The sequence below is a fragment of the Microcaecilia unicolor genome, chromosome 3 (assembly GCF_901765095.1).
Source record: "Microcaecilia unicolor chromosome 3, aMicUni1.1, whole genome shotgun sequence".
In the NCBI taxonomy this organism is placed as follows: Eukaryota; Metazoa; Chordata; class Amphibia; order Gymnophiona; family Siphonopidae; genus Microcaecilia; species Microcaecilia unicolor.
The window spans coordinates 180,605,394-180,849,186 of NC_044033.1; the positions used below are offsets into that span (position 1 = coordinate 180,605,394).

The 243,793-nt window shown below is 45.9% G+C and overlaps 2 protein-coding genes and 1 long non-coding RNA gene across 3 annotated transcripts; 1 reads left to right on the plus strand and 2 right to left on the minus strand.

Moving 5' to 3' along the window:
• Positions 1–23,220: 23,220 nt before the first annotated feature.
• Positions 23,221–135,451, minus strand: LOC115465866 (retinol dehydrogenase 16-like). Its single transcript, XM_030196666.1, has 5 exons — positions 135,348–135,451; positions 74,191–74,524; positions 50,756–51,014; positions 26,201–26,364; positions 23,221–23,591 (listed from the first exon to the last, which is right to left on the minus strand). Exons 2-5 carry the CDS (start codon positions 74,504–74,506, stop codon positions 23,398–23,400), a joined length of 933 nt encoding a protein of 310 aa, XP_030052526.1. The 5' UTR covers positions 74,507–74,524; positions 135,348–135,451; the 3' UTR covers positions 23,221–23,397.
• Positions 128,719–230,416, plus strand: LOC115465865 (retinol dehydrogenase 16-like). The gene is made up of 5 exons (XM_030196665.1): positions 128,719–129,081; positions 189,597–189,927; positions 202,258–202,519; positions 227,146–227,309; positions 230,031–230,416. The coding sequence occupies exons 1-5, from the start codon at positions 129,037–129,039 to the stop codon at positions 230,222–230,224; spliced, it is 996 nt and encodes a 331-aa protein (XP_030052525.1). The 5' UTR covers positions 128,719–129,036; the 3' UTR covers positions 230,225–230,416.
• On the minus strand, positions 171,670–181,033 carry LOC115465870. Its single transcript, XR_003941471.1, has 4 exons — positions 180,866–181,033; positions 176,448–177,030; positions 173,950–174,042; positions 171,670–171,833 (listed from the first exon to the last, which is right to left on the minus strand). It is a non-coding gene; the product is annotated as an uncharacterized LOC115465870 (long non-coding RNA).
• Positions 230,417–243,793: the final 13,377 nt, after the last annotated feature.

Below are 243,793 nucleotides of genomic sequence, written 5' to 3' on the forward strand. Positions count from 1 at the left end.
CCCCCCCCCCCCCCCCACCTACTGGTTATAGCTTATCTTGCTTTCACATTGTTTGTTAGCTAGCAACATCCTGCTTTTCAAACTGCCAATTCTGAAAGCAAATTAATATGTTATATTAATTTCTATGTATTAATGTGGTGGTCCTTATTAGAAAGGACTCCACATTAATACATAGCCTCCCCCCCCCCCCCCCACCACTGGAGCACATTTGGTACATTATGGACCCTATAATACAAGGAGCACTTTTCACAGACACTCTTCCTCCAGCGGCGTACCAAGAGCGGGGCGGAGCCCACCTACCTTTCGGGCTTCAGGCAGAGGCATGCACGGCACGCAGTCGCAGACCGCACTGAATTGAAATGCAGGTCGCAGCTCTAGCGGTGACCTCGTGCATGACTGGCTCACCCACCCAAGACCTGCCAAGTCTCCCACGAAACACGGTTCTGCAGCCGCTCCTCTTGCCTCACGTCACGTCGCTGCGCTCCTCCGGGGTCGTCCTCCAGGGGCAGTGATGTGAGAGGCGAGAGGAGCGGCTGCAGAACCGACAGCTAATGCCTGATGGCTGCCTGCAGTGCCGCACTTGCTTTTTAAAAACATTTTTGGTTCTTTAGTGGATCTAATGGTCTGGCATCTTTCTTCTCTGCACCAAGTCCAACATCTCAATTTCACTAAAAGGAGCTTGCAGGATGTGAGGGGGAAGAAAGAGCAGGGCAGGCAATGCGGCAGTGCCGGAGATTGGCGCTGGACAAGGCTTCAGCTGGTGGGGGTTGGGGACTCCTGCCAGCAAAACCAGGGGTCCAGAGGAAATTTGATGGGACTCGGGCCCCCGTGGCCCCATGTAGCTACGCCACTGGTCACCACAGTTCCTTCAGAGCTTGGCTGTCCCTCACTATTGAAAATGTGATACTGAAACAGCACCCCCCACTGGCAGGACTGCAGGTGGAGGGACTTCTGCTTAGCTCAGAGGGAACAGTGTGTGTCACACTCAGTTAAAGGCTTTCCCATTTTCATTCTCTTTGAGCCCCTTCTCTCACTCACTAGAGCCTCAGTACCAGTGCACTGATCCTGATGACTGCTTTCATGAGAGGCAACCCCAAGAGCAGGAAAGTCAGGGGCCTTGACAAAGGAAAGGAATCGAAGCACATTGTCCTGTGGCCTTTGCCTTTCCCTTCCCCATTCCTTTTCCCTGACTCTACAAGTCTGTGTGTTGTGAAGCCTATGCACATAATTTTAGCCACTGAGTGGAGGAAAATTTTCAGTGCAGAGAATTTATCCCTATTACCTCCACTCGGCATCCTTTCAAAGGCTCCAAACTGAAGCTAACATTTCATGATATTGTTGTTTCCTTTTGCAAAGCAACACAACACTTACATTTTTCTAGATTAATATCCTAAACAAACCATCTAGCAAGGCTTAATAAAATCTTATGATTTTGGATGGTTCACCCTTAGTATCTCTGCACCTAGATTCTTTGAAATTAGCAGCAGGGCATGAGGTGGGCACTGGTGGCATTGGCAAGCAGGCCACTGGATGGACATAAGTGAGATGGCAGGCAGGGCACTGGGTACCAGGCAGGATCTTCTGTCTCTCCACATGATTCACAATCACTTGAGACTGACACCTCCATGATCAATGCTGTACTGGTGTTTTTCTCTTTCACAGCACTATAGATAGGGCAGGGCACTGAGCTCCACTAACTTGTGAAGTAAAGAACCTTCCAGCAACTTTATGAATACACACTATTCCCATATATGTGGAGAGCACACATCACACATGTGCAGAAAATATGCACTATTCCGATGAGTGTACACTCTTTTTGAGATAGTGGAAACTATTTAAGTACTTGCATGTATGCTCTATTGTAAAACATGTGTGCACTATTCCAAAAAAGTGCCCCCTCTTAAAATACATCCCCCCCCCCCCAAATAAAAAGGAAGACTAACTAAACAATACATAAGTGAACAACGCTACAAATGCACTGGGAAAGAAATGAAATTAACTTTTTGGACTAACCATCCTTATTGACCCATTAACTGTGAATTAATTGATAATGCATGGGTTTGTTTTCCTTTCTTTGTTTTGTCATGTTTTATCCTTCGTTTACCAAACTAACTATTTTTTATTAGGAATCAGAAGATGTAAACTCTTTTCCAAGTTTTGTTTTTCTTTAACTTTTTGGAACTCCATGGCACAATAAATTAACGCCACACAAAACATTCTCCATTGCTTCAGTCTCTATCTTTCTGTATATGTGGGATGGGGAAGATGAAGGTACCTTCCTCCCATCGGTTTCATGATCCTTATTATCCCAATTATGGCATTCATTCTCATTGCTTTTAGAGTTACAGCCAAATATCCACACCTCTGGTATAAAGTTGTACGGATTTTGTAAATTCAGAGAACTGCACTTTACAGATATCTTGAAAATATTGTCCTTTGTTAGATAAACTTGTGGTGCTTGTAAACAGTTAATTTAGCAGCAGAGATTATAAGGCACATTTTCAAAGCACTTAGACTTTGTAAGTCTATGTGCTTTGAAAATGAGTCTCCATGTGTAGTGGATTGGAGATAGACAAGCTGTGCGAGAGATGGCATGGAAAGATCTAGTATCCTTATTCTCAATAAACTATAAATATGAACTACTTCAGGAAATGGACAGAGCTTGTTACTTATCAATATATATGTCAACTGAAGAAATATATTATACCCAAGATAGCTGATTTAAAAAACACACATATGAAGATGGCCGACGTGTAAAGGAATGCAGAGACGTTAGCTCCCTAAAGAAATTTAATATATTTCTTCTTTGCCTATTCTGGTACATTTCTTACCTTTCATTTAGAGGAACATGCCGAAGAGAAAGGGGAAACCTAAGGGACCTCTTCCTCCTAAGGTGGAAACTCCTTCCCTTCGACAAACATCTATCTCAGCGTTCCTGGCTTCGACCCCGATGGGCATTTCCGCTGCCGGTGCAGGGGAGAGCACTGGCTTGGAGAGTGATTTTTCACTCAGCCCTGCTGGCCCATTAACCCCTCCGTTCCTGCAGCCAGCCAGAGTGCCAGTACCGGAGAGAGGACTATCGTTATTTCCGAAGGAGAGGCAGGTCCCGGGTGAACAAACGAAGGCGCGGGAGGAAATGGAGGGTGTCCAGCGATTTCAAGCTACAGCGGTGGTTCTGGAGCAGACAGATATTTCCTCGGCTGAAACTTTGTTGTGTTTGGCGGCAACTCAACCACTGGTAAGACCAGCTGAAATTTCGTTGGAAGCTATTTGGACTGCCCTAGAAAACCTTCATAAGGTTTGTTTATCATTTATTTCTGTTTCCTTAAACAATGCTACTCAAATAAAAAGCATGAAAAATGACTTAGAAGCTGTATCAACTAAACAATTGAAATTTGATGGAGATTTGCAAAAGTTACATGAGGTTCAAACTCAAGTAGTGAGTGATAAATTAATGACTGTGAGAAAAAATGAAAATCTAGAAAATGCTTTGAGAAATCAAAACCTGAGAATTTTAAACTTTCCTATCAATGAGCTGATATCCCCAAAAGAGATGTTCTACAGATTTCTGAAGGAAGAGTTTAAATATACGGAGCAGATGTTTCCACCTGTTCAAAAAATTTATTATCTGCCAGTAAAGCAAGAAATTTCTCAGGAACAAGGAAATCAAGCTCAACTAAAAGATCAAGCAGAAGGTTTGGATTTAACTGCTTTCCTAGAGCATCTATAGAAGAAGAAAAAAAGAGATCTACACTACTAGTGAAACTCGTTTTCCTTCAAGATAAAGAAGCTCTACTAAAACTTTATTTTCAAAAATCTAATGTGGACTTTTTAGGTGGGAAAATGTCTATTTTCCCAGATGTTTCTAAATGGACACAGCAACGAAGAAAAAAGTTTTTGGACTTGAGACATGAAGTAGTTTCACTGCAAGCTAGATTTCAGTTGCGTTTTCTATGCAAATGTTTGGTAACATTTAAGGATAAGAAATATGTTTTTTATGATGCTAACCAATTGAGTGAATTTATTAAGGCCAAGAAGGAATAGGACAATCCTTATATCTAATAGGCCTAAAGTAAATAAGAGTAAGATTAATTTTGTTCTATACTTATTGATTTGCTACCAACTCCCCTTGGTATATTTCCTAGGACATCTTGGATCCAGTTATGTGGACTATAATAGAGTGAGGAAATTTGTATATCTTTCTGTTTGAAATTATATTCCTTTTATTGGAGAATTTTTTTTCCTGAGCTCTGTAATATTTCCTCAAAGATAATGTATCTTTGTTTATTTAATTGGAAAATATAAATAAATAATTAAAAAAAACCACACATATATACAACTGAAAAAAGACCCCCGAACACACAACAAACAATGACTGTCTGTAATGATATCTAAAAAAAACCTCTTTTGAACATCCACTAAAATTAAAACAAATATTTTCAGATAGAAAAATAAAGTATACGGTGAAACTAGAGGTGCTGCACAGAAGTGTACTTGCAGCTCGTGTCATAAAACTGTTGTCTATTAATTCTACTACTACTACTACTATTCAGCATTTCTATAGCGCTACAAGGCATACGCAGCGCTGCACAAACATAAAAGAAAGACAGTCCCTGCTCAAAGAGCTTACAATCTAATAGACAGGAAGGAGGAGAGGAGGGTAGGTGGAGGCGAGTGGTTACAAGTGGTGACGAGTCAAAAGCAATGTTAAAGAGGTGGGCTTTCAGTCTAGATTTAAAGATTAGATTATTAACTACTAGGAAAAAAGGCCCGTTTCTCAGCGCAATGAAACAGGCGCTAGCAAGGTTCTATAATGGTAGGGGCCCCCTCCCTCCGTCCCTCCGAGCTGCTTGCCTGCCTCCGTGTGACCGTTGGACGTTGTTCATGGTTCGCTCTGTGTGGGGAGGGTTTTTTTTTTTGCTGCGCCTCCGTGCCTGTGCCGTTTCCATTTCGGCCCTCGAGTGTCATTGCTCCACCCTCGACGTCATCACGTTTTGATGCGAGGGCAGTGCAGACACTCAGGGGCACACCGGATATCTTGGGTGCCTCATCTTCCGTGGAGGCTACATTAGAACGTTGGGGTTGCCTTTTATATAGAGAGATCATGACATCGAATCCAGGCTAATGTCATTGATCACAATGTCAAAGAGTTCTGTGTACAGCAAAACCTGTGGAAACATGATTCTAATATATTCCTGTTTCCAAAAAGAACAGAATGGGGAAAAAAATGTGGTATGCACCAACTCATTGTCTCAAAATGGAAAAAAATCTTGAAAGAAGAAAAAGAAAAGCTAAAAAGGCTTATACTGTGAACAATTTGATATGGGCATACGTTAAACCATGAGCTGTACTGAAACGGAGGAGAACCAAAAAAGGGATTAAAGAAAAATCTTTAATTCTTAATTCTTGCTTTAACCCATGTGATTCGACTCTATTCATTTCGAAGATAAGGGTGAAGTCGTTCAAAACTATGATTCCTTTCAACACAATATTCTACCAAGAGTTTATCCAAAATTCCACCTCTTGATACAGCTCTTGTGCTCATGTAAACGTTCTCTTTGTTTTGCCTGTGTAAAGCAGGTCACATGGGCAAACATACATATACAATGAACTCTGTGGTGCAGTTTGAAAAAGCAGTGAGGGGTCAATATTTAAAGCAAAACGGCTCCTGAGCGGTTAAATAAATCACTTGTTCGGGGCTAACCGGTCATTTTCAGTGATGCTTATCCAGTTAGTGTAGCTGAAAAAGTTCAGTTAGTGCCAAACTCAAAACAGGCTATTTTGGAAGTGTTCCGGGGGCGGAGTCAGCATTTGGCCAGTTAAGTGCCAATATTCAACATTAAGCTGGCCATGGTAACTGTATTATTAGGACTGCAGAAAAGTCCTATCTTTATGCAGTGCTACCTAGCCAGTTAAGTGACCTAGTGGTTAGAGCACTGGTCTTGTAATCCAGAGGTGGCCAGTTCAAATCCCACTGCTGCTCCTTGTGATCTGGGGCAAGTCACTTAACCCTTCATTGCCTCAGGTACAAATTTAGATTGTGAGCCCTCCTGGGACAGAGAAATGTCCAGAGTACCTGAATGTAACTCACCTTGAGCTACTCCTGAAAAAGGTGTGAGCAAAATTTAATAAATAAATATATATATTATATGTGTGACATTTATACACCACATTATCCCAAACAACAGTATAGGATACATAACAAAGAAAGTAATTTGTTGTAAGAATCCAATTTTACAATACAATATCATAAACATACTGGGAGAGCTATGGATATTTAACATTTAGAAAATCTATTATGAATGAGAAATTGTACATGACCAGCACCAGCTGCAGTTGTCTGGCGGTGAAGACAGCTCACCATCCCAGGATCATCCTCAGGGCCCATGTGGACGAGTGCCCAGTGTACACAGTCTGTGGTGACATGAGACATGGGCTGAAGCTGGTGGATTTAACATTCTCTGCCTCTGGTGCTTTTGCATCGTTAGCTGCCCTTGGTGCCTTCCTGGTTCTGTGGATCCTGAGAAGCTACCTTCTTCCAGCTTCTGTGCAAGTGGGTTCCTGAGAAGTCGCCAGTTTTTGAGTCAGTGGGGCCTGGATACTTGTCTTGTCTCTGGGTATGCCTGTCTTCTGGTCGCCCATTTTCTGACCTACTGAGGCACTGCTGCTCACGTTGGCCTACTGGCCTGAGATCAGTCTATCGTGGTTTTACTACGAACTAAGGGCTCACAACTCAGAAACATAACGCTTTAGCTGGATCTGGAAACCTGGACGTTCAGTGCCGAAATCTGGACATGGCCTGGCATTAAATTTCGAGGCATAATGCTGGCAGCAGTCAGCAAATGCGGAGTGCAGCCAACTGAATATCGACCCCTGACTTTATATTGTTTGAATGTGGCGGGACAGATAAAAATCTTCGTATCATCACTGTAGATGCTGTACAATTGCCACATTTAGTTACCACATTTAAAGTTTCCACTCAAGACACACTTCTGAAAAACAGTCTAATGTTTGCAATATGTGCAGATTTTTCCTCAATATGTTTTTGATATTATAAATGATTACGATGCCTTCCTCAAGATTAAAACAAGTATATTTTGAAATTTAAATATCCTACAATACTGACTCTGGACATGTTACCTACAATTCATAAATCTGTCAAGAATCCTCCAGGCAGACCAAAAGTGTCACTTATTGGTCTATTCTTAAATGTTCGTCCAAGTTTGTGTGTTTTTTTTCTCTACTCCCCATATTCCACAAGTATCTTCTTATTTGAGAGATTCAGTACTCATGATCCAATATAGATGACACTTGTTCCTTAGTAACCACGGACATCTGTTCTTTATATACAAACATTCCTTAGCAAGATACTATGCAAGTTACAAGGGCTCCTTAGTTATCAGGAGGCCACCATCTTACAATACTATTAGAATTCATTGTCCAGATGGCGGAATTAGCATTGACAGAAAACTACTTAAGAATCTAATGAGTGCTTTTACAGTATGAACAAATACAGTTGAAGTCCAAAAATCCAGATGCCAGAAATCCGGACCACCTAAGAATCTGGATCCCCCCAAAATTGCAATAACTGGGCCCTTGGGAGTTCCAAGGCAATCTGTCACATGAGGCAGGGATAAAATGGTGCCACGGCCCCCTAGCATCATACCCCCAACCTACTAACTCCTTCCCGTCCCCCTCAGCCGTAGTCCAGCATCTCTCTCCCCCGTCTACCTTCTTTGTTTGTTGTTGTTTTCAAAAGTCAGAGGTGACAGCGATCCCCATATGCTGCCCTGCTGCTGGCACTGGCATCTCCTCTGTACTGCAGCCCACCTCCAAGAAAATGTGAAGTTATATCAGCGAGGTGGGCCGCAGCACAGAGGAAACTGGCACCGGTGGAAGAGCAGCGTATGGGGATTGCTGCCGCTGCTGCCTTTTAAAAATAAAAAAATGGAAGGTAGGCTGTGGAAGGGAGTTGAGAAAGGAAGGGGGAAAGATGCATAATGAGTACTGCCTGAGGCCTCTGCCTCAATTGGTAGGGTTACCATATGGCTCCAAAAAAAGGAGGACGGATTGAGCCAGCCGGGTTTTACTTCCATTGCTTTCAAGCAATGGAAGTAAAACCCGGCTGGCTCAATTACTTCCATTGAAAGCAATGGAAGTAAAACCCGGCTGGCTCAATCCGTCCTCCTTTTTCTGGAGCCATATGGTAACCCTATTGGTCTAATGGTGGAGCCGCCACTGGCCGGATCGCCCAAGAATCCAGACTACAAGTTCAGCACACCTTTCCCCCCCACCACCACACATGGCCCAGCACCTCTCCCTCCACTCCTGGCCCTGCTTGTTGCTCTCTCTCACTCCCCTGGTGTACAATACCTTATCAGAAGTCTTCTAGGCTACAACACCAGCGGCAGCCTTACTCACAGACTGCATCTAGCCTGCACCAGGCCTTTCCCTCTGACCTGTTCTGCCCTTCTGAAAACAGGAAGTTGCATCAGAAGGGATGGGATGGGTCAAAGAGAAAGGCCCGGTACAGGCCAGAGGCAGCCTATGAGTAAAACTGTTGCTGGTGCTGCAGCACAGTAGACTTCTGAAAAAGTATTGTACACCGGGGGAGTGAAAGAGAGCCACAAGCAGGGCCAGGAGGGAAAGGAAAGATGCCAGACCGTGAGGGTGGCTTTGGAGGCCTTCACCCCCTCCTTTGGGGAAAAGAGATGCTGCGGGGAACAGGAACACAAAGAGACATTGGATAGGGAAGCGAGACGCAGAGAGATGCTGCATGAGGAAGAGAGACACTGGATTTGAATTTTAAAAGTACTGCCCGAGAATCTAGAAAATCAAAAAATCCATACTGACCCAGTTCTCGAGCAGCTTGGATTTTTGGACTCATACTATAAAAGGAACAGCTATGGGGGCAGCTCTGGCTCCAGCTGATGCAAATTTATATGTAGCAGATTTTGAACACAGATATTGGACAAGACACCTATTTGAAGGAAAACATTTATTGGAGAACATACTTTGATGATATTTTTATGAGTTGACATAGAGAATCTGTATCATTATAATACTTTCACACATGGCTAAGGGTCCTTTTACTGAGTTGTGGTAAGAAATGGCCTTAACGTGGGTCCCACATGCTAAGGCTATTTTTATTCTGACCCTGAAAAAGGGCTATTTTCTATTTTTTTCAATATATGACCACGTGATGGCCATTAACATAATTTACCGCGGGAGCACTTACCACCACCTATTTTACTATATTATTACTTTTACTACTTAGGAAGCAGTATGGGCTCTCGTGTTAACCGTGTGCTAACCAGTAAGTGTATGGAAATGTAGATGCACTAACTGGGTAGGAATGCCCACTCTGTGCCCATGCTCATTCAAAAATAAAAATGACTTAGTGAGTGCATGCTGTGCAGTAAGTGCAAAATTACCATAGGATGCGTTTGCATGTCATGTGGTAAGACATTTTTGCTGCCTAGGCACATTTTAATGCCTAATGCAGCTTAGTAAAAGGGCCCTTAAATGAGCGAGATAAAAATCCTTAAATTTGATTTACATATAATACTAAAGAAATTGCTAGTTAGACATCATGTATTCTGAATATCTATTCATTGAAAACCTAGTGACAAAAAACAAACTTACTAGTCAAACACATAAGGAGTGACACTGGCTGCGCATACTGTAACAGGACATGATTATCCATGCCTAGCCTAGCTAAGATAATATTCAAGCACATTTCTGACCTCGTTTGCAATTTTTTTTAAATTAGTCTCCTTATTTTCTAACTCCATTCACTCTATCTTATCTATCTATATGTTCCAGCTTTCTATTAAAATATTCTATTACGTATTGTGTTGACATTGAGGGGTATAATTGAACGCGAATGCCCATCTCCATGGGCGTCTATCTCCGAGAACAGGTACGTGAAGGGGCGGGACAAACCGTATTTTCGAAAAAAATGGGCGTCCATCTTTGTCCCGATAATACGGTTTGTGCCAGCCAAATGCATCGGATTTGTGCGGATTTGAGCTGGGCGGTATCGTTTTTCAGCGATAATGGAAACCGAAAGCGCCCAGCTCAAAAATGAACAAATCCAAGGCATTGGGTCATGGGAGGGGCCAGGATTCGTAGTGCACTGGTCCCCCTCACATGCCAGGACACCAACCAGGCACCCTAGGGGGCACTTGTAACAATTAAAAAAAAAAGTTAACTACCTCTGAAGTCCATAGCTCCCTTCCCTTGGGTGCTGAGCCCCCCAAATCCCCCCAAAACCCACTCCCCACAACTCTACACCATTACCATAGCACTTATGGCTGAAGGGGGGCACCTAGATGTGGGTACAGTGGGGTTTGGGGGCGGTTTGGAGGGCTCCCATTTACCACTACAAGTGTAACAGGTAGGGGGGGATGGACCTGGGTCCACCTGGCTGAAGTCCACTGCACCCACTAACAACTGCTCCAGGGACCTGCATACTGCTGTGATGGAGCTGGGTATGACATTTGAGGCTGGCATACAGGCTGGAAAAAAAAAGTTTTTAAAGTTGTTTTTTTTGGGTGGGAGGGGGTTAGTGACCACTGGGGGAGTCAGGGGTGGTCATCCCCGATTCCCTCTGGTGGTCATCTGGTCATTTAGGGCATTTTTTGGGACTTGTTCATGAAAAAAAAGGGTCCAAAAAAAAGTGACCCAAATTCACGCTAAAAACGCCTTTCTTTTTTCGATTATCGGCCGAGGACGCCCATCTCTCCTTGGCCGATAAACACGCCCCAGTCCCGCCTTCACCACGCCTCCGACACGCCCCCATCAACTTTGACCGTTTCTGCGACAGATTGCAGTTGAAGACGCCCAAAATCGGCTTTTGATTATACCGATTTGTGCGCCCACAGGAGAAAGACGCCCATCTCCCGATTTGGGTCGAAATATGGGCGTCTTTCTCTTTCGAAAATAAGGCGGATTGTAAGTAGTATACTATGCCATACTTTCTATTGTTATTTGAATATTTTTACTGCTGTAATTGTCTAGTGCTTATGTTTCCCACCTTAAGTAATTCCCTTATCCCTTATTTGCCCTGTTTGTCTGTCCTGATTAGATTGTAAGCTCTGTTGAGCAGGGACTGTCTCTTACATGTTCAAGTGTACAGTGCTACATACATCTAGTAGCGCTATAGAAATGATAAGTAGTAGTACTTATTCTTGCTGTACACTGCCTTGAGTGAATTCCTTCAAAAAGGCGGAAAATAATGTAATGTGACCCCACCTCTGGATACAATTGCTCACCCTACAGTTACCCTGGGAATACCTTAGGTGAACTTTTGTAGAACTGACAGAGGTGAGGTGCAATTATTTTCACTAACCTCGCTTACTTGTTTCTAAAACAGGAAGGGAATTACATCTAAAGTAAATAATATAATTAAACAGATGTCTTACTTTTAAAATTAATTAATTTATTCAACACTGTTAATTAAACCACCAATTTCCACTATATTTGACAGTGCCTTTGTTTCTTTCTACAGATAATCAACTTTTTCCTCAATTCTGGACATGACAGTAACATAACAGATAGGTATACATTCTACTTAAGCAAAAACTCATATATTAACATCTGTGGCGTAGCAAGGGCGGGGCGGTGGGGGTGGTCCGCCCCGGGTGTCACCAGAAAGGGGGGTGCTGCCGCTCCCGCTGCTCTTCTTCCTGGCACCCCCCCCCCCCCCCCCGCACCAGCCCTTTAAAAATAAATTGCCGACGCGATAGCAAGCGCAGCACCTCGTGTGCAAGTAAAAGAAGCGGATCCGATCATCTCATTGGGCTTTCCCTCACTGTCCCGCCTTCCTCTGACGCAACTTCCTATTTCCTCTAGGGCGGGACAGTGAAGGAAGGCCCAATGAGATGATCGGATCCGCTTCTTTTACTTGCACACGAGGTGCTGCGCTCGCTATCGCGTCTGCAATTTATTTTTAAAGACCGGGTGGCAGGGAGAAGACGAGGCAGGGTGAGGGTGGGGGACAGATGGGGTGAAGGTGGGGGGGACTCGGATAGCAGAAGGGACTGGGTGGGAGACAGATGGGGTGAGGGGGACTCGGATGAGCAGAAGGGACTGGGTGGGAGACAGATGATGGGGTGAGGGTGGGGGGCACTTGGATAGCAGAAGGGACTGGGTGGGAGACAGATGGAGTGAGGGGGACACGGATGGGCAGAAGGGACCGGGTGGGAGACAGATGGGGTGAGGGTGGGGGCACTTGAATAGCAGAAGGGACTGGGTGGGAGACAGATGGGGTGAGGGGGACTCGGATGGGCAGAAGGGACTGGGTGGGAGACAGATGATGGGGTGAGGGTGGGGGGCACTTGGATAGCAGAAGGGACTGGGTGGGAGACAGATGGGGTGAGGGGGACACGGATGGGCAGAAGGGACCGGGTGGGAGACAGATGGGGTGAGGGTGGGGGCACTTGAATAGCAGAAGGGACTGGGTGGGAGACAGATGGGGTGAGGGGGACTCGGATGGGCAGAAGGGACTGGGTGGGAGACAGATGATGGGGTGAGGGTGGGGGCACTTGGATAGCAGAAGGGACTGGGTGGGAGACAGATGGGGTGAGGGGGACTCGGATGGGCAGAAGGGACTGGGTGGGAGACAGATGATGGGGTGAGGGTGGGGGGCACTTGGATAGCAGAAGGGACTGGGTGGGAGACAGATGGGGTGAGGGGTCTCGGATGGGCAGAAGGGACTGGGTGGGAGACAGATGGGGTGAGGGGTACTCGGATGGGCAGAAGGGACTGGGTGGGAGACAGATGGGGTGAGGGTGGGGGGCATTTGGATAGCAGAAGGGACTGGGTGGGAGACAGATGGGGTGAGGGGGACTCGGATGGGCAGAAGGGACTGGCTGGGAGACAGATGATGGGGTGAGGGTGGGGGGGCACTTGGATAGCAGAAGGGACTGGGTGGGAGACAGATGGGGTGAGGGGGACTCGGATGGGCAGAAGGGACTGGGTGGGAGACAGATGGGAGAAGGGGCATGGAGCTGGAACTGGGGTCTGAAAAGTGGGCAGGAGGGAGAATGGGGCCATGCCTGGGGCAGGGGTGGATGGGAGAATCAATGGATCTGGAACTAGGGGCAGCCGCAGGTGGGAACTGGGAGCCGAAAAGAGGGGGCAGTGAGAGAGGGGGGGATAGATCCTGGATGGAATGGGGAGTGAGAGGGAGGGCAGACCCTGAATGGATGGGAGGTGGAAAGGGAGAGGGCAAATGGTGAATCGAAGGAGCAGAGAGAAAGGGCAGACAGTGGATAGAAGGGAGTGAAAGAGCAGACAGTGGATGGAAGGGGGCAGAGATAGAGGGCAAATGCTAGATGGAAAGGAGAGAGAGAGAGGGCAGATGATGGATGGAAGGGGGAGAGAGAGATGGCAGACTGGGGCAGATGGTGGATGGAAGGGGCAGAAATAGAGGGCAAATGTGGATGGAAGGGGCAGAGATAGAGGGCAAATGCTAGATGGAAAGGAGAGAGGGCAGATGGTGGATGGAAGGGGGAGAGAGAGATGGCAGACTGGGGCAGATGGTGGATGGAAGGGACAGAAATAGAGGGCAGATGTGGATGGAAGGAACATTAGAGAGGGCAGACACTGGATGGCAGAGAGAGAGCGAAGACAGATGCTGGATGGAAGGAAGACGGTGAAAAGAAGATGAGGAAAGCAGAAACCAAAGACAACAAACTGTAAATATATATTTTTATTATTTTGCTTTAGGATATAGTATTGTAGCTGTGTTAATAAATGTTTATAAATAGAACATGTAAATAAGGTAATCTTTTTATTGGACTAATTTTAATACATTTTGACTTAACTTTCAGAGAACAAAACCCCCTTCCTCAGATCAGGATAGGATACTGTAACAGCACTATACTGTATTGACCTGAGAAAGGAGATTTTGGCCTCTGGAAGCTAAATGTATTAGTCCAATAAAATGGTATTTTCTGTATTTGTTTTATTTCTATTTGTTAATTTGTAAAGTGGTGATTGGTATTTGTTAGTTTTTTCAAATTTACATCTGCTGTCTTTATATTTTGCACAGTACTAGGAGACATTTTCTGTTTCTGTGGTGTTGCATTGTATGCAGAGTCTGGCATCGGGGGTTCAGTTTAATTTTTGTCTAAATAGAAAGTTTATGACTCTATAGTGGATTAGGGTGTATCTGTGTTTGTGAAAAAGACATGGCTTTCAGTTGGCATTGACTGTGCAGGATCGACGATCTGTACTATTCTGTCTGGTTTCGTTTTACAATAGGTGAATTGATGTTCTAGTGCTCACTGTAGTGCTTAAGATGCTTTCCTTTTCCTTGTGTGACTCATAGAAACGACTGCTTATGGTATGGTAGAATTGCTCTATAGGTCGTGAGTGTTTTGTATTCTCGGTATGCCTAGTACTGGATTTGGGGGGGGGGGGGGGGGGGTGGTGGTAAAAAATGACCGGCCCCGGGTGTCAACTACCCTAGCTACGCCACTGGTTAACATGCATGTAACACCAAAAAATGTATTCTAGAATTTCTTTAACTTGTAAGGACTGATTCTTTGTTTTGTTTTCTTTTTCAGGTACTTCTTCAGGTAAATTTTAAGGTAAGTATAAGTCAACGTTTTTATTTTACTCTCTTTAACAAGTCCCTGTTGAATCCTTCCTCAATGTGCTTTCAATGTTGATTTAAAGGATACTCTTTTCCGGCTTTCTTGTATTGTCTTCTTTCTTCTCCTTTAAACGGTGGGTACCATTAGTAGAAGCGATGACCTCTGGCCAGGAATCAGGAACTCGAACACCTACTACACTATTCTTTAACAAACTAAAAAATCCCTAAATACTAACTATGTCAACAGATCAAGTACTTATGCATAAAGGCTATTTTAACCTTTCCTGTCTAACTTTCCCAGTAAAAGAAAGAATTCATAGTTTCTATACTGTCCCTCCCACAATTTGTTAAAACTGCTGAAATTTTCAACATTCAGAGAATAAAATGGCTCTCCACTATTTTGCATACATGGCTGTATTAATAAAACAATGGGGCATTTTCTTTCTTAAATATTTTATTTTAAAGCTCAGCAGAGCAGTGGCGTAGCCAGACTGCCAATTTTGGGAGGGCCTGAACCCAAAGTGGGTAGGCACGAAATGTTCTCTCTACCCCCCCCCCCCCCCCAGCAAAATTTAGTCACACTCAGATGCATTTGTCACACAGGGTAAAGTGCTGCTTTTCAGTGCATCCGATTTCAGACAATTTATTTAATAGCCTAATCCTTTTTAGTGAGCTTTCAGAGGCCAAAACCTCCTGCCTCTGGTCAGTATAATGCTGTTATGGTATCCTCTCCTGACCTAAGGAAGGAAGTATTGGTCTCTGAAACTTTATTAACACCATATTACTTTATCCTAAATTAAAAATAAAATTATTTTCTTTACCTTTGTTGTATGGCCATTTACTTTTTCTCATTGTGTTGCTCCCAGTCTCTAGATTCTGCTTTCCTTTGTTTTCGCTTAACTCTTCTGCCTGGGTTTCCTGGCCATTTGTCATTTTTCTCTCCTTTTTCTTTGCTTTCTTCAATATTTTTCTGCCTCTCTCTGTGTCCAGATTTAATTCATTCTTACTATCCATTCTTTAATTTCCTTCATCTACTTATGGCTTTTCATCTTTTTCTCACCCTTGTTCTCCCCATGCCCCTTCCTCTTATTCGCCAATCTTTCACTACGCCCCCTTTCCATGCAGCAGCTCTCCTCTTTCTCTCCCCATCCTTCCAGTGTCTCTCCTCTCTCTCCCCATCCTTCCAATAGTCTCCCCTCTTTCTTTCTGCATCCTTCCATCGTGTCACCTCTTTCTCCCTACCCTTCCATCCAGCGTCTTCCCTCTTTCTCTCCCCATCCTTCTACCCATCTACCCTCTCTCCTGATCCTTCCATCTAATGTCTCTCTCCCTCCTTCTAACCAGTGTCTATCTCTCTACCCTTTTCTGTTCAGTGTCCCTTCTCTCTCCACATCCTTCCAGTCTCTCCCCTTTTTCTCTGCATCCTTTCATCCATCTCCCCTCTTTCTCTCCCCATCCTTCCATCCAGTGTCTCTCTCCCCATCCAACCGTTTTCCCTCTTTCTCTGCCATCCTTCCATCTGTTTTCCCTCTTTCTCTGCCATCCTTCCATCTGTTTTCCCTCTTTCTCTCCCTATCCTTCCGTTTTCCCTCTTTCTCTGCCATCCTTCCATCTGTTTTCCCTCTTTCTCTGCCATCCTTCCATCTGTTTTCCCTCTTTCTCTCCTCATCCTTCCATCTGTTTTCCCTCTTTCTCCCCATCCTTCCATCTGTTTTCCCTCTTTCTCTCCCCATCCTTCCGTTTTTCCTCTTTCTCTGCCATCCTTCCATCTGTTTCCCCTCTTTCTCTCCCCTTCCTTCCATTTTCCCTCTTCTCTGCCATCCTCCCATCTGTTTTCCCTCTTTCTCTCCCCATCCTTCCATTTTCCCTCTTTCTCTGCCATCCTCCCATCTGTTTTCCCTCTTTCTCTCCCCATCCTTCCATTTTCCCTCTTTCTCCCCATCCTGCTGTCCATTTTCCCTCTCCCGATTCAGGCCCACCAGCCCCAGCTCCCATTGCCGGCCACTGCTGCTTTTCCTGTTGAGCAGCAGGGCTGGCGCTACAAAAAGAAGAAGCGCTCAGCTGACTGAGCTGAGCGCCAACGCTAACGACGAGAAAAAATGTTTTTAAAAAACCACGGCACCGCAGGCAGCCTCGAAGCATTGGCTGCTGGCTCTGCAGGCTCCTCCTGTCTCTTACGTAACTACTACTACTACTACTATTTAACATTTCTAGAGCGCTACAAAGTGTACGCAGCGCTGTACAAACACAGAAGAAAGACAGTCCCTGCTCAAAGAGCTTAGCAGGGGCAGTGACGTAAGAGACGAGAGGAGCCTGCAGAGCCAGCAGCCAATGCTTCGAGGCTGCCTGCAGTGCCGCGGTTTTTTTTAAACATTTTGTCTCGTCGTTAGCGTTGGCGCTCAGCTCAGTCAGCTGAGCGCTTCTTTTTGTAGCGCAGGCCCTGCTGCTCATCAGGAAAAGCAGCAGTGGCTGGCAATGGGAGCTGGGGCTGGTGCGGGCCTGGAGGAAAAGTGGGTGGGCGGGCCAGAGCTGAAATTGGGTGGGCCTGGGCCCACCCAGGCCCACCCGTAGCTACGCCCCTGCAGCAGAGGCTTTTCCCAACACAACGCTCCTCACAAAACCTATTAAGGTTAATGGGAGTTGATGTATACCTCAGGCAGCACTTGTATTGCATAGTATTTAGAGTGGCCATAGAAAGACTTGAACAAAATTCATTACTTCATCAAACCTTCAGTTACTTAGCTTGATTTATGGAATATATATATATATATATATATATATTAAACCCCCCCCAACTTATTCAGTCATCAGACAATCACCAGGACGGACACCTCTCTAAAAGCCACCAAAACTGCGCAAGGCTTTTAAAATTAAACAGTTAAGCTTTGTCATACTCCTCACGCACAGCAACCAGTTAAAAAAAAAACCCAAATCCATTCTTTTAAACAGATTTCCTACTATAGCTGTTCACAGACTACTAACATACGTCTGTACAGCTTCTTTCTTACCTCCCAACCGCCAGCCTGAGCTGTTTGTCACTCTCCTGAGAGTTCCATCAGCATGCGGAACACTCAGCACATGGACACAGACTACTCAGTTTCACTGCACTGCTCACTGTCTCTACACCAGATCTAGAAGGAGCCAGGTAATCTTTTAAAAATTAACCCATAGGGTTACAATAAATCCAAATAAATAAACAAACAAACAAATTGCTCCATTTCACTAATTTCCATAACAAATCTTTAAAGGCAAATTTACCCACTAATCAATTTTTATAATGTAGACAGCTATACGCCTCAAAAACCATTTTTAATTATCAGTAAATTATGGACAAAGAGTAATCCATTGAGTATGTTAAGAAGAGCTCTATATATGTGAGGGCAAAATATTCAGAGATACACTTCTCCAATACAATAATAAAGATCTAAGAGTAGATGCTGTTATTTGTTCATTAAAATTTACTCATTTAGTAGATGGCAATATATTGCAAACATTAAACTGTTTTTCAGAAAAGAGAGTCATGATTACATATTTCGAAAGGAAGGAATCTTAAAGAAATGGCTGCCCCTTCTGCTTTGCCTCAAGCCCTCCCACAATAACTGTACAGCATATTCAACCCGGTAAGTGAGGTAAGCATGGCAGGGGGGCGCCGACCTCTGGAGGGCGCCACCATGCCATGCTTACCGCTGCCACTTACTTCAGCTCCCGGACCCCGATAGCAGCCCAGCCCTCAGTTTCCTCTGCCCATAGGCGCCCCGTATAAGAGGCTTGGGGAGGGCTGTGACCTTCCCTGCCTGCCTCCTCCTCCAAATGTAGCTCCGACTCGAGTCCCGCTGAATTCTGCTGCTGCCGCTTCTGTTGAGCAGCGGCAGGAACAAGCACTGCACTGAACCACTGCCGCCGCTTCTCTCCACAGCCAGCGTAAGATCAAAAAGAAGCGTGGGGCCGCAGCAGCCTTCAGGCAAGCGCTGTCGGCTCTGCCGTCCTCTGCCCCCACGGACGTCAATTTCCCCTTCCGGGGGCAGAGGACCGGCAGAGCTGACAGCGCATGTCTGAAGGCTGCTGCGGCCCCGCGCTTCTTTTTGTTCTTGTGTCAGCGCTGCTGTAGAGAGGCCCGGAGGGAGAGAATATGGCTGGAAACGGTAAGGAAGTGAGGATGCTGGAGGAGAGAGAGAGTGGAAAAGAGCAGGGGAGAGCCAGAGAGAGATGGGGAGAGAAAGAGGGGCCATGGAAAAGAGAAGGGGAGAGCCAGGGACATGAAAAAGGGCAGGTGAGAGTCAGATTGAGATGGGGAGAGAAAGAGGGGACATGGAAAAGAGCAGGGGAGAGCCAGGGACACGGAAAAGAGCAGGGGAGAGTCAGAGAGAGATGGGTAGAGAAAGAGGGGACATGGAAAAGAGCAGGGGAGAGCCAGGGACATGGAGAAGAGCAGGGGAGAGTCAGAGAGAGATGGGGAGAGAAAGAGGGGACATGGAAAAGAGCAGGGGAGAGCCAGGGACGTGGAGAAGAGCAGGGGAGAGTCAGAGAGAGATGGGGAGAGAAAGAGGGGACATGGAAAAGAGCAGGGGAGAGCCAGGGACGTGGAGAAGAGCAGGGGAGAGTCAGAGAGAGATGGGGAGAGAAAGAGGGGACATGGAAAAGAGCAGGGGAGAGCCAGGGATACGGAAAAGAGCAGGGGAGAGTCAGAGAGAGATGGGGAGAGAAAGAGGGGACATGGAAAAGAGCAGGGGAGAGCCAGGGACGTGGAAAAAGCAGGGGAGAGTCAGAGAGAGAGAGATGGGGAGAGAAAGAGGGGCCATGGAAAAGAGCAGGGGAGAGCCAGGGATGTGGAGAAGAGCAGGGGAGAGCCAGAGAGAAGATGCTTGATGGGGTACAGAGAGAGATGAGTGGAAAGATGGGGCGAGAAAGAGGGGACATGGACAGGAGAGAGAGAGAAGCTGCTGGGGAGAAACTGGGGGAGACCCTAGCTATCAGATGGAGAAATGCAGAATGAAAGGAGGGAGAAGAAACAGAAGCCTGCGCAGCCGCGTTGCTGAGAAGAGAGCAGGCAGGTGGACATGGAAGCGGGAGGGCAGGGTAGAGAGGAGCATTGATCGATGGACATGGATGGAAGGGCAGGGCCCAGGGAGGGAGGAGAAACTGCTGGACATGGATGGAGGGGAGGGAAGGGAGAGGAAGGAGATGAGATGAGGGAAAAGGGAGAGGAGAAAAACTGCACATGGATGGAGAAAATAGGTAGAAGCTGGATCCACTGGACAGTCAAGTCTGCGGAGGACCCAGCTTTTACTTATGGATATGGAGCAAGAAATGAAGAAGAAAGGAGGAAAGTAAAGAAATAAATGGAAAGGAAGCCCTGGAAATGGAGTTAAGAGGACAGATAGCAGCAGAATCAGATACTGGGCCAGCATGATCAGAAAAACAAAGTCACCAGACAACAAAGGTAGAAAAAAATCATTTTATTTTCATTTTAGTGTTTGAAATATGTCCAATTTGAGAATTTAAATCTACTATCTTATTTTGCAATGTATAGCAATGTGTTTCTTTCTATTTTTCTGGTATTGTGCTGCATGCAGAGTCTAACTTCTTAGGATTTCAGGTTAATTTTTGAAAAATTTGAAGAGGGGCTATCTCTGTTCTGCATGTGTGACTGCAAGGTTGCAAGTGTCTGAATAGGGATCTGTTTGTTAGATTCTGAGATTTTGTGTTTTTCAGAGTTGGCAAGACTGTCTGATCTCATAATTCCTGGTCTGTATGCTAATTTGGTTTGTGTCATTTTGAGTATAATGGAGCTGTAACAGCCTACATAAATTATTTATAATGAAAACAAAAAAAAATCCACAAGTTATTTTTTTTCTATACTGCTGTAATATTTTCAAATACTGGTAAAAGGTAAAATACTGGTAAAAGGGGTGTGACTACTGTAGGGGCAGAGCCATAGTGATCCCACCACTGGATGGGTAGGGGCGCCAACTAATAGGCTGCAGGAGGGCGCCAGAAACCCTAGGACTGGCCCTGGGGGCAGACTCAGGAGTAATGTCAGAAAGCAATTTTTCACGGAAAGGGTGGTGGGTACATGGAATGCCTCCAGTGGGAGGTGGTGGAGATGAAAACAGTAATGGAACTCAAACATGCATGGGATAAACACAAAGGAATCCTGTTTAGAAGGAATGAATTCATGGAATCTTAGCAGAGATTGGATGGCTACACCGGCAATTGGGAAGCAAAACCAGTGCTGGGAAGACTGGGCAGACTTCTATGGTCTATGCCCTGATCGTGACTGAATAGGTATGGATGGGCTAGAGTGTAAATTTTAAGGATCTTTAGCTTCAGAACGTTTAGTACAAGAAAAGTGCTGGGCAGACTACTACGGTCTGTGCCCTGAGAATGACAAGGACAAATCAAACTCGGGTATACATATAAAGTATTGCATACCATGTAAAATGAGTTTATCCTGTTGGGCAGACTGGATGGACTGTACAGGTCTTTATCTGCCATCATTTACTATGTTACTATAAAGATAGCACATGTGTTAGAGGGTAAAACTAGGGCAACTGCCTTTAGCCCCCTGGCCAGAGAGACCCCCCCAAGCCTGCCAGAAGCTGAAGAAGGTGCAGCCTAGTAGTAAGCTTTGGGGTCCCCTCCCATATTTCTGCCCAGTCATGTTTAACACCAGCTCTGTCAGGATACCCATTTCAAATCTGACTTATTCTAATCACAAAATAGAAAAATACAATTATTTTTCTACCTTTTGTTGTCTGATCATTTTATTTTTCAAATCATGTTGGTCCCAGGCTCTGGTTTCTGCTTCTCTCTGTCTTCTATTAACTTGCTCACCAAGGTCTCCTGTCCATTTGACATTTCTTCTTTCTCCATGTCCACTATCCATCTTCCATCTCTATATCTATCTTCCTCTATGTTCAGCATCTTCCTTTCTCTGTGTGCCTATATTTCCCTGTCCAGCTTCTCTCCTCTCTTCCTCCCCATGCCAACGTGTCTCTCTCCTTTCTGACCCCACCCCATTCAGCTTCTCTCCCTCTCACTTTCCACCCCCTCCCCCCAGTATCTGACTTGTTTACCTGCCTGCAGCAAACAGAAGAGTGAAGTAGACTCAAGGAGGATATCAAGAAGTCTTTAATATTAAACAGCATAAAAACGATCCGGCATGGCTGTGACTCGGCACAAAGGCCTGCCTCAGGGGTCAAATGGATCTCTTATGTTGTAGCGAAAAGACATAAATTAAAAAGTAAAATCAAGATCCTAGCTGTTGAGCATCTGTATAATCCTCAGCAACAAACAATGGCTGTACTGCAAACACCGTCAGACCGGCAAAATGTCGGTGACTTTACTTTTAAGTTTATGTCTTTTTGCTACAACATAAGAAATCTATTTGACCCCTGAGGCAGGCCTTTGTGCTGAAATGCGGCCATGTGGGGGTCGTTTTTATGCTGTTTAATATTAAAGACTTCTTGATATCCTCCTTGAGAGTCTACCTCTCTATTCTGTTTGCTGTTCACATTTATGTGAGGGAACTATCTTCCTTTTTTCTTGCTGGTTTTGTTTACCTGCCTGCCCATCCCCCTTCCTCCTGCAGTTGGTTCATTATTTGATCCAATTTCCTTCATTCCCTTAGCCTAGCAACACTTTCCTTTCCATCCCCTCCAGCCCCCCTTCTCTCACAATAAATCCAGCACATAGATCCTTTCCCTGTAGGCCCCTCATTCCACAAGTCCAGCAAACTTCTCCCTTCCCACGTCCAGAGCATGTGGCTCCAGATAAAGGAGGACAGATAGAGCCAGTTCAGCTTTTACTTCCATTGAGCCTGTTCTTCAATGTTTCTTTTTTCATTTTTAGTATGTGCTATATAGGTCGGCTTAATAATGTTTGTTTTTAAGGGGCTCTTTTACCAAACGGCGGTAAAAAGTGATCTTAGCACACCCTTACACGAGTCTTTACCATGCGCTAAGGCCATTTTTACCACTGGGTTAAAATGGCAGAATTTTCCATTTTTTGTATTAATGGCCATGCGTGCGTGCGGCAGTGTAGCTACGCTACCTGATTAGCGCAGAACACGCTCACTCTCCACCTCTGGACTCGCCTCCACCAAAAAAAAAAAATATTTTTTAGCATGTGGGTAGCGTGCACACACCCTGAAATTACCGCAAGATGCCTTAGTGCTCTATATGGTAGGTCATTTTTTGCTATGGTAAGCATGTATTAGTGCTTACCACAGCTTTGTGAAAGGACCCCTAAAATTTTAATTACAAATCAATTTCAATCAAAACTTTTAACCAGCACTCACCTCCAATTAAAAGCAATATCTTGCAGATAGTAAATCCTATACAGCTGATAGTTGGGTAAGCATTGTACAAGGAAACAACTGGCCAGAGAGAGCCCTTACATGTCATCATCTACAATATTCTATTGACTTTCAGAACACTACACCCAGATTGTACCAGGTAAGAGTTTGACATCTACCTTTACTTTTGGGGGGTCATTTATTAACAGCTTGTGTTACCTACTGCAGGACTCTTTTTACGCAATGTGTGCGGTTAATGAATGGCCATCCACATAATATTAAATGGACATTTTTAAATAAAGAATCTCTTTGTTTGGTATTCACAAAAAAAAATCTTTATTGAATAATACTCCATTACTTCTCCTTGAGTGAGCATACTGGTGATGAAAAACTCCTTTCTGCTAACAAAACCATTTATGTTATATTTCCAGTAGGGTCCTAGTTATTATGGATCCTGTTTTGGAGGCATTTCTTCTAGTCTCACTCTGCAGGTTCTTTATATCAAGCTTATCAGGAAGTCTGCTAGGGCTGTTGGTAAGTAGGAGAGTGGGAGGAAGAAGAGTTTAGCATCCCATCCAGGACAGTAACGCATGTGGGGATGGACCGCTGTCAGAGCATGCTCCATGTTGTCTGTCACTAGAGTCAGCTTGGGATTGCAGAAGATGTCCAAATTACGTATCACCCTGAGATCTGTATAAGAATGCAGAAGCAAAATAATATCACCAGCTGCATGCAGCATTTTTAAATTGCACACCTGCTTCACACCCTTACCTAAAGCTATATGACAAATGCTTGAAAGCTTTACCAATTCTTCTTGGCTCAAAAGCTCCACAATGACACTAACACCGTAACAGATTCCCTCCCCAGATATATCTATGTTCATCCTAACCCCTATCTATTGGAAAGAGCAGGGCCGGTCTTAGCAAGTGTGGGGCCCTATGCAGACCAATTTGGTGGGGCCCCATCCTAGCCCTGCCCCCACCCCAGCTCCACCCCATTGATAATATTATTCAATTTTTAGAAAATTTTTTATTTATGAAATTTCAAATAAAGACTAATAAAGCAAAACTTGTACAGAAAAACTGATTGAAATAATAAGCACAATTCTATCATGAAACGCCCCCTCCCCAGAAATTATTCAGTTCAAGTCCACTACAATTAGTAGTTCCAATTCTCATAACCCCGGGGGGGGGGGGGGGTGTCAGAGGTGCGGACACACAATCTCTCCACTGCAAAACACTATACACAAACTTGTGCAAAAACACACTCATAACATTACCAAACCATAACAGCGCTAATTCCAAGGACAGGACGAGCACAACCTTATGTGTGGAAAGGCAGAACTGTAATTACACCAGGCTCTAAAACACCAATACACTACCTCGTAAAAAAAACAAGACAAAAAGGGCTGCAAATGCTACACGCTAGCAGAATACTGCACCTTGATCACACATGAAAAACACATGACACAACAGATATGAAGGCAAAATACTGAACTGGAAAGTTACCTCAAGAAGTCAGACTCAGCATGTAGCAATACTAGAAAAATTGAAACTTTACATGCAAAATATCACAGATGCACATTTCCAAAAGCTGACATATTCCAATTAATAAATTCTGAATAAAATACTTTTTTCTACCTTTGTTGTCTGATCATTTGGTTTTTCTATTTGCTTTGGTCCCAGTGTCTTCTGTTTTATGCAGTGTCTTCTTTCCATTTGATATTTTTTCTCTCACCATGTCCACCATCCTCCTGTGTCCTTATGTGTCCTGTCTACCATCTGTAGCCCTGTCCCTATCCTTTCTCGAGTTTCAGCATCTGCCTTCAAAGTGTTCCTATCCAGCCCTTAAATTCAGCAATTTACCCTCCATGCATATCCAGCATTTCTCCTCACTCCCTTCCATCCATGTCCAGCATTTCTCCTCTATCCCTTCCCCTCCATCCATGTGCATCTCCTTCCTTTGTCTTTCCTTCCCTCCATTCGTGCCCAACATTTCTCCTCTCTCCCCTGCCCTCCATGTTCAGCAATTCCCCTCTCTCCCTGAGCCCTGCCCTCCCATGCTCCTCTGTCCCCTGCCCCCTCCATTCATCCCTATAAAGCAATTCCCCTCTCTCCCTGAGCCCTGCCCTCCCATCCATGCTCCTCTGTCCCCTGCCCCCTCCATTCATCCCTATAAAGCAATTCCCCTCTCTCCCTGAGCCCTGCCCTCCCATCCATGCTCCTCTGTCCCCTGCCCCCTCCATTCATCCCTATCCAGCAATTCCCCTCTCTCCCTGAGCCCTGCCCTCCCATCCATGCTCCTCTCTGTCACCTGCCCCCTCCATTCATCATCCCTATCCAGCAATTCCCCTCTCTCCCTGAGCCCTGCCCTCCCATGCTCCTCTGTCCCCTGCCTCCTCCATTCATCCCTATAAAGCAATTCCCCTCTGTCCCTGAGCCCTACCCTCCCATGCTCCTCTGTCACCTGCCCCCTCCATTCATCCCTATAAAGCAATTCCCCTCTCTCCCTGAGCCCTGCCCTCCCATCCATGCTCCTCTGTCCCCTGCCCCCTCCATTCATCCCTATAAAGCAATTCCCCTCTCTCCCTAAGCCCTGCCCTCCCATCCATGCTCCTCTCTGTCACCTGTCCCCTCCATTCATCATCCCTATCCAGCAATTCCCCTCTCTCCCTGAGCCCTGCCCTCCCATGCTCCTCTGCCCCCTCCATTCATCATCCCTATCCAGCAATCCCCCTCTCTCCCTGAGCCCTGCGATCCATGTCCAGGTCCTCTCTCCCTTGCCCTCCCGCTCCCATGTTCAACTACCTGCCTGCCCTGGCGCCCTCTTCTCCCCCCAACCAACAAGGATCTTTTTTCTTTTAAATTTACTCTCCGTCGCCAACTCGCTGGAATCTGACTGGACAGCACAGCAGGCAGCGTCGCTGAAAGCGCTTCTCTCCTCCCAAGTGCCCCCGACGTCTCTAGCAAAACGTAGAAGCTTCCTGATTCGTTCATTCTTAGTGTCCCGCCCTCGAGGGCGGGACACTGAGAATGAACGAATCAAGAAGAGCTTCTGCGTTCTGCTAGAGACGTCGGGGGGACTCGGGAGGGAGGAGCGCTTTCAGGGACGCTGCCTGCTGTGCTGTCCAGTCGGATTCCAGCGAGTCGGCGACGGAGGGTAAATTTAAAAGAAAAAGGATCCTTGTTGGTTGGGGGGAGAAGAGGGCGCAAGGGCGGGCAGAATAGCGTGTCGTCGGATCGCTGCCGGCCCTGGGAAGAGGCTGACTGAGGCCCTGGGAAAGAGAGCAGAAAACTCACACTTGTTATAGAAGCTCTCTCTATAAATCTCCTTAGTCTCTGTTGGCAAGCGGTTCCAGATCTTTTGGACACTCCTTTCAATGTTCTTGGGGTCCGTGGTGAAGGTTTTGAAAACACCAGGCTCGATGATACAGACTTTCACTCCAAAGGAGCACAACTCACGTCTGCAATGCAAAATTAACATTTTCTTTCTGCTTATAATATTAGGACTTTGGTTATATATCCTGCCTCACCCCCTCTCCCACCATAGCTCCTTTTGCTCAACAGCTGCAACTATACATAAAACTGAGTCAACTACCTGTAAAGTGCTAATATTGGGTGTGAGAGTAATCAATAATCACATTGATCTCTGCTGGACAGTGTAGAACAAGACATATAAATAATAAATTTAGATTGCACTCTGGAATAATAAGCATGACTTTTATTGAGCTGATCTTTGTTTTAAACTCTCTTTTCACTGATAACCAGCAAGTACTTACAACGTAATGTAGAACATAAAGGATTACTTACAGAGGCAAAATATGAAATGACAGGCAGCTAAGGATACTCACAAAGAAAGGTTTATTTACAAGAATGAAATATAAACTAGAATAGAAACAGAAATAATGAGAACGTTTCAAATGTGTTTAGAAAGTGTTTAGAATGTTACGGAATAAAAGTTCCTTAAGTGTAAGAATGAACACTAGTGAGATATCAAATGGAATAAACACACACTTCCTGTGGCTAAATATGCTGTTTGTCCCCTTAGAGGAAACAGGAAAGAAATTACAGATCTTGACTTATATAACCTAAATAGGTGATGTAAGTCTTTTCCTTTTTGAGGCCAACTGGATTAGCAGATGTTTGTCATCTTGTCACAGGCAGTGCTCAGGGCCGCCGAGGGGGGGGGGGGAGGCAGGGGAGACAAAATTCCCCGGCCACGGGCCTCCAATGGGGGCCCGGCGCCGGGGTCAGGCCGCCAGCGCTGCAGTTCCCGGTCTCACCTGCCTGCCTCCTCGGCTCCGGGCCCCAAGCATTCAAAGAGGCAGTCACAGATCGCTTCTCTTCGGGCCTTCCCTCCCTGTGTCCCGCCCTCACAGAAACCAGAAATTACATCAGACGAGGGCGGGACACAGGGAGGGAAGGCCCGAAGGGAGGCGATCTGCGACTGCCGCCTTGAACGCAGGGGGCCTGGAGCCATGGAGGCAGGCAGGTGAGACCGCGGACTGCAGTGGCAGGGGGAGTGATGGGGGGGGCGGCAGCGGCAGGGCGAGTGACAGGGCGGCAGCGGCAGGAGGAGCGACGGAGGGCGGCAGCGGCGGGGGGCAGAGGCGGGGCAGCCTTGCCCTGGGCCCGGCCTAGTCTCTCGGTGGCCTGGCAGTGCTCACTCGACCTGCAGCTGTCGCTGGCGATCCAACACTGAAGTATTCCGATGATTATCGGATGAAGTCTGAAGTGAAGTTATAGAAGTCGATAGTAGAGAGGATGATAGGAAATCACTTGTCACAGTAGATACCTATTTATATCATTTTACTATCAGCAATGTCTCTGATGATTTGATAACATCACAGAAGGTGACTGGCCTGTGTCCTTATGTTATGTCTACAGAGACCACAAGAATGTCTTCTGACGTTACATTGGAGGCTTTTCCCTAAATTCTGGACTGCAGGCAGGCTTGAGTTGACATGACCAAGAATACTTTCACATTGCCTACATTCCTTGGTCTTGCATCAGCCAGACTGCCATCTTGACAATTTTATCAAGATCACAGGTTTTTATTTTCCTTCAGACATGCATGTCTGGGCAAAAGTCTGAGCAAACGTCTTCCTTTATTAGAGCATAGAGCACTGCATATTCTGTGAGCTGAATTGAATATACTGCAGGTCTGGTATAATCAATCTCTGTAATACATTGGTCAGGTAATGTTGTGGCAGGGGCTTTTACTCCTATATGGGGAAACGTTACCATCCCCCTCATTCTATAACAGGTCATCTAAAGTTAAGCGCTAGTTGCATGCATGAGTTTTAGAAAACTAGCACTTACACATGTAATTGTTATAGTTATGTGCATAAGTACTAGATGTACACTCAGTGGTATTCTATTGACATGGCATAAGTGGGCACCTAAATGACAGGAAGCCAATGCAATTTTAAAAATAAAGGAGAGACTGACTCAAATCTAGATGACCTACAAATTAGTCTGTCTGTGGTATTCTGATAGGTTTGCAATTTTTTCAATAGGCTTTCTGATAAACACACAAATATTGCATTGCAATAGTCCAACTGTGCTAGAAATAAAGCCCGAGCTATTAATCTAAATGCATTAAAGTTGAAATTTGACCTCACCCTACATTTTTTCATCGTATAAACATTCACATGTGGCCCAAAAGTCAAATCGTGGAAACTTTTTAAAAGAACTAAACCCAAGAGCTCTATTGCTGGTTTCCTCAATTGAAATCTCCAAGCATGTCTGCAACTCCAGGGAAGTATGAAAAGGGCTCAGTGTGTGGAATTGACTGTACTTCAATACCACACACTGAGCCCTTTACATAACAGGCTCTGGATATCCTGGAGGTCAAGGAGGGATCTAAATGAGGCATGTCCCTAAAATAATTATTAAGCATTTCTATTGAAGAAATACATTGACTAACTAGAAAATTAATAAGACAAAAATTATTATATTGAGCAGTGTTTTCCATCATATTGATCTGTAACGATGTGAACCTCTTCACTAAAGCTAGGTTAGAAGACTATAAAGACTACATACTCTGGTCATGTCTTATTGTTAATGGTACTAAGTGCTCCCTCAGCCTCCCTACATTTTGAGAAAATGACACCTGAAAACATACATAAGTAGCTAGCTTATTTTCGAAAGGGAAGGACGCCCATCTTCTGACACAAATCGGGAGATGGGCGTCCTTCTCCCGAGGTTGCCCAAATCGGCATAATCGAAAGCCGATTTTTTGCGTCCTCAACTGCTTTCCATCGCGGAGACGACCAAAGTTCACGGGGGCGTGTTGGCAGTGTACCGAAGGCGGGACGGGGGTGTGGTTAACAGATCGGCATCCTCGTCTGATAATGGAAAAAAGAAGGGCATCCCTCATGAGCATTTGGCCAACTTTAGTTGGTCCCTCTTTTTTCAGGACCAAGTCTCGAAAAGGTGCTCAAACTGACCAGATGACCACCAGAGGGAATCGGGGATGACCTCCCCTTACTCCCCCAGTGGTCACCAACACCCTCCCACCCAAAAACAAAATTTTAAAAATATTTTTTCCAGCTTCTATGCCAGCCTCAAATGTCATACCCAGCTCCATCACAGCAGTATGCAGGTCCCTGGAGCAGTTTTTAGTGGGTGCAGTGCACTTCAGGCAGGCAGACCCAGGCCCATCCCCATCCCCCCCCCTACCTGTTACACTTGTGGTGGTAAATGTGAACCCTCCAAAACCCACCACAAACCCACTGTACCCACATGTAGGTGCCCCCCTTCATCCCTATGGGCTATGGTAATGGTTTACAGTTGTGGGGAGTAGGTTTGGGGGGGGGGGGGGTTGGTGGGCTTAGCACCCAAGGGAAGGGAGCTATGCACCTGGGAGCAATTTGTGAAGTCCACTGCAGTGCCCCCTAGGGTGCCTGGTTGGTATCCTGGCATGTGAGGAGGACCAGTGCACTACAAATGCTGACTCCTCCCACGACCAAATGGCTTAGATTTGGTAATTTCTGAGATGGGGACCTCGGTTTCCATTATGGCCGAAAACCGTGGACGACCACCTCGAAGGTCGACCTAAATGTTGAGATTTGGGCATCCCCAACCGTATTATCGAAACTACTACTACTACTTAACATTTCTAGAGCGCTACTAGGGTTACGCAGCGCTGTACAGTTTAACAAAGAAGGATAGTCCCTGCTCAAAGGAGCTTACACTCTAAAGGATGAAATGTCAAGTTGGGGCAGTCTAGAATTCCTGAATAGAGGTATAGTGGTTAGGTGCCAAAGGCAACATTGAAGAGGTGGGCTTTGAGCAAGGATTTGAAGATGGGCAGGGAGGGAGCCTGGTGTATGGGCTCAGGGAGTTTGTTCCAAGCATGGGGTGAGGCGAGGCAGAAAGGGCGGATCCTGGAGTTGGCAGTGGTGGAGAAGGGTACCGAAAGGAGGGATTTGTCTTGAGAGCGGAGGTTACGGGTAGGAACTTAAGGGGAGATGAGGGTAGAGAGGTAAGGAGGGGCTGCAGATCGAGTGCATTTGAGGGTTAGTAGGAGAAGCTTGAACTGTATGCGGTACCTAATTGGAAGCCAGTGAAGTGACTTGAGGAGAGGGGTGATATGAGCATATCGGTCCAGGCAGAAGATAAGACGTGCAGCAGAGTTCTGAACAGACTGAAGGGGGGATAGATGGCTAAGTGGGAGGCCAGTGAGGAGTAGGTTGCAGTAGTCAAAGTGAGAGGAAATGAGAGAGTGGATGAGAGTTCGGGTGGTGTGCTCAGAGAGGAAAGTGCGAATTTTGCTAATGTTATAGAGGAAGAAGCGACAGGTCTTGGCTATCTGCTGGATATGCGCAGAGAAGGAGAGGGAGGAGTCGAAGATGACTCAGAGGTTGCGGGCAGATGAGATGGGGAGGATGAGGGTGTTATCAACTGAGATAGAGAGTGGAGGGAGAGGAGAAGTGGGTTTGGGTGGGAAGACAATAACCTCTGTCTTGGCCATGTTCAGTTTCAGGTGGCGGTTGGACATCCAGGCAGCAATGTCAGATAAGCAGGCTGATACTTTGGCCTGGGTTTCTGCAGTGATGTCTGGTGTGGAGAGATAAAGCTGGGTGTCGTCGGCATAAAGATGATATTGGAAATCATGAGATGAGATTAGGGAGCCCAGGGAGGAGGTGTAGATTGAAAAAAGAAGGGGGCCGAGGACAGATCCTTGAGGAACTCCAACAGAGAGTGGGATGGGGGTGGAGGAAGAACCATGAGAATGAACTCTGAAGGTACGGTGGGAGAGATAAGAGGAGAACCAGGAGAGGACAGAGCCCTGGAACCCAAATGAGGACAGTGTGGCAAGAAGTAAATTGTGATTGACAGTGTCAAAAGCGGCAGATAGGTCGAGGAGGATGAGGATGGAGTAGTGACCTTTGGATTTGGCAAGGAACAGGTCACTGCAGACAATAGATAGTGCCGTTTCTGTCGAGTGTAGGGGGCGAAAGCCGGATTGAAGCGGATCGAGGATGGCATGAGAGGAGAGAAAGTCAAGGTAACGGCTGTGAACGGCGCGTTCAAGTATCTTGGAGAGGAAGGGTAGGAGGGAAATGGGGCAGTAGTTGGAGGGACAGGTAGGGTCAAGTGATGGTTTTTTGAGGAGTGGTGTGACTACAGCATGCTTGAAGGTGTCAGGGACAGTTGCAGTGGAGAGAGAGAGATTGAGGATATGACAGATGGGGGGGGGGGTGATAGTAGGAGAGATGGTGTTAAGCAAATTGGTGGGGATGGGGTCAGAGGAACAGGTGGTGCATTTCGAGGAGGAAAGAAGATGGGCGGTTTCCTCTTCGGTGACATCAGGAAAAGAGGAGGAGGCGGCCTGGGTTGGTTGGTTGAGGGAGTGGGTTATAGGGTGAATAGGAGGAGATGGTTTGATGGTGAATTTGAGGTTGATCTTCTGCACCTTGTCACGGAAGTAGTCAGCCAGTGATTGTGGACAGAGTGAGGGGGGGGGGGGGGGTTGGGAGCAGAAGGCACTTTGAGGAGGGAGTTAAGGGTAGCGAAGAGACGACGAGGTTTAGAGCTGAGGGAATTAGTCAGTTGGGTGTAATAGTCCTGTTTGGCGAGGAATAAGGAGGACTGGAAGGAGGAAAGCATGAATTTATAATGAATGAAATCAGTATGGGTGCGAGATTTCCTCCAGAGGCGTTCAGCCGATCGGGCGCAGGAGCGAAGGTATCGGGTGCAAGGGGTCAGCCAGGGCTGGGGATTAGTACGCCTTGTGGAACGGGAGATGGATGGTGCAAGGGTGTCCAAAGCAGAGGAGAGAGTGGCATTGTAAGTGGAGACAGCTTTGTCGACAGACTCGGAGGACATGATGGAAGGGAGGAGATTAGAGATACTAGAGGATAAGGTGGGAGGGTCGACAGCTTGGAGATTCCTGGAAGTAGTGGTTAGTGTTGGGCGGGACTGAGGGGGAGGTGGTGAAGTGTGAAGGTGATCAGGTGATGGTCAGAGAGAGGAAGAACTGAGGCGCAGAAATTGGAGGGTGAGCAGGTAGAGGAGAGGATGAGGTCAAGACAGTGGCCAGATTGGTGAGTAGGGGTGGTGGAGCTAAATTGGAGGCTGAAAGGGGAGGTTAGAGTGAGGAACTGAGAAGCGTAAGAGTCGGATGGGTCATCAGTGTGTATGTTAAAGTCTCCAAGAATGAGGGATGGGGATGAGGGCTCAAGAAAAACGGAGAGCCAGGCATTGAAGTCGGTAAGGAAGGAAGAGAGGGACTTCTCAGGGGGGCGGTAAATGACTGCAACTCTGAGTGGCAGTGGGTAGATTAGACGGATGGAGTGAACTTCAAAGGATGAGAAGGAGTGAGACTGCGGTAGGAGAATGGGAGATAAGATAACATCCATGGCATAGGGCCGCGACTGAGGCAGAGTCGTCGGGGGTGAGCCAGGTTTCAGTTAGGGCGAGCAGTTGAAGGGAGTCGGAGATGAAGAGATCATGGGTGACGGAAAGTTTGTTGCGGACCGAGCGGGTGTTCCACAGGGCACACAAGAAGGGGAGGGAGGAGGGGGGAGGAGGGGAATAGAGATGAGATTGGAGACATCGCGGAAACGTTTGCACGGATGAGACGAGGACAGGTGTGGGGGACCTGGGTTGGGATTGATGTCTCCCGCGGATAGCAGGAGAAGGAGTAAGAGAGTACAGAGGAGGGTGGGGGAGGTAGGGAGACAAAGGCGGGATGTGCTTAGGAGGAATAGGGAAGGGTTCATGGCAGGAAGGAGGTGTTGAAGGTTGAGAGCTAGGAAGGAGGAGGAGGACAATAAAGATGGTGAGGTGGTGGGGGATGGGGTGGGTAGGGTATTGCAGTAGTGAGCAGGACAGAAGAGGACATGGATGGGTAGTGAGTTTGTGCGGTATACAGTGGTGGGGGGAGGGGGAAAAGATTAGGAAGGGATAGGGCAAGGAAGAGAATGTGTATGGGAGCCATAAGTAGTGACTGAGGTAGTTGTGCAGGCTAGGAAGCAGGTGGGGAGGCAGGTAGGTAGTTGTGCAGGCTAGGAGGCAGGCAGGTTGTTGATGGGCAGATAAGCAGGCAAGTTGAAGGGCTGATAGCAGGCAGGTTGGTTGATTGGCTAGCAGGCAGGCAGGCAGGCAGGAACAGGTGAGTGCGGTGGAGAGCTCAGTAGCAGGTTGTTGATGGGCAGATAAGCAGGCAAGTTGAAGGGCTGATAGCAGGCAGGTTGGTTGATTGGCTAGCAGGCAGGCAGGTTGGTTGATTGGCTAGCAGGCAGGCAGGCAGGAACAGGTGAGTGCGGTGGAGAGCTCAACAGCAGGACTGGAACAAGCTGGAATAATTTGGAGGTTGGTTGATTGGCTAGCAGGCAGGCAGGAACAGGTGAGTGCGGTGGAGAGAACAGTAGCTGGACTGGAACACGCTGGAATAGTTTGGAGCAGAAGAGAGCAGGGCAGCAGGATTGGAGCAAGCTGGAACAGACGGACTAGAATGAGCTGGATCAGGCGGACTGGAACAAGCTGGAGCAGGCGGACTGGAACAAGCTGGATCAGGCGGACCGGAACAAGCAGGGAGAAGCTGGATCAGGCGGACCGGAACAAGCTGGAGCAGATGGACAGGAACAAGCAGGGAGAAGTTGGATCAGGCGGACTGGAATAAGCAGGGAGAAGTAGGGAGAAGCTGGGTCAGGCGGACAGGAACAAGCTGGAGCAGAAGGGCTGGAAGAAGCTACTCCTAGGCAGTCGTCATCCATAGACAAAGCATGTAAGCAAGGAATCCAATTAGCTTGGTCTCTGTTTCCCAGCCCTGCGCAGCCGTCATCCATAAACAAAGCATGTAAGCAAGGAATCCAATTAGCTTGGTCTCTGTTTCCCAGCCCTTCGCAGCCGTCATCCAGTACACCCAAACAATGAATTCAAATCCCTGAACTGCTGCAAGGATGTTCAATAGACAGAAATGGAGGAGAGCCTATCTAGTACGTTGTAGCAAGGGCGCCTACATGGTCAGTCTCTGTCTCCATTACCCCGAGGTAGCCATCATTCATCTCATTCACGAACAAACAAAGCTTGCATTTTTATGAATTCCTGTAAGGTCCTCAGAGCTGGGAGGTTGTGTCCGGGTGGGTCTCCTGGTACTCCGGATCTGTCTGGGAGGCCCGCGGTTCGAGTGCGTCTCTCTCCTCCTCCTCCTCCTCCTATCGATCCACGCGGTTGGCGGCCGGCGTCTCCCCCCACTTCATGCCTCCCGGGCGCAGCGAGGCTCCGGAGGTACCCTAGTGCACCGGACCTGGGCCAAGGGAGTACAAACCTTGCGGCGGTCCCTAACGAAGGCCACCGGTCGGCAAGGTCAGTTGATCCCGACGCAGCTGGGCTCAATCCAGTCGGGGATGAGTTGTGGCCATGAGGTAGGCAGACCGTCGTGATCAGCCTCGGGCTCGTTCACCCGTGCTGGAATCCAGTGAGGCCGTCGCAGGCCAGCAGTCCTCAGTCGGTTCCGATTCAACTCCGGTCCGTTCCGGTCCGGTCAAGGATGGAACAGGTAGGTCCAGGTAGGTCTATTCCCCCGGGGCCTCAGGAGCTCGCCACGGAGCTCTTTACCTGTCGAACATCTTGATCCATCCAAACGAAAGATGGACGTCCATCTTGTTTCGATAATATGGGTTGCCCCGCTCCTTTACGGGGCCATCCTTAGAGATGGGCGCCCCCCTTCGATTATCCCCCTCTAGGATAACTACATAAGTACATAAGTATTACCATACTGGGACAGACCAAAGGTCCATCAAACCCAGCATCCTGTTTCCAACAGTGGCCAATCCAGGTCAGAAATACCTGGTAAGATCACAGTGGGTTCCATTCAGGGCCAGCCCTAGGGTTTCTAGCGCCCTCCTGCAGTCTATTAGTTGGCGCCCCTACCCATCCAGAGGCGGGATCACTATGGCTCCACCCCTACAGTAGACACACCCCTTTTACCAGCCATGGCATCATTGAAAATATTACACCAGTATAGAAGAAAAATAACTTAGCACACAGACCAGGAATTAGGAGAATAGACAGTCTTGCCAACTCTGAAAAACAATGTGTTATCAAAATTTCAGAATCTAACAAACAGATCCCTATTCAGACACTTGGCCTTGCAGTCACACATGTAGAACAGAGATAGCACCTCTTCAAATTCTTCAAAAATTAACCTGAAATCCTAAGAAGTTAGACTCTGCATGCAGCACAATAGCCTTCCCATCGAGCACAGCTTAGGATCTAGCTAGGACAGACTTAATCAGCATAAACTAACATATTCTACAATCTGAGTTGGACAGACTAACAGGAATTACTGAAGTGGGAATTAGAGATAGGTGATGGTTAGGAATTGAAAGCAGGCATCTAGCCCTCCTGTCCTGTGAGTTGCTGTGTTGGGGGTGGGGGTGGGGGGGTGGGGGGTGGGGAGTGGAAAAGGGTGGGTCAGGTGCAGCACTAAACAGCAGTCTCTGACAAAACAAGGGTCCAGGCTCTGCTGTGCTTTCTCTGTCTGAGCTCTCTCTGGGCAGAGGTTAGCTGAGCTCCCACAAGTTATTTCAGAGCCAGATTCAGTTGGAGCAGTGACTCCTCTGACAAACACAAGGAGGATATTTCTCTGCTTGGGAGGAGGGAGGGGACAGGACAGAGAGCTGACAGCTTTGGAGCCAGACTGAGATGAGCAGCAGAGATCAGATAAAAACAAAAGCCTCAGCAGAGCTTGATTGCTTGCAAAGTGGCGCCTTTGAAGGCAGGCGCCCTCCTGCAGTGCTTACCCTGCTTACCGGGTTTGACCGGCCCTGGTTCCATTTCTACTAATTAGGCTCCACTGTTCCACATTAGTGCTTTCTAGGTTGAATTTGGGAGGGGGGGGGGGGGGGGAGAAATCAAAGATGCATTCTGTATATATTGCTTGAAAGCTAAAGTGGTGCTCCCTTTTAAGGGCAGACAGATTAGGAGGTGTTTTAAGTGTCCTAGTTGCAATCATTGTCACCCTCATCAGCCTACCCCCATCTTACTGGAGTGTCAGCATTGTCCTTAGACTTTCTTTGAGTCACATGATTCAACAGACCCTAGTGACCCAGAGAAGTTCTCCAGATCCCTTTCATATGTGGACGTGCATACCAGAGTGCTGCTTGGAGGAGAGACCAGGTGGCAAAGATGGCAGGGACCGGTACCGTAGTGAGAGCACCATCACTGCCAGAAAGCCTAGCCAATCTGTCAATGGCTGGCATAAATATGAAAGCATCTACCCAGGATCTCCTGAATGTGGTAAGCCCATGAGACTCTGAGGAAGAGAATGAGGCCAGAGAGTGATCTAAGCACCAGGAAGCAGGGGATAGTCACGCAGAGCAGCTTCAGAGGTAGCTCTGTTTCTGGACGTGATAGAGATGGGGACTGTGGCACCGCTTGCTGGATAGCAAACCATATTCCTGGAAGACACTGAGAACAGAGATACTTATGTATGAAGAGGTACAATGTGCCAGACATGGCAACAGTTCCCAGGTGCTGGAATGTTAGCCGCTGGGAAGGAGTCCCTTATTGGTTCTAGAGAGGGTTGTCTGGACTGCACTTGTCATATGCTTCCCACTGGTGCAGTCCATGGACAGTGGTGGAAAAATGAATGGTGGCTGCTCCTTCAGATTTGCACTGTTTTGGTTATGGTATTTAGAGTGGAAGAGTAGCCTAATGGTTAGTGTAGCACTCTGAGATCCTGGCAGGGTTCAATCCCCACTACAGGTCCTTGTGACCTTGAGCAAGTTACTTAACACTCCATTGCCCCAGGTACAAAACTTAGATTATGAGCACACTAGAAACAGAGAAAGTACCTGCATATAATGTGTACAGCACTCTGTATGTTTAGTAGCACTATAGAAATTATTATTAGTAGTGGTGGTATTTGAAGAGTCCTCTGTCTAGGGCAGGCTGCTAGGCTGGGCCAGAGTGCAGTATCAAGGGCTCAGGTGGCAGGGGGCCCCTTTAGTTTCCTATGGGAGGGTGATTCTTACCCCTTACTCACAGAGGCCCAAGTTATGGCAGATGCTCACCTTGGTATGGACCCTAATAGTGCAAGCACTCAACCAGGCATGGTTGATCTGAGGGGGGGGAGTATGCGAAGGAATTATTGTTCCCCTTCACTAGCACACCCTCAGAGTTACAGAATCTCCTTAAACCCCTCACTTATCTGGGGAGGAGTGAATCAGCAAAGACAGAGCCAGGTAGGTGTGGCCTATGGAGGATAAGAGCTCAGGAACCAAGCTGGGCTACTATATCTGCAGAGGGAACCTGTGAAAAAAAGGCAACCCATCATCTGATGCCTTTACCAAAAGGTTATATAAGAAACTGGAGCTTACTTCAGGTAGGCCAAATATACCTTGCTAGCACCTGGATTTCAGTGCTGTGCTATATGCCTTTATTTTTTCTTTTTATACATAAATATCTTGTCATCATAAGAAAAAAGGCATATAGCACAGCACTGAAATCCACAATACAGCACTGCAAATAACAAAGGGAGCTCTGGAGCACTGATAAATACTTTTTGAATATAACCCATCTCCCCCACACTTCACAGACCCCTTGAAAACTTCCAAACTCTCTCCCAGCTCCCCTTACATCCCCCCATGTTTGCTAGTGTTTTAAATAGCGATAGCAATTGTTTTGTTCTGGCCAATATGGCGGCTGCGCAGAAGGGGTTGCTTCAGCTCTTTGACGTCATGCTGACTCGTGTCATTAAACCTCTTTGATGATTGACTGATGGGCTTCAGAGGGAGGAAGAAGCTGCTGTAACCAAGGATAGAAGCACTTCCTGCTTGCAGCTGCCAATGGGGAGGGGAAGAGCAGCAAATAGACACTAAGAAAAGGAAATGAGGCTGGGTCATATAACTTTATTGGCATGACAATGTGTTATGGAGGAGAGTGGAAATAAAAACCAGGGTTTCCAGAAACAGGACCGCAAATGATCTTGAGTGAAACAGTGTTTATTGAAAATCAAAGTGACTCAACACAACGCTATGTTTCCGCCAGAAGGCCTTCATCAAGAGTCTGTGTAATTGTATCAGAGAGTAAAAGTTTGGTAATCACAGCTATGGGCTGTGATGGTCTTTAAAAAGACTGTGATGTATAATTGCAACTGGATGCTCAAACGAGCAGCCTTGTGAAAATGCTGTGATTACCAAACACTTGCGGTCCTGTTTCTGGAAACCCTGGTGTTTATTCGCACTTGACTTGTATTTCTTCATGGGATCTTTTGAGTTCTCCACGCAAGTGGATTCTCTTTGAATTTTAGATGTGTTGCCATAATAATATTTTTAGTGGTTAAGATAAAAAGGACACGGAAATACTGGTGGATCAATGCTCAGAACCTAATGACAGTGCAAGAGCCGATTAGCACTCGACAAGCACCGGTGTTAATCTGCGCAGAAGGTTCAAAGGGCTCTAGCATGGGAAACAATGTGCATACCAAAGATTAGTGCAAATAGTATTTAAATGTAGCCAAACGGATATTAATGAGATAATTTCCTATTCACTCACAATGCTCAGAGAATAGCGCACAAAACTTACTGCTGAAAGCTTGGAGCTGGCATTGGGGTGTTCGAAAAAAGGATTTCCCACAATTTTTTCTTTAAAATCTACCGGCTTTTATTTAATTTGGAAGCAGAAGGAAGCCCGTGCAAGCCCCTAAGCGCTGGTAGTGAGAGACGAATGTGTACGAGTAAGAGCAAACCCAAAAGTGAAAGCACACAGTGGCACCTGTTTTCTGCACTTAAATATAGGCTAAAATTTTTTGAAACGCTTATATTTAAAGATGCAGAAGAACGTTGGTGATATGTGCTTTGCTTCCAGGTTTGCCTGGCGCTTGCGTGCAAGAGCTGTGTTTACAGTGAAACTCTTGGCGTAGGCACCGTGAATATTCCTCCCTCTTGCTTTTAGGCAAACAGCACACGTATCATTTGCATCTTTTTATGGTTGAGTACTGGGGAGCTATTTTTCTGCGCTGCTCAAGCACTGTGCCGTATAGCACTGGAATCTTGAGCATCAGCCTGTGGGAGAGTAATAGAGGAACTAGGAAGGGGTGAAGGGGATTGAAAGGGATTATTGGCTGGGAGATAGAATGCAGCTGTGAAGAGCTGGAGGTAGCAGAAAGCAGCTGAGAAGAGCTGGAAGTGACAAAAAGCAGCTCCTATTGCATTATACAGCACCACATTGAACTCATTACTGACCACGAACTCCCTCCACGTACTACCACTATCCACAGCTGACCACGGCCTTTCATCAGCTCCTACTACATTTTTCAAAACCAACGCTAAAATGAACACTGCCAAATTACTCTTAATAATCTATTCTATATCCCTAATTTATCATGCATTGACCACCCCTCTCACTGACAACAACATACCCACACTACATATACCCTGCAGACTACCTAATCACATTACCCCCCACCATAAGAATAACAACCAACCAAAAGAAAAACCTACTACATATGGTCACAACCAATATAATAGAAAAAAAGGAAAGAACAAATCTAGAATCAAAGAGGATAGACAACTTATAAAAATTAATACATCCTCGACCCTAAACGAACCCTACCAGTCAATCCAAATGGGATACATAAATGCCAGATTGGTAGTCAACAAAGCAACAACAATAATAGAGTGGATCACAACAGACAATCTTGATCTTTTATTCGTGAGTGAAACTTGGATTCATGATCTTAAAGACCCTATAATCTTAGATCTATGCCCCCAGGATATAAAATTACCCACTGGACAAGATACGGAAAAAAAGGAGGAGGTATAGCTATTATTCATAAATCTCATTTCATTGTTACAACGATAGCTGAATCCATACTTCCACAACTTGAAATTGCCTCAGTTAAAATCAACCATATAAACTTGATTGACCACCTCAATGTAATCCTATTTTATAGACCACCAGGCAACTGGCACGAATGCCAAACACACTTTATGGACTTCATATCGAACACATGTGTTAATAACTCCAACCTTATTATAATAGGGGATATTAATCTCCACCTCGAAGATCCTAATTCAATTAACATGAATGAGTGCAAGGATTTCTTCCAACTATGGGATCTCCAATGGCCAAATCCACAACCAACCCATATCAAAGGACACACATTAGACATCATCACAAACAAATTCTCCCCAGATCTAAACCTTCGATTAATACTTACAAAATGGACAGCTACACCATGGTCTGACCATTTCAAATTAAATTTTTCCCTACAATGGCGGAAAAAAGACCTACACCATAAGCAAGAACGTATAACCTATACCATGAGAGGCCAAATTGACCCGTCTATATTCTGGCAACAATTCTATAACAATGAATGGACAGCACAAACAGACTTAAACCAATTCCTTCTAGACTGGGACAATAGATGCTTAAGCATACTAGACAATATAGCACCTTTGCAAACCAGAACCTCACGCAGGAAGAACTCAATACCTTGGTTTAATGAAGAATCGAAGAAACTAAAAATACAAGTTAGAACGAACATGGAACAAAAAAAAAAGACGACTCTACACTCAATGCTTAGAAACACCTACAAAGAAAATACAAATACAGGCCAGACTACAAGGACACACATAAACTTTTCCAACTTGTGAGTAAATTATTAGACACCGCCCTGGTTTCTTCAAACAGCATAGACATCCCATCAGCAGATAATCTTACAAAATATTTCAAAGAGAAAATTGTGAAGTTACGACTCACGCTACCAGCTATTACCAATGACTACGTAAAATTCCTCGAATGTCTAGACCCAATACCCGGTGAACATCCAGCTGATCGAACCTGGACTAATTTCAACATACTCTTGGACGATACCATTTCTCATCGATCAAAGGGTTCGCCAAATCTCAATGCAAACTAAACATAGGCCCTAATAACCTTATAAACCTCGCACCTCAACAATTTACACAAGACCTCACGATGCATTTGAACTATATGCTACAAAATGGACTCTTCCCAAAAGACAAAGGAAACATTCTACTCACCCCTATACCTAAGGACCCAAAGAAAAACACAAGTGACTTAACCAACTATCGCCCAGTAGCATCTATCCCTCTGGTAACCAAATTAATGGAAAGCATGGTGACCAAGCAACTCACCAATTACTTAAACAAATTCTCAATTCTTCATGAATCTCAATCAGGATTTCGGTCTAATCACAGCACCAAAACAGTTTTAACTATTCTTCTAACCAAATTTAAACAAACAATTGCAACAGGAAACAACATACTTCTACTACAATTCGACATGTCCAGTGCATTCGACATGGTTAGCCATAAAATATTATTAAACATCCTAGAATACTTTGGAGTTGGAGGGAACGTGCTTAACTGGTTCAGAGGATTCTTAACCAGAAGAGCATACCAGGTGAAATCTAATTCGAGTATATCAGCCTCATGGACACCTGAATGCGGTGTGCCCCAAGGATCCCCACTCTCGCCGACCATCTTTAACCTAATGATGACACCCCTGGCTAAATCATTATCCAATCAAGGCCTTAACCCTTACATATACGCAGATGACGTCATGATCTACATTCCATTCAAACATGACTTAAAGGAAATCACTGATGTCATCAACCACAGCTTCCAAATCATGCACTTTTGGGCGGATGCATTTCAATTAAAACTTAATGCAGAAAAAACGCAATGTCTTATACTCACATCTTAGTATAACACAAATAAATTCACCACTATAACCACACCAAACTTCTCCCTCCCCGTGACAGACACCCTGAAAATTCTTGGAGTTACCTTTGATCGAAATCTCACACTTGAAAACCATGTGAAAAATACAGCAAGGAAGATGTTCCACTCTTTGTGGAAACTAAAAAGAGTAAAACCATTCTTCCCAAGAAACATTTTTCGGAACCTGGTACAGTCAATGATGCTAAGTCATCTAGACTACTACAATGCACTATATGTTGGCTGTAAAGAGCAACTCATCAAGAAACTTCAAACAGCCCAAAACACAGCTGCCAGACTCATATTTGGCAAAACAAAATACGAAAGTGCCAAACCTCTAAGAGAAAAGTTACACTGGCTTCCACTTAAAGAACGTGTTACGTTTAAGGTCTGTACACTGGTTCACAAAATCATCCACGGAGATGCTCTGGCCTACATGATAGACCTTATTGACTTGCCATCCAGAAATGCTAAAAGATCAGCATGCACATTCCTAAATCTTCACTTCCCCAGTTATAAAGGACTAAAATACAAACTAACACATGCGTCTAGCTTCTCCTATATGAGCACGCAGCTGTGGAATGCACTGTCAAGGGACCTGAAAATAACTCACAATCTAAACAACTTTCGTAAATCACTGAAGACCTATCTCTTCAACAAGGCATATCACAATGACCCAGAATAAGAACTGTAATACATCACCACCTACTTAAAATCCAGAATGTTTTCTCCCTATGCCTACTGTATAGTTCTTCTAGTTCATCTATACTCTCTGTATTATACCAACTGCATCTTTACTATGAAACGACGTTCTATTATTTTATCTGCTTAATCTACCAGGTCATCAATATCCTTTAGTTAACACCAATAGTTTCTTTTACTCTGGAATGACGATCCACTGTTATCCACATATCTATTATGTCATCCATGTTCTCTATGTAATATCAATTGTACCTTTTCACTCTGGAATGGCAAATGCCATGAAGGAACATTGTAAGCCACATTGAGCCTGCAAAAGGTAGGAAAATGTGGGATACAAATGCGCAAATAAATAAATAAATAAGAGAGGCTGGGTGATGGGGACAGGCTGAGTAATGAGCTGTAGAGAGGAATAGGAAGAGGTAAATCAAGTGGTAGAGGTTTCTGCCTGGGAGAGAGAATTCTGCTGTGAAAGGCTGGAGCCTGGATGAAACAGAAAGGAACTGTAAGGGGGAGAAGGTTTGGGTGATTGGGACAAGCACTGGTAGTTCAGCTGTAGGGAGAGGAATGGGGTGGGGATAGGAAGGGGTAAAGGGAACTGAAAGGGGTTACTGGCAGGGAGAAAGAACTCTTGTGAAGGGCTGTAAGAGCAGAAAGGAGTTGTAATTGGAAGAGAGGCTTGGCAATGGGGACAGAGGCAAATCCAGCACCTCTCTCTCTTCCATCCAACCTCCCCCCTCGCAAATCCAATACCTCTCTCCCTTCCCTTCCTTCCAACACCCTGTCCCTTGCAAGTCCAGCATCTTTCCCTTCCCTTCAGGCCCCTCCCCTCCTAGGGCCAGCACCTCCGCATCTTCTTACCCCCCCCCCCCAACAAGTCCAGCACCTCCATGTCTTCATTACCCTCCTGCAAGTCCAGTACCTCCATGTCTTCCTTACCCTCCTGCAAGTCTAGTACCTCTGCGTCTTCCTTACACCCCTCTGCAAATCCAGCACCTCTCCCTTCCCTTCAGTCCCCTTCCCTTGCATGGCCAGCAACCCACTGTCTTCCTCATGCTCTCCCACCCACCCCTCCCCCCCACAAGTCCAGCAACTCACGTCGGTGCCGGGCAAAATGGTAGAGACTATAATTAAGAACAAAATTACAGAGCATATTCAAAAGCATGGATTAATGAGACAAAGTCAACATGGATTTAGTGAAGGGAAATCTTGCCTCACCAATCTACTACATTTCTTTGAAGGGGTGAACAAACATGTGGATAAAGGTGAGCCGGTTGATATTGTGTATCTGGATTTTCAGAAGGCGTTTGACAAAGTACCTCAGGAAAGATTCCAGAGGAAATTGGAGAGACATGGGATAGGAGGTAGTGTTCTATTGTGGATTAAAAAAACTGGTTAAAAGATAGAAAACAGAGAGTAGGGTTAAATGCAGTGGTGTGCTGGAGCCGGCTCGCACCGGCTCGCAAGAGCCGCTTATTAAATTTACTGGCATCTTGCGAGCCGGTTGTTGGCCAGTGCGAGCCGGCTTGCCTCTGCTCCCCCGCTGCCCCGGTCGTCCATCATCCATCTTCCCTCTGCTCCCCGACAGACCTGGTTTCCTTCCTGTGCCGCTGCTTGCCTTTAAAAATGTTATTTTCCCTCGAGGCGCGCCAGCGTTGAAGCGAAGGCAGCAGGCTCAGCTCGGTTCCAGCCTTCTGTTCCCTTCCCTCGCATCATGGCTCCGCCCTCTTCTGACGTATTTCCTGTTTGCACGAGGGCGGAGCCATGATGCGAGGGAAGGGAACAGAAGGCTGGAACCGAGCTGAGCCTGCTACCTTCGCTTCAATGCTGGCGCGCCTCGAGGGAAAATAAAATTTTTAAAGGCAAGCAGCGGCGCAGGAAGGAAACCAGGTCTGTCGGGGAGCAGAGGGAAGACGGATGATTGGCGACCGGGGCAGCGGGGGGGGGGGGGGTGGAAGAAGGCAGATGGAGGGGAGGAGGGCAGGGGGGAGACGAGGGTTGCTGGTCATGGGTGGATCATGAAGGGCAGGGGAGGGGAGGGTTGCTGGACATGGGTGGTTGGAGGGGAGAGGAGGGTTGCTGGACATGAGTGGATGCAGTGCAGGGGGGAGAGGAGGGTCGCTGGACATGGGTGGATAGATCATGGATGGCAGGAGGGAGAGGAGGGTTGCTGGACATGGTGGATGGAGGGCAGGGGAGAGAAGGGTTGCTGGGCATGGGTGGATGGAGAGCAGGGGAGAGGAGAGGAGGGTTGCTGGACATGGGTGGATGCAGGGCAGGGGGGGAGAGGAGGGTCGCTGGACATGGGTGGATGGAGGGGAGAGGAGGGTTGCTGGACATAGGTGCGTGGAGGGCAGGGCAGGGGGGAGAGGAGGGTTGCTGGACATGGAAGGAGGAGAGGGAAGGGAGAGAGAAGAAATGCTGGACATGGATGGAGGGGAGGGAAAAGTGAGGAATGAGATGAGAAGAGGGAAAAGGAAGAGAGGAGAATAACTGCACATGGATGGAGAAAATAGGCAGAAGCTGGATCCACTGGACAGTCAAATCTGCGGAGGACCCAGCTTTTACCTACAGATGTAGGACAAGAAATGAAGAAGAAAGGCGGAAAGTAAAGAAATAAATGGAAAGGAAGCCCTGGAAATGGAGTTAAGAGGACAGATAGCAGCAGAATCGGATACTGGGCCGGCATGATCAGAAAAACAAAGTCACCAGTCAACCTAGGTAGAAAAAAATCATTTTATTTTCATTATAATGTTTGGAATATGTCCACTTTGAGAATCAGGTGCTCAATATTAAAAGTTTATTTTTATTTACTTATTTATGGCATTTTATCCCACATTAAACATGAATTAGATTGCCCCCCCCCCAGGCTCTCTCCCCGGCTATAACCAGTTCTGCAATTTGGGGGGGGCGCAGAGGTGGACGGGGGGGGGGGGGGGGGGGCGCAGAGGTGGACGTGGGGGGGGCGCAGAGGTGGACCGGGGAGAGAGCCTGTTGTTAAACATTTACCAGCACACCACTGGTTAAATGGTCAGTATTCTCAATGGAGAAGGGTAGTTAGTGGGGTTCCCCAGGGGTCTGTGCTGGGACCGCTGCTTTTTAACATATTTATAAATGACCTAGAGATGGGAGTAACTAGTGAGGTAATTAAATTTGCTGATGACACAAAGTTATTCAAAGTCATTAAATTGCGGGAGGATTGTGCAAAATTACAAGAGGACCTTACGAGACTGGGAGTCTGGGCGTCTAAATGGCAGATGACGTTTAATGTGAGCAAGTGCAAAGTGATGCATGTGGGAAAGAGGAACCCGAATTATAGCTACGTCATGCAAGGTTCCACGTTAGGAGTCACGGACCAAGAAAGGGATCTAGGTGTCGTTGTTGATGATACACTGAAACCTTCTGCTCAGTGTGCAGCTGCGACTAAGAAAGCAAAGAGAATGTTAGATATTATTAGGAAAGGAATGGAAAACGAAATTAGGATGTAATAATGCCTTTGTATTGCTCCATGGTGCGACCACACATTGAATATTGTGTTCAATTCTGGTTGCCGCATCTCAAAAAAGATATAGTGGAATTAGAAAAGGTGCAGAGAAGGGCGACGAAAATGATATAGGGGATGGGACGACTTCCCTTTGAGGAAAGGCTAAAGCGGCTAGGGCTCTTCAGCTTGAAGAAAAGGCGGCTGAGGGGAGATATGATAGAGGTCTATAAAATGAGTGGAGTTGAACGGGTAGATGTGAAGCATCTGTTTACGCTTTCCAAAAATGCTAGGAAGCTACAATATAGTAAATGTAAAATTAATTGAAGAAAACTTTTCTTCACTCAACGTGTAATTAAACTCTGGAATTCGTTGCCAGAGAATGTGGTAAAGGCGGTTAGCTTAGCGGAGTTTTAAAAAGGTTTGGACGGCTTCCTAGAGGAAAAGTCCATAGACCATTATTAAATGGACTTGAGGAACATCCACTATTTCTGGGATAAGCAGTACAAAATGTTTTGTAATTTTTTGGGATCTTGCCAGGTATTTGTGACCTGGATTGGCTACTGTTGGAAACAGGACGCTGGGCTTGATGGACGTTTGGTCTTTCCCAGTATGGCAATACTAATGTACTTATGTAAGAAAGAACACTGGAAACAGCAAAGGTGACTAGAAAATAAGTCTCTTGACAATGCTTAGTGTGTCCAAGTTTTATTGTATAACTGTATAGACTTGATATGGCCATGTTTCAGCTGACTGGCCTGCCTCAGCAGTCTGTACAATCTAGAGGAGAATCAAACCACACTTGTATCCCTCTAGTAAAACAAATTGGCAAACAGCCAGCAGCTTGTGCTTCTAGTTCCACCACAGAAACAAAGCAGCCTAACTTGGTGGCCCTTTTACTAAGGTGTGCCGAAAAATGGCCTGCACTGGTGTAGGTGCGTGTACTGGATGCTCGCAGGTCCATTTTTCAGCACACCTACAAAAAAGGCCTTTTTTTGGGCTGAAAATGGATATGTGGCAAAATTAAAACCAGTGCATGTCCTGAGACCTTACTGCCACCTATTGACTTAGCGGTAAGGTCTCTCGCATTAACCGGGCGGTAAACATCAGCGCGTGTATACTGCCAATTACCGCCCACGCTTATTGGGCGCACATAAAAAATGGATTAACTGCCCGGGGTATGCGGTAACCAGGCGGTAGTTCCAAATTGACATGCGTTGTACGCACGTAGGCATCTACGTGCGTCCAACCCGTGTCAATTTGGAACTCCCACCCAGCTACCGCGAGGCCCGGGCGGTAATTCCATTTTTTTAAGTACATCCGATAGATGCGGCAGAAAATATTGGTTATTTTCTACCACGTGGCGCTAACCGGGCAGTAACTGGCAGTATGTGCACGCTGACAACTGCCACCCAGTTAACATGTGAAACCTTGCCACTAAGTCAATGGGTGGCATCTCAGGCCCAAAATGGACGCGCGTCAATTTTTATTTTGACACACGTCCATTTTCGACCAAAAAAAGGCCTTTTTTGCAAGTGCGCTGAAAAATGGACCTGCGTGCGTCCAATACATGCGTCTACATCAGCGCAGGACATTTTTCAGCGCACCTTAGTAAAAAGCCTTTATTTTCTAGTCATCTTTGCTGTTTCCAGTGCGAACACATAGGAAGTCATGTTTTCAGGGCTAAACAATAATATGAATTTGCTTGTACTGAAAACCGATTGTATGCAAATTCCTCTCAGGTATATTCATAGTGGCAAGACTGAAAACCCGGAGAAGGATGAGACACACTGCTCTAATCTACTTAATTGCAGTGGCGTACCAAGGGGGGGCGGTGGGGGCGGTCCGCCCCGGGTGTCAGTGGGTGGGGGGGGCGATCCGCTTTGCTCCCGCTGCTCCCACCCTACCTTTAAAAAAAATTTTTTTAAGCATCGTTGCAGGCAGCGCCTCGCGTCTGCCCTGCAGAAGTAAATCTCTTCGCTTCGAAGTTCGTCGTCGTCGGGCCTCACTATGTCCCGCCCTCGCGAAAATAGGAAGTTTCCTCAGAGGAGGGCGGGACATAGTGAGGCCCGACGACGACGAACTTTGAAGCGAAGAGATTTACTTCTGCAGGGCAGACGCGAGGCGCTGCCTGCAACGACGCTTCAAAATAATTTTTTTAAAGGTAGGGTGGGAGCAGGAGAGTCGGGTCGGGGTCCTCAGATGGGAGAGGGGTATTGTGGGGGTTCTCACATGGGGAGGGGGTTTTCATATGGGAGAAGGGGACTGAGTGGGGAGGGGGCTCTCAGATGGGAGAGGGGTGTTGTAGGGGTTCTCACATGGGGAGGGGAGGGGGTTTTATATGGGAGAAGGGGACTGGGGTGGGGAGGGGGTTCTCAGATGGGAGAGGGGTGTTCTGGGGGTTCTTAGATGGGGAGGGGGTTTTCAGATGGGAGAAGGGGACTGGAGTGGGGAGGAGGTTCTCAAATGGGAGAGGAGAGGGGTGTTCTGGGGGTTCTCAGATGGGAGAAGGGGTGGGGAGGGGTTCTCAGATGGGAGGAGGGGGCTCTCAAATGGGAGAAGGGGGCTGGAACTGGGGTCTGAGAAGGGGTCATGATGGAAAATGGGGCATGCCTGGGTCAGGTGGGAGAATGGGTCGGGCTGAAAAGGGGGGCAAGGCATGTGGATGAAGGTGGCTGAAACTGGGGGCTGAAGGAGGGTAGGTGGGATAAGGGGGCTAGTACTGGGACTGGGGGCTGAAAGGCAGCAGGGGCTGAAATTGTGGGACTGGGGGCTGAAAAGGAGACAGGGAGAAGTGGCTGGGGCTGAAGCTCAGGACTGGTGACAGAAAAGGGCTGTGGTTGAAACTGGGGGCTAAAAAGGGGACAGGGAGAAGTGTCTGGGGGCTAAAGCTCGGGACTGGTGGGAGACAAGGACTGGGGCTGAAACTGGGGACTGGTGGGATAGTGGGGCTGGAACTAGGAGCTGGAAAAAAGGGGCAGAGAGGGGACAGATCCTGGATAGAAGGGGGAGTGAGAGGGAGGGCAGACCCTAGATGGATGGAAGAGGGAGGGCAAATGGTGGATTGAGCGGACAGAGAGAAAGGGCAGACTGGATGGAAGTGATAGAAAGGGCAGAGAGTGAATGGAAGGGGGAGAGAGAGAGGGCAGACAGGGGCAGATGGTGGATGGAAGGGGCAGAGATAGAGGGCAGATGTAGATGGGAGAGAGGGCAGACATTGGATGGAGGGGACAGCAGAGAGGGCAGACACTGGATGGCAGAGAGAGAAGAAAGACAGATGCTGGATGGAAGGAAGACAGTGAAAAGAAGATGAGGAAAGCAGAAACCAGAGAAAACAAACTGTAAATAAAATATATATTTTTATTTTTTTTGCTTTAGGATAAAGTAGTATTGTAGCTGTGTTAATGTTTATAATAGAACATGTAAACAAGGTAATCTTTTTATTGGACTAATTTTAATATATTTTGGCTAACTTTCGGAGAACAAAACCCCCTTCCTCAGGTCCGGATAGGATATTGTAACAACACTATACTGTATTGACCTGAGGAAGGATGTTTTGGCCTCTGAAAGCTAAATGTATTAGTCCAATAAAATGGTATTATTTTATTTTCTAGATTTGTTTTATTTCTATTTGTTAATTTGTAAAGTGGTGATTGGTACTTGTTAGTTTTTTCAAATTTACATCTGCTGTCTTTACATTTTGCACAGTACTAGGGGACATTTTCTGTTTCTGTGGTGTTGCATTGTATGCAGAGTCTGGCATCTTGGGGGTTCAGTTTAATTTTTGTCTAAATAGAAAGTTTATTATTGCTTATTCTATAGTGGATTAGGGTGTATCTGTGTTTGTGAAAAAGACATGGCTTTCGGTTGGCATTGACTGTGCAAGATGGACGATCTGTGTTATTCTGCCTGGTTTCGTTTTACAGTAGGTGAATTGATGTTCTAGTGCTCACTGTAGTGTTTAAGATGCTTTCCTTTTCCTTGTGTGACTTGTAGAAATTACTGCTTATGGTATGCTAGAATTGCTCTATAGGTCCTGAGTGTTTTGTATTCTCGGCATGCCTAGTACTAGATTTTGGAGAGGGGGGGGGGGTGTTAAAAAATGACCGGCCCCGGGTGTCAACTACCCTAGGTACGCCACTGCTTAATTGTTTTCACTTTGTAATGGCCCTGCTTTGTGTTTGGCATATATACGGCTAAATTTACTATAAGGCACTACTTCATTAGCATATGCCAAACACCATTAATATATGCTATTAATTAATAAATCCCATTGCACATTAATATGTGTTATTACTCACTTTTAGTAAATCTAGCCCTTAGGGTGTTCCCTTCTCCAGCTTTTCTTTGTATTGATTCAAATCCTCCAAACAGAATCGCTAGTGGCACTGATTAAACAAGAAATTATCACCTCAAAATTCAATCACCTCCTCTAAATATCCATGACAAATAAAAGATGCTTCTGTTCACCTGAGACTGTCTGAGAAAGCCTCCACGCCGTATTTAGAAATGCCATAGCCACCTCCAAATAAAATTATCCTTCCTGCTACACTGGAAACATTAACAATCCTGCCTTTGGCTTTTCTGACCAGGGGGAGCAGACTGAGGGTGACATCGATCAGCCCCAGCAGGTTCACGTTCATTATCTTCAGGAAATCATCTTTCATCAGCCATTCATTGGGTCCTGAAGGGAGACCGATTCCAGCATTGTTCACTAGACCCCAGAGTCCTGAAAAACAGAAAAAGCAGTGCATAGGAGCCAACTTTTTAAAATGATTGGGGAGTAGGGGTGGTGGGGGGAGGGGGTGCTAAATAACACTATTACTACTTCCTGAACCAGGGCAGGATTAAAAGTGCCTGGGATCCAAACATCAAAGGGGGCCCTCACCCCCAACAGATGTGCTAATCCAGTAATTCACCAGGCCATAGGGAAACATACATAAGAGTAGCCATACTAGGTCAGACCAATGGTTCTTCTAGGCCAGTATCCTGTTTTCCATACAGTGACCAAGCCAGGTCACAAGTACCTGTCAGAAACCCAAATTGTGGAAACACTCCATACTACAGATCCCAGGGCAAGCAGTTGCTTCCCATGTCTGTCTCAATAGCAGACTATGGCCTTTTCCTCCAGGAATTTGTCCAAACCTCGTGTAGAGAATGTAAATTTTGCAGGTATTTGTGTAAAAGAAATGTTGTCATGTTATTGCCATAGCATCTATTATCTAGTAAGTTGCTGAGCTGGCAGTTACTGTGACTTGTCCAAAGTCACACTGTCAATTATTAGTTAAGTCTGGATTAGAAACTAGGAAAATTCTGGTTTATGATCCCCTTTACTAATATTTCTGACTTGCTACTTTTTCCTCTAGGAGCTAATTATTAAGTTAATAGTATCTAACTCAGTGTGAATGTTTTCCATTGTGGTTTATTTTATAATAAAGCGTGAACATCTTACCATTAACAGTGAGCACAGTATTTTAAACAAGTTTTTAAAGTTCAAATATTTTATTGAAAAGTTAGCTTTTAAACAGAAACATAGTAATAAACTGAAATACAAAGAAATATTCAGTCAAACAAAGCGAAGAGCATACAAAAATAATTATTATACAAATAATTTTCTTTTCCTCAATGGGGAAGGCATAGCTATGGGATGGATGATGGGGAAGGGAAGGGCTAATGCTGGGCTATGGGTGGGGGTGGGGGGTAGGGTAGAGATGAGAAGGGTTGATGCCGGGCTACAGGGTTGGATGGAGGGGTAGGGAAGCAAAGTTTGAAGGATATCATGTGTGAAATTATACTGTAGGATCCTGTCATGTGTGTTGAGATGTTTACCATTATAGTAGACTTACGCCTGGTCAAGTTTAAGATGTGGGATAGTGTAAACTATATTTTAAAATATTGGTTTTTTCCATATGTTGATGCTGGGCATACTACTTAGAAATCCATTATCAAGTGCAGTCTAATGCATTATTTTGTAGAAAGAAACACTATTCATACTTATATACACAGTGCCCACCCATATTAGCTCTGGGCCCACCCAAAATGTTAGGTCTGGCTACGCCACTGCAACATATGTCAGAAGGAGCAGTAAAAACTAACTCAGAGAGCAGGCAGAAGGCCGGTAAAAATCCAAAGACTGGCAGTAGTAAAAAACCAAGCTTTTCCTGCCTCCAGAAGGAAGGCAGAAGGAGCAGTAAAAACTAATCTGACAGAGGGGTGGCAGAAGATCAGTGAAAGTAATAACTATTCAGGAAGAGAGGAGAGTTCAGCTTGGAAGAGAGCCTATGAACTGTAGTTATAGTTTGAAATAAAAGCCTTCTGAATTGTGTTATTCAGCAGAAGAAGTTAAGCTTATGGGAAAGCAGAAGATATAGTGAAAGTTGATTCCAGTGTTAGATGCTGACAGTTCCTAGTTGACCACATTAATGAACAGTTCCATATTGAAACAAATTTCTGGCTGCTCAGCTCAAGTAAAGCCATGTCCCCTGCCTACAGAAAAAGTCAAATTGTAACAAATTCCTGGCTGCTCAGCTCAAGTGAAGCCACGCCCCCTGCCTACAGAACAAGTCTTAGAGGCCTGAACAGCAACTTCTCCCCAGAGCCTGCTTAGCTTCTGTGAATACTTCTCTTGTGCTGCTTGATAACTTTCCAGGAATTTCTGGGTTAATTTGTGAGTTCTTTTACTCTTGACTCTTTGTTGGGACTGGTGGGAGTGGCTATCTACTGAATCTGCCTTGCCCTCTAGCTGCTCCTGCGTATCTGGTGCAGGAAATACTTTATCTGTTATAGTCTCTGTGATGTTGAGATCAGCCATTCTGTACTTGCTTATTAGTCTGTAATAAGTGAGGGGTCAGCTCTTGTATACAGGGAGTGTCACGTCTGAGGCCTTAACCCCTCTCAGACTCACCTTATTTCCTGTGGTCAGCTTCTGAGCTGGCTTCTGTCTGTTCTTTGTGAGTTAGTTCTGTCTCTGTCTTTGTGTGCTGGCTGCATTAGATTGTCTGTGTGCTGTCACCCATTCCAGATTTCAGCCCAGTCCGGTCCGGTCTGGATCTTCTGGGTTGCCAGACTTGCTTGCTTGGATTGAACCTGCCCAGCTCCCGTAGTTGCCTGGTGATTGCTGCAGTGAGTCTCAGCTGCTGCTGGGCTTATTAGCCATTCTGAGATCTTTCTGCTTTGCCTTTGCATCCTCTAAGGCCCTGAGGTTTGTTGGGGTGCTGTTTGCACTTCTGCTGAGTCTAGTTCTTGCCTGAAGTTCTTGCCTGTTTCTAGTTAGTCTATGTTTAGTTTAGGATATTGCTTGTTTACTGTATTGCTTGTTTCCCAGTCTTGTTTCTTGTTTGTCTGTCTTTGTCTGTCAGTATTTGTTCCCTTTTCAGTGGCTGCTTGCAGCTTTTAGCCCTGTCCTTTAGCCTATCTTTTCCCTGCCTTGCTGTCCCTGTTTATTCCTTTTCCCTCTGACCATCAGTCCCTGTGCTGCCTAGCTGTTATCCAGTCCTGCCCTGTCCTGCAAAGCCCTGCCGGCCACCTGCACCCAGGGGCTCAACTCCTGGGGAAAAGCGGCTAAGCGCAGGTGAAGACTAGGGTTCCTGCTCTGCCTATTCCAGCTTGTTTGCCTCTGCTGCAACCCCCATCCGGGGTTCCAGTCCTGTTCTGCCTAGTCTCTGGTTTGGGGTGGTTTTGCCTGGGGTGGTCCAAGGGCTCACAACCCAGTTTCCTGCTTTGAAAGCGTGACAGGGAGGCTGTAAGTATAAAAGGCTACTCGGTGTGAAGCTGTGCTAGGACTTGCTGGAAATCAATTGCAGTGGCTCTCTCTATTCAGTGACTTAGGGAGAAGTCTGCTGTAATCATTACTGAATCAAGTTTCAAACTTAGGTTAGTTACAGCTCAGTGTTCCAGATCACCAAAGATGATGACAAACCTGCTTTCTCCATAGAAGATAAAGAATTCTTGAACATTATGAACAAAGAGCTCAGAAAAGATGAGTCAAACAGCTGAGTAGCACCCCTCCCATTCCGTAAGCCCAGGTTTCGCTCCCAAACAACAGAAGCTATGCTCTTTCCTGACTTGTCTCGTTGAGGAAAATCTTGAGGCGGAAGCCAGAGATGAGGCAGCATTTCATAACCTTCATGCAGAACATGCTCATCAACGGTCACGCAGAGCTGGCCCCACCATTGAAAGAGAACGAAGAGTACTGGGCTACTGAGACAAAGTCAGCACAGATTTAGTGAAGGGAAGTCTTGTCTCACAAATCTACTGCATTTTTTTGAGGGGGTGAACACACATGTGGACAAAGGGAAGCCAGTGGATATTGTATATCTAGATTTTCAGAAGGCGTTTGACAAAGTGCCTCATGAAAGACTCCAAAGGAAACTGGAGAGTCACGGGATCGGAGGCAGTGTATTATTGTGGATTAAGAGCTGCTTAAAAGATAGGAAGCAGAGAGTAGGGTTTAATGGTCATTATTCTCGATGGAGATGGGTAGTTAGTGGAGTTCCTCAGGGGTCTGTGCTGGGACCGCTGCTTTTTAACACAGGGGCGTAGCTATGGGTGGGCCTGGATGGGCCCAGGCCCACCCAGTTTAGCCTCAGGCCCACCCACCCAGAATCCGTGTCATCCAATCCTCGCCCTCTCCCACTTCTGCCACAGCGCTTACATTTAATGCTGTCGGCACTGAACCTCACAGTCTCCCACCCCCGAGGCAGCGCTTACTCTTTGCTGATAGCAACTCGCGGCGCCAACGTCCTGCTCTGGGGCCTTCCGCATCCCGCCTCCATAAACAGGAAGTTACATCAGCACGGCAGAGGGAAGGCCCCGGAGCAGGACGTTGGCGCCACAAGTTGCTATCAGCAAAGTGTAAGCGTTGCCTCGGGGGTGGGAGACTGACAGAGCTCCACTAGGGCCGAGCGAACCGGGCGGGATCCGTAAGAGCAGGAGGAGTCCACCGTAGTGCACCGGCACCAGTGACCCGTCCCGGTGAGAGCACACCGGCAAGAGAGCTTGTGATGACCATAGTGATGGGGAAGGAAAAGGATCTCCCGGGGATCGTAGTGATGAGAGGCACCCTGCAAGGAAGCTCCGAAGTGACGGTGGGAATAGGGCGCTTGGGGATTATAGTAATAGAGAAGACGGGGGTTGTAGTACTGGAAGTGTTTCTTTGGGGGGGGGCCTAGGGGCTCCAGTGATGGGAGGGGGGGTCCTAGGGGCTCCAGTGATGGGAGGGGGGGGTCCTAGGGACTCCAGTGATGGGAGGAAGGGGTTTTAGTGATTGTGGAAAGGGGAGAAGGGGGTTCCTGTGGATTCTAGGGGAGAATCTTGCCCTGTACCCTTTATCCCCACCTCTTTAATTCCCTTACCTCTTAGTTATTCTGTCTGTCTGACCTATTTAGATTGTGAGCTCTGTGAGCAGGGACTGTCTTTTCATGTATGGTGTACAGCGCTGCGTATGCCTTGTAGCGCTATAGAAGTGATAAGTAGGTGCAGGAGCAGTGCCGACAGCATTAAATGCAAGTGCTGGGGCTGGTGTCGGAGAGGGTGAGGAAGTTAGTGGGGTGCTGCTGGCCCTGCAAGGGGAGGGGGCTGAAGGGAAGGGAGAGGTGCTGGACAGGGAGGTTGAGGAAGACAGTGGGGTGCTGGCCCTTCAAGGGGAGTGGGCTGAAGGGAGAGGTACTAGGTGCTGGACTTGGTGGGGGGGGGGGGGGGTAAAGAAGATTTGAAGGTGCTGGCCCTGAGAGGGGAGGGGCCTGAAGGGAACAGAAAGGTGTTGGACTTGCCAGGGGCAGAAAGTTGGAAGGGAGAGAGGTACTGGACTTGCAGAGGGGACAGGGGAGAGGTTTTGGATTTGCAGGGGGAGGTGGAGGGAAGGGGAGAGGTGCTGGATATGCAAAGGGTTGAAGTGAAGGGGAGAGGTGCTGGACATGTAGGGGGGCTGGATGAAAGGGAAAGAGGTGTTGAACATCTAATGGGGGCTGGATGAAAGAGAGAGAGATACTGGACATGTGGGGGGGGGAGGGGCTGAAGGAGAGGTGCTGGATATGCAGATGATGGCTGAAGGGAAAGGAGACAGATGTGGACCTGCAAGGAGGGCTGGAGCAAAGGGAGAAAGGTGCTGGACCTATGGGAGGGGTTAGAGGGAAGGGAGAGAGATGCTGGGAGAAAGAGCCAGATACATAAGGGGAAGGAAAGAGAGGAAGAGAAGCTGGTTGGGGGGGTGGGATCAGAGAGGAGAGGGACACATTGGTGTGGAGGAGAGAGAAAGGGGACATGGGGAAGTATACAGATACAGAAGGGAGATGGGCATTAGGTGGGAGCATGGGGACAGGGACACAAATGTGAGATGCTGTATGGGGATTGCACATGTGCACAGAGGGGTAATGCCTGACAAGGGGGGAACAGGGATATGGAATAGAGATAAAGTGCTGGACACTGGAGAGGGGGTTATATGGACACAGGGTGGGGGGAGATACCAGTCAAGGGGGAGAATAGGAACACAGAAGGGATATGCTGGGCATGGGGTGCATAGGTGCACAGAAGAATGATGATGGATGAGGGGATATGAACACAGGGGAGATACTGGACAAAGAAATGTAGGAAAACAGAGATGGGAGATGGATGATGGACATGAAGAAAGAAGAAACGTCAAATAGACAGGAGACCCTGGCAAGTGAGTTAAGAGAAGACAGAGGGAAGCAGAAACCAGAGATTGGGACCAATATGATTTGAGAAATAAAATGACCAGACAACAAAAAGGTATAAAAATTATTTTATTTTCAATGTTGTGAATATAATATGTTGGATTTGGAATGTACATCTTGCCAAAGTTGATGTTAAACATGGCTGGGGTCCAGGACAGAAATCTAGGAAAGGACCCCAGGCATTCTCTGGCCAAGAAACCATGCACAATTGCCCTATTTGCAACCCCTAACACCATCCCTGGCATGTGCCATCTTTATATTTTGCACAGGAGCAAATGCCTTTCTTTCTTGTTTCTCTGATGTTGTACTACATGCAAGGTCTAGTTTCTTGGGGTTTCCATTTAATTTATATTTCTAGAGTTTGTGGTCACTTATTCTGTATTTGGCATTTGTGTTCTCTGTGTGTGACTGAGGTATTCTGTTAGCATGAAGTTTCCATGTAGCATTCTGTAGTAATTTGGCTTGTTCAGCTTTCCTGATAAATGTATTTGTATTTTGGGGCCCCACTATAATATTTAAGGCACTTCTTTTTCATAGGTAGGATCTTTGTTTTTGGAAGTTAGTGTTGGCCTGGTAGGTTTGCTCTAGGTTCTGAGTGACTTTTGTTTTATAGATTTTTTAAAGTTAATTTATAATGTGTCTGTAATTGAGATTACTCTAGAAACCAAAATTTCTTTGTATGATGAGTTTTATGGAGAATTGTCCTTGCTGTGCTCTGTATCCATTGTTGGTGGAGCGCCAGGAGGTTCTCTGGATGCAGAATGTGTTTGGCTTCAATACCATATATGTGTTGGAGGAGCATGACTCAATGGGGCTGAATAGTGCAGTCTATTGTACTTCCCTTAGGTCTCAATTGGCCTGCAGCCACTGAAGCCTGCACTGCAACCATCATTGAAGTTATGGGGAGTTTGGTAGGGACAGAGCATGGGTGCATCTGGTTGCTGTTTTTTCTCTTTCAAAAAAGTTGGCAACTCTAGTGCCCACCCATCCAACCTGTTGGCCCACCCAAAAATTGCCTTCTGGCTACGCCACTGTTTTAACATATTTATAAATGACCTTGAGATGGGAGTAACTAGTGAGGTAATTAAATTCGCAGATGACACAAAGTTATCCAGGGTCGTCTCATCACGGGAGGAGTGTGAAAGATTAAAAGAGGACCTTGTGAGACTGGGGGATTGGGTGTCCAAATGGCAGATGAAGTTCAACGTTGACAAGTGCAAAGTGATGCATGTGGGAAGGAGGAACCCGAATTACGGCTATGTCATGCTAGGTTCCGCTTTAGGAGTTACGGACCAAGAAAGGGATCTGGGAGTCATCGTGGATAGGACGTTGAAATCTTCAGCTAAATGTGTGGTGGCGGCTAAGAAGGCGAACAGAATGTTGAGTATTATTAGAAAAGAGATGGAAAACAAGCATGAGGATGTTATAATGCCGTTATATCACTCCATGGTGCGACCGCACCTGGAGTATTGTGTTCAGTTCTGGTCGCCTCATCTCAAAAAAGATATTAAGGAATTGGAGAAGGTGCAGAGAAGGGCAAAAAAAATGATAAAAGGGATGGGACGACTACCTTATGAGGAGAGGTTAAGAAGACTAGGACTCTTTAGCCTGGAGAAAAGGCGGCTGAGGGGTGATACGATAGAGGTCTACAAAATAATGAGTGGGGTAGAGCGGACAGATGTGAAGCATTTGTTTACTCTTTCTAACAATAATAGAACCAGGGGACACAAGATGAAATTAGAATGTGGTAGGTTTAAAACAAATCAGAGAACATTTTTCTTTACTCAACGTGTGATTAGACTCTGGAACTCATTGCCGGAGAAGGTAGTGACGGCAGCTGGCCTTGCTCAGTTTAAAGGGGGTCTGAACAGATTCCTGAAGGAAAAGTCCATTGATCATTATTAAATTTGGGGTTTTTGCCAGGTTCTTGGGGCCTGGATTAGCTGCTGTCGGAGACAGAGTGCTGGGCTTGATGCAGTGGCGTTCCTAGGGGGGCGGACACCCAGGGCGGTGCCCCGCCCCCGGGTGCAGCGCCTCCCCGATGCAGCGCGGACCCCCCCCCGGTGAAAGACCCCTCCCCCGCGAAAGAGCCCCCCCCGCGGGTGCATGCCGCTGGGGGGGGGGTGCCGCAGCGCGCGCCTGCTACGAGTTTACTAACTTTGCTCATTCGCTGCAGCTCCCTCTGCCCCGGAACAGGAAGTAACCTGTTCCGGGGCAGAGGGAGCTACAGCGAATGAGAGAAGTTAGCGAACTCTCACAGCAGACACGGCTGCGGCACCCCCCAGCGGCGTGCACCTGGGGCAGACCGCCCCCACCGCCCCCCCCCCCCCTTGGTACGCCACTGGCTTGATGGACCTTTGGTCTTTTCCCAGTGTGGCAGTGCTTATGTACTTATCTTTGGGGTATACCACCCTCAGAAACCACACGCATGTACGCACACGGATGCACTACCACTGGCTCCAGAAAAACGCGCTAACACCTGACTTGTCTTGTTGAGGAAAACCTTGAGGCGGAAGCCAGAGATGAGGCAGCATTTCATAACCTTCATGCAGAACATGCTAATCAATGGTCACACAGAGCTGGCCCCACCTCTTGTAGCTTCTAAATTTTATATCCTGGCGTATAACCTCGGTACACCAGTTCACACCTGAAGACTCTATCTTTCTGAAAGTCCTTTATTTGAATAACACAATGTTTATTCACAGTCAGCTGTAGATCAGAGGTTCTGCCCCAATGACAAAAAGTCTCCGTGGTACTGAGAACAACATTAGCTCAGTGCTGGTTGAATGGTGTACAATATCTTTTTCAGCAAGATATATATCCTATATAATAATTCTCACCTCCAACGTTCTGTCTTGCCTGGGACCGTGGCTCCCTCGGAGTTGGTCTGCTAAGCTCCGTAGATCAGACTGACGTCAGTGGCCGCATTATGACGTGATCCCGGGTGAGGAAAAAAACCACACACACAGCTGATCGAATCCCACAAACTGGCACGCATACAAAAAAAAAACCACCTCGCAGCTGACGAGACTGCCGCCCTCCCGAACCTGCTGCACTCACCGAATGCCCTCCCGAACCACCACTGACACAACAGACAAGAAGCAACAAACGATCAGATAACATCAGTGGAAAGGAGCAGAGGTAGTAGACAAAAAAAAAAGAGACATCAGATTGGCCAGTAGAAGAGAGAGGGGAGACTCACAGCCAATGGGAGAGAGAAGGAACAGAAATCATCAGTGGCCAATAGGAAAGGAGCAGGGGAAGGAGACAAAAGAGAAGAGACATCAGATTGGCCAGTAGAAGGGAGAGGGGAGGAGCCGCGATGCAGGGAGCAGCGAATCAGCACAAAACGGGACGGACCCAGCCAGAATCAACGACGGCTGCGGGGGAGGGTTGGTGGCGGGAAGGGGGGCTTGAGAGGGTCATGGCGGGGGGGGGGGGGGGGGGGATCCAGGGGTCAGGAACTTCGAGGAGGGGTCTGGAAATCTGAGGGAGGGGGTCTGCAAATCGGAGGGAGAAAGGCAGGGAGGTGGGGTCTGGAACTCGAAGAGAGAGGAAGGGGGGGTCTGCAAATCAGAGGGAGGGAGGCAGGGAGGTGGGGTCTGGAACTCGGAGAGTGGGAGGGAGGGGTTTGGAACTCGGAGGGGGGTCTGGAATTTGAACGGAGGGACGGGGGTCTGGAACTGAGGGGGGGGCGGCAGTCTGGAACTGGGGGGAGGGGGGGCTGGAATTCGGAGGGAGGGGGGGTCTGGAACTGGGGGGGGGCAGGGTTCTGGAATTCAGAGGAGGGGACGAGAGGGGAGGAGGGGGGAAATGCACCACCTGTACAGAAACTAAAAAAACAAAAAAACGGGGGGACGACCCTGGAACACGGAGGGAGGGAGGGAGGGGGGGACGACGACCCTGGAACACGGAGGGAGGGGGGACAACGACCCTGGAACATAGAGGGAGGGGGGATGATGACCCTCAAACACGGAGGGAGGGGAGGGGATGACCCAGGAACATGGAGGGGACGACAACCCTGAAACATAGAGGGAGGGGGGGACAACCCTGGAACACAGAGGTAGGGGGAACGACAACCCTGGAACACGGAGGAAGGGGGGACACTGGAACTGGGTGCGAGGGAGGGGCCCCAGGCACACACACTCTCTCTCACAGACACACATTCGCACACAGTCTCACTCACTCTGTCACACACACACACTCGCAAATTCACTCTCTCTCTCACACAGTCAGTCTCACTCACACACACTCTCTCAAACATACACACTCCGAGGAATATTATTATTATTAGCATTTGTATAGCGCTACCAGACACACGCAGCGCTGAACACCTGACACAAAGAGAAAGTCCCTGCTTAGAAGAGCTTACAATCTAAGTACCTTGCTAGCACCCGTTTCATTTGTGTCTGAAACGGGCTTTTCTACTAGTATATATATATATTCAGCAATATCTTTTTTTCACGCTCTCTCTATTCAGTGACTTAGGGAGAAGTCTGCTGTAATCATTACTGAATCAATTTTCAAACTTAGGTTAGTGAACATAGGAGATGGGAGGGGTAAGAGTAACTCTGAGTCAGAATCCTCCCTCCTTCTGTGTGGATTAGCAACAACACACCCACCTCGCCCCAGGGGTTGTCAGATCAGGTTTCTGTCCTAGCTGCAGGCAGGGGGGGGGGGCGGGCTTCACTTGTGTAAGAAATATAAAGTGGAAAAAGTTGAAAAGTTCACAGCAGCAGGAAGTGCTGACAGTGATTGATTAATGCAACCTCCCCCCCATGTCTTGAATGTGCTGCAAAACGGGCAAGGGCAAGGCGCCTGTCTGTGAGAGAAAAGAAAAGGGAGCAATAAGGGGAAACAGATGTAGCATATGTTCTGCTTTAAATTAAGGATTTATGGTATGGTACAGCCTGCATACAGCCTGCACGTGATGTCAGGAGAAGAGTAGTCATATAGCAGAGAAAAACAGTATATAAGCAGGATGGAAGAAATATGTATTAAGCATTCTGACTGCTTTGTCTGTACATGCTTCCTGAATACCTCATTTAAGGTATCCAGTAAAATTGTAAATAAACTTTTTATATTGAATATGAAATTCGTCTAGCCTTTTCTTCAAAGTGGCGACCGCGGCAGGACGGAAGATTTATGCCGCACACGAAAAAGAGAAGGCGAGACGAATGACAAATTAAGTGTTTGTTGTTAACGAAGTTTTTTACAGGATTTTGAGAGCAAGCGTTGTTTAAGCCTGATTTCTGTGCACCACGGAAGTGGGAGTGATCAACCTACTGAAGTGGACATACGGGCGACGACTCCTGGGCTTGCTAAAAAGAAACGAGAAGACGCGTGAGTAAGCTTACATTGTGGACTTATTAGTGGTATATTTGTTTAGCTTTGTAGTTTTCTTTTTTGTATATTTTCTTTGTTTAGGTGCATTAGTATATTTTTGTAGGTTGTGGTTATATTGGAGAAATTGTAATAGTCAGAATAAAATGGAAGGGAAAGGGGCAGATAAGAAAGAAAAGCCCCCTGTATATACTTTGTATTTAGATTTAGATAGTTCAAAAAAATGCACCCCTTTGCAGCATGTCATAGAATTATTCCCGTTAGAAAAAAAACAGATTGAAGAGACACATGAGAAATGGGTCAAATATGATGCAAAAGATTCTTTTTTGAGCTGGTCTCAGTATGGATCGTTTGATCGTCCAAAATTATTATCTCTCCTGAAATACATACAAGAAAATAAAAATAAGCAGAAAAGTTTAGAGAAGCATCTTACAATTTGGAATTTATTTTCTGTAGCAGCAGATCTTTTTCATGCTGATGTAGATAGGATACAGCAAGAGGCAGAAATGTATAAAAGAAATAATCCCCCGTCGTATGAATCTAGCAGGGACACGTTGTGCCCCCTAAGGGCGACTGATAAAATGAAGGAATCAAAGCCAAAGCGCCCTGTGCCATGCGCTGGGTATTCGGCTCTTGATGACCCCCCCAGTGATTCAGAAAGTGAAAAGGGAGGGGATAATGAGGTCAGTGATGTAGGAACTAAGGAACAAAAAAAGGAGGAAAAACGGGTGAGACAGAAAGAAAAAGGAAAATCTAGTGCAGAATCAGGTACTTACCCTGATTTGAAAACCCTAATTACATCAGAACAATATGACCTGGCAACACAATTTGAAATTGAGGGACGGCTTCGGCTATGTACCGAGCCACCCCCTGAACCTTCCCTTAAAATGGATCCTCAGACACCCACGTCTAAAATCAGGGAAACACCGCCCAAATTGACACCCAGACCGTCAAAGGCAATTTTTAAGGAAACCCATGTAGCTGCAGAACTTGTGAGATTGGATAAAACTAAATATGGGGCAGAATGGTGGGGAGTTACTAAGAACCTGTTGGAAGTTAAAAACCTCCTTTTCCCCTGTGATAAGGGAGGACCTACCTCACATGAGGATGTACAGAATTTGACAAAAGTAATAAATAAATATTGCCCCAAGGCGGGAAGCCTGGACTTTATTAAAGCAGGGCTGGAGTACTGGGACAATTGGTTTTACAAAATAAAACAGGCTGAAGAAGAGGTGGAAGAGGAATATAAACAGGAGATTTGCGGTGCTTTAGATAGTAGTGCTTTACACATGCCAGTTATGACGCGCTTAGACGCGGCTGGCAATTGAATACAACATTACAAACCATACACCCCCGTAGATGTTACAACTTTAGTTGCAAAAATTCCCAGTATAGTGAAAGGAGCTCGTATGTGGTTAGATGGGATAGAACAGGCAACTGCAGGGACTCAATTGACTATTGGAGATTTTAAAGCTTTATGTGCAGCATCAGGTATCAGTATTTCTCAACTGGCAGTGCAGTGTGGATATCAGCGTCTGCCGTCACATACTGCAGATGGGGATGTATATGTAGGGAATATTAAGGCTGCTCTTTCTGCAGCTCTGCATGTGATGTATCCAACCCCGATTGATTTTTCAGCCATTACGGCAAATAAATGGGACCCTAAAACTGATTTTTCGGCGCATTTGACAAAATGTATAAATTTGTATAAGGCTCAAACAGGGCAAGATGCGGATGTGGACCATAATGTAGCAGTATTTTTACACCTATTCATGTCCACACTGCCTGATAATATGCGTAAGAATTTAGACGCTGTTATTGCCCTGTCCTCAAAGCCGTGGCCAGAAATAAGAGAGAAGTTGATGCATTTTAGTAATGTGCATCGTAAAATGATAGAGACCCCTCAGAAAGAACATGCTAAATTAACTTCTAAGTTAATGACTATGCAGTTAAAGGATTTGGAAAGCAAGGAACAGGATAGAAACAAAAAACAAGAAACAATGGTAATTACTACTACTACTACTACTATTTAGCATTTCTATAGCGGTAATGCCCTCTGCCTCACCTCCACAGGTCATTTACTATGTACAACCGGGATATAGCCGGCCGTACCAACCAAGGGGACGAGGCATGGTTAGAGGAAGGGGTAGAGGTCGAGGGATGCAAGGATCAGGCCATCACCTAATAGAAGGGCACATGTACAATGTTGGGGATGTCAGCAATATGGTCACTATGCTTCAGAATGTTATCAGAATGCAGGAATGCCCCAAGTACAAATGCAGACGCAGCAAGGATTAATGCCACAAGTAGTAGGGATACCTGCGAGTGCCCCGCAGACTGCAATACAGCAGCCAGCGACGCAATCACAGGGACCAGGAGCGGCAGTACAGAGACAGGGTACTGTGAATGCCTTTCCAACTTGGCAGAATACTCCAGACCAATGCTATTGACTGGAAGCAGACCCGTGTCAGGAAGAGGGAATGATTTTCAGGTTAGACACAAGGGAGCCCTTTATTACATTGACAATTGGCAAATATGGAACTCCTGTGAGATTTTTGATAGATACAGGGGCGAGTACCTCTGTGTTATGTGCAAAACCACAGGGAGTTAAGCTTTCAAATCAGTATAGAACAACAGTGGGATTTATGGGGGTAGAACAAAGAAAAAGGCTAACGGAGCCGACTCTGGTGCGCCTGGAATGCCAACCGCACGGTTCAAGGGAGGCTGTGGTACCCTTCTTAGTGGCACCTGATTGCCCAGTAAATTTGTGTGGTAGAGACTTGTTGTCTCAATTAGGACTTTGTTTAGATTTTGGAGATAAAGGAATACCAAGTTTGCTCACCATGGTCCAACAGTTGAATAATGAAAATAAAGTAAAGGTTATGGAAGAATTACCGCAACATATTTGGAGTACAAGTGATTCACCATATGGACTAGCCGTAAATGCAAAACCCCATAAGATAGAATTAATAGAAGGGGCACAGGGGCCGAAGCAAGACCCTTACCCCATACGACCTAAATTAGTATCCAAAACCCTGGAACACATTGGTAAATTATTGAAATGTGGTATTATTGAACCTTCAGTATCCCCGTACAATACCCCATTGTTTCCGGTTCCAAAAGGGGAAAACAATGTAAGGATAGTACATGATTTAAGAGAGCTAAATGAGGTTACAAAAAATCAATTTCCGATTTGTGCAAACCCCACTACCCTTTTGCACACCCAGAATATATATGCGCACAACACTGTCATTGATTTGTCTAATGCATTCTTTTCAATACCTCTTCATCCAGAGTCTAGGGATTTGACGTCATTTATAGTACAGAATGAGGCATACAGGTGGACTAGGATGCCGCAAGGCTTTACTGATAGTCCATCGGTATTCTCAAAACAACTAATGATGGATTTAAAGGATTTCAGGAGTCAATTGCCTGACACGGTGTCATTGTTTGTCTATGTAGATGATATTCTACTGTCTGCTGAGACTGAAGCAGAATGCCTAGAATGGACTAGAAAATTATTTTTGTTATTAGGAGAGTTAGGATATAAATGTAACAAGGAGAAATGTGTTGTAGCTCAGTCTACTGTCACCTTTTTAGGACAAAATGTTTCAGCAGAACATAAGGTCATTATACCGGAAGTTATATCTATTTTAAATGAGACCCCGGTACCGCAAACAGTTACCCAGTTACGTGCTGTTTTGGGAATGTTAAATTATTGCAGACAATGGATACCAATTTATACACAAAAAGTAATGAGACTTTATAAACATTTGAAACTGCCTGCAGCTACACCAAAGAATACACTAATTGTATTGGAAGAGCAGGATAAGATAGTACTGGCTAAGATTGTGAGGGATTTGTTATCCCCAGGACCTTTAGCAGTAATAGATATCCAATCACCTGTGCATCTGTGGGTAAAAGACATGGGAAACAGTTGGGCAGCTATGATTAATCAAAATAATGAAGTAAATACACCAGTAGCTTTTTTGTCAGGCTCTTTTAATCATGTGGAAAAGGGAATGAAAGAAATACCAAAGTTACTGACAGCTATAGTGGCTGCAGTAGGCAAATGGAGAGCACAAATGCCTTTTGTTCCTATTGTAATACATACCAACCACACGATTAAAACGCTGTTGAGCCCTAGCCAGACAGCATTGACAGCCACTAGATTTGGAAAATATCAAGCAGTACTTTTAGGACAAGATATAAGAATAATACCATTAACTAAAGAACAGAGAAATAAGATAGATCTGCTTTTTCCTGTCGATCAAGAGGGTGAGATTGATACTATAGAAATCCCTACATTTCACTGTCTTACTTTTGAACCCTTATCTGATGGGTTAATATGGTTTACAGATGGAGCTTGTGAAAGGACTGTTGCAGGCTTTGCCTGCGTGCAGGTGGATGAGAATTTAACAAAGATAACACAAGTACAATATAAAACCCCTCCTGACCATACTGCACAGCATGCTGAACTTTTGGCTGTTATATAGGCCTTACGGCCTATATATGACTCAAAATGTCACTATATATACTGATAGTGGTTACGTTGCAAGTTCACTACAGTATCATATATTAAAATGGCAACGTAGGGGGATGATAACCAGTGCAGGTAAAAATCTACAACATTACACATATTGGAAATTGCTGTTTGAAATTTTGGCAAGAAGGGAACGTGAAGGTAGAAAAACTGCAGTTGTGTGGACCCCGGCCCACACTGAAAGGCCAACCTTTGAGGCACTAGGTAATGCAATGGCTGATGCAGCAGCAACGGAGGTGGTTAAGCAAAGTGAAAAGATTTTGTATAATACTAGACAGACACAGGAAGGGCCACTTACGAATGTAGATAAGATTGAAATGTGGCAGCCAGAGGAACAGGAAAGTGAAAAATGGTTGAAGAAGGGATGTATGCAATTGGGAAGTGAATGGTTTAATGAGGAAGAAGGATTACCTTGCATGCCAATGAGCCAGGCGATTAAGGTATTGACTGGGTGGCATGCAACCATGCATTGGAACAGAGAAACAATGAAACAACAATTTGAGCAAAGATTTTGGACTTTGAAAATTGATAACTTGATTCAACAGGTTGTGCAAAATTGCATGGTATGCAATATTAACATACCTAAACGAGGTCCTAAAATATCACCTGGGACACTTCCAATACCAGAAGGCCCAGCAAAAGAATGGTATATTGATTTCACTGATATGATTGTTCCAGTGCAGGGAAAAAGATATTTGTTAGTTTGGGTGGATGCTTTCTCAAGGTGGATAGAAGCATTTCCATGTAAAAGGGAGACAGCACATGAGGTGGTACAATGCCTGGTAACTCACATTATGCCAAGACATGGGTGTCCGTCTAGAATAATTTCTGATAACGGGACGCATTTCAATAACAGTGTTTTGAAAGAAATGGAAACGATTATGGGTTTAACACACAGGAAAGTATCAGTGTATCGCCCCACCTCCAATGGTTTGGTGGAGCGCTACAATGGCATTTTAAAAACAAAATTGAGAGTCTTACTAAAATCTCTCAATAAAGAAATGGTGGGAAAATTATATACATGGCTTGATGTATTGCCATTAGCATTAATGACAATAAGGGCCCAACCTAATGGGCGTACTAAATTGACCCCATTCCAAATTCAGACAGGACGTCATTTCTTCCCGATGCAGACAGCAAGTACTGATAGCACAGCTCAGTACTGGCAAAAGCTACAACCGATGTTGAACCTGACAAGTGATATGATCCGAACAAATGTAGTATCACAGGCAGGGACTACTAATGATGTTTGTGCTTTTAAAGTAGGTGATCTAGTACTACGAAAGAACTTTACACATAAAACGTGGAAGGATCCTGTGTATGTAGGGCCTTTTGCTATCACGGCCCTTACTCAGACCGCTGCCCGTCTGGAAGGTCATACTTCTTGGATACATTTATCAGATATTCGACGAATTAATAATATTGAAATGGACAAAGAATAAACAAACATCATGTCCCTCAACATGATGGTATTGGGATGTTGTTGTTTGTTAATGGACAATGAACACATATGAGAATAGACTTGTTACAACGGCCAAGATGTTGAATTTGACTGATTGTATCATATGTGCCCACATCCTTGTCCTTGCCAGCTATGATATATGGGACTACAATGATAAAGTTGGGTGGGCACCGTTATCCCAATAATACCTGTGTAAGGGATGATGGAAACCTTCATTGGACAAATGAGACTATTTATAAGCAAGCCTTGCTTACGGACGACATCATTTTGGTGTCTAATCAATAGTATGACAACTGAAAACATTCCCCCGATAAAGTGCAATTACACGCACAATGTTGTAACAGGTAATTGGTCTATAGAAGGAAGTACAGTGATTGTAAATGTCACAGCCACCAAAGAAAAGTGTGGCAATAAAACAAGCTGTAATAAGACTTTAACTCAATGGTATGTAACAACTGATTCAATGAATGTTAACACCTTGGAATATGCTTTTAATTTGTGTAATTTTTAATGCCACATCAGCTAATGAAAAGTAAGAATGAATGACAGTTGTGATAAACACAGTGTCGGCCCTTACATGAGGTGGCTGCCAGAGGGCGCTCTTCCACTGAAATCGGGAAAATGCCCATTCTGGTCACTAGGGGGAGCTCCAGGGATCGAGCTGAGTATTGGCATGTATGGGCCAGTAGAGGGAGCTCCAGAGAGATAGCTGGGGGGGGAGTGAGAAGAGACTTCTGGACCCAGCTCTTTCTAGAATGAGAGGGGCGAGGTCTCAAGAGGTGGGGAGGTTTATTGGACACCTCATAAAGAGCTTCCTCTCAGTAGAGGAGGGAGATTTGCCCGAAAGAGAGAAGTTTTGCCCAAGGGAGAGAAGATAGGAGCCTGGAGGCCAGAAGCCTGGACTGTATGATCCCGGTGCAGAGAAGATGAACTGGGTGTTCAAGGGACTGTGTGTCCCTAGTACGGGCAAGGTAAAGCAGGCTGCAAAAGCCTGGGGTTAGAAGTCCCCAAAATATTGTGATTGCTACTGAAGTGTTTAAAAGAACAAACAGCCGTGGGGTGGAGGATAGGACTGTACAGTCAATGTGAGTGAAGAAAGTCCTATCCAGGGGTGGTGGCTGTTTTACACTGAGACCCAGGTCTCCCACAGTAGATGGGCTCAGTGAGAGAATTTGTACTAGATGACTAACGGCTGGAAAGAAGTGAGTTCCACAAGACTGCCGTATAGTTCAATAAATTGAATTTGCATTTTGATGACTGTCTCATTTGCATGTATGTGAAGGCTGGAGAATCCTAGTTGAACTTCCAGGAGAGTGTGAGGGGTCACAGCCCGTGGATCAGAGGGGTGACCGGGGCACACTGAACGGGACAGGGGAGGATTCCCAGCCGAAGGAAGACATGCCTGAGCAGTCACCCTGAATAAGGCAGGAGCCCCAGATATAGAGGTGGGTGCTTGCAAGTGACTAGGAGAAGACCAGCCAAAGTCCTGCTCAGGAGCCCCGGGCCAATGAGGCTGGGGGGGGAGAGCCGGAAGGGCACATGGCTCTACAGATTGCCCTGAAGCCAAGTACCAGGGAGCCTGAAGAGAGCTTAGTAGAAGAATATGCTGAGGTGGGGAAGATAAAGGAGACCCCCTTGTTTGAACTGTTTGCTTCTATGCTGTTTTGCTGGAGTTACTAGGGATTTACCACAAGTTGAACTGCTTTGATTGGAAGTCTGTGGCTGAGCAGTTTGCCTGGCCAATTGCAATACCTAGCTTGGCTTGGGGGACAAGGGAACTCCGAAGAGACTAATAAGTGAGACCCCGGCCAGCAGAGGGCTGCATTTCTGAATCACCCAGCGGCCGGGAGCCTTACACAGTGTATTCCCCTTTGATGAAGCTCACTGTCCTATAAATTATATACCTCAAGAGATATAAATTTTGTACCCTAGTACAACTGAATCTGTTTAATGCTGTGTAACATGTGTATTAGCATGTTTTCAAAAGATGTGCCAGGGCTTTTAATGATAATAGTAACTGAAATCAAAATATTGGAAGACGTATGATAAAGATGATGAACAGACAGAGCTTGCAGGCACAGCATACCACAAATACTGAGGGGGAGGATTAGAGGAGGTGTGTGTCCTATTTTCTAATCTCGCAGACAAAAGGAAGCCAGTACCAGACCCAAAAGAATACTTGCACGCACATAAGAAAGTGTGAGACCTGACAGGGCAGGCCTCAAGGGAGGATTGTAAGAAATATAAAGTGGAAAAAGTTGAAAAGTTCACAGCAGCAGGAAGTGCTGACAGTGATTGATTAATGCAACCTCCCCCCCATGTCTTGAATGTGCTGCAAAACGGGCAAGGGCAAGGCGCCTGACTGTCTGTGAGAGAAAAGAAAAGGGAGCAATAAGGGGAAACAGATGTAGCATATGTTCTGCTTTAAATTAAGGATTTATGGTATGGTACAGCCTGCATACAGCCTGCACGTGATGTCAGGAGAAGAGTAGTCATATAGCAGAGAAAAACAGTATATAAGCAGGATGGAAGAAATATGTATTAAGCATTCTGACTGCTTTGTCTGTACATGCTTCCTGAATACCTCATTTAAGGTATCCAGTAAAATTGTAAATAAACTTTTTATATTGAATATGAAATTCGTCTAGCCTTTAATTCACTAGAGCTGAGCAGCCAGAACTTGCACTGTTGGATCCAGATGCTGAGATCTTACTCTTGTTGGGCCTAGACGCATCAAAACTCCTGGAGATCCATGAATCGTGCAAGGGTCCACGTGGTGCTCCTTATGCGCAGCGTCTCGACCTGGGTTGGACAATTACTACTACTACTACTACTACTTAACATTTCTAGAGCACTACTAGGGTTACGCAGCGCTGTACAGTTTAACAAAGAAGGACAGTCCCTGCTCAAAGGAGCTGACAATCTAAAGGCAATCGTGGGCAAAGTCTGCCTCAACCAATCGAGAAAGGCAAATGTCAACGTGCTCTTCACCAATGTCTTAGAAAACGGCGCACTTCACTGTTTGAGTCATGTAGCAACCACCTAACTACCAAAGAGGCTCCTGTTCACAAAGAGCGGAGCATTGTCTAAACACTTTATAAAACCATCTCCGCAGCAGATTTAGGAGAACATCTAGGAAGCTCAGTATTCCAGACCACCAAAGATGATGACAAACCTGCTTTCTCCATAGAAGATAAAGGATTCTTGAATATATCTTACTAAAAAAAGATACTGTACTCCATTACAGTGGCGGACTGAAAAGGTTTGGATGGCTTCCTAACGGGAAAGTCCATAGACCATTATTAAATGGACTTGGGGAAAATCCACAATTTCTGGGATAAGCAGTATAAAATGTTTTGTACTTTTTTGGGATCTTGCCAGGTATTTGTGACCTGGATTGGCCACTGTTGGAATCAGGATGCTGGGCTTGATGGACCTTTGGTCTTTCCTAGTATGGCAATACTTATGTACCAGTTTCATCTTTTATTGTAAATGTATCAATACACTTGAAGAAAATCCTTGTACTTTAAAAACATACAAACAGACAGAAAGACACCTATCCTAAATTGCAGAATTGGGCCAAACATATTATTAAAAAGGTATGGGAGAGAGTTAAAGTTTTACATCAAATTTTATTGAAGAATTAATGTGTAGTTAAAATTCTAACAACAAAAAATAAGCGGAAGCTATCCAGAAGGACCAGACTGAAGCCACAGATATGAGAACAAAATAATTTATTTTGTTCTCATATCTGTGGCTTCAGTCTGGTCCTTCTGGATAGCTTCCGCTTATTTTTTGTTGTTGTATTGTCCTTTTGCGGGAGATTTTGGACTCTCTTTGTTGTTGTTTCTTAGTTAAAATGTCTACCAAATTAGGACTTTGTCGAAGGATTGAGTGGTTCTATTATAAACTGTAAGGACTTTGTAAAAGGTTAAATGATTCTTTTCAGTTAACATCTTTGTGATCCTCAGCACAGCTGTCTCAATATTGGCAGTAAATAGCAATTAGGTATAAGATACCATCCAGCTTATAATTGAAAAAGAAAAACGCCTATATTGCGACCCAAATCGGGAGATAGACGTTTATCTCACAAAAACGAATAAAGCGGTATAATAGAAAGCAGAATTTGGACGTTTTCAACTGCACTCCGTCGCGGATGCGGACAAAGTTGATGGGGGCGTGTCAAAGGCGTGGTGAAGGCGGAACTGGGGCGTGGTTATCGGCCGATCAGAGATAGGCGCCTTTCGCCGATAATGGAAAAAAAATATGCGTTTTTAGCGAGAATTTAGGGCACTTTTCCTGGACCCTGTTTTTCCACGAATAGGGCCCCAAAAAGTGCCCTAAACGACCAGATGACCACTGGAGGGAGTCGGGGATGACCTCCCCTGACACCCCCAGTGGTCACAAACCCCCTCCCACCACAAAAATATGCCGTTTCACAACTTTTTATGTTCACCCTCAAATGTCATACCCACCTCCCTGGCAGCAGTATGCAGGTCACTGGAGCAGTTATTAGGGGGTGCAGTGGACGTCAGGCAGGTAGACCCAGGCCCATCCCCCCCCCCACCTGTTACACTTGTGCTGGTAAATGGGAGCCCTCCACACCGCCCCCAAACCCACTGTACCCACATGTAGGTGCCCCCCTTCACCCCTTAGGGCTATAGTAATGGTGTAGACTTGTGGGCAGTGGGTTTTGAGGGGGATTTGGGGGGCTCAACACACAAGGGAAGGGTGCTATGCACCTGGGAGCTTTTTTACCTTTTTTTTTGTTTTTGTAAAAGTGCCCCCTAGGGTGCCCGGTTGGTGTCCTGGCATGTGAGGGGGACCAGTGCACTACGACTCCTGGCCCCTCCCACGAACAAATGCCTTGGATTTATTCGTTTTTGAGCTGGGCGCTTTCATTTTCCATTATCGCTGAAAAACAAAAACGCCCAGCTCACAAATTGTCGAATAAAACATGGACGTCTATTTTTTCCCAAAATACAGTTCGGTCCGCCCCTTCATGGACCCGTTCTTGGAGATAAACGCCCATGGAGATAGACGTTTTCGTTCGATTATGCCCCTCCATGTGCACTTGGTCTCCAAAAATATGTTTCACGCCATGTGGAGGCTCCGGCGCATCAGATACTTCCTTACTAAAGATTTGTTCCGCACACTTGTCCACTGGCTTGTCCTCTCCCACTTGGGAGCTCAATTGCAGCGGAATTTATGCGGGCTACCAGGCCTCACTGTTGAAAAAGTCCAGACATTTCAGAACACTGCTGCGAGACTCATGCTAAGAGAACGACACTTTGTACATGCCAAACCCTTGCGTTTCAAATTACACTGGCTGCCTGTACAAGAGCGCATTGCCTTTAAGCTCTGCTCCTTGACCCATAAAATCATCTATGGCGCTGCCCCAGATTACATGCACCCTTTGATCGACCTTCCGCCCAGAAATGCCAATCCTGCTGCTCGTTCCTATCTCCATCTGCACTTCCCGAACTGTAAGGGTGTCAGGTAACAGAGGATCTTCGCCTCGTCCTTCCGCTATTGGAGTCCTAAGCACTGGAATGCACTCCCGCAACACCTTAAAACCCAAGCGGACCACTCCCTCTTCAAGAAGTTGTTAAAGTCCTATTACTTTGCCAAGACTTACTCCCCACTTTTCACCGTTGACTGATGCACTCTCCTTGACCCTAACCCTGTTAGATTCACCCTGTTAGATGTTTTTCATCCTGCCTCCTCCTTGTATACTTTTCTAAGTTTCCTATTTTGTGATTTTATTTAACTTTTTGTAAGCCACATTGTGCCTGCATGTGTGGGAAAATGTGGGATATAAGCAAACCATAAATAAATAAAAATTGGAAATTAGCAAATCTAGTACCTCTGTCTCCCACTTGTTGTTTCACCCAATTGGCGGCAGCAGCGATACTCTCACTGTCAGTGACATCCAGGATTTTTGTTTGCAGTCTTTGGGATGTGGCTTCCTTCAGCTGCTCTGCTCCTCGCAGTGTCAGACAAGTTGCCAGCACTCGTAGACCCCGTCCATCCAGTTGACGGGCCAGCTGGTTTCCAAAGCCCGTGTCACATCCCGTGATGAACACATATTTATCTGTGAGATTTTGGAGTTTCTGTCTGTACCAGTACCAGTGGAACAGGAAGTAGAAACCCACGAAGGTCAACAGCAGCCAGAACCACATTGGGACGTTCTTCCTCCTCTGCCAAAAAAAAAAAAAAGCATAATAACCAGTAACTACATTATCCACAATCTCCCATACTACTTTCCTTTATATTGGAAAGGAAAATCTCCTGGCTCCAGTTCAGAAGAAACAAACAAAGCAAACACTGGGCCTTCAGGATTGAGAAAAATGTAGTTCTTTATTTATAATGGAGACCCGACACTGTCCGTGTTTCGGCGTACGAACGCCTGCATCAGGGGTCAAGGGACTCCTATAGGTCAGCAAGATAATAAGTTGACAGAGATGTGGAATAAACAATCAGGTTATATTACCCGCTGTTTGAACAGCTCGTTTGTAGAACGCCTTCAGCTGTGTCAACCGCCAAAAGTCCAGTTCAGAAGAAACTGGAAAACCAGTGTTGATTTTTCAAATCCCATTTCAGTTAATTATTATTTCCAACCCAGTGGAATGTGAGATACAAAATGATACATGGGGTTAGAAGGGTGTAACATATTCAGACACTTTCAGGGGCTGATGTACCAAAGTTCTGGGAAAGCACTGATCGCTATTTTCAGCTCAGTAAAAATTAACGAGGTAGAAATAGCAAGCGATGCACACAAAAAATGGATGCAAATGAGCTGATTGCAAGAACAATGAGCAGCTTCGGTGGGGGGGGAAGCCAGTCAGTAAGCTGAGAATACGCAGAACAGCTAATCGCTAAGTGTAGCTGCTCTGCGCATGCTCAGAGCAGCGTATGCTATGGCTTTCATACATGCATAAAAGCTTCATGTATGAAAGCCATGTGTAGCTTTTTTTTTTTTTTTTTAATTCTTTGCTACTGCTGCTTCTGTCCCTCCTGGGCCGATTCTCTTTTTCTTATGGAGCTAGCCCTCTGACCATGATCCTCCATAATGCTTTTAAAGTAATTTCAAGTTGCTTTGTGCTACAAAAAAGTGCTTTCTTCATCGAACTCACGAGCACTGCTTAAAGACCAATAAGCTCATCCCAGGAGAAACAAGCAAACTCCTGTCATCCGCTATCTTTAGAGCTCTCTCAACATTCCTCACAGGAGATTATTTTAGCCCCTGCTACAAAAGACAAGCCTGGCAGGCTGGAAAGTGAAGCCATGCAGGGATAATATCACTATACACTGCTCCCATGAGAGGCCACTGTCATGCAATGACTGCTCCTGACCTCCCATAAAATGTGCCTCATATAAGGTAGGGGCTGCTTCTGTGCATCGCTCGGAAAACGGCTGTGCATCACTCAGAATACACATTTGAAAGCTTAATAGCTCATTTAAATAGATTAGCATAAAATTCCTGTTGCCTGCTGCCCCACACAGTAAAAAGCCTGCAGAGCCCCTTTGAGCTTCTCCTGCTGAATAACATGGCTGGCCCGGTAAGCTTTGTGCATCAGGCCTTCAGTCTCAAATACTGGCTTTATAATAACTCACAGCAACAACAGGAAGTGATGTATTCTACCCAGGTGCACTGTCCTGTTTAAAATGATGTTACATCCTAGGTTTGCTTAGTTTCTTTTATATAACCTGTATTTGTTATCAACCGACTGGCGAACGCCTTTACGGTACTATGTAAGCCACATTAAGCCTGAAAATAGGTGGGAAAATGTGGGGTACAAATGTAACAAATAAATAAATAAATATATTGTAATTCGCATGGATCCACTAATGGTATGTAGTGGAATATTCATCTTTATTGTATTGTATTGTATTGTATTGTTCACTGTTGCGTAAGTCTAGATAGACTTACACAACAGACTTACTCATAGACTTACCAATAAGAAACAAAGTCAGATCATCAAGGTCCTACCTAAACCTACACTACCCAAATTGCAAAGGACTGAAATACAAAACAACTTATGCAGCCGGCTTCTCTTACATAAGCGCACAACTATGGAATGGGTTCCCAAAAGCTGTGAAAACAATCCACGACCACTTGAACTTAAGGAAATCACTAAAAACCAACCTCTTCAAAAAGGCCTACCCCAACAACCCCACGTAACCCTCTTCACCTACCAACACAGCATGACTATGATCGCACAGGACAACACGCAATCTTCATCCATTTCGACCCTCCACTTATACCTCATACGATCACTATACAACTTTGTATTTGTTATCCACCGACTGGGCAAACGCCTTTGACAGTACTATGTAAGCCACTATGTAAGCCACTATGTAAGCCACATTGAGCCTGCAATGTGGGGTACAAATGCAATAAATAAATAAATATGATCCTTCTAGGTAGAGACTTACACAACAGTCAGCATGACCCCTCCCATCTCCTTTTAACATTTTTTTATATAATGGGTTTACTTTATGACTTGGCCAAAACAAGTCCTGGTGGGTATCGTGATCTGTGGCAGTTCTACGGCTGACTGTGGCCTAGGTATTGGGGAGTGTGATAGTTCTGGTTATCTTGGGCTGTTTCCTGGAGTATTCTTTGTAGGGTGTCTGGGTTGTGCGGTACCTGTTTGGTGGAAAATAAAGGAAACCCTACCCTGGTATCTCAGTCCAGATCTTTTATCCTAATTGAGAACTCAGACAGAGATCACGTGATGAGCTGAAGGGAGCAGACGCTGAGTAGCTCCTCTCTCGAGCCCTCCCTACCCTCGGGACACAAAACATTGGAAAATAGAAACTAAATCGGGAGAAAATCACAGAATAAAGAAGGCGCAGTTATATGGACCCCTTTGTTATAAAGTTGGAAGCGGGGATGCTGACGAAAAGCGTAAAGAAAGAGGGGGATAAGACAAAAGCTGGAGAATTGAAAATGGCGGCGGGCCTTACACCGACGCCAGAACCGCCTGCTTTCACTCCACAGCAACTGCTCCAGATAACAGCAGCAGTAAAGGACGCTTTGGAACCCCAATTAAAACATCTCTCGGATCAACTTACCACGATGGAAACCCGATTAGAGGATACAACGAGACGCACTGGCGAATTAGAAAAAAGAGTCTCAGAGATTGAAGACGAGGGAGCTGGCAAATCCACGCAACTGGAGGAATTGCAGAAACAGATGCAATTACAAGCACAACAGCTCGATGAGCTAGAAAATCGATCGAGACGAGATAATCTTCGTATTGTAGGAATCCCGGAGTCGGTGCCAGAGCACATGTTACAAACAGCTTTGGAAAGATGGCTGACCTCGGAGATGGCGCTTTCCGATAACACAGAAAAACTGTGCTTAGAGCGGGCACATCGCATAGGACGCAGGCCCGAGCAAAATCAGAGGCCCAGGGTGGTAATTATAAAGATCCATAACTTTACACATAAAGTTGAAATAATGAAAGGTGCACGAATGAAGAGAGACACGCTGTGCTATAATGGACATCCGATAAAGATTTTTCAGGACTATTCCTACAGCCTTCAAGAAAAAAGAAAGGAATTTCACCCCCTGTGCAAAACATTAGCGGAAACAAAAAAAGAAATTTGCCTTGGTATACCCAGCTACCCTTAAAATATTCCATCAAGAAAAGTGGCACTTATTTAAAACTCCACAGTCAGCCATGGCGTTTATTACTGCAGTGGAAACAGCTTGAAAACAAAGGCGGGACAGGACAGAACACCGTTGCAGAGCCGGTAACTTCTATGATATATATGGAAAAACTAACTGTATAATTGCAATCCAGAACAAGTATCCGTAGACTGTTGAACTAAATATAAGGAAGACTGCTGGACAATGTTGTTGAATGAAAATCAGGGGAGAAAGGAAATGGGCCTAGAAAGGTAGAATTTTGGACTTGTAAAATGCAAATGTGTATCCGGGGGGAGGGGGGCTCAACATCACATGATCTTAAATAATTTTAGTTCGGAGGAAGGGTTTTGGCCAGGAGGGAGATAGGAGGGAGGGGGGTTCGGGGAGGGGGAAGGAAGGGAGGGGGGGACTCCAGTGGTAATATATAATATCAAGAGATTAATAGACTTTTGTACTTGCAGAGATGCACAGGTATGGTTTACTATCACACTACAGTGGGAACATAGAAGGAAGGAGGGAGTAATATGGACCCTTTGCAGACTCACGGATGAGGCTGGGCGCCCAGGAGTAGACTTATTAAGTATAATTGATGAGACAGGCTCCAAAAATTTTGTAACAGATTAAAACACTCAAATTTGCTACGTGGAACGTGGGAGGGATAACAACACCGGTGAAAAGAACAAAAATTCTTTCTGCCTTAAAGAGACATAAAATTGATATTGCATGCATACAAGAAACCAGATTATCCCTTGAGGAACACCGGAAATTAAAAACACGATGGGTGGGGGAAGTTTTCTCTACCACAACTGGGACCCGCAAGGGAGGAGTAGCCATATTGGTCCGTAAAGGTTTGGCAGTTAAATCAGAATTAATCCAAACTGAACCCAAAGGGAATTACATACTAGTTAAATTGTGGATACAAAATAGAGATTACTTACTATTAGGATTATATGGGCCTAACAGATACGATCCAAAATTTCTGGCTAAGATGGCAGATATTTGTATGCCTTATAAAACTGCCCATCTCATGGTCATGGGAGACTTTAATTTAATCGCTGACTCGAAGTGGGATTGTTCAGCCCCAGAAGTGGCGCATCGCAGAGGACCAAAATCACAAGCTATGAATTTTTTTATGCAATCACTTAACCTGGTAGACACATGGCGTGCATTACACCCGGGGGAGCGAGATTACACTCACCAGTCGCGCACTCATGGTACATTTTCTAGGTTGGACCACATATTGATTAGCCAACCCACATTTACCTAGGTGCTTACAGCAGAAATAGGTCCAGAGGAGATCTCTGACTACTCCATAGTGTGGATAGAGGTGGAGACCACAACATATTATCAAGGGGTAGGGGGTTGGAGATTCCCATCATACCTATACCATAATAAAGAATTTCGGGAATTCTTAAGCCAGAAATGGGAGGAGTACGTGCATAATAATAAACGACATTATTCTGGTCAGCAGCTAAGGCTGTGATACGCGGAGAGGTGATAGCGTACATTCACGCTAGGAACAAGAAAAACTCCATAGCAATCTTGCAGCTGGAAGCTAGGCTCCGGAAGGCGAAAGCCAGATACATATAGAGGCCAAACCCGACGACTAAGGAACAGCTACATACAATACAAGTGACGTTGAAATCCCTAATACACGAGCGGGTATGCAGATCTATGGCCTACCAAAAATTTAAACTGCAAAGGTTTGGAAATAAAGCAGGGTCAATGATAATGAGGTTGGTTAAGTCCGGGGGGACGCGCAAACCCATAACAGTAGTTAGAGATGAAAAAGGGAAATTATGTAATCACAGTGAAGACATAGCAAAAAATTTTAGAAGGTATTTCCAGCGCATGTATGATAGCCCGAGCAAACCAGATCCAGTAGAAATTGAGCAATATCTAACACAGGTAGGGGTTCCCAAACTTACGGAGCGAGAAAGTGAAGATCTAGCTAGCCCACTAAAAGGGAAAGAGATTCAAGAGGTCATTAAGTCCCTACCCCTAGGCTCAGCGCCTGGCCCAGATGGATTTACGAGGGAGTTCTATAAATTACTGCCGCTCACATCCCTAGGTCCCATACATGACTATTTTGAACGAGTAGTCAAAGAAGGCATCTTTCCACAATATGCAAATACAGCACTAATCACCCTTATCCCCAAGCCAGGACGCCCTGAAGACCAAGCAGCGTCATATAGACCAATATCACTACTAAATGTAGACATAAAAATACTGGCCAAACTGCTAGCTAATAGGTTAGCTGCAGTACTTCCAAGGGTGATTGGAGAGGATCAAGTGGGATTCGTCAGGAATCGACAAACAGTAAAGAATGTTAGACGATTACTCCTGGCAATGGCAACTAGTCAACAGAAAGAGATCCCAGCATGCCTCTACAGTTTGGATGCCGAAAAAGCATTCGATAAAGTAGACTGGACATACCTATTTACCACGCTTAAATATATGGGGTTCCAGGGGTGGTTCTACCAAGCCATACTAACATTATATAAAAATCCGGAAGCTTCCATACTAGTGAATGGCGTCAAGACACCAGTATTTAATATAAAGAGAGGCACGGGGCAGGGGTGTCCCCTATCTCCCCTACTTTTTGTGATATCTATAGACCTCCTGTTACGAACTTTGAGAGCAGAGAAGGAGATCCCAGGGATAACAGTGGGCAGAGAGGTGATCAAAACATTAGCCTTTGCAGACGACTTAGCACTGATTACAGCCAACCCCCAGGCTGCACTAGGGAAAATCCTACAAGTAATTGAACAATATGGCAAGTTATCAGGTTTTTCATTAAATATACAGAAATCAGTAGGATTGAGGGTATATCCAAGTGAAGGGGACATAGAGAAAGGTAATTTTCCTCTGACATGGGAAGAAAAGAAACTTAAATACTTGGGTACCTATTTATCACAGGATTTAACACAGATATATAACAATAATGTGGATCCACTATTAAACAAAACACGGTTACTATTAAGAATGTGGCAAGAATACCCATTAACATTGATGGAGCGGATTGCACTGTATAATATGGTGATCGTGCCCAAGTGGCTCTATGTCTTTCAAACACTACCACTCTTCCTCAGGTCAGATGATGAAAAAAAACTGAATAAACAACTGCAATAGTTCCTTTGGAAAGGGAGGAAGGCCCGAATGTCAATTGAAAGTCTCCAGATTCCGGTGGAGTATGGAGGCTTGGGACTTTTGAGTCTAAGATACCTTACAATTGCATGTGGTATGCGACATATCACAGATTGGTTTCGCAAAACATCAGAATTCACGGCAACAGATATAGAACTGGCGCTCATGACAGATACGCATTTTAGTTGTTTACTACACACTGGAGGTGGACAGATGCCCCCAGTACTGAGCCATACATATATCTTGCCGACAGCAAAAGCGGTATGGAGATGGATTTGTAAGCTGCATCACTTTTCCGCACGGACAACCCCCTTTCTATCATTGCGTGGCAACCCGCACTTCCCCCCGGGGGAGATGCATAATGCCTTTCAACGCTGGGAAAATAAAGGCTTGAAATATCTACTGCAGACACTGACAGACGACGGCCATATCCAGCCATTTCAACAAATTAAGACCACCTTCACACTCCCACAATTGGACTTCTTCTATTATCTTCAACTGAAACATTATATTTCCACCCTAACATGGGAGGACCTAACTGAAGACGTTCAAGAAGAACTGTCCTCCGCTTTCTCTCTGAACTCACAAAATAAAGTTCCACTGAAAATGCACCATAGGCATATCAGAGACACGGTACAAGAACCTGATTACAATCAACTGGCACGAGCTTGGAGTTTGGATCTGGGGATTGAAGTTTCCAGTAAAATGCTACAGACTCACATTTTATCCTTGCGAGGAAGCTGCAAAATGACAGCCCTCTGGGAGCAACAATATAAAATGGTAATGCGCCTCTTTATAGCACCACGGAGGGCATTTCATCTAGGAGTATCAGCGGATGGAGCATGCCCCAAATGTGGGGCACCAGGAGTGCTCCTGGGGCATATGTTTTGGAACTGCCCCAAAATAGTGAACTTTTGGAGAATCCTATTAAAGACCATCTCCACTATGTGGGAAGACGAATGGAGATACAATGTATACCTACTATTTGGGAGTCCTAGATTATCTTCCCCAATCCCGGCGGGATATCGAGGATTTGTGACTCGAGCAACTATGATAGCCAAAAAAGTAATACTTGCGGAATGGATTACAAATAAAACACCAACCATCACACAATGGAGGTGCCAAATGATTTGTTTGATGAGGTTTGAGAGAAGAGTGGTAGATCATACACCCAGTTTTAAGGAAGAGGATTATTGTAAAATATGGACCCCGTTTTGGCTGTCGCTGCCGGCAGCAGCAAAGGGACATATAATAAACATGTAACTCTGTAGATAGTGATACAGTACATGTGGTTTATAAATTAATACACCACTGGAGAGGGGACTTAGGGAAGGGGGGGAGGGGGGGAGGGGAAGGAAGGCGAAGACATGGGGGGGGGAAGGTAAATAAACATGGTGTTATGATTGGAAGGGTGGTGAAGATGTCATACTGATTATGTTTAATGTGAACACCAGATATATCACCGTTAACAATAAGATATAACTATAAAGAGGGAGGGAGGGGAAAGGGGGAGGGATACTGGGAGGGAAAAAAGAAGAAAATGATTTGACGTTTGGAAAAGGCTGATAGTTGACTGTTAAATTAGAAATTGTTACTGGTTAGAAGCTGTGAATGTTCATTTGCTTCATTATGTCAATAAACAGACTTAAACATAATTGAGAACTCATATCTCAGTCATTTTTCTCCTTTCTGATCTATCCTCCATTTTGACAAAGAACGAGTAATATCAAAGTTGTTTGGCAACCTCTGCCTTTCATTAGTCATTGTAGTCATCAATTTTGACCTGGAAGGTCTGGTTTTCTTTTGGGACTGATCTTTCCTAGGTTCTCCTATTGTAATAGCAGGTCTGTTTATCCTTAGCTGCCTCTAAGTGATGACTAATTATCTGCCGATAGAATCGCCAGCAGAGCATTCATGATAGGCAGAAGAGTCCAGGTCCTTCACCCAAACATAATTTGAGATTCTCCTAGGCTCCAATGCTCAAAACTTCTGTGCTGTACAGAACAGTGTAGGAGTTTACCCCTACAACAGCACCCAATAATAACTTCCTCATGCTTGAAGTTAATAGTATGCAAATGATATGCACGCCATTAGCTTCCAGCATGATTACCCCTACAACAGCACCCAATAATAACTTCCTCATGCTTGAAGTTAATAGTATGCAAATGATATGCACGCCATTAGCTTCCAGCATGAGGAAGTAAAGCGGGTGGATTGTGCCTAGGCCTGCACTCAAGAGCCCAAGCAGATTCCCCCCGCAGAAGCTTCAAGAGGTTTGATAGATCGGTCTTTTCTCCCTTTAGAGAAAAGCCTGGACCTGTCAAACCCAAAAAGCACGTAGGTGACCTGTCAAATGTCAAAGCATGTAGGGACCCTATTTGGAAGTTAAGCCCTGGCGCCCCAGCCCGGAAGGAGGAGGGAGAGAGAGTTAGTCTGTCCTCCTTCAAGGTTGGCCCACTAGGGCTAGCCTTTGGGGGGCTGGACAAGGGTTCCACTAGACCACCAGGTTTTATTTATTTTGGGGGTCCACTGGACCTCCAAGACCTTACATCTTTGGGGGAGTGGGGGTGTGAGGGTGTGGGGTCCACCGGACCACCATGTTTTTTAAAGTGTTTGGGGGGGGGGGGGGGCAGCCAGGCTGCCTCACAAACCCTAACGCCAGTTTATTTATTTATTGCATTTGTATCCCACATTTTCCCACCTTTTTGCGGGCTCAGTGTGGCTTACAATATGAAATGAATGATGGAAATACAATTTGTTACAAATTGGTTATGGATTACATTGTGCAGAGTTATACGAGACAATCGAAGTGTCGTTAAGGAATGTAACAATGGAACACAAACATTGAAACATTGGAAGGAGACAATGGGAGCTTAAAGGGCAATATTAAGGCATATGTGCAGAGTTATGCGAGACAATCGAAGTGTCGTTAAGGAATGTAACAATGGAACACAAACATTGAAACATTGGAAGGAGACAATGGGAGCTTAAAGGGCAATATTAAGGCATAAAAACATATGGTATACATATTTCTGTGAGTAAAGGTATGAGTGATGTGAGATTACGGGAGATGAGAGTTCAGAAGTGGATGTATGATGCGTTAATGAACAGTAAGTGTGAACTTTATGTGTTTTGGCTCTTTCCATAAATTTTTTCAAAAAGATGGGTCTTCAATAATCTGTGGAAGGAAGCTTGCACGTGGATCGTTCTTAAGTTGCGCGGCAGTGTATTCCACAACTGCATGCTCATGTGAGAAAAGGTTGACGCGTGTAGCGTCTTGTATTTCAAGCCCTTGCAATTGGGGAAGTGGAGGTTGAGGAAAGTTCGGGATGATCTCTTGGCGTTTCTGGGTGGTAAGTCTATTAACTCAGACATGTATGCTGGGGCTTCGCCGTGAATGATTTTGTGGACTAATGTGCATACTTTAAAAGTGACGCGTTCCTTGAGTGGAAGCCAGTGTAATTTCTCTCATAATGGTTTTGCACTTTCATATTTTGGTTTTCCGAAGATGAGTCTGGCTGCCGTATTCTGGGCTGTTTGAAGTTTCCTCAGTGTTTGCTGTTTGCAACCTGCGTATAGTGAGTTGCAGTAATCCAGATGGCTGAGTACGAGGGATTGCACTAGGCTGCGAAAGACGGATCTTGGGAAGAAAGGTCTTATCCTTTTCAATTTCCACATGCAGTAAAACATCTTTTTAGTTGTTGTTTGCGTGAGTTTCGAGTGTTAGGTGGCGGTCGATAGTGACTCCAAGGATTTTTAGCGTTTCTGAGATTGGAAGGTTTAGGTTTGGTGTGTTTATAGCGGTAAATTCCTTTGTGTTGTATTGGGAGGTGAGTATCAGGCATTGAGTTTTTTCTGCCCATGTGGTCATGATGTGTAGGCTTTGATTGATTTCGTTGAAGATTTCGTTAATGTCTTGTTTGAAAGCTGGCATAGGGTTTGCAGCGGGAGGTTCTCCCTTCTTTGGCGCACTTCCCACTGAGTATTAGGGAGGAATAGCCATTGAAGAAATCCACATGCATTTGCATTCTCATTGCACTATTCCTTCCTATGCTTGTTTGATCCTGCATTCCAGGCCTCCGAACATCCAGCACTGGTAAACGCGGGTGCTAGACCGGTGCTAATGGCCTCTAGCACCCTCATTTACCTTTGAACATCTGCCTGATGATGCCTTGGATGGGGTATTCCTTCACTCCAGTAGACAAAGGGAAATGGATTGACTAGACCTCGGAGGAAGTTTCTGTACTTTTCATTTTGCTGTTCAGACAGCATTTTCTGCCTTGTCATTTCTTGTGTCTCTTCTGAGACACAACAAATCCCACCACTGCCACAATATGTAGGAATGTGATCAAGGGAGTGACTTGGATCAGGCACAAAATCAGTCATACACACCAGGGTTGCAAGCAAAAAGGAAAAGCCAGAGTTTACTTGCTGCACTTAGAGAATGACACAGGGATGGGGAACCGCAGTAACCGCGGGGATGGGGACAGAGCTCACGGGGACGGGATGGGGACAGATCCCATGGGGATGGGGTGGGGACGGGAACAAATCCCACGGAGGGGGGGGGATGGGAACAGTTTGTCCCTGTGTTATTTTCTACTTTGAAGCCTGTTAATGAACTGGACTGTTATTTATGTTTAAGTAATGCCTACAAAGATATTTTGATTTTTTGGAAAAACAGGCAAAAATACAGGTCACAACTAGCAAAATTTGCATGACGGATCCTGTACATCCTGCTACCAGCACATCTTCTAAGAAGACAACTTCTATTTCAGGAAGGACTGTGGAAGACAGGAGAGCTAGATTGAATCCTGAGATTGTTGTTGATTTCTTTAAAAAAACATAACAGTGCTTCATAGGGCATATTTTTCCCCTCTAGGGCATATAGAATGGGTTGTATTTTATACCACTGGACATTTTAACAGTGTGAATTAGGATTCCTTGGTGTAGTAAAAATCACCTATTGTTGGGGTTGGAAGGGTGGTGGTGGGAAGGAAGGTTATTATAGTTGCTCATTGTTATATTGTTCTCTATTTGTAATTTATACACAACAGTTGCACAGCATACTGTTCCTTTTTATACTTTAATAAAAAGATTTAAATATAAAATCAAAAGTGTTCAAGGCTTCTGCAGATGAGGACAGAGCCCACAGGGACGGAGCGGGAACGGGGACAGAACCTGCAGGGACAGGGCGGGGATGGAGACAGGGTCTGCGGGGACGAGGTGGGGACGGAGACAGAACCTACAGGGACGGGATGGGGACGGAGACAGAATCCATGGGGATGGGGACAAACTTTGTCCCCGTATCATTCTCTAGCTACACTACACCATTGCAACCCTTTTCAAACCCCAGAGAAAATAAAGTTCTGCTTGTCCAGCACTTGCTAACTATTCAGTGTGTTTTTACTAGCAAAAAAGGTGCCGGTACTCAAATGCTAAGGCCACCCTTCAGGAGTGAGGTTATGACTGATGGACCCACCCCACAATAGCCAGGGCCCCTTGCAACCAGTCACAGAATCTATGACAAGGCAGACTTGGTGTGTAGAGCCTGAGCTCTTTCATTAAATCTTGGGGTCCATGGGTCAATTTTAGCAGACAGTGGAAAAGGTGCCGGTACTCAGTACCCCCAAGTACCCCCTCAAAAAAAGCCCTGATTTTCCCTAAGCTCTCTAAGGCAGAACTGATCTCTTTAGCCTTTACACAGATCCTCCCAGCTATACTGAGGCCCCAATCTCTGAAGAACCAATGGCACGTGTTCCATGTTGGTTATTCTGTTAAGAGTGGAATGGGGGGAGGGGGGTAGGTTGGTGGGAACTGAGGGATAGTTGGATGTAAAGGTATGGGGACTTATTTCATATCATTTCTGATGTGCTCCTTATTTGTTTGTCTTTGTTCAGTGGGAAGCTTGCTGAACATGCTTTTTATTTTGTATTCTTGTTCCTAACCTTTGATACTGTTTGATTTATGACTGTGTTTCAATTATTAAAGAATTAAAGTTTAAAAAATAATTTGTAGCCTAGTGGTTAGTGCAGTGGACTTTGATCATGAGGAACTAGGTTTGATTCCCGCTGCAGCTCCTTGTGACTCTGGGCAAGTCACTTAAACCACTGTTGTCCCAGGTACAAATAAGTACCTGTACATACTATGTAAACCACTTTGAATGTAGTTGCAAAAACCACAGAAAGGTGGTATATCAAGTCCCATTCCATTCCCCTTACCTCTTTTCTAATCATATTGGTCCAAAGCAGAGATAAGGCGATAAGGAGGGCAAAAAAGGACTTTGAAAAAAAGTTAGCGTTAGAAGCGAAAATACATAGTAAAATTTTTTTTAGATACATTAAAAGCAGGAAGCTGGCTAAAGAATCGGTTGGGCCGCTGAACGAAAATGGTGTTAAAGGCGCGATCAGGGAAGACCGAGCCGTAGCGAAGAAACTAAATGAATTCTTTGCTTCGGTCTTCACCGAGGAGGATTTGGGAGGGACACCGGTGCCGGAAAACATATTTGAAGCCGGCGAGTCGGAGAAACTAAACGAATTCTCTGTAAACTTGGAGGATGTAATGGGTCAGTTCTGCAAACTGAAGAGTAGTAAATCGCCAGGACCTGATGGTATTCATCCAAGAGTATTAATAGAACTGAAAAATGAACTTGTACAGCTACTGTTAGTAATATGCAATCTATCCCTAAAATCAAGTGTGGTACCAGAAGACTGGAGGGTAGCCAATGTTACGCCGATTTTTAAAAAGGGTTCCAGAGGAGATCCGGGAAATTATAGACCGGTGAGTCTGACGTCGGTACCGGCAAAATGGTAGAGGCTATTATCAAGAATAAAATTACAGAGCACGTGAGAGATCACATGATGCCGTGAGGAGCGTCGGACGTAGGTTCCTGGAGCTGCTCAAGGGCCCTTACCTCTATCCTCTTTAATCAGTGAATCTGCAGTGGTTTTGCCGTTTAAACTTGATTGGTACAACAACCCCGTCTTATTTGGACAGATTTGTCAAAGTAACAGCCACGATGGTGTCTAAATCAGCTAAAAAAGGTTCAGAACGAATCAAGTAACTGGAGGACAAGATGGCGGACCCAATGCAGGCCCCGCAACTCACATGTACGGAAACAGTGATCGCGGAGTTGACGGCTTCTGTGGTTAATGCGTTGGACCCAAGACTTCTACAGCTGTCGGAGCAGATTTCGGGCATTTCTCAGCTGACTGAAGATCTAGCCCGGCGAACAGGAGAATTAGAAGTCCGCGTGTCTGAGCTTGAGGATGGCGCGCAAGAGGAAAAGATGGAGCTAGCAAGGTTAGCAGCAACAGTAAAAGCCCACCAGCTGAAAATTGACAATTTAGAAAATCACTCCCATAGGGACAACCTGCGGTTTGTAGGTGTCCCTGAATCGATACTGGAGAGAAATTTGCGGCAGGAATTAGAGCGGTGGCTTGGGTCCGTGATGGCGGGGGCGGGCCATGAGGAGAGAGTGCTGCTGGAGAGAGCGCACCGCCTGGGAGTGAAACAGGCAGGTGACCAGAGGCCTAGAATTGTCATTGCCAAATTCCACAATTCCACCCCAAAAGATCTACTTTTACAGCACTACCGAGCGCGCAGAGAGGAGCTCCGTTACGAAGACACGCAAATACGACTGTTTCAAGACTACTCGGCAGAGCTCTCAGCGAGGAGACGACTCTTTTCTCCAGTGTGTTCGCAACTTGTGGAGAGAAACTACAAATTTCAATTGAGATACCTGGCGCTACTGAGAATCTTTGGCAAGGGACAATGGCGCTCGCATGAGTCCCTGGAAAGCGCTTTGAGCTGGTTACAAGACGAGTCTGCAAGCTCCCCTTCCCAGAGTCCGGGCTGAAAGACTACATACTTTCCGGACGTTAATGTAGAAGCCAAAAATTGAAGTGGCATCATTGCTGGGGAGTAAGACTCTGTGTTGTTGCTGGATCGGTTTATGTCCAGGTTTGACACCAGGAAAGTAACAGAACTGTAGAGATATCATAACACTGAATGTGCAATGGACAATGTGTTTCTAGTTTGACCCTTGTTAGGTTTTTCAGGGGTCAGTTAAGTTGGAGGTAGAAAATGCGAAATGTTGGGTTTACTAGAGGGAAGGTTGGAGGAGTTTCTCTTATATTTTTGTGTGAGAGAATGTGCGTGGGGGTGGGGATCTACGTGTGTATGTACTATGGGGTGGGTGTCAGTGGGGAGAGAGTGACTGCAGTATGTCCTTTAGAATAGTTGGGAGGTAGGAGGTTGTTTTTTCAAAGAGGGAGGGCCTGGATAGGCATTGGCAAGTGATCTTTTGGGTCGGTAGACCCATGGAGGGATCTGGTGGTATTCTAAGGGGATTGGGGAGGTCAGGGGAGGGTGGTTGGGGGAGTTTGGGGGGGGGGGGGGATTCTGTAACATTAAATGTATTCTGGGAAGTTGGGGACTGGACGTGGGAGGGAGGGACGATTGCTGCTGCTGTGCCAGGGTGAGTAGGGGTATTTGCTTGATGGGTTCTGTTCCTGTTTCACCGTGGTTGTTTATGTATGTTTCCTGGATGAGGGCTGGGCACCTGGGAGGCTCTAGAGTTCAGAAGATGTCACTCTGGTTTACATGGGATGGTTGGGACTATGGCTAAATCACAACTTCCTAGATTGATATCATGGAATATGTCTGGAATTTCATCTCCTGTGAAAAGGACCAAAATTTTGACTGCACTGCAACGCCACAAAGTCTCTATTGCATGCCTCCAAGAAACTAAATTAACAGATGTAGAACACTCAAAGCTCAAGCAGCGTTGGGTGGGAGAATGCTACTTTGCATCTTCGGGGAGTAAAAGGGGGGGGAGTGGCCGTACTCATCCACAAAAATTTACAATGTACATCTAAATTAGTAACCAGAGATAAGGAGGGTTGTTATATTCTGCTACATTCAAATGTAATGGGGCAGGAAGTCTTTCTTCTTAATGTTTATGGCCCTAATGTTTATGACCACTCCTTTTTTCAACATCTAGTTAGGCTGGGGATTCAACACGCAAATGCCCCCTGGATAGTGGTAGGGGACTTTAATCAAGTTATGGATGGGTTGCAGGATCGTTCAAGCTCTGTAGCTGGATCAGCAGTGGGTAAAGGAAAAGGGTTGGTGTATTTGAGTAATGTGTTAGATCTAGTAGATCCTTGGAGGTTGTGTCATCCGACAGCAAAAGACTGTACGCATATGTCAAGAGCACATGGCACATGGTCACGTTTAGACTACATTTTGTTATCATCCTCCTTATTCCCACAAATGTCGGGCACTGAGATTGGCCCAATGGAGGTCTCGGATCAGGCGATGATTTGGGTGGACTTGGAATTGAGGGCGACCAGACTACGTCACCGCATGTGGAGATTCCCCATATATTTGAAGAATGACACATTATTTAAAGATTATTTGTATCAGAGGTGGTCCTACTTCACAGACACAAATGGTGAACATGAGGCCAATTGTTCTGGGAGACCTCTAAAGTGGTATTCCGTGGTGATATTATTGCTTTCATGTGTGCGCGCTCGCAGCGATTGGCACGAGGAGTTGTATAGCTAGAGAGGAAATATCAAGCTGCCAAACGGGCACACATAGCAAGGCCCTCGGAGGAGACGCGGGAAGTGATGTTGGCTTCGTTGTCATCCTTGAATACTATGATACATGAGAAGACAAAGAAACAATTTTTTCATGGATCTTATTCATTTCATAAGTATGGTAATAAATCGGAGAAGTTGCTGGCACAGATTAACAAGACCTGGGGAGGCAATAGATTCATCCTGGTTTTACAAGGCCCGGATGGCCAACGGACAAATAAAATTGAAGGTGTCATTAAGATTCTGAGGGACTATTATGCGGAGTTATATGCCAGCCCGGAGCCACAACAGGGACTGTTATTTCAAGACTATTTAGAAGATTCAGGTATGCCCCGATTGCCGCCCAAGGTCTTAGATTGGCTGAACGCACCATTGCGAGCCAAAGAATTACAAAACGTGGTGAAATCGCTTAAACGAGGCTCTGCGCCTGGCCCAGATGGGTTTGGGGCTGAATATTACCAGCTATTATTTCCTCAACTCTGTGGCCCTCTCCTGGGCTATTTTGAAGAGTCCATTAGACATGGTGCCTTTTTGCAAGAGTCTAATAAAGCCTTGATTACTTTAATCCCAAAGCCGGGGAGGCCGCCGGATAGTCCGTGGTCTTATAGGCTGATCTCGCTTATCAATGTGGACTTGAAGATCTTGGCGAAGGTGCTCGTGGAACGTTTGGCTCCCTTTGTGCCCGATCTAGTGGGAGAGGGTCAAGTGGGGTTTGTTTGAGGCCGGCATCTGTGCCACAGTGTGAGGAAGGCTTGTTTAGCTATTGCCCAGAGCTTCGCTACTTCAGAGCCCTTGTTAGTAGTAAGCCTGGATGCGGAGGCTTTTGACAAGGTGCACTGGGACTACCTTTTTTCCATGCTCCGGTACATAGGTTTGCGAGGATGGTTTCTTAGTGCAATAACAACGCTGTATGCAGGCCCCCGAGCTTCTTTGATGGTTAATGGCATCCGGTCAGGCTCCTTTTCAGTCTTGTGTGGCACCAGACAAGGATGCCCGTTATCACCCATATTATTTTTGTTGTATCTCGAACCTTTGTTGAGAACCATTCAAAGAGATCCGGACATTGCGGGAATAAGGCTACAAGCAAGGGAAAACAAAACGTTAGCTTTTGCAGATGAAGTACTGGTGACTCTGGCTAAACCTCAACACTCCTTGTCTCATTTGTTAAGTACTCTTGAGGAATTCGGCTATTATTCAGGATTTTCTCTGAACATGAACAAGTCAATGGCATTACCAATTCAATCCCAGATACGGGAGACTTGGGAAGGGACTTTCCTACTTTCCTGGACTGAGGGCCAATTGAAATATCTGGGAGTTTGGATATCAACGAATTTGCAATCCCTTTATGAGTTAAACATAGCACCTCTGCGGGTGAATACTAGGAACACACTGAGGGCATGGAACTCAGTACCTCTTTCATTGATGGGCAGGATAGCCCTTTATAATATGATTTTAATTCCCAAATGGGTCTATGTGCTTCAAGTGCTGCCGTTATTTCTTAAACATAGAGATGAGTGTTTGATGACACGGACAGCGAGATAAAAAGCCCAGGATTGCGGGAGCAAAGCTCTATCTCCCGCGTGCAAAGGGGGGGAGGGTTAGGTTTGTTGAACCTTAAATACTTGTCTGTGGCCAGCAATATGCGTCATCTCTCAGACTGGTTTCGTAACAAGAGTTATTTTTCATGTACGGAAGTAGAAACCAAGGTCTTTTCCCCATGCCATTTTAGTTCCTGGTTACATGCGCAGCCAGGGGAGGTTAAAACACCCAGGTTTTTTGCGCCTTTGTTGCTACCTTTACGGAAGACCTGGCACTGGTTGTGCCGCTACTATGGACTTTCCGCGACTTGCACCCCGCTATTATCGATAAGGGGCAATGAACATTTTGTTCCAGGTGATAAATCAATTCTCTTTGCCGATTGGGAGGCTCACGGTATAATGTATATTCACCAGTTATACACAGAAGAGGGAACTTTGAAAGCACTGGATGATTATCAGGAAGGATTTCTTTGCAATATTCCAGTTACGCCATTATTTAAGGTCACTCCCCTCCATACAACTTAGCCCAGTAGTGTGGGATAGGTTATTGTTGATATTAGCCTTGGATGCTCACGGGGTGGTCCCCCTAAAATATTTTCATGCAGAGCTGCGGGAACACCTTGGAGATTATGATTATGCACACTTGGCAGTACAGTGGAATAGAGAATTAGCGGTAGGCATCCAAGAAGAACAATTGAAGGCATGCTTTATGGACATTCCAAGAGTTTCAGAGAGCATGGCGTTGCGGAAAACCTCATACAAATTTTTTGCGTGGATGTTTTTCTCTCCACATAGAACATGGCGGGCGCATATGGGGCCTGAAGACAAATGTTTGAAATGTGGACGATCCCCGGCAGACCTGGGACACATGTTTTGGACGTGTCCAAGAGTATTGAATTTTTGGACACAAGTATGCAATCATGTTTCTGGCCTGTGGAAGATTACCTGGTGTAGAAAACCGTTGATATTGTTTGATAAGTTTCATTTGTCCCAACTTTCCCCAAAAGGGTTACGCCCGTTTCTTAAGTGAGCGGTATTGATAGGCAAGAAGGTCATTTTGCACTTGTGGATCACACTGGACCGCCCATTGCTGTCACAATGGCGTGCGAGGATGATTTTTCTCTGTTCATTGGAATGCAGAGCAGTGGGTGACTTGGCCACACCGAGAGGAGAGTCTTTTTGCCAGACATGGGCTTTGTTTTGGGACTCCCTAACGGCGGTGGCAAGGAGCAGAATACTTAATTCCTCGGGCAATGTGGAGTGATGCATCACTGGCACAGCAGCAGGAGGGTAGGGGGAGGGATAAGGGGAGGGAGAGGGAAGGGAAAGTGCTAGCTCACACACAAAAATAATAGCTTCATGTTGTTATGTAGGTATACTATATGTTAGTTGTAAAACATATTGGGGGGGAGCAGAGGGTGGGATGGGGGGAGGGGAGAAAATTGTTAAAATGTTTGATGACGGACTTTACCAGTTAACTCGATTGTGGATGTTTTGATGTTGGTTTTTCTGTTTTTGCCAGATGTTGAATGTCTCTAACTTTGTTTGTCATCAATAAAAATGTTGAAACTTAAAAAAAAAAAAAAAATTACAGAGCACGTACAAAAACATGGGCTGATGAGACAAAGTCAGCACGGATTTAGTGAAGGGAAGTCTTGCCTCACCAATCTACTGCAGTTTTTTGAGGGGGTGAACAAACATGTGGACAATGGGGAGCCGGTGGATATTGTGTATCTGGATTTTCAAAAGGCGTTTGACAAAGTGCCTCATGAAAGACTCCTGAGGAAACTGGAGCGTCATGGGATCAGAGGTAGGGTATTACTATGGATTAAGAGCTGGTTGAAAAATAGGAAGCAAAGAGTAGGGTTGAATGGTCAGTATTCTCAGTGGAGAAGGGTAGTTTGTGGGGTCCTGCAGGGGTCTGTGTTGGGACCGCCGCTTTTTAACATATTTATAAATGACCTAGAGATGGGAGTAACTAGTGAGGTAATTAAATTCGCAGATGACACAAAATTATTCAGGGTCGTCAAGTCGCAGGAGGAGTGTGAAAGATTACAGGAGGACCTCGCGAGACTGGGGGATTGGGCGTCCAAGTGGCAGATGAAGTTCTATGTTGACAAGTGCAAAGTGATGCATGTGGGTAAGAGGAACCCAAATTACAGCTATGTCATGCAAGGTTCCGCGTTAGGAGTTACGGACCTAGAAAAGGATCTGGGAGTCATCGTTGATAAGACGTTAAAAACGTCTGCCCAGTGTGCTGCCGTGGCTAAGAAAGCGCACAGAATGTTGAGTATTATTAGGAAAGGGATGGAAAACAAACACGAGGATGTTATAATGCCGTTGTATCGCTCCATGGTGCGACCCCACCTCGAGTATTGTGTCCAATTCTGGTCGCCGCATCTCAAAAAAGATATAAAGGAATTAGAAAAGGTGCAGAGAAGGGCGACAAAAATGATAAAGGGAATGGAATGACTTTCCTATGAGGAAAGGTTGAGAAGGTTAGGGCTCTTCAGCTTGGAGAAAAGGCGGCTGAGGGATGATGTGAAGCGTTTGTTTACACTTTCAAACAACAACAAAACCAGGGGACACAAGATGAAGCTAGAATATGGTAGATTTAAAACAAATAGGAGAAAGTTTTTCTTTACTCAGCGTGTAGTTAGACTCTGGAACTCGTTGCTGGAGAATGTAGTGACAGCAGCTGGCCTTACGGAATTTAAAGGGGGTTTGGACAGATTCCTGAGGGAAAAGTCCATTGAACATTATTATTATTATTATTATTTTTTTTTTTGGGGGGGGGGGGTCAGGAATCTTGGGATATTGCTAGACTCATTTACTCACTCTGATCCCACAAATTCAAATAGCCTTCAAAAATTGTCTCTATCACCTACAGCAACTATGAAATCTCTCTCCATATATTGAAAAGACAAGTCTGACCACAGTGATCCATGCAATGATAACATCACACTAGACTACTGTAATGCCATGTACATTGGCCAAACCAAAAAAGAGATTGTATCAGCTTCAACTAATTCAGAATGCTGCAGAATGACTGATAGAAGGCTGCAAGTGATGTGACCACATCACACCCTTCCTGTAAAAGCTACACTTGCTACCAGTACCTTAAAGGGCTAAATTTAAAACTCTGTGTTTGATTTTCAAGGTCCTCAGACAAAATGGGCCAAAGTACTTAAAAAATAAGTTAGCCCTTTACACACCTTTAAGATCTCTAATTTCCTCTCGAGGATTATCACTATCTGTACCTTTGTCAAAAGAAATTCTATGATGTGATACCCGCCAGTAAGCCTTCTCAGGATTTACTCCCAGAGGGGCTATGTATAACTTGAAACTATCTCTACTTCAGGCAGCAGGTGAAAGCCTGGCTCTTTTCCCAAGCCTTTAATACATAGGGTGACTGACTATACACTCACTCTGCACCTGAACTAGCTTGCTACACACACTGTAACATAGATTAGTTCCTTATCTCTTGCTTAACTATCCAACAAACTTGCCTTGAATTTACCTAACCATCAAATTATCCCAACTGATTCTGTACCACACATCTTGTTCCCATCATATATCTGCTCTTGGTCCCTCAGCTATATGTTAAAACCATATTGCAGAAAGTCTCTAGCATCATATCTATGTTAGTTGAATGTTCTAATGAAGGCTTATTAGGTGTTTATCATTAGTATTATGCTAACATTGTATTATATTTCTGGTATTTGAATTCCAGTACTGTTAAATGTGTATATTTTCGATACTGTTTCATGGTAGTTCTATAATTAGGTTTCAATTTACTGTTTTCAAGTTTACCTCTTTTATTGTATTTGTTATTCTTGGTTATTTTACTATTGTTATGCTGTTAACAAAATTGTAAGTTTTATGTTAAACTGTACCTGATGTACACCACCTTCAGTGATCTCTTCATAAAGGCGGTTAATATATCCCAATAAATAAATAAAATACATTTGCAATTTTTTTCTCTTCCCGTCTTCTTCACTTCCTCTCTTATATTCATCTCCAACTGATCTTTCATGCTCAACTTTTTTCCTCTCGATCAACTCATATTTCATCCCTACATCTCACCATCCAGTCTTCAAGATTCCTCTTTTTACTGCTTCTTTCAACATCCAACATCTCTCCTGTCTCTTCCCTTCCCCTCCATGTCAGGCATTCCCCCTCTCTCTTCCCTTCCCCCATATCTAACAACTCCCTTCTCTTCTCCTCTCTTCTCTTCCTGCCTCCTTCCCAGGATCTCCTATCTTCTGCCTTCCCCATATCCAGTATCTCCTGAAATCTTCCCTTCCACCTTCTGCTTCCACCTCCCCCATATCTAGCATGATCCTCAACCAGTCCTTCCACTCAATGTCCAGTATGTTTCCTGATCTCCCCTTCCACCTCCTCCATGTTCAGCATCTCCCCCACATCCCCTTTTTTGCATTACCCAACAGAGCATTTTAGATGACAGTCTTGATTTTTTGCTCCAACCTCTTTATTAATATCATTCAACAATTTACAAACACCACAAATAAACATTGGCATCAGAGATGCAGAGTTCAAAATACATACTTCTACATTTATTTTTTAAAAATGAATTCACTTTAGACCAGTAATTACTGCAGTCACCACTTCTTTGTGTCCTCTCCTTCACAACCCCTTCATTTTTATGAAAAAGATAAACAGTGTAAGCAAAAAGAGGTAGTTTTACATATTTTAAAATATGAAAGGCGTGAAAGAAGGGGACTGGTGTGCATAGGGAACATTTTTAAAGATAAGAAGGGAGGGGATCAAGAAACCCATACAGTTATTTTTGTTAGAGCTGTACCGAATATTCGTATTTGAACCAATTCAGCCCTTAATAGTGTGCCGAATACATTATTCGTACCTGCTTATAATCGAACGAAAAAAACGCCCAAGAGTCGACCTAAATCGGGAGATGGACGTTAATCTCACAAAAACGAGTAAATCCATATAATCGAAAGCAATGTTTCAGTGCGTCCGTGTCGCTCGTACGTGGACGTAAAAACGTCCAAATAAGAGGCGTGTCGGGGGCGTGTTAGGGGCGGTGATACGACGTGGACGGGTACAACGTATAACGAATAGCGAAATGGCTCTGGTTGAGCGGGAAGATGGGCGTAATATGATGGACCCGAAATAAAAGCGACCAGAGCAAGGAGGAAATCGTCTTTAGACCCATTAGCGATTGTGTGTAGGTGGAGAGTGGCGATATTGTTGGTGGAAGAGCTGAAGTGGTGGTTGCAGAGAGAAAGCCGAGCGTGTTGAGTACCTGTGACGGTCGTCTGTGTGCCCTGCCTCTTTTTGTGTCTTACCCTTTCACCGTTCCTTACTCCTACTCCTTTGCTCCATCGCCCCCTTCCCCTCCCCCTATCCCTCCCCATTCACTCTTCCCACGTGTATACTCTATTCCCTGACCTCCGTTTGTCTCTGTGTTCCTGTACTGTTTGGCGAGTGAGTGGCCAGAGGGCGTGGTGGCTGGAAGTGAAAGATCTGTGTGTGTTGCTGTTTGTTTGACTACTAGTCCTAATACTTGCACTGGTGGTGGGGATATGGATGCACTTAATGCACTTGTGGCATGCATGCTACACGAAGAGGCCACCCACCGCAGGAGGTATTCACGGCCCCGAGTGTTTAGGCCCCGCACCACCTTCCTACAACTCACTGACCAGCAGTGTCTAACAAGGTTCAGGTTTGATAGGGCCACTATTCGTCAGCTGTGCGAGCAGCTGACACCCCTCCTTCAGCCCCAGACACGTAGGAATAACCCCATCCCTGCCTACCTCAAAATCACTTCCGCTCTCTCTGTCCTGGCCACTGGGAGTTTTCAATCCGTATTAGCTGCTAACACAGGCCTCACCCAGGCTTCTATTTCACACTGTCTCACCCAGTTCCTGGATGCCTTCATAACTCACACCTCACACTACATCACTTTCCCCACCACCCCCCAGGCCCTGCACAACAACATGGCCGCCTTCTATGCTGTTGCTAGATTCCCCTCGGCATAGGCGTAGTTTGACTGTTTCATTTGGGGGGGCAAAGAATGGGCGGAGCATATTAGCATATCATTTGCATATATAAATATGCAAATGAATATGCTAATATGGAGGAAGGAAATGAAATTTACAGGCAAAATATCACAGATGCACATTTCAAAAAGCTGACACATTTCAATTAATAAATTATGAATAAAATACTTTTATTTACCTTTGTTGTCTGATCATTTAGTTTTTCTATTCGCTTTGATCCCAGTGTCTTCTGTTTTATGCAGTGTCTTCTTTCCAGTAGGCTTCCCTCTGCTCCCCACCCTCCCAGTCCCATCCATCTCTTGCTCCTTCCCTCTGCTCCCCAACCCTCCCAGTTCCATCCATCTTCTGTTCCTTCCCTCTGCTCACCATCCCTCCCAGTCCCATCCATCTTCTGCTCCTTCCCTCTGCTGTGCCTGACCTCTCCCAATCCCATCCATCTCCTGGTCCATCCCTCTGCTCCCCACCCCTCGCAGTCCCATCCATCTCTTGCTCCTTCCCTCTGCTTCCCACCCCTCCCAGTCCCATTCATCTCCTGCTCCTTCCCTCTGCTTCCCACCCCACCCAGTCCCATCCATCTCCTGCTCCTTCCCTCTGCTTCCCACCCCTCCCAGGCCCATTCATTTCTTGCTCCTTCCCTCTGCTTCCCACCCCTCCCAGTCCCATTCATCTCCTGCTCCTTCCCTCTGCTTCCCACCCCTCCCAGGCCCATTCATTCTTGCTCCTTCCCTCTGCTTCCCACCCCTCCCAGTCCCATTCATCTCCTGCTCCTTCCCTCTGCTTCCCACCCCTCCCAGGCCCATTCATTTCTTGCTCCTTCCCTCTGCTTCCCACCCCTCCCAGTCCCATTCATCTCCTGCTCCTTCCCTCTGCTTCCCACCCCTCCCAGTCCCATCCATCTTCTACTGCCCCCCCCCCCCCCGCGAGGTCCAAGATCGTGACTCCGTTTACCCCCTCTCTTCCTCCCTCCCTCCGGCGCAGGCAACAGTCTTCAGCTTTTCCAGCGTTCCTGGCAGCGGTAGCGATGTACACGCTGCCTTGGGTCTGCCCCAGAAGCCTTCTCTTCAAGTTCCTGTTCCCACCTATGCGGGAACAGGAACTTGAAGAGAAGGCTTCGGGGCAGAGCCAAAGGCAGCGTGTACAACGCTACCGCTGCCAGGAACGCTGGAAGACTGCTGCCTGCGCCGGAGGGAGGGAGGAAGAGAGAGGGGTAGACGGACACGCTCCTCTCCGTCCGCTACTCCGCTTGGCTTCCCTGCCCTCTCTGTCTGCGTCCCGCCTTCCTCTGACGTCATTTCCTTTCGGGCGGGACGCAGATAGAGAGGGCAGGAAAGCCAAGCGGACCGAGAGGAGCGCGTGCCTGCCTGCATGTGGTTTTTTTTTTTAAACTAATGGCGCGGCGGCGCCTCGCGTCGTTTGGGGGGGCATTGCCCCCCCTCGCCCCCCCCAGTCTACGCCTATGCCCCTCGGTCATCGGTGTGATAGACTGCACACACGTAGCCCTCAGACCCCCCCGGGCACACGAAGCCACCTACAGAAATAGGAAGGCATTTCATTCTATGAACATGCAAGTTGTATGTGATGCCCAGGGGGAGATATTAGACGTGTGTGCCAGGTACCCCGGCTCCAGCCACGATGCCTACATCCTACAGCACTCGGGCATCTTCCGCAGGTTCGAGCGAGGGGAGTTCATTGGTGGATGGCTACTAGGTAAGTGCAACATGCATGTACCACCCATACTAGACCTCCTCCACTGGGCAACCCTCCGCCCTGGCTTCCTCCACCACAACCCACTATCCAAATCCCCCCGCCCCCCCTGTACCTGCTCCAAGCGATACACACTCATCTATCTCATTCTGCTTTTCTGCAAAGGTGACCGAGGCTACCCGCAGAGGACATGGCTTATGACCCCCCTGATCCACCCACAACCAGGGCCAGAAGAAACCTACAACAGGAAACATCGCAGCACCCGGGGGATCATTGAGCGCACCTTTGGTTTATTGAAAAAAACGCTTCCGCTGTCTGGACCGGTCTGGAGGAGAGCTGCTCTACAGTCCAGAAAAGGTGGCCAAGATCTTTGTGGCGTGCTGTATGTTACACAATTTGGCCCAGCGCAGAGGACAGCCTCTCCCAGAGGAGCCACAGCCACCACCAGAAGAGGCCCCAGATGAGCTGGAAGAGGAGCCCCCTCCACCCCCAGCCCACAGAGCAGAGCTCAATGCCTACCAGCTTGGCGTAAGAGCAAGACAAAGACTCATTGAAACAAGTTTTAGGTGAATGTAAGTGAACATTTATTTTGTACATACAGTGCATATGTGTTTGGTCAACCCCACCACCACCACCACCACCACCCCCCTCCCACACCCACCCCCCTCCCACCAACCCTCACCCTACAGCATGTCCCATCATTTTCCCCTTCCCTTCCCCCGTCCCCTCCTACCCCTCCCACGCCCTTCCTTTGCAGCTGGTGCTGCATGGGAAGTCTCTTCTGAGCTGCTGCTCCCAGTGTCCTCCTCCCTATCCCCACGGCAGCCTGCGGCTTCGGCTGCACCGTGGAAATCGGGCCACCTTCTTGCTTCTAGTGGTCTGGCCACAGGACCCAGAATGGGAGCAGATTTCGCGGGTGCTGCAGGAGTGGGTGCGGAGGCTGAGGAGCGCAATGCCCACCTCTTAGCTGGTGGTTGCTGGTGGTCAGTGGAGGAGGATGTTGATGGCAGGGGCTGCTCCAGCAGCACGGGGGCTGGAGTAGGCGCGGTGCCCTGAGGGCGCAGGTGTTGGATGCTCTGCTCCAGCCGTCTCAGTTGCTGGAGCACCTCCTGGTGGCCTTCACGGTGCGCCTGGAGGAGTTCCTGGTGTGCTCGCTGCTGTGCCTCCAGTGCTTGGCGCTGCAGCTCCAGTTTCTGCTGGCGGTACTCCTCCAAGCGCACGTTGTGGCGGAGTAGCTCCGTGGCCAGCCGCAGGAGTTGCCTCCTTTGGCCAGATGGCCTCTGGCGGGGAGCTGGGCCCTCCTCCTCCTCAACAAAGTCCTCCGGTGCTGGAGGTGCGGCCTCTGCTGGTGCAGGTGGTGGTGGTGGTGGCAGAGGCTGGACAGCTGGTGCAGGTGGTGGTGGTGGTGGCAGAGGCTGGACAGCTGGTGGTGGTAGAGGCTGGACAGCTGGTGCAGGTGGTGGTGGACGCGGAGGATGCACAGCTGGTGCAGGTGGTAGAGGCTGGACAGCTGGTGCAGGTGGTGGTGGATGCGGAGGATGCACAGCTGGTGCAGGTGGTGGAGGCTGGACTGCTGGTGCTGCAGGCTGTGGAGGTTGAGGCTGGACGGATGGTGTAGGGCGTTGGCCTTGCAGGCCACTAGGGCCAGCCTCCTCTGAGTCTTCACCTGTATAGCACAAGAGTGAGGAATAGTGTTGGTGCAAATAACCCACTTTTGTCTTTCAGCATTCATATACATTGGTATGTCCCCCAACCTGATGACCCAGCAAAGAGATGGTGAGGAGGAATGGAATTGACACGGGTACGAAAGAGAGAGGCCCGCAGGCAGCTGGGTAGAGGTGGTGGATGAGCAGCCAAGAGAAGGACACCACTCACAACGTTGTGCTCAAGCTGTTAGTTGTATAATTGTTAAATTGAACAACATTGCAGCATGTGTTGTGTTACTACTGACTTGCTAAACTGCATAGAACTGCTTTATGACCCCCATTACAGGCTCCTTCAGTTGAATGCATGTGGCCCACACTCAGTAGAGCACAGAGGTCACAGGAGGAACTAGGCACAGTTTGGTAATGGGAAAATAGGAGGGAGTAGTAGGGAAGGACGGCCCCCAGAGTTCTGCCACAGTAGTAACCTACACACACCCATAGGAGCCAACTGGAAAGTAGTATTGGGGGTGCTAAGCCCAGTGACCAACACTCCTCCCTGCACAGCTACATGATCTTTCCTCAATATTGGGGGTGCTCACACACACACACAGCACCCACCCTGTCTGCTTGCTCCTATAACACACATGACCACTACCACTACTCAAATAGAGCTTACAATTAATTCTATAAATATGGGCACACAGGACAAGTAAGAGGAAACCCAATGACAACGGTAGGGATAGGGAGTAAGAGTAGACAGCTAGTGAGTAGGGGTTACCAGGTCACAACAGCATCATAAAGGTGGCCTGTTAATATACATAAAGACAGCCAGAGATACTCCCCCCCCCCCCACCTATCTCCCTCCCTCCTCCTGCCCCCCACTCCTCACCTCCCTCCCCCTGACCCCAACTTCTATAACACAAGTGTACTGCAGCACAACAGATACCCCAACTGCATAATGAAACACCTACCTGAGTCCTCAGCCTGGCCCGAGGTGTCCATGGAGCCAATCCCGTGGATGCCCTCCTGGGGTAGGAGGGAGTACACCATCAGCTCCATGGGTGTAAGGTTGGCAGTGTCATTGCCTGGGGGATTGGCCCCCGCCTTCCTCCGAACATCCCTCCTCAGCTTCCGCCACTTCCTCTTGCAGTCCTCCACGTCTCTCCCAGCATGGAAGACAGCATTCAGGCTGTCCCGTACTGCCTCCCATTCCCGCTGCTTTACTGTTGCTGCCAGCCTCTGCCCTGTGGGAGCAAACAGACTCCGGTGCCGCTGTACAATTTCTTGCACCAGGAGCTCCACCTCTGCCTCGAGAAAATTACCCTTCCGGGTCGGCGGCATGCGTGGTGGCATTGTACCAATGGGGTTTTCGAAAATACAGAGTGGGCGTTTATATAGGCGCCAAGAACACCCATTGAGACGGGGGAATAGGCGTTTCTGATTTGGGCGCTACTTTTTCAATTATACACATAATTCCTAAGCGTGCCCAGCTCAGATAGCGATTAGGAACACATGGTTTTGATTATGAGTAGATAAGTATGGGCGTCTCCACCTGCCTTCCCTTTCTTCATTGCCATTTTACCTGCCATTTCCTGCACTTAGACCTTGCCCGATGTTCGTAATAATCAGTTACAGGGTTTTACCCTCACTTATATGAAGGTATGTGTTTAGCAATGTATGCTTGGGTACACCTGTGTATTTAGGGGGGGGGGGGGGGAAATTATTGTTGGCCCTCAGCCACCACGCCTTCCGTTTCCTGTCTTCCACATCCCCTGCTGCTCCCTTTCTTTCTCCCATTCTCTCTGCCTAGTTGTAGCAGGCAGTGTGTGGGGGCGAACAATTTAGTACAGTCGGCCCAAATCAAACACCCCTCGGTGAGGGTCATTTCAATCAGGGAGATGTGCAGCTAATGTTCCAGAAGATAAAAGGCGCACTACACAGTCTTGAAACAGACGTTCATGGTAAGCTCTCATTTGTCTGCCACCTCTTCTCTTTGTGCTCATAGTCAAGGAGTGTGCATTCACTGTATGTATGTAGTCTGGAGTCAGATGTTAGGTAGCTCTCTTTTCACCAGGTTCCTGTGCACTGTACTGTGGGGTTGGCAGGTCCTCAGTGGTGTGGGCCAGCTGTTGGAGGTGCTGTATTGGTTCCCAGTAGCTTCCATCTTCCTTGTTTATGTGGTGTACCCCAGTCCCCATTTTTGAAGTGGCCACCCATTCTCAAGGTCCATAGGCGGGGGAGGGGAGAATGATTAATGCAATGGATGTGTATAGCACATTATGGAACACCTTCCTAAATTGCTCCATAGGTAGTAGGGTAGGGAACATGCACATTACATTGTTTTTAATCGGTAGCCTGGACAAAATGATCGAGGTGGCTACAGGTAGTGCCACTGAGGCCTATGACGTGGTGGTGAGGGAAAGGGGTGTGTGTACAGGTACCAACCCAAAGTAACTGGTAGTGGCTAAAGCCTGGTGGCTGCTGTGGCCTAGTGGTTAGAGCACCAGCCTTATAATCATAAGGTTGCTGGTTCAAATCCCACCTAAGGCAAGTCAGTTCAGGGACAAAGTTTGACACAAACCCAGAATACTTGAATGTAACACACCTTGATCAACTACTGGAGAAAGTGTGATCACACGTGCAAATAATGAGCACCATTTTTATTTGTGCCCTTCCCTAACACAAGTATTACATTGCAACTGTGATGAAGTAACCATCCATCTATTGGGTTTCCCATTGTTTCCCTTTTGCTCCTCAGCATTATATACCATAGCTGATGTATTCAATGTGAAAATATGAGCCAGCTGTTTGTAGGTCCTTCTTGGCCCCCCCCCCCCCCCCCCCCCCCCCCACCAATGTGGCTTGTGGGTAAGGATATGTGTCCATCAGACAGCAAACACTTTGTATGTGGTACCTGGAGTTATGTGGAAGTGTGTACCTGGCAGATCACACGTGGTACACTATTAATCTCTTATTGATGGCACTCTGTATTGTGGGTCAGTATGGTGGAGGGGAGGGAGGAAGGGAGAGAGAGATGCTGGCTGGCCATTTTTATTCATGAACACAAATATCCATCCAGCCTCCCCGGCCCAACCCCCCTGCACATATGGCCATGCAGGTTGGAATGAACAGGTGGCGTTCTGTATGGCCAACATTCTCAGACATACATCACCTTCTCATTCACACACACAGCACATTTAATGCTATGCATATTGCTGCCTCCTTCCTCTCAACTCAATGCACAAGGGAGACAAACACACACACACACACACTGATAGTTATATTGTAACAAAACATTTATTTCCCCCCACCCCCACCCCTACAAAATAAACCCCAACAATGCCCTCCTCACCCCCACAACTCCCCACACAACCCCAACAATTCCCTCCCCCACCCCCCACAGAACCCCAACATTTCCCTCCCCCCACACACACAACCCCAACAATTCCCTCCCCCACCCCCCACAGAACCCCCAACATTTCCCTCCCCCCACACACACAACCCCAACAATTCCCTCCCCCACCCCCCACAGAACCCCCAACATTTCCCTCCCCCCACACACACAACCCCAACAATTCCCTCCCCCACCCACTCCCCACACCCCCAACAGGCCCCCCCCTATTTAAATTAAGGGCGGCCACGCCCTCTTAGTAAGGCCCTCTGTAGCAGGGCAATGAGCAGCCCCAGCAGTACCCTTAGTGGGCCCTGGAGCTGCTCATTGCCCTGCCGTAGGGCTGTCACCTCCTGCAGCAGCTGTTGCTGGCCAACTATAAGCTGGTGCTGGCCATCTACCAGCTGCTGCAGGAGGCGCACTACAGTAGCCGGGCCAAAGGCTGGAGGTGGGCCAGGGGACACGGAAGATGGCCCAGGGGATGGAGGTGGGCCAGGGGACACAGAAGCTGGCCCAGGGGATGGAGGTGGGCCAGGGGACACAGAAGCTGGCCCAGGGGATGGAGGTGGGCCAGGCGATGGCGCTGCATGTGGGGAGGGAGAGGCCTGATACGGAGCTGCAGGTGGGGAAGGTCCTCATGAATGTCCAGATCCTCATCTATGATGAGGACTCCCTCCTCCGAGTCCTCCTCCTCCTCTTCTTCCTGGTGGCCCGCCTCCTGGCCTGGCTGCTGCTCCTCCTCCTCCTCATGTGCCCCTTCTCCTGCTCCTCCTGCTCCTCCTCCTCCTCCTGCTCCTCCTCCTCCTCCTCCTCCTCCTGGAGGTGGTGGCCCTCCTCATCCTGCCGCTCAGCTTCCTGCTGGTGGAGCCCTGTGTATGTAAAAGGAGTGTGATTGAGATCAGTGCATACACCATGGCTTGCATAGTGCAGTAGCTGGGTGGCGTGAGGCAGGGGATGGGGCAGGGTATGGTAAGGCGTAGCCTATGCCCATGGGGAATGAGCTGCATCAGATGACATGAAACAGAACCCTGGACCCTCCTCTGACACACACCACACAGGACATGTGGCCATACCAAATTCATTGCTGACCAGCATGTTTGCATTGTGAGATGCAACGAGGGGTTGATGGGCAGTTGTTGTAGGAGTTATTGGGGGGGGGGGCAGTGGGAAGGGTGTTGAGCACAATTCTTTTATGTGATTTAGGCCATAACATGCAGTAAAAGTAGGGCCTCAGGCAGCTGTACCAGGACACAGTAATCAGCCACCACAATAAGGGGAATAGTAAAATGTGGCATATCATCTCATTCATCTCGGGGGGATGGTCGGACGTTGCAAGCACGCTCATGGGAGAACCCCTGCAACCTGCATCCTTGATCTGGGACAGATATGGTATTACTAGGTGGCTATTAGGCACATGGGAAGTGATATTGTACAACACATTTGCTTTATTCATGAAATGTATGTAGTAATGTGTACAGGTGTCCTGTTTTTGAATACTTACGGCGAGCCCTGAGGTGCCTTCGCACCGCCCGGATGAGGTCGGGCCTCTCCCGCCTCACCCGGCGGAACCGCCTCCTTAGGGACTCGAGGTCCCGGTGGACTCCAAAGCGTCTGTAAGATATAAGTTTGTAGAGCAGGGGTCAGGGGTGTTGGTCCTTTTTGTCCTCTGCACACATTCATTTGCTATTCACATACCAGAGAGAGAGGGTCTACAGTGTTGGGGGGGGGGGCACCTCCATTGGTAGTGAATCATAGGAGCCACCTTTTTACCATTTTGGGGGGTGGAACCCCCAGTGGAGATGACCCCTCCCTCCATACATATTTGATATTGGGGGTGGGGTGGTCAAGCACCCACAGCAGCCACCGAGTTGGTTCCTATGCAGATGATGCCAGAGAGGTGGGCATGAGGCCAGACAGTACCGTTTGTATACATTATAATGTATGCTTGTTAAACTACTTTATATGTGTTATCATGACCATGTTATAAAGTATGGTATAGGTTTCATTGGTCTCATGCTTCCACTATTCGGAGGCGTTGTAACCCACTGGCTGCAAAGAGGGGTTGGAAAATGTGGCCTTCACATAACTAACGAAATTTTCACATAACACTAATAGCATAGTCACGATACTAACCTAACGAAATACATTCTTGTAGGGATGTGGGAATGGTGGTCGTTTAAATAACATACAAATTATTAGTGATTGTGCATGTTCCTATATTACTCATGATCCTTGCATGGACACTCCAGTTACTGCTGGTAACATTGATGACGGAGCTGTTATATGTGTAGGTACACGAGGGGAGGGGGGTTGGGCCATAACCTTACCTTTGTAACCTTTCCCGGATGCGGGACCAGGCTCGCATGGCCTGCAGCCTGGGGGGCAGGTGGTGGTGCTGTATGAAGAGGGTGTGGCAGTGCCTTAGGCACAGCCTGACGAGCAGCAAACTCTCTTCCTCTCCAAAATTCGGCTCTCGCCGTTGTGCCATTTTTCCACGTGTTGGAAAAGAAGTGCCTTATATAGACGACCTTGCGTGAGGGACGTCGTTTCATGCACAGCTCCATATATGGATGACCATTCCATATATGGCCCCTATCAGCACGTGGACGCCCTCGTAAGCATAGACGTCTTTGACGTGCACATGCCTGCAGGAGTGTGAAACGTGCCTTATATAGATGAGTATGACGCACCCCACCCGACCCTTTTCACATATACACAATATGCATTTACTGCATGTTCAGTAGGTGTACAGTGCATGCAGATCCGGACATTCAGATGGGCACATATGATGAAAGTATGGGTGGAGCAGCATGATATGTCTGTAGTTGACACATATATGCGTTCCTCATATATTTCCGTACCCGGATGGCATGAACAACATGTACTGTACTTGCGATACACCTTTGTACATTATTTTACACACCACGTGATTTGGTCGTTTGCACCTGCAATAATCGACCATCTTAGGGCGCCCAATTTAGTCACGCTTCTGCGCTCGTCATTTGATTGTTTTCTTACAGGGATAATCGATTATCGAAAAACGCCCACACTATTTTTCCATTATACAGGTCTATTTTTGGGCGTTTTCGTAAGAACGTTCTAATTCGTACTTGGACGATCTTTCCATTATGCCCCTCTATTCGTATTCAGCCAAATAGTGATTTAAATTCAAATACGAATAATTCTTGTGCTATAAAAGCAAACACCCATTTGGTTTCAATTCTGTCCAAACTTCTCTTTGTACGTCCGGTTCCTTTGTTGACTGGAGATCTAGTTGCGATTGCTAAGCTATTTAAAACCACATGAAAGTGCCTTACACTTCAATAGTTTATTTGGCTTCTGCTGCTCCTGCAAGATATGAAACACTTCCTCCTTTGCTCCCAGCCATGTGACCCATACAGTTACGCATCACAATGATCTGAGCCAATGAAGGAGAGAAAGGAGAGAGACAGGACCATCCTCCCCTCCATACTTGCTGGCACACAGCTTCATGATGTACAACTGCCACAGCAATGAGGTTAGAGGATGCGGTCCTGCCTCTCTCCTCTCTCTCTTTCATTGGTTCAGAGCATTGATGTGCAGCTGTATGGGACCATTGGCTCAGAGCATTTTCATTTAGAAGTGTTTAAATTAAATACAATGGATAAAAAAAAGTCCGGTATAGAAATACTTTACGATTATGGACAAAGATCTGAGCAATGTGAGGTGTGGCATGTGCAGACTAATGATTTCACTTGGTGTCGGTCAGTCTAAAAATTTCACGCACTCCACTTTCAAAAACTACTTAAAGCACAAATGTCATGAGGAATTTTAAATCTATGTACACAAAAGCACAGTACTACGCCCATCCAAAACCAAGCCAGGAAAAATGAAAAACAACAAAGCGAAAGAGATTTGATTTTAAACAAAAAACAGTGGATGATAGTCCAGAGGCTCAAAAGATTCATGAAACTATAGGTGAAGTGATAGCCATAAATGTCCAGCCTTTTTCTATTGATGAGGACATTGGCTTCCAGAAGTTAGTAGTGGCTCTTGAACCTAAATATAAATTGCCATCAAGGAAGCATTTTTCAGAAAAGGTCATCCCGTTGTTATGTGAACGGACCAAAAGTAAAGTTCAAGCAGGTATTGATAAGGCAAGCAAAATATCTCTTATGACTGATTATTGGACATCACAAAACACAACTGAATTGTTTGTCTTACTGCTCAATGGAGTAGCGATGATTTTCTGCAACAGTTTGCTGGCTTGCCTTGTGAGTATTTTCATGGTAATCACACTGAAGCTTATCTAGCAGAAGCTCTGCTGGAAATGCTCCCAAAGTGGAACATTGAGAAAAGTCGAGTCTATGTTGTCTTACAAGACAACCGGGCCAACATAACTAAAGCTGTGAAAGACGCTGGGGTCCATGGTCTCAGTTTTGCTTTGATTCCTTATTCTCACAGCCTTCTGTCACATCATTAATTCATACATCCAGAAAACAGGTTGGACACTTAACGTTCTTCCAATGCCACATCTCGTCTACATGCCACTCAGCTGGAATCGGGTCTGCCTCAGCACCAGCTGCTAGCTGACGTGGTGACTAGATGGAACTCAACATTTTATCTGTTGGAGCGTTTGCTTAAACAAAAAAGGGCTGTACTACTTATACTTCTGAAGTGGATGATGTTAAGGAACTAAATGTGCAGCAGTAGTCATTGATGAGCAGTGTGATATCTCTGTTGAAGCTGTTTGAACAACTAACTCGTGAAGTAAGCAAGTCATCATCTACACTTGCTGTAAGGCCTTTGTTCCTATACCTCAATAACTTGTCTGATGATAGAATAAAGAAAATGCAGTCAGATACAGTAAAATCTGTGAATGACCGCTTTTCACGTCCTTTTGAAGATAACTTTCTTATTGTTGCTACTTACACTGATCCAAGGTTTAAATTACAGGCAGTAACTAACTGATGACCTAAAATGAATAGAGGCAAAATTGAACATTTTCTCATCAGTTCATAAACTTGTTGCTGAACATTCTTCCAAATCACCACATGTCAGATAAACAGGACAACCAGGATTTGGCTGAAGATAAAGTTGCTGAACCTCCCAGGAAAAATCAAAATTTTCTTCTGGCGAGTTTGACTTCTGGGCTGCATGGGACTTCTCTAATTCTCAGGTGAGCAGTGATAACACAAGTTCAGCTGCTTGTAAGATTGAAACTGGTTGCAGAACCCTGCTTACCAAGAACCGAAGATCAATTCTATGGTGGAAAAAACATGAACTCACTTACCTAAACTTGAACATATGTGCTAAAGCCTATTTGGCCTTTTCTCCAACCAGTGAATGGAGTGAAAGGCTCTTCAGTAATGCTCAGACCACTTTTTCTGAAAGAAGAACTTGTTTGACCCATGAAAATGTGGAACATTTAGTTTTTTTGAAAGGAAACTTGCCAAACTTTCAATACCTTCCTAAATCCGATTTACATTTACTTTTACATGGATATTTCATTTGTTATTTGTTTAGGTGTTGCCTTCAGAGATCAAAATTCTGCAAAACATTGTTCAAGATTACTTAAAAAAAATCAAGAAACAATTCATAGCCACTGATGTTTTTATATACATGAATATAGTTAAATTCTACTGAAACATACACTTGATCTCTGATTTCACATTGTTTTCTTTATTTTCTGTTATTAAAGCTCAATACCCATTATTTCTATTCGGCCAAATGATGTTTTTCATTATTCGTATTCAGTCAAATAGTAAAATATGCTATTTGATACATTTAAGATAGAGATGCGGTGAGGGCAGAGGTCTGGTAACTCCATAATAGCTCAAGGTTGAGTTACATTCAGGTACACTAAATACTGCTAAGGATCTAGTGCAGTGGCTCTCAACCTTTTTTCAGCTGGGCTACACCAGATGGACAATGCTCTTTCCTGCCCTGAAGAGGTCACTAGACCACCAGGGCAGTACAGTATGGTAAGGGGAGGGGGAGGATAGGACACCACTAGGCCCGCCCGCCCACCAGCCTGCCCATTTATCCACAAATCTGGACAAACAGACAGGCTGGCAAAACCCGCCCAGTTGCCCGGCCATTTTCTCAAAAAGAGGGCATGTCCGGGTAAAACCGGACATATGGAGGGGCATTTTCGATCGGGGACGCCCATCTCTAAGGGCGCCCAACTCCGAGGATGGCGCCAAGAAGGGGCGGGGCCAACCGTATTTTCAAAACAAGATGGGCATCCATCTTTCGTTTTGATAATATGGTTGGGGGCGCCCAAATCTCAACATTTGGGTCAAATGCTGAGATCACCGGCTGTAGAGATGGGCGCCCTCGGTTTTCAGCCATAATGGAAACCGAGGGCGCCCATCTCAAAAACGAATAACTCCAAGGCATTTGGTCGTGGGAGGGGCCAGGATTCGTAGTGCACTGGTCCCCCTCACATGCCAGGACATCAACCGGGCACCCTAGGGGGCACTGCAGTGGACTTCACAAATTGCTCCCAGGTACATAGCTCCCTTACCTTCGGTGCTGAGCCCCCCAAAACCCACTCCCCACAACTATACACCACTACCATAGCCCTAAGGGGTGAAGGGGGGCACCCACATGTGGGTACAGTGGATTTCTGGTGGGTTTTGAAGGGCTCCCATTTTCCACCACAAGTGTAACAGCTGGGGGGGGGGGATGGGCCTGGGTCCACCTGCCTGAGGTGTACTGCACCCACTAAAACTGCTCCAGGGACCTGCATACTGCTGCGATGGACTGGAGTATGACATTCGAGGCTGGCATAGAGGCTGGCAAAAAAAGTTTTTAAAGTTGTTATTTTTAGGGTGGGAGGGAGTTAGTGACCACTGGGGGAGTCAGGGGAGGTCATCCTGTATTCCCTCCGGTGGTCATCTGGGCAGTTCGGGCACTTTTTGTGATTTGGACCGAAAAAAAAAGGGACCAAATAAAACGGACCAAATTCTCGCCAGAGACGCCCCTCTTTTTTCCATTATCGGCCAAGGACGCCCATCTCTCCTCAGTGAATAAATACGCCCTAGTCCCGCCTTTGCTATGCCTCCGACAGGCCCCTGTGAACTCTGTTTGTCCCCACGACGGACTGCAGTTGGGGGCGCCCAAAATCAGCTTTCGATTATACCGATTTGGGCGCCCGCAGGAGAAGGACGCCCACCTCCTGATTTGTATTGAAAAATGGGCATCTTTCTCTTTCGAAAATAAGCTGGATGGTAACCCTAAATATATGGTACCTCAAGGAAACAATGCTAGAGGCAACTAAAAGCCAGGCTGAACAGATTAAAAGAGACGGTCTGGAAGTAAAAAGGGACCAAATAAAACGGACCAAATTCTCGCCAGGGACGCCCCTCTTTTTTTTCCATTATCGGCCGAGGACGCCCATCTCTCCTCAGCTGATAAACATTCTTTTTCAATAGTAGCATGGGCTAACTCTCTGTCAAGGAGCTTGCAACTCCCCATTGCTATATGCCGAGGCATCAGTCTGTACCACAAATCTTTGCTGGTAATCAGGTACAACTAGTACTGGATTGGTAGCTAATGCTGTCTTTAATTTTTGGAAGGCCGCTTCACATTCTGGCGACCAGGTAACGATTCAGGGTAGTCTCTTTTTAGTCAAGTCAGTCAGGGGCTTGGCTATGGTGCTGTAGTGAAGCACAAACTTCCTGTAATACCCTGCTGTTCCAATGAAGGCCAGTACTTGCTTTTCAGTTTGGGGAGTGGGACAGTTTTGTATAGCTTCCACCTTAGCTGGTTCCAGCTTCAGCTATCCACCTCCCACTCTGTTCCCTAAATATTGCACTTCTGCCATCCCCATCTGACATTTGCTGGGTTTTATAGTCAGGTCAGCCTCCCTGATCCAGTCCAGTACTCCACTCAAATGGATCAGGTGGTCATCCCAAGTCTGACTGTACACAGCAATATTATCAAGATAAGCCCTAGCATGCTCATGGAGTCTATCTAACAGACGATTCACTAAGGACTGAAATGTACCAGGGCATTTTTCATGATAAAAGGCATCAGGGCCGGTCTTAGGGCGAGGTGACCGCATAGGGCCTCGTGCTCAAGGGGGCCCCGCGCGGCGCGCCTGAACTCGCCTCGCCCACCTGAGCTCCAATTCCCCCTCCCTCTGACTTTTAAAAGTTTACCTCATCGACGTCGGGTTACAGCGGCCGGCAGGTAGCAGCAGCAGTGAAAAGCGTGCAAGCTGCTCGGCGCTTCGGGACTCGGGAGCCTTCCTTTCCCTCTCTCAGCTCTGGTCCCACCCTCGAGGGACCAGAGCTGAGAGAGGGAAAGGAAGGCTCCCGAGTCCTGAAGCGCCGAGCAGCTTGCACATTTTTCAATGCTGCTGCTACTTGCCACTGCTGTAACCCGATGTCGACGAGGTAAACTTTTAAAATTCGGGGGGGGGGGGGCAGGCCTTGGAGCTGGGAGGCAGGGGGTCCTTGAAGCTGGGTGGGAAGCAGGGAGGCCTTGGAGCTGGCAGGGAGGGAGGGAGGCCTTGGAGCTGGGTGGGGGGCCTTGGAGCTGGGAGGCAGGGGGACCTTGAAGCTGAGTGGGAAGCAGGGAGGCCTTGGAGCTGGGTGGGAAGCAGGGGGGGCCTTGGAGCTGGGTGGGAAGCAGGGAGGCCTTTGAGCTGGGTGGGAGGCAGGGGTGCCTTGAAGCTGGGTGGGAAGCAGGGAGGTCTTGGAGCTGGAAGGGAGGGAGGGAGTCCTTGGAGCTTGGTGGGGGGCCTTTTGTTGCTGGGAGGCAGGCAGGGAGGCCTTGGAGCTGGGAGGGAGAGCCCTGGAGCTGGGGGGCCTTGGAGCTTGGAGGGGATGGCCCGGGAGCTCGGAGGGAGGGGTGGCTACCCTGGAGCTCAGAGGGAGGGGTGGCCGGCCCTGGAGCTAGGGTGGGGGCGGGGCTAGGGTGGGGGCAGGGCTAGGATGGGGCCCCATCAAATTGGTCTGCATAGGGCCCCGCACTTGCTAAGACCGGCCCTGAAAGGCATTTCAATAAACTCATACAGACCAAATGGGGTAATAAATGCTGATCGCTCATGAGCAGCAGCTGTTAGGTAATCTGCCAGTACCCTCGGCTAAGGTCCATGGTAGTCAGGTACTGGGCCCCAGCTAAGTGGTTTAGTAGCTCGTTCATCCGGGGCATCAGAATGATATGAGATACAGTACTTTGATTAAGTCTCCTGTAATCCACACAAAAGTGGGTTGTGCTATCTTTTTTGGGGGGAACGACAACTACAGGAGAAGCCCAGGGACTATGAGACTTCTTTATAACACCTAGATCTAGCATCTCATTAGTCTCCTGCTTCATTTGCCTCTCCACCTCACTCAGTAGATATTCAACAGGCACCCTGCTTCAGTGGGTCATGGCCACCCGTGTTTACATTGTGATTAGCCAAATGGATAAGTCCTGGTTTAGTGGAAAACACATCAGCATACTTTTGCAATACTGTTTCTAACTGCTGCCTTTTGGGGGGGGGGGGGGGGTAATTGCTCTCCCACTACAATTTGTTCTATAGATCCCTGTTCTGTCCCCTGACAGCCTGGCGCTAGTTATAATGTGACCCTAAAATGTGTTAATGCTTCCCCTGCTATTCTTACTTCTAAAGATCTTTACTGCTGCATTCTTCACTGCTAGGATATGTGTGGGAGCAAGGCATTGTGTGTGATGTAGTTCACAGACAACGCAACCCCACTTGCCTGTGTAAGATCTGTTACTACTGGTTGTGATGCTGCTTAGATCACTCCTCTGTCTCAGCCAAGCTTGGCTCCTTTGTTTACGTGCCAGTACTTCCTGGTCATTCTTACTATCTCTGTCCTGAGAGGTCAGCCAGGTATGACCTTTTCCTCCAATCAGGGGCTGCCCCCTAGAGCCAACCTTGCCACTCGAGGGCAGGCTTTGTCCCTATTGGCCTCTCTACTGTTTCCTTTCTAAGTCTGTATGAGCTTCGCCCCCCCTGTCCATGAGGACAGTATCCATTTTGCTCCAGGACAAAGCGATGATCCTGTTGTAGCTCTGGAAAAGCACTAGTCGTTTCACCCTGAAAATACCCTCCTAAAAGAGGGTACTGCACTCCCAAACACCGAACTCCGAGCTGCCTCTATCTATGGAACTACCTTTCTTATCTCAGCAACAAGCTGATCCCGGTTAAACTTCTACCTTCTCTCCACTGATACAGCTCACAAAACTACAGGGTTCCTTTGTGCTGACTGTGAATAATCATCTATGTTATTCAGTAAAGGAACTTCAGAAAAGAACAAGAGATTTAGGTGCGTTGATGTGCTAGGGGTTTATACTTCAAGATATTGAGACTTATAGCTAAACTAGTAAAAAAGGCCCGTTTCTGACACAAATGAAACGGGCGCTAGCAAGGTTTTCCTTGGAGTGTGTATGTTTGGGAGAGTGTATGTGAGAGTGACTGTTTGAGAGTCAGAGTGAAAGTGTGAGTATGTGAGAGAGAGAGTGAGTCTGGGTGTGAGTGTGTTTGTGAGAGAGTGTGTGTGTGAGAATGAGAGTGTGTGCAAGTGTGTATGTGAGACACAGTGTGAGAGAGAGTGTGTGTATGAGACCAAGCGAGTGTGTGAGTGACTGTGTGGCACATAGAGAGTGAATGTGATACAGTGTGAGACAGAGTGTGTGAGAGTGAGAGTCAGAAAGACATTGTATATGAGAGAGAGAGTGTGAGCCGTGCCCTCCCAATCCATGGCCATCTGTCCCCTGCCCCCTCCATTCATCCTTTTCCAGCAATTCCCCTCTCTCCCTGAGCTCTGCCCTCCCAATCCATGGCCATCCATGTTTCTCTGTCACCTGCCCCTCCATTCATTCCTATCCAGCATTTCCCCTCTCTGCCTGAGGCCTGCCCTGCAATCCATATCCATCCATGCCCATCTGTCCCCTCCATTCATCCCTATTCAGCAATTCCCCTCTCCCTGAGTCCTGCTCTTCCAATCCATGCCCATCCATGCTCCTCTGTCACCTGGCCCCTCCATTTTTCCCTATCCAGCATTTCCCCTCTCTGCCTGAGGCCTGCCGTGCAATCCATATCCATCCATGCCCATCTGTCCCCTCCATTCATCCCTATTCAGCAATTCCCCTCTCCCTGAGTCCTGCTCTTCCAATCCATGCCCATCCATGCTCCTCTGTCACCTGGCCCCTCCATTTTTCCCTATCCAGCATTTCCCCTCTCTGCCTGAGGCCTGCCGTGCAATCCATATCCATCCATGCCCATCTGTCCCTTCCATTCATCCCTATCCAGCAATTCCCCTCTCCCTGAGTCCTGCCCTTCCAATCCATGCTCCTGTCACCTGGCCCCTCTATTTTTCCCTATCCAGCATTTCCCCTCTCTGCTTGAGGCCTGCCCTGCAATCCATATCCATCCATGCCCATCTGTCCCCTCCATTCATCCCTATCCAGCAATTCCCCTCTCCCTGAGTCCTGCCTTTCCAATCCATGCCCATCCATGCTCCTGTCACCTGGCCCCTCCATTTTTCCCTATCCAGCATTTCCCCTCTCTGCCTGAGGCCTGCCCTGCAATCCATATCCATCCATGCCCATCTGTCCCCTCCATTCATCCCTATCCAGCAATTTCCCTCTCCCTGAGTCCTGCCCTTCCAATCCATGCTCATCTGTCACCTGGCCCCTCCATTTTTCCCTATCCAGCAATTGCCCTCTCTACCTGAGGCCTGCCCTGCAATCCATATCCATCCATGCCCATCTGTCCCCTCTATTCATCCCTATCCAGCAAATTCCCTCTCTCCCTTAGTCCTGCCCTCCCAATCCATGCCCATCCATACTCCTCTGTCCCCTGCCCCCTCCATTCATCCATTTCCAGTAATTCCCCTCTCTCCCTGAGCCCTGCCCTCCCAATCCATGCCCATCCATGCTCCTCTGTCCCCTGCCGCCTCCATTCATCCTTTTCCAGCAAGTCCCCTCTTTCCTTTCCATGCCCCTCCCCTCGCATCCATGCTCCTCTCTCTCCCATGTCCCAGCCTGGCCCGCCCTCTTCTCCCCCCCTTCGCATCCATGCCCCCCCCCTTCGCATCCATGCATCCCCCCCCTTCGCATCCATGCCCCCCCCCCCCCCGTTCGCATCCATGCATCCCTTTTTTTTTTTCTTCTTCGTTTTAACTTTACCTCCGTGGCGGTTCGTGCAGCGAAGCGTCAGGGAAGGAGGCGGCGCTCCCGACGTCTAGCTTTCCCTTCGCTGTGTTCCGCGGAACACAGCGAAGGGAAGGCTAGACGTCGGGAGCGCCGCCTCCTTCCCTGACGCTTCGCTTCCGGATTTGTTTGGTTTGAGGCGAGGGCGGGGCAGAGACGGCTGGCTGGCTTGAAGGCTTCACACCACGAATCCACGAACCCTTCAGCCTGGGAGTGACGTCAGATGGCTTCAAGGCTTCAAGGCTTCAGGGCTTCACAGAACGTTGTCCTCAGAACGTTGAGGGTGCGTTTTATTATATTAGATAACTCTTAAGAAACAGCTATACAAGTCTCAAGAGACTTGACAATCCCTCTTGTAAGGTCTCTGCTAGGAGGTCAGGTAAAGGCTCACTATCCTGACACTCTTCTGATAGGTTGCACACAGCTAGCACCATAGCTGTGCGATTTGCATAGGCCTTTAATATATTTACATGAAAAGTATGCTGCTTTCTGCCTTGAAAGTCCATAGATATTACGTAGTTTGTATCATTCAGGCAACATATGACCTTGTAAGGTACCACCCAATTAGCTTGAAGTTTATTCTGACAAAGTGGGAGTAAAACACGTACCTGCTGGCCCTCATAAAACTCTCTATTTTGGGCCTTACAGGTCTTTTGCATAGTCGGGGCTGACTGCAAGTTATCTCTGACAAAACCCACAAGTTCTTCTAATCTCTGATGCATATTAACTACATATTCAATTACAGAGGTGTCAGATGTATCAACTTTCCCCTCCCAATGTTCTCTTATTAGATCAAGGGGCCCTCTCATCCTCAGACCATTAAGCAACACAAATGGGGAGAACCCTGTAGACTCCTGGTACTTCTCTGTATGCAAACAGTAGGTAGGGCAAATATTTCTCTCAGTCCTAGTCTCCTGTTTCTATGAAAGTCTTTAACATATGCTTTCATTTCCCATTAAATCTCTCCACCAACCCATTAGTTTCATGGTGATATGGTGTGGGGAATTAAAAGGGGTTTGGGAAAAATTAAGGTACATGAAGGGGCGAACTAAGATGGTGGCGTAACAGACCTCCAAAAACCCACTTTGGAGATAAGAATTTTCTTGTTCAAAATGCCCCATACCAAGCGAAAGGGGTCGATGAGGCTAGTGCCCCCACCTACCTCGACTTCCTCTCCGATCCAATTGGGTCTCGAACGCTTCTTGGTGCCAGTCTCCCAAATACCAAGGGATACAGATCCCATTGCGGGGCTATCTGGGGAAGAAGAGGCCCTGCTGGGAGAAGAAATATCTCTTTCTCCACCTTTGATAGAGAAGCTACAAAACGGACTTTTCCCAAAAGAAAAAGGAAAAATCTTACTCACCCCAATACCTAAAGATACAAAGAAAAGCACGAATGAATTAACCAATTACAGGCCAGTAGCATCCATACCACTAATAACCAAAATAACCGAAGGAATGGTAACTAAACAACTCACTAACTATCTAAACAAACACTCAATATTGCATGATGCCCAATCAGGATTCCGGTCGAATCATAGCACAGAAACAGTATTAGTCACCCTTATGACTAAATTTAAACAAATAATTGCGACTGGCAACAATATACTCCTCCTACAATTTGACATGTCAAGTGCCTTCGATATGGTAGACCACGGAATCCTATTACACATACTTGAATACTTCGGCATTGGAGGAAATGTCCTAAATTGGTTCAAGGGGTTCCTAACCCAACGTTCGTATCAAGTCACATCAAATTCAACCACATCTAAGGCATGGACACCTGAATGTGGAGTACCACAAGGATCACCTCTTTCACCAACCATTTTCAACCTAATGATGATCCCTCTGGCAAAACTCCTATCAAACCATAACCTCAACCCTTATATATATGCTGATGACGTGACAATATACATCCCTTTCAAACAAGACATTAACGAAATCTTCAATGAAATCAATAAAAGCCTACACATCATGAACACATGGGCAGATGCATTCCGTCTGAAATTAAATGCTGAAAAAACTCAATGCCTGATACTCACCTCCCAATACAACACAAAGGAATTCACCACTATAAACACACCAAACCTAAACCTTCCAATCTCAGAAACGCTCAAAATCCTTGGAGTCACTATCGACCGCCACCTAACACTCGAAACTCACGCAAACAACACAACTAAAAAGATGTTTTACTGCATGTGGAAATTGAAAAGGATAAGACCATTCTTCCCAAGATCCGTCTTTCGCAGCCTAGTGCAATCCCTCGTACTCAGCCACCTGGACTACTGCAATTCACTATACGCAGGTTGCAAAGAGCATACACTGAGGAAACTTCAAACAGCCCAAAATACAGCAGCCAGACTCATCTTTGGAAAGCCAAAATATGAAAGTGCAAAACCATTACGAGAGAAACTGCACTGGCTTCCACTCAAGGAACGCGTCACTTTTAAAGTATGCACATTAGTTCACAAAATCATCCACGGCGAAGCCCCAGCCTACATGTCTGAGCTAATAGACTTACCACCCAGAAACGCCAAAAGATCATCCCGAACCTTCCTCAACCTCCACTTCCCCAATTGCAAAGGCTTGAAATACAAGACGCTACACGAGTCAACCTTTTCTCACATGAGCGCGCAGTTTTGGAATACACTGCCTCGCAACTTAAGAACAATCCACGAGCAAGCTTCCTTCCGCAGATCATTGAAGACCCATCCTTTTGAAAAAATTTACGGAAAGAGCCAAAACACATAAAATCCACACTTACTGTTTAGTATTGCACTATAAATCCACTTCTGAACTCTCATCCCCCGTAATCCACTTCTGAACTCTCATCCCCCGTAATCCCACATCACTCATACCTTTACTCACAGAAATATGTATACCATATGTCTTTATGCCTTAATATTGCCCTTCAAGCTCCCATTGTCTCCTTCCAATGTTCAATGTCTGTGTTCCATTGTTGTACTCCTTAACGACACTTCGATTGTCTCGCATAATTCTGCACAATGTAATCCATAACCAATCTGTAACAAATTGTACTTCCATCATTCACTTCTTATTGTAAGCCACACTGAACCCGCAAAAAGCTGGGAAAATGTGGGATACAAATGCAATAAATAAATAAATAAAAGCCCCCATGCCCGGTGTCGACAGCGATTCCAGTAGGAGAGCAGCAGCCTACCGGAAGTGTTTTGGGTGAGGATCCCAGTGAGGGTCTGGTATCGCTGTGGAAGACGCCGAGAGCTGAGGCAGGAGCCTCAGAGAAAATACAGGAGATAAACCTCGAAATGATTTGGATAAAGCTGAATAAAATGGATGTAACTCTCCAGCAAACACCAGGTGAAGTCAGTACTTTTAATAACAAATTTCAAGAGTTAAATTCAAAAGTGGACTTGATTAAAAAGGAAATAGCTGAAAAGGTTTCAAGTATCCAAAAGAATGTAGATTGTCTACAAGAATTTAAAGAAGCTGTAGTGAAAGATAATACTGACATTCGAAGGAGAATTGAACACATTGAAAATTTTAATAGAAGATTAAATTTACGTTTGTTAAATTTCCCCAAACTCCTTGGGATTAATCCACATGATACATTTAAATGAAGTGCTAAAAATGCCCCTTGAAGCAATTCCGCCTATAAATAAATTATACTACATTTCTAATTCTAAAGGAGGCGTGGGGGGAAAACAAGAAGTTGAGAAAGTAAATTTGGATCTAAACAATATTTCAGCAATATTAGAGCAATCTTTGGATGAGAAAACAGAAAGGCCCACTTTGATTGTATCATTAATATTTGAACAGGACTTGAATAACATAATGAAACTTTACTTCAAGAATTTAAAAACCTGTTTTGGTGGAATTAAAGTACAGATTTTCCTGGATGTAATGAAATCGACCCAGCAGAAAAGAAAAGCCTTTTTGGCATTGAAATCAAGAACATCTGAAATAGGAGGGACGTTCTTCCTAGCCTATCCCTGTAAATGTGTTGTCAAGCTGGGACAGGTTAAATACACTTTTTATTCACCTGATCATCTAAAGTCATTTCTTGATTTGAAACAACTGAAGTAATATCAATATAAATATGGGAGTATTACGCCACTATGTTTCTTTTGACTAATTATAGTAATAATCTTCTCTAACTCATATTGTCCCCTCCAAATTCTATTGTGGTCTAAGGAAGCAAAATTACTACGTTTAGTAAAAGATGAGATATGTCAATGTTTGTTTTAAAATTATTATTATTGTTTTGTTGGAAAAATTATGGCTGTATTTCAATAACAAGTGTATTCTTGTTAAATTGAAAAATCAATAAACAAATTTAAATATAAAAAAGGGGGTTAGAATTGCCCTGGTTGAAAGAGGGTTCTGATATAACCCAGCTAAAGCAGGCCAAGTAGGACCCAATGGGTAAATTATATTGGTAACAGTAAATTGGTGACTTCTGATTAAATAGGATTTGGGGTCCAGTGTGCTTATTGTCACCCGTCCTGCTTGTGAACTTCCCACAGGTCAATTATCTCTCTGGTTTGTAGTCGTGTGAGCCAAGGTTCACTGTGTTCAGTTCACAAGGGACAAAGTGAACATAAACAAAACATCATCCTGGAAATAGGTGTTACCGGATGAATACATTAAAGTTATAGGTAATTATTATGAAAAGAATCAACTTAATTCACATACTGTACATACACCACACAAATTCTGGTTTTCTATAATAACTTATTTATTAAAGTGCAAATTTTATAGGAATATTGCACTCAAATTTTAAAATAACTATTTAAAATTGTTCGACACTTCAATATAATAGATATGTTAAATATTATAAATAGCTATAACCCCTACTGGATCCAGTATTACACTCTACAATATGTTTTCTTTTTAATAGGAATCACCAAAATTCTAAACAACTTTAGGTAAATATCTTATATGACAATCAGTAAGTTTAGCATAAATTTCCTTAATAAACTTTTACTTAACAAATTTTAATTTCCTTTTCTCCCATAGGAATTCCCTTTTTGGTAAGTATTAATTTTATAATACTCTGGACCAGTTTTATAGTCGAGGAATAATTAAACCTATTTTAATTATTTTTTTTCTCCTTTCTCAGTTCCTTGAGGTAAGTATAAGTTTATGGAGTAAAAGCAAATTTTCACTCCATTAATTTCATTAAGGTGTTTTCTCTTCAGGACTTAGCTGATTTTCCTGCTTTCTTGTCCACTGGAACCATTCATCTGTCTTGGTTGATCTTCATTTGAACTTCTTCTTAAACTTATTCTATAAAGAAAATAACAGGAGAGATTCTACCTCCCTGTAGTGTGTGCATCTGTGGATGAGCCTGTCAGCTGCTGGAACCTGTACTGTATTCTACTATAAACAAAATAAAGTAAATTTCCTTTGTCTACGTTCCTGACTTATTTAACGTTTAAGTTTAAATCCCTAACTAAAGAGAGCAGAAGAGCAGTTCTTCTTCACAGGGTTTGCTAAAATGGAGAACATTCAAAACATTCACACTCACAGTCTCACCTGGAATACACACAGCCACGAGAGATTGGGTTTCAGTTACTTTCTACTCTGATTTCCTAATACCAGGTAATTTAATTATCTGTCATGTACAGAATTTAAGCATTACCCTATTTAACTCAAATATTCCTTCTCTTTGTAACCCAACAACTATCCCTCAGAAATCATATCATATCAATTCCCCATATTCATTACACAGCCCCAGAAAACCGTGGGATATTTTTGCTCATTAACACTTACCCAATAAAGTTCCCCTTAAACAGTGCTCTCTTATTTTCCCCTCCTTTTTATTTTCAACAGTTTTTATTGATGACTCCACTGTTTAAACATAGCCATTAAGTTTAACAATTGGCATTTTAAATGATACATCATACTTGTATATATACATCATTAACTTCTATCATCAATGTTTTTATCTTCCCCCCACCCCCACACACACACTCCTTCTCCTCCATTCGTTTTCATTATAACCAAAATGTTTACAGTTTTATTGTTAAACTAGTAAAAGAGGCCCGTTTCAGAGCAAATGAAACGGGCGCTAGCAAGGTTTTTGTCGCCAACACCCCCCACCTCCCTCCCTCCCTGGCCAACCCCTTCGTTGTTCTGCCATTGCTCCGCCCCCAACATCATGACGTTTGACATGAGGGCGGGGCCCAGTGCGATTTCCCACCCCCACCCCCGCCTCCCTCCCTACCAACCCCTTCGTTGTTCTGCTATTGCTGCGCCCTCAAGGGCGGGGCCCGGAGCGATTTTGGTGGCTTCACCACCACGAACCGTCGAACCTTTTTGAAGGAAGTCAGGGCTTGGCTTCACCGACGTCAGTGTCCTCAGAACGTTGAGGGTGAGTTTTATTATAGTAGATGAGTAGCATAATAAAGTGTTTAATTCAACTTATGCCTCATATTGTGTGGTGTTTATTATTGCTATATCTAAATGTGACCGTTGTTCATTTGAACTTTATAAAGCATATTTCCAAAAATGAACGTTCCCTATAAGCATTACTCCTTGCCCCTCTTTCCCCTATCAGTACCTCCCCCCACCCTCCCCCCCCTTATGTCCCAATAAAAGCATATATGTAGTTATTGTTCCTTATGTGTGTATCAGCATCTAATAATCTTATCAGAGCGTGTTAAGTATTAGACTCCGGCCTCTCTGAGATAATGTGTCTAATACAGGCCCCCATATTTTAAGAAAACATTTTTTTCGATGGCAAAAACCTTTTGTTCCTCTTGCTTTTTCCCCTCCTTTTTAAATAATATCAACATAATTAAAATATATATACATCATTAACTTCTATCATCAATGTTTTTATCTTCCCCCCACCCCCACACACACACTCCTTCTCCTCCATTCGTTTTCATTATAACCAAAATGTTTACAGTTTTATTGTTAAACTAGTAAAAGAGGCCCGTTTCAGAGCAAATGAAACGGGCGCTAGCAAGGTTTTTGTCGCCAACACCCCCCACCTCCCTCCCTCCCTGGCCAACCCCTTCGTTGTTCTGCCATTGCTCCGCCCCCAACATCATGACGTTTGACATGAGGGCGGGGCCCAGTGCGATTTCCCACCCCCACCCCCGCCTCCCTCCCTACCAACCCCTTCGTTGTTCTGCTATTGCTGCGCCCTCAAGGGCGGGGCCCGGAGCGATTTTGGTGGCTTCACCACCACGAACCTTCGAACCTTTTTGAAGGAAGTCAGGGCTTGGCTTCACCGACGTCAGTGTCCTCAGAACGTTGAGGGTGAGTTTTATTATAGTAGATGAGTAGCATAATAAAGTGTTTAATTCAACTTATGCCTCATATTGTGTGGTGTTTATTATTGCTATATCTAAATGTGACCGTTGTTCATTTGAACTTTATAAAGCATATTTCCAAAAATGAACGTTCCCTATAAGCATTACTCCTTGCCCCTCTTTCCCCTATCAGTACCTCCCCCCACCCTCCCCCCCCTTATGTCCCAATAAAAGCATATATGTAGTTATTGTTCCTTATGTGTGTATCAGCATCTAATAATCTTATCAGAGCGTGTTAAGTATTAGACTCCAGCCTCTCTGAGATAATGTGTCTAATACAGGCCCCCATATTTTAAGAAAACATTTTTTTCGATGGCAAAAACCTTTTGTTCCTCTTGCTTTTTCCCCTCCTTTTTAAATAATATCAACATAATTAAAATAATCTAAAGAGCATAACCTTCTTCCCAGAAGCAGGGAAATCAGTTTCCTTTTACCACAGTACAAACCTCTGAAACCCTCAGTACTTTCAGTTACTCTTTTATTATTTCACTCTTTTATTATTTCATGCAAATTCTATCAAATCCTTTCATCAAGCACCTCTCACATACAGTGGCGTAGCCAGAAGTCAATTTTTGGGTGGGCCAACAGGTTGGATGGGTGGGCACTAGACAGTGGTGTGCTGGTAAATGTTTAACAACAGGCTCTCTCCCCAGTCCACCTCTGCACCCCCCCCCCCCCCCCCCCCCCCCCCCCGTCCACCTGTGCACCTCCCCTCAAAATTGCAGAGCTGGCTATAGCCGGGGAGAGAGCCTGGGGGGGGGGGGCAATGCATTACTCTCTCCAGAAAAAAAAAAATTAAATGATCCCAGGTTCCAATTTAATTCATGTTTAATGTGGGATAAAATGCCATAAATAAGTAAATAAATATAAACTTTTAATGTTGAGCACCTGATTCTCAAAGTGGACATATTCCAAACACTATAATGAAAATAAAATGATTTTTTTCTACCTTTGTTGTCTGGTGACTGTTTTTCTGATCATGCTGGCCCAGTATCCGATTCTGCTGCTATCTGTCCTCTTAACTCCGTTTCCAGGGCTTCATTTCCATTTATTTCTTTACTTTCCTCCTTTCTTCTTCATTTTTTGCTCTATATCCATAAGTAAAAGCTGGGTCCTCCGCAGACTTCACTGTCCAGTGGATCCAGCTTCTGCCTATTTTCTTCATCCATGTGCACTTTTTCTCCTCTCTGCCTTTTCCCTCATCTCCTTCCTCACTCTTCCATCCTCTCCATCCATGTCCAGCATTTCTTCTCTCTCCCTTCCCTCTCTTCCATCCATGTCCAGCAACCCTCCTCTCCCCTGTCCTTCCCTCCATCCATGTCTAGCAACCCTCCTCTCCTCTGCCCTCCCCTTCATACACCCATGTCCAGCAACCTTCCTATCTCCTCTTTCCTCCCCTCCATCCACGCATGTCCAGCAACTCTCCTCTCCCCTCCAGCCATCCATACCTAGCAATTCTTTTCTCTCCCCTGTCCCCCCTATCCATCCATCCCCAGCAATTCTCTTCTCTCTCCCCTGCCCCCCTCCATTCATCCATCCCCAGCATTTCTCTTCCCTCCCCTGCCCCCCTCCATTCATCCATCCCCAGCAATTCTCCTCTCTGCCCTGCCCCTATCCAGCCATACCCAGCAATTCTGTTCTTGCCCCTGCCCCCCTCTATCCATCTATACCAGCAATTCTCTTTTCTCCCCTGTCCCCTCCCTCCAGCCATCAGCGATTCTCCTCTCGCCCCTCCCGCTCCCATCCATGTCCTGCGATTCCACCTGGCCGCCCGGAGCCCTCTTCTCCCCCCCCCCAAAAAATTTACAGTGCAGGCTGAGCTCCGTTCCCGCATCTGCCTCCCTCACTCTCACGGCAGCGCTTCCCAAACGCTGCCCACCGCTACCACAATCGCGGGATTTACCTCCCTCCGTATCAGCACTCAGCAGCAGCGGTAGCAAATCATACACGCTGCCTCCTTCTAACCCGGAAGTGTCCGCTTCCGGGTTAGAAGGAGGCAGCGTGTATGATTCGCTACCGCTGCTGCTGAGAGGAGGGAGGTAAATCCCGCGATCATGGCGGCGGTGGGCAGCGTTTGGGAAGCGCTGCTGTGAGAGTGAGGGAGGCAGATGCGGGAACGGAGCTCAGCCTGCTCCCTCCGCTCCACTGCCTCCACTGCTGGGTGGGCCTGAACCAAAACTGGGTGGGCCTGGGCCCACCCAAGCCCACCCGTGGCTACGCCCCTGCTCACATACAAACAGAAAAGGAAAACAGGTCTTCTCTCGTCAGGGTCTTCTGTTGCTCTCCTCTAACTGTCACCAAGCAAAACCCTAACAAGAGCAGTGCATCTAATCAGAGAGCTCTATTTGAGACCATATTTCCATACAGAGATTCCATTTTACATTTCTCATTAAAAATAATACCTTAAACCCTCGTTTGTGGATTTAAACCATATGAGTCAGATCAGAGCCATGCCCTGACGTTTACCCTCTAAAACTTTTCACTTAAAATGACCCCCAAACACCTAAACTGGAACATTCCAAAAACAGACTAATCTACATAGCATCTAAGCAAATATAACCTTATGGCCAGCCAATACAAACTCCTAGGTCCTGAATTCTATCATGATTTCGGCAATTTATATATTTATTTAATCCAACCCTTTCATGGGTCACAACAAATTCCCCCTTCACATATTTAATTATGCATTGATGGCACTATGTTCCCCGATGCTCTGTTCTCTTAACGAAGTCAACAGAGTAATTAAAGGCACCACGCATGTGTTATAGACGTCATTAATGACGTCATCATGCACCCACACATTGTAAACCCATTTCAGCACTTCCCAGGCTCCTGCCAACCCCAGGGAGCTCGAGTCTCCTCCCAGACTGTCCACCCCCGTGTCCTCCTCACCAGAGGTGGTCCTGGAATGACGCGGATCATGGGAAAATCGTGATCCCGTGACGGACCCACCCCCTGGCACAAAAAGCAACACAGAGCCTCCCACAGCCTAGGGTCCCAATTTAATTCATGTTTAATGTGGGATAAAATGCCATAAATAAGTAAATAAATATAAACTTTTAATGTTGAGCACCTGATTCTCAAAGTGAACATATTCCAAACACTATAATGAAAATAAAATGATTTTTTTTTCTACCTTTGTTGTCTGGTGACTGTTTTTCTGATCATGCTGGCCCAGTATCCGATTCTGCTGCTATCTGTCCTCTTAACTCCATTTCCAGGGCTTCCTTTCCATTTATTTCTTTCCTCCTTTCTTCTTCATTTCTGGTCCTCAGCTTCTGCCTATTTTCTTCATCCATGTGCAGTTTTTCTCCTCTCTCCCTTTTCCCTCATCTCATCTCCTTCCTCACTCTTCTCTCCACTCCATCCATGTCCAGCATTTCTTCTCTCTCCCCTCCTCTCCCCTGCCCTGCATGCACCCATGTCCAGCAGTGACCCTCCTTTCCCCTGCCCTGCATGCACCCATGTCCAGCAGTGACCCTCCTCTCCCCTGCCCTGCATGCACCCATACCCAGCGACCCTCCTCTGCCCTGCCCTGCATGCACCCAGATGTCCAGCAGTGACCCTCCTCTCCCCTGCATGCACCCATGTCCAGCAGTGACCCTCCTTTCCCCTGCCCTGCATGCACCCATGTCCAGCAGTGTACCCTCCTCTCCCCTGCCTTGCATGCATCCATACCCAGCGACCCCCTCCATCCACCCATGCCCAGCAGCGATTCCCTTTTCCCCCCTGCCACCCCCTCCCGAGTTGTTTCGCGAATTCTTCTCCTCCCTCCCTCCCTCCCTCCCGATCCGGTCCCTCACCGCCCGCTTGTTTTTTTAATTCTTCGGGGCATGCAGTCTTGCCTGCCCGCTTCCAGCACCAACTGTCCTCCCTTGCCGATTCGCACTTCAAAATGGCTGCCAGGCTTCAAATCTCCTGGCCTTTAGTTTACTGTTGAATTATCAAACCTATCTGGAATATGTATTGTCTATATTAGCTGTACTTAATGGTTGGAGCAACAGGCTGAGAACTACAGAAGCCAGGGTTCAAATCCCACTGTTGCCCCATGAGATCTTGGACAAGTAACTTAAGCCTTCACTGCCTCAGGTACAAACTTAGAGGCCCTTTTACTAAAGCTTATTACACATTAAATTGTATGTGGCTTATTTCATATCTAAGGGCCATGTGGCTGTTTGCATACATTAAGCTTCAGTAAAATGGCCTCTTAGGTTGTAAGCCCTTCAGGGACAAAAAAAAAAAATAACTACTGTATCTGAATGTATCTCACCTTGAACTACTACTGAGAAAAGGCATGATCTAAATTCAAAATTCAAACTCCAGTACCAGATTGTGAGGGGGTATACAAAACACTGCCCCTCACCCTTAAGAAGGATCCCTCAAGTGCTATGAGCCACCTTAAAACCCTTAGCCCCGCCCAGGATGTGAGACAGGAGGGCTGGATCTGAAACCGGGAATTATAAAAGGCAGGGCCAGAGTGGGGTTAAGAGGGCCCAGAGGGAAGGAGCAAAGACTACTGCATGCACCTTCACCGCATCCCTGTAAACCAGAACCACAACAGCCAGGTAGGCCAAATTTAACTTGGACCTTGTAGCTTTGCATGTTGGATCTAGCCTGAGATAGGATGGCTGGTGAAATGTTAGGAACTGTACTGATTACTCTGGGAGCCAGCCCAGAGCCAACAGGAAGTACTGCTTTACCAAGAGACTGTAGTGCAGTGGTCCTTCAGGCGCAGGCCACAGAGGACATTCTCATGTTCCAAGACTTGTTTTGCACTGGAGTTCTCCACCTGTGAACTCAATGCACCCCATTTCCAACATCTCTCTATATAAAAAGCAACACCAACGTTCTATGAAGCCTTCAGCCGGAAGTGTGAAGGGGGCGAGATATCCGGTTTCCCTAAGAGTGTCTGCCCCGCCCTCTCTGTAACATAGTCAGTGAAGGAAAACAGCAGAGCACGAAATCAAATCGCTGGCTCTGTAACAGTGAAGGACTCAGAGGGGGGAGGGGAGAGAGGCCAGAGGGCAGGGACACACACACTCCCACATGCACACAGAAGAAAACATTGCTAGCCCCCGTTTCATTTGCATCAGAAACGGGGCTTTTTTACTAGTCTTTAATAAATGTTAATTTCACTCACTCAAACCTGCTGCATGGTCTCTTTATCCAGGCCCTGCAACATATTCAACAACCGTTTATAATGCAAAAATTCACTCTTTATTAACTGTCTTTTATAAATCTAACTAAATTCTTCCCTTCACATTGTTGTTAAAAACTGACAAACTCATACCACAAACATCCACTCTCATTCATACATATCACAATTGTAGAAAAATAATAAATGCCTTTCTATGCTTGAACTGTTCCTAAGGGCTAGGCATAAGTTGTACTTTGCTCAGTTTGGTTCTCACATGTTAGCCTACTAACTGGAGAGTTGCACGGGGACAGACATGCGACCCATCCCTGCCAGAATCAAACCCGTCCCCGCTTATCCCCGCCAGAATCTAACCCGTCCCCACCCGTCCCCGTGAGTAATCTCCTCCGTCCCCACCCTGTAATCCGTTGGGTTGGTCGTGAGCCCTTGGGCCCTGGCCGAGGCCAGCAGGGCGCCGACCCAGGCCAAGGGGAGACCGACCCACCACCGCACACCCCAGCTACACAATACCCCCTAAGCTACCCCTCCCCCCAGTCCCTCAGGAAGAAGGGAAATAGGCATACAGGCGGGCCTCGCGGCCGAACCGGAACCCACGCAGACAGAACCACTCGTGCGAGCCTCACGGCTGAACTGGAACCCAATCACACACAGGGAGGGGTGAAAGAACCCAGAGGGCCCCAAGATGCCAGACACGCGCTGAACACCAGCAGTAGGGCAGAGGGGGAAACAAAGGACCAGAGCGGGCCACGCCCACGCAGGGGACTAGCGCAGGACAGGGGAACTAACACAGCAACCCCCTCCCCACCAGGGTAGGAGCCCCAGGCAGAAGCCAGAGGAACCAAACACAAAGGAAGGCAGAAAGCCTTTGCCTCAAACCCACTGTAGACAGAGGCACACAGAACATAAAGGGTTAAGCTTGTAGAGCCAGCAGAGAGAGAGTGCCATAAGTCAACAAACAATCAGAGAGAATGCTTCCCCTCCCGAGAGGGCGTGGGGCCCATCCAAACAAACACACTGGCAGAGGCAGGAATACAATACACACAGTACACAAAGGGTTAAACTCACTGAGCCAGCCGGCCAGGACACTGGGAAGAGAAATCCTTAAAACAAACAAACAAAGGAGAACGCTCTCACTCAGCCCAGAGCCCTGGAGGCTGAGCAATGCCCAGCCCCCACTAAACAAACGAGCAGCTGACCCTGATTACAGAGCTACACACACACACACAGCAGCAGCTAACCCAGAGGGAAGGAAAAGAATACTCTAAATCAACACAGACCCCTGTCAGAACCTAGAGCACGTTCTGAGAGAAACCTATCAGGCTTTCCTGTTACCACCAGATAAGTAATGCAAAAGCAGAGAAACTCTTCAGCTGCAGGCTAAAGTACTATCCCCTGACGTCAGCACAACCCCTGGCAGCCAATCAGAAGAGACGTCCCCCCTCCCCCTCAGCCAAACCGGCAGAATCATAACACACCGGTCCCCGTGAGTGATCTCCTCCATCCCCGCCCGTCCCCATAAAAAAAGGAAGTATAAAGTACTGAGTGGAGTGGACAGGGGGCACACAATGCAGACAGGGCCGTGCCGATGCGGTAAGCGAGGTAAGCGCCGCAGGGGGGCGCCCACCTCTGGAGGGCGCCGCCGCGGTGCTTACCCTCGCCCCGGCGCCCCAGCCCAATCGTGGACTTCAGACTTCCCTGCTGCCCTCACAGTCACAAGCGTAGTGCTTTTGTGAGGCAGCTCGGGCTCTCCCTCCTTCCTTCCTTGGTTCCCGCTCTGGCTCCCCGATCGGCAGCCCCCCCCCCGCGTTTTAACCTTTACTCTCCGACGTGGCAGCGATGTCAATCAATGAAGAACGTAGAACAGACTCGCTTCCAGCTTCTCTCTTCACAGTGTCCCGCCTTAGCGATGATGCACTTCCTGTTCCCGCGAGGGCGGGACACTGTGTGAAGAGAGAAGCTAGAAGCGAGTCTGTTCTACGTTCTTCATTGATTGACATCGCTGCCACGTCGGAGAGTAAAGGTTAAAACTCGCGGGGGGGGGGGGGGGGCTGCCGATCGGGGAGCCAGAGCGGGAAGGAAGGAGGGAGAGCCAGAGCTGCCTTGCAAAAACGCTGCAGCCTGCCACATGTAGGGGGGAGGGCAGGGGAGAGGAGAATTGTTGGCCATGTATGGATGCAGGGCAGGGAGAGAGAAGAAATCACTGGACAGGAGGGGAGAGGGCAGAGCAGGGGAGAGAATTGCTGACATGGATGGATGGAGGGGAGGGCAGGGAAGAGAGGAGAATTGCTGGGCATAGATCGAGGGGACAGGGGAGAGAGGAAATTATCTGGAGATAGATGGAGGAGAGGGCAGGGGAGAACGGACAGTTCCTGGACATGGATGGATGGATGGAGGGGAGGGCAAGGTAGAGAGGAGAATTCTGGACATGGATGATGGGAGATGGGAAGATGGGATCCAGAGATGGGAAGGCGGTAGAACAAGAGGACATGAAATGAGATTGAAGGGGGGCAGACTCAAAAAAGATGTCAGGAAGTATTTTTTCACGGAGAGGGTGGTGGATGCTTGGAATGCCCTCCCGCGGGAGGTGGTGGAGATGAAAACGGTAACGGACTTCAAACATGCGTGGGATATGCATAAAGGAATCCTGTGGAGAAGGAAGGGATCCTCAGGAGCTTAGCTGAAATTGGGTGGCGGAGCAGGTGGGAGGAAGAGGGGTTGGTGGTTGGGAGGCGAGGATAGGGGAGGGCAGACTTATACGGTCTGTACCAGAGCCGGTGATGGGTGGCGGGACTGGTGGTTGGGAGGCGGGAAATACTGCTGGGCAGACTTATACGGTCTGTGCCCTGAAAAAGACAGGTACAAATTCAAGATAAACTCATATCTTGGGCAGACTAGATGGACCATGCAGGTCTTTTTCTGCCCTCATCTACTATGTTACTATGGATGGATGAATGGGGACAGGGGAGAGAGGAAATTTTCTGGAGATGGATGGAGGAGAGGGCAGGGGAGAACGGAGAGTTCCTGGACATGGATGGATGGATGGAGGGGAGGGCAAGGGAGAGAGGAGAATTCTGGACATGGATGGATGAATGGGGACAGAGGAGAGAGGAAATTTGCAGGATATGGGTGGATGGATGGAGGAGAGGGAAGGGGAGAATGGAGAGTTGTTGGACATGGATGGATGGAGGGGAGGGACATCAGGAAGGAGATGCACATGGATGGAGGGGAGGGAAGAGAGGAGAAATGCTGGACATGGATGGAGTGGAGGGCAGGGAAGAGAGGAGAAATGTTGGACAAGGATGGGGGGAAGGAAAGATAAAGGAAGGAGATGCACACGGATGGAGTGGAAGAGAGAGAGGAGAAATGCTGGACATGGATGGAGGGAAGAGAAGACAAAGGTTGTAGATGCACATGGATGGAGGGGAATGAGGAGAAATGCTTTATATGGATGGAGGGGAAATTGCTGAATTTAAAGGCTGGATTGGAACACTTTGAGGGCAGATGTTGAAACTGGAGAAAGGATAGGGTGGTAGACAGGACGCATAAGGACACAGAAAGATGGTGGACATGATGAGAGAAAAAAATATCAAATGGAAAGAAGACACTGGGACCAAAGCTAATAGAAAAACTAAATGCTCTGACAGCAAAGGTAGAAAACATTTTTTATTCAAAATTTATTAATTGGAATATGTCAGCTTTTGGAAATGTACATCTGTGATATTTTGCATGTAAGTTTCAATGTTTCTAGTATTGCTGCATGCTGAGTCTGACTTCTTGTATTTTGCCTTCATATCTGTTAAGCCATGTGTTTTTCATGTGTGATCAAGATGCAGTATTCTGCTAGCGTGAAGTATTTGCAGCCCTTTTTGTTTTATTTTGGTTTCACTAGGTTGTGTACTGGTGTTTTAGAGCCCGGTGTAATTATAGTGCTGCCTTTCCACACATAAAGGTTGTAGCTCATCCTGTCCTTGGAATTAGTGCTGTTATGGTTTGGTAAGGCTATGAATGTGTTTTGCACAAGTTTGTATATAGTGTTTTGCAGTGGAGAGATTGTGTGTTGGCCTTACTGAGGTGGCACCAAAACACCAGAAAGGGTGTACAGCGTAAATCATGACACACTACCTCTTGAAGGATCTACATATGGTCGTTAATAAAAGGAGCTCATTGTGAACACTAGCCACCCTAAAAGGGTGTTTTTTGGCTCTACACGTATCATGATATTATGATCCCTTGTTTCATATTGTTGACGGTCTGCATGTTCCGTATGGTGGTATATTGGTGTATTAGGGTCTTCCCAGTGTAATATTTATGGTACAGTAAGGTTCTGAGTGTGTTTTTGCACAAAGTTGTGCATAGTGTTTTGCAGTTGAGCGATTGTGTTTAGTATATGCTTTGAGCAACCACTTTATTCTTTGACATATGATACATATCTAATATCTAAATTTAATAAAAGGTATTAACTGTGACTTTTATTTTTACTTATTTTTTTTCTGTGTGTTGTCAAACACTTATGGAGGTAAGCTCCGCCCCTGGCCCACCCCTAACCCCGCCCCCTTTAGCCTCCCCAAACAGTTGGGCCACCGACCGCCTATGGCAGGCATGGATGGGAGGGCAGAGAGGCATGGATGGGAGGGCAGCAGCAGGGCCCAGGGAGAGGACAAATTGCTGGAAGTGGAGGGGAGAGAGGAGGATTGCTAGCTATGGATGCAGCAGGGAAGGGCAGAGAGGGACAAGGATGGACATGGGGGCCCAGGGAGAGGACAATTTGCTGGAAATGGAGGGGAGGGGAGAGAGGAGGATTGCTGGCTATGGATGGAGGAGGGAAGGGCAGAGAGGGACAAGGATGGACATGGGGGCCCAGGGAGAGGACAAATTGCTGTAAATGGAGGGGAGGGGAGACAGGAGGATTGCTAGCTATGGATGGAGGAGGGAAGGGCAGAGAGGGACAAGAATGGACATGGATGGGAGGGCAGGACCCAGGGAGAGAGAAGAAATTGCTGGAAATGGATATAGAGCAAGAAATGAAGAAGAAAGGAGGAAAGTAAAGAAATAAATTAGCCCTGGAAATGGAGTTAAGAGGACAGATAGCAGCAGACTCAGATACTGGGCCAGCATGATCGGAAAAAGAAAGTCACCAGACAACAAAGGTAGAAAAAAAATCATTTTATTTTCATTTTAGCGTTTGGAATATGTCCACTTTGAGAATTTACATCTGCTATCTTATTTTGCAATGTATAGCAATTTGTTTCTAAGAATATTGCTGACAATTCCTGTCAGTGTGGCAAGTGGTGAGCGATCATTTTCACCGGGGGGGGGGGGGGGGGGGGGAGGGGGCGCCAACTGATAATCTGCAGGGGGGCGCCAGAGACCCTAGGCACGGCCCTGAATGCAGAGTAATACATTTAAAACAAATCAGAGAAAATATTTCTTCACTCATCAATATACTGAATCTTAGAAAAAGGGCAATAAATACATAAAACAAACTGAAGTTTTTTCCACACTATAAATAGAGAGAATTATTGGTCACCCAAACAGCAAAATGCCCTCAACAAAAGAAACGTGGGTATGCTAATGCTTTAGCTGCAGTAAAACAGCTCACAAACAGCCAGTTCCCACCATGAGAGAAATAAACTGCCTATACACGTATAAAAAATAAAAGTAGTCAGCTGAGCTCACCTCTGTGCAGTTCTCTTCTGTGGAAGACTCAGTCACTCACTCACAGTCACTAGTAGTACTCACTGCCCCTTCTCTTCTGGTCTGGCTCTGGTCACAGTACCACAGCTCATAGGCAGTCGGTGGCCCAACTGTTTGGGGAGGCTAAAGGGGGCGGGGTTAGGGGTGGGGCCAGGGGTGGGGCTTAAATCCATAATTGTCTGATCACACACAGAAAAAAAAAATAAATGTCACAATTAATACCTTTTATTAAATTTAGATATTAGCTATGTATCATATGTCAAAGAATAAAGTGGTTGCTCAATGCATATACTAACCACAATCGCTCAACTGCAAAACACTATGCACAACTTTGTGCAAAAACACACTCAGAACCTTACTGTACCATAAATATTACACTGGGCAGAACCTAATACACCAATATACCACCCATACGGAAAATGCAGACCGTCAACAATATGAAACAAGGGTCATATCACAATTCTCATGTAGAGCCACAAAACACCCTAATTCATGTTTAATGTGATATAAAATGCCATAAATAAGTAAATCAACTTTTAATGTTGAACACCTAATTCTCAAAGTGGACATATTCCAAACACTATAATGAAAATAAAATGATCTTTTCTACCTTTGTTGTCTGGTGACTTTGTTTTTCTGATTGTGCTGGCCCAGTATCCGATTCTGCTGCTATCTGTCCTCTTAACTCCGTTTCCAGGGCTTCCTTTCCATTTATTTGTTTACTTTCCGCCTTTCTTCTTCATTTCTTGTCCTACATCCGTAAGTAAAAGCTGGGTCCTCCGCAAACTTGACTGTCCAGTGGATCCAGCTTTTGCCTATTTTCTTCATCCATGTGCAGTTTTTCTACTCTCTTCCTTTTCTGTTATCTCATCTCCTTCCTCACTCCTCCCTCCCCCTCCATGTCCAGCAACCCTCCTCTCCCCTTCCCTCCATCCAGCAACCCTCCTCTCCCCTGCCCTCTCCTCTCCCCTTCTTCCACCATGTCCAGCAACCCTCCTCTCCCCTTCCCTCCATCCAGCAACCCTCCTCTCCCCTTCTTTCACCATGTCCAGCAACCCTCCTCTCCCCTTCCCTCCATTCAGCAACCCTCCTCTCCCCTTCTTCCACCATGTCCAGCAACCCTCCTCTCCCCTTCCCTCCATCCAGCAACCCTCCTCTCCCCTGCCCTCTCCTCTCCCCGTCTTCCACCATGTCCAGCAACCCTCCTCTCCCCTTCCCTCCATCCAGCAATCATCCTCTCCCCTTCTTCCACCATGTCCAGCAACCCTCCTCTCCCCTTCCCTCCATCCAGCAACCCTCCTCTCCCCTTCTTCCACCATGTCCAGCAACCCTCCTCTCCCCTTCCCTCCATCCAGCAACCTTCCTCTCCCCTTCTTCCACCATGTCCAGCAACCCTCCTCTCCCCTTCCCTCCATCCAGCAACCTTCCTCTCCCCTTCTTCCACCATGTCCAGCAACCCTCCTCTCCCCTTCCCTCCATCCAGCAACCTTCCTCTCCCCTTCTTCCACCATGTCCAGCAACCCTCCTCTCCCCTTCCCTCCATCCAGCAACCCTCCTCTCCCCTTCTTCCACCATGTGCAGCAACCCTCCTCTCCCCTTCCCTCCATCCAGCAACCCTCCTCTCCCCTTCTTCCACCATGTCCAGCAACCCTCTTCTTCCCTTCCCTCCATCCAGCAACCCTCCTCTCCCCTGCCCTCTCCTCTCCCCTTCTTCCACCATGTCCAGCAACCCTCCTCTCCCCTTCTTCCACCATCAGCAACCCTCCTCTCCCCTTCCCTCCGTCCAGCAACCCTCCTCTCCCCTTCTTCCAACATGTCCAGCAACCCTCCTCTCCCCTTCCCTCCATCCAGCAACCCTCCTCTCCCCTGCCCTCTCCTCTCCCCTTCTTCAACCATGTCCAGCAACCTTCCTCTCCCCTTCCCTCCATCCAGCAACCCTCCTCTCCCCTTCTTCCACCATGTCCAGCAACCCTCCTCTCCCCTTCCCTCCATCCAGCAACCCTCCTCTCCCCTTCTTCCACCATGTCCAGCAACCCTCCTCTCCCCTTCCCTCCATCCAGCAACCCTCCTCTCCCCTTCTTCCACCATGTCCAGCAACCCTCCTCTCCCCTTCCCTCCATCCAGCAACCCTCCTCTCCCCTGCCCTCTCCTCTCCCCTTCTTCCACCATGTCCAGCAACCCTCCTCTCCCCTTCCCTCCATCCAGCAACCCTCTTCTCCCCTTCTTCCACCATGTCCAGCAACCCTCCTCTCCCCTTCCCTCCATCCAGCAACCTTCCTCTCCCCTTCTTCCACCATGTCCAGCAACCCTCCTCTCCCCTTCCCTCCATCCAGCAACCTTCCTCTCCCCTTCTTCCACCATGTCCAGCAACCTTCCTCTCCCCTTCCCTCCATCCAGCAACCCTCCTCTCCCCTTCTTCCACCATGTCCAGCAACCCTCCTCTCCCCTTCTTCCACCATGTCCAGCAACCCTCCTCTCCCCTTCCCTCCATCCAGCAACCCTCCTCTCCCCTTCTTCCACCATGTCCAGCAACCCTCCTCTCCTCTCCTGTCTGCCCTGTTTCCTTCCTGCCCCCCCTCCCCCGCCGTACCTTTAAATATTATAGTTTAGCTGGAGTCGCGGGCAGCCGGCATTGAAGACATCGGCAGGCTTACGCCGGTTCCAGCAGCCTTCCCTTCCCTCGTTGCAAGTCGGATGATGGCTCCGCCCTCTTCTGACGTACTTCCTGTTTCTACGAGGGCGGAGCCATCATCCGACTTGCAACGAGGGAAGGGAAGGCTGCTGGAACCGGCGTAAGCCTGCCGATGTGTTCAATGCCGGCTGCCCGCGACTCCAGCAAAACTATAATATTTAAAGGTACGGCGGGGGGCGGGGCGGGGCAGTGGCGGGCTGGGGAGGCTTAGCCTCCCCAAGCCTCTTAAACGGGGAACCTATGCCACAGCTGCTGAACTTCTGCTGCCTTCTAGTTCTTTCTCCTTCAGTGCCAGTTGCTCCGTCCTGCTCCCTCCCTCTTTCCTCTGTGACACAGCTGATCTGCTCCTGCTACCTCTAAGACAGTGATGGGCAACCTTTTGAGCTTGGTGTGTCAAAATTCGCCAAAAAACCGAGCATAACTCGGGTGGTGTGTCACTTCAAGAAAAAAACCATAATTTCGCGATATTTATAGTTTAAATAACAAAAATGTATAATTGTAATATATCAACTCAAGTGGCTCAATCAATAAACATTTGCTCATACAACTTGTTGTTTGAACTGTTTTTAACTGTTTATAACTTTTTTTCTTTTTTTTTTTTTTTTTTTTTTTTTTCGAAGGAAAAAGCCTCTGTATTCCCGTTATCAGTGCATATAAATGCCTGTCTACTGGGATGAAATCTTCATTGGCTCAAAAAACCTTCTATTATTTTTAATAAACACTGAAACATTATGGCAACACTTATCTTTTAGTGTTGTCTTTGCCGTTGCAATTTGGCTTCACTTCAAAAATGCCGACGCCAAATTGCAACGGCAAAGACAACACTAAAAGATAAGTGTTGCCATAATGTTTCAGTGTTTATTAAAAATAATAGAAGGTTTTTTGAGCCAATGAAGATTTCATCCCAGTAGACAGGCATTTATATGCACTGATAACGGGAATACAGAGGCTTTTTCCTTCGAAAAAAAGAAAAAAAGTTATAAACAGTTAAAAACAGTTCAAACAACAAGTTGTATGAGCAAATGTTTATTGATTGAGCCACTTGAGTTGGTAAAATTTCATTTGTTTCAAAAACAGTGGTATTGTCCTAAATTGTTTAGTAATTGTAATATATAACTGTATTTAATAAACCAAAAACTAATTATTTAACTTACCTGCTTAGTGACTTCTTTGTTCATCTGTCAGTCGGTTTCTTTTGTTGGTCTTGATATTATTTAACTTGTGTGGGGTGCCGTGAACTAAGATAAGTGAGGGGGAGGGGGAATTCTTTAACTAATCTGCCTATTAGTGACTTTTTTGTTGCTGAATTTCATTGGCTAAATCTTCAATTGAAGGTTGGTATTTTGTACACTTCAAGCCCAAGCAAGCGCTACTAACTTCATCTTTCAATCTGTTTCTTTTGTTGGTTTTGATATTATTTAACACTGAGAATAAGGTTTCACAAAAGTACGTAGAGGGAAAAATTGTGAGTAAAGCCATTGCTTTATTTTTCAGGGTGCTAAAAGTGTCTGGTAATCGGATCCAGGCACTCCAAATTTCCTGGTAACTCAGATATTCTCTTAATAATTGCATCTTTATTCTGCATATCGTGAAATAGAACTGGTGCACATCTTAGGAGTTTCTTTAATAAATCCTCCCTCACTGAGTGCTTTTCCATGCTGAGCTATGGAGTGAGCAATGCTCAAACTTGCAGATGTTAAATTTGTAGAACCTTTTACAAATGTAAGGATGGAATTAGATTGGCTCTTATAAAAGTGTAGCTGCCTGGAAATGTATTCCTTCCTTTCATCCTCACTTTTTTTCAAGAGCTGGGAATGATTAGTTTCAAAATGTCTATTTATATTCCACGTTCTGCTTACTACCGTTTCAGTACATAGAACGCAAAATGATCTGCCCATTTTTTTCTATAATGCCATACATCTCGGTCCATGTCTCTTGAAAGGGTCGGCTACTGCTACTACCACTTCCTTTACTTAACCTTGGTTTTTTATTTTTTGGGTTCTCCATCAGGGGGGCAGTGACAGAAGATAGAATTATAGATAGCCTGTTAGCCCTGCAGGCAATTAGGGGTTAACTAGCCTAACTGACCACCTTATGTAAATTAAGATGGCTGCCGCTATTTCTAATGGCGGGAAACGGCACCCATAGCACATGCCCTCGCCTCTCCCAGCCTCTCCCTCACCTATCTCAGTAATGATGGTCAATTAGAAATCCACGACACCCCAGAACAGTAGATTGGATGATGGTTGCTGTGGTTATGTGGTAGCTGGTAATGGCGATCACAGGGCCCTCAGAGATGCGTCCCCCACGGCATTCCGCTGCTCTCTGCTCCGCCGGCCGGAAGTGAGGTCAAACGGCCGTGCAGGAGCCGGGGCAGAGGGAGCAGCAGGGAGGGAACGAGCGGAGGACTCGGAGGGAGCCAATAGGAGCGCACACGGGTAAACATGCACCGGGGGGGGGGGTGATTTCGCCAGGGGGGGAGGGAGATCGCGCTGCACCTTGGGGGGGGTGCACATCAGCGATCCGCCCGGGTGTCAGCAAGGAACGCCGCTGCTTCTCTGTATGCGGCCACATGCGGCCGCGTGTCACTGAAAATGGCTACACGTGTCAGTACTGACACGCGTGTCATAGGTTCGCCATCAGGGCTCTAAGAGAAGTCCTCCTCCTCCTGCAGTGCTCCTCCTGCTGCTGCTTGTTGCTGTCCTCCTCTCTCTCTTCCTACAGCACTGATGATGAGTCTCTGATTCTAAGCATGGTCAGAGTCTGCCTTTATTCACTGGTAGCGCGGACCTGGCTGGAGCCTGATGTTCTCAGCAGTATGACATTATTAACGAAGTCCAACTGGCTGGCAAAAAAGATGAGAAATTTCATTCTCCTGCTCTCTGACTCTGAGTGGCGCCTTATTGGAGGAGAGATTGGTGTCTCCGCCCACTAAAAGAAGAAGGGGCAAACCAGCAGCATAGAAAGTAAAGTGTAACCATGCTGTGGCGTTCCGAGGGGCGCTGACACCCGGGGCGGATCGCCGCTGGGGGGGGGGGGTGCCGCATGCTGGTCAGCGTCGTTCGTTTCCATGCTCCCTCTGCCCCGGAACAGGTTACCTCCTGTTCCGGGGCAGAGGGAGCATGGAAACGAACAATGCTGACCGGCGCACGGCACCCCCCCAGCAGCGTGCACCCAGGGCGGACCGCCCCCACCGCCCCCCCCCCCCTTGGTACGCCACAGTAACCATGACATTCTTTGAATCTTCGTGTAACCATGCTTTGAAATTTGAATCTTCTGCTGCTCTGATATTACCAGGCTAGTAGTGGTCTCCTTTCCGTGACCCGCTGCGGCTTTTTCATGCCATGTGCGGGTTGCTGGATTTTGGGCGGCTTTTTTGGGGGGCATTTTTTTTTGGCCGGCCGCGATTTTTTGGCCGGCCAGTAGGATGAGCTCTGCTTGCGCGTGTGTGTGTTCTTCTTTAGCCATGCTGCTGCGACTGCAAGCCTAAAGCGCAGGACTCAGAGGTGGAGGTGACAGCCAAGGAAGGGGCGACCGCCCCCGTGACTTAAATGGATCACCGCTGTGATTTTGCATTCAACTTGAGCTGACGCACGTCCCCACAGGAATCCCGCCAGAAGATCCTCCATCCCCACAGGAATCCCGCATGTATCGTTCCGTCCAGTGGCGTAGCCAGAAGGCAATTTTCGGGTGGGCCAACAGGTTGGATGGGTGGGCACTAGAGTTGCCAACTTTTTTGAAAGAGAAAAAACAGCAACCAGATGCACCCATGCTCTGTCCCTACCCCACTCCCCATAACTTCAATGAGGGTTGCAGTGCAGGCTTCAGTGGTTGCAGGCCAATTGAGACCTAAGGGAAGTACAATAGACTGCACTATTCAGCCCCATTGAGCCATGCTCCTCCAACACATATATGGTATTGAAGCCAAACACATTCTGCATCCAGAGAACCTCCTGGCTGTCCACCAACAATGGATACAGAGCACAGCAAGGACAATTCTCCATAAAACTCATCATACAAAGACATTTTGGTTTCTAGAGTAATCTCAATTACAGACACATTATAAATTAATTTTAAAAAATCTATAAAACTAAAGTCACTCAGAACCTAGAGCAAATCTACCAGGTCAACACTAACTTCCAAAAACAAAGATCCTAACTATGAAAAAGAAGTGCCTTAAATATTATAGTGGGGCCCCAAAATACAAATACATTTATCAGGAAAGCTGAACAAGCCAAATTACTACAGAATGCTACATGGAAACTTCATGCTAACAGAATACCTCAGTCACACACAGAGAACACAAATGCCAAATACAGAATAAGTGACCACAAACTCTAGAAATATAAATTAAATGGAAACCCCAAGAAACTAGACCTTGCATGTAGTACAACATCAGAGAAACAAGAAAGAAAGGCATTTGCTCCTGTGCAAAATATAAAGATGGCACATGCCAAGGATGGTGTTAGGGGTTGCAAATAGGGCAATTGTGCATGGTTTCTTGGCCAGAGAATGCCTGGGGTCCTTTCCTAGATTTCTGTCCTGGACCCCAGCCATGTTTAACATCAACTTTGGCAAGATGTACATTCCAAATCCAACATATTATATTAACTCACTTGCCAGGGTCTCCTGTCTATTTGACGTTTGTTCTTTCTTCATGTCCATCATCCATCTCCCATCTTTGTTTTCCTACATTTCTTTGTCCAGTACCTCCCCTGTGTTCATATCCCCTCATCCATCATCATTCTTCTGTGCACCCCATGCCTAGCATATCCCTTCTGTGTTCCTATTCTCCCCCTTGACTGGTATCTCCCCCCCCCCCCCCGTGTCCATATAACCCCCTCTCCAGTGTCCAGCATTTTATCTCTATTCCATATCCCTGTTCCCCCCTTGCCATCCCCATACAGCATCTCACATTTGTGTCCCTGTCCCCATGCTCCCACCTAATGCCCATCATCTCCCTTCTGTATCTGTATACTTCCCCCATGTCCCCTTTCTCTCTCCTCCACACCAATGTGTCCCTTTCCTCTCTGATCCCACCCACCCCCAACCAGCTTCTCTTCCTCTCTTTCCTTCCCCTTATGTATCTGGCTCTTTCTCCCAGCATCTCTCTCCCTTCCCTCTAACCCCTCCCATACGTCCAGCACCTTTCTCCCTTTGCTCCAGCCCTCCTTGCAGGTCCACATCTGTCTCCTTTCCCTTCAGCCATCATCTGCATATCCAGCACCTCTCCTTCAGCCCCCCCCCCCCCCCCCCACATGTCCAGCATCTCTCTCTCTTTCATCCAGCACCCATTAAATGTTCAACACCTCTTTCCCTTTCATCCAGCCCCCCTACATATCCAACACCTCTCCCCTTCACTTCAGCCCTTTGCATATCCAGCACCTCTCTCCTTCCCTCCATCTCCCCCTGCAAATCCAAAACCTCTCCCCTGTCCCCTCTGCAAGTCCAGTACCTCTCTCCCTTCCAACCCTCTGCCCCTGGCAAGTCCAACACCTTTCTGTTCCCTTCAGGCCCCTCCCCTCTCAGGGCCAGCACCTTCAAATCTTCTTTACCCCCCCCCCCCCCCACCACCAAGTCCAGCACCTAGTACCTCTCCCTTCAGCCCACTCCCCTTGAAGGGCCAGCACCCCACTGTCCCTCACCCTCCCCGTCCAGCACCTCTCCCTTCCCTTCAGCCGCCTCCCCTTGCAGGGCCAGCAGCACCCCACTAACTTCCTCACCCTCTCTGACACCAGCCGCAGCACTTGCATTTAATGCTGTCGGCACTGCTCCTGCACCTACTTATCACTTCTATAGCGCTACAAGGCATACGCAACGCTGTACACCATACATGAAAAGACAGTCCCTGCTCACAGAGCTCACAATCTAAATAGGTCAGACAGACAGAATAACTAAGAGGTCAGGGAATTAAAGAGGTGGGGATAAAGGGTTCAGGGCACGATTCTCCCATAAAATCCATAGGAACCCCCTTTTCCCCGTTCCACAATCACTAAAACCCCTTCCTCCCATCACTGGAGTCCCTAGGACCCCCCTCCCATCACTGGAGCCCCTAGGACCCCCCTCCCAAAGAAACACTTCCAGTACTACAACCCCCGTCTTCTCCATTACTATAATCCCCAAGCGCCCTATTCCCACCGTCACTTCGGAGCTTCCTTGCGGGGCGCCTCTCATCATTACGATCCCCGGGAGATCCTTTTCCTTCCCCATCACTATGGTCATCGCAAGCTTTCTTGCCGGTGTGCTCTCACCGGGACGGGTCACTGGTGCCGGTGCACTACGGTCCTGCGGACTCCTCCTGCTCTTACGGATCCCACCGGGTATGCTCGGCCCTAGTGGAGCTCTGTCAGTCTCCCACCCGTGAGGCAACGCTTACACTTTGCTGATAGCAACTCGTGGCGCAGACGTCCTGCTCCGGGGTGTAAGGAGGTTGGAGGGTCTAAGCAGTTCAGGAGGAGGTATGGGGCCAGACTACATTCCCCACAAGGCCCTGAGAGAAGGGATCGGGGTGGTAGGTCCCAAAACCCGGTGTGGCCCCCACGTGGAAGGGAGGGGGAAAAGGACTGGAGAGAGCAGCTGCGATGGCAGGCGAGGGCCAGAAGGGGGAGCAGGGATGACAAAGCTCAATACCCGTGGGTTAGAAATCAGTACAAGATTCCTTCCACCTGGGAGGGGGAGGAGGTCTCCAACCAACAGCCTAGCAGAGAGGCAAAGTTAATGGAGTGTTTGGAGGAAGGGGAGGCTGGAGAGACCAACACACCAGGTTTGGAGGAACCAGTGGACATGGACTGTAATTGTACTTTGGGGCACAGTTGCAGGGACTGAAGGCAGTGGGTGGTCACAGGAGTCAATTAGCTGTGTTGTGGGCGGTGTACTGCCATTCTGCAACCCCCAAGCAGAAAGACTTTTAAAACTGAAACCCAGGCTGTTGAACTGGGGGGGAGAACTTGAATTTAAAGGGAAGTTTTTCGTGTTGCTTTATTTTGGAAACCGAATGGGACTTTAACCCCTTGAACTGAGGTTTGGTGGAGGAGGGGAAATAAACTGTTGGAAACTAAAAGCTGTGTTTTCTGGAAGGACTTTATTTGTGGACTGCTAAAGGGAGCCTACCACCCCTGAAGGTTTGCTACCGGGATTACAGTTATTACAGGGGCCTTCCCTCTGCCGCGCTGATGTAACTTCCTGTTTACGGAGGCGGGATGCAGAAGGCCCCAGAGCAGGACGTCGGCGCCGCGAGTTGCTATCAGCAAAGAGTAAGCGCTGCCTCAAGGGTGGGAGACTGTGAGGGGCAGTGTCGACAGCATTAAATGCAAGCGCTGCGGCAGAAGTGGGAGAGGGCGAGGATTGGATTACACGGATTCTGGGTGGGCGGGCCTGAGGCTAAACTGGGTGGGCCTGGGCCCATTCAGGCCCACCCGTAGCTACGCCCCTGGTTCCATCCCCGTGGCACTCCCGCTGACCAGGGGGGGAAACCCGCAGGATTCCCACGGACTCTGTGGGATCCCCGCAAACCCCGTTCTCGTGCAGACCTCTACCTCAGCATCTTGTGTAACAATCATTGCTTTCTCAGGAGCTGAGAACTGACACTTCATAACATTTAATTTGCAGCTGAGTATGTTTTTCATATGAGGTGGAGATGTAACCTTGACAGTTGCTGACACGCTGAGGACACAGTGTGAGGACTAAGGGACAGAGAGAGGACACAAGGTTATTGTTCTGGCTGTGCACGCAGAATTGACACAGAACTCATAAGTAATTAACCAATGGCTACCGACTTTGCACGTGAACTCCCATCAGGAGAGACTGATAAAATACAGGAACAATCCATATATGGTATAAGGCTATCTAATGGTTCTAGTTTATGGGAAATCACATGATTTATGAGAAATGTAATTTGCAAGAGTATATATGTGATGTCCGAGAGGTGTTGGCTGAGCAGACCTTGTCTTTCAGGCAGTGGCGTAGCTAGGCTAGTTGACACCCGGGGCCAGTCATTTTTTAACACCCCCCCCCCCCCCAAATCCAGTACTAGGCATACCGAGAATACAAAACACTCAGGACCTATAGAGCAATTCTACCATACCATAAGCAGTAATTTGTACGAGTCACACAAGGAAAAGGAAAGCATCTTAAACACTACAGTGAGCACTAGAACATCAATTCACCTATTGTAAAACGAAAACAGACAGATTAGTACAGATCGTCGATTCTGCACAGTCAATGCCAACTGAAAGCCATGTCTTTTTCACAAACACAGATTCACCCTAATCCACTATAGAATAAGTAATCATAAACTTTCTATTTATACAAAAATTAAACTGAACCCCCAATGCCAGACTCTGCATACAATGCAACACCACAGAAACAGAAAATGTCCCCTAGTACTGTGCAAAATATAAAGACAGCAGATGTAAATTTGAAAAAACTAACAAATACCAATCACCACTTTACAAATTAACAAATAGAAATAAAACAAATACAGAAAATAAAATAATACCATTTTATTGGACTAATACATTTAGCTTCCAGAGGCCAAAATCTCCTTCCTCAGGTCAATACAGTTTAGTGCTGTTACAGTATCCTATCCTGACCTGAGGAAGGGGGTTTTGTTCTCTGAAAGTTAAGTCAAAATGTATTAAAATTAGTCCAATAAAAAGATTACCTTATTTACATGTTAAAGCAAAAAAATAAAAATATGTATTTTATTTACAGTTTGTCGTCTCTGGTTTCTGCTTTCCTCATCTTCTTTTCACAGTCTGACTTCTCTCTCTGCTCCTTCCATCCACTGTCTGCCCTCTCTCTCCCTTCCATCCACATCTGCCCTCTATTTCTGCCCCTTCCATCCACCATCTGCCCCAGTCTGCCACCTTTCTCTCCTCCTTCCATCAACATCTGCCCCCTCTCTCTCCCTTCCATCCACATCTGCCCACACTCCAATCCTTCCCCACATCGCACACTACTGTCCCACTCTTTATAAATGTGTTATCTCCATGATACTTTGTACCATACTTTGTATTATCTCCTTGTAACTTTGTACCATATTTTGTATTATCTCTATGATACTATGTACCATACTCTGTAAGCCGTACTGAACCTGCTATTGAGCGGGAAAGAGCGGGGTATAAATGCCACAAATAAATAAATAAATATCTCTGCCCCTTCCATCCACCATTGCCCCAGTCTGCCCTCTTTTTCTCTCCCCCTTCCACCCACCATCTGCCCTTCCTCTCTGCTCCTTCAATCCGTCTGCCCTCCCTCTCCCATCCATCCAAGGTCTGCCCTCCCTCACGCTCCCCCCTTCCATCCAGGGTATGTCCCCTCTCTCTCTGCCCCCTCTTTTCAGCCCCCAGTTCCAGTACTAGCCCCCAGTACTGCTCGTCGAACCGCTCTTCCAAGGCCTCAACGTGGCCCCCCAGTTCGCGTAGATCTAGGTTGATGGCATCCACGTGCTCGAGGATCTCTACCTTGGAGCTTTGATTTCCTCTCGGATTGCTTCCAAGCATTTTGACAGATCATCCGGCGTGCTTTTTTTTTTGACAGTGGAACAGCTTTGTATGATACCAACCTTGTGACCTGCATAACTGGTGCAAATACCTGTGGCAGAGATATTGGCTCTGATAACCAAAGGAGAGACGGGAACCTGCTTGTTTGCTGAGAAAGACCTGCACTACATAAGACACAGACAGCTAAGATAGCGTCTGGGGATTCTGCTCTGGTCTTATCTGAAGCCGTCATCAGGACAGCGTGGTAAGATCACAGTGATATATTTCCTGGTCTGGGGTTAGGCAGTGGTTTTATCTAAGTACGACTGGTTTATGTCAGCTCTTGGTCAGGGACAGCTGCTAATGTGTATTTTGCATAAGATGTGATAAGTTTTCATAAGGATCATTAGGATATCATTTGTACTGTTCTAATCATTACTGTACGTAGTCTCAGGATAATCAGAGTGTAGTTAGACAATATATTTTGTTAGTGTGCATATCAGTAAGAGATATTATATTGCATATAAGCTATTGCAGAGTGTCTATTTTTCTACCTGTAATAATAATATATAATTATCATCTGTGACGTGGCTTTGGTTCTTTGGCGAAGAACAAAACACTGGCAGGGTGCCAGCACAAGGTTTCTTTATAATATCCCCTAGACTGAGCGGGAACCTTGTAATAAGTATTATCAGGGAATAATTATTGCCTAATTACTTATTTTCATCCTACAGTACGCAACGGTACGGCTTACCGGCACTTTTTTGTTCTCTACCCCTGGAGCATCCAGCTGGAACTGGAAGGGCTCCGAGAGTCTCCTGCTGCGATTTCTTCTTCTATCGTGCTGCACGTGCGAGATCACTTTACAGTGTTCTCGGTGGGTCTGCCGAGGTGCTGTTTGCAGTCATGGTGTGTCCTACGTCATACAAACGAGGCGCAATCGAGTGTCGGGAAATACAGGGCAACCTGGCTAAGACATAGACTTACATTACACACAACTCCGTAATCTGATTAAGAATAACACATTGCTTTATTAATACATGATCATGTACAATACTCATTGGGTTACCCAGCATTCACTCCACGGGTAGATGTGAAGCGTCTGTTTATGCTTTCCAAAAATACTAGGATTAGGGGGAATCTGATGAAGCAACAAAGTAATTAATAAGAATCGGAGAAAATATTTCTTCACTCAACATGTAATTAAACTCTGGAATTCGTTGCCAGAGAATGTGGTAAAGGCGGTTAGCTTAGTAGAGTTTAAAAAAAGGTTTGGACGGCTTCCTAAAGGAAAGGTCCATAGACCACTATTAAACTGGACTTGGGAAAATCCACTATTTCTGAGATAAGCAGTATAAAATGTTTCACACTTTTTGGGGATCGTGCAGGGTATTTGTGACCTGGATTGGCCACTGTTGGAAACAGGATGCTGGGCTTGATGGATCTTTGGTCTGTCCCAGTATGGCAATACTTATGTACTTATGCACTTTTCTCAAGCACAACAGCTCACATACACTCTGTTATTACATTCACCAACTGCATACCCTTTAACATAGGAATACCCGAAAAAAACAAACATTTAGTGGCTTATACTGCTTCATGGCACAAACCAATTGTCCAACTTTCTTCTCTGTTCACTGTGACCATTATCCTCACAGTGATTATGCACACTATAGCATTTACCCGAAATAATTGTCCTCACTTTGCCCCTTCTGGGTTAGCCAAATATAAAACCATACTCGGGATGTCCCAAGGGTACGCGTGTCACCAGTTCTGAATGTTTGAACTTTTATAATTTATTTATTTATTTATAGCGCATTTCTATCCCACATTTTCCCATAAGCGCAGGCACAATGTGGCTTACAACAGTGCATGAAACAGTACAATAGGAAAGATAAAACATAGGATGACAGAATAGACAGAGAAAACATGGAAAGGGTAAACTGTTCAGCAGGAGCCAGCAGATCAGAGTCCCTCGCCAACCAACAGTGGGAGAGTCAAATGGCCGGGCAGAGTAGGGAGTAGGCTTTAGAAAATAGGAAGGTCCTTAAATACTTTTTGAATAGTTGATGGTCGGATATCCCTCTTAGTTGCTTCAGCAGTTCATTCCAAGTTTTTGCACTGGTATAGGGGAAAGTCGAAGCAAGCATACGCTTGTATCTGACTTTCCTACTGCTGGGATAGTGCAGACATAGAGGCATATTTTCAAAGCACTTTGGGAGGCTAAGTTCCATAGGTTTCTATGGAACTTTGGGAGGCTAAGTGCTTTGAAAATGAGCTTGATAGTAACATAGTAGATGACGGCAGAAAAAGACCTGCACGGTCCATCCAGTCTGCCCAACAAGACAAACATATGTGTAAACCTTACCTTGATTTGTACCTGCCTTATTCAGGGCACAGACTGTACAAGTCTGCGCAGCAGTACTTCCCGCCTCCCAACCACCAGTCCCGCCTCCCATCACCGGCTCTGGCACAGACCGTATAAGTCTGCCCTCCACTATCCTCACCTCCCAACCACCAGCCCCTCTTCCCCCCACCTGCTCCACCACCCAATTTCGGCTAAGCTTCTGAGGATCCATTCCTTCTGCACAGGATTCCTTTATGCATATCCCACGCATGTTTGAATTCCGTTACCGTTTTCATCTCCACCACCTCCCGCGGGAGGGCATTCCAAGCATCCACCACCCTCTCTGTGAAAAAATACTTCCTGACATCTTTCCTGAGGCTGCCCCCCTTCAACCTCATTTCATGTCCTCTCGTTCTACCGCCTTCCCATCTCCGGAAAAGATTTGTTTGCGGATTAATACCTTTCAAATATTTGAACGTCTGTATCATATCACCCCTGTTCCTCCTTTCCTCCAGGGTATACATGTATCATATCGCCCCTGTTCCTCCTTTCCTCCAGGGTATACATGTTCAGGTCAGCAAGTCTCTCCTCATACGTCTTGGAACGCAAATCCCGTACCATTCTCGTAGCTTTTCTTTGCACCGCTTCCATTTTTTTTAACATCCTTCGCAAGGTACGGCCTCCAAAACTGAACACAATACTCCAGGTGGGGCCTCACCAACGACTTGTACAGGGGCATCAACACTTCCTTTCTTCTGCTGATCACAGACAGAGGAAGCTGCGCGATGATGACAGAGCATTTCGAGGAGGTAGATCAACTAGGTCGAGCATGTACTCTGGGGCCTCTCCGAATACGATCTTGTGCGTTAGAGAACAGATCTTGAACTTGATGCGATCTTTGACAGGGAGCCAGTGCAGAGCGAAACGCAATGGTTGTGCATGGGCAAAGCGCTGTGTCTTGATCAAGGGAGACAATCTGGGCACCCTTCCACTACTTGAAACCAAGCGTAGATTTTATGCAGTCTTGTTCCTCATCGACTTGCCATATGCTCTGGACGTCAGTAATAATAGATTGAAAAATTAACAAATGTTTCATCTAAAGCTACACCGCACGCCGTCGGTAAAGTTACGGAGGTGCTGTCAAATAACAGTCAGAAGGTTGCCCTCCCCTACATCCCCCCCCCCCCCATATACATGCTTCCGCCTCTTATTAATTTAATTGATCACGGGCTTGACAGTATCATGCATTTCTAAATCACTTTTCTTAATTGTAAAGATTTCAGGGCGGGCAACTAGTATTTCAAAACATAGCTTGTCTTCTGGTTAACTGAATTGGCTGCACCTTCCGGAGTGAAATAAAAAAGATATGCAGTGGTCAATGCTTAAACAATCAGTCTCGCTTTCAGATTAAATGCCAAAAATTTAAATAACTGATTTAAATGAAAGAGGCTCCCACTACTGTGAATGTGCTATGTAATGCGAGAAGGGTGCAGGGATTGTGGCGCTTGTGCCCCCAAGAAACAATACACAGAAATAGCCCCGTTATTGAAAACGTTTTGTGGTTTGTATTTTTAAATATCCAAAAAAAAATCCAGCTATATCACGCAGTATTGCTGAGTGGTGCTGTGCGCTTATCTATGTTCTGTCGCCCAGATCCGTGTGTGTGCTTTTGCTAAGTTTGCATTTGCTGCTCTGTGAGAGCTTTGGCAATTCAGAGCCAAGCATCTCTGTACTGTAAACAAACCCAGTGTTCCTCCTTGTTCCAGAGATCCACAATCTACATGTACACAGTGCCCTTGATCCGGGAGGAGGGGGCGTGAGGCATCCTGCTGTTCCTGCCTCCAGGATCAGGCTCACAGGCTGTAGAGCTGATCAGATGTGCAATCAGCAAAAACAAACTGGAAAAGCTGGAATGGCAACATCATAATCACAGCAATAGCAAACCAAATTAAAAAAAAAAAGATCAGATTTTAATCAGTGTCACAACATGAAGACTTCAAGAGATCATGCTATAAAGGGTAGATTTGATTTGTGAGAGAATGGCTATCTTTCTTTAAAACCTAATCAGTAAATGGAGGGAGAGAATAGATCGCTGGACATGGAGGGGATGGGAGGGCAGGGGGAAAGAACAGATCACTGGGCATGGAGAGAAGGGGAGGGCAGGGGGCATAGGCGTAGTTTGACTGTTTCATTTGGGGGGGGGGGCAAAAATGGGCGGAGCATATTAGCATATCATTTGCATATATACATATGCAAATGAATATGCTAATATGGAGGAAGGAAATGAAATTTACAGGCAAAATATCACAGATGCACATTTCAAAAAGCTGACACATTTCAATTAATAAATTATGAATAAAATAAACTTTTATTTACCTTTGTTGTCTGATCATGTAGTTTTTCTATTCGCTTTGATCCCAGTGTCTTCTGTTTTATGCAGTGTCTTCTTTCCAGTAGGCTTCCCTCTGCTCCCCACCCTCCCAGTCCCATCCATCTCTTGCTCCTTCCCTCTGCTCCCCACCCCTCCCAGTCCCATCCATCTTCTGTTCCTTCCCTCTGCTCACCATCCCTCTGTCCCATCCATCTTCTGCTCCTTCCCTCTGCTGTGCCTGACTTCTCCCAATCCCATCCATCTCCTGGTCCATCCCTCTGCTCCCCACCCCTCGCAGTCCCATCCATCTCTTGCTCCTTCCCTCTGCTCCCCACCCCTCCCAGTCCCATCCATCTCCTGCTCCTTCCCTCTGCTCACCTCCTTTCCCAGTCCAATCCAATTCCTGGTCCTTCCCTCTGCTCCCCACCCACCCCTCCCAGTCCCATCCATCTCTTGCTCCTTCCCTCTGCTCCCCACCCCTCCCAGTCCCATCCATCTTCTGTTCCTTCCCTCTGTTCACCATCCCTCCGTCCCATCCATCTCTTGCTCCTTCCCTCTGCTGTGCCTGACCTCTCCAAATCCCATCCATCTCCTGGTCCATCCCTCTGCTCACCACCCCTCGCAGTCCCATCCATCTCTTGCTCCTTCCCTCTGCTCCCCACCCCTCCCAGTCCCAACCACCTCTTGCTCCTTCCCGCTGCTCCCCACCCCTCCCAGTCCCATCCATCTCCTGCTCCTTCCCTCTGTTCACCTCCTTTCCCAGTCCAATCCAATTCCTGCTCCTTCCCTCTGCTCACCTCCTTTCCCAGTCCAATCCAATTCCTGGTCCTTCCCTCTGCTCCCCACCCACCCCTCCCAGTCCCATCCATCTCCTGCTCCTTCACTCTGCTTCCCACCCTCCCAGTCCCATCCATCTCCTGCTCCTTCCCACTGCTTCCCACCCTCCCAGTCCCATCCATCTCCTGCTCCTTCACTCTGCTTCCCACCCTCCCAGTCCCATCCATCTCCTGCTCCTTCACTCTGCTTCTCACCCTCCCAGTCCCATCCATCTCCTGCTCCTTCCCACTGCTTCCCACCCTCCCAGTCCCATTCATCTTCCCTCTGCTGCCCCCCCCCCCCCGCGAGGTCCAGGATCGTGACTCCATTTACCCCCTCTCTTCCTCCCTCCCTCCGGTGCAGGCAGCAGTCTTCTTCAACCTTTCTGTGCTCCTGGCAGCGGTAGAGACGTATACACGCTGCCTTCGGTCTGCCCCGGAAGCCTTCTCTTCAAGTTCCTGTTCCCACCTATGCGGGAACAGGAACTTGAAGAGAAGGCTTCGGGGCAGAGCTGAAGGCAGCGTGTACGTCGCTACCGCTGCCAGGAACAAGAAAGGCTTAGAGAAGATTGGTGCTGCCTGCGCCGGAGGGTAGGAAGAGAGGGGGTAGATAGACACGCTCGTCTCCGTCCGCTTCGCTGCTTCCCTGCCCTCTCTGTCTGCGTCCCGCCTTCCTCTGATGTCATTTCCTTTTGGGCGGGACGCAGACAGAGAGGGCAGGGAAGCAGCGAAGCGGACGGAGACGAGCGCGTGCCTGCTTGTTTGTTTTTTTTTTTTCATTCTAGCGCCAGTCCACGTCCTCGTCGTTTGGGGGGGCATTGCCCCCCCTCGCCGCCCCCCCCCAGTCTACGCCTATGGCAGGGGGAGAGAACAGATCACTGGAGGGAAGGGCAGGGGGAGAGAACAGATCGCTGGACATGGAGAGAAGGGGAGGGCAGGGGGAGAGAACAGATCGCTGGACATGGAGAGAAGGGGAGGGCAGGGGGAGAGAAAAGAGATTGCTGGAGAGGAGGGGAGGGGATAGAGGAGAATTGCTGGCCATGGATGGAGGGGAGGGCAGGGGAGAGAGGAGAATTGCTGGACATTGATGGATGGAGGGGAGGGCAGGGGAGAGAGGTGAATTGCTGGACATGGATGGATGGAGGGGAGGACAGGGGAGAGAGGAGAATTGCTGGACAAGGATGGAGGGAAGGAAAGACAAAGGAAAGAGATGCACATGGATGGAGTGGAAGGGAGAGAGGAGAAATGATGGTCATAGATGGAGGGGAGGGAAGACAGAGGAAGTAGATGCACATGGAGGGGACTGAAGTGAGGAGAAATGCTGGATATGGATGAAGGGGAAATTGCTGAATTTAAGGGCTGGATTGGAACACTTTGAGGGCAGATGTTGAAACTGGAGAAAGGATAAGGACAGGGCTACAGATGGTATACAGGACTCATAAGGACACAGAAGGATGGTGGACATGGTGAGAGAAAAAATATCAAATGGAAATAATACACTGCATAAAACAGAAAACACTGGGACCAAGGCTAATAGAAAAAACTAAATGCTCAGACAGCAAAGGTAGAAAACATTTTTTTATTTAGAATTTATTAATTGGAATATGTCAGCTTTTGGAAATGTGCATCTGTGATATTTTGCATGTAAGTCTGACTTCTTGAGGTAACTCAGTTCAGTATTTTGCCTTCATATCTGTTGTGTCATGTGTTTTTTCATGCGTGATCAAGATGCAGTATTCTGCTAGCGTGTAGTATTTGCAGCCCTTTTTGTTTTGTTTTTTGTTTCACTAGGTTGTGTACTGGTCGGTGTAATTATAGTGCTGCCTTTCCACGCATAAGGTTGTAGCTGATTTTTTTTGTCTACATTTTTATTAGTTTATAATCAGTCTTCAGGGTTCTTGTTTTTGGGCCTAGGGACTTGTGTACTAATTTCAATGCTACATTTTAGTAAAATGTATGTGGCTAATGTGGGGGTGTGGCTACTATGGGGGCGAAGCCATAGATAGTGACCCCGCCCTTAAGGTTGGCACGGTATGAGTACCGGCACCTTTTTTCCTACAAAAAAAGCACTGCTCCTCAGCCATCTTTTCCAAGCTGAAGAGTCCTAACCTGTTTAACCTTTCCTGATGTCAGAAGAGTTCCATCCCTTTATCATTTTGGCCGCTTTTTTTTTTTTTTAACCTTTTCTAATTCCGCTATATCTTTTTTGAGATACGGCGACCAGAACTGAATGTAATACTCAAGGTAAAGTTGCACCATGGAGTGATACAGAGGCATTATAGTATTTTCAGTCTTATTCACCATCCCTTTCCTAATAATTCCTTTCATCCTGTTTGCTTTTATGGCCACTGCCACGCACTGAGCAGTAGATTTCAGCGTATTCCTGCAATATTTCAAATAAACAAAGGTGCCCTACAGCTGTAAAAAATAACGTCAGATCTAAGCAGGTGTTAGGGTGTTGGAAGAGAGGATTTCCCATGCTTCTCATAAGATTCTTTCTGCAAAATCTACCTGTTTTCATTGCTTTTGGAAACAAAAGGAAGCCCATGCAAGCTCTGAAGTGCTGGTTGTGAGAAACAGCAGAGCAGACCCAAACGTGGCATTCTTGTCCTGCTTCAAAATTTAAAGTGGCTACGCTTAAAAAAAGCCCAAAGCATATATTAGTGTCTGTTCCTTGCATCTAAATCAGTGGTGTAGCTAGGTGGGGCCATGGGGGCCTGGGCCCCTGGTTTTGCTGGTGGGGTCCTCAACCCCTGCCAGCTGAAGCCTTGTCCAGCGCCGATCTCTGGCACCACCGTGTTCCCTGCCCTGCTGTCTCTTCCTCCTCACATCCTGTACGCTCCTTTCAATGAAATTGAGCATGCTCAGTTTCACTTAAACGAGAAGGCTTCAGCTGGCGGGGAGTGGGGACCCCCACCAGCCAAGGTATTTGCTGCTTTGGGGTGCAGTAGGGCGGCGGGGGGGATGGCAAGGCAGTGGGGGAGGCGATGGAGGGGCAGCAGACTAAAATGTGCCCCTCCACCTCGGGCTCTGGCCCCCTCCCACCGCGAGGTCTGGCTACGCCCCTCTAAATATAAGCCTCTAGAACAAAATATTTATATTTAGGTTACAGAAAATAAGTACCAATGTGCACTTCATGTTCGGGTTTTGCCAGGTACTTGTGCACAGGAGCTGAGCTTTCTACACATGCCAGGGACGTAGTTAAGGGGAAGGCCCACCCAATCTCGGCTCAGGCCCACCCAGGCAGCCGGCAGCTTTCGGTCCTCTTCCTCCAACCTGTTTACATTTTTTTTTTTTTAATGCGGGCTGGTTCCTGAAGCAGAAGCGTAGGCCATCGCAGTGCTGCTTACCGATGCTCCTACTCCGGCATTTATTCCCCGTCCAGATTCATTCTGCTCTGCTGCTATATCTCGCTTGCTTCCCTTGCTTGCACGATGGCACCGCAGTGCTCGCAGACGGTTCTTTCACCACGTGCCCTGCAGGATCAAGATTAGCGCTTTCCAATCCCTCCCAGGCCTCAGCACTCCCCCGCGGCCCCATAACAGCTGAGCACACACAGAGCAGAGCACAGTGAATGCCACCACCAAAGCCCAGCTGCCCAGGTAAAATAAAATAAACATATATTTTTTTTATTTTAACATGTACAGTGACCAGTCAATGTATTGCTGGCTGGTGGTGGGCTTCTGGGTGGGCTCCTTACTGCCTATGGCCAAAAAAGGTATATTTAGTCATTAAATATACTCTTTTTCCCCTAGGTATTGAGGAGCCCACCCACCCCACCCTGACCCACCATCAATAAATTTTAATAGTACCCAAGTTAAAATTTTAAAAAGGTTGCATATTTGGTGCCTTGGTGGATTTGAGTGGGATGGTCTCTGCAGTGCCTGGGTTAAAAAATTTTTAAAAAGTTTTAAATCTGATGTAGGCAGGTTTCTGGGTGAAGGTGGGCTCTATAGTGCCCAGGACATTAAAAAAAAAAAAAAAAAGCATTATATATAAGACTTTTATCATTTATAAAACTGGTGTCCCTCAAGGTGGGGGAAGAAGATGCCAGACCATTGGGGGGGGGGGGGGAATGGGTAAGAGGTAGGAGAGGGTTGACAGTTGGCTACAGGGAGGAGCTGATGCCTAGCTATGGAATGGATGGTGGGGAAGGGAAGGGCTGATACCAGGCTATGGAGATGGATGGGGTGGAGGGGGGTAAGGTAGAGAAGGGAAGGGTAGATGCTAGCCTACAGGGATGGATAAGGGGTAGGGAAGGGAAGTGCTGATGCTGAGTTACAGGACAATTTCTAGTTTTTGGTCATTTTGTAATTGATGAGGGTTGGTCTGTGTTCTGCATGTGACCGAGTAGGGGAGAAATTCTGCTGGCATGTGGTTTGTGTGAGGATCTATGTGTCTGACTTTTCCAATGGAATGCATAGTGCTGTTGTGTACACTGCTGCCTTTGTAAGGTATTGTTATTCGAACTGGTGTTAAGGTTTGCAACATAGGCTCTAAGAAGTCTCTTTGCAGGATTTAGTGTTGCTTCACAAAGTACCTGGCAGTGATGGGATTTTGTTGCTATTATTGAGGTCTCCAGAATTTGAATACATCGTTATATGTCATTGCTGTAATTATAATACAGGATCCTGTCATGTGCGTTAAGATGTTTGACGTTATAGTAGATTTATGTCTGAAATGTAACTATATTTACAAATATCGTTTTTTCCATTAAGTATGTACATGGTTTATATTCATGCAGGGCAGCTGTTGGGCAGACTCATGGGCGTAGACTGGGGGGGGGGCGAGGGGGGCAATGCCCCCCCCAAACGACGACGACTGGCGCCAGTAAAAAAAAAAAACAAGCAGGCACGCTCGTCTCTCCATCCGCTTCGCTTCTTTGCCCTCTCAGCGTCCTGCCCGAAAGGAAATGACATCAGAGGAAAGCGGGACGCAGACAGAGAGGGCAGGGAAGCGAAGCGGATGGAGACGAGCGTGTCTGTCTACCCCCTCTCTTCCTCCCTCCCTCCGGCGCAGGCAGCAGTCTTTTTCAGCCTTTCTGTGCTCCTGGCAGCGGTAGCGATGTATACACGCTGCCTTCGGCTCTGCCCCGAAGCCTTCTCTTCAAGTTCCTGTTCCCGCATAGGTGGGAACAGGAACTTGAAGAGAAGGCTTCCGGGGCAGACCGAAGGCAGCGTATATACATTGCTACCACTGCCAGGAGCACAGAAAGGCTGAAGAAGACTGCTGCCTGCGCCGGAGGGAGGGAGGAAGAGAGGGGGTAAACGGAGTCATGATCCTGGACCTCGCGGGGGGGGGGGGGCAGCAGAGGGAAGATGAATGGGACTGGGAGGGGTGGGGAGCCGAGGGAAGGAGCAAGAGATGGATGGGACTGGGAGAGGAGGTGAGCAGAGGGAAGGAGCAGGAGATGGATGGGACTGGGAGAGGAGGGGAACAGAGGGAAGGAGCAGGAGATGGATGGGACTGGAAGAGAAGGTGAGCAGAGGGAAGGAGCAGGAGATGGATGGGACTGGGAGGGGTGGGGAGCAGAGGGAAGGAGCAAGAGATGGATGGGACTGGGAGAGGAGGGGAGCAGAGGGAAGGAGCAGGAGATGGATGGGACTGGGAGAGGAGGGGAACAGAGGGAAGGAGCAGGAGATGGATGGGATTGGGAGAGGAGGGGAGCAGAGGGATGGAGCAGGAGATGGATGGGACTGGAAGAGAAGGTGAGCAGAGGGAAGGAGCAGGAGATGGATGGGACTGGGAGGGGTGGGGAGCAGAGGGAAGGAGCAAGAGATGGATGGGACTGGGAGAGGAGGTGAGCAGAGGGAAGGAGCAGGAGATGGATGGGAGAGGAGGTGAGCAGAGGGAAGGAGCAGGAGATGGATGGGACTGGGAGAGGAGGGGAGCAGAGGGATGGAGCAGGAGATGGATGGGACTGGGAGAGGAGGGGAACAGAGGGAAGGAGCAGGAGATGGATGGGACTGGGAGAGGAGGGGAGCAGAGGGATGAGCAGGAGATGGATGGGACTGGAAGAGAAGGTGAGCAGAGGGAAGGAGCAAGAGATGGATGGGACTGGGAGGGGTGGGGAGCAGAGGGAAGGAGCAAGAGATGGATGGGACTGGGAGGGTGGGGAGCAGAGGGAAGCCTACTGGAAAGAAGACACTGCATAAAACAGAAGACACTGGGACCAAAGCGAATAGAAAAAGTAAATGATCAGACAACAAAGGTAGAAAAATATTTTATTCAGAATTTATTAATTGAAATATGTCAGCTTTTTGAAATGTGCATCTGTAATATTTTGCATGGAAATTTCAATTTTGCTGGTATTGCTGCATGCCGAGTCTGACTTCTTGAGTTAACTTTCCAGTTCAGTATTTTGCCTTCATACTTTTTTATTTCTAGTTCCTTGTGTCATGTCTGTTGTGTCATGTGTTTTTCATGTGTGATTAAGGTGCAGTATTCTGCTAGTGTGTAGTATTTGCAGCCCTTTTTGTTTTGCTTTTTTTCACGAGGTAGTGTATTGGTGTTTTAGAGCCTGGTGTAATTACAGTTCTGCCTTTTCACGAATAAGGTTGTAGCTCGTCCTGTCCTTGGAATTAGTGCTGTTATGGTTTAGTAAGGATATGAGTGTGTTTTTGCACAAGTTTGTGTATAGCGTTTTGCAGTGGAGAGATTGTGTGTTGGCCTTACTGAGGTGGCATCAAAACATCAGAAAGGGTTTTAGAGCCTAAATCATGACACACTACCTCTTGAAGGATCTACATATAGAGCCTATGCATTTCTAAGGTCTACACTGGCATAGTATGGGAAAGGGGGTGGGGAAATACTACTGGAGATGAAGAGGGAGTGCTGGGTAAGGAGGAAAGAAGGAAGGAAGGGAGAAAGAGCTGGCTTGATATCTCATACATATTCATTACAATGCTATCTTAGGTTAATTTCAATAAATAGTTGCAGCAAATTTATATAATGTACTCAACTGTTACAATTATATCCATCTTTATTACATATTTAAATATCATAAATCTAACAATTATTGTCTAAAATTCCCAATATATCCAATCATTCATCCACTCACACAATCTTAAATCCCTAAAATCAGTAACATTAATATACCATTGCAGTGCCCAGAATAATTGTCACTCATAATTGCACCAAAATTTCAATAACAATATTATTATAGAGCCTGTCAATTACACAGTCAGTCAGAGAAAACTTTTCTTCATTAACATATTCTCTCAATCCACTTGTTACCAGTCTTTGAATTTCTCTATATCTTGCCTTTCAAAGACCTTTCAAAGACCAGCCGGCTGCTCATATAACAGTTCTCCACCACACCAGGCTCAAACCAAAGTCTTGCTTCACAGCGTGAACCACTGCTGATTCACTGTTCTCTGTTATAGCAGGCTCACAACACAGTTTCTCTCACAGCGTGACTCCAATCTTCATGGAACTACTGCTGAATCTTTAATCAGTAATTCTTTCCTTCAACTTCATGCTGCCTCTCACGAGCTTACATCACTTGTAACATCTCATTTGCTCATTGAGGTAGTATTGTACAGACCCTACACGATCGTGTTTCGCAAAAAACGAATTCAGGGGTCATCAATCGGCTCTACAGGATATCCACAATGAATATTCATGAGAGAGATTTGCCTATAGTGAAGGCAGTGTATGCAAATCTGAAAACCTGACTGGCTGGGGTGCCTCCAGGACCAGGTTTGGGAACCACTTTGCTAAAGAATAGATTCAGTAAACGGTGTTCAAACCTCAGCTTTAAAAAAAAAAAAGGCACTGGATGGCACTCTATAACAGATGTTCCGGGATGGGCACCCTTTATAGAATAGCACGCAGTGCCGGGATCCGCGCTCAACTGAAACCAGGTGTAAATCCCAGCGTGTAATTTGGGTGCTGATCCACATTTTTCTGTAACACTAAGCACATTTTAAGGTAACGCCTCTGACCTGCCAATGTTCCTTCCATGGCCACGCCCCCTTTGCATATCCATGCAGAAGCACCTAGGTTCTATTCTATAAATGGGTGCATAAGTGTGTTTTCATGTGGATCTTCCATCTTTGCTTCATTTCATCACCTTGCATTGGTTAGAATGCTTTTATGCACTGATAATTCAGTGCAGAAGTAGCACCTAACATTTGGTGCCATAAATAGACTTTCCCTGTAAGTGAGTAGCGTGTGTATGTTATAGACTACCACTAAGTGTGAAGCTAGCAGTTACATCATCACTGTAACAGTCAGATTCATGTGTTATATCTTATGCGTACAATTTGCGCCTAACTTTAGTCAACTGGTTACACAATGAGGGGGTTAATTTTTACTAAAAGTCTTTTGTGGAAGGGTAGGAGATAACTCATCTTGGAATAGACCATTGGCTGCTTTGCACATCAAAGGGCCCCTCAACATTAATTTATCTCCCATTCCTCTCCCTTCCACTTAGCACCCACATATTCTTCTCCAAGGGGGTAGCTTCTTTTTAGGTAGTGCTGGGTGGATCATGATATCACGCTAGCACGACTGACAAACTGTTCCTTGTAACAGTATCAATGGAACAGTACTTGCTTGGTTTAGATCCTATCTATCAGACAGGCAACAGTCCATAATGTTGGGCAGCAACTCATCGCCACCATGGGCATTGACCTATGGGGTACCACAAGGATTGATACTGTCACCTATTCTGTTCAATATCTACCTCAAGCCACTAGCTGAGCAGATTCAGTCAATGGATACTCAGTTCTACATCTACGCAGATAATGTGCAGCTACTCATACCCACTGAACCTGACTTACCTACAGCCCTAAATAAACTGATTACCTGTCTAATATCAATTCAAGAATGGGCTAAGCACAACAAACTGCCTGAACCCAAGTAAAACCGAGCTTCTCTGGGTCCCTAACACAAGTGGATACATACCTGACATCAAAATCTCTTTTGGGAAGTGCAAACTCCCCCTCAAATCACAAGTCAGGAACCTTGAAATACAGTTTAACATTTACTCTGATTCCCCAAATCCAAGCTTCAAGAGCTGCTTCTACTATTTGCGACAGCTATGCTGCCTTTCTCCTTACATCGAGAAGGTAAATCTTATCCCAGTTGTGCATGCCATGATAACATCAAGACTGGATTACTGTAATGCACTCTACAACGGTCTGGCTACAAAGGGCCTGCAGTGCTGCACCAGCTCCAATTGATTCAGAATGCTGCAGCTAGAAGGTTGCAAGTGAGGTGACCACATCACAGAGCTAAATTTAAAACTCTATGTCTCATCAAGGCCCTTAAAGGAAATGGCCCTGAGTACCTGAAGAATAGGATGATCCTCTACACACCTCCAAGGACACTAAGGTCCTCTCAAGGACTATCACTAACCACACCCTCTCCAAAATACATTACAGGATGTGATACCCACAAGCAAGCCTCCTCCGGAGTAGCCCCCACACTCTGGAATGCACTACCTGAAAGGCTCCACTTAACACAAGACTATCTCTACTTCAGGAAGCAGGTGAAAGCTTGGCTCTTCAACCAGGCCTTTAAAGGAAGAAGTAACTAATTTGTTAGTCTCACACACACAAGGAGTGACTCGGTCTGCACATACTGCAGCAGGACATGTTTATCCACTCCTACTCTAGCTGAGATAATATTTAACCATCTCTCTGACCTCATGTGCACTCTTCTTTAAATTAGTCACCTTATTTTCTAACTCCTCTTATTCTCGTACCTATCTATATATTCCATCTTTGCTTACACTCTACACTGTCAATTAACATGTTCTATTACGTATCATGTTGACATCATACTATGCCATATTTTGTATTGTTATTTGAATATTTTGCTGCTGTAATTGTCTATTGCTCATGTTTGAATTCCTTCAAAAAGGCAGTAAATAAAAAATAAAAATAAATATGCCTTCAAGGCCCAAGCATAGATTTTCCCTCTACATAAATACTCTGATAATTGGGATGCTCCAACTGACTTTACTAAATATTGGTGCAGAACAAAATTGTCTCAGATAGTTTCTCTTTCCTGAGTTTGTACAGCATTAACTGACCATAGTAAAATGATACATTGCTTTGACTCCTTCACTTATGTCTGTAATCCCTTCAAATAATGGTTAGTTTCAGGGATTTGGGTTTTTATATGCTTGGCACTAGAGAATGACCCTGTCCCTGCCCCTTCCCCTCCTTTTCCCCACAGACAGTCCTCATGAGCACTGTCCCCATCCTTGCCGAATCCCTGCAAGCTCTGTCTGATCCCATTTGCACAAGCTTTGAACAGTTATGATTTTATATTTAAATCATTTTATTAAAGTATAAAAAGAAACAATATTCTGTACAACTGTCGTTTTATAAATCACAAACAGTACAGAACAAACATCAACAAACCCCTGCCTCCCCTCTCAGCTCAGGCCGAGAATCTTCTTTGGCTGGCAGGACAGTGGCGTTCCTAGGAGGGCTGACACCCAGGGTGGATCGCCGATGCACCCCGCCCCCTGGGTGCAGCGCCCCCCCGGAACAGCGCGATGCCCCCCCTGGCGAAAGAACCCCCTATCCCCCGGTGAAAGAACCCCCCCGGGTGCATGCTGCTGGGGGGGGGGGGGGGGTGCCGCGCGCCTGCCGGCTCTTCGTTTTCATGCTCCCTCTGCCCCGGAACAGGAAGTAACCTGTTCCGGGGCAAAGGGAGCATGAAAACGAAGAGCTGACAGGCGCGCGGACCACCCCCACCGCTCCCCCCCTTGGTACGCCACTGTGGCAGGATTTAAGCATCCCTGCCAGCCATGAATCTGGTGCTACAGTTTTTGAAGGTAGCCTGAGCCCAAACTGGGGGGAGGCGGGGGAGGCTTACACATTCATTCGACTAGTTGTATTGGCTGAACCTTCTACACATGTAACTTCTTTCTGCTCATCCACACAATCCACCACAAAATAAATGTCCACTCACTCTCTAAGGGTCTCTAACATATATGGGCAAAGAACCATGGCAGCCATCCTGGAAAAGGGAAGCAGAATTAGCATGGCACGGACTTGCTCCCAACTCTGTTCATGGTATGATCTCCTACATCTCACTCCTTATTCTGTTTCAATGGCAGTGATGTCCTTGTTTAACCAGCCAATGTCAGGTGGAGAGTATGGTGCAGTCACTTAGAGGGGCATAATCAAAAGGGGCGTCCAAGCTTTCCTGAGGATGTCCTCGCAGGACGTCCCAGCGAAGGGGCGGGGAAACCCGTATTATCTAAACAAGATGGGCGTCATCTTTCGTTTTGATAATACGGTCGGGAACGCCCAAATCTCAACATTTAGGTCGACCTTAGAGATGGTCGTCCTTAGAGATGGTGTTCAAATTGTGAGTTCAATTGGATAAAATAATAATAAGCATACAAAAGATACAGTAAAAATTTTTCTTTTTATTCAACTGTCACTATTATGACAGTGCTATGTAATCATGTTACATAGGAAGCAAGTATGCATCAAGCACAGAGATGAAGTTGCTTGCTAACAATTTTTCTGTCCTTACTTATATACAGAATATTTTGGCTGTTCTTTACTTAAACTTTGTACACCCTAATTGCTCACATCTGTGTCTGTGTCCTGTTAATTTTCCCTTATCTTTAGCCTTGCTTTTTCTTCTTAACCACAAGTCAGCATTTCTGCTATCAGACATTGTCTGTTTCTAATCTCATCTGTCAGACCAGGCTTGTGTTTGCACAGCTCAGTTTTCCACTGACTATTGTATGTGCACATTCCTTTTCAAGGTTATGCCTTCTCAGCTTTTCTGTATTTTTCCTTCTTACTTCTACACAAACCTCCCTTTGAACACTGTTTTACAGTGTTCACCACACTATAGTTCTATTAGCATGTTTGAGCCAGATTAGGATATGGCATTTCTCATCACTCCTTCTATCTGGGCCGTCATAGCTAAAGAACATTTTCTTTCAAGTGTTTTTATTCCTCGTCCTTCCTTTACTGCATTTGTGGTTAGAAGTTTTAAGCATATTACCTTTCCTTTCTACACTTCCCTTTGTTGTACTCTACTGTACATTACGTTTGTCATGTTGTGCATATTATTAATTTTATTTCTTTCCTTTTCCATTTCTACAAGTTAGAAAACATATTACTAGTACTATACTATACTAACTAATAACACTACTAACAATGGGTGTGCTATCCTATTCAGAAATTTATTAGCTGAAGGTAAATGTCCAGTCAGTCATTTATTAAGCTCTCATTTCGCCTTTTCAGGAACTCATTACTTTCAATAGTCTCCTTATTTCTTGTTATTAAACAAATTGTTTGTGGTTTCTGAAAAACTTTCAAATCCTGAGCGGAACATAGTAAATGTACAATAAGTGTTTTCTTTATTTATTATTAAACACTGTTCTCTAATGGTACTCTCTCTTAGACATGCTTTCCACGGGTGGTTTATCTTGTTGTCTAGTTGTACGGTGGGGTTTTTATTGTCCAACTTCCCACTACCTCATTGCCGTGTCAGTGATGTGGCTGGTGTGTAGGTCCAAACATCATTCATTAACCATAAAATGTACCACGACAATACTCTAGATGAGTGCCTTTTCAATCACTCAGTACCAATGACACGTCTTATGTCGGATAAATGTACACAGGTAGTATGATCACTTAATCGTGCAGCAGTATGGGTGAGTTCTTTTATTTCAAATGGTCCGACGTAGATTGGATCTTTCCAAGTCTTGTGTGTGAAGTTTTTCCTCAAGACTTTCTGACCTATTGAGAACTGAGAACAAAAAGTCATGTTAGGCAGTCGTTTTGAATCTCTTATTGCCATGTCTCTGGTCAAATTTATTATTGGATTAATTTGATTCCAGTAACTTGTCACACCTTCAGTCGATTGATCTATATTTGATACAGGTATCCCTCTGGGATCGCGTCCTGTATGTAACTGAAAAGGTGAAATTTGCAATTTTGAACTTGGATGACTTCTTAATTGTAACAGCGCAATTGGCAATACATCTAACCAGGTGTATTGTTTTCATTATTTTATTTAGAGCCTTCAAAAGAACTCTAAGTTTTGTTTTGATCAGACCATTGTAGCGTTCCACTAGGCCATTTGAAGTAGGCCTATATACTGCCACTTGTCTATGCAGTATACCACAAAGTTGAGTCATATCTTTTACCAAAGCATTAACAAAATGACTACCATTGTCCGTGACCAACTTCTTTGGGCACCCGTGTGCTGGTAGAATATGATGTAAAAATGAATCAATTACTACCTGTGCCCACCCATTTTGTAAAGGCATCCACCCATACTAACAGATACCTTTTACTTTTTACCGGTATTACCATATCTGTGAAGTCCAAATGCCATTCTACTCCGGGTCCCGTTGGAATTGGAATGGATCCAGGAGAAATAACTGGACCTCGATGTACTATATTTTTGGATCAAACTAAACAGTTTAATACAATTCTTGTGGCATAAGAAAGCATATTTGGATGCCAAAATGAGACTTCCATAGCTTTACTCATGTCAGACGCTGGTAAGTGCAATGTCACATGCCAATTATACAAATTATTTATCAATTCAGAAATAGAAATACATATCTTTCCACTCGGGTGTATCCATTTAGTTTTTCCTGCATCCATTTTAAATCAAGTAATCAAAACAGGGCCTCTATGTAGGCCTCAGGGCATAAATGATAATGATTCACTCAATATCTGGTCAAACCCTTAACAAAATGCCATTAGCTTACTTCTATACTCAAATTTCATGCTTCTTTTGATAGGTAATACAGAATAAAATGAATTGCTATTCTGGCCCATCCCCAAACAGTATAGTCCTGTTGAAACACTCCCACATATATCCACTTCCACAACCCTTCTTTCTAACTTACAAGTGTACTTTCATAGCACATAATCATGTACTCCTGCCATGTGGTTATTCACACTATTCACACAACTTGCACATTGGCAGTATATCTTTTACAAGCTTCAAACATCTCAGTAACCTTTCAATGAATGGGAACTTGCTTCCATCTTCTTCATAATGTGATTCCCTATGATTTAAAACTTACATTTAGATCTTTATCATGGTACACCTCACCTCTCTGGACAACCAGGTTTAAGCGTCCAGCTAAAATCATGACATATGATTTATGGAGAAAAGTTAGAACAAGGATGATGTCAGCACGTAGGCAGGTGCCTAGAAATGTTCTATAGCAGCACAAAGCATTCTCATTCAAGGTACATTAACAACTTCTTAATCTGAGCATTCAGCTAAATTCCTTTACCCTGGAGAGGGCAATATCTCTGGAGTCACAATTGCCTAAAGTAACACAGAGATATATTTATCACAAGCATGATGAATTAAACACATTAAGTAGACAAACGGTTCTTTGCATAAATCACATTATTAAAACAAAAGTCTGTAATTGTGAGTCTTATCTGTCTGCCCTAGTCTAGACCGCAAGCTCCTCTGGGCAGGGACTGTCTTCTTTTTTTTTTTTTTTCTTTCTTTCCCAAAGCAACTTGTGCATGTAATACACACAAAGATCAGCAGAGGGAGCAAGTCATCAATAAAAGAAAGAAGAGTGACATCATAAGCAAACAACTGAACACTGAAAATCCACATGAAACCTAAAACTTATCTCTCTGAAATCTCAATTACCTGTGGTACAGAACATACACGTGGAATATGTCACTAGACAAACATTTATTGTACAAATCTTAATGAGGTAGATACAGGGAATAGGCAAGAAATAGTCTGCAAATCTCATGAATAACTTAGGAATTTGCATTCCTCCCCTGCAGTGGAGGAAAACAAATTTAGTGCAATACAATTAAGCAGCTGTGATTTGTACTGCCTACGAGACTCATAAGGTTTGCAAAAAAGGCAAATGAATCATGGCTACAGGCAGCTGAGTTTTAAAATCCAATGTTTTAGCTTTTGGAGTGTGGGATACCTTCTGTGGTTTTCTTTACATTCTTTAGGGACTATAAATCTCACAGTAAATTACAACAGATGCACCGTGCTTTGAACCCAAGTGCAGCATGGAGCTATAAATTAAATCTAATGTAATAAAAGAGAAACAAAGTGAGGCAACCCAGGCAGTTGCCTAGAAGGGCACTGGGATAGCACAAAATCCTGGTATACAAGGTATATAAAATTTGTAATAACTACACAATCCAAAACTCAGCTAAATAATTCCTATTTATTTATTTATTTATTTTAAACATCAGAAAATGCCGTCATGCACCTTTCAGTAAATCACAAAGTTGAAAGTTAACATAGCAGCACAGCTGGAGGAAAAAAAACTATCAAGGCTACATTCCTGAAGGGAGGCTTTGTATTTAACCTCCGTAATACTATACCCATAAGACTTAAAGAAAAGCATGAATTATCATACCCTTTTTAACAACCAGATTCAAGAAAGATAAACAACATTATCCCCAGCAACGAAATCCTGGTGCTGCATATACAAAGCTTGTACCGTCTGCTGTAGAAGAGACAGGAACCTCAATATCAATATTAATATTAGCCATTTTACAACAAATACAATAATATTGTAAATAGTAACAAAGAATAAAAAGAAGAAAGAAATGAAAAAGGATCACAACAAACAGGGTCAAAAAATACAGAAAAGTATGCAGTATGACGTCAATATACTCACCACCTAAGCAGATACCTCGGATCAAGTAATTGCAACGAACCTCTCACAAGCTGGCCAGTATTGCAAGACCGGGGCGTTGTTAGTCAATCACCGAAACAGGCATCGGGGGTCCCGCTTTTCTCACAAAAAACCAAGCAGTCCCCGTCTACGAATCAGAAGATTGCAGAGCACCTCTCACGAGCTGATCAGTATCGTAAGACCGATGCACCGTTGATCAATCAACCAAAAACAGATAACTTGTCAGCAGTCCTGCCGCTGACTCCTCACACGGGGCACCAATTTGTTCAAATTGTGAGTTCAATTGGATAAAATAATAATAAGCATACAAAAGATACAGTAAAAATTTTTCTTTTTATTCAACTGTCACTATTATGACAGTGCTATGTAATCATGTTACATAGGAAGCAAGTATGCATCAAGCACAGAGATGAAGTTGCTTGCTAACAATTTTTCTGTCCTTACTTATATACAGAATATTTTGGCTGTTCTTTACTTAAACTTTGTACACCCTAATTGCTCACATCTGTGTCTGTGTCCTGTTAATTTTCCCTTATCTTTAGCCTTGCTTTTTCTTCTTAACCACAAGTCAGCATTTCTGCTATCAGACATTGTCTGTTTCTAATCTCATCTGTCAGACCAGGCTTGTGTTTGCACAGCTCAGTTTTCCACTGACTATTGTATGTGCACATTCCTTTTCAAGGTTATGCCTTCTCAGCTTTTCTGTATTTTTCCTTCTTACTTCTACACAATGGTCATCCCCGATTTTCGGCGATAATGGAAACCGAGGACGCCCATCTCAGAAACGACCAAATCCAAGCCATTTGGTTGTGGGAGGAACCAGCATTCGTAGTGCACTGGTCCCCCTGACATGCCAGGACACCAACCGGGCACCCTAGGGGGCACTGCAGTGGACTTCAGAAATTCCTCCCAGGTGCATAGCTCCCTTACCTTGTGTGCTGAGCCCCCAACCCCCCCCCCAAACCCACTCCCCACAACTGTACCCCACTACCATAGCCCTTATGGGTGAAGGGGGGCACCTATATGTGGGTACAGTGGGTTTCTTGTGGGTTTTGAAGGGCTCACATTTACCACCACAAACGTAACAGGTAGGGGGGATGGGCCTGGGTCCACCTGCCTGAAGTGCACTGCACCCACTAAAAGTGCTCCAGGGACCTGCATACTGTTGTGATGGACCTGAGTATGACATTTGAGGCTGGCACAAAATATTTTAAAAGATATTTTTTTAGGGAGGGGGTTAGTGACCACTGGGAGAGTAAGGGGAGGTCATCCCCGATTCTCTCAGGTGGTCATCTGGTCAGTTCGGGCACCTAAAGTCGTCCAAATGTTCGTCGGGGACGCCCTTTTTTCCATTATGTGTTAGGCACGCCCAAGTCCCACCTTCGCTACGCCTCCGACACGCCCCCGTGAACTTTGGTCATCCCCGCAATGGAAAGCAGTTGGGGACGCCCAAAATCGGCTTTCGATTATACCGATTTGGGCGACCCTGTGAGAAGGACGCCCATCTTCCAATTTGTGTTGGAAGATGGGCATCCTTCTCTTTCGAAAAGAAGCCTACAGGTCAGACAAAGACAGGAAACTGCTTTTCATCTGAGTATTTATACTGGTCAGTTTTTTTCCCTATAATTACCTCTACTACTATTACTATTTATCATTTCTATAACGCTACTAGATGTACCCTCCCAATTCTGGAAAGTACATGGTGGCATGAAAAGGCCATCTATTGACTATTAGATCCATGAAGAATCTCTAAATAACTATTTAAAGTTAAAATCAAGTCTGAGTCTGTATATTACTAGTTCTTTTACTAAGTGTTATTTTGATATTAACATTCTTTTGTCTAAATGCAACTTCAGGGTGACTGACCCAGAGCTGCCACGTTCCCAGTTCCAAGATGGAGATTTTAGGATAGTATTGACTTTCTGACAACCCAATTATGATGCATTATAAGACCTGCAGCAGTGATTTCTATATAAATCCTACACTGCTTTGGGGTGTACGTTCAAAATCAGCATAGACCATAGGGTCTGCTTCCTGGAAGTGGGTAATGTGGCATCTCTGCTGACATCTTAGGCAGCCTGCTTTTTATCTCTTGGAAGACAAATTTTTTAAAAGGCAGACTTTTCTTTCATAGTACATCTATATTTTATACAGAGAACAATTCAAGAAACAAAAAGGTATTAGGAGCCTTCAACAATCAGGACAAATCCTTTAATTGCACAGCATGTGTTTTGTACATCAATCTTGTACCATTGACCCGACAAAGACCGTGTTTCGGCACAAAGCACCTGCATCAGGGGTCTATATTAAACATAAATATAATTAGAAATCATACTATGAACCAAATACAATTAAAAAACTGACAACACAAAGAGAAAACTTGAAAGAACCAATGCACATATATAATGTGGACATGCATATGGAGCAATCTGAGGAGTACGTGAACCACTGTGTCACAAGTGAATCATTAGGAACTTAAGTGTAAAATAATGAAGAAGTGATATTGAATAGTGCCAAATTGGTTTAACTATAAAGTGTTCTTATATAAATCAGGCAATAAGTGAAGATGTGTAAAGCTGAATATAGTAAATGTAAAAGGTTTAAATTTCCTAATGAAAGGGTGCCGTGACAAAAAACTGTCAATTGGTGGAAATAAGACAGTCGTTGCATTATACCTGGCAAGATCCCAAAAAAGTACAAAACATTCTATACTGCTTATCCCAGAAATAGTGGATTTTCCCCAAGTCCATTTAATAATGGTCTATGGACTTTTTCTTTAGGAAGCCGTACAAACCTTTTTTAAACTATGCTAAGCTAACTGCCTTTACCACATTCTCTGTCAACGAATTCCAGAGTCAGGTATATAAAGTAGCACATATGAGTTTATCTTGTTGGGCAGACTCAATGGACCATACAGGTCTTTTTCTGCCGTCGCCTACTATGTTACTATGTTGCATTATACCTACTGTGATGCAAATGACAAATGTTATAGTCCTTATGTTAGAAAGTGCCAAAATTAGGGTTAAGCGGCAAAGAACTAAAGAAACTCACCATTCAATCTCTGTAATTTAGAATGAAGAAACCAGCTGAATGCACAACAAACGGGACTTAAGTCCTTTAAAAAAATAACAACATGAAAACATGAAAAATAAGATCAATAGGGAATAAAACATAAAAATGCAAAAATTGCAAATAATTCATCTAACTTAAAATCTTGCTTAGACTATGGACTCTTAACTTTCTCAGATACCATCAATTAAAAAACATATAGCATTAAGTGCTACTCTAACCACATAACAAGCACTAACCTGGGTCCCAAATGCAAGTTCATATCCATTATCAGCAAACCCTGTTTATTTTCATTTCCAAAGTACCAGTGAATGTTAGAAAGACGTTCAACTTTTCTCTTACTTAGAAACAGACTTTGAATTGATTTGCTCTTTTTCTGACCACTGACAGGTCAGGTGTGACCTATGAACTGCATAAGCTAAAAGCTCAAACTTAAGAACTGCATTTCTCTGTACTTTTGCTGAGAGCTGCATGGTCCTGCTAACCCAGCAAGGAGCATTCATCCCCCCTCCCCTGGCAGAACTGGTGCCACTGATTCTACACAAGAATGTATATATAGTTTGGAAGTGAAGATGTTTTGAGATTATTAGATAAAGACCTGGGTACTAGAAAATTCCTATAACGAAATGGCATCTAAAATCTTCTGTAAAAGTAACCTTGGACTTATTATAAGATGTTGTGTTCTATAAACATTCAGATAGCATGTACCATTTTGCGTGACACAGAAGTTAGCTGATGGAACACATGTAACATAGAATTTAGCTGAACTTGCAAGTTGGAAGGGGGGATTGCTGCTCAGTCCAGTGTATATAAAGCCACTGTGGTACTGTATTAGTCGAGAGGGGGGTCAGATGATCGACAGAGCGTAAGCCTTTGTAGCTATTTGTAATTACCTAATTGTCTAATTGCCCTATTGCCTAATTGCTTCATTATCTAATTATTTTACCCTAATTACTCTAATTACTTTACCTAACTGCTGTATTGCCATATTGCTTTGTTATCATCCAAAGATTGGTAAGTAATAAAGACCTTTCCTCCTGCAGAAACATAGTCTCTGTCCTCCCTAATTTCTCTGACTCACTCTGCCTATCCTGTCATCCCATATGGGAATGACTGGTCCACTGTATCAGTGGTGTAGGAAGGGGGTAGGGGCGGTCCGGCAGTTGAGGATGTCCAAAATGTGGATGTTACTTTGAGAAGGACATCCATGCCTTTGCTATGCCTCTGACACCCCCTTTATTTATTTTTTCTTGGATTTTGGATCACAAGTAGCAGCAGTGGAATTTGAACTGGCCACCTCTGGATTACAAGACCAGTGCTTTACCACTAGGCCACTCCTCTCTCTTGAAATTTGGCCGTCCCTGTGGGGGGGGGGGGGGCAGTTCAGGACGTCCAAAATGTTTGAAAGGACATCCACGCCTTCGCTATGCCTCCGCTGACACACACACACACACCTCCTCCTCCCCCCCCCCCCCCCCCCAGGGACATGCATACTGCTGCGATGGACCTGAGTGTGATATTTGAGGCTGGCAAAAAAAGTTTTTAATGTTGATTTTTTTCAGTGTGGGAGGGGGTTAGTCACCACTGGGGGAGTCAGGGGATGTCATCCCCGATTCCCTCCGGTGGTTATCTGGTCAGTTCGGGAACCTTTTTGAGGCTTGGTCGTAAGAAAAAATGGACCAAGTAAAGTCAGCCAAGTGCTCGTCAGGGACACCCTTCTTTTTTCCATTATTGCTCGAGGACGCCCATCTGTTAGGCACGCCCCAGTCCCGCCTCTGACACGCCCCCGGTAACTTTGGTCATCCCTGTGATGGGAAGCAGATGGGGAAGCCCAAAATCGGCTTTCGATTATGCCGATTTGGGCGACCCTGAGAAAAGGACGCCTATCTCCCGATTTGTGTTGAAAGATAGGCGCCCTTCTCTTTTGAAAATGAGCCTGAAAGAGTGCTCTAAAGCACTTTTAACTGCAGGTTGTAGCAAAGATTTTAAGCCACTGAGCTTCTGAGAGGCAGACTGCTTTGTCAGCACTTCTAACCCCACGAAACTTTCAGGATCAGACACTGTTAATCAAACACACTTACTGTGCTGCAGAATGATGTAATGCCCCAGTATATAGCCTTAGCCCCAGATGTCTAGGACAAAAACATAACATACATACATACCTATATCTAGCACATAGTACTATCCAGTCCAGGACACTGTGCAATAACTTTTCAGCCCAGATGTACTGAAGGCTTTCTCCCATTTTGGTGGGGCTGCCAAGGAAGGGATTAATTAGCTTCTAATAGAGGGGCATAATTGAACGAAAACGCCTATCTCCATGGGCGTTTATCTCCGAGAACGGGTCCGTGAAGGGGCGGACCGAACCATATTTTCGAAAAAAATAGATGCCCATGTTTTATTCAACAATGTGTGAGCTGGGCGTTTTTGTTTTTCAGCGATAATGGAAAATGAAAGCGCCCAGCTCAAAAACGAATAAATCCAAGACATTTATTCGTGGGAGGGGCCAGGATTCGTAGTGTACTGGTCCCCCTCACATGCCAGGACATCAACCGGGCACCCTAGGGGGCACTTTTACAAAACCAACAAAACAGGTAAAAGAGCTCCCAGGTGCATAGCACCCTTCCCTTGTGTGTTGAGCCCCCCAAATCCCCCTCAAAACCCACTGCCCACAAGTCTACACCATTACTATAGCCCTAAGGGGTGAAGGGGGGCACCTACATGTGGGTACAGTGGGTTTGGGGGGGTTGGACGACTAATAAGCATTAAGCAGCACAATTGTAACAGGTAGGGGGGATGGGCCTGGGTCCACCTGCCTGAAGTCCACTGCACCCCCTAACAACTCCTCCAGTGACCTGCATACTGCTGCCAGGGAGCTGGGTATGACATTTGAGGGTGAAAATAAAAATTTGTGAAACATCATTTTTTTGTGGTGGGAGGGGGTTAGTGACCACTGGGGGAGTCAGGGGAGGTCATCCCCGATTCCCTCCAGTGGTCATCTGGTCATTTAGGGCACTTTTTGGGGCCTTATTCGTGAAAAAACAGGGTCCAGGAAAAGTGTCCTAAATTCTAGCTAAAAACGCATACTTTTTTCCCATTATCAGTGAAATGCGCCCATCTTTGTTCGGCAGATAACCACGCCCCAGTTCCGCCTTCGCCACACCTCTGACACGCCCCCATCAACTTTGTCCGCATCCACGACGGAGTGCAGTTGAAAACGTCCAAAAATCGGCTTTCGATTATACCGCTTTATTCGGTTTTGTGAGATAAACGTCCATCTCCCGATTTAGGTCGGAACTTGGGCGTTTTTCTCGTTCGATTATAAGCAGGTTAGTCATTTAGAAATGGTACTAAAAGTACAATGTGCTTTAAAAAAAAGTTTACAAAATCAAGTTTTAGAAGGTAAGCTACTTGAAATGACAGCATGAGTTAAAATCTAAAAAAAAAAAAAAGTTAAAAACAAGCTTGATTTATAAAAGGAGATTCTATTAAAAAAAAAAAAAGCCTAAATATCTGTAAACTGAACTTGTTACATTAGCTCACCGGCAGAGAGCTGTCAAAAAAGGGAATGCATTAGATGCCGAAATGACAGGAAGAAAAATTGCTCCATAGCTAAGTATTTCCCAATCGATTAAATATTATTCTAATATTTGAATTATTATTTTCTTGTTCTAAGCATGACCTAGTTCATCTGTTGAAACCAGTAGAGATAGTGTTTGCATATTGCGCTGCTATCTCCATGTACAACCCAGGAAAAGAGAGAGAACGTGATTTTGCACAGTTCAGTCAAGGGAAGCAACCAAGTTTTACAGCTTTAAAAACTGCCTAAGACCACAGCAACAGTTGCACTTTTCTTTTTTTCACTCCTGCTCGCAACAGTACAGCCAGGATCACATATACACCCCATCGCCAGCCCTGCCAGCTGCCCCTTTGTCAGGAGTCTCCCTATCCTCACCAACACCTCAGTGCAGACACCTCATCCTTTGGAATCCTAACGGTTTGGCCAGGAGGAAAGCTGCAATCTCACTCATCCTAGGACCATACCCAGGGGCGTAGCTACGTGGGGCCACGGGGGCATGGGCCCCCGCAGATTATGCCTTGGCCCCCTCTACATTTGACCCACCGCCGCCCGCCCCCTGCCCCGCCACCGCTGCATCAGGTACCTTGTTTGCTGGCGGGGGTCCCCAATCCCCGCCAGCTGAAGAGTCTTTTTCAGCGCCAGTCGACTCTGGCGCCTTCGTTTTGTGATCATATGTTTCTGATGCCTTACGTCCTGCACCGTGCATGTAGCCCCGTGCAGGACGTAAGGTGTCAGAAACAGTTGATCACAAAACTAGGGTTACCATATTTGCCCTAAGAATAAAAAGAGAACACATACCCCACCCCTTGTCACACCCCTTCCCGTCCCTTTCTCACCCCTTCCCCACCCCCTATACAAGACTTCTATGGAAGTCTCGCGAGGCTGCCGCCTGAATTGCTTATGAGCCCAATTAGTGCATAGTGGAGTCTTCTTTGGATATCAATGAATGGTTTTTATCCAGGAGTGGCGAGGAGTGGACAACCGGCATATATATTTCCACGTATTCAAGCCCTCTTCCACCATTCCCATTCCCTGCCCCCCCTCAATCCCAGACTCCACAAAAGTCTCCCAATTACTCACCTTGAGTGCAGTAGTCGGTTGGTGGTGTTGCGTTGGCGAGGGGGGGGGGGTGCACAGCACAGCAGTGCAGCGGAGAATTCCACAGAATGACCCTCTCTTGGGTACTCCAAGAACCAAGATTAACTTGGACTGGCTCCTGGCAGGCAGGCTGAGAGTCACAGTGCAGGATTCAGGATTTGCAGTTGTGCTGCTGTAGCTTGCTTGCTTCCTCTCTCATCTTCTGATTCAGGCGGGGCCAGTAGGAGTCAGGGACTGTCAGACCCGAGTCATATCACTCAGCACCAGAGTGCCAAGTATCACATATGTACACATTCTTTTTGTAGGACACTGAGGGTTAGAGTCTGGAGCAATACTTTATGTCATAAAACTGTGTTTGCTTTTTTATTACCTCAGTGCTGCATAGCTGACCGGCGTGGTCTTTTCAGAAAAGAGAGTAGTTAAAGAAGGTAAGCCAACCTCGGCAGTTTTTATATTCTTTGTGTGAGGCGTGCGCCCAGTCTCTGTTGCACATGCATGCACGGCATTAGGCAGATAGTGTGAGCTCTGGTGAATATTTGCAAAAGCCTCACTGAAACCTTACCACCTGGAAAAAAAAAAACGTTAGTTCCCTCCTGTGCTTCTGTCAGTCTCAGGCAGCTTCTGATGCATAGCATTAGGCAGGCAGTGTGAGCTCTGGTGAATGTTTGCATAATAATATAATAAACTAGTAAAAAAGGCCCGTTTCTGGAACGAATGAAACGGGCGCTAGCAAGGTTTTACTACTACTACTTAACATTTCTAAAGCGCTACTAGGGTTACGCAGCGCTGTACAATTTCCTGGGAGTGTGTATGTTTGAGAGAGAGAGGCAGAGTGAATGTGCGGGTGTGTGACAGAGTGAGACTGTGTGTGTGACAGTGTGTGTGTGAGAATGAGAGTGTGTGACAGGGCCCCCTCCCCTGTTCCTAATGCCCCTCACCCCGTTCCCTCCCCTCCTTTTCCTCCTGCTTCCCACACTTTCGGTTCCTTAAGGCTTTCAAAAGTCTATGTACCCCCGTGGCCCTAACGCCCAGTATCCGGATACCCCACCGCTTTCCTCCTCAACCCTCCCCCAAGATGTAATACTTTCGCGTCGTTCATTTTTTTATGTTTAATAGTTTTTTATTGATGACAAAATCAGGTAGACAGGCAACTAGTACGTTGTACATAAATCAATTAGCATAGCATTTAACAAACTAAACAGAGATTGGCTAGTACAGTAGTCATCATATGCCCCCTTTTTCTCCCCATCTGGCCCTCCACTGCCCTTCCCTCTCTAGGAAATTACTCCCTTCTTCTATCATATTGGGGATCAACAGTCCTTTGGTTACATAACATGAAACTATTCAACAATTATAAATTGCATCCATTCAACTTCCAACTAGCTGAGTGCTACCTTAATAGTGATCCTATCATTTATATTGTCTATTATTCCTTACATCCTTTCCCCCCCCCCCACCCCCCCGCTCTTGCCAAATTGATCAGGTATTTTAAAATTGTTGCATGCATAGACTCACCCTGTCATACATTTCTGCTGACATCAACTGTCTGGAATAGATAAAGAGCCTGAACTCTGATAGCTCTCTTCCATTCCGCAATTAGCGCAAGCATTTACAACTACAAAATTTATAGGGCAAGTGCTGTATTTGTTCATTTTTTTAAAAAAGTGTCCTATCTACCCTGTGTACAAATGCCCGGCATTCAGATTGTGTTCCTCTCGTAAATTTTCATTTCTTTCATTCATTCAGAACTTGCCCCCCCCCCCCCCCCACCCCCCCCCCCCCCGAACACTTTTGGTTCCTTCAGTCTTTTAAAACTCTCCTATGTACCCTGTGTGCTAATGGGCAGCATTTAGATTGTTTCCCTGTCCCAAATTTGCATGTCTTTCAGTCATTCACAACTCCCCCCCTCCCCCATTTAACACTTTCGGTTCCTTCAGTCTTTTAAAACTCTCCTATCAACCCTGTGTCCTAATGGCCAGCACTCAGATTGTTTTGCTTTGCCAAATTGTCTGTCACTGATTTCACTGAGGTCAGTGCCTGCCTGCCTAGCAGACCACTTCTGGCAGGCACGGTCCCAAGCACATCCTGTTGGAGGTGAGAATTATTATATAGGATAGGATAACAAAAGCAAAAGCCTCACTGAAATCTTACCACCTGGAAAAAAAAAACATTAGTTCCCTGCTGTGGAGGAAGGTGGTTTCCTTGTGTGGTGTGGGATTTTTGGGAAGCTTTAATTAAGACAAACACTGCTGTGCTGATAAGGAAACAAAAAAGCAGTGTGAGGGGGGAAGCAGAGGAATTACGATCGATGGATCGGGGAGACAAGTGACAGTCTGCTGCTGTGCTGCTGCAGCCTCCCTGTTGAACTTGAAAAAAAATTAACTGGTAAACTTTCTGGACAAGTTGCAGCACAGAAAGCGGCGCACGGCTCTTCTGTCAGTCTCAGACAGCTCTCTCTCTTCTTGATTCCTCCGTCTCTTGAAGCTTTGCTCAGCTTAGTAACATTACTGGCAGCCTGGCTTTGAGGCTCAACGGCTCAGGAGACATCAGTGGTGATCATGTCTGGATTCGTGGATGTAGTCAATCAAACAAGCGGTGAGTCAGTAGGTGCACGCACGCACCGTGCCTTGGCCCTTTGCCGTCGTCCGGTCCCGACTCCCGACCAGGGCCATGCTGATACGGTAAGCGGGGTAAGTACCGCAGGAGGGCACCGACCTCTGGAGGGCGCCGCCGCAGTGCTTACCCTCGCCGCTTACCTGAGCTCCGCGCCTCCGAGGCCTTTAAATCTTTTACCTCCGGTCGCAGCAGCGTCAGTGAAAGTGCTGCCGTCTCCCTTCCCTTCGCGCTGGTTGGTTCACTCAGTGTCCCGCCTTCTTCTGACGTCAGAAGAAGGTGAGACACTGAGGGAACCAACCAGCATGAAGGGAAGGGAGACGGCAGCACTTTCACTGACGCTGCTGCGACCGGAGGTAAAAGATTTAAAGGCCCAGGGCACGGAGCTGAGGTAAGGGAAGGGCAGAGAGGCATGGATGGGAGGGCAGAGAGGCATGGATGGGAGGGCAGGGCCCAGGGAGAGGACAAATTGCTGGAAATGGAGGGGAGAGGAGAGAGGAGGATTGCTGGCTATGGATGGAGGAGGGAAGGGCAGAGAGGGACAAGGATGGACATGGATGGGAGGACAGGGCCCAGGGAGAGGACAAATTGCTGGAAATGGAGGGGAGGGGAGAGAGGAGGATAGCTGGCTATGGATGGAGGAGGGAAGGGCAGAGAGGGACAAGGATGGACATGGATGGGAGGTCAGGACCCAGGGAGAGAGGAGAAATTGCTGGAAATGGATATAGAGCAAGAAATGAAGAAGAAAGGAGGAAAGTAAAGAAATAAATGGAAAGGAAACCCTGGAAACGGAGTTAAGAGGACAGATAGCAGCAGAATCAGAATGATCGGAAAAAGAAAGTCAGCAGACAACAAAGGTAGAAAAAAATCATTTTATTTTCTTTTTAGCATTTGGAATATGTCCACTTTGAGAATTTACATCTGCTATCTTATTTTGCAATGTATAGCAATTTGTTTCTAAGAATATTGCTGACAATTCCTTTCAGTGTGGCAAGTGGTGAGCGATCATTTTCAGGGGGGGGGGCGCCAACTAATAGTCTACAGGGGGGCGCCAGAGACCCTAGGCATGGCCCTGCTCCCGACCTACTCTGTTGTCCTCCAGTTGTTGTTCTCCAAGTTCGAGCTCCTTTCTGCCCACCAGCCAGCCGCCACCCGACGCGTGCACTGCATGAGGACCTTGCATGCGTGGTGACACTGCTGGCGTAGGCGCAGAAAGTCCCAGTGCAAGACAATAGATCAGCTGATCAGGCTGGCTGGCACACGCACAGACGCTGCTGCCTGCTGGCGTTGGCCCGTGCAAAGGTCATGGTCATGTGACCCGAACTGAAAAGAAACCCGAACAAATAGAGAAAACTCGGAAACCCGCCCAGACTCCTGATGGCACCCTCAAAAAGAGGACATGTCCGGGGAAACCCGGACATATGGTAACCCTACACAAAACGAAGGAGTCGGCTGGCGGGGATTGGGGACCCCCGCCAGCAAACAAGGTACCTGATGTGACGACGGGGCGGGGGGGGGGGGTTGTGGCGGCAGCGGGGGGAGGCGGCTAAACAGTGCCCCCCACCTCGGGCTCTGGCCCCCCCCCTCCCGCCGAGGTCTGGCTATGCCCTCGTCCATACATCTCTCCTTCAGAAAAATCATGATTTATTCCCCCTTTTTGCTTTCCCTCTCTCATACCAAATTGCCTACAAACAAGTAGTTATCAGAGTCTGGCAACAAGTGAAGGGACCATTATAAAAGCAATGAAAAGTGATTTCTTAGCTGGATCAGTATTTTTAGGAACCTACCAATCAAGTGTGGAGCAGGAGCAGGAGCAGCAGTCAGTGTCCAAGCACAGCTGGGCTAAATCTGCAACAAATTGCAGTCTTCACAGAGAGGAAGGAAGCCCACTGACCGGACTTCATTTGTCTGAAGAGAGCAGCAGCTGCTCAGCACTCACAGCACTCAGCCACAGTTTTTTTTTTCACATGACTGAGCTACAACTACAAGTGCAGCTGTGATTGGTTGTCAGGCAGCCTGACGGGTGCCTAAAAGAACACTCCTAAATGGATGATTCTGACGAAGAGGGCTGCTGGTTACCAGCCACACACCAATTCAGAGCACCCTTTTAGGTAATGCCAACACTGTGTAGTACATTTAAAATGAATTGGAGAAAAAGTTTCTTCACTCAACATGTAATTAAACTCTGGAATTCGTTGCCAGAGAATGTAGTAAAAGCAGTTAGCTTAGCGGGGTTTAAAAAAGGTTTGGATGGCTTCCTAAAGGAAAAGTCCATAAGCCATTATTAAAATGGACTTCGGGAAAATCCACTTCTTATTTCTATCATAAGCAACATAAAATGTACTTTTTTGGGATCTTGCCAGGTACTTCTGACCTGGATTGGCCACTGTGAGAAACAGGATGGACCTTCGGTCTGTCTCAGTATGGCAATACCTATCTACTTATATGCTTATGTACTGGAACCCTCTCAGTCTGTCATGTTTCTTTTCCTTTACCTCTCTGGACCTGTGCTGTTCCCAGGACCCTGCCTGCTGGACAATGTGCACCTCTCTGGACCTTCACTGCATCCCTGTGGCTGTCTGATGTCTAAATGTACTGTTATGTCTATAATTACTTTCCTGTATATATTTTTCGTGTGTTTCTTTGGACGCTCCATAATCACCCCTTTTGGATTTCTGTAACATGTATCTGTATACATATGTTGTAGATATATTAATTATTTGTGACTAATATACGCAATTTCTGATAACTTAACTGTCATATCTCTTCATCATGTACAATGAGTCTGTGGGATTTTGATGTTATAGATTTTAATGGTATGAATTTATATGTGATCATATATATATATATTTTTTTTTTATTGTTATTTGGTTTCTGATGTTACAAATTTATATTTGATTTTAATGTCATTCTTTTTAAAAAAAAAAATTTTTGTTTAATTTATGTAATTTCTATGTTATTACTTTACGTTTTTATTTAGATGTTAAGACGTATTATTTATTATTTATTATCTTATTTTCTAGCCCCTGAAGCAGCCCAGAAGGGCGAAACACGGCCTGTGTCGGGCTATTATATGTATATGTATATGAGTTTCTGTATACATATTTTAATTTTGCTATATTAATAAAACATATCTTGGTTTATCAACGATCTGCTTTGTACAGTTTCCTCCCTGTGAGCTATGCCAGGCTCCAGCAACAATTCTGCAACTAGAAGACTTCTTTTCCAGCAAAGATCACCATTAAACCGCCTTCATCACTCAAGCCAGCAGCAGAAAGAATACATCTGAGCTCAATCAAAATGAGTTACTCTTAATCTTGCCTAATTAATAATTCAGACTTTCTAACAATATTTATCTAGTGGCACATTTCCCTTGTGTAAAATCCCTAAAAACTGCCTTCTAACATTGTATTACCTGTATTGTAAATACTTTATTAGTAAAAATCTGGTCCTTTTGTTCTGAGCACATGTCCTTAAATATTATACAGTACAAGTTAATGTTAATTCCTCAAATATATATATCCTTTTATCCTTTTTTTCAACAGGACTGGGACTCTTTGTTCAGTAAATAAACATCTCTTATGTTGCACTTATATCTCCTCACTTATACCCGCTCGGCATGTCGCACTACTACCATTTAGAATTCTATTGTTTCTTCTTTTTAAATTTTGTTTTATTTTGCTCTTAAGGCAGTGTTGGCTGTACATTTGAGCTGGGAGGACAGTTCTTAATCCCTGGTTAGGTATGTCTTTTTTAGTATAATCACTTTGGGATCATTTGTGTCAGGATTCACATGGCATGCAAAATGTGCATGTAAGTTCTCACATATATTGGTGACATATTTTTGTATTATGATGATGGTTAAATTGATTTTCATTGGATTTCTTCATGTTTTTAATATATATTGATCATTGGTTTGGGGATTGCAAGTTGTCAAATGGTATTTAAATATATGTATACTATTACAATTTTTTAGGACTTTATGCATGCTGATATGTACACGTTTGTGATGTATATTTTAAGTTATTTTATCATTTTATGAATATATTCATGGTGTATGTTCATAGTCATAATGCATGCCCACATACATGATTCATATATGTTCATTTTTATGATTTATATGTTTTTTAATATAATTTCAATTTGTATATTTTTTATTAGAATTTTACCCCTGATGTAGCCAATTAGGCGAAATGTGGCCACTTTGGGTCTTTTTTTGAATAAAGGATTTATTGGACTACTAGTAAAAAAGGCCCGTTTCTGACACAAATGAAACGGGCGCTAGCAAGGTTTTCCTTGGAGTGTGTATGTTTGAGAGAGAGAGTGTGTGTGAGAGTGACTGTGTGAGAGAGAGTGAATGTGCGAGTGTGTGTGTGTGACAGAGAGAGAGTGAGACTGGGTGCGAGTGTATCTGTGAGAGAGAGAGTGTGTGTGAGCATGAGAGTGTGTGCCAGGGCCCCCCCTTCCTCCTAGTTCCAGGGTCCCCCTCCATCCCGCTCTCTGAGTTCCAGGGTCATCCCCCCACCCTCCCTTCCTCACAGTTCCAGGGTTCTTGTCCCCCTCCCTCCCTCCGAGTTCCAGGGTCATCCCCTCCCTCCCTGCCTGCCTCCGTGTTTCAGGGTCCCCTCCCTCCCCTGCATTATGCTCTCTCCCCTGCATTCATCCATATGCAGGCAACGTCCTCTGTGCCCTGCCCCCTCCATCCATCCATGTGCAGCATCTCTCCCCTGCCCCCTCCACCTCCCTCCGAGTTCCAGGGACCCCTCCCTCCCCCTTCCGAGTTCCAGTGTCCCCCTCCGTCCCTCCCTCCCAGTTCCAGGGTCCCATGGAACTGGGAGGGAGGGGGGACGGAGAACGTTGGAGGAGTGACGTAAGCAGGTGGTTATAATCCCAGTGACACACATTGGAAGGTTGGAGGAGAACATTGGAGGAGTGATGTCAGCAGGTGGTTACGATCCCAGTAAGACACATTGGAATGTTGGAGGAGCAAATTATTATATTAGATAAATCCTCTTGGACTCCTGGGGGTGTGTTTACTAAGGTGTGTTAGCATTTTTAACACGCCTGTAAATTTAAGGTGCATTAAACACTAACACGCCTATACATTTCTATGGGCATGTTAGCGTTTAATGCGCGTAAACCATTTATGCACATCAAAAACGCTAACGCGTCCATAGCGCCGCATAGTAAACATAGACGTTGGTCTGCTCTGTGTTTTACTTCTTGTTGTGTGCTGCAGATCTGAACAGCCTCTTCTTTGGTACTGTACGATTACATCTGTGTCCTACTACTCAGTTTCTATTGTTAAACATCTTTTTTGTGAGGAAAACATGCAAAGCATGGCTTATGGAATTCTTTCCTACTCCTCTGCACATATATATGTATTTATGAGCACATGGCACATGTATGTCTGTATTTGCATTGCTTCTGGGTACACGTGTGTTTGTGTTTTGCTTATGGACAATGTCTTCAAATGGGTTAGTTTTACACATGTTTTAACCAGTGTAAACTATTGGCACACATGGGTACTTTCATAAATAGGGCTGTCTGCCTCTTTGTGGATGATACGAAAATCTGGTGTGGATAACATGAGAAAGGACCTAGCGAAGCTTGAAAAAATGGCCCTGAATTTGGCAGCTAAGATTTAATCAATACAAATTACCTGGGGTATCTTGTACTATCCTGGTTTCAATGAGATAGAAACTGCTCATTCACAAACAGAAACCCTTAAATATATTTTTCTATTTTTTCTGTATGCTCTTTAATATCATTATAAATTTAACAAACAAATTCAAACTATATATGTACTCTACATCATTGTGAGTAACTTTGCAATAATAAATTCTTTATAAACAATACAGTGCTCAGTAGTGCATATTATCAATCACTCTGAATGAATGGCTATCCTGCTTATAATCGAACGAGAATAACGCCCAAGTTCCGACCTAAATCGGGAGATGGGCGTTTATCTCACAAAAACGAATAACGCGGTATAATCAAAAGCCGAATTTGGGTCGCTTTCAACTGCACTCCGTCGCGGATGCGGACAAAGTGGACGGGGGCGTGTCGAAGGCGTGTCGAAGGAGGAACTGGGGCGTGGTTATCGGGCGAACAGAGATGGGCGCCCTTCGCCGATAATGGAACAGTTTTGAGCTAGAATTTAGGACACTTTTCCTGGACCCTGTTTTTTTACGAATAAGGCCCCCAAAAGTGCCCTAAATTACCAGATGACCCCCAGAGGGAGTCGGGGATGACCTCCCCTGACTCCCCCAGTGGTCACTAACCCCCTCCCACCACAACAAATGATGTTTCACAACTTTTTACTTTCACCCTCAAATGTCATACCCTCCTCCCAAGCAGCAGTATGCAGGTCCCTGGAGCAGTTGTTAGGGGGTGCAGTGGACGTCAGGCAGGTGGACCCAGGCCCATCCCCCCCCTACCTGTTACAATTGTGCTGCTTAATGCTATTAGTCGTCCAACCCCCCCCAAACCCACTGTACCCACATGTAGGTGCCCCCCTTCACCTCTTAGGGCTATAGTAATGATGTAGACTTGTGGGCAGTGGGTTTTGAGGGGGATTTGGGGGGCTCAACACCCAAGGGAAGGGTGCTATGCACCTGGGAGCTCTTTTACCTTTTATTTGTTTTTTGTAAAAGTGCCCCCTAGGGTGCCCGGTTGGTGTCCTGCCATGTGAGGGGGACCAGTGCACTATGAATCCTGGCCCCTCCCACGAACAAATGCCTTGGATTTATTCGTTTTTGAGCTGGGCGATTTCATTTTCCATTATCGCTGAAAAGCAAAATCGCCCAGCTCACACCTTGACGAATAAAACATGGGCGTCTTTTTCTTTTAAAAAATACGATCCGCCCCGCCCCTTCACGGACCCGTTCTCGGAGATTAACGCCCATGGAGATAGGCGTTTCTGTTCCATTATGCCCCTCTATGTAATATGATCACCCATACATCACTGCACTGTGTCCCTCCCTGCCTCCAGTATCTCAGTCGGAAAGTCTTCCGTTTTAATGTTAGCTTTTCATAATAAATCCCAAGTACTTATCTGGAGATGATATCCCAGGACACCATTTTCAACAAAGTGACGTAATCGGCATATTCAGAGTGAGTGGTAAACATTTATAAAGAATTTATTATTGCAACGTTACTCACAATGATGTAGAGTACATATATAGTTTGAATTTGTTTGTTAAATTTATAATGATATTAAAGAGCATACAGAAAAAATAGAAAAATATATTTAAGGGTTTCTGTTTGTGAATGAGCTAAAATTTAATGCCAAAAAATGCAGGGTCATTCATTTGGGCTGCAAAACTCTGAGGGAACAATACAGTTTAGGGGGTGAAGGACTTTTGTGCATGAAAGAGGAGCAGGACTTGGGTGTGATCATATGTGATGATTAAGGTGGCCAAACAGGTAGAAAAGGCAACGGTGAAAGCTAGAAGGATGCTTGAGTGCATAGGGAGAGGAACGGCCAGTAGGACAAAAGGAGGTTATGAGGCCCCTGTATAAGACTGTGTATGAGACCTCTGTTGTGCCCTTTCACTGATTGTGATTGCCATGCAGCTTAAACCAGAGTATATCACTATGAAAACTCAGAACTTTTGAACCAAAATCTTCTTTAATGCAGCAATCAACTAAGAAAAAATAATGCAAACTGGGAGTCTGTTCTCCACTAGCTCTCTCTCCATACAAGAGACACTGGGAGTAATTCAACAACATACTGAGTAGAGAAGCTGGTAAAATCTTGATAGCATCACATTAGTTTGAAGGAGGTCATACAGCAAAATGCAGCATGGGCAGTTTCAGTTCACAGAGGAGATATACTGCAGACGAACTCTTACAGATCTGATGGAGACAGAAAGGGGGTGGCAACAAGCCCAGCATGTGAGTTATAATAAAGCCAGCAGTTGAGACTGGGAGCAAGATGCACTAAAAAATCATTAAAGCCCTTTCCTTACCGATTCCCTTAGCAAATCGGTAAGGAATGGGCATGCATCAAGGAAAAGGAATGCAAATGAGCTGCTCACTTGCATTCTCTACTCCATGGGTAACCAGTCGGCCAGTCGGTCGGTCGAGCATGCGCAGAGCAGCCAAGCGTTATGCTGGCTGCTCTGCACATGCCAAGGACGTCTTTTATGGACGTCCTTCACTATTAAAAAAAAAAAAAAAAAGATGTCTCTGACGAGCAGCCAAAGACGTCCTTTATGGACGTCCTTCACTATATAAAAAAAAAAGACGTCTCTGAGCGCTGTGATTGGCTGAGAGAGACCTGGAGGGAGGGACGTCCAAAAAGTTTTGATTTGCGTCCTCGCACGTCCCGATCTTGGGGGGGGGGGGGGGGGGCGCAAGCTGAAAACTGCTTAAGCATCGCTTGCCTTTGTGCCAGGCTGAAAGAAAATAAAAAGCAGCTTTTCTGGGCTGGAAGGTTCACATGAGAAAGAGACAGACATGGCAGCATCCAGTAACTCCAGCTTGTCAGGCTCCTCCGTATCTTCAGGTTAGTTTTTATTCTCTTGCCTCTGAACTGTAGATTAGCTTGTAGCCTGTAAAAAGAACGTCTTTTTAGAGGGGTTTTTTTTGAGTGAAGGACGTCCAAAAAGGACATCCCTGACGACATTTTTTTCCTTCCGATTTGCCCCAACGAGAGGTGTAGACCTCCTGTTAGGTTTTTCACGATTAGGGGATCGGAAAACCGTAGTGCATCTCATTATAATAGCCTGCAACGGTAGTGCAGCTCATTATAATAGCCTTTGGATCATTTGCATTCCGTTTTCTTTAGCTGCTACCATGACAGGAAAATGCCCTTTTGTGCATGTCCCCAGTTTACTACTTACTACTACTACTACTACTACTACTACTACTTGACATTTCTAAAGCGCTACTAGGGTTACGCAGCGCTGTACAATTTAACATAGAAGGACAGTCCCTGCTCAAAGGAGCTTACAATCTAAAGGACAAATGTACAGTCAGTCAAATAGGGGCAGTCTAGATTTCCTGAAAGGTATAAAGGTTAGGTGCCGAAAGCAACATTGAAGAGGTGGGCTTTGAGCAAGGATTTGAAGATGGGTAGGGAGGGGACTTGGCATAAGGGCTCAGGAAGTTTATTCCAAGCATAGGGTGAGGCGAGGCAGAATGAGCGGAGCCTGGAGTTGGCGGTGGTGGAGAAAGGTACTGAGAGGAGGGATTTGTCCTGTGAGCGGAGGTTACGGGCGGGAACGTAAGGGGAAATGAGGGTAGAGAGGTAATGAGGGGCTGCAGACTGAGTGCATTTGTAGGTAAGAAGGAGAAGCTTGAACTGTATGCGGTATCTGATCGGAAGCCAGTGAAGTGATCTGAGAAGAGGGGTGATATGAGTATATCAGTTCAGGCGGAATATAAGACGTGCAGCAGAGTTCTGAACAGATTGAAGGGGGGATAGATGGCTAAGTGGGAGGCCAGTAAGGAGTAGATTGCAGTAGTCAAGGCGAGAGGTAATGAGAGCGTGGACGAGAGTACGGGTGGTGTGCTCAGAGAGGAAAGGACGAATTTTGCTGTTGTTAAAGAGAAAGAAGCGACAGGTCTTGGCTATCTACTGGATATGCGCAGAGAAGGAGAGGGAGGAGTCGAAGATGACTCCGAGGTTGCGGGCAGATGAAACGGGGAGGATGAGGGTGCCATCAACTGAGATAGAGAGCGGAGGAAGAGGAGAAGTGGGTTTTGGTGGAAAGACGATAAGCTCGGTCTTGGACATGTTCAGTTTCAGGTGGCGGTTGGACATCCATGCAGCAATGTCGGATAAGCAGGCCGATACCTTGGCCTGGGTCTCCGCGGTGTGGAGAGATATAGCTGGGTGTCATCAGCATAAAGATGATACTGGGAACCATGAGATGAGATCAGTGAGTCCAGGGAAGAGGTGTAGATTGAAAAAAGAAGGGGTCCAAGGACAGATCCCTGGGGAACTCCAACAGAGAGCGGGATGGGGGTGGAGGAAGATCCATGAGAGTGTACTCTGAAGGTGCGGTGGGAGAGATAGGAGGAGAACCAGGAGAGGACAGAACCCTGGAACCCAAATGAGGACAGTGTGGCAAGAAGTAAATCATGATTGACAGTATCAAAAGCAGCGGATAGATCAAGGAGGATGAGGATGGAGTAGTGGCCTCTGGATTTGGCAAGGAACAGGTCATTACAGACTTTAGAGAGTGCTGTTTCTGTTTCTTGTGCCCTAAACTAGCTTAAACCAGTTTAAAACCCACATTGCTGGCTCGGAAAGCTTAGTGCATCTGGCCCTGAGAGTGTCTGAATATGTTACACCCATCTGACCACATGTATCATTTTCTTTCTCACACTTCACTGGGTTGGAAATAATAAATAATTGAGGTTTGAAAAATCAACACTGGTTTGCCTTTTCCTTCTGACCTGGAGCTAGGTGATTTTCCTTTCCAATCTAAAGGAAAGTAATATGGGAGAGTGTGGATAATGTAGTGACTGCTTTTTATGGGTTTTTAAAATTATTATTATTTTTAGGGGAAGAAGAACGCCACAATGTGGTTCTGGTTGCTGGTCCTCGTAGGATTCTACTTCCTATTCCGCTGGTACTGGTACAGACAGATACTCCAGAACCTCACAGATAAATATGTGCTCATCACAGGCTGTGACACGGGCTTTGGAAACCAGCTGGCCCGTCAGCTGGATGGACGGGGTCTGCGGGTGCTGGCGGCTTGTCTAACACAGCGAGGGATGGAGCAGCTGAAGGAAGCCACGACCCAGAGACTGCAAACAATAATCCTGGATGTCACTGACACTGAGAGTGTCACTGCTGCCGCCAATTGGGTGAAACAGCAAGTGGGAGACAGAGGTACTGGCTTTGCTAAGTTCCAATTTTTATCTTAAATTTAATTGCTATTTACTGCCAATATTGAGACAGCTGTGCTGAGGATCCCAAAGATGTTAATTGTAAAGAATCATTTAGCCTTCTACGAAGTCCTTGTAGTTCATAGTAGAACTATTCGATCCTTCTACAAAGTCCTTCCAAATTTAGTTGACCTTTTAACTACACATTCCTTCTTGAATAAAATTTGAAGTAAAACTTTAAAACTCTCCCATACGTTTTTAATAATATGTTTGTCCCTATTCTGAAATTTAGGATAGGATAGTTGTCTTTCTGTATGTTTGTTTTTAAAGTACAAGGATTTTCTTCAATCAAAGTGATATATTTACAGTAAAAGGTGAAACTGGTACATATGCATTTTGAATCCTTACTCTGCATTCTCCTTCACGGAGATGTAAAAGCAGTTAAATGTGTAGCTACTCTAACCCTTGCTGGTTCTTAGAGTATGTGGCTGGTTCTCTAGGCCACACTCTAATGATAGCCACTGTGTATAATATGTAAACTGCTTTGAGTGCAACCACAGAAAGGTGCTATATCAAGTCCCATTCTCTTTCCCATTCCCTTATCTGCTGCCACACCCTGCCTCCCCAACATGAATCCCCAAAACCTTCCCTTTAGGTGTCATTCCACCCAGTGGCATAGCTATAGCTATGGAGTGGCCTAGGGGGCCCAGGCTCCCCATTCCAGCCCCAGCCCCCCCAACCCTGGTGGCCAGTAAAGTGTCTGTGTGCCAGCTCATTTTTTAGTTTCACCCTAGGGTACTGATAGAACTAAAAAAATGAGCTGGCAGAGCTACTGTTATTGATTTGTAATTTATCCTTAAAATCGAGCATGGTACCGGAAGATTGGAGGGTGGCCATTGTAATGCCAATATTTAAAAAAGGTTCCAGAGGAGACCCGGGAAATTATAGACCGGTGAGTCTGACGTCGGTGCCGGGCAAAATGGTAGAGACTATAATCAGGAACAAAATTACAGAGCACATTCAAAAGCATGGCCTAATGGGGCAAAGTCAACATGGATTTAGTGAAGGGAAGTCTTGCCTCACCAATCTGCTGCATTTCTTTGAAGGGGTAAACAAACGTGGACAAAGGTGACCTTATCAAACGCATGGCGATACTTATGTACTTATGGCTATCATCCTGCTCCCTGCACCGCTATCCTTCAATTTTCCAGGCCACTGGCACCGTCAGTGAGGTAAGCACACTTCCTTTGGTGGCCCGGAAGCTTTCCCTACAATTTCCTGTCCCGCATAGGTGGGACACTGCAACAGAGGGAGAGCTTCCGGCCCACCGGCACCGTCAGTGAGGTAAGCACATTGCCTTTGGTGGCCCAGAAGCTTTCCCTACAATTTCCTGTCCCAAATAGGTGGGATGCTGCAACAGAGAGAGAGCTTCCGGGGCCACTGAAGGCAGTGTGCTTACCAAGGAGGTTAGATAGGCCCTTAACTTCTCATGTTCTCTATCTGCCTATCTAGCCCATTATAAGGGCTGATCCCAGTAGACAGAGCTTGCTGCTGTAGGTGGAGATTGCTGAAAACCCTGGTTCACCCACAAGGAAATGCTATTGAAAACAATAGCAAAAGATTATTAGAAATAATGGACTGTCTATGTGTGGCCCATCTGTAAAAAGCCAAAAGCTATTCTAGTTGGATAGGCTGTCACTTAAAAGGTAGAGGACAAAATGTTTGTTTTCTTATTTGACAGCTTTTTAATGTATTTGAAAGCTTCCCATATGTAGATATAAATATCTTGAAATAAAAATTGAATATCACTAAAACAGCTTAAAAAATTATTGTAGCAGGTAAAAACAGCAGTTATAATCTCTGGACCCTGTTTACTAAGGTGTGATAACGTTTTTAGGGCATGCTAAAAATTAGCATGCGCTAATGCTAGAGACACCCATAGGAATATATGGGTGTCTCTAGCATTAGCGCATGCTAATTTTTTAGCACACGTTAAAACGCTAGTGTGCCTGTAATGCGGCTTAGTAAACAGGGCCCTCTGTATTTTGTATGGCCAAATTTCAGTGATGATATCCTGTTTCCTGATGGGTTCATCTTAACTGTTGTTGTAATCTGCCTTGGGAAGCCTGGTGTTATAAAGATAGAATATATTGAAATTAAATGGAAGTAAAATTAAACTCTCCTTTTTTAAAAATTGATGTTACATTGGCCACCCTCCAATCTTCTGGTAACATGCTTGATTTTAAAGATAAATTACATATTACTAACAATAGTTCTGCAATTTCAATTTTCAATTCTGTCAGTACTCTGGGATGAATACCATCCGGTCCAGGCAATTTGCTACTCTTCAGTTTGTCAAATTGCGCCATTACATCTTCCAGGTTTATAGAGATTTCAGTCAGTTTCTCTCACTCTTCAGCTTTGAATACCATTTCTGGCACTGGTATCTCTCCCAAATCTTCCTCGGTAAAGACCGAAGCAAATAATTCATTTAATCTCTCCACTGTGGCTTTGTCTTCCCTGAGTGCCCCTTTTACCCCTCGGTCATCTAGCAATCCAACTGATTCTTTTGTGTGATAAGGCAAGCCCCAGAGATTCCCCAGTGAAGCACTTGAGCCCAGAACTATGGGTCCCAGAAGTCCTTGCAAGACTGAGAGAAGAGAGTAGTCCTAAAAAAATGGAATGGATTCCCAGCTCCAGCAGGGGGAGCAATGGCTCGAGGCAGGGTGAGCCTGTTACTCCCTTCCCCACTAGAGGGAGAGGGAAGGCTGAAGCTCAGTTTCCCTGGCTTCACCATCAGTATATAATTCCCCCCAGCTGTGAGAAGGGGAGAGCCGAGTTCCTGGAGGCTCTCAGCAGTGGCGTTCCTAGGGGGGCTGACACCCGGGGCGAATCGCCGATGCGCCCCGCCCCCGGGTGCAGTGCCCCCCCGGAACAGCGCGACACCCCCCCTCACACCAGTGAAAACCCCGATCCCCCGGTGAAAGAACCTCCCCCCGGGTGCACGCCGCTGGGGGGGGGGGGGTGTCGCGCGCCTGCCAGCTCTTCGTTTTCATGCTCCCTCTGCCCCGGAACAGGAAGTAACCTGTTCCGGGGCAAAGGGAGCATGAAAACGAAGAGCCGACAGGCACGCGGCACCCCCCCCCCCCAACGGCATGCACCCGGGGCGGACCGCCCCCCCCCCCCCCCCCTTGTTACGCCACTGGCTCTCAGTCACCGGGAGAGAGGGGAGACGAATGGAGAGAGAGATTCCATGGAGTATGTGGAGGAAGGAAGTAGCCATCCACTAGAGCTGCCTAAGGGAGAGGAGCCAGCTACCATGGAGTGGGAGAATTCAAAGGTTGCCCTGCCCAGCACTTGAAGGCAGTGGAGGAGGCCAGGGCCGGTCTTAGCAAGTGCGGGGCCCTATGCAGACCAATTTGGTGGGGCCCCACCGTAGCCCCGCCCCACCATAGCCCCACCCACTGTAGCCCCACCTTTCCCTGGTTCCGTCCCACCCTAGCTCCGCCCCATTGATAAGATTATTCCATTTTTAGAAATTTTTTTTATTTATGAAATTTCAAATAAAGACAAATGAAGCTAAACTTGTACAAAAAAACTGATTGAAATAATAAGCACAATGCTATCATGAAACCTCCCCTCCCCAGAAATTATTCAGTTCAAGTCCACTACAATTAGTAGTTCAAATTCTCATAACAATTAGAATATTAAGAAACGATTCAGTACTTTCAAATTCACCACCAACAAAAATCTGCTTCCTTGCTAGATTATAGGTTTTTTTTTTTGTTACATTTGTACCCCGCGCTTTCCCACTCATGGTAGGCTCAATGCCAGTTGTTAACTTGGTTTGGTTTTGGTTTATTTTTTTAAATAAATAAATAAATAACCACTGTGCCAGGGCTTTTTAAAAACTCTATATACCAAAAGACCACTGTCTTATCTTATTTAGGGTATTTTAAAGAACCTTTTTGCATTAAAAAGTTTGGTTTAGAGGCCAGCCCAGCCCAGACAGTTAATCTGCTATGTAGAAGACCTGGCACCTGGGTTTGACTCCAGAGACCAGAGCTAAGCTTCTTTTTTTTTTAATGTTTTTATTAGTAAGTGTAACAGACTTCCATCAGACAAGACAACCGCTTTTTCGCTCATCTAAGCACACATGCAGCTGCAGGGTAAGGGTTCCAGAAAGAACTACCAAAGTAGCATCAATCATGATCATTCATACCTGCTTGCTTCCTTGCCCGAATCACTGGGCAAACTTGCTCCAGGCGGCGGTGGTGGGTCAGTGGTGTGTGGGTTGCTCCACTGGCACTTGACAATCTTCTTCTAGTCGCACTAGTTCTGACTCCCCAGCAGGCCCAGCGAATCCACGACGTCGATGGCTCACCAAGAGGCTCCAACCACGCTCCTCGCTCTTCTTTTTCTCCCTTCCCGCTCAATGACTCCCGCCCACAGGAAATACCATCAGAAGGAGGCGGGACATTAAGCGGGAAGGCTGGGGTGAGCCGTTCGTCGTGCTTGCTGGCTGCTGCTGTCTGTGCTGCAAGTTACTCTGTGTCGGGGCCGGGCCACCATTGAGTTCTGTACTGTGCTGCTGGGACTGGCAGGCGGGAGCTGATGGCGGGCAGAGCGGGGGGGGGGGGGAGGGTGGGCTGTGTGGGCACTGGTGGCGGCGGGAGGCAGCGGAGCGAATCGGCACTTTTGATGATGCGATGCCGCATGCGGTCCGACGAGCGAGCAGGGGTCGGAGGGAGAGGCAGAGTTGAGGTGCGCCGCGCGGGGCCCCCTTAAGTGCGGGGCCCTATGCGGCCACCTCGGTTGCCTCTGCCTAAGACCGGCCCTGGAGGAGGCCACACCGGGCATGGTGCTGAGAGATGGGAGAAACTACCAACCCTGCTTCTTACAGGGTTCCCTCTGTGCTGTGAAAAGGCAGGTGATTTGTGGTATTGGTTTGATGTGCAAAGGTTGTCCATGAAGATTTGTTCTGAACTGTTGTGCTATATTGGAAGTGTGCTGAACTCTTACTAAACCCTTCTGAAGGAGGGGGAAGGGAAAGCTAATGCCCTAATAGAAGACCTGAGGTCTTGAGGAGCTGAGCGTTTGCTGAGGGATTTTGGGACCTGGACTGTACCTTTTTTTTCTTTTGAAGATTATCTTATGAGGACTGTACCTTTTTCTTTTGAAGACTATATTAAGAGAGCTGTACCTTTTTGTTTTGAAGAATATATTATGATTTTTGGTATGAAATTGCCTTGATAATAAAATACTTTGACCCTGAGTCCCAGTGTCAGCAGCATTCTGTCCTGGAACCCTGGGAGCCCCGCAGGCTTGCTGGCTCCACCCAAGAAGAGGAAGCGGACCCCCCCCCCCCCCCCACCCCGCTTTTACATTTGCCAGCTACTTGCTTTCAATATACCTAAAAAAAATTTACTATGTGTTTTTGCCTCCAACGCAATCTTTTTCCAAAGTCCCTCTTTGCCTTCCTTATTAGCACTTTACATTTGATTTGCCATTCCTTATGCTGTTTCTTATTGTTTTCAGTCAGATACTTCCATATTCTGAAGGATTTTTTTTTCTTTTTTAGCTCTTTGGCTTACATTTGAAACAGAATAACAGAATTCAGTTATCATGGGAGCAAGTGGATGGATATGTCTGAAACATTTAACAAAGTTGAGATTAGCATATATCCCCAACTAGGGGGCCCTTTTACTAAGGTGCACCAAAATGTGTCCTGCACTGGTATAGGCATGTGTTTTGGATGCACGCAAGTCAGTTTTTCAGTGTGCCTGGAAAAAAGGCATTGTTTTGTGGCCAAAAATGGACGTGCGGCAAAATTAAAATCAGTGTGCATCCATTTTCAGGCTGAGACCTTACCGCCACCCATTGACTTAATGGTTAGGTCTCACCTGCTTACTGGGCGGTAAGTGGCCAACTGCTGATTACCACTGGGTAAGCACCATGCAGTAGAAAATAGAAAATATTTTCTACCACGTGTTTTGGACGCGCATCAAAAATGGAATTACCACCCAGAGCATGCAATAGCCGGGTGATAGTCTCAATTTGGTGCATGTTGGATGTGCGTAGGAAAGGGCCCCTAGGTTTGCTTGCATTGTTTTGGGTGAGCGTGGATGACAGCTGTGTGGAGAAGGAAAAGGAGACAACCCTAACTGGCTTCAGCTTTTTGATGTCATGCTATTTCCGGTTTTCAGTCAAACCTCCTTGATGCTTACCTCACTGATACTGCCAGTGGACCAGAAAATTGAAAAAGGGCAGTGGTACAGGGAGCTGGAAGGGAGCGAGTAGGAGAGAGCTGACCAAGGAGGTTAGATTGAGAACAAGAGATGACATGACTGCTGAAGCCCATGAAGTTAATCTCCCTTTCCTTCTCTTACATGCAGCCGTCATCCCCATTTACCCAAAACAAAGCAAGCAAACGTATGAGCTGCTCTATCCATGTTGTCGTGCTTTATTGTTGGTAGCATTTTTATTTGATCTTGCTTATAATTTCAAGCATGCTGGCTTGTGCAGCATACAGATGTAAGCAGGAAGTATTGGTTTCATCTGTTAGACTAGTAATTAGTTCTAAATTGTAAATCATTGTTTCATTTGGAGGGACTACTACTACTACTACTATTTAGCATTTCTATAGCGCTACAAGGCTGGTTAAAGGGACTCTCTGTATTCGTGGAGAGATGTTTTCACCAAGTAAAGGGCCACCAAAACAGACATCATCTTATGAAAATCAGGTGCTTAACAATCAGACTTACTATTTATAAGTATAATTTTAAAATGAAAGCATTAATTAAGTTGAAACTTAGGAGCATTTAACATCTTTTTTTCCTGTGCCTACATAAAAAAAAAAGATGGCATGTGGGAACTTGCTCCTTTTGTTTTGTGGAATGCAGTGGTATATTATAAAAATGTGCTTCATTTTTTTATAACTACTATTTCAGAGAGAGGTATTGAATAATGAGGAAAGGGCTTCCTTTATGCAGAAGTTCTATCCAGAGTCATTCTAAATGTGGCAAAATTGTCCAGTTCAGCATACTATTAGCCACCAAGTTCATACAAAGTTAATTATGTTCAGTGGAAAATAAATCTGTTGGCTCAGGCTGCTTGCTACCAAGTATTACATATTAAGGGCATTTGCTTTAAACTTTGTTTTAATTCGTTTATCCAATCCTTTTAAACCCAAATGTTTATACCTAATTGTTCAACCACCTAAGAGTGGTTGAACAATTAAGTATGTGTTGTTTCTGACTTTACTTGTTTTGGACTGCTTTGGGTCCTACTGATCTGTACATCTGTTGTCTAGAATTTTGGGAGATGGAAATGAGAAAATAAAAAAGTTTTGGATGTAGTCTGTAGAAGTTGTTGTTTACTTTAGCAATGTGTGTATGGATGCCTGTTCTGGTGTGTGCATGTCTATACATATAGCTATGATTTCTGAACGTACTTCATCATTAAAAGCATGATCCTCTGGATTAAAGATGATATAGACTGACTTTGATGGATTTGGGATATCCAGATTTTATCTGTGTCCCTATATTCATGTTTCATTGGTGTTAGTGCTAAGGGAAGGGGAGTAATATTGATCTGCACTGTTGTGTCCCTCTCCCCACCCTTCCCCTGATTTACTCAGATTCAGATTGATGGATTTGGTTGGACAAGAGGTGTTTTTGTTACATGTATAAATGTTTGGGAATATTAGTATATAACGTGTATGTGTCCACTTACACATGTATGTGCTACTATGTTGTCTAACTGCTATTCAGCAAATACCAGCTTACATGGCACATCTTTGCAAAATATATTTAAAAATTGTGGCTGGAGACACTAGGGCTTATTTTCAAAGCACTTAGACTTACAAAGTTCTTTTTAAAATACGCCTCTAGGTAACTTTGTAAGTCAAAGTGCTTTGAAAATATAGCTCACTGTGTCCCACAAATTTTTAACTTTTCATTAGGGCTGCATTCCAATTTAAAATTTTAATCGCAATTACATGATTAAAAATTTTGATCTCACGATTAATCACATGATTATGGTTGGGCCATAGGCAGCTGTTCATGGAGGGGGCACAGGGATGGACAGGGGGCACATTTCCTCTCCCCCTCCACTAGATACCTAACCTTTGCTGGTGGGGATGCCAAAGCCAGTCGAAGAAAGCCACTGCCACTTCCAAATTGTCCCCCTTCCTCCTTGTGCTGTCTCAGCAGCGAGGAAGTCAGCAGGGTGACTCCAGATGCCAATACCAACACTCCCTGAGCTTGCTCAGTTCATGCACAAACTGAATATGCTTGCAGAGTGCAAGCTTTGGTGGCTGGAGGCACCCCGCTGACTTCCTCACACCTGAGGCAGTAGGAGGAGGAAGGGGGTGACTCAGAAAGTGAATTTCATCAGCTGGCAGGGCTTCAGCTACCCCACCAGCCATTGAACATGTACTGTAACTTTGGGGGGGGGGGGCTTCACCCATTCTCTCTCTCATGTGCCCCCTGTGCCTTCACCTGTTCTCTCTCTCGTGTGTCCCCATGCCTTCACCCATTCTCTCTCTCTTTCTCTCCCCCTGTGCCACTGTGCCTTCACCCATTCTCTTTCTCCCTCCATGTGTCCCCCTGTACATTCACCCATTCTCTCTTTCTAATATGCCTCCCCTCCCAAGTTCTCCTTTGCACTCCTGCCGACCATATCTCTTGGACCACGGCAGTGGCGGTGGCTCTCCCCTACTCTTCCCTCCCAGTAAATCTTCACCCTGCAGTGGCCGGCAGCATATTGAAATGTTGCCTGGACCTGCACCGGGCCTTTCCTTTTGACTCTGCGCCCTTTTCTGAAAATAGGAAGTTGTGTCAGAAGGGGGTGGAATGGAAGGAAAGACTCGGTGAAGGCCAAGGCGGCATTTCAATATGCTGCTGGCCACTGCAGAGTGAAGATTTACTGTAAGTCAACTAAGGCAAACTGGGAGGGAAGGGGACAAGAGGGGAGAGCCGCCAGTGGTCCCAGAGAGAAGAAAAGAAGCTGGACTGGGTAGGTGTTCAACCATTAATCGCAATTAAATTTTTTGATCGCAGGCAACTATTAATATCACAGTGTTAATCATGATTAACGTGTAGCCCTACTTTTCATGGGTATCCAGATTGTGGGTTTTATTTTGGGGTAGAATGTGATTTCATATTTTGCTCCCTACAGTAGATAATCCTTTTTTTCAGTTTTAATTCTCCTATGCTGTACTGCTTTACTAAGAATGTGATTTCCCAGTATCTCCATTTATTTATTTGTAGCATTTATATCCCACATTTTCCCACCTATTTGCAGGCTCAATGTGGCTTACATTGTTCCGTAATGGTGATCACCAATTCAGGAAAAGAGAAAATACATAGTTAAGATGAAGGTGATAGAGTAGATTAGATATTCAGGTAAAGAAAGTTCATTTTCATGCTGAGAAGTAAAAGGTATAAGTGTTCTGTCCTCCGACAGCCTCGCACTAGTTTATAACGTGATCCTAAAATGTGTATAACGCCTTTACTGTTATTCTCATTTCTAAGGACTTTTGCTGCTGCAGGCTCTCATTGCAAAGATACATGAGCAAGGCACTGTGGGTAATGTAGTTCACAGGCAGTGCAACCACACTTGCTTAGTTGTGCAAGAATTGTTACCACTGGTTGTGAGGCTGCCCAGACCTCCTTTCTCTCTCTGCCGAGCTTGGCTGTTTTGTCTTCCTGCTATCACTTCCTGTTCAGTCTTACTATCTCTGTCCTGAGAGGTCAGCCAGGTATGACCTTTCCCTCCTATCTCTAGGACCACCCCTTGCTACCTGATGGCAGGCTCTGTTCCCATTGGCCTGTATCTGCTCCTCCCTGAGCCTGTGTAAAGCCCCAACACTTCTTTGTCCTTTCAGCCACGAGGCTTTCTAATACCATCTAGCCAGAGACATGGAGAATGCATCATCCTACGCCAGATAGCTCTGTCCGGCTGAAACTCCCTGTAACGAACCTGGTTTTTTACCCTGAAAATATCTCCTCCCAAATGAGATATTGCACATTCCAGTCACCCAGCTTTGAACTATTTCTACCTGTTCAACTACCTTCCCCCCCCCCTGCAATACAACTACCTCTCCTCAGATCTCCACCTCCCACAACCTCCAGATTAAGAAGTCTCTGTATCCTGAAGCAGCATTTCTGAACATCTATCTGTGAGTAAATTATCTGTGATTTATTCAATAAAAGAGACTTCATAAAAATAATAGAGACTTCAGGTGATTGGTGTGCCAGGGTTATACTCCATGATATTGGGGCTTCTAGTTACCAAGCCCCAAGAGTCATGACAATAAGATTAAACTTCAATCATGATAAATCAGTTTGAACAAACAGAAATAATAAACTTCAATCGTGAATAGGTTTTGGTCCTTTATTCTGTATTTGGTGAGGATTAGTCTTTGTTCTGTGAGTTACCAAAGAGAGAGATTCTGCTGGCATGTAATTTGTGTGTGGATCCATAGGAATCTGATTTGTCTAGCTTTTCCAATAGGAAGCATATTGTGGTTCTGTATATTCACTGCTGCCTTTTTAAAGGTACAGTTACAGATACTGGTGTGTTCAGAATTGGTGCTGTTAAGCTTGCTAAATAGGTTCTGAGAAGCTTCTTTGCAGGATTTAGTGTTACTTCACAAAGTAATTTGATGGACATCCTTCATTTGTCTGCTCCTTCATAAGGAAAAAGAGGTGGAAGGGACACTGTCAGGAACTCCAGGGACTTGAACTGGTTAATGTCAGCTTCAGAAAGGAGAGAAAGCAGCAGTAGAACCAGAGTAAGGGACAAGACTTATTTTATTAATACAGCTTAATAATAATAATAATAATAATCTATTAGGAACGCAAAAAGATCATCACACACATTCCTCAATCTCCACTATCCTAACTGTAAAGGGCTTAAATACAAATCGACCAGTTTCTCGTACATCTGCACGCAGCTATGGAATGCTCTACCGAAGGCCATAAAAACAACGCAAGACCTAACCATCTTCCGAAGGCTACTGAAAACAGATCTTTTCAAGAAGGCATACCATCAACATCCATCTTAAATACTAAACAATACCATTATATTCGATCTATACAAAACCAAACTTTTATCACCTGACTGCTTAACCTCTTTGCTTTTAATGATCAAGCACTATCACTTTAAACCTTATGTTGAATAGTGTCTCTCTATAGCCGATGACCTAATGTATGTTACAACCCAATTTATTACTCAGGAACCTTCTTGCAATACCATAATGTATACTTCTTTACCATGTATGTACGCACATGGTATATATATATATACCATGATCTGTTCCATATATATTATGTTCCATGTATGTTATCATGAATGTTTGCACATTAACGCAATACCATCTGTAATCATGTAGACCAGAAATGGCAACCGCCATTACAGCAAATGTAAGCCACATTGAGCCTGCAAGTTGGTGGGAAAATGTGGGATACAAATGCTACAAATAATAATATTAATAATAATAATTATTATAAAGCAAAGTTGAGGGATATGTGCCACTTCAGTAATTATTTTCCAGGATACAGTGATGTGTGTTGAGAGGTTAACCAGACAAGTCTACTATAATGGTAAAAGTTTAAGTTATGGGATAATGTAACTTCATTTAAAAATGTCAGTGCTTTTCCAAGGTTTCCATAAATGTGCATATGGTTTATGTTGATGCAGGACAGACTGTTTACTTAGAAATTCATTATCAAATGAACTCTAAGGCATTATACCATCACATCTATATGCCTAGTGCCCCCCATGTTAACTGTGGGCCTCTCCCAAAAATGTCAGGTCTGGCTACACCCCTAATTCCACCCCTGTACTTCTTCTCCCCGATGATGACTGCACTCCTGGAGCATGGAGACCAAACATGCAGTCATGTGGCCAAGTTGCCCCCCACCACCACCACACACACACACACATCTGAGAAGCCTAAAGGGGAACAGATGTGATCACATTCATAGTCCCTGTTATCCCAGCATTCTCAGGATAATGCCATTTCAATAAGGGGAGGGGCCATGAATAAAGATCTCATGTGGGGGGGAGCAGCCCACAAATGTATGTTTCCCTATAGTCTTCCCTGTAGTCCAAAATCTGCTTTGTGAATTACTGGATTAGCACATGTGATGGGGTGAGGGCCCCCCTTTGACGTTTGGATCCCAGGCATTTTTAATCCTGCCCTGGTTCAGGGAGTAGTAATAGTGTTATTTAGCACCCCCTCCCTCCCCCTCCCCCCCCCCCCCCCCCCCACTCCCCAATCATTTTAAAAAGTTGACTCCTATTAACTGCTTTTTCTGTTTTTCAGGACTCTGGGGTCTAGTTAACAATGCTGGAATCAGTCTCCCTTTAGCACCCAATGAATGGCTGATGAAAGATGATTTCCTGAAGATATTGAATGTGAACCTGCTGGGGCTGATTGATGTGACCCTCAGCCTGCTCCCCCTGATCAGAAAAGCCAAGGGCAGGATTGTCAATGCTTCCAGTATGGCAGGGAGGATAAGTTATACTGGAGGTGGTAGCTACTGCATCTCTAAATACGGCGTAGAGGCTTTCTCAGACAGTCTCAGGTGAACAGAAGCATCTTTTATTTTTCATGGATTTTTAGAGGAGGTAATTGAATTTTGAGCAGAGCTTTTTTTGTGGGGATACTTGGGGGGTTCTGAGTACCGGCACCTTTTCCATTGTCTGCTAAAATTGACCCAAGGACCCCAAGTTTTAATGAAAGAGCTCAGGCTCTACACACCAATTCTGCCTTGTCATAGGTTCTGTGACTGGTTGCAGGGGGCCTGGCTATTGTGGGGTGGATCCCTCAGTGACATCCCACCCTTGAAGGGTGGCCTAGCATTTGAGTACCGGCACCTTTTTTGCTAGAAAAGATGCACTGATTTTGAGATGATCATTTCTTGTTTCATCAGTGCCACTAGTGATTCTGTTTGGTGGATGTGAATCAATACAAAGAAAAAAGGGAGAAGGGAACACCCTAAGGGCTAGATTTACTAAAAGTGAGTAATAACACATATTAATGTTCAATGGGATTTATTAATTAATGACATATATTAATGGTGTTTAGCATATGCTAATGAAGTAGCACCTTATAGTAAATCTAGCCTTAAATATGCCAAACACAGAATAGAGGGAGTAGGGTGACCAACAAAACTCTTCCAATGAGGCCCAGGAGATAGAGAATGTGATATTTACTTTATTCCACAAATTAATTAAATAGACTCGATATGGCACAGTGTTTCGGCAAAAGTGCCTCACAACATCATTTACTGTATAACTATATATATATAACACAAGCAAAAGCAAAAGAGCTGGAGAGTCCTTCCATAGCAATCAATCAACCAACTAACAGGGTGGAGGAATGTTCCAAAGAACAAATAGGAATCACTAGTCTTCCAAAAGGTTTATTTTCCTCAGAACGTTACATGAATTAGCCAGACCCGACACGGTCTGTGTTTCAGCTATATGCCTTCCTTAGGACAGCTTTTATGTAGTTATGTGAATCCAGAATCACCACATCTTCCTTGTTGAGCTTCCTTCAGCTCTATGTGCCTCTTAATTCTCTCTCCTTTTGAGAATCTGCATATACTCTGTTTTGCTGCACCCCAGGCACCTCATTGCCCACTATGTGCACCTTCCTGCCACCCAGTGGCGTAGCCACAGGTGGGCTTGGGTGGGCCAGGGCCCACCCATTTATGGCTCAGGCCCACCCAACAGTAGCACATGTTTAGTGGTAACTGGTGGGAATCCCAAGCTCTGCCAGCTGAAGATTTCCCCCTGATGGTAACGAAAGTGCTACTTTCCACAACACCGCCACTTGCGCATACTCAGTTTTCAGTGCATGCCTGCTGCCAAGGTGGAAAGAAGTGTTTTCCCACCAGCTGTGATAATCTTTTTTTTTTTTTTGGGGGGGGGGGGGGGGGGGGAGAGAACACTTGGTGCCCACCCAATCCTTGCCTAGACCCACCCAAAATCTGTTGTCTGGCTACGCCTCTGCTGCCACCAGAGGCCCCCACCACTAGGTAGTCATTCAGCTCCCTTGCTCTCCGGCTCTTGCACACTGAGAACTGAAGAGGAAAGGAAGCTAAACAAGGAAGATTCTGATTTCAATTAACTATATAAAAGCTGTGACTCCTGAGGAAGGCATTTAACCAAAACATGGACCATGTTGGATCCAGGTGATTCATGTGAATAAACCTTTTGGAAGACTATTGACTCCTGTTCGTTCTTTGGAACATTCCTCCACCCTGTTTGTTGATCAGCAAAAGTGTCTGCCTCAGGAGTCTAAAATACGATACAATGAATATATACATCATTTATATTCGTTTTAATCACATACTATTATATGCAATAAATACATCTCTTTAAATGTTGTTCTGCTCACATTTGCCTATAATTTTCAAGCTCTTTGTTTTAACATTTTCTTTTAGTACATTGTTAAATGATTGCCATTCATTGTATCCATTTCTCTATTGTTACTTATTATTTTATAAACTAGTAAAAAAGGCCCGTTTCTGAGACAAATGAAACGGGCGCTAGCAAGGTTTTCCTCGGAGTGTGTATGTTTGGGAGAGTGTATGTGAGAGTGACTGTTTGAGAGTCAGAGTGAAAGTGTGAGTGTGTGAGAGAGAGAGAGTGAGTCTGGGTGTGAGTGTGTTTGTGAGAGAGTGTGTGTGTGAGAATGAGAGTGTGTGCAAGTGTGTATGTGAGACACAGTGTGAGAGAGAGTGTGTGTGTGTGGGCGAGAGAGAGAGTGTGTGTGAGACACAGATTCTCTGTGAGAGTGAGTGTATGAGACCAAGCGAGTGTGTGAGTGACTGTGTGGCACATAGAGAGTGAATGTGATACAGTGTGAGATAGAGTGTGTGAGAGTGAGAGTCAGAAAGACATTGTATATGAGAGAGAGTGTGAGCCCTGCCCTCCCAATCCATGCCCATCTGTCCCCTGCCCCCTCCATTCATCCTTTTCCAGCAATTCCCCTCTCTCCCTGAGCCCTGCCCTCCCAATCCATGCCCATCCATGCTCCTCTGTCACCTGTCCCCTCCATTCATCCCTATCCAGCAATTCCCCTCTCTCCCTGAGGCCTGCCCTGCAATCCATATCCATCCATGCCCATGTGTCCCCTCCATTCATCCCTATCCAGCAATTCCCCTCTCTCCCTGAGCCCTGCCCTCCCAATCCATGCCCATCCATGCTCCTCTGTCCCCTGCCCCCTCCATTCATCCCTTTCCAGCAATTTCCCTCTCTCCCTGAGCCCTGCCCTCCCAATCCATGCCCATCCATGTTCCTCTGTCACCTGCCCCCTCCATTCATCCCTATCCAGCAATTCCCCTCTCTCCCTGAGGCCTGCCCTGCAATCCATGTCCATCCATGCCCATCTGTCCCCTCCATTCATCCCTATCCAGCAATTCCCCTCTCTCCCTGAGCCCTGCCCTCCCAATCCATGCCCATCCATGCTCCTCTGTCCCCTGCCCCCTCCATTCATCCCTTTCCAGCAATTTCCCTCTCTCCCTGAGCCCTGCCCTCCCAATCCATGCCCATCCATGTTCCTCTGTCACCTGCCCCCTCCATTCATCCCTATCCAGCAATTCCCCTCTCTCCCTGAGGCCTGCCCTGCAATCCATGTCCATCCATGCCCATCTGTCCCCTCCATTCATCCCTATCCAGCAATTCCCCTCTCCCTGAGTCCTGCCCTTCCAATCCATATGCATCCATGCTCCTCTGTCACCTGGCCCCTCCATTCATCCCTATCCAGCAATTCCCCTCTCTCCCTGAGGCCTGCCCTGCAATCCATATGCATCCATGCCCATCTGTCCCCTCCATTCATCCCTATCCAGCAATTCCCCTCTCCCTGAGTCCTGCCCTTCCAATCCATGCCCATCCATGCTCCTCTGTCACCTGGCCCCTCCATTCATCCCTATCCAGCAATTCCCCTCTCTCCCTGAGGCCTGCCCTGCAATCCATATCCATCCATGCCCATCTGTCCCCTCCATTCATCCCTACCCAGCAATTACTACTACTACTACTACTACTATTTAGCATTTCTATAGCGCTACAAGGCATACGCAGCGCTGCACAAACATAGAAGAAAGACAGTCCCTGCTCAAAGAGCTTACAATCTAATAGACAAAAAATAAATAAAGTAAGCAAATCAAATCAATTAATGTGAACAGGAAGGAAGAGAGGAGGGTAGGTGGAGGCGAGTGGTTACAAGTGGTTACGAGTCAAAAGCAATGTTAAAGAGGTGGGTTTTCAGTCTAGATTTAAAGGTGGCCAAGGATGGGGCAAGACGTAGGGGCTCAGGAAGTTTATTCCAGGCGTAGGGTGCAGCGAGACAGAAGGCGCGAAGTCTGGAGTTGGCAGTAGTGGAGAAGGGAACAGATAAGAAGGATTTATCCATGGAGCGGAGTGCACGGGAAGGGGTGTAGGGAAGGACGAGTGTGGAGAGATACTGGGGAGCAGCAGAGTGAATACATTTATAGGTTAGTAGAAGAAGTTTGAACAGGATGCGAAATCGGATAGGGAGCCAGTGAAGGGTCTTGAGGAGAGGGGTAGTATGAGTAAAGCGACCCTGGCGGAAGATGAGACGAGCAGCAGAGTTTTGAACCGACTGGAGAGGGGAGAGGTGACTAAGTGGGAGGCCAGCAAGAAGCAGATTGCAGTAGTCTAAACGAGAGGTGACAAGGGTGTGGATGAGGGTTTTGGTAGAGTGCTCGGAAAGAAAGGGGCGGATTTTACGGATGTTGTAAAGAAAGAAACGACAGGTCTTGGCGGTCTGCTGGATATGAGCTGAGAAGGAGAGAGAAGAGTCAAAGATGACCCCAAGGTTTCGAGCTGAGGAGACAGGGAGAATGAGAGAGCCATCAACAGAAATAGAAATAGAAAACTGAGTCCTGCCCTCCCAATCCATGGCCATCCATGCTCCTCTGTCCCCTGCCCCCTCCATTCATCCCTTTCCAGCAATTCCCCTCTCTCCCTGAGCCCTGCCCTCCCAATCCATGGCCATCCATGCTCCTCTGTCCCCTGCCGCCTCCATTCATCCTTTTCCAGCAAGTCTCCTCTCTCCCTTCCATGACCCCCCCTCGCATCTATGCTCCTCTCTCTCCCATGTCCCAGCCTGGCCCGCCCTCTTCTCCCCCCCCCCCCCCCCCCTTCGCATCCATGCTGTCGTTTCTCCCCTGGCCTCCCGCTCCCATTGTTCTACTTTACTGGCCACCCTCTTCTCTCCCCCCAACATCCGTGTTTGTTTTTTTTCTTCTTTTTAAATGTACCTCCGTGGCGGTTCCGGCAGCGAAGCGTCAGGGAAGGAGGCGGTGCTCCCGACGTCTAGGTTTCCCTTCGCTGTGTTCCGCCTTCTTTTGACGTCATCCTTGACGTCAGAAGAAGGCGGAACACAGCGAAGGGAAGGCTAGACGTCGGGAGCGCCGCCTCCTTCCCTGACGCTTCGCTGCCGAGCGATGCGATTGGTTGAGTGTCATTGCTCCGCCCTCGACGTCTTCACGTTTGACGCGTGGGCGGGGCAGACACAAAGCAATCTCACCCCCTTCACTTTTAGAATGTTGGGTAAGTGAGGCTTCATTAGAACGTTGGAGGTGCGTTTTATATAGAGAGATGATAATTTGTATTTGTTTGCATGTATGTTAATTTGTTTTATTTGTAAATTTTAGACTCCTGAAGCAGGTACTTATGCTGAAACACAGTGCCATGTCGAGTCTATTTAATTCATTCACGGAATAAAGTAAATATCACTTTCTCCATCTCCTGAGCCTCATTGGAAGAGTTTTGTTGGTCACGCTACTCCTTCTCCTGACCTGTTCTGTTCTTAGCAGATCTTGTTTCTCCTCTAGGATGGTTGATTTCTACAGAGTACAGCCATTAACTGCACTGTACAAAATGAAAACAATTAAATAGATTAGAGCAGTGCATCTTGTCCTTCTCCTGGAGGCACATGTAGCCAGTTGGGTTTTCAGGCTTGCCACTATGAGTATACCTGAGAGGAATTTGCATACAATTGGTTTTCAGTATAAGCAAATTTGTATTATTGTTTAGCCCTGAAAACATGGCTTGCTTGGTGTGCCTTCAGGTGAGGGCCGAGGAGCACTGACATAGGATATAGTAAGCATGATTTTTAATATGTGTTTTTAACCTATGTGTTAATGACACTCTGTACCATTTATAGAGGCTGATATGCAAAGGTTTTGTTCAGGTGACTTCAGGAGCTGCCCACACAAATATTTGCTTTTGAAATTCACTGCTTCCTCCTTCCCTCCAACCCAATCAGTTAAATTTCATCAGGTCCAAATGTATCTGTTGCCAACAATATGATACACTGCTTTACTGTATGCAAATAGATTTCATGCATATTCATTGTGGAAATCTTGAAGCTCTCGAGGACAGTGGTTGCCCACCCCTGGTCTAGTGATTGTTTTTTTAATGCTGTTGTACCCTGATTTAAGCACATGGACAAGAAAACAAATATGGCGGTGAGAAAGAGACTCTCAGATTTTAAGATGCAGAGACACAACACTGGGCTACACATATACCAGGATTTCTCGAGCCACTCCTGGAATCCCATCTGGCTAGCCAGTCTGCTTTCTGAGATCTCCACGATGAATATGCATTAGAGAAACAATACAAAATGCACAAAATAAATATAGTCAGGAAGGTTAGTCACAATAGCACAGTCGCTCATAAAAGTCCATCAGTAATACAGATTAACAGCAAGCATTTCACAAAAATAAAGCCTTGAGTTTGATATTTGGGAAATGCTCATGTGTTTGATTTGAGGTACTTTAATTAGGTGCTAATTAAAGTGCTTATTTTCAGCTAGATTGTGGCTCAAAAATTTCAGGCTGAAAATAAGTCCCTATGAGCCCAATTTTACATAAAATGTAGAGATTGGAATTGAAATGTCCAGGTTGGGATGTGCTCAGCTCAGTTCTAGTGGTATTTTAGAAAAGGATCTGCCAACATAGATTCTTTACTAAACATACTCGCAGGCGTGAAGGAATATTTGCTGGTAGGTGCAGCAGAAGCAGCCTTTTTTTTCTTGAATGAAGTGGATTTGATGCAAGTGGTTCATAATGTGAATTTATCACAGTTAGACTACTGTAAGTTACTGTATTTTATTTATTTGTTGCATTTGTATCCCACATTTTCCCACCTATTTGCAGGCTCAATGTGGCTTACATTATGCCATAATGGCGATCACCATTTCTAGAATGAGAAATACAAAGTGGTATTGCATTATTATTATTAGTAGTAGTAGTAGTAGTAGCAGCATTTGTATCCCACATTTTCCCACCGATTTGCAGGCTCAATGTGGCTTACATTTGCCTTAATGGCGGTTGCCATTTCCGGGTAACAGAGTACAAAAGTCGTTGCATTAAGGTGCATACATACATGGTAAAGAAGAATACATTGTGGTAGTGCATATTGATTCCTGCGTGATAGATAGGATTGTAACATACATTAGGTCATCGACTGTAGAGAAATCATATTCAACATAAGGGTTAAAGTGAAAGAGGTTAGTCAGTCAAGTGATAAGAGTTCGAGTTTTCTAGTTCATGTGTAGTCTCATTATTTAGTATTGAGGATGAATGTTATTGGTGTGCCTTCTTGAATAGATCAGTTTTCAGTAGCCTTTGGAAGATAGTTAAATCTTGCGTTGTTTTTATGGCCTTCGGTAATGCGTTCCATAGTTGCGTGCAAATGTAGGAGAAACTGGTTGCGTATGTGGATTTATATTTTAATCCTTTGCAGTTGGGGTAGTGGAGATTGAGGAATGAGCGTGCTGATCTTTTTGCGTTCCTAGTAGGCAAGTCTATAAGATCTGACATGTAGGCCGGTGCTTCCCCGTGAACGATTTTGTGGGCCAGGGTGCAAACTTTGAACGCAATACGTTCTTTTAATGAGAGCCAGTGCAGTTTTTCTCTTAGGGGTTTGGCGCTTTCATATTTCGCTTTTCCAAATATGAGTCTGGCTGCTGTATTTTGAGTGGTTTGAAGCTTCTTGATGATTTGTTCTTTGCATCCGGCATAGATGGCATTACAGTAATCTAGATGGCTTAGTACCATTGATTGTACTAGGCTTCGAAATACTTCCCTTGGGAAGAAAGGTTTGATCCTTTTAAGTTTCCACATTGAGTAGAACATTTTCTGTGCTGTATTTTTCGCATGGTCTTCATAAGTGACAGAGTAAATTAAGACGTCAAGTATGGAGAGTTCATTTCTGGAATGAGAAATAAAGTGGTATTTTACAGAAAAAGGTTATGAGGGAGACTTTGGTTAATACAAAATACTATAGCAAAAATTCATTCATGGGGCAAGAGAAGGGATTGGGCTTGCTGTCGAATTTGTGGACTATTTTAAAACTTTTTGCCGCTGGCTAAATTAGATCAGGATATTCGGAGCCTCTCCTGCCCAGCTAAATCACTTTGAATACCAAACCTTTAGAATTTTGCACTGTATTGATCTCTCCTTCTGTAGTTTTGTAACTCATGACCAGCCTATAAGAGCCTTGAGATCTCAATCAGATTTTAGAGTGGCAAAATACCATCAGTGAAGGAAGTGCAGCTGGTCTCTACTAGGAATAGAACAATTACAGTAGAATGCCAGTGACTGAAATTCTCTTCCTATGGATCTTAAATTGGAGCCCAGTTATGTACAGTTTGAGAAGAAATTGAAGACCTGGTTCTTCAATGAATAGTTAAGAGCTTATAATGTCTCTGGTTGCTTTGCTAGGGGATTAATTGTGTTATGTTTATTTTTCTTTATATTTTAACTAGGAAAACAGGCCCGTTTCAGGAGCAAATGAAACGGGCGCTAGCAAGGTTTTCCTCCCCAACCCCCCCCCCCTTCTCCCTCCCTACCGACCCCTTCATCGCCCCCTTCTCCCTCCCTACCTACCTACCTACGGACCTCTTCATTCTGACGGCATTGCTCCGCATTCTGCACCTGCCTCTTGGACGCACCGAACGCCATTGCTCCGCCCTCGTCGTCATGAAGTTTGACGCGAGGGCGGGGCCCCTAGCCTGGGCGATTTCGGTGGCTTCACCACCATGGTCTTACGAACTGTTCTGGAAGGAAGTGACAGTGATGTCACTGTCCTCAGAACGTTGAGGGTGAGTTTTATTATATTGGATTCTTTGCAGCTCTGGTTTGGTCTCTGTTGTGGGAGCGAGGTTTAGTTTTTAATTTGTTGACTTTATCTTGTAATTTGTTTTTAAATTGTAAACCACCTAATTCTCTTGAGGATATAGTGCGGGATATAAACTTTAAACTACATTAAATTTTACAAAAATCCACACTGAAAAAATTAACTGCACAGACCCATTTCACGTGGAGGCTTTGGCACTTACATATTTAAGTGAAGGTTTCACAACTTCCACCTGTGGCTGATCCATTTTGCACACTAACACATGTATGTGCCACCAATTTTAATTTGATTTTATTTTGGAGAAGGAAAATAACTACATAGGATTGTTTCTTTATTTTATTTATTTATTTGTATTTGGTATACTGACGAATGCCAGTGGCATCTGGCGGTTTACAATAAAAAGCTTAGCGGAGCATTAGAGCAGAAAGAGAAAGAATAGCAATGAGAAAAAGGAAGGATACAGAGAAACGAGAGAAATCAAGGAGCAGAGGTTTAGACAGACCTTGATTTTTGGAGAGGGCATGAGCCCAAAGTGAGGGGGGGGAACATATTTTGCACCGCCTCCCCACTGCTGTCGACCCCCATCATAACCCCACAAACCTGAGGTGGCAGGGGTCCCTGATATTCGCCACTGCACTTCCTACTCTGCTTTCCCGTCCCGGCGCTCATGCTCGTTTTTAGTGAAATTGAGTATGCAAGGGAGGGAAAAAGTAGAGCAGGCAGCGCAGTGGCAAATATCGCCACAGAAAAGCTTCTGCTGCTGGGGCTTGGGAACCCCCACCAGCCAAACCAGCAGGCCCCTGTGGCTATGCCACTATCAAGGAGGGAAAGATTGACTGAACAGCCAAGACTTATGTAGTTTCTCAAAAGCAGGAAATGAAGGTTCGGTTTTGAAGTGCAAAGGTAGGGCATTCCAGAGCTGAGGACCAATATAGGCAGGGTTGTTTTTTCTAGCAAATAAGGTGCCGGTACTCAAATGTTAGGCCACCCTTCAGGAGTGGGTAATCACGGAGGGACCCACCCCATAATAGCCAGGCCATCTGCAACCAGTCATAGAATCTATGACAAGACAGAATTGATGCGTAGAGCCTGAGCTAGTTCATTAAAACTTGGGTTCCATGGGTCAATTTTAGCAGACAATGGAAAAGGTGCCGGTACTCAGTACCTCCAAGTACCCCCTCAAAAAAAGCCCTCAATATAGGAGAAGGCATTTGCTCTAGTGATCAGTGGCGTAGCCACAGGTGGGATTGGGTAGGTGGGATTGGGTGGGCCCACCCATTTATGGCTCAGGCCCACCCAACAGTAGCACATGTTTAGTGGTAATTGGTGGGAATCCCGCCAGCTGAAGATTTCCCCCTGAAGGTAACGAAAATGCAACTCTCCACAACACCGGCACCTGCGCATGCTCAGTTTTCAGTGCATGCCTGCTGCCAAGGTGGAAAGAAGCGTTTTCCCACCAGCTGAGATAATTTTTTTTGGGAGGGGGGGAGAGAACACTTGGTGCCCACCCAAATCTTGCCTAGGCCCACCCAAAATCTGTTGTCTGGCTACGCCCCTGCTAGTGATGTTCAGCCTTATAACAGAGGGGGGGGGGGGAGGGAGGTGAAGAAGGTGTTGCTGGGAGGAGCACAACTGGAGGAAGGAAGCCTATGGTATAAGTAACTGTGAAAGGACTCCTTTAATCCCTTGAGTAAAGCCCTGGGCAACAGAAGCACTTTGTAAAACCCATGCATGCCTTTAAGCTAGTGTATAAACCTGACCTGGACATTTTTACCCCATATACATGTACTCCATTTATAAAATGGAAAATATAGGTGTAGATTTTACTACCACCCAAAGCATGCCTGCGTGGTGTGAATCTCCATGTGGAAATAGCAACTTTCTGAAATCAGTACTTATACATGTAAGTAACAACCGTTAATTCTATAAAAGCCACTCAAAAACTTGCACAGGCATATTTGGGCAATAGCTGGCTTTTGAACAAGCAATTATTGGCAATAATTAAATTTAATTAAGACTTTACCTGCATAAATTTGGGTGCGGGATCCGCGCCTAAATTTTACATGCAATCTGAAAAAGGGAGCACGGATATGGGAGGGGCATGGCAAGAATGGGGGCATTTCTAGAATTTACACGCATTGTTATAGAATAAGGGGGATATGTGTCTAATTTAGGCGCATACATTTGCATCATGCTTCAGTTGGTACAAGTGGCCGTGCCCAAAGTTAGACGTAATTCCAAGGTGTACATGATATTCTATAAATCACGCTTAACTTTAAGCATAGTTTATAGAATAGAGCTTTCTTTGGCACCATATATAGAATCTAGCCCTAAACACCCATAAATACTGCAATTTAACCATACATATATTTCTACAATAATAGTATAAGGGGGTAGTTATCAAGCTGAGTTAGGCACCAACCCATGATATTTGCCCCGTAACACATGTAAAGGGTTCTAATGCTGGTTTTGGTGCCCTAATGCTAATAATTTTTAATGAGCTTTTCCTCCAAGAACTTGTCCAGTCTTCCTTTGAATCCCACTATCATGGTTGCCTTCACCACATCCTCCAGCAACAAATTCCACAGCTAAATTGTGTATTGTGTAAAAATGTTATGTTTGGCTGTTAAAATTCTTAATGTGAAGCAGTGCAAAGTGATGCATTTGGGGTATAGAAATCTAAAAGAGCAGTATGTACTAGGGGGTGAGAGACTGACACAACCAGATCAGGAAAGAGACCTTGGGGTGATAGTGTCTGAGTATCTCAAGGCAGCGAAACAATGTGACAAGGTGGTGGCTACAACCAGTCTAAAGCAGTTGTACCAAGCACGGTAAGCTTTGTGCATTAGGGCCTCAGTTCCCTTTACCCCTGCCTGCCCCCATCCCGTTCCTCTCCATATAGCTGCACTACCAGAGCTTGTCCTGATCACTCAAACCTTCTCCCCCTCACAGTTCCTTTCTGTTTCATCCAGCCTTTCACAGCAGAATTCTCTCTCCCAGGTAGGAACCTCTTTCACTTGATTTACTTCTTTCTATTCTTCTCTTTACAGCTCATCTCTCAGCCTGTCGCCATCACCCAGCCTCTCTTCTTCTTACAGCTGCTTTCTGCCCAGTGGCGTAGCCACAGGTGGGCCAGGGCCCACCCACTTAGAGCTGAGGCCCACCCAATAGTAGCACACATTTAGCAGTAGCTGGTGGGGATCCCAAGCTCCGCCAGTTGAAAACTTCCCCCTGATGGTAAAGAAAACGCTACTCTCCATGATACTGGCACCTGTGCATGCTCAGTTTTCAATGCATGCCTGCTGCAGACTGCCAAGGTGGAAAGAAGCGTTTTCCCGCCAGCTGAGATATTTTTTTGGTGGTGGGGGGGAGGGGGGGGGGGGGAAGAACACTTGGTGCCCACACACTTCTTGCCTAGGCCCACCCAAAATCTGTTGCCTAGCTACGCCCCTGTTTCTGCCACCTCAAGCTCTTCACAGTTCCTTTCTGCTACCTCCAACTCTTCACAGCTGCATTCTATCTCCCAGCCAATAATCCCTTTCAATCCCCTTCACCCCATCCTAGCTCCTCTATTACTCACTCACAGGCCGATGTTCAGAATTCCAGTGCTGTATAGAACAGTGCCCGACCAATACTGCGAGAGCAGCACAGAAAAATAGCTCCCCAATGCTCAACCGTAAAAAGATATCTGCACTGTTTGACCGAAAGCAAGAGGGAGGAACATGCCTGGCGCCTGAGCACAAGAGTTTCACAGTAAGCAGAACTCTTGCATGCATGCGCCAGGCAAACCCAGCAGCAAAGCACATATCAGTGCTGTTCTTCTGCACCTTTAAATATAAGCTTTTCAATTTTTTTATCCCGAAAAGCTTATATTTAAGAAAACAGGCACCAATGTGTGCTTTTGCTTTTGAGTTTGCTGTTACTCGTACACATTAGTCTCTTACTACAGTGCTTAGGGCCTTGCACGGTCTTCCTTCTGCTTCCAAATTAAATAAAAACTGATGGATTTTAAAGAAAAAATAATGGGAAATCCTCTTTTTGAACACCCCAATGCCAGATCCGTGTTGGCGTTAGGTTTTCAGCGGTAAGGGACGCTTTTTTTTGCGTGCTGTTCTCTGAGCATTGGGAGGGAATAGGAAATTATCTCATTAATATCCATTTGACTACATTTAAATACTAATCATTGGCACACACATTGTTTCCCATGCTAGAGCCCTCTGAACATTCTGCACAGATTTATGCCGGCGTTAGTCAAGGGTAATCGGCTCTAACACTGGCATTAGGTTTTGAGCATAGGCCCACCAGTACGTCTGTGTCCTTTTTATCTTAATCGCTAAACATATTATTGTAGCAACACATGTAAAATTGTCATGCCAATAACATTATCCTGCTTATTTTCGAAGGAGATCGCCGGCCATCTTCCGACACAAATCAGGAGATGGCCAGCCATCTCCTGAACCCGGCCAAATCGGTATAATTGAAAGCCGATTTTAGCTGGCACCAACTGCTTTCCGTCGCGGAGCCGGCCAAACTTCAAGGGGGCATTTCCGCAGGGTATGGAAGGCGGGATGGGGGCGTGCTTACGAGATGGCCGGCTTCACCCGATAATGGAAAAAACAAAGCCGGCTCTGACAAGCATTTCGCCCACTTCACTTGGTCCCTTTTTCTTCAGGACCAAGCTTCAAAAAGGTGCCCCAACTGACCAGATGACCACCGGAGGGAATCGGAGATCACCTCCCCTTACTTCCCCAGTGGTCACCAACCCCCTCCCACCCAAAAAAAACAAAAACAAAAATTATTTTTTTGCCAGCCTCTAGCCAGCCTGAAATGTCGTACCCAGCTCCCTGACAGTAGTATGCAGGTCCCTGGAGCAGTGTTTTGGGGGTGCAGTGCACTTCAGGCAGGTGGCCCAGGCCCATCCCCCCCTACCTGTTACACTTGTGGTGGTAAATGAGAGCCCTCCAACCCCCCCCCCCCAAAAAAAAAAACCCCACTGTACCCACATGTAGGTGCCCCCTTCATCCCTTAGGGCTATGGTAGTGGTGTACAGTTGTGGAGAGTGGGTTTTGGGGGGATTTGTGGGTCTCAACACCCAAGGTAAGGGAGCTATGCACCTGGGAGCAATTTTGAAGTCCACTGCAGTGCCCCCTAGGGTGCCCGGTTGGTGTCCTGGCATGTCAGGGGGACCAGTGCACTACAAATGCTGGCTCCTCCCACAATCAAAGGGCTTGGATTTGGCTGGGTTTGAGATGGCCGGCATCAGTTTCCATTATCACCAGAAACCGATGCCGGCCATCTCTAAAGCCAGTGCAGATGCTGAGATTTGGCCGGCTCCGATCGTATTATCGAAATGAAAGATAGCCATCTATCTTATTCCGATAATACGGTTGGGGCGCCGCTTTATGGCCGGCGCCATTCGATTATGCCCTTCCACGTGACCCAGTCTCATGACCTTTTCTTACGTTTTTGTTTATGTTTATTAAAACTTATTATTCCATCCTTTCTGGGCAAGCAGTTCGGGGTGGTTTTCAAAGTGTAGTTAAAATAGCACAAATAAAAACACAGAAATTAATTCCATTAAGGATAGGAAAGAGGCAAGCAAACAAGGGCATTCACAACAAAATTAAGTAACGGTCAAACCCCGAACACAAGATAGATCCGCTGTTGTTGATTTCCAAAAGCCAGAGAAAAATGAGAAGACTTAAGAGAAGACTTAGATGTCTTAAATGAAGGCTCAAGCCATATGGAAGAAGGAAGCAAACAGGATGCTAGGAATTATTAGGAAAGGGATTGTGAATAAGACCAAAAATACTATAATGCCTTTGTATCGCTCCATGGTGCGTCCGCACCTTGAGTATTGCATTCAATTCTGGTCACCGTATCTATAGTGGAATTAGAAAAGGTTCAAAGAAGAGTGAACAAAATGATAAGGGGAATGGAACTCCTCTCATAACAGGAAAGAGTAAAGAGATTAGGGCTCTTCAGCATGGAAAAGAGACGAATGAGGGGAGATTTGATTGAGGTTTACGAAATCCTGAGTGGTGTAGAATGAGTAGAAGTAAATCGATTGGTTACTTGTCCAAAAGTACAAAGACTAGAGGACTCTCAAAGAAGTTACATGGAAATACTTTTAAACAAATAGGAGGAAATATTTTTTCTCTTAACGAATAGTTAAGCTCTGGAACTCTTTGCCGGAGGATGTGGTAATAGCGGTTAGAGTACCTGGGTTTAAAAAAGGTTTGGACAAATTCCTGGAGAAAAAGTCCATAGTCTGCTATTGAGACAGACATGGGAAGCAACTGCTTGCCCTGGGATTTGTAGTATGGAGTTTTGCCATGTACTTGTGACCTGGTTTGGCTACTGTTTGGAAAACTGAATACTGGAGTAGATGGACCATTGGTCTGACCCAGTATGGCTACTCTTATGTTCTTATACCGTCTCCTGTTAATCAAACCTCCTTGTACTGTACATTTCATCCAGGGGTGTGCTGGAAAATTTTTAACAACAGGCTCTTTCTCCGGACTTAGCCAGCTCTGCAGTTGGAAGGGCCAGGGATGGCGGGGGGGGGGGGGGGGGGGGGAGCAACACTTGCCTCTTTCTGCTCCCTCCCTTCGTGCGGGCATGCTAGGCATTCCTTTGCTGGCAACCAATAAATGGACTGTCACCACTCCCAACGTCTTGCTCTGAGCAGCATGCTGAAACTTCTCATACATGCTGGAGAAGTCCCAGCCTGCTGCTCAGAGCTGGAAACAAGGAGCTGGGAGCAGCAGCAATCTATTTACTTGGCTGGCAGGGCTCAGCATCCCCACCAGCAAAGTAAAAGAGAATTCAGCAGGGGGCCCAAGCCCACATTTTGGGAGCCAGTTGTTAAAGTAGCCATGGAGGGCCCTACTTTAACAACCGGCTCCCAAAATTCTTAAAAATTTAACAACCGGCTCTTGCGAGCTTGTGAGAGCCTGCTCCAGCACACCACTGATTTCATCCAACAGGCTACGGGGAGGTGGGGGCAGTAACTGGTATACAGAAGCACTTTCTTCCTGTCTCCATTTACTGCCCTGAAACATGGAAATTTATGCTTCAAATTTAGTAAATAATATCATAAATATATTGGGGTACCCAGGCACCCACAGGACTGGTGATTATACCTCAAAGAATACCAGCACACATACACAGGTTTACAGGTAAAACAAATGCACTTTATTTCTGTTGTCAGCTAATCAAACATATGAAACCTGTTCGTTCATAAGCATAATGATAACTTTAAGGTCAAAGGTCTCTTGAGAACTCACAGTCTTCCTATAGGCTATGCAGACAAGCTCCACAGTCTCAAGGAACATTTGTAGGCCAGTTGGGTGCTAGGCAGGTCTGAAGGATTAGTGATGTTGAACTTCCAAGGTATAAGCTTTTGATAAAGGCATCAGCTGATGGGTTGCTTTTGTCTTCCCAGGGTCTCTCTGCAGATATAGTAGCCCAGCTTGGAGCCACCTTGGAGGATTCCTTACCCAAGCTCCCTGGCCTGATTGTTCCCTGAGCTCTTATCAGTGTTGCCAATTAACCAGTGTCAAAACCCGCCCAAAATTTCACACTCCCGCCCCTGCCATCATCAGCTCCACCCCCGCCATCATCAGCTCCACCCCTGTCATCACCAGCCCCGCCCCCACCATCACTAACCACTCCCCCGTCACTAACCACCCCCCCAACGTCACTAACCATGCCCCCAATGCCACTAACCACGCCCCCAAACCGCAGCGCTGGCGGAGAAAAAAAAACGCCCTGGAGAAAAAAAGCAGCCCAAAAAACCGCAACCCGCAGCGGTCAGAAATTTCCCGCAGCGGGTCGCGGGAAAACCGCCCATCTGGCAACCTTGGCTCTTATCCTCCCTGGGCCACACCCACTTGGCTCTGCCTTTGCTGAGACACTCCTCCCCTGAATTGGAGTGAAGGGTTTAAGGTGGTTCTCCAACTGTGAGGGAGTTCTGGTGAAGGGAAACAGTAACAACCTATAGACTCCCTCCCATACCCTCTCCCTCAGCTCAACCATGCCTGAGAGTGCCTGCACTATCAGGGTTCACACAAAGGTGAGCATCTGCCACAACTAGGGTCACCGTAAGTGGCAAGAACCACCCTCCCATAGGGAACTAAAGGAGGCCCCCTGCCACCTGAGGCCCATGGAACTGAATTCTGACCAGGCCTATCATTCTGCCCGAGACAGAGGACCCTTCAAATACCACTACTACTGTTAATCATTTGTAAAGCACTACTAGACATACACAGCGTTGTACACATTATAAGCAGGTACTTTCTCTGTCCCTAGTGGGCTCACAATCTAAGTTTTGTACCTGGGGCAATGGAGGGTTAAGTGGCTTGCCCGAGGTCACAAGGAGCTGTAGTGGGAATTGAACCCAGTTCACCAGGATCTCAGACTGCTGCACTAACCATTAGGCTACTCCTCCACTCCAAATACTATAACAAAGACAGTGTAAATCTGAAAGAGCAGCAACCATTTATTGTTCCAGCACTGTCCACGAACTGCACCAGTGGGAAGCATATGGATAGGGCTTTTTGAGGACATGTCCAGGCAACCGGGCGGGTTTTGCCAATCTGCCCATTTGTCCGGATTTCTGGACAAGCGGGTGGGCAGGCCGTCCTATGCTAGCCTCCCGGCCCTCCCCTCCCCTTACTTACTACTCTACTGCCCTAGTGGTCTAGTGACCTCTTCTGCCTTCAGGGCAGGAAAGAGCCCCCTCTTTCCTGCCCGGAGCGCTGCCCTTCATTCTGTTGCTGATCTTGGCGCTGATTAAAAATGGCCGCCGAGAGTTGAAGCGACCTCGTGAGACTTCAACTCTCGGTGGCCATTTTGAATCTGCGCCAAGATCAGCAACAGGATGCAGGGCAGTGCTCCGGGCAGCAAAGAGGGGGCTCTTTCCTGCCCCGAAGAGGTCACTAGACCACCAGGGCAGTAGAGTAAGGGAAGGGAAGGGGGGTGACGGGGTGTGTGACAGGGAGGAGGGGAATATGTGACGGGGGCGGAGCGAGGGTGTGAAAGGGGGTGGAGCGAGGGTGTGGCAGGCGGGGCATGTGTCCTCTTTTGGGGGACCAAATATGGTAACCCTACATATGGACAACAAGCGTAGTCCTTTGTAGCAAGCTCAGGCAACCCTCTCCAGAATCAATAAGGGACTCATCCCCAGTGGCTGACATTCCAACACCTGGGAACTGTTCTCATGCTTGGTGCATTGTACCTCTTGGTGCATTGTACCTCTTCATGCATAAGTATCTCTGTTCTCAGTGTCTTCCCAGGATCATGGTTCGCTGCCAGGTGCCACAGTACCCATCTCTATATCTTCCAGAAACAGAGCCACCCCTGAAGCCACTCTGGGTGATTCTCCTCTGCTTACTGGCACTTGGATCACTTCCTGGCCTCATCCTCCGAGTCTCATGGGCTTACCACGTTCAGGGTGATCCTGGGTAGATGCTTTCAAATTTACGTCAGCCACTGACAGATTGGCTAGGCTTTCTGGTAGTGATGGTGCCCTCACCACGGTACTGGTCCCAGTGGCATAGATATGGGTGGGCCTGAATGGGCACAGGCTCACCCAATCTTGGCTCAGGCCCACCCAGCTGCAGCGCCACACTGCTCTCTTCCACCCTGTCCTAAGCGATGTCCCAGAATCTTCATTCTGGTCTCTGAACCCTTCTCTCCCCGGTGTTGGTACAGGCATCCTTGTTGATGCCTGCAGCGATTCATTCTTGCTGCTTGCGCTGGCCCCACAGGCTTCCAGATAGAAAATAAGCAATGATGTCAATGAGGGTGGGACATGACAGATGGAAGCCTGTGGGGCTGGCGCAAGCAGCGAGAATGAATTGCTGCAGGTGACGAGGATGCCTGTATCGATATCAGGGAAGGATGGAGTTCAGAGACAGGAGCGCAGATGCCGGGATGCTGCAGAAAAGAGGGAGAAGATGTGGGGTAGGTGGAAAAAAAAAACCCTCTTATTTTCTAAAAAAAAAAAATCTCAGGGAAGATATTTTGTGGTGTGGGGGGGAGGGGGGTGTGAGCGCGTGGAAGGGCCCATCCAAAATACCAAGACTAGCTACACCTCTGACCGGTCCCTGCCATCTCTGCCACCTGGTCTCTCCTCCAGACAGCACTCTGGTATGCACTATAAAAGGGGTCCAGATAACTTCTCTGGGCCACTACAGTCTATTGAATCATCTGACTCAAAGGAAGTCTCAGGACAATGCTGACATTTCAGTAAAATGTGGGTAGGCTTGTGACAATGATGGCGACTAGGATACTTAAAACACCCCCTAATCCAGCCACCCTTAAAAAGGAGCACCACTTTAGCTTTAAAGCAATGTACACAGGATGCATTTTTGATTCCTCCCCCCAATTGAACCTAGAGAGGTGACAAATATGGAACTGTGGAGCCTAATTAGTAGAAATGGAATCCATCCTGTTATCCTAGTTATGTATGTTTTCAGGTGTCACTGTCTCAAAATGTAGGGAGATTGAGGGAGCACTTAGTACCATCAACAATAAGACATCCACTCTCTCGTTACCTCTCGCCTTGACTACTGCAGCCTACTCCTCACTGGTCTCCCACTTAGCCACCTATCCCCCCTTCAGTCCGTTCAGAACTCTGCTGCACGTCTTATCTTCCGCCTGAACCGATACACTCACATCACCCCTCTCCTCAAGTCACTTCATTGGCTTCCGATCAGTTACCGCATTCAATTCAAGCTTCTGCTACTAGCCTACAAATGTACTCGATCTGCAGCCCCTCACCTCTCAACCCTCATCTCTCCTTACGTTCCTACCCGTAACCTCCGCTCTCAAGACAAATCCCTCCTTTCAGTACCCTTCTCCACCACCGCCAACTCCAGGCTCCGCCCTTTCTGCCTCGCCTCACCCCACACATGGAACAAACTCCCCGAGCCCATACGCCAGGCCCCCTCCCTGCCCATCTTCAAATCTCTGCTTAAAGCCCACCTCTTCAAGGTCGCCTTCGGCACCTAACCTCTACACCTCTACCCAAGAAATCTAGACTGCCCCAACTTGACATTTCGTTCTTTAGATTGTAAGCTCCATTGAGCAGGGACCGTCCTTTTTGTTTATTTTTTACAGCGCTGCGTAACCCTAGTAGCGCTCTAGAAATGTTAAGTAGTAGTAGTAGACATGATCAATATATGTCTTTACGGTCTTCTAACCTAGCTTTAGTGAAGTGGTTCATATTGTTACAGAATAAGATCAATATGATGGACAACACTGCTCAATATAATAATTTTTGTCTTATTAATTTTCCAGTTAACTTATTTCCTCAATAAAAATGTTTAATAATTATTTTAGGGGCATTCGTTAGATCCCTTCTTAACCTCGAGGGTATTCAGCGCCTGTTATTTAAAGGGCTTGGCATGTGGAGTTGATTTTACTTCCCTGGACTTGCTGATATGTTTGGAGATTACAACTGAGGAAACCAGAAATATAGCTCTTGGGTTTAGTTCTTTTAAAAAGTTTTCACAGAAATGTTTCATGAAGTTCCAGGGTCATCTATATTTCTTGATCCAGGACAATTGGAAGAGTTTTGTTTAATCATGAGTGAATCAGGAATAGTGCCAGGAGTGACCTGCAGAATCTTGAAGGGATAGATTAGAGGTAGTAAGGAATAGGGATGTCAGGATGGTCTCTTTTAGACCTGTTTTTCTTCTATGTGGTTTACTTTGAATTGGCTTCTGTCTCACTTTATAAATGTACTAGTAAAACAGGCCCATTTCTGACACAAATGAAACGGGCGCTAGCAAGATTGTCCTCGGAGTGTGTATGTTTGAGAGAGTGTGTGTGAGACTGACTGTTTGAGAGAGAGTGAATGTGCGAGTGTGTGTGTGTGTGTGTGACAGAAAGAGAGTGAGACTGGGTGCGAGTGTGTCTGTGAGAGAGAGAGTGTGTGTGTGTGAGAATGAGAGTGTGTGCCATGGGCCCCCCTCCCTTCCTCCGAGTTCCAGGGTCATCCCCCCTCCCTCCTTCCGAGTTCCAGGGTCGCCCCTCCCTCCCTCCGAGTTCCTGGGTCGTCCCCCTCCATTCCCTCCAAGTTCCAGGGCCGTCCCCCTCCCTCCCTCCCTCCGAGTTCTGGGGTTGTCCCTCTCCCTTCCTCCCTCCCTCCGAGTTCCAGGGTCGGCCCCCCCTTCCTCCCTCCGAGTTCCAGGGTTGCGTCCCTCCCTCCCTCTGAGTTCCAGGGTCGCCCCCTCCCTCCCTCCCTCCGAGTTGCAGGGTCGTCCCCCCTTCCTCCGAGTTCTAGGGTCGGCCCCCCCTTCCTCCCTCCGAGTTCCAGGGTCGCCCCCTCCCTCCGAGTTCCAGGGTCGCCCCACACCTCCCCCCTCCCTCCGAGTTTCAGGGTCCCCTCCCTCCCTCCCAGTTCTAGTGTCATCGTCCCTCCCTCCCTCCCTCCCTCCCAGTTCCAGTCGCACTCACTCCAAGTTTTAAAAATCATCTTCACAGGAAAGCAGCGTTAAAAGGCGTGCAGCCTCGGTCCTTCTCTCTGTGTTAGCTGTAGTCCCGCCCTCATTGCAGAAAGAGGACATGAGGGTGGGACCAGAGCTAACAGAGAGAGAAGGGCCGAGCCTGCATGCCTGTTGACGGTGACCTGGAGGGGCGTGGCGTTGCGACGAGGGTGGGGCCTCGTGTGGTTGGTCAGTGCTGCGGCTGACATTCCCGGAACTACGTGACATTCAGTAGCCTTACAGCAGAGTGCACGAATGCCTCAGCCATGAGCCACACAGTCAGTTTCAGAATGTTGGAGGTGGGTTTTATTTTATAGGATGGGTTATATTTATTTTTTATTTAAAGTTTTATACAATTGATTTTTGGGGGACATGATGTATTTACTTTATGTGATATTTTGAATTTTTCTAGCATAAGTCAGCATTTATATGCCAACATTTTTTTTTTTAATTTTTTTATTGAATTTACTTTATACAACTCAAAAGAGATAATGAAATACATATAGCAATTACAATTTCCTTTATACAGACTAATGCCTTAATAAAGTCATAATTAAAAAGAAAAATATATTATATTACTTCGACCATAAGAAATTATAGTAATAATATGATCCAAGAGAGAGAAAATTACATTTAACATTCAAGTAGGAATGAATAAAAAGAAAAAAAAAATAATACTGCTCCCCAGTGCTTCATCTCAAGCCTATCTTATGCAGTATGCGTCTGTGGTTCAACTATTTCCACTACTTCTTCCTCTCTATGTAATAGAAACTCCTCCAATTGTTTTGGCTCAAAAAATTGGAAATGATTAGTTTGATATAATATACAACAAATACAGGGAAATTTCAAAACAAAATTTAGCTCCAAGAGCCAGAGTCCTCGCCCGAAGGGCCAGGAATGCCCTGCGCCTCTTCTGAGTTTCCTTAGAGAGATCAGGGTAAACTCTAATTTTAGAGCCAAAAAATAAGGAGTCCAAATGTCTAAAGGAAAGTTTCAACACTGCGTTCCTGTCCATTTCAAAGGCGAAGGTTACCACCACTGTAGTTTTTTGAGTAATTACTTCCAACGATGACTCTAGGAACTCTGTCAAGTTCATACCCTCTCCTGTTTGAGTAGGCAAAATATCTCCATCTCTCTTTTTATTAAACTGCAAATATTGTGCTCGCACTATAGGAGGAAGAGATTCACTTGCCATTCCCAGTGTTTCCACTAGATATTTCTTCACCATTTCAACAGAAGATATTAATGGGGAACGTGGAAAATTAGTTAACCTTAAGTTTAACTTTCTTACTTGATTTTCCAGGTATTCTAAACGACGGAACATATAGTTCCGATCCCTTATTGAAGTTTGACTTAAGGTTTCTAAAGTTTGTAACTTTGTACCCATTTGATTTAATTGGGAAACTTGTTGAGTGGTAGTCTGAGACTGTGAAAGAACAGCTTCCGAAAGAACTTTTATTTCAAGAGCATTCTTTTCAATTATTGTTGATAGAGAGGAATGCAGAGAATAAGTCAAGTCCCAGAGTGATTCATTTGCCACCACTGCAGGTCTCTCCATAACACCCACAAAAAACACAGGGGGTGGTGCAGTCAGAATTTGGCTCAATGTACTTACAATTTGTGGTGGCAAAATTTGAGAAGGCAATTGTTCCGACATAGATACCGTTCTGAATGCTTCCTGTAGAGTGGACTGGTTCCCTCCCTGTGCTTCGGCAATGCCCTGTGGACTCCGTGCTACAGGACCTCTCTCCATTCGACTTCCTCCTGGTTGCGGGGGAGCAGTGCGCTGCGCGGGGCTTAGGGAAACCCTGTTACTACTGCCGTCTAACGCTTCCGCGTTAGCTCCGATAGAAGGAGATGAAGTCTGCCTGGGGATGGAGGTCAGCCCGAACTGTTCCAGCGTCGGCTGTCGTGGAGGAATCGGCCCAGTGCTGGTTGAGGGAATTTCCCGCACTTTACCTCTCCGCTTCCCCATTTTCGGGGGACCCTCGGAGAACCTCACAGCCAAAAGTAAGGAAGAGTTCAAGGTGCGTCCAACGCAGTATACAGCTACGCGGCCATCTTGGATCTACTAAAGCTCTATATGCCAACATTTAGGTGCCCACTTATGCCATGTCAATAGCAGATGTAAATGTGTGTGCCTAAATGTGGCACTTTAGCTTGTAACTTACAGTTATGCACTATGTATGTTGCACGCCTGTATTATAGAATACCACTGAGTGCACATAGCTATAACAATTACATGTATAAGTGCTATGCAACTGGCACTTAACTTTAGATGACCTGTTATAGGGGGATGGTGACTTTTCCCCATATAGGAGTAAAAGCCCCTGCAACAACATAACCTGACCAGTGTATTACTGAGATTGATTATACCAGACCTGCGATATATCCTATTCAGCTCACAGAATATGCGGTGATCTATGCTCTAATAAAGGAAGACATTTGCTCAGACTTTTGCCCAGACATGCACATCTAAAGGAAAGAACCTGTGACCTTGTTAAAATTGTCAAGATGGCAAACTGGCTGATGCAAGACCAAGGAATGTGGGCAAAGTGAAAGTATTCTTGGTCATGTCGACCCTAGCCTGCCTGGAGCCCAGAATTTGGGGAAATACCTCCAGTGTCTCTGTAGACATAAAATAAGGGTACATGCCAATCACCTTCTGTGATGTTATCAAATCATCAGAGACATTGCTGATATTAAAATGATATAAATAGGCATCTATTATAACAAGCGATTTCCTATCATCCTCTCTGCCTTCGACTTCTAGAGCTTCACTTTAGACTTCCTCCGATAATCATCGGAAGATTTCAGAGTGTTGGACCTCAAGCAAGAGCTGAAGGTTGAGTGAGCACTGCCCGTGATAAGACAAATACCTGCTAATCCAGTTGTCCTTGAAAAGGAAGAGACTTACATCACCTACTTAGGTTATGTAAGTCAAGATCTGTAATCACTTTCCTCTAAGGGGACAAACAGTAGTATATTGGCTATAGGGACTGTGTATTTATTCCATTTGATATCTCACTAGTGTTCATTCTTGTATTTAAAGAAATTTTATTCTGTAACATTCTAAACACTTTCTAAACTCATTCAAAACATTCTTGTTATTTCTGTTTCCATTCTAGTTCATATTTCATTCTTGTAAATAAGCATTTCTTTGTGATTATTTCATATTTTGCCTCTGTAAATAATCCTTTATGTTTCTAAATTACATTGTAAGTACTTGCTGCTTATCAGTGACGAGGGAGTTTAAAACAGAGATCAGCTCAATAAAAGTCATGCTTATTATTCAACAATGTGATACGAAATGTATTATTTGCATGTCTTATCTTACACTGTCCAACAGAGATCAATGTGATTACTGATTGCTCCCACAGGCAATACTAGCACTTTTCAGGTAGTTTTCTCTCTTTTATGTATAGTAGCAGCTGATGAGCAAAGACAGCTATGGTGGGACAGGGGGAAAGGCAGGTATAATATAACTAAAGTCCTAATATTATAAACAGAAAGAAAATATTTATTTTGCATTGCAGACGTGAGCTGTGCTCCTTTGGAGTGAAAGTCTGTATCATCGAGCCTGGTACTTTCAAAACCTTCATGACGGACCCCAAGCACAATGAAGAGAGTTTCCAAAAGATCTGGAACCGCTTGCCAGCAGAGGCTAAGGAAAGCTATGGACAGGGCTTCTATATCAAGTGTGAGTTTTCTGCTCTCTTTCCAATAGATAGGGGGTAGGATGAACACAGATATATCTGGGGAATGAATCTGTTATGGTATTAGTGTCATTTGTGGATCTGTTGAGCCAAAAAGAATTGATGAAGCTTTGAAGCTATTGTCACATGGCTTTAGGGAAGGGTGTGAAGCTGGTCTCCAAGTTAAAAAATTTTCCATCTGTGGAATTGTAAAGAAGTAGAGAGATCGTGGATGCTTTTCAAAGTGCTCTATTCAGATAAATGGTGATGGAACCCATGGGAGAGGGAGCGAAACTGGATCTGGTGCTCACAAATGGGGATAGTGTGTCAAATGTCCGAGTGGGTGCCCACCTGGGCAGCAGTGACCATCAAACAGTTTGGTTTGATATAACAATTGAAGCGGAGGGCAGCCACTCAAAACTCAAAGTCCTGGATTTCAAGCATGCTGACTTTAGTAAAATGGAGGAATACCAGAGGAAGGAGCTGATGGGTTGGGAGGATATATGAGATGTGGAAGGGCAGTGGTCCAGGCTGAAAGAAGCTATAAATATTTCTACAAACCTTTATGTAAGGAGAGTAAATAAAAGCAAGAGAAAAAGGAAATCAAGTGGCTCCAAGCAAGTGGCTGAGAAAATAAAGGCTAAAGAGTTAGCGTTCGTGAAATACAGAAAAACTCAAGATGAACACAGAGAGGAATACCGTATGAAACTGAAAGAAGCCAAGAGAGAGATATGTCTGGCAAAAGCGCAAGCGGAAGAACAAATGGCTAGAAATGTAAGGAGGGGCGACAAAAATTTCTTCAGGAATATTAATGAAAGGAGGAAGACTAAAAATGGAATTGTGAGACTGAAAGATGATGCGAACCGCTATGTGGATAATGATGAAGAAAAAACAAATGTGCTAATCAAATACTTCTGTTTTTACTGAAGAAAATCCTGGAGAAGGACCACGATTGACTGGCAAAAGTACATATGAGAATGGCGCGGATATAGCACCGTTCATGGAAGAGAGTGTTTATGAACAACTTGAAAATCTAAAAGTGGACAAAGTCATGGGACCGGACGGGATCGATCCCAGAATATTGAGGGAACTCAGACAGGTTCTGGCAGGTCCTTTTTAAAGATTTGTTTAATAAATCCTTGGAGACGAGGGAGGTTCCGTGGGATTGGAGAACAGTGGATGTGGTTCCTCTTCACAAAAGTGGTGATAGGGAAGAAGCTGGAAACTACAGGCTGGTAAGCCTCACTTTGGTTATTGGAAAGGTAATGAAAGCGATGCTGAAGGAAAGGATTGTGAATTTCCTGGAAGCCAATAAGTTGCAAGATCCGAGACAACATGGTTTTATCAAAGATAAATCATGCCAAACAAATCTCATTGAATTCTTTGACTGGGTGACCAGAGAATTGAATCAAGGACGTGCGATAGATGTACTAGATTTCAGCAAAGCCTTTGACATGGTTACTGACAGGAGGCTCTTGAATAAACTTGAAAGGCTGAAGATAGGACCCAATGTGGTGAACTGGATTAGGAACTGGTTGATGGACAGACGCCAGAAGGTGGTGGTTAAAGGAATTCACTTGGATAAGGGAAAGGTGAATAGCGGAGTGCCTCAGGGATCAGTGCTGGGGCCGATTCTGTTCAATATATTTGTGAGTGACATTGCCGAAGGGTTAGAAGGTAAAGTTTGACTTTTTGAAGTTGATACCAAGATTTGTAAGAGTGGACATCCCAGAGGGAGTGGAAAACATGAAAAGATCTGCAGAACCTAGAAGAATGGTCTAATGTTTGGCAATTAAAATTCAATTCAAAGAAATGCAAAGTGATGCACTTAGGGAGTAGAAATCCACAGGAGACATATGTGTTAGGCGGTGAGATTCTGGTATGTACAGGCAGGGAGAGGGATCTTGGGGTGATAGTATCTGAGGATCTGAAGGCGATGAAACAGTGTAACAAGGCGGTGGCCGTAGCCAGAAGGATGCTAGGCTGTATAGAATGTAACCAGCAGAAGAAAGGAGGTGTTGATGCCCCTGTACAAGTCATTGGTGAGACCCCACTCAGAGTGTTGTGTTCAGGTTTGGAGGCCTTATCTTGCTAAGGATGTAAAAAAACTGAGGCGGTGCAAAAAAAAGCTACAAAAATGGTATGGGATTTGCGTTACAAGATTTATAAGGAGAGACTTGCTGCCCTGAACATGTATACACTGGAAGAAAGGAGAAACAGGTGATATGGTACAGACGTTCAAATACTTGAAAGGTATTAATCCGCAAACAAATCTTTTCTGGAGATGGTAGAGGACATGAAATGAGGTTGAAAGGGGGCAGACTCAAGAAAAATGTCAGGAAATATTTTTTCACGAAGAGGGTGGTGGATACTTGGAATGCCCTCCCTTGGAAGGTGGTGGAGATGAAAATGGTAACGGAATTCAAAAATTTGTGGGATAAACATAAAGGAATCCTGTTCAGAAGGAATGGATCCTCAGAAGCTTAGTGGAAATTGGGTGGCATCACCGTGGTTGGGAGGCGGGGCAAGTACTGGGCAGACTTCGACAGTCTATGCCCCAAAAATGGCAAGGATAAATCAAGGTCAGGTATACATATAAAGTAGCACATATGAGTTTATCTTGTTGGGCAGACTGGATGAACCATACAGGTCTTTATCTGTTGTCATCTGCTATGTTACTATGCTTGCAGCTGGTGATGTTATTTTGCTTCTCCATTCTTATACAGATTTCAAGGTGATACGTAATCTGGAGGTGATGCGCAATCCCAAACTGACTCTAGTGACAGACTGCATGGAGCACGCTCTGACAGCAGTACACCCCCTCACGCGTTACTCTACCGGCTGGGTTGCTAAACTCATCTATGTCCCATTCTCCTACTTACCAACAGCCCTAGCAGACTTCCTGATGAGCTTGATGTAAAGAACCAGCAAAGTGAGCCTAGAAGAAATGCCTCCAAAACAGGATCCATAATAACTAGGACCCCACTAGAAATATAACATATTTGTTAGCAGAAAGGAGTTTATCATCACCAGTATGCTCACTCAAGGAGAAGTAATTGAGCGTTATTCAATAAAGAATTTTTCTGTGAAAACCAAATAACGAGATTCTTTTTTTTAATGTCCATTTAATATTAATGGGATGGCCATTTACTAACTGCACACATTACATAAAAACAGTCCTGCAGTAGATAAAACAAGCTGTTAATATATTACCTCCATACGTGAAGTAGATGTCAAAATCTTACCTGGTACAATCAGGGTTTAGTGTTCTGAAAGCCAACAGAAAACTGTAGATGATGACATGTAAGGGCACACTCTGGTCAGTTGTTTCCCTCCAGATTGCTCACCCATCTGCCAACTGTATAGGTTTCACTATCTGCAATATATTGCTTTTCATTAGCGGTGAGTGTTGCTTAAAAGTTTTGATCAAAATTGATTGTGTGATTAAAAATTTTAGTGGCCCGTTTACAAAGCTATGGTAAGCACTAACGCATGCCTATGGTGGCAAAAAATGACCTATCACATAGAACGTTGAGGCATCCTGTTCTAAGTTCAGGATGTTTGCACACTACCCTCGTTCTAAAAAATAAAATTAGTTTTTTCATGATGGGGCATGTCCAGGGGTGGAGAGTGAGCGTGTTCTGCGTTAATCAGTTAGTGTAGCTACATTGCCGCATGCTAAACCTGTTAGCATATGAGCCGTTACCACCTACAAAATGGGCGGTGATAAGGGCTCATGTGCTAATTTTTTGTAATGCCATTGGCTAATTGGAAAAATTAACCAATGGCCATTAATACAAAGAATAGGAAATTCTTCCATTTTACTGCAGTGGTAAAAATGGCCTTAGCACATGGGAAGGACTCATGTAAGGGTTTGCTAAGTTCACTTTTTACCACCGTGTGGTAAAAGGGCCCCTTAATTGCATGATTAATTGCAAATGATCATATGCTGTTTTTCAGTCACAGAGAAATTGAACTTTGTTAATAAATACATCACCAGCAATATAAACCAGATGATTAAGAAAAAACAAAACAATTATTATGGTTACTATTCCATGAGTCCTTATGCAGAAGAGTGTCACTCTAGATAGTATTGTTCAAATGACTGAGACAGTGCTTTTAATCACAAGCCTACCTATATGGCACATACTATCTAAAGAAAAAAGAAACCTGCAAGAACAGGCTCTTAGTCCAAACATGCAGATGAGGTTAAAAAGCAAAAAGAAAAGTTTTACCAAGCTTTTATCTCTACTGACACTGATGATTTTGTAACAAAAAACACTTAATTTAAAGGTCCATTGTTGCTAGGCAACCCCATGTAGGAAAGTGGGGATTCTGCAAACCGGCACAGCACCACAAAGGAAAGGCAGAGAAAAAGTTAACAACAAAATTGTAATAAATAAGGAAAAATTATGTTCTTACCTGATAATTTTCTTTCGTTTAATCATACCAGACCAGTCGACTAACGGGTTATGTCTATCCACCAGCAGAATGAGACAGAGAAAATAGTTCCAAGTACTTTGCCCCCTGTAATGGAAGTGAATTTTAAAGATTGTTTTTCATCTCTGTCTTGACCGACCAGTGCACTCGAGGTCTGTATTGTTGATTAGAAGTAATTCTGTTTAAAAATGATTGTTTAACTTTGATTGTGTGAAAGTTGGAATGTGGAAGATAAGACACAGCTCTAATTAATTTGGTATGTGAAGGGGAGGATGGCGCTTGCTTTCCAGCTTCAGCCTGGCCACCTGGAGTTGGAGAGCATGTGACCACGTTCCCACAGTGTGGCTTGTTTACCTAGACAGAGAAGCATTCTGTAATTTTCGCTAGCTCTGAACATGAGTTCTGAGCCTAATAAAAAGGGGACTTTCTTTCAGTGAAATCGGGAGCTCATCTGTAACGTACATACTGCACAGAGGATCTGTTCCTGGTCTAAAAAGCTCCTGGCTTTCGCTGTAACGCCCCCCCCCCCCCCCCCAGCTGATTTTAAGAGCTTGGATGATGTAAGGATCAGTGATGTTGTATGTATGTATGTATTATTGCTTCTTTTCCTGGTCTAAGAACTCTTAGCATTGCTTAGATGTAGAGACCAGTGATGTAATGATTGTTTATATATATAGCTAATCATTGTGTTTATTTATTTATTTGGTCCACTTGTGTCCCACATTTTCCCAGCTTATGCGGGCTCAATGTGGCTAACAAAGTTACAAGAAAATTACATAATACAACAGGAGAAATTTGTTCCAGTAATAGATTTACAAATAAGTACAGAGTAGCTAAAATAAGAGAATATGGAAGGGAAAACAGGAGCAACCAAGGAGAAGCTGACAGAGGGTAAAGAGCAGGTAAACTGCCAATACGGAAAAATAAAGGGGGTTAAACAGCATTGCTGACTTCGGGGTAGGCTTTAGTAAACAAATAAGTTTTTTTAAACAGTTTTTTAAAAGTTTGATGATCCGATGTCTCTTTCAGGAGCCTCGGCAAAGCATTCCAGGTTCGTGGGCTGATGAACGAGAAGGAAGAAGCGTAGATTGTCTTGTATTTCAAATTCCTGCTTGAAGGATAGTGCAGATTAAGATAAGTTCTAGATGACGCCAAGGAATTTCTAGCAGGCAAATCAATCAAATCACACATGTACATTGGTGCTTCGCCATAAATGATTTTGTGAGTTAAGGCAGATCTTAAAATCAATATGGTCCTTTTATATAGCTAATCATTGTATATACCTTAATCATTGTAGAATTTAGCTCCTCTAATAAAGGTTTCATTTATCTAATACGAATCCAAAAGAATCCACGGTAATTATGGAGTAGTCTGTGTCAGTGAGACAGGCTGTAAGTTCATAGCAGTACACCCCCTTAATGGTATCATGCAGCCTGGAATGCTCAGTATTTCTAATAACCAAGCAATCAGGGCCGGCAGAACCCAGTAAGCGAGGTAAGCATGGCAGGAGGGCGCCACAAGGCATGCTTACCGCTGCCCGGGCACTCACCTACAGGCAAGTCTCGGATCCCACCTCCTGCCCACCCTCAGCTCCCCGACAGCCCTTGTTTGGTTCCTGCGCTGCCCTGGAGGATTTAAATCTTTTATTTCACCTGAGTCACAGCGGTGGTGGCATCAGTGACGGCACTGCTGCTCATCTCTAGCCTTCCCTTCATTCTTTCTCAGTGTCCCGCCTTCTTCTGACATAATTTCCTCTTTCCGCAAGGGCGAGACACTGAGAGGGAAGGGAAGGCAAGAGACGAGCAGCAGTGCTTTCATTGACGCTGACGTCACTGTGACTCAGGTGAAATAAAAGAATTAAACCCCCCCAGGGCAACGCAATAACCAAATGAGGGCTGTCAGGGAGCTGAGGGTGGGCAGGTGGGGCTGGGGTTGGAACTGGAACTTGGGGGGCTGAAAAGGGGGGGCAGGTGGAGGCTGGGGCGAGTCACTGGACATGGATGGGAGGGAAAGATAGGGGGCAAAGGAGAATCACTGGACATGGATGGGAGTGGGAAGGGAGGGCAGGGGAGAGAGGAGAAATCTCTGGACACGGATGGGATGGGAGAGGAGGGTAGAGGAGAATCGCTGGACATGGATGGGAAGGGAAGGGAGGGCAGGTATTCTGACCTGGTTTTACAGCCTGATTTACTGACACAAACTACTCAGTAATTACTGTGGATTCTTTTGGATTTGTATTAGGTAAATGAGTGTCATGCTTCTCTTGGAAGCACTGGGTTGTGAGCCCTTGGACCCCTGCCCTGGAGCGGCAGTGGCAGGCAAAATCACCTCCAAACCAGAGACAAGGCAAAACAGGACTGGAACCCCGGACTGGAGTACTGAACTGGAACACACTGGACTAGAACACACCGGACTGGACCTAGGCTTCACCTACACATAGCTGCCGTTCCCTGGGGTTGAGCCCCTGGGTGCAGGCAGCTGGCAGGACTTGGAGGAAAACTGGTACTGGAACTAGCAGGCAGGAACACCAGGAATCAGGATTCAGAAGTGCCCACAGGCACCTAGACAAAAGCAGGGCAGACAGGGTTCAGAAGTGCCCACTGGCACCTAGGCCAAAGCAAGGCAGACAGGGGTGCAAGGCTATGGCTGGAGCTCCTGTAGCTGAGAAATACAGGCAGAGGACAGGACTATGGCTGGAGCTCCAGTAGCTGAGAAATATAGGCAGGAAGCAGAGCAATACTGAAAGCTGCCAAGCAGCCACTAAGAAAGAAACCCAAGACAGGAATACAGACCAGAGACAAGACTAGGAGAAGCAAAAGAACCAAAACTAGCTACACACAGACTAACTAGAATAAGCTACACACAAGCTAACAGGAATAAGCTATACACAAGCTAACTAGACACAAGCAAGAAACTCAGACTAGAACTGGACTAGGCTGAAGTGCACAGAGCACTCTAACATACCAGGGACCTTAGACGATGCAAAGGCAAACACAGAAGTTTCTAGGTGACTAATAAAGCCCATCAACACCTGAGGCTCAGCTGCAGCAATCTCTAGGCAACTACGGGTGCTGTCCAGGCACAAACAAGAAAGACAAGTCTGACAGCCTGGAAGAACAGGACCGGGCTGAGCAAAAGTCTGGAATGGGTAGGGCCAGCAAGACAGTCTATGGCAGACACTGGTTCTGGCCACCAGAGGGCAAGGGGAGCACTCAGAGCCATGCTAGAAGCAGCCAGCACACAGAGACAGAGACAGAGCAAACTTAGAAAGAACAGACAGAGGCCAGCTTAGAAGCCGACAGCCAGAAATAAGGTAAGCCTGAGAGGGGTCACGACCACAGACGTGACCATGAGACTTTTATTGGAGGTTCTAAGATACACAATGATTATATATATATATATATATATATATATATATATATATATATATATATATATATATATATATATAAATAATTCACACACACACACAATGATTAAGCTATATAACTGAAAAGAAACAATACCTATAAACAATCATTACATCACTGGTCCCTACATCCAAGCAATGCTAGGAGTTTCTAGACCAGGAAAAGAAGCAATAATACACTATACATACATTATCACTGGTCCTTAATCTCTACATCCAGGCTTTTTACATCAGCGAAGCTGAAGTCTGACCAGGAGTCTGGTTCTACGCAGTGCGTCCACCCATAGATGAGCTTCCGGCTTCACTGTTCAAAGCTCCCCTTTTTAGTAGCTTTTTTCAGAGCCATGGAAAATTACAAAGATGTGCAAGAGAATGTAGTCACATGCTCTTGGTTTCAAGTAAACAAGCCACTGACCACTGACCAGATGGCTTATCTCTTGAACCTTAAACATGCTCCACTTCCCTTTGGCACAAATAAATTAGAGACATGACTTCATCTTGTTTTGCAAGAAAAAATTAGTTTCAGTCAGAAAATAGGAACTATTACAGCAGGGAAGAGAGAAGAAATCGCTGGACATGGATGGAGGGGAGAGCAGGAGAAATTCTGGACATGGGTGGAGGGGAGGGAAGACAAGAAGGAGATGCACATGGATGGAGGGGAGAGAAGAAATTCTGGACATGGATGGAGGGGAGGGAAAACAGAGGAAGGAGATGCACATGGATGGAGGGGAAGGGAGAGAGAAGAAATGCTGGACATGGATGGAGGGGAAAGAAGACTGAAAAAGTGGATTCACATGGATGGAGGGGAGGGGTGACAGGAGAAATTTTGATCATGGATGGAGGAGAGGGAAGACAGAGGAAGAGATGCACATGGATGGAGGGGAAGGGAGAGAGAAGAAATGCTGGACTTGGATGGAGGATAGGGAAGAAGGAGATGCACATGGATGGTGGGGAGGGGAGAGAGTTGAAATGCTGGACATGAATGGAGAGGAGAAAAGAGAGAGGAAGTGGGATGAACATGGATGGAGGGGAGGGGGAGAGGAGAAATGCTGTACATGGATGAAGGGGAGGGAAGACAGAGGAGGAGATGCACATGGATTTAGGGGAGATGAGAAATTCTGGACACGGATAGAGGGGAGAGAGTTGAAATGCTGGACATGGATGGAGGGAAGGGAAGAGAGAAGAAGTGAGATGAACATGGATGGAGGAGAGGGAAGAGAGAGGAAGTGAGATGAACATGGATGGAGGGGAGGAGAGAGGAGAAATGCTGGACATGGATGGAAGAGAGAGGAAGGACAGGAGATGCATATGGATGGAGGGGAGGGAAAAATAGGAAGGAGATGCATACTGATGGAGATGAGGGAAAGGGAATAGAGGAGAAAAACTGCACATGGATGGAGAAAATAGGCAAAAACTGGATCCACTCTATACCTCCTCCAGTCAAGTCTGCGGAGGACCCAGCTTTTACCTATGGATGGAGAGCATGAAATGATGAAGAAAGGAGGAAAGTAAAGAAATAAATGGAAAGGAATCCCTGGAAATGGAGTTAAGGGAACAGAGAGCAGCAGAAACAGAGACTGGGACCGACATGATCAGAAAAACAAAGTCACCAGACAACAAAGGTAGAAAAAATCGTTTTATTTTCATTTTAGTGTTTGGAATATGTCTAATTTGAGAATTTACATCTGCTATCTTATTTTGCACTGGGTATACTGGAGCTGTAACATCTTACAGAAATTATTTATAATGAAAAAATTAAATTAAATTTTTTCTCCTGTACTGGTATAATATTTTCAATGATGCCTGTTTATATACGCCATGGTTGGTATAAGGGGTGTGGCTAACATAGAGGCAGAGCCATAGGTGGTGGCCCCACTTATAATGAGTATCTGTATCTTTTTTCCTACAAAAAAACCCACTGCCTTTAAATCACTCCCTTTAATTGTCCTTACATTTGGTGCAACTTTTACAGGCTCCTGAATGCGAGTAGAGACAAAGGCTTGGCAAGATTTTCTTTTACTCGATATTCAGATGCATAAAAATTCTAAATGCAAAACTTTTTAACTGTGTCATTAACAAGTTAAAGATCCAGCTCTGCTTTTCATCCAAGTCAGTGTTGCTGTCATAAGAACAGCAAAAACCATACAAATCAGACCAAGGTCAATGGAGCTGAGCAATGGCCAGTCCAAGTTACAAGTACCTGGCAGATCCTAAAATGTACATCTATTAATTTCTCATAGCTCATTTCCTGTGATGAGCAATGTTTCTCCCAAATCTATCTGGCAAATAATTTTATGGACTTTTCTTCCAGGAACGTGTTCAAACCAGGGGTGAGCCTGAGTTCAAAGTGGGTGGGCACAAAAACCCCACCCTCATCCGGCATCTCTCCCTCTCCTCCTGACCCCGGTAATCAGAGGTCTCTTAACCACACTCCACCAAGCCCCCAGTACCTTTTAAATCCTTCTCTTCTTCGCTGGCAGCAACTCACACCTGCTGCTCGGGCTGGACCTGAGCCTTCCTCTATTCTCTATTTAACCATTATCTATTTAACCATTCCAGCCCACTCATGACTTTATAAACTTTAATCATATTCCCTCTCAGTCGCCTTTTCTCCAAGCTGAAGAGTCCTACCCTGTTTAGCCTTGGAATATATTGCACAAAATGAAAAATTAGATATAATAGGTATCTCTGAGACTTGGTGGAAGGAGGATAACCAGTGGGAAACTGTTATACCAGGGTACAAATTATATCATAGTGATAGGGTGGGAAAGCGCGGGGTACAAATGTAAAAAAAACCCAAAACAAAACAGAAAAAGGATAGTGATATGAGTGTACTACCATCCGCCTGGCCAGGATGAACAGTCAGATGTAGAAATGCTATTGGAAATTAGGGAGGCTAACAAATTAGCAACACAATAATAATGGGTGATTTCAATTACCCTAATATTGACTGGGTAAATGTAACATCAGGGCATGCTAGGGAGGTGAAATTCCTTGACGAAATCAAGAACTGCTTTATGGAGCAGCAGGTATAGGAGCCGACAACAGAAGGAAAAATTCTAGACCTTGTCCTTAGTGGAGCACATGATCTGGTGCGGGAGGTAATGGTGATGGGGCTGCTTGATAACAGTGATCATAATATGATCAGATTTGATATTAGCTTTGGAGTAAGTATACACAGGAAATCCAATAAATTAACATTTAACTTTCAAAAAGGAGACTATGATACAATGAGAACAGTGAAAAAAAAACTTAGAGGAGCAGCTGTGAGGGTCAAAAATTTACATCAGGTGTGGATGCTGTTCAAAAATACCATTCTGGAAGCCCAGGTCAAATATATTCCGTGTATTAAAAAAGGAGGGAGGAAGACCAAATGACAGCTGGTATGGTTAAAAAGTGAGGTGAAGGAAGCTATTAGAGCCAAAAGAAAATCCTTTACAAAATGGACGAAAGAGCCAACTGAAAATAATAAGAAACAGCATAAGGAATGTCAAGTCAAATGGAAAACGCTGATAAGGAAGGCAAAGAGGGACTTTGAAAAAAAGATTGTGCTGGAAGCAAAACCACATAGTAAACATTTTTTTGGTATATTAAAAGCAAGAAGCCGGCAAAAGAATCGGTTGGACCACTAGATGACCGAGGGGTAAAAGGGGCAATCAGGGAAGACAAAGCCATAGTGGAGAGATTAAATGAATTCTTTGCTTCGGTCTTCACTGAGGAAGATTTGGGAGAGATACCAGTGCCAGAAATGGAATTCAAAGCTGACGAGTCAGAGAAATTGAATGAATTCTCTATAAACCTGGAGGATGTAATGGGGCAATTTGACAAACTGACAAACTGAAGAGTAGCAAATCTCCTGGACTGGACGGTATTCATCCCAGAGCACTGAAAGAATTGAAAAATGAACTTCCGGAACTATTGTCAGTAATATGTAATTTATCTTTAAAATCGAGCATGGTACCGGAAGATTGGAGGGTGGCCAATAGTACATAAGTACATAAGCACCGCCATACTGGGAAAAGACCAAGGGTCCATCAAGCCCAGCATCCTGTCTCTGACAGCGGCCAATCTAGGCTTGAAGAACCCGGCAACCCCCCCCCCCCCCAAAAAAAAAAATGTTCAATGGACTTTTCCCTCAGGAATCTGTCCAAACCCCCTTTAAATTCCGTAAGGCCAGCTGCTGTCACTACATTCTCCGGCAACGAGTTCCAGAGGCTAACTACACGCTGAGTAAAGAAAAACTTTCTCCTATTTGTTTTAAATCTACCATATTCTAGCTTCATCTTGTGTCCCCTGGTTTTGTTGTTGTTTGAAAGTGTAAACAAACGCTTCACATCTGTCTGCTCTACTCCGTTCATTATCTTGTAAACTTCTATCATATCACCCCTCAGCCGCCTTTTCTCCAAGCTGAAGAGCTCTAACCTTCTCAGCCTTTCCTCATAGGGAAGTCATTCCATTCCCTTTATCATTTTCATCACCCTTCTCTGCACGTTTTCTAATTCCTTTATATCTTTTTTGAGATGCGGCGACCAGAATTGGACACAATACTCGAGGTGCGGTCGCACCATGGAGCGATACAACGGCATTATAACATCCTCATGTTTGTTTTCCATCCCTTTCCTAATAATAATCAACATTCTGTGTGCTTTCTTAGCCACCGCAGCATACTGAGCAGACGTTTTTAACGTCTTATCCACGATGACGCCCAGATCCCTTTCTAGGTCCGTAACTCCTAACGCGGAACCTTGCATGACATAGCTGTAATTTGGGTTCCTCTTACCCACATGCATCACTTTGCACTTGTCAACATTGAACTTCATCTGCCACTTGCACGCCCAATCCCCCAGTCTTGTGAGGTCCTCCTGTAATCTTTCACACTCCTCCTGCGACTTGACGACCCTGAATAATTTTGTGTCATCTGCGAATTATTTACCTCACTAGTTACTCCCATCTCTAGGTCATTTATAAATATGTTAAAAAGCATTGGTCCCAACACAGACCCCTGCAGGACCCCACTAACTACCCTTCTCCACTGAGAATACTGACCATTCAACCCTACTCTTTGCTTTCTATCTTTCAACCAGCTCTTAATCCATAGTAAAACCCTACCTCCGATCCCATGACTCTCCAGTTTCCTCAGGAGTCTTTCATGAGGCACTTTGTCAAAACGCCTTTTGAAAATCCAGATACACAATATGCACCGGCTCCCCAAAGTCCACATGTTTGTTCACCCCCTCAAAAAAATGCAGTAGATTTGTGCGGCAAGACTTCCCTTCACTAAATCTGTGCTGACTTTGTCTCATCAGCCCATGTTTTTGTATGTGCTCTGTAATTTTATTCTCGATAATAGTCTCTACCATTTTGCCCGGTACCAACGTCAGACTCACCGGTCTATAATTTCCCGGATCTCCTCTGGAACCTTTTTTAAAAATCGGCATAACATTGGCTACCCTCCAGTCTTCCGGTACCATACTCGATTTTAGGGATAGATTGCATATTATTAACAGTAGCTCTACAAGTTCATTTTTCAGTTTATTAATATTCTGGGATGAATACCATCAGGCCCTGGTGATTTACTACTCTTCAGTTTGCAGAACTGACCCATTACATCCTCCAAGTTCACAGAGAATTCGCTCAGTTTCTCTGACTCGCCTGCCCCAAATATGCTTTCCGGCACCGGTGTCCCTCCCAAATCCTCCTCGGTGAAGACTGAAGCAAAGAATTCATTTAATTTCTCCGCTACGGCTCGGTCTTCCCTGATCGCCCCTTTAACACCATTTTCATCCAGCTGCCCAACCGATTCTTTAGCCAATATTAAAAAAAGTTTCCAGAAGAGATCCGTGAAATTATAGACCGGTGAGCCTGATGTCTGTGCCGGGCAAAATGGTAGAGACTATTATAAAGAATAAAATTACAGAGCACATTCAAAAGCATGGAATAATGAGACAAAGCCAACATGGATTTAGTGAAGGGAAATCTTGCCTCACCAATCTATTACATTTCTTTGAAGGGGTGAACAAACATGTGGATAAAGGTGAGCCAGTTGATATTGAGGGGCATAATCGAACGCAAATGCCTATACCCATGGGCGTTTATCTCCGAGAACGGGTCCATGAAGGGGCGGGCCAAACCGTATTTTCGAAAAAATTGATGTTTTTGAGCTGGGCATTTGTTTTTTTTTAGCGATAATGGAAACTAAAAACGCCCAGCTCAAAAACGTCCTAATCCGAGCCATTTGATCATGGGAGGGGCCACGATTCGTAGTACACTCGCCCCCCCCCTGACATGCCAGGACACCAACTGGGCACCCTAGTGGTCAGTGTGCTGGACTTCAGACAACGCTCCCACATGCATAGCTCCCTTACCAGGGGTGCTGAGCACCCAACCCCCCTCCCCCAAAACCCACTACCCACAAATGTACAACACTACCATAGCTCTTAGGGGTGAAGGGGGCACCTGCATGTGGGTACAGTGGGTTTTGGAGGCCTCCCATTTACCAGCACAAGTGTTACAGGTAGGGGGGATGGGCCTGGGTCCGCCTGCCTGCACTGCGGTACCCACTAAAAGTGCTCCAGGGACCTGCATACACGCAGGCCTCTAGGACTTGTTGCTGCTGTATAACATTGGCACACCAGTTGACACCTGAAGACTAATCTCTCCGAAAACGTCCTTTATTGGAATAACCGCATTTACTCACAGTTAACTGCAGAGGTTGTGCCCCACTGGCAACGAGTCTCCCTTGTACTGAGATTAGCAGTAGGTCAGAGCTGGCAGAATGCTGTACAATGCCCTCTTTCAGCCACATTCAATGTAAGAACTAAGTTGTCTAACGTGGCTAACACAGGAAAGGGAACTAAAACTGGCTTACAAAAATGGCCAGTACCGCATGGACTACAACAGGAAACACAACAGGGCACACTCTGACCCAGTAGAAAGGGGGAAAAGCACCATGGGAGAAGAGCCTACCAACTACACCCACCACAATGCAATGCTGATGTGACCCTGTAGTGCACCCGAGAGCCACATCTGACCCAGGGAAAGGCTGTGAGAGGATCGAACACATTCTGCTGTCATGGAGGTGGGTATGGCATTTGAGGCTGGCATACAGGCTGGGAAAAAAGTTTTTAAAGTGGGTTTATTTTTGGTGGGAGGGGGTTAGTGACCACTGGGGGAGTGCGGGGACGTCATCCCCGATTCCTTCCAGTGGTCATCTAGGCAGTTGGGGCACCTTTTTGGGACTTGTTCATGAAAAAAAAGGGTCCAAAAAAAGTGACCCAAAATCGCGGTAAAAACGCCTTTTTTTTTTTTTCGATTATCAGCTACAGACGCCCATCTCTCCTCAGCTGATAACCACACCCCAGTCCCGCCTCCGACACGCCCCCATCAACTTTATTCGTTTCCGCGACGGAGTGCAGTTGAAAACGCCCAAAATCGGCTTTCGATTATACCAATTTGGGCGCCTTTGCGAGAAAAACGCCCATCTCCCGATTTGGGTCGAAATATGGGCGTCTTTCTCTTTCGAAAATAAGGCGGTTTGTGTATCTGGATTTTCAAAAGGCATTTGACAAAGTACCTCATGAAAGACTCCAGAGGAAATTGGAGAGTCATGGGATAGGAAGTAGTGTCCTATTGTGGATTAAAAACTGGTTAAAAGATAGAAAACAGAAAGTAGGGTTAAATGGTCAGTATTCTCAATGGAGAAGGGTAGATAGTAAGGCTCCCAGGGATCTCTGCTGGGTCAGCTGTTTTTTAATATATTTATAAATGATCTAGATGTAACCCCTAAGGGGTTAAATTAAAAGTTTACCTGGAACGGCGCTGGAGTGGCGATCCGGGGAGGAAGAAGGGTGTTCTGGTGGCGGCGCGGTACCATGGTGGTGAAAGGGCTGAGAGGCAGTCAGTTGAGAGCGTAGTGTCAGCAGCAGCAGCAGAGCATTGGCAGCAGCAATGGTTTTTGTGCACCGTTGATGTGAGGGGAAGAAGCGGTGGTAGCAGGCTGAGAGAGGGTCTGATGTCTGCAGCAGCCAGCATTTCATTTTGGGCCGGGGCGGCACAGAAGAGGTACTGTGGGGCCAGAGCGGAGTTGCAGCAGTGTCGAGGTGGAGGGGGAAGCCCAAGAAAGCCCGGAGAAACTAATTGGCTCTGCGTCGGTGTCTGACATCATTGATGATGTAAAATGCCCGTCCAGACATAGGGGGACAGGGAATCCCGTTCTTAAAGGAGCCGGCTCATTTTAATGGGCAGAGCCAGTTATTTTATATTGTACAGTGGGTGTGCGGTTGACTGGCACGTGCTGAAGAAGTGTCACAAGAAGGGAGGAGAACAGTGACAGCACGAGCCAGATGCCGGCTCATGGCAGAGATGTGCAGTGGGCGCGTGCAGAGGGAAAATTGAAAACAAAACACTCCAGGAGATTAAAAAGGTATGGAAAATATGTTTAAATTGAAATGCTGAAAAAACTGTGTTTTTGAGCTGTTTTGTGGAGTTTGTGTTAGTGCAGGGGCTCGTGTCAGGCTATGACATACTAGAAATTCTAAACTGTGTTTTGAGGCAGTTGGGAAGTAGGTTTAATGCTGAATAGACCTGTGTTGATGGTCTCTGGTTAGCTAAGAGAAAAATTCCGTTTTAAAACGGATTAAG

Bases quoted from the DNA above. Each gene is read 5' to 3' on its own strand.
- LOC115465865 (XM_030196665.1), top strand. From the start codon at position 129,037: ATGCACCTTCACCGCATCCCTGTAAACCAGAACCACAACAGCCAG. The intron at 129,082-189,596 runs GTAGGCCAAATT...TATTATTTTTAG, and splicing joins ACCAGAACCACAACAGCCAG to GGGAAGAAGAACGCCACAAT. The intron at 227,310-230,030 runs GTGAGTTTTCTG...ATTCTTATACAG, and splicing joins ACAGGGCTTCTATATCAAGT to ATTTCAAGGTGATACGTAAT.
- LOC115465866 (XM_030196666.1), bottom strand. From the start codon at position 74,506: ATGTGGTTCTGGCTGCTGTTGACCTTCGTGGGTTTCTACTTCCTGTTC. The intron at 26,365-50,755 runs GTGAACAGAAGC...TTTGCATTGCAG, and splicing joins GCTTTCTCAGACAGTCTCAG to ACGTGAGTTGTGCTCCTTTG. The intron at 23,592-26,200 runs GTGAGTTTTCTG...ATTCTTATACAG, and splicing joins AGAGAGCTTCTATAACAAGT to ATCTCAGGGTGATACGTAAT.